Below are 243,879 nucleotides of genomic sequence, written 5' to 3' on the forward strand. Positions count from 1 at the left end.
TTATGGCAGCCTTTTTAATATTTGAAGACAGCTATCATGTCCCCACTTAATCTCCTCTTTTCCAAATTAAACATACCCAGTTCCTTCAGCCTTTGCTCATATGGCTTGCATTCCATCCCTTTGATCATCTTTGTCACTTGCCTCTGGATCCTTTCCAGTTTCTCTACATTCTTTCTATAAAGCAGTGACCAAAACTGGACACAGTACTCCAGCTGAGGCCTAACCAACGCTGAGCAGAGCGGTACTAACACCTCCTGTGACTTGCATGCTATGCCTCTGTTAATGCAACTTAAAATTGCATTTGCTTTTTTTGCAACAGCACAGTTCAGATGCTAGCCTTCTTTCCCCTTTTTTGTTGTTGCTGTGAATAGTGCAGAAACCATTCCCTCCCTTGATATTAGACTAGTTAAATCTACACTACCACACTACATCGGCTGCTGTAGTGTGTCTGGTGAAGACACGCTATGCAGAGAGGAGAGCGCTCTCCCATCGGCGTAATTACTCCACCTCAGCAAAAGGCAGAAGCTATGTCGGCAGGAGAGTGTCTCCCACTAACTTAGTGCTGGTGTGGACAGCACTTAGGTCGACCTAACTTGCATTGCTCAGGGAGGGTGGCTTTTTCACATCCCTGAGCAACGTAAGTTACATCGACTTAAGCGGTAGTGTAGACAACCCAAAGTTAGAGGGAATCTAGTGATAATAGTGAGTTACAAGGCCACCTCCTCGTAACCCTCCTAGACTGAGGTTCTATTTCCATTTGGATAAGAGTTATGTATTTTTAAGTGATCCTTGGTCAGTTTTGACCACTTAGTTTCTTTTTCTCAGTTTTTCTGTTTCCCAAATTATCCCTATCTTTTACCTTTTGTTGTCTGCTTAACTTCCCCCCCTCAAACCACCAGGCAATGAGGGAGAACCCAGATATATCATTCCTAGATCTGGAATGGATAATGGCCCAAGCAATGATGCTATTTGGGCACCTGATAAAGAGACATTTGACCTAAACACTCCTTAAGGCTAATAAAAACTGTATTTCCTGGAACATCAAAGGGGTGAATCACCCATTACAAAGAAAAAGTATTATAATCCATCTAAAAATAATGAAAGCAGATATCTTCCTACAAGAAACCCACCTTAACAATTTTGAGGCAGAAAAATTTAGGTGAATGAGGTTAGGGGTGTTTAACAATTTCTCCTCTACAGTCAAAGATGTAGCACTATTGTTTCACAAAAGACTCAAGTTACACATTCTGGATGTAAATAAAGATGAGGAAGGCAGATTTTTGCTGGTGAAGGCTAAGATGTCTGACTCTCTTTATATCCTGATTAATATATATGGACCCAATAAAGATTATCCAAGATTTTTTTAAACAAGGCTTTTCCAAATTAATTAATATTGCACTAGAAACTGTCATCATAGCATGAGATTTTAATGAGGTATTGGACCCTTTGTTAGACAAGTCGCACCAGCCTCAGCATACACAATCACATGCTAGAAACATTAGAAAAGATTATATGGAAGAATTAGGCTTAAAAATTTTATAGCACTTGCAGAACCCTAAAATGAAGGATTTTTTCCCTCCCCCATATTCAAATAGATTTTTTCCCCTGATTTCTATTAATCTGGTGATCTAAGTGCTTAATAATGAAATCAAGTGTATCATGATTTCTTATCATGCACCAGTAATACTGCAATTTTCCCCTCCTGAGATAAACTGGACTTGGAAAAGATGGAGACTGAACTCCTCTCCTTTGGCAGATAAACATTTTCAGAACTATGTCACAGAAGAAATTCGGTTTTTCTTTTAAACAAATGATACACCAGAGATATCCCAATCCACCCTATAGGATACATTCAAAACTTTTATTAGGGGAAGGCTCATTTCCTACTCAGTGGATAGAAAAAGGACTAGGCAGACTTGGATCCTGGAATTAACTGAACAACTTAAATCTGTTTAGAATTTAGATTTAGAATGTGCGAACTACTCCTTCCAAGGAAATCATAAAAATGTAATCAATCTTCGGTATGAAATAAATAGATTGACTTCAGCACAAGTCAGGTTTGCTCTTTTTAGACTCATACAAACATAGAGGGAGCCAGGGGAAACAAGGAAAATTTGTGCATACAGATTAAAAGTGAAAAGTCAAAGGTCCCAAATAATATCACTCGAATCAGAACAAGGGCAGGTTATTACTAAGCAAAAAGAGACAAATGATCAATTTTTGAAATTCTACCAGGCTCTTTACAGTAATGATTCACCACCTGGCCCAGAAGAACTGAATAATTTTGTTAAAACTCTTACCATGTCATAAATCTCAGAAGAGCAGCAGGCAATGCTGGCCTCTCCTTTGCAATCAGAGGAAATAAGATGACAGAGGAAATGAGTTGAGGCGAGACCCTCTGCCATGATGGCCTGACAATAGAATTCTATCAAAGTCTCAAAGAAATTCCGGCTCCTAAGCTGTCATACATTTACAAAGATGACTTAAAGAAAGGTGCATTACCTCCTACTATGAGGGAAGCCCTAATTAGTGTACTACTTAAGCCCGGTAAGGATGTGCAAAAGTGTCAGAGCTATAGAGCCATCTCTTTAATCAATACCTTATATAAAATACTTTCAAAAATGTTGGCTGAGAGGCCTGAAAAAGTAATGAATGATATGGCTCACCCCAATCAAGTGGGATATATTTTTGAAAAAGCATGGTTCAGCTAACACAAGTCAGTTGATTAATGTTATGGCATTCTACCAACATTCTTGAAATTCCCATGCAATCATTTCACTAGATGCAGAGAGAGCCTTTGACAGAGTGAACTGGCAATATCTGTTTCTTACCCTGGATAAATTTGGGTTAGGGAAAGCCTTTATCTCATGGATAAAGCGGTTACATTCCAATCCCAACTCTTGCATCCTAACAGAACTGTCAGTTAGCCCAACCCCTTGCTCAGGGCGGGGCAATAGAGAGTCCGGAGACTCAGGCCTGCACTCAGACGCAGCAGCAAAACAGTCGGACCTCCTAGCTCTAGCGGAGGGCTGACAAGCGCAGCCCTCTTGCCTAAGTGAGGGGGAGACGGCCACCCACGGATTGGGGTGGCAGAGGGGACGCAGGCCCACCCACTCCACTACCTCCCGGCCCAGGGCCCTAGCAGCGGCAGAGCGGTCTGCCACTGGGTCAGCGGGGATCCTGACCGCAACACGCTGGCTCACTTGCTGGCAGCGCCACAGCCAGACAGGGGTCGGCTACCCCGGGTCACTTCCCAACTCCCCCTCAGGGCGTGCCCGGCTCTGTAGAGGGTCATCCTGGTCGTCGGGGAAGAAGGCCTCTGTCAGGGCTTGTAGCTCCTCCGTGTTCGGGTCTGTAAATGGCCCTGAAGGTCCTGGCCAGTCCTCAGCTTCCTCGGGGTCCGCGGCAGCCTCCCAGCTCAGGAGCTCACAGGAAGCATCTGGCTCCTCCGGTGGCTGGGCCCCAACTGAGTTCTCCAGCCCGCCTTTTGTGTTTCCTGTCCCGCCCACTGACGTCCGGCAGGAGGGTTGAGTGTGGCGTGACTCCGCCCACCAGGGTTCAGTGGGGGGCCCCTCTGGGCCTGTGGGCAGCCAATCTGCCTCACTACAATATTATATATATGAAAAGCTTCAAGTGTAGCTAAAGCTAGGTAGAAATGGTTAATATATTATGTTAAGATTATGTATTATGAAAAGTTTGAGTTTGTTATGTTTGTTTCTTGTGTGCGTGTATATATATATTTCTATATATATATTTAAAAGTTAATAAATAACAGGACTCATTTCTATTTGTTTCAACTCTTGGTCCTCCATTCTGTAACCCTTTATTTTTTGTGTTAAATTCAGATTCTATTTTGGTCCAATATAGAGATTACATTCTTTAAAGACACAGTCACTGCCACAAAATCTCCATAAAATGTTCAACATTAAGGGTTTTATATAGATATAGATATATAAATGTCAATTAAGAAATAGCATTAATGAGGGTAATACCCTGCTTTGCACCTGTGAATCTTAATTTTTCAAGAATTGCACTTTAGAAGACCCAGATAATGGAGTGTGTCTGTTTCAACTTATTTCCAAAAGCATGCCATTTCAAGCTGATGAGCCTCTTTCCTAGGTGTTGGAACGAGGGGTGCTGGGGGTGCGGTAGCACCCCCTGGCTTGAAGTGGTTTCCATCATATGCAGGATTTACAGTTTGATTCAATGGCTCTCAGCATCCCCACGATACAAACTGTACCAGCACCCCTGGGCCCTTTTGTATTTTCATGAATTTATGTAATATATGCAGAATATGCAGAAAAAATTAAGTTATGCAGAAGTCACATGAAATGGCAATTTGTCAATTTTTTAAACCACTTTCACACTGCTACAGTATTGGCTTACACTACTTCTACTGCAACTTATACACAGCAGTGTCTTGCTGAATGCCTGAATGTAGCTTAACAACTGTCCGCTGTTTTAGTGTTTATCCATTTTGTCTAGGACTTTTTTTTTTAAATTTACCATTATTTACCAACATATTTGGAATTCTGTGGAAAACAATAGCTTCAGTGTCATTCAGGAAGCTAGTTAATCATATGTACATGTATTGCATCAAGGGACTGTTGTGCTTTTTTTACTTCAGTCAGTTCTCTGAAGCTTATTAAATATATGCTCTTTTAACATACGAGTAGAGCTGGTTGGAAATTGTCAAAAATGGCAATTCATCAAACCTGAAATTTCTTGTGAAAGTGAGTTGGGTGTGATGAAGTTGCACTGAATTATAAGATGGGATCTGGTGAAACCCTGTCTGCCAGAACGCTGCCTGGTTCCCTCATGGCTAGCCTGGTGGGCTGCAGGGGAGCTCTGCCATGTGGACTACCCCAAGGCCAAAGACCTTGGGCTTCCAGGATCTGTGGCTCTGGGACAGCCCAGGCACCCCAGGGCATCCAGGCTCCCTGGCACGGAGCCTAGAAGAGTCCCAGGAGACCCAGCTCTAGCCGGGGGTCTCCAAGTCTAGGCTTCTGGTGCCACAGTGGGGAGCCTGGAATCCCTGGCTGCTTTCAGAGCCTCCAGGCTCACTGCTGTGTAGTCGGTAGCCTGGAGGTCCTGGGATGAATTTCCAAGGTCTGTGGATCCCAGGCAGCCTTGCCGTGTGGACAGCCCTGGAGTTGGGGATCTCCACAGGTCCCACAGTGGATTTACCTACTCCGAATTGATTCCCAACTGACTGGTAGTAGTCTGGCATTGCAAGCTTGTTCCCCAGGCTACACAACTACCAAGCTGGCAGCCTCTCATGAGCTGGAGATCCTGAGTTTTGGCCAGCTTTACGTATGAAAACATTTAGAGGAGATGTCTCTCTAGTGTCACTGGTGCAACTTCACTGAAGTCCGTGGCCTTGTACCTGTATATTTGAAAGGAAAATTTAGTTCATACTGTATATACACAGTAAGGTAAGTTTGAAATTTAACAGCAAGGTTGATTATTTCCCACCTGTTAGCTGACAGTCTTCAAACCAGCATAAATCTTGATATAAAAAATGCATATAGCTATGACTGCAAACTTTTTTAGTACAAAATCATTTTAAAGGGCAAAGTGAAACGCTGTTTACAACATATGCCTCATAATTAAGCATTCATGAGTGTACAAAATACAGTGAATGTACTTCAAAAACATATGAGTAACAGCTACTCTAGCAGATGAAAGCAGCTTTTGCTGTACTCACATTTCTGATCAAGCACAAAGCATCTTACATAATACAGGTACATTTCAGTCTTTTTTCTGTGATGAGAGACAGGATCATCTCATTACACAGCTGAATGAAGCCAGATGAGGCTCTTCACTTCTGTTAAACAACCCACAGTTTGAACATATTTTTCTTGTTTGAAAATCTATATGTATACACATTATCAGGGAGGTCTCTTGCAAACAGCAATGCTCACCTATCTACACATAATCATGATTAGAACTGGGCTTGCAATTTATAGTGAACCATTTACTCAACAATTTTGGAAGTATCCCCAATTAGTGAATTGCTCATGAATAGTTTGGATTTGTACACATTTGCTCAACAAATGTTGCATGTGAGTGTGTTTCAGGAGGCCAGATTAGATGATCTAATAATCCCTTCTGGCCTTAAACTCTATGAATACATTTTGGTCCCTGCATTGCTCATGAGCTGTGTTCACTATGCTGTTCATTATTAATTCTATTGTGTGACTGGCCACCTTAATGACATGGGGCTTAATCCTGTGAGGTGCTGAACATTCTCGGTGCAGGTGTGAAATCACTAGGAATGGAAGGCGCTCATTGTGGCAGATGGGTCCTGAACAACTTAGAATGTTATAGGCATGTGTCTATGGGCATGAGATAAAATGTAATATGAACTATAGAAGCAATGGATCTGTATAGATTCAGTATCCTTTCTGACAGTACCAGCCTTCTTGGGCAAGAATTTTTGCCCAATTTATAGAATTTGGTTAAGGGGTATACCTTTGTATTAATAGCATTGGTTTTGAAGTTGGTCCCCCAGTTTTTTTAAAGCAAAACCTATTTCACATATTTCCAGATGCTAGACCACCTAAGCATTTCCTAAGGTAGAAGAAAATCATAAATTTGGATTTCAACCAAAACCTTCTGTCTGCTGGGAGCCAAAGTATCTCTCTCTCTCTCTCTCTCTCTCTCTCTCTCTCTCTCTCATATGTAACTGGTCACGAACTAGCATATATTATTAGTGACAAACAAGATGACCTCTAAATGAGATTACCTAACTCTTTGAATCTCGAAATAATTCTGCAATGAGACTTGGACCAATGGCACATTGTTACAATCTAGGATGCAATCTAGAAAGGTGAAGATTGTTTCACCTCTTACTCTGTAACCCTTAAGTACCTTAACGTTTTGCTACTCTAGCTTTCTGTCTGGGTTGCCCACAGTCAGCAATACATACACTCTACGTCTACATATTGGGCAGGTGTGGTCCAATGCTTTGGATCCAGGAGCCTGCCTGCAATACCAAAGACTTCCACTAGTCTCCACCAGGCTTGGTTAACAACTGGTGAGGTGACTCCACATTCTCCACAGTGCTGAATTTCCCCAAAAACTTGTTCTGAAATGCCCATCCCAGTCCTGGAACAATCAGAGGAATGTTAAGCTTTGTTCCTTCTTTAAAGAGTATTCAACAGTGTGTTACTTTAAATAGTTACCAAACAGTTCAGTTCAAACATAGCACTGGATTGTAGATTAAAAATAAAATAAATTTATTTAATTTCAAAGAGAGAAGTTTTAAATGAGTACAAGGATAAAGATTAAAGTCAGAAATGGTTACAAGAGAAATACAGATAAAACACTTTCTAGTAACTAAAACTTAACGAGCTAGACTTGGTTCAAGGTAAAATCCTCACCATGTATTTCCATCAAGATGAGTGACTGAACTCCTGGGTCAGGATCTATCCCCCAAAGTAAAAGGGCTCGTACCTTTGTATTCTTAGGTGAAAGATAGATAATTTGGGATTCTGTACCCTTATTTTTTGTAGCCCATTGAATCTTTGGAATGGCTTCTTCTGAGGGATACCTCCAGATAACAGTCTGTTTCCAGCTGTGAGGTAGAGAACATGGAGTGTCTCCTGAAGGAAGTGTCCTGCTGCTTCTCCTCCCACTGGGCTGTCTGCTAAAATGCAAATTATTTCATTCCTGCTGCCTCTGGGGCAATTGAATGAAGTTAAACATGTCCTTATCAATCTCCTCCCCCACGGTGATAGTGTGAGGTATACCTCCACCCCTTGTTAGCTTGATGGGTCCATTTACATGATGTATAAATACATTCGTATAGTCTTTCAAAGTACTTGGAAGTAACTCCAAGGTGATCCACATTCCTTTCTCAAGGGTTGGGTAGCTTCTGCTTGGCTGGCAAACACATTTCAGTTCATGTCCATAAATTTGCATCAGTTACTTGCACCTACATTACACAATGAGACTAATAACCAGTGAGTTAGGTGCTTTTGGTTGATACCCTTGCATGACACTTATCAGCTATCTTTCATGACATTCAATAATTGGGGTACACTTGAACTGGTTTCACCAGCTGAAATTCATTACCAGATATCAGAGTGTCACTTGCCCTCTGCCCCTGGGTCACACACATCTATTTATGAACTTGCCAGTGTAACTTTATGTGAGTTTTGATATGGCAGAAGAGTTCTGCCCACTCTCTGTCCCCAGTAGTAGCATTCCGGAGGGATGGTGATGTAGGAGCCACTACAATAACTCTCTGCCACCTGAAGATCTACCTGCACAAGGGAAATATTCTGGGGGCTGAATCTATTGGGTCTATGGTTGCTTTATGTCACTAGAGTGGTACAAAGCAATCAGGATCAGAACCAGTGGCCCAGGATCAGAGCCAGTGTCCTAGTTTAGCACTGCTGTCTAAAAATGACAAGTCACTTAAGGCCAGATTGTGAACCCCTTACTAACCCTAGTAAGGAGCAATTACTCCCAGGAATAGTCCCGTAACAGTTCAGAAATGGTAATAAGCAGTACATCATCTGGCCCTTTCAGAGAAATATAGTTCTGCAGTATAATTTTAGTCATTGCTACCCAGTGCTATGTTATACGGAAATTACTGCTTTTTACTACATTTGATTTTTTTAAATATAAAATTTATCACTTTTATATATTTTCCCTAAAATAAACTGGCATTTCAATCAAAGGAAATAATAATCCTCCAAGTTAACTCCACTTATTCATGCTCACAGGTCAAAACCAACAATCCTACCTGGAAACTAAACTGGAAGCTAGTTAAAGCAGAGCGTTGGTTTCACATCTTGTCATCCAAAAGAGACCACCTTTGTTTTAGTATCCCTGGGTATGAACTCAAGGCCCTGTGTTAAATGTGATTATACATGTGTGCAACTAAACTCTTATGTGAATTCTATGTCAAGGAAAGACTTGACCTTTCACCTGTTAAGTCACAACACTTTTTAGGGTCCAGTGCTTTTATGTAATGGAGTGTTGTTAAACAACTGCAGTCAATGTAGATTATTCTGCATTTTGTGGTGTTGTTTACAAAAGGTCTTTGGGAAGTTGTCTCATGCTGTAACAGAAGGAGCAGCTTCACACTGTAAACAACTTGCTAGCACAGTTTTAAGCCTTTAAATATGCATTCCTTACAAATTATGTTTCAGGACAGCGTCTTACATTGCTTCCAAAGCGCACAAAATAATTTATTGGCTGCTGGATCCAGCTCCAGAAGCTCTGCTCAGATGGGTTCTGCAGTATTTTAAATTATTTTATAGCTACTTTGCAATGAGTTAAATGGTGTTTGCCCAATAGAAAAAACAATTCTCTGGGAAAGGAATAGTTACACTCCAAGAGCACCAGGAAGGTTCCTCTTCTTATACAGAAGAACATTAGGGAATTGAAGGATGGCACGGGAACCCTTGCTTTGGCCAATGATGATACCATATTTTGGTGCTCATCCCTTGTCCTTAAATTGCCTGTAATAACTGAGAAGTATTTTATACACTTTTCCTCAGTAATCCTATGTTATGGACTATGCTGTGCCCATAATTGGAAGAGCTGAACTTTGTGAGATGTACTACATAGTTTACTAGTTCCTGGGTCACAAGTCAAGCTGTGTGAATACCTCAATAAATATTCCACAATTATTTGCTCAAAAAGCCCAAACAAACAAATAACAACAAAAAAACAAAACAAACCCAAAGCCTGATTGTGTTTTGTCTGTGTTTGTGCTCTTTCTGAAATAATCTATTGAATGAATAACTCGATAGAAGTATTTGTAGAAACTAGAATTTTAAGCCAAGAAAGTATGTATAGAAAGAGAGTTTTGAACTTGTAAATTTGAGTATTCCCTGCTGAAAACTAATCCTATGTATTACACACCTCCAATGAGGAAATAAAAAACACCAACTATTGTCCAGATTCTTTGGTCGGTTAATGTAGCCTCTCTCTCATTTCCCATTGCTCTGGCTACATCAACTCTCCCAACTTTGAATCCCTCTGACTGACTCTTCTTTTTCTATTGCATCATATTCCAGATTTGTCTTCACCTTCAAGGCCCTTCACAGCCCTGGCTGCTATTGATTATTTGTGCATCGGAAGGGGCTATAGTGAATGATGAAAGATTCTACACCAGCAGGGAACTTGCTGGTTCTCTTAACTGTTCATTTCCAAAACATTTACCATTTAGGTTTCTTAAAAGGAGAATTTTGGAAAATGAAGTGCAATATTGGGTGGGATATTAGCTGGACTCCCCTGAATTACACTTTCAACCTCAATTCTAACAAAGTTTTTATTTGTGAACAATTATTGCCCTAATCCTGCAACGATGTGAGCAAGTGTGTAATTTTGCACCCATGACTAGTCTCAATAATGGGATTATACGCATGCTTAAATCATCGCAGGATCTCAGAGGGGCTAGATATATCACCTTGTAGTGACAGACTCAATGAACTCAATCTATTTAACTTAAGAAAGAGAAGGCTAATGGGTGACTTTATCACAATTTATAAGTGTCTACATGGGGCACAAATATTTGATAATGGGCTGTTCAATCTAGCAGACAAAAGCAGAACAAGATCCAATGGCTAGAAGTTGAAGCTAGAGAAATACAGGTCGGAATTAAGGTGTAAATTTTTAACTGTGAGGGTAATTAACCATTGAAACAACTTACCAGGGGTCCTGGTGGATTCGCCATCACTGACAATTTTAAAATCAAGATTTAACTAGAACATATCTTTAATAAAAGATCAAAACAAGAATTATTTTGGGGAAGTTCTATGGCCTGGCTTGTGCACGAGGTCAGACTAGATGATCACAGTGGACCCTTCTGGCCTTAAAATCTATTGGGCTATGAATCTAGATTTGCAAATGCATTTATTTATTTTGCTGTAGTAAAATAATTAGAGTCAATCCTGACTTCTTTGTAAATCAGTATTCACTCAATTGAGTTTCACCAGTTCAAGAGAGGTGTAAGAAGGACCAGAATCAGGTTCAGTGCATATCAGTTCAATGTTCTTCCAGCTGTGAGGTATTTCTTCCCCTTCATTAAGGATTTCACAGTCTTCAGAGTTCAAGGGACCTCCTATTTTCAATTTCTCAAAGATCTTTCTATTATGAATGGTAAGTCAATATGCCTAGAAAGTCTCTGATTAGATTGTAGATGAGCTCATGAATCATTGGGGCATCTGATGTTTATTTGCTTTTAGCTCTGTTGTACCTTAAAGCTACTTTAAAGCATTTCCTTTCAAACTGGAAATGCCCTCGTAAGTGAAAAATCAGGTCATGGAAGAGTCACTTTTTAAACAAGATTGTCAAAGAAGCTGCATTTTTAAAAAATAATATATCCAGTAGTGTATCAAAATGAATTGTTTTGTGGCAGGCAAGAAGCATGGCCTTGTTCTGATAGGGCATCTGGCAATAAAGTACACTAGTAAGCTGGCCAGAGCTCTGTCTCACTGAATTCACCTAGCAGAACTGCAACAGAATCTCACTTTACAGGACACCCGAAACCTTTAGATCCGCCAGCAGAATTTGATGTCCTCACTCAGATAGCTCCCTTTTCATGAACAGAGGTTTCCCAGCGGAACAACATTAAGATGTCAAACAGTGGCAAAAAAATCATCTCCTCTCCCAGACATAATAAAAGCTGGGATTCTGAATTTTGAATCTATGGGATTAATTTGTTACTGGAGTTTGGTTGAAAGAAGCTCAGAAAATACAAAATCATTTGTATATTTCTGATTTTAAAGCATATTTTTTAAAAGAGTAACCACATTTAGCTATCAGTTTTCCCTGATAGTGGTGGTGTGCCACTATAGGCTTCTCATTAACATACTGTAATAGGGCTTGGTTCTCATTTACATAAGGCCATTTTATGATGCTCTGACAGTGTAAAGTAACCTTAAAATGTGGGCGTATATTATATTGTAAGGGCCTGTTCACACTGCCAGAAGGGTCTTACTGTAAATAAGGATCTGGCTCTTAGAGTCAAGAAATATTACTCTCTCTTTGGGAGTAGATAAATAATAATAAAGGAGACTCCAGCTATTACACTTTTGGGGGGTGGGGGTTAATTAACTGGAAGGGATATAAAAAGAAGGAAGAGTAGCTTATATGTATACAGATGACAAATGTTTACCTTCCATTTCTCTTGTGATGCCATATGGATACTCCCCTTATGAATGTTATGACTGATGACATAGTCTGAGGGATTGCAAAGCAAAATAGACAAATACTGAAAAATTGAAAACATCTGGAACTAATTTTGTGAATCTCTGGCAGAGGAGTGCACTGTGAAATCACCTCTCCCCCTCCACCACCATCTGTAAAGAATAAAAAATGAATATAGAATGTAAAGTTTAAAGGAGACTAGTCTGGTCATTTTGCAACAACATTGCTATATGGGTCAAGGAGTATAGGAAAAATTGCTCTCAGGACTGAATGTCATGAAGTATGAATAGCTGACAGGAGAAATGATCGGAGTACTGATTCACAGAAATGTAAAAATCTTTTTTCTGCAACTAAGCCATGGAAGCCTACCTCCTTGCACATTCCAAAGTATTCAGATGAGGTATATTATACAAGGCATTTCTCTGGTTTTGTTTTCTTTTCCCTCTCTTTTCTATTTTTTTTTTAAGATGCGGAAGGGTTGACTCACCACTGGTGTACCCCTTCATGGTTGGACATGGTATAGCAGGCTCTGTCCTCTCTAGTGCCCTCTGCCATTGGTCACTTGGTCCTCCAGCCAGGTCACTTATAGCCCTCCCCAAACCCCAGCCTTTGAGAAGAAACAAACAGTCCAATAAATTAAACATATCTCTTCACCCCCTGCTCAGGCTCACTCTTCTACAGATTCTTCATCCCTTCCTGGGCTCTGCAGGGTTGTACTCCCACTCTTGTAAAGATCAACACCTCCTAGGGCTTTTATCCTGATGCCCAGCTCCAAACTCAATAGTCCTTCTCCCCCTTTTGTCAGCATATTTATGTACCACCTTTTCCAGTGATGAGTAGGGAAACCCAGGGACCCTGTGATCAACAGCGAAGATCTGCTCTCTCAGACTCCTCATCGTCTCCTTGTACTTCTTCCTGTTCTGGCCTTCCTTCAGCTCCTCCCTGGACTTGCTGTATATCTGCCTCTCTCTAGATCCCTCCTTCACTCTCTAGAAACCACAGAGTGACAGCAGAGTTCTTCTCCTCTCTCCCAGCAGCACCCTTCTTGTCTTGACTTGGTTTAGGTTTTTGGCGCAACGGCCTTATCAGCGGAGGCTATGAGCTCCACTTCCTTCCTTCCTTTTAAGCCATGTTTTTTTTTACTGTTTTATTTCCTTTTTCTCAGTCTAGAATCCTTAAGGAAATGCAGCAAAGCTTTTTTGGCACTATTCCATTTCCCTGACAGTCTCACTAGTTCCATAAAGGAAAAATCTTTGATTCCAAGCCGACACAATTTTTCATAAAGAAACTTTCTTTTGATAGAATATTGCCCACAGTGCCACGGAACATGACCAACAGTTGCTTTTGTTTTGCACACATTACACAGCCTGTCTTTGGGTCTTTTTAATAAGCTTAACTTATCATTTAAGACCCAATGACCTGTTCACACTCTAAAAATGACTACTTCATTTTTCTTATCATGACTGTGGAGTATAATATTATCTTTGATTTCTGAGCATACATTGTAGATCCTTCATCCTTTTGTTTCCTTAGTCCATAGTTCTTGCCATTCCTTCACAAGCTCCTTCGTGCCCACACTTTTAAATTGTTGTCTAGTTAAGGGTATCTTAATACCACCTATTCATTTTTAGAGCAAGTTTTGCTGCTTTGTCAGCCATCTCATAGCCCCCTTCTCCTTTCGGCTTCCTTCCTTTATGCTCACCACACAGCTTCTCCCCTAGCTGGGCTTCATCTTCAACCACGTGCACTAATTGAGCTTGCCGGCTCCAGTGTGGGTGGGCTATGTGCCCCATCACAGAAGACTACTGCTGTAAGGGTAACTTCAAGCAGACAGTCTCAAAGAGACAAGAAACGCACGGCCTTTAGAGAGCTACTGAAGTGTGAGGAGTTTCTGGAACCTAACTTCACCCATTCATGAACTATGTCAGATGGGGACATGGATAGATGTGACCTCTTCCGCCGAAGTGCAATGTAAAGAGCTGCAAAAGGTGAATGCAGAGAAGCCTTAAGACAAAACAGAACTAGTAAATTGGAGGAGGTACAGGTGACAGGACTCCCACTGACTTATTGTACAATTTGCTTTTGCTTTGGCTTCCTGAAATTAATGAAACATTAAATGGAAGCTATAGCACTACTACTCTTATAGTCAATAGTAGAATATTTTACAGGAAGGGTCCTAAACACTAACGCTTACCATAGGCTTGCTGCAGTGTTTTAGGTTACTAGTATAGAATATTATAGTAATTTTATGAGGTGAGTCAAGGAACATATATTTTAAAAATGAATCAATTTCAGTACTATGGCATAACAGAAGTATTAAAATAAGTTTCGCTGACTTCTGTTTTGATACAATATTAAGTAAATTATGGTTTAATTCCCTGTTGTAAAAGATTGCCACATGAAAAGGATGGATATTATTCCATATAGACTCCAAAGGGTCTGAGTCTGCCCTCCACTTTTACTTCTACTCCGTTGTACCGGACCGGACAGGTAGTCCCACTAAAGTGCTAGCAGCAGAACGTTCTGTGAAGGACCTTCAGTTGTGGAACAGGTTTCCACACTTAGAGTAGTATATGTGAACTTTACGGCAAACTGCAAAGCTTATTTTTCTGCCTGGCCTTTGGAAGAGAGGGTGGGACCTGATGCTAAGAGCTAAGGTAGCACCTTAAGAAGAGAGGGAGGAAAATGGAAACCTAGTTTTAATTTGGAGTCAATACGTTGTGGGAACAACCCTTGTCCAGACCCTTGGAGTTGCAAGTGCACTATGAAACATTCCACAAAGAGTATGTTAAGTTTAATTCAAACCTTGAATCTCCTTTTAACAAAATATAAATCATACGTATGATAGCTATCAACCAAATAAAGTCCTTACATCTCAGTCCTCCACTGCACTGCAAGAAGCTCTCATTTATGGGGATGTGGGGTAGGTGTGGGGTGAACAAAGATTGAGCAGGTGGTAAGAGGAAATGGCATGATCCATCAGTTTCAACCCATTCTCCTTATTGGGCACAACCTGCTGCTCCACCTCTGTTCTTCCTACTATAGAGATCCACTTAATGGTTAACAGCTCCACTGTGAATCTTTATACTCAGTCCAGATACACCCTACCCCATCTTCAGGATGAAAATAAGATTAGAGCTGACACTTTATTCTTAAGGCATTAGAATGTGAAAATAGACTAACGTTAGTGAGATACGGAGGGAACCACTGCAAGAAAGAGGGCATTAAAGAGAGGAAGTGAAGTGAATGTATCCATACTGCAAAAGGGGCATGTTATGTGAAGAAGCAGGGGGAAAAAGTCAGAAGACACTAAAAAGCCAATTAATGGATCCAGCTTCTGAAGCAAGATATGTTACTTTCAGCAGATAGGGACAAGACTATAATAGGGAAGAGACATCCTGCAGCTGGAAATAGAAAGGGGGACTATTTAAAAAAAAAGAGTGTAAGGTTCAATAGAACTGCTTTAGCACTGAGTCATAGAAGAGGGAAAAATGAAAGGCGACTCAAAAAAGTAGTCTTAGTCTGACTTTTCAATAACCAGGAGAAGAACTCACAGAGGGAATGTGAATGAACTATACTTCAGATAAAACCTCTGATCACTCAGGGAAAACATTGAAGAACAATTTTAGACCAAACTCTGTCTGTTTTATTTTTGAATTTGAGTTAGAAATAGCTCTGTCTATATTTTGTATATTTCCAGAGGCTATTTTTATTCGTAGGGCATTCATATGGATCTTTGCTTTATAAGAGTTCATCCCTTCCTGCTGCTTCCTCTAACTCCCAGATCAATCCCAATGTGATCCAGCAAGGTTCTGCCCATTTCCAAACATTACCCCCACTGCATTCCACATGCTCTTCTCATTTATGGTAGCAGATTTACAGGAGGGGGACCAGGAGCCTGCTATCCTTTAGGTCCTGGTATCTTCCTTCGAAGGGCTGACCACCAGATGACAGCCTTCTTCTGTCATATGTTGGAAATCTAAAGTCAGACTACTGTTGTGGTCTTTTAAGATGGTTTCCCTTTATTAACTTGCCTGTTCTAACTAGCAGGCCTGTCTCCTATGACTAGCCTCATTCTATGAGACGTGATTATTAAAGGCACTTTGAACAGCACAATACTGAAGGAAAATTAATCACCCCATCCCACTCCAACTCAGACACTTAAAAAATTTAAATATAAAATATAACGAGCAGTATAACAGTATTGAAATACAGATTAAATGAGAGAGAGAGAGAGTGGTAATTTTGAAAAATCTAAATGTGATTGGACAAAAGCTTATGTACAAGACTGCCAGGTAATATACAGGGGGTAACAGGCCAATGTAATTTTTTGATATGGATATGCAGTGCTATCATGAAGAAGGAAGGTATAGACCTTTATTTTGCTCTGGTGCAATCACACCTTGAACATTGTTTTGTATCTGGAAAACCAAATTGTCAGAAAGATATTGACACCTGGAGGGATCTCAGAGAACAGCAAAAAAGTTTAGCAAGATTAAAAAGTTAACTATATCTTGGTGAAGTAATTTCAGGGAAGACAAGCTAACAATGTGATGGAAAAGAGTGTCTAAGCTGTATAATTAAGCCAGCTGGTTCAGCATCAAGAGTCCCATGAAGCATGGTTTTCTTCAAGGCCTTGTTCCTGAACTGTAGTGTGCATAGGTTATAAAAGAAAGAAACAAAGGTTTTTACATAAATGAACAGAAAACCCTTGTTCAGGCTATAACCTAGCCTTCTAGGATTCGACCTCCTCAGAAGCCTTCTTTCTGTTAATGAACAGCTGTCTTAATGGTTGTCCTTTTTCCCTCCAGTGAACTGATTTGGCCCTTCTCTTCAGACCCCTGGTTTGTTACTCCAACCTATGAGATGTGGCATAAGCAGATAATTAACTTCTGGCTTCCTAGTTCTCATCAGGTCCATCTTTTTATACACTTTTCCCCTAACAGCTATATGTGGCTGAAGCCATTCTCAGCCTGAACTGTCCCTTAGTCCAGTTATGACAGACATAATCACTGAATTCATCTCCATTCGATGCACAAAAATATCCAGACATTTGAGACCCATTATTATTTAAAGCCATTACAGTCAAAGTTTCAGAACTAATTGAATTTGCCCTCTCTGGTGAAATGATGGTTAGAATAGTACCTAAAGTCCTATTACTTGTAACCTCCGGAGAGGATTCTGCAGAGATGGCTCTTTTTTTAAGAAGAGTCTATGAGCTAATAAGTAACAGACCATAATTACTTAGCCAGGACTTAAATTACTGAAAGCCAATTTTTTCTTGCTACTTCTAGGGATAATTAAGGTTAAAAACAAGTCTCCCCCATGTACCTAAACAAATAAGAGAAAATATCTATCGACATGAGTAAGAATTTTGATTCAATATAGTTATTAGAGAGGAAGAATATTGGTTGTGATTTCACTACCTGCTATTCTTATACCAGGTGCACTACCTACCACACTGATGCAAAGCATAATTGGGGAGGAGGCGGGAACTGAGAGAAAGAATGGGTCAGGGGCTGGGGCACTAGGCCGTGTCCAGTTCCTTGTTCTACCACAGATTTTATGTGACCCTGAGCAAGTCACTTACACCTGGATGCACAAATAAAGTTAGGCCCTAATTATGGGGCTTCTGGAAAACCATCAGTGTGATTCCCAAAGACTAAGGGTATGTCTACACTATGAAATTACGTCGAATTTATAGAAGTCACTTTTTAGAAACTGATTTTATACAGTCGATTGTGTGTGTCCCCACTAAGCTCATTAAGTCGGTGGAGTGTGTCCACAGTACTGAGGCTAGCGTTGACTTTCGGAGCGTTGCACTGTGGGTAGCTATCCCACAGTTCCCGCAGTCTCTGCCGCCCATTGGAATTCTGGGTTAAGCTCTCAATGCCTGATGGGGCAAAAACATTGTCGCAGGTGGATTTGGGTACATATCGTCAGTCGCCCCTCCCTCTGTGAAAGCAACGGCAGACAATCGTTTCGCGCCTTTTTTCTGGGTGGGCGCCATACTGCTTTCAGCAGACAGTGCAGTAGGATAGACGGTGCTGTCCTGCTCTTGTCTTGATAGCGAATTTCTCCATGTTGTCTGTCATGAGCTCCCGCTTCCGCTGCCACTCTGCTCTCCTGCTCTCCTGGTGGTTTCGCAGGGCCACTTCCGCTGCAATTCTGCTCAGCTGCTCTTGTCTCGCCATAACATGGCAAGCGTGCAGCCTGCTCAGCTGCTGTGTCCTGGCAGCAGACGTTGCAGCAGGTCTGCAAACCATCGCCACTGAACGACCGCTTCCGCTGCCACTCTGCTCTCCTGCAGATGCCATACCACGGCAAGCATGGAGCCCGCTCAGATCACCACGACAGTTATGAGCATTGTAAACACCTCGAGCATTATCATGCAGTATATGCAGAACCAGAACCTGCAAAAGCAGGCGAGGAGGCAATGGCAGCACGGTGACAAGAGTGATGAAGACATGGACACAGACCTCTCTCAAAGCACGAGCCCGGCAATTTTGCTATCCTGGTGGCAATGGGGCAGGCTCATGCTGTGGAACGCTGATTCTGGGCCTGTGAAACAAGCACAGACTGGTGGGACCGTATAGTGCTGCAGGTCTGGGATGATTCCCAGTGGCTGCGAAACTTTCGCATGCGTAAGGGCACTTTCATGGAACTTTGTGACTTGCTTTCTCCTGCCCTGAAGAGCAAGAATATCAAGATGAGAGCAGGCCTCACAGTTGAGAAGTGAGTGGCGATAGCCCTCTGGAAGCTTGCAACGCAAGACAGCTACCTGTCAGTCGGGAATCAATTTGGAGTGGGCAAATCTACTGTGGGGGCTGCTGTGATCCAAGTAGCCAACGCAATCATTGAGCTGCTGCTATCAAGGGTAGAGACTCTGGGAAATGTGCAGGTCATAGTGGATGGCTTTGCTGCAATGGGATTCCCTAACTGTGGTGGGGTGATAGATGGAACGCATATCCCTGTCTTGGGACCGGAGCACCAAGGCAGCCAGTACATAAACCACAAGGGGTACTTTTCAATGGGCTGCAAGCACTGATGGATCACAAGGGACGTTTCACCATCATCAATATGGGATGGCCAGGAAAGGTACATGACGCTGGCATCTTCAGGAACTCTGGTCTGTATGAACACCTACAACAAGGGACTTACTTTCCAGACCAGAAAATAGCCGTTGGGGATGTTGAAATGCCTATAGAAAAGGAGTACTTGTGGCACCTTAGAGACTAACCAATTTATTTGAGCATGAGCTTTCGTGAGCTACAGCTCACTTCATTGGATGCATACTGTGGAAACTGCAGAAGACATTATATACACACAGAGACCATGAAACAATACCTCCTCCCACCCCACTCTCCTGCTGGTAACAGCTTATCTAAAGTGATCATCAAGTTGGGCCATTTCCAGCACAAATCCAGGTTTTCTCACCCTCCGCCCCCCCCCCCACACACAAATTCACTCTCCTGCTGGTAATAGCCCATCCAAAGTGACTACTCTCTTCACAATGTGTATGATAATCAAGGTGGGCCATTTCCTGCACAAATCCAGGTTCTCTCACCCCCTCACCCCCCTCCAAAAACCACACACACAAACTCACTCTCCTGCTGGTAATAGCCTATCCAAAGTGACCACTCTCCTTACAACGTGCATGAAAATCAAGGTGGGCCATTTCCAGCACAAATCCAGGTTTTCTCACCCCCCCCCACCCCCATACACACACAAACTCACTCTCCTGCTGGTAATAGTTCATCCAAAGTAACCACTCTCCCTATAATGTGCATGATAATCAAGGTGGGCCATTTCCAGCACAAATCCAGGTTTTCTCACCACCACCCCCCCACCCCCCAAAACACACACACAAACTCACTCTCCTGCTGGCAATAGCTCATCCAAACTGACCACTCTCCCAACAATGTGCATGACAATCAAGGTGGGCCATTTCCAGCATAAATGCAAGTTTAACCAGAACGTCTGGGGCGGGGGTAGGAAAAAACAAGGGGAAATAGGCTACCTTGCACAATGTCTTAGCCACTCCCAGTCTCTATTTAAGCCTAAATTAATAGTATCCAATTTGCAAATGAATTCCAATTCAGCAGTTTCTCGCTGGAGTCTGGATTTGAAGTTTTTTTGTTGTAAGATAGCGACCTTCATGTCTGTGATTGTGTGACCAGAGAGATTGAAGTGTTCTCCGACTGGTTTATGAATGTTATAATTCTTGACATCTGATTTGTGTCCATTTATTCTTTTACGTAGAGACTGTCCAGTTTGATCAATGTACAGGGGCGTTAGGGGACGAGCTACCTTCGAGACACCACTGACTTCCTGAGGAAACTACAATCCATCGGTGATCTTCCTGATAACACCATCCTGGCCACTATGGATGTAGAAGCCCTCTACACCAACATTCCACACAATGGAATGGCTAAGTCATTGTGCAAGGTAGCCTATTTCCCCTTGTTTTTTCCTACCCCCCCCCCCAGACGTTCTGGTTAAACTTGCATTTATGCTGGAAATGGCCCACCTTGATTGTCATGCACATTGTGGGGAGAGTGGTCAGTTTGGATGAGCTATTGCCAGCAGGAGAGTGAGTTTGTGTGTGTGTTTGGGGGGTGGGGGGTGGGGTGGTGGTGAGAAAACCTGGATTTGTGCTGGAAATGGCCCACCTTGATTATCATGCACATTGAAGGGAGAGTGGTCACTTTGGATAAGCTATTACCAGCAGGAGAGTGAGTTTGTGTGTGTGTGTTTTTTTGGAAAAAAAAAAGGAGGGGGGGTGAGAAAACCTGTATTTGTGCTGGAAATGTCCCACCTTGATTTTCATGCACGTTGTAAGGAGAGTGGTCACTTTGGATAGGCTATTACCAGCAGGAGAGTGAGTTTGTGTGTGTGGTTTTTGGAGGGGGGTGAGGGGGTGAGAGAAACTGGATTTGTGCAGGAAATGGCCCACCTTGATTATCACACACATTGTGAAGAGAGTGGTCACTTTAGATGGGCTATTACCAGCAGGAGAGTGAGTTTGTGTGTGGGGGGGCGGAGGGTGAGAAAACCTGGATTTGTGCTGGAAACGGCCCAACTTGATGATCACTTTAAATAAGCTATTACCAGCAGGAGAGTGGGGTGGGAGGAGGTATTGTTTCATGGTCTCTGTGTGTATATAATGTCTTCTGCAGTTTCCACAGTATGCATCCGATGAAGTGAGCTGTAGCTCACGAAAGCTCATGCTCAAATAAATTGGTTAGTCTCTAAGGTGCCACAAGTACTCCTTTTCTTTTTGCGAATACAGACTAACACGGCTGTTACTCTGAAATGCCTATAGTTATCCTTGGGGACCCTGCCTATCCCTTAATGCCATGGCTCATGAAGCCGTACACAGGCACCCTGGACAGTAGTCAGGAGCTGTTCAACTACAGGCTGAGCAAGTGCAGAATGGTGGTAGAATGTGCATTTGGACGTTTAAAAGCACCCTGGTGCAGTTTACTGACTGGGTTAGACCTCAGCGAAACCAATATTCCCATTGTTATCTGCTTGCTGTGTGCTCCACAGTATCTCTGAGAGTAAGGGGGAGACATTTATGGCGGGGTGGGAAGTTGAGGCAAATCGTCTGGCCACTGATTACGAGCAGCCAGACACCAGGGCGGTTAGAAGAGCACAGCAGGGTGCGCTGCACATCAGAGAAGCTTTGAAAACCAGTTTCATGTCTGATCAGGCTACGGTGTGACAGTTCTGTTTGTTTCTCCTTGATGAAAACCCCCGCCCCTTGGTTCACTCTACTTCCCTGTAAGCCAACCGCCCTCCCCTCCCGCCTTCGATCACCACTTGCAGAGGCAATAAAGTCGTTTTTTCAAATTCATGCATTCTTTATTAATTTGTCACACAAATAGGGGGATAACTGCCAAGGTAGCCCGGGAGGGGTAGGGGAGGAGGGAAGCACCGGGTGGAGTGGGGGAGGAGGGAAGGACAAGGCCACACTGCACTTCAAAACTTATTGAATGCCAGCCTTCTGTTGCTTGGGCAGTCCTCTGGGGTGGAGTGCCCGGAGCGTATCCCCTCCCCCGCCCCCCCGTGTTCTTGGTAGTCTGGGTGAGGAGGCTATGGAACTTGGGGAGGAGGGCGGTTGATTACACAGAGGCTGCAGTGGTGGTCTGTGCCTTTCCTGGACCTCAACCATATGCCGGAGCATATCAGTTTGATCCTCCAGTAGCCTCAGCATTGCATCCTGCCTCCTCTCATCACGCTGCCACCACCTCTCCTGTTGCTCCAGCCATCTATCCTCTCACATGTCCCTCCTGTCCTCTTGTTCATTTTGTGCTTTCCTGGACTCTGCCTTTGTCTGCCTCCATGCATTCTGCTGGGCTCTTTCAGTGCGGGAGGATTGCATGAGCTCAGAGAACATTTCATCGTGAGTGCGTTTTCTCCACCTTCTTATCTGTGCTAGCCGCTGGGACAGAGATACTAGTCACAGAGTTGAAACATTTGTAGCTGTGGGAGGAAAAAAAGGGAGATTAAAATTGAAAAAGACACATTAGGCATTTAAAAGGAGGGGCTGATATTTTTGGGTTAACGTGCAGCACAAACCCAACTAACCCTCCCCACACACCCAATTCTCTGGGATGATAGCTTCACCCCTCCCCCTCACCTAACAGTGGGGATGATTTCTTTTCAGCCACAGGCAAACAGTCCAGTAGGAACAGCCACCTCTGAATGTCCCCTGAATAAAATTCCCCTATTTCAACCAGGTGACCATGAATGATATCACTCTCCTGAGGATAACACAGAGAGATAAAGAGCGGATGTTGCTTGAATGCCAGCAAACACCGGGACCACAAGCTGCTATGCTTTCTTATGCAATCATTCCAGACTACGTGCTACTGGCCTGCCATGGTAAAGTGTCCTACCATGGAGGACACAATAAGGCTGCCCTCCCCAGAAACCTTTTGCAAAGGCTTTGGGAGTACCTCCAGGACAGCTTCATTAGGATGTCCCTGGAGGATTTCCGCCCCATCCCCAGACACATTAACAGGCTTTTCCAGTAGCTGTACTGGCTGCAAATGCATCCCAAGTCTTCAGGGCAAATTAATCATTAAACACGCTTGCTTTTAAACTGTGTATTATATTTACAAAAGTACACTCACCAGAGGTGCCTTCTCCACCTTCAAGGTCCAGGAGCCCGAGTTGGGAGGGTATTGGATGATAAACAGTTCCTGGCTGTCGGGGAAAACGGTTTCTCTACTTGCCTGGTGTGTGCTGTCTCCAACCTCCCACTCCTCATCATCTTCCTCATCCCCAAAATCCTCATCCCTGTTGCGTGAGACTCCCCCCTTGCAGGAGTACACGTACAGGGGTGGGGAAGTGGTAGGGGCACCCCCTAGAATTGCATGCAGCTCATCATAGAAGTGGCATGTCTGGGGCTCTGACCCGGAGCGGCCGTTTGCCTTTTGGGTTTTTTGGTAGGCTTGCCTAAGCTCCTTAAGTTTCATGCGGCACTGCTGCGGGTCCCTGTGATAGTCTCTGTCCTCCATGCCCTTGGACATTTTTTCAAATATTTTGGCATTTCATCTTTTGGAACAAAGTTCTGATAGCATGGATTCGTCTCCCCATACGGCAATCAGATCCAGTACCTCCCGTTCGGTCCATGCTGGAGCTCTTTTGCGATTCTGGGATTCCATAGTCACCTCTGCTGATGAACTCTGCATGGTCACCTCTGCTGATTAGCTCACCACACTGGCCAAACAGGAAATGAAATTCAAAAGTTCCTGGTGCTTTTCCTGTGTACCTGGCTAGTGCATCTGAGTTGAAAGTGCTGTCCAGAGCAGTCACAATGGAGCACTCTGGGATAGCTCCCGGAGGCCAATACCATCAAATTGCATCCACACTACCCAAATTCGACCCAGCGATGTCGATTTCAGCGCTAATCCCCTCATCGGGGAGGAGTACAGAAATTGATTTTAAGAGCCCATTAAGTCAACAAAAATGGCTTCGTTGTGTGGACAGGTGCAGGGTTAAATCGATCTAACACTGCTAAATTTGACCTAAACTCGTAGTGTAGACCAGGGCTAAGTTAGGCACCTAAGGTCCTACACAATGAATGGGGAGAAATAGGCACCTTAGACTGCAATTCACAAAAGCCACCAAAGTAGGCAGAAAGCTGGCTAAACAAAGTCAGTGGGAAATGCCAATGAGAGAGGTGTGTGCTATGTCCCACCCCTCTCACCCCTCTCACAGAGGTAAGCACCTACATCCAGGCTGGAGAGAGGCACTTAACTAGCTCAGCTAGCGATTCACAGCCAGGAACCCTCTTTGGAGTTATGTGCCTAGACCATTTTTGCAAGCAGCTGGGGAGAAAGAGAAGGAGGTGGACCTTATTCATAACTTTTAGCCCAGATGTTAGGGTCCTCACCTGGGATGTGGGAGATTCCTGGTTCAAGTCTCTCCCCCAAGAGGAAGAAAGGATTTGCCACTTCTCAGGTGAGTGAATGCCCTAACCACTGGACTATGGGGTATTCGGATATGGGGCTCCCTCAGTTTCCTCTATTGAAGCTGTTGCACTCTGGACATGTAAAGAGTTATTGATGGAGGAGGACTGGATACTGGATCTCCCTCATCCAGCGTGAGTGTGCTAACCACCAGGCTAGAGATTCACTCAGGTGCGTATGCTTGTGCTCTCTGGCTCTCTCTCTCTAGCCCAAATGACTCCAACTATTTCTCCATTTTGAAACTGGAGTATATGAAAACCCACTAGGGAACTTTTAGTGCGCAACAACAAGGTCAACACAGACACTTAGTCCGCAGCAGGGTAGTGAGGGGTAGATTCACTCCCCAGCTTGCCACAAACAAAGTGTTTGTGTAGACAAGCCTGGAGCTGGAATATTTTGTTTTGCTGTGCTGAAGTTTTATGATTCCCATGATGAAACACATCATTTAACCCAGGAATGAGACTTGTAGGTCATAGGAGATGGAGCCCAGGTCACAGAGGAGAGTGGGGACATGAGACACCCAAACTTCAACAGCCAGGAGGCCCTGCTGCAGACAGATTAATGTCAAACTGACCCAAAACATTTCAGTTTGATTTTAAAAAAACACCAGAAATGTTTGGATTGACCTGATCCCAGATAAAATTTTGTTTCAAATTTCTTGATAGAAATATTGCAAAAATTCCAGCAAATCATAATTTTCCCCACAGAAAATTTTGAGGAAACTGCATTTCCATCCAAAAAATATGGACTGAATATTCTTGACCAACTCTAATTTATGAAAAATAAATTCACTTTATTGAAAAAAGCTGACTAATCCTATCAGGAAACGGAAACATACCATCTAGATTTAGGTGCCCATTGAAACAGTCTGAATAGCTACAAATTAGTGAGCAAGAATTATACCCAGAACGTTTTTGACAGATACTTTTGAAGACATTCAAGAAAGTTGCTACCTGCTTGTGGATAATATGCCAACAGAAAGCAAAATGAAATTTCTTGAATTGTTGTGAATTATTTCCCCAGCTCTGATTATAAGCCTAAAACTCCAGGGACACTATGAATATCAATACATTAGTTCATTTTCTTTAGGTTTGCAGTGAGGTTTGGGTTTTTTAAAGAGCAACATGCCCTTCATAAGAAACCAAAATGTTCAGTCTTTGTTAATTTAAATTTACTATACTAATTCGCAAGGCTGTCACGTGTTTTGATTTTTCTACAAAGCTACCATTCAGAAAACCCATGCACTCGAAGTACAGATTACGTCAGCATGAAACTCATAATCAGTGGCTTCTCTAGCTGGAGTCCATGGGTGCAACTGCACCCACAGAAATCATGCCTGTGTTAACCAATGTGCACTGGGTGCATTTGCACAGGGCTCCCATCTCAGTTTTGGCCCAGCCACTGGAAGGGTGGCCGGGCCAAATTTGAGTGAGTGGTGTTGCAACCTTGGGTAACTGGACCAAATTTGAGTGAGAAATAGTGTAACTATGGGCAGCCGGCCAAATTTGACATGGCACATGGGGTCACAGACCCACTCAGTTTTTGTGCCCACCATCAATAGGGTGGGGAGCAACTTGCCCACCCCAGCTGGGCCCAGATCTCACCATCACCACTGCTAGCATCATTGCACTGGGCCTGAGGCAACCCCCCAGGTCAAGAGCCTGGAGGTAGGAGCAGGGTTGGGGATATCACTCCCAATTGGCAGTGGAACCTGAGCTCAGGGAGAGGTAGAACCAGGTGTGTTCCCCACCACATGCAGGTCAGAACTGCATGCCTCTGGGGAGGGCAGTGACCCCACAGGCCTAGGCCTTCTCTGACCCCTGAAGACCCTCCCTGTCCCCCTATCTCTGTAAATGCATTGAATCAGGATGCTACCTCAGCCCCTGCTTGTAATTCAAACCACAGCAGCATGTGAGAGCCCATTTGGAAAATGATGGACCCAAGGGAGAGATTCGTTTTGGCAATACTCTATTCTTTATAATTTGTATAGCAACAGCTTTAGTTCGATAAAGCTATGTGCATTCATTTATTTCAGTATGTGATTTTTTTTTACACTTTGATGGCAAGCCATCCATTTTGTCTTTGTCAGATATCCTTGTGTTTGATGTACAACTTGAGCCACATTGACCGTGGTATTAATGAGGAGACTAAGCACCAGTAACCTTAGATCTTGAAAAGATCATTGGGGTATCATCTGGATGAGTAATGAGCGCATCAGACACAGAATTGTATGTGACCAAACCACATACCATATCATCAAAGAATGTAACCAGCATGAAGTGATTGAAAATTTGCATAAATCTTCCAAGACTGGGGCTTCCATCACCCAACCAAGCATTTCTTTTCTGCCTAGTGTATGTGAGACTCTTTAAAAATTTCTAACAGGCAGCTTTAGTCACTCTTCCTCAGAGCTTCTTAGTCATGGACTCCATATTTAAAGGTTGTTACCACATCTAATAAATGCCTTTCTATTGTGTTTTAAAGAGTATTTAAGAAATAACTCAGATAAATATGAAACTAGTAAATAATCTAATACTATGAATATATCCCTAATGGTTTGCTCAAGCACGATTATGGTGTGATGCCACTGGAAATACATAAAGAAAAAAATGTACCACCATGGAGGGAATTTATTTGCAAGTGGTTAGCTTGGAATGCTCCATTTTTATACATTATTTCTATTACCAAAGTGTCCAGAATCTCCAGTCAGGACCAGGACCTCACTGTGCTGGGCACTTTACAGACTTAACATGCAAGGTACTCTCTGCCCCAGAGGTCTTGCAATCTAAATGTTGGGAGGAATTTTGATGGTAATTAAGCCAAATGCGGACACCTACTCTGTACAGATTATGAACTGTAGCAAAAGGCTGCAATTACGTTTCAGTACATCCACACAAGGGTGCTATAGAACCTTTGGGCTGGATCTAGAATAAGACGATAGGTAACACAAGTTCAAATATGAGATTACATAATTTTAAACATGAATTGGCATGGAATATAAGTACCTTTAAAACCACGTTGGCTGGTCATGATCACTGGGAAGCAAAGCAAATCATGACTGATGAGTAGAGTGTGTCCCAACTCACCCCACCTCTCTGCTGCTGAGAAACCTCTCACTCCACTGCCTTCCTTTCTGACTTGACATGTCTTCCTGGGTTCCACTTTGACCAAGTGCAGGGCAGGGAACCAACGTTGGAAATGCAGATCATTAAAGAAGTTCTGGGTAAGATCAAAGCAAAGAAGTGGCATAAAGCACAAGACAGGCCAGCAACTGAGGAGGCTGGCCTGCTTAGCAGGGGTCAGGTTGCAGTTTATCCTTGATTGGCTCAAGAGACTTCTAGTTTAATTTCTACATTCTGTGCCAGTGAGTAACAGAACATGTAAAATTCCACAGGTACTCTATATCTTAGAAGGGTTATTTCCTCATGAAGAGGCTATAAAGGTGGCAGCAAATGCCTTTTTTGATGGAAAGACTGCACTAATTACTTTTTTTTTGCAAGAAAAAGAACACCTATACACGTGATAGCATTTAGTTTTCACATCCAGGTATTCCCCATTACACTTACAAGCATTTTAAGCAAGAGGTAAGTCTGTACCAACCTCCATGGCACTTGGAGGGGCACAGGTTGGTTGCAGAAGAGAAGAGTTTGGAGGAGACAGCAGTAAGTTAGTCTGCATGCACATGGATTGAATGCTAGGTGCAGTTGCAGCACCTCTGCAAATAATTCTTTTATTAAAGAGCCAGTTCATTTTGACAAGCCTGGAGTCCTTTCATGGTACTACCCAGCATGCATTTCATGAAACAGACTGAATGCTATTTCACTGCTTTAAAGGGACATTAGTAAGTCAAGTTTGCAATTTTAAAAGATATGTTTAGCATCTCTTTCTTACGCACACAATTTCCTCCAGTAATTTCCTGTTTGTAACTGACCAGCCTGGGAACGTTCCGGACAGGAGTACTGCTCCGAGGCTTCACGTCTGTGCAGGAAAGAGAGGTGCTGCTGTTGCAGCTCCCCCTACCACCATCTGCTGATCTTCCATGGGGGAATCGGAAGACCTCCTTCTGGGAAAGCCACAAGGATTAAGAAGAATTTGGCCTGGAGTGCCTACCATAGAGGAGTGCAGAGGAGACATGCCATGGAACATACACATAGTAATGTGTGGGGGCAGCATTGGTTTGGAAATAGGGAGAGCACTCTGTGTAGGTGAGTGTGTCACCATCAGCATGTGGCATTTGTGTGTGGCTAAAAATCATGTGTGTCTTCTGAGCAGATGTACATCATTGTGGAATGGGGTCCCAAAATCATTGGAGTATGTGGGGGGACATTAGTGGTTTGGTTTGAGGGAGAGCTCGGTCAGGATGGGGCGGGGGAACTGACTGGTGTCCTGTTTATAAAAGGAGGTGGTAAGGGCTTGCTGGTGGCTTGAAGTTGGGTTTGATTATAACATAATGCAAATTGTAAGAAAGGCCCAGTGGTTCAGAGACTAGCCTTGGACTCAGGACACCTAGGTTAAGTCTGTGCCCTTCCTTAGGCTTCCTTTGTGACCTTTGTAACTTACTTCCCCTAGGTTTGTCTACGCTGCAGCTGGGAGCGAGCTCCCACCCCAGATAGACAGACTCACGCTAGCAGGGCTTCAGCTAGTGTGCTAAAAATAGCAGCATGGCTGTTGCAGCTTTGGCTCTCAAGCCCACCCGACCCCCTAGGCCTGAGGTTGGGTGATTAGCCTGAGTCTCCCCAGGAGACACCAAATCCACGCTGCTATTTTTAGAGTGTTAGTTGAGGCACATTAGATGAATCTCTTTCTCTGATATCTTTAAGCACCTATCATCCAGGCATCTCAGCACCAGTGGGAGGCTAATGGGTCAGGTGGGTATCAGAAATTCCAATGAACTCCATACTCCCTTTCAAAGTCCAGAGGGTTTGGGGTTTTCTTTTCTTTTTGGTGGGGTTTTTGTCCTGTTAGTTGTATTTTTATTCAGTAATATGCCATTTATCTCCAGTATAGACTGGCCCAGTTAGTACTGGTGTCCCTACAGCAGTACAAACTATCCCTGCAGCTACATTGCACCAGTGTAATACGGTGCTTACATTCGTTCCTGAATTGGAGCCTCAGATTACATTTGCCTTTTCCTCTCCTTCCTTACTACTAAACGCAAGGTTTATTTGCTTTGCTACCCTGAAGTACTAATGTGGGAATCTAATTTCACTCATACAAATGTAACAAAGTTTGGAATGAAAGTTGTGTGTGTTACATCAAAACCAATAACATAATCTCAAGTGTTGTTTAGGTTTTTATCTTTAAATAGGCATTTTTTCAAAGGAAGTTTTCCCAAGGGTTCCTAGCTTTGCTAACCTGTTAACTACTAGCTGTTATGACTAGTTTCAGAATTGCACTGACTGATGCACTCTGATATTTAAAATGATCAAGCCTGTGTTTCCTAACAATCACCTTTTTCAAGCTTGAAGTTACTATTTGAGAAACTCCTGGAGCTTAATGGGAATTCTACATATGGTGTGGCTAGAGAAACAGGTCCCTGATCACAGGTCAAATCATCAAGTCCTCAGTACAGGTCAGTCTTGCTTTGGTTTGTGACAGTTTTGCAATTAATTTCAATGGAATCAAGATCAGGACCCATTCCTATTCAGTCAAATTCCCACTGGGGAAAGGTTCCCCACAACTGTGCGATGACCAGTTTGTCAGTCAAAAGAAAAATAGACCTCCATAGAAAGACTTAAATTTGCAATTTCAAAGCCTGATACAAACCTGAACCAATTTACTTGATGTTTTCACTTGCTGCATTGACAAATCATGATTTGTCAATATATACTATATTTATATATATATATAGAGAGAGAGAGTATATAACTCGTTATGATTCTTGGCAACCAAGTCTCTATGCCTTAGCGTTAAGCCTATACATAGTTTTTAACAGAATCAAAGTGTTAGTGACCTGGTCAATAAATGAACAAGAATTATTCATACAAAGAAATAATGAAAGGCTTATGCTTGGACTGATATTTGTGCTATTCTGTCAAACTATCAGCTGGATCTTAGAACATGCTGCTCCACACATCTGAAGCAAGGTTTGTCAAGAATGGGTTACTGACCAAGACTATGCTGCTGCTGCTGCCGTGCTTGTTTAGAAGTCAGAGAATTTCAGCCCCACCCTCCAAAGTCTCCAAGACGTTGCCTGTGGTATGAGGTTGAATGTCTCATGTCAGAAGACCAAGGACCAGAACGTCTGCGTCGGGCCATCAGAACGCCCAGTGCATATAGAGTCAAGTACCATAGAGAGCACTGATGAGTTCATCTACTTAGGCTGCAAGCAGAGTTCTAATACTTGCAGCAAACCAGACGTTCCTAGATGAATAGCTCTCTCCGGCTCCTGCATAAAGTCCGTGTCTTGCTTAGGGATGCAAAAATGTCTTTGCTGTGAGACAAAGTTTAGGATCAAACCTGCATACTACCTGTATTGCTATATGTGTCAGAAACCTGGACCCTCTTACAGGCAGACTTAGAGCTGCTAGAAGTAGTCCACACGTGCTGTCAGGACAAAAGTCTGAGCATAAAGTGGCTTTTTGCAAATTTCACAGTCTCGCAATCTGGACTTCCTTCTATCACTTTACTCAAAAGAAGCATTGCCTGCTCTTCGGCCATGTTGCCAGGATGGTCAAAAACACCCCAGCACATCATGCTCTCAAACCCTCTATCCGTGTGCAAAGGGCTGCACTCCCTGATGCATCCCATGTAGCTGTCCCAGAGATTTGTGGGCTGGCAGGACTGAGACAGATGTGGTACCTTCACTACTCAATGCCTGGTGCGACGCCATCAACCATGGCCACTCTGGCTGTCTATGCACGTTTGACTAATATTTGCAAAAATGTTTTTTTTTTCTTGGTGCTAAAGAATCAGAAAGCATGTATGTGACTAAGAAACGGAGAAGGAAATAGTTTCGTTCCTCAGAAACAGTTCTATTTTCTATTCTTTTTTAGATTGGTTGCCAGAAATGTTGTCTGAAATGGAACAGAACCTATTCTTTCCCACAAACTTGCCTCCTAAAAGGAATATGCACCCACACCCTCTGCTTTTTAAGGCTAGATGTTAACAGCTGAGTCAACGATATCAATACGAGAGGTGGAATGAAGGCTCATGTTGCCACTGCACCCTACCCCCATTCCATTGCATTCCTAAGACTTTTGGAAATGAGAGATTAGCAAGAAGCATTTCCATTAAATAAATAAATAAATAAACAAAATAAAGTGTAAAATGCTAGCAAACACAGAGGTAACTTGGAACCAAGATTTTCAAAGGCAGGTGCCTAAAATTAGGCTTCTAAATCCATGTTTAGGCATCTATTTCAGAGGCCTCATTTGCAGAAGTGCTGAGGATCCAGCAGATCTCTGTTGTGACTAAAGTCTCTGAGTTCAGCCCTGAAAGCAGAATGCAAAGCTAAGAAAACTTGCATTACCAAGATGTTTGCTGGTACATGACGTTTCTGATGTTATTAAACAGACAGAACATTTTGTAAGATATCCCTAGCAGCTGTGATACAAACAGGAGATGGAACACACACTGAGAACACTTGGCTTCAGTTCATTGGGCAGAATTCCTAGGTTTCTGAATAGCACATTCAAAAAAGCATATGAATTGTATATGTAGTGAAATCAGAGAGCTGTTCATAGTCAGAACAGTCATTCCTGGCTATGGAGATAAAGATGTCAATAGCTGAAGGGCAATGAACTGAAGTGCATAACATCACAAAGAGTGAGCTGCTCCATCTTTGTTTCCCTGTAGTAAGCAGAATGCAGTATTGATAACAATTACACCGGAGCGAGACTTTAAAAAGACTATACCTCTGAAACACTTCCTCAGCATGATGCTTTTCCTGAAAAATGTATTGGTTTCTGTTATCTGCTGCACACCCAGTTTGATTTAGGACCAAGGACTTTTTCTGCCTCATGTGACAAATTCAGCTCTTCCCTAGTGTTGGCAGTTCTCTATTTTTATGAAAGCAGAATTCTTCAGTGCACGGAGAGGTGTTTGTAAATGCTGAAAGTGGGTTGGAATGCTCCCTCACCTCGAGCACTAGTTTTGGCTCTATACAAATAGGACTTTTAGTGCTGTTAATTTCACTGCATACATTCATTTTTGCATTTGAATGGAAATTAATCCAATTTCCCAAGATGCAGCATTTCAATTTTAACAACCCCCTTCCCACCTCATCTTAACCCAAATCAATTGCAAGGTGAGTAATGGACTTGACAGAGTCTTACAAGTAATGAAATAGTGCAAATAACAAGAAGTGCAGCTATTGTTATATGACAGGTTCTGAGTGGCACCTGGTGATGTTAGCTGACAACCACAGAGGGTTCTTTCCCCCCAAGAAAGAACGATCATTTTGTATCGAAGAGCAGAACAATCTGAAAAACCCAGGCTTCTTTAACTTTTCCATTTCAATAATATTTAAAAAAAGGCTCACAAACCCCAGAGCCTTTTTTGTTCCTTAAATTATAGCTTGTTCAGTCATGACTCTGAATATATTAATCTATCTAAATAATCACTGTCTTCTTAATATTCACTTGCATAATACCCTATGAAGAGTCAAATTCAAGAGCAATTTTTCAGTTCTGAGCTGCTTTCCTGCGGTGAGCCATGATCTATCCTCTGTCACAGTCCCTGAGTAGGCTACTGCTTCTGAGACCCTTTCCATTCCCTTGAGTGCATCCTTTGCAAGTGACAGGCCCATACTTCCCCTTCTCTTTGGGGTGGGATCCTATGATCCAACCGCTCTCTGACTGAGTTTCTGGATTACACCCTTCCCTTGTTGCCAACTGTTACTTAGCAGGTCCAACTGGGCTTTGGACCTTGCCAGAGGTCTCCTTCTGGGGCCTGTGGAGAGTAACAGCATGCAGTGATACAGAAGCAGTATGATTTGTTTTGCCCAAATGGTATGCAGAGCTTAGAGAAGTAGGTTTAAAAATAACCAGGAGCAATATATGTTCATGTTGTCTGACCTATGTTTGGCATTCCCCACAAGCCCCTAGGTAGACATGACTTAGCCTTAGGAGCTGTCAAGGTTCCTTCCCCACTCTGAACTCTAGGGTACAGATGTGGGGACCTGCATGAAAACCTCCTAAGCTTACTTTTACCAGATTAGGTTAAAACTTCCCCAAGGTACAAATTAATTTTACCCTTTGCCCTTGGATTTCCTCTGCCACCACCAAACTTTATCTGGGTTTACTGGGAAACGTAGTTTGGACACATCTTTCCCCCCAAAATCCTCCCAACCCTTGCACCCCACTTCCAGGGAAAGGTTTGGGAAAAATCCTCACCAATTTGCATAGGTGACCACAGACCCAAACCCTTGGATCTTAGAACGATGAAAAAGCATTCAGTTTTCTCACAAGAAGACTTTTAATAGAAGCAAAGGAATCACCTCTGTAAAATCAGGATGGTAGATACCTTACAGGGTCATTAGATTCAAAACATAGAGAATCCCTCTAGGCAAAACCTTAAGTTACAAAAAAGACACACAGACAAGAATAGTCATTCTATTCAGCACAGCTCTTTTCTCAGCCATTTAAAGAAATCATAATCTAACACATACCTAGCTAGATTACTTACTAAAAGTTCTAAGACTCCATTCCTGTTCTATCCCCGGCAAAAGCAGCATACAGACAGACACAGACCCTTTGTTTTTCTCCCTCCTCCCAGCTTTTGAAAGTATCTTGTCTCCTCATTGGTCATTTTGGTCAGGTGCCAGCGAGGTTACCTTTAGCTTCTTAACACTTTACAGGTGAGAGGATTTTTCCTCTGGCCAGGAGGGATTTTAAAGGGGTTTACCCTTCCCTTTATATTTATGACAGGAGCCCTGCCCCCATTCTCTCTTGGCACCAAGTTACAGCTTGCTTCCTGCAGGCTCTGGGTTTCTATACATTACCACTTATGTCTGTATAACTTATGTCGCCTGAGTGATGTAAGTTACACTGACCTAAGCGCCAGTATGGACAGCGCTATGCTGGTGGGAGAGCTTCTCCTACCGACATAGCTACTGCCTCTCAGAGAGGTGGTTTTATTATGCAGATGGGAGAGCTCTCTCCTGTTGGCATAGAGCATCTTGACCAGCACATTACAGCATCGAAGCTGCATTGGTGTAGAAGCTTCTAGTGCAGACTAGTCCTTAGTCTCTGTGTGTCAGTCTCATGGCCTGCTGACACTTTTCCCCCTTTCCTCTCTGCCACTGGCACCTTTCAACAGTTCAGTGTCTTTCAGTCTCTCTCTTCTCAACTTATGCCAAACAACCTCATTACCATAGCTGAGGCTGAGGGACCCTCTTCATAGCTAAAAACCTGACTACTGTGTTTGAGAAAACGTTCTTTATCTGTGAAAATGGTTTTATCCTTCCTGTCTTCCTTTTACAGACTCACATATTATAATAAATAATACAGACATTCTCCACATTTTTTACACATACCACATGCACAGGTTTTCTTGCCTCCTTTTCTCTACAGTTGTGTAGCTATGTTGTGCCAGTTTTCACTTAGCAAAGAGTGAGATTTTTCTTCTTCCAAAAACTATCTTGCTTTTTATTTTCCACAAAAGTTTCCAGATAAAACTGAAAAAAATGTATTTGTCAACCTACAATACCTAAACGTTCATGGCTTTATTCTACCTCTATGGGAAAGGGGTGATTCACAGCATTTAAGGCCAGAAGGGACCAATAGATTAGATTACCTAATCTGACCTCCTGCATTTCACAGCCTATTAAATTTCATTCAGTTACCCCTTTATGGAGCCCAAGAACTTGTGTGTGACTAAAGGATAACTTCCAAAAAGGCATCCAATCTCCATTTGAAGACATCAAGATTCATAGAGTCTAAGACCAAGAATCTCTGAATCTTGATGTCTTCAAACTAAGATAAAGATGGAGATTCCACCACTTCCCTTGGTAGTTTGTTCCAATGTTTAATCACCACTACTATTTAAAAATGTATGCCTTACTTCTAATTTAATTTGTCTGGCTTCAGATTCCAGCCATTGGTATGTTGTGCCTTTCTCTGCTAGATTAGAGAGCCCTTAGTACCTGGTATTTTCACCCCATGAATGCACTTATATGTAATCAAGTCACCTCTCAATCTTCTTTTTGATAAACTAAACAGATTGAGCTCTTTAAGGTATTTTCTCCAGCCCATCAAGTATGTCCCCTGTGTCTTTCTTCTCCATTCTTCCAGAGACAGGTTCCTTGGTAGTTGACTTGCTGAGATTCTGGTAACTTGTTGATGCTTCTAGCCATGTTGAATGCCTCCTGTGTCTCTCGGTCACGATTTGACACTCCGCTAATTTGGTTTCCTATTCTCTTCCGTTCATCACGAGTGGTTCAAAAGGAATTTACATTCAGCGTTGTAGTAAATTTGGTCCATTAAAAAAATATGGGGAAAAATCAAACACATTAGCCCTATAATAAATATTTAGGACCCTTCATTTTCAGTTTTTATTTTATTTAATTTTTCCCTGGAATTTATCAGTCTTTATTACTACAATAACAAAACCAGGTGAACATTAATGGAAAAAACTATTAATAATTGTTCTGGGTAAAATTGTGTTAAGCCCTATCATATCTGCCTCCTCCTAATAGGCATTTTCCTGGAGAATGTGTAGCCTGCTCTAATGCATCAAACATACTTCTCCAATTTTTCCTATAAAACCTGTGGTGGGAACAAGGCCAATTTTATCGCTTTCCATATACCAAGCACATCACCTTCACAATATCCCCATTCCTGGGGATTCACAAGGTTGGTTTGCAACCATTTGTGCAATGGATTAGTGTTGTTGCCTCTACACAATGTAGAGGTATGACAACTATTTTGATCAGTTACTCTGGAAAATATCAATTGGCTTGATAATAGTTATTCTACTTATTGAAAGAGTAAGTATACAATGTATTTGCTGTGCAAGGTGGAGAACATATGAAGAGCATATACTTAATGAAATACCAAGGAATAGAAGCTGCATAAATGCAATGAACCAATTCCTGAACTGGTGTCCAACACCAAAGTCAATGGTGTTGACTTCAGCGGAGCTGCAGTGATTTGCAGGAATTGGTCCAGTAATATTTAGCTCAAGGGTATATTTTGATTGGTTGAAGATTTATCTACTGTTTTAGGAAGACTTTAAGGATGACAAATTCTGATTCTCAGCTCACCTGGTGTAAACAGAGAACAACCCAGTGAAACTAATGGAATTACAGCTTTACGAAAGTGTGAGTGTGGAATCAGGGTCAGAAAGTATTAACGTAAACTGGACTCCAGCTGCAGCTGGTTAACATACAGCCCACTGTTGCTGTTTGTGAGGTACAATTTAGTATGCAAGCTCTGCTCTTTTAAGACACCAACCTCATGAGGAGAGATTAAGATGTCAAAAACTGTCAATCTAGACAATTAAAAACTTACAGGAGCGGCGTTTGTCGAGTGGAAAAAAAGTGAGTTAATGGCTGCTTTAGGGAACTGAATTTCAATAATCTCCATTTGTATTGTTGCCAGGTTCTAGCTGACAAATTTATGTAGAAAAAGAAGGAATTTTAATAAAGAATTTATGACCAATATTTCTGGATAATGCTAGTGGTACTAAACTCTCCTGCTCTCCCATAAATGCAGTCCATTAACAACTTGCATGCCTGCAAAATAAAATAGCAGGGTTTAGAGAGTGTGAAAAGTGATGCCCAGTGTGCATCAGACTAACTAGCACTGCTGAGAAATGGGGCTTTTACAGAAGCTCTCTAACAGAACCATAGCACCGGAGGTCAATTTCAGCCATGTATCTGCTACAATCACCAGACAGACCTGGATGCCCAATACATTGAGCTTTTTGAAGGTGAGGTTGTTGCTGATGCTCCGTCATCCTACGAGGCATCTACCAGACTCATGGCCTATTAAAGTTCCCAAGGCTTATTTAAATGGAGGAGGCATATTAACGAGATACCTCTACACATCAGACCTTGCCACCCTGCAACACTCCAGGAACACAGCACAACCAAGCTGAGGTTGTATCAAAAATGTTACCAGACAGGCAACCTAGTGCCTTGCTGTCATGCAGCACTAAGCCTGTAACCTCGGCTAGCTTAACTTTCTACGTCCAAAGTGAATGTGGGGTTGTGCTTGTGCATTTTCATTTTAACCCAGCTATCCCATCCCTGCCATTATGAACACTTCAAAGAAAAATGTCAGAGAAGCCAGAGAGCACGTATGTTCCTGTGCCAAGTTTTGCCACAAGGCTGCTATTGAATTTAGAGATGTCTCCATGCAGATAATATCCAGGTCATTAATATTTTGCAGAAAAAATAAGTTGTGTGGGTGTAAGGAGGCTCAGATAAAAGAGTGCACAAAATTCTGGGGTTTTGGGGCCACTTTTGCACGTCACCAATCTAGACCAATGTCTGCCATGTCTGACAAAAGGGGTGTCTAGACCTCCAAAAAGGTGGTGCAATTGAGGTGAAGGGATTTATTACTGTAAATTATTTGACTTGCAGCCGTGTCTAAAGGCCTTGGCTAGGTTGGGGTCCCCCTGTACTAGGGACTGCACAAATATATAGCAAGGGAAGAGTCTTTGCCACAAAGAACATACAATTTGAAGGACAAGACGTAGCAGGTAGGTAGGACCAACCGGTGAGCATGGGAGGTCACAGGGTATCTTAGTGCATAGCACATAGCGGTAGTAAGAAAAAGGGCAGCAGGAAACAAGGTTTTAATCTGGAATTCTGCAACTGAATGTGAATGATACTTATGAATGCAAGCATTTTTAAAATATTAGAAGTTCATGTTCAAGTCAGCATCCCCTATGTATATATACACTTTAAATTAAATGTGTGCTATCAAAAGTTAAATCCTGAAATTCAAAGGAAAATATTTTATATAACTTTCGTATACTGCTTCTTTCCCCAAAACATTAGCACATTGTATCATGTAGGAATAAGACTCAGCTTTTACTTTAAAGTCACAACCCTGTAATGGGTCTGTGCATACTGGAGTCCTTCAATGTCAAAACTGTGTATGTTACATGTTTTGAGTTTCACAATCTGTATTGAGGTCCAGATGCAAAATAAGAACTCTCAGTGCTTCAGCTAGCAAAAAGCAGGGAATCAGAAGGCAGGATGTAACTGGAAATGTTGGTGGATCAGTTGCCAGCACCAGAAGACAGGTCAGAGCCCTTAAATAGTCCCCAGAGCTGTTGGGTAGCAGTTGAGAGAGAGAAATATGGATTCCAGAAAAGATCTGTCATTAAAAAAAATTGTCAGTGGAATGACAGACTGAAGAGCTGACTTCTAAAATCAGCAGTTACTCACTGGTACAAAATCAGAATAATCAGCCTCGATGTAGAAGAGACATGGTACTGTCTCATTTCTAAAGAAATAGATATTGCCGTAGAAGCAAAGCAGAGACAACACAGAGAATAAGAATAGTATTTTTCGAGCTGGTCTAACAAATCTGATTTTCAAGTATTTTCATGGCTACAGGTGCAAAGTTTAGGTCAATAATATGTGGTCATTCATTATTTGTGAGTGTTCAGATAGCTGCAAGGTATTTGTAAAATATTCATGTTAGCATAAGTGTTTATTCATTGGACAAATTCATGCAAGAGTGTTCTTCACTATTTCATTTCTCCTGTTTGAGCATTTCAGTCCTCCAATCAGGGAGCGGAAGCAATACCATGTGCTTGGGTGATCAACCAGAGGAAGTTTTGAATAGTAAGCAGATGAAGCAAATTAGTCTGTGAATAACCAGTAAGCTAAAAAAATATTTAAATTCATTAGAAGAAAATCAGTATTGGTTCAGGATCTATTTGCTAAATAAGTATTATCCAAAATGAATAGTTAGCCCAGTTCTACCACTTTTGATATTTCCCGGTTTCTAGAAGTGGGAAAACTTGTTAAACAGGGTCAGAGTATTTCCAAACACAGGGCACCATTATTAATAATTATATTACAGTATACCCTAAAGGCCCTGAGTCTCAAGTCCCATTGTGTGTAAAATATTTGGGGGCAGGCACTATTACTATCTAAATAGACATGGTTGGAAGGGAAGACAGAGGCACAAAGGGTAATTTCAAAAGTGCTTAAGTGGCTTAGGAATATAAGTCCCATATTCAAGAGATTTTTGCACTTAGGAGACTAGATTTTTTAAGGTATTTAGGTGCCTAACTCCCGATGATTATGGGCCCCTAAATGCCTATGTCTTTTTTGAAAATGGGACTTATGCTCCTAAGTCACTTAAGTGCTTTTGAAAATGTTACCTAAGTAACACAGTAGGTCAATGGCTGAACCAGTCTTCAAAATCCCAACCCAGTGCCCTATCCACCATATCATGTTGCATTTAGTGTCTGGAAAAAGTGAAATTGAATAATTCAATCACAACATTATTTAGACAAGTCTAAATAAAACTGAACCATTTACACTGTAGTAGCTGCCATACATACTCCATCCCCAAATCAGGGCCCAGGGTGCTAGGCACTGTGCAAAATTCATAGAATGTCTTGGTAGTTAAGTTTGTTTCCTAGTGGCTTCTTCAATGTCTCTTTTTGGCCTATGAGATGCAGCCTTTTTATAATATTTCCACCATCCAGGGACTGGAGTATCAATATTCTACATTTTCTCAGCTGCAGAAAAAGGTCTATGGTATTAAGGTTTTTTGCCAGGAGGGCAAACAACAGCTAAAGTGTCACATAAATGTTCCACAGCCTGGAGTGGGGAGGTTCTGTTGACATCTAACACCACAAATAGGGTTGAAGGGTGACCAGGACAACCAGAGCGACCATGGGGAGGCTCCTGCTATGGCTCCTGTGGTGCATGGGGAAGGACGCAAGTAGTGTGCCAATTATACTGACATGGTACCAAAATAAAGGCACTGGAGGAGAGTTGTTGGAGAGCAGGACAAACTTTGGCCATCACCACACAGGGAATTGTAACCAATCTCCTTGATGGCCAGGTCCACCCAGCCCTTATGGAAGTGGTGGGACCCTATCTCCCCAGTACCCCTCCGTGGGCATGGCGAAACAGAGAATCAATGAGAGTCCAAAGACCAGTTTGGACAGGTAAAAGTATACTCTTTAACCTTCTGGTACCTCTGGGCATCCCTCATTTACAGTGAGCCCGGATGGTGACCTCCCTGCCAGTATGGAGGAGGGATCATGTTATTAAGATAGAAGGCGTTGCATACTCCGAGGTCACTGGGAGAGCATTGTCTCCTAGTGAATGTTGCATCCACTCTGATAAGGAAATTCTGTGTACATGCCCATATAATATTCTAATGAATCTCTCTAGGTTCGAAGTGGCCATCACTGAGAAATTGGCACACACAGAGCTGGTCCAGATGAACGGTACCTACTGGTGTGTGACTGCCCAGAACCACTCCATTGAGCTAAATGGAAAGCCCTGCCCCTCGAGGCATCCATCCGTATGCATGACAGTTCCCCGAAGAGCAACACTGACTGTTGATGGGACACTGCTCCACCGTACTCCGCCAACGATGAGTAACCTAACATGGGATCCGGAATGGCACTACGGCAGTAAGTATCTAGAGGAGGGTCTACAGGCCCTGCAGGCGAAGATCAAGGTGTTGGTGGCCCAGGCCGAGAGGCACATTGGGGAAGGCTGTCTGAGGTACAACCTGATAAGGGAAACCGTGGACCAGGCAGATGTGAAGTACTCGAAGGCGCGGAACCAGGCAGTGGAGGTTAAAGCGATGATCATGGGCGATGCCATCTCAGGTGATAAGGTCCCCTGGGGATGGATCTGGGTGCTATTTTGTCAAGTTATGTGGGGAGTGTCTATACTGACATTCCTGATGGTATTGGTGCTTTACCGGCGACTCCAAAATAGACTGGGTACATTGAAATTGGTATATTTGACCTGGCGGGTTAGGGAACCCTAGGGTCAAGAGGAGGGACTTAAGGGTTAAAATCCATTGCTAATGTAATAACCTGGTATATGGATTTGTGTACAGGCCCAAAGTCCAGAGTTTGATCAAGAGATCAGAGGCCTAGCAAATAGCAATAGCTAAGAAAAAGCAAAATAACCAAAGATAACCTTGCTTTTGCTAAGATATGCCTGGTCAGCAAAACACCAGATGTTGGGGACAATAATTGTGTCTTATTCAAAGTTGCAAATAGAACAAAGAAGCCCTTTTTCTGATGTGTTAGTTTCTTCTGTAGGGAGATGTTCTTCCCACACATCCAACCTTGAGTTTATGAAAAGGTTGGAACATGTCAGTATAACACATGGCCTCCTCCCACCTCCCTTTCCCAAGGACCAATGTCTGCCTTAAAACACAAATGAACAACTTGAAAGACAATCTTTATTGCCATATACTTTCACTGTTTCTTTGCTTTTACCCCTAGATATGTATCTGTTGGACAATCAAAGGAGCTACTTCATTCCTATGGACCCCAAATTGAATCCAGCATATATTCTATACTGATACATTTATTAAAGTACTAATTAAATGCTAAATGTTAATTTGTTAACTTGAGACCATGGGTGGAGACATTATGTAACCTTTTGACCATTGGCTACTGTGCTATCATGTCTTGCAGCTAAACCTATCCGGGGGTGTGGGACTGTCTACCCCGTCACTTTCCCCGCCCATGGAAAATCCATATATTCCATTGTAATCAATTGATTGACAGTGTCTCTGAGCCTAATAAGTGAGGTGACACTCCGTCAGCGCTGTAAGTAATAAACTCCTATGCTTGACCTCTACACGGTGTGGATTTATGTCGTTCAAGGGTGTTCCACAGTTCTGCTTCTTTGAGGGCCAAACAGGAACTAGTGGAGAGTGGGAGAGGGGAGAGTCTTTTCCTGATTTTCTCAGACCATAGTTAGAGCAAAGCATGGCTTACTTTGGCCAACCCCCAAAGAAAAACAAAATAAACAGTAATTCTTTAGCATGGCACTTTGAGATGCGTGAATGAGAACAAGGAGCAATAGGAAATAAGTGTGAGAAAGTTCCCTATAGTATGAGGTGGCCTACTTTGACTTAAAACTAGTTGTTTTCATGCTACACTCCTTTCTGTTGGTCTATCAGCATGGGTTATGCCAACTCTGATTTCCATTAAACACACTCACCTCTGATTTTAGCCCCATTAACCTCTGATTAACCTCCTGTGATAATCCAACAACTCACATCATCAGCAAGAGGAGGTCATTGATTTTTAAAGCTGGTGTAGCTAGAAGTGGATGAAGGTTTTCAACTGAATAGCTTATTTACCAAAAAGTGCAGTTTTGGTCAACCTGAAACTATTCACAAATCAGACCCAGTTAGTTCTGGTTGGGGAAAAAGATTTTCAGGGCTAGGTTCAGAAAGCCCTGTATGGAGGGGCACTATTTGTAATCTTTAGCCCGGTGGCTAGGGCCCTTCCTGGCATGTGGAAGACCCAGGTTTGAATCTTAAACTCACTTTGCTTCCATACCAGGTGAGTGCCCTAAACACCAGGTTATTTCACTCACTCTCTCCTAAAAAGAAAAGGAGTACTTGTGGCACCTTAGAAACTAACCAATTTATTTGAACATAAGCTTTCGTGAGTTACAGCTCACTTCATCGGATGCATTCAGTGGAAAATACAGTGAGGAGATTTATATACACACAGAACATGAAAAAATGGGTGTTATCATACACACTGTAAGGAGAGTGATCACTTAAGATGAGCTATTACCAGCAGGAAAGCGGTGGGGGAGAGGGGGGCGGGGGAAGAAAACCTTTTGTAGTGATAATCAAGGTGGGCCATATCCAGCAGTTAACAAGAATGTCTGAGGAACGGGGGGGGGGGGGGAGAATAAACATGGGGAAATAGTTTTACTTTGTGTAATGACCCATCCACCCCCAGTCTCTATTCAAGCCTAAGTTTCTTGTATCCAGTTTGCAAATTAATTCCAATTCAGCAGTCTCTCGTTGGAGTCTGGTTTTGAAATCTTTTTGTTGTAATATTGTGACTTTTAGGTCTGTAATCGAGTGACCAGAGAGATTGAAGTGTTCTCCGACTGGTTTTTGAATAATTCTTGACAGCTGATTTGTGTCCATTTATTCTTTTACGTAGAGACTGTCCAGTTTGACCAATGTACATGGCAGAGGGGCATTGCTGGCACATGATGGCATATATCACATTGGTAGATGTGCAGGTGAACGAGCCTCTGATAGTGTGGCTGATGTGATTAGGCCCTATGATGGTGTCCCCTGAATAGATATGTGGACACAGCTGGCAATGGGCTTTGTTGCAAGGATTGGTTCCTGGGTTCCTGGTTCTGTTGTGTGGTGTGTAGTTGCTGGTGAGTATTTGCTTCAGGCTGGGGGGCTGTTTGTAGGTAAGGACTGGCCTGTCTCCGAAGATTTGGGAGAGTGATGGGTCGTCCTTCAGGATACGTTGTAGATCCTTGGTGATGCGTTGGAGAAGTTTTAGTTGGGGGCTGAAGGTGACGGCTAGTGGCGTTCTGTTATTTTGTTTGTTGGGCCTGTCCTGTAGTAGGTGACTTCTGGGTACTCTTCTGGCTCTGTCAATTTGTTTCTTCACTTCAGCAGGTGGGTATTGTAGTTGCTCCATTTGTTGTAAATACTTAGATATTCACAGGACCCAAGAGAGAATGACTGTCGCCTGGTGATTAAGGCAGTCATGTGGAAGGTAGGAGATGTGGATTCAAATCCTTCCTTTGAATCAAAAGGGAGAAGTTATACCAATTTTGGCTCCTTTCACTCACCCAGCAGTAAATGAAAGTTGGCAGATGTAAGGGATTCTAAATTATTGTGTCTATATCAGCATTTTGCTTCAAATTTCTCTCCACTACACCACCATCCATGCAGCTCCCCCTGAGGTTACAGCATGAATTTAAATGGGAGTTGGATGTCTAACTGCCCTCTGTGCCTTTAAAATCCTCTACCTAAATTTTGTGTTCGGGAAAGAATGACATTGCAACATATGCGAACAATGATTTTGGAGGCAGTGTGGGTTGTGTCATTTTTGGTAAGGAAGGTCTGTAAATAAGACATGATGGTTGCTTCTAGCTGTTCAGATTGGAATTGTATGCTTGTGATATGACAGACCTCTGAAGAACCTATCCTGTGAGACATTTTTATGGCAAGGAACCAGCACGTATTAACCTATCGGCAAGAAAGCAAAGCCCTTTTCAAAAATTCTCACAGAAATGAGCTCCTAAAGCAATCGTAGCCTGGCACCTTCCCCTTCACTAAGGACTATAAAGCTAGTCCTAGCTCTGCTCAAAGTTTTAGGCAAACAGATTTCAATCAGTGTTCTGCATCAATGAAGGGGAATTAATTTTACTGAAAAAAGTATTAATAGTATTTAGAAGTCCCAAAGGAGCAGTCATGTACTGTTCTTGGCAGGATTCCTTCATCATCAAGTTAATAGCTTTAGTTTCATAAACTATTCACCCACAGATATCTTTGAGGGGAGGTAGATGATTAAATTAATTTTCCTTCTAATTTTTGATTAAGCAGGACAATAATTTACTTGGGTTGCTACTAGAGTTGTAAGGCCTGTTTCAAGGTGGGAAGGGAAGAAACAGAATATCTTTCAGGTTACAAAATTATGTTTATATATTTTTGATGCTATGAATTTCACACACCATAGGATTTTGGTGCAAGATATCTTCAGCTCTTGTTCTAAATCAAACATTTGCTTGAGTATGGAATTGTACACATCTTTTGTTTATGATGAAATGAAATTGAGTTAATCCTGTTGGAATATAAAAACAGCCATACTGGGTCAGAAAAAAGGTCCATCTAGCCCAGTATCCTGTCTTCTGACAGTGGACAATGCCAGGTGCTTCAGAGGGAATGAACATAATAGGTAATCATCAAGTGATCCATCCCCTGTCACCCATTCTCAGCTTCTGGCAAACAGAGGCTAAAGATACTTCAGAGCATGGAAAGAATGTTTCTCCAAAAGAAGGAATGCAAGAGTTCCAAGAGTTTGTGTTCATACTGGAATGATACAGAAAGGTACATTCCACATTCTACAATACTAACATCTGAATCCTAAACAACTAGATAGCCCTTACATACTATACATATATTAAGTAAATTTTAGAAGTTTCCCAGAGATTAAGATAATCTAGTTAAATAAATGTAATGAAACTATTTAAGATAATCATTTATGGTCTTCTAACTATGCTGTATATTGTGAGATGATCAGTAGAAAGGTTTTTATTGCCAGGTTTTGAATTTGTAATTGGAAGATAGTGAGTGAGGTAAACTCATCTCTGAAAGAAGTATGAGCAAAAATAATTCCAACTAGCCAAATCCTTGAGATGATCTAAGCAATATTAATCTAGTCCTTGAGAAGATCTAGGAAGAGAATTTTCTTCTTGGGACTTTTAGCAAATGATTCTTCTTTCTTATGAAAGATTCATCTTCTTAAGAAGCCTTCCCCATCAGTCTCTTTGTAATGTGAAAAAGGACTGAAAAGCTCAATAAAATATAATCTCTTTATACTTTCTTACATTTTGGAACAGGGATGTCTAGTTTAGTTTGAAAATTCTCATACTAAACTTCTGAGGACCTGGCCCTACAAATATGGATTACTGAGCAGAATGCTAGTTAACACGTGTACTCCCTTCGAAAAAATTTGTAAGCATGAGCATTAAGTATCTTCTAGGACTTTAGTGGATATTGATGAAACCCTGACATTCTCTCTGCTTAGCCTAAAACGCACAGGAGCTATTGCTCTGAGGCTAATGTTAGGACAATTTGCATGAGACACTACTGTAATTGTGCCGTTGAAAAACACACAGCGTGTTTTGTTAGCAAAGAGTGAAGCTGAATCCACATTAAGTTGAACAAGTGTAACGTTAATAAACCATGTGCACTGCTCTGTTCATGTGGCTGTGCTGCCACCAACCCAACTCCTCAGATTCCCCGTTTTCCTGCTGTGACTTCAGTAAAAAGTTCCTCCAGGGAACGTGGGCCCTCTGACTCCAATTCCACTGATCATGATCCATCTTTCCTATTTCACAAACATTTTAACATACACATTGAAAAAACATTTGAACCCCTGATCCCCACCCCCTGTTCCTTTGGTTAGAGGTTGTTGGTGCATAGTTGAGTTGGAGTCCTGTCTTTACCGTAGACTCAGCGAGCTACATACTCTTTGAGAAAGTTGGGTCTTCTCAACCGGTGACCACACTAGGAGCAACCTCTCTCTGTCTTCCTGTCACCTCTGTCAAATTCTAGCAAACTTTCTCTCTGTGGAATCTCCTGTGGGGTTGGACTCCAGACGGTTTTCTGTGATGACCTTGGTAGGCTCTCTCTGTGTGTTGTCTGCTGGCTCTTAAGTGTCTCCTGTTCCATCAGATCATTTGATCATTTGTCTCTCTTGTGTAGTCACTTTGTATGACCTGGGTGCCACTGCACCTCTCATGACTAAGGTGGCCACTCACATGTTCCCGGAGTTCCAAACATTCCAGTACTTCTGGGAATGGTGTGGGTCTGCCCCACCTGGATGACCCCACCCCCATCAGTGTGACCTTGCAAAACGGGGTGTGTGAGGTCATGCTGCAAGGGGGGAGGGTGTCATCTTTAAGAGTGTGTAATCTCCACCCCCACTGGTGTGCTGCCCTGCCCCCATCAGCATGACCGTGCACACATCAGGCATGCAAAATCACACCGGGGGAGGTGGAGCAGTGTGCTTTTAAAATGGCGGCCCCTGTCTGATACCTGACAAACAAGTCTGGTTTTGTCCCAGTACTGGATGGGGGACAAACCTCTCAAAAAGAGGACTGTCCGGTTTGATACCAGACAGGTAGCCTCCTTACTCATGACTCCATTAGTCCACTCCTTATGGTGTCCCTCTACTGTCTTGATGCTCACATGAGCGCCTGTTTCCAGGGCTGGTAGGTCCTTGGCTGACCTGTTGTACTCTAGTGCCTGCTTTCTCCGATTGTCGGACATCTGCTTTTGGCAGTATTTCCATCCTTCAGGCTGCAACCTGTCTCCCCTCAATGGTAGCAGGGTTTTGGTCCTTTGCCCCATTAGTGCCATGCCAGACTCTTTTGGCACCCCTACGATGGGGTATTCTTGTGTGTCAAAATGTCAACAAGGGATCACAAGAGACAGCTTTGTGTAACAGTCTCAGAGCTGTTTTCACAGCTGATTCCATCTTACCATTACTCTGTGGGCATACTGGGGAGGTGATGTAGAGGTCAAACTCCTATTTGCGTGAAAATTCCCTGAATTCTTCCAAAACTGGAAGAAGACTGGGGTCTGTTGGTGGTGAATACAGTGTCCTGAGCTGCCATATCTTGCAAAGTGGGCCTTCAGTTTGCCAATCACTGACTTGCTTCTCGTATCCGGCAGGGCACTGACTTTCCAAAACTGAATAGTAGTCCACTGTATTAAAATACTGCTTTTTATAGAAGGTAAATAAAACTGCTCCCACCGTTTCCCACGGTTGGGTAGGCAGCAAATGCGGTAACAGGGTCTTTTTCTGCTGGTGGTTATTGCACAACCAACAGATGTCATACCCTTCTGTCCAGAAGTGGAATCGTGTATTCGTTCTTGGCCAGTAAACACACTCTCAAGCCTGCTAAGACAGCGGTAAATGCCTAGGTGTGAGGCATGTAATTTTGGCATGAGGCAGGAACAACAGCTCTCTGTTCTCAAAATATGATTCAATCCCGCACACTCAGTTCATCTTTAATTTGAAAATACAGTTCTGTGCCTACCGATACGTGGCTTTTGTCTTCTGGCCACTCTGCTAGGATTGCTGTCTTGACTGCCTGTAGTTGGATGTCCTTTTCTGTAGCCGCTTTGACTTCCATCAGGTTCACTGTTGGAACTGGGTGATTGAATCCATATACATGCTGCACAATGTTCTGATCCCCTTTCCCCAACTTGCTGATGCTGGGTATATATGACCTGCTCAGGATATCAGCTAACACCAGTAGTTGTCCTAGAAAATACCTGATTTCTAGTGCAGGTATCGCATCAACATGTGCTGCTATCTCTCTGGAGCACTAAGAAGGGGCTTTGCCATGATTGTCTCCAGGAGTCGGTGATCTGAGGAACCAGGGACTTCAGGCCAAGTTCCATCGCTCATGCTGCCAGCTGCTGCATTTCAGAGGACTCACCACTCAGACATTGCCACCATGTTTTATTCACAACAAATAAAGCTGACTTTTAGGATAAAGCTTATCCTAAAAGGCATGAGAGCCATTGCTCTCAGGCTAATGCTAGGGAAATTTGCATGAGACACTACTGTAAATGTGCCATTGAAAAACACACAGCTGTTTTTCATAGCAAAGACTGGAGCTGAGTGCACATTAAGTTGAACAAATGGAATTTTATTAAACCCCGTGAACTTCTCTGTCCATGTGGCTGCATTGTTGCCAGCCCAACTCCTCACTTTCCCTGTTCTCCTCAATAAGAGGTGATTAAGAAAAAGCAGAAAGCATATAGGGAGTGGAAGAAGGGAGGGATCAGCAAGGAAAACTACCTTATTCAGGTCAGAACATGTAGGGATAAAGTGAGACAGGCTAAAAGTCAAGTAGAGTTGGACCTTGCAAAGGGATTTAAAACCAATAGTAAAAGGTTCTATAGTCATATCAATAAGAAGAAAACAAAGAAAGAAGAAGTGGGACCGCTAAACACTGAGGATGGAGTGGAGGTCAAGGATAATCTAGGCATGGCCCAATATCTAAACAAATACTTTGCCTCAGTCTTTAATAAGACTAAAGAGGATCTTAGGAATATGGTAGCATGACAAATGGGAATGAGGATATGGAGGTAGATATTACCATATCTGAGGTAGAAGCAAAACTCAAACAGCTTAATGGGATTAAATCGGGGGGCCCAGATAATCGTCATCGAAGAATATTAAAGGAATTGGCACAAGAAATTGCAAACCCATTAGCAAGAATTTTTAATGAATCTGTAAACTCAGGGGTTGTACCGAATGATTGGAGAATTGCTAACATAGTTCCTATTTTTAAGAAAGGGGAAAAAAAGTGATCCGGGTAATTATAGGCCTGTTAGTTTGACATCTATAGTATGCAAGGTCTTGGAAAAAATTTTGGAGGAGAAGGTAGTTAAGGACATTGAAGTCAATGGTAAATGGGACAAAATACAACATGGTTTTACAAAAGGTAGATCGTGCCAAACCAACCTGATCTCCTTCTTTGAGAAAGTATCAGATTTTTTAGACAAAGGAAACGCAGTGGATCTAATTTACCTAGATTTTAGTAAGGCATTTGATACCGTGCCACATGGGGAATTATTAGTTAAATTGGATAAGATGGGGATCAATAGGAAAATTGAAAGGTGGATAAGGAATTGGTTAAAGGGAAGACTACAACGGGTCCTACTGAAAGGTGAACTGTCAGGCTGGAGGGAGGTTACCAGTGGAGTTCCTCAAGGATCGGTTTTGGGACCAATCTTATTTAATCTTTTTATACTGACCTTGGCACAAAAAGTGGGAGTGTGCTAATAAAGTTTGTGGATGATACAAAGCTGGGAGGTATTGCCAATTTAGAGAAGGACAGGGATACCCTACAGGAGGATCTGGATGACCTTGTAAACTGGAGTAATAGTAATAGGATGAAATTTAATAGTGAGAAGTGTAAGGTCATGCATTTAGGGATTAATAACAAGCATTTTAGTTATAAGCTAGGGATGCATCAATTAGAAGTAACGGAGGAGGAAAAGGACCTTGGAGTATTGGTTGATCATAGGATGACTATGAGCCGCCAATGTGATATGGCTGTGAAAAAAGCTAATGCGGTCTTGGGATGCATCAGGAGAGGTATTTCCAGTAGGGATAAGGAGGTTTTAGTACCGTTGTACAAGGCACTGGTGAGACCTCACCTGGAATACTGTGTTCAGTTCTGGTCTCCCATGTTTAAGAAGGATGAATTCAAACTGGAACAGGTACAGAGAAGGGCTACTAAGATGATCCGAGGAATGGAAAACTTGTCTTATGAAAGGAGACTCAGGGAGCTTGGCTTGTTTATCCTAACTAAAAGAAGGTTGAGGAGAGATATGATTGCTCTCTATAAATATATCAGAGGGATAAATACCGGAGAGGGAAAGGAATTATTTCAGCTCAGTACCAATGTGGACACAAGAACAAATGGATATAAACTGGCCACCAGGAAGTTTAGACTAGAAATTAGACGAAGGTTTTTAACCATCAGAGGAGTGAAGTTTTGGAATAGCCTTCCAAGGGAAGCAGTGGGGGCAAAAGATCTATCTGGCTTTAAGATTAAACTCAATAAGTTTATGGAGGAGATGGTATGATGGGATAACATGGTTTTGGTAATTAAATATTCATGGTAAATAGGCCCAATGGCCTGTGATGGGCTATTAGATGGGGTAAGATCCGAGTTACCCAGGAAAGAATTTTCTGTAGTATCTGGCTCATGAATCTTGCCAATATGCTCAGGGTTTAGCTGATCGCCATATTTGGGGTCAGGAAGGAATTTTCCTCCAGGGCAGATTGGAAGAGGCCCTGGAGGTTTTTCGCCTTCCTCTGTAGCATGGGGCACGGGTCACTTGCTGGAGGATTCTCTGCTCCTTGAAGTCTTTAAACTATGATTTGAGGACTTCAATAGCACAGATATAGGTGTGAGGTTTTTTTGTAGGAGTGGTGGGTGAAATTCTGTGGCCTGCGTTGTGCAGGAGGTCAGACTAGATGATCAAAATGGTCCCTTCTGACCTAAATATCTATGAATCAGCTATAATACTCCCTCCAGAGAATTCTGGCCCTCTGCTTCCAGTTCCACTGATCACGATACAAGCTGAATCCTTCCAAAATGCCCTTACTTGATAGGGACAGGAAAAAAACGCTGTATTTCATTTTCTGTTGCTGCTCCTTTCATCTGTTGCTTTTTCAGGTGTGCTGCTGCTCTAATGCAGCCTAACAAAAGCAGCAAGAATGTCAAGTCTTCCTTCTTGCACCTCATTCACCTGGCAATGGGGTGAACCTTCTCCCCAAAGATCAAGGCTGGGGCATTCACGAAGAGAAGGTCACTGAACCACTAAAGGTTAGCAAAAACCCTACTTTTAGATTACAGTGAAGGACTCTCTCCATACGGAGCTTAAATATGACCCAACATTGTTACCCAGGGTTTTCAGAACCCAAATCAGTGGTAACTTGTTTGTCTCCTTGCGATGTCAGGAATAAATCAATGGGGACACAGCTCCTCCATCTGATATATGATTGATACAAACCAGAATGCTTTTACCTAAAACTACTTTTTATTAGATCGTAAGCACACACACAGAGACATATGCTGTCAGAGCATCTCAAAACATTTATATTTATGTAAAGTTAAGAGATGGTTTAGAGGAATCAACAACCAGGCTTCCTGGGGTGGGGGATCCCTCCTTCCATCTAGCTGCTCAAGAACTTAAATATCAAAATCTTGCCCAAAGAAAGCTTCCCCGGACTGCTTCCAAAGCACATAAGAGCATAAGAACAGCCAAACTGGTTCAGAACAAAGGTCCATCTAGCCCAGTATCCTGTCTTCTGAGAGTGGCCAATGCCAGTGCCCCAGAGGGAATGAACAGAACAGGTAATCATTAAGTGAACCATCCCCTGTCGCCCATTCCCCACTTGTGGCAAACAGAGGCTAGGGACAGAATCCCTGCCCATCTTGGATAATACATTGTTGGACCTATCCTCCATGAATTTATCTAGTTCTTTTTTTAACCTGATTATATTGTTGGCCTTCACAACATCCTGTAACAGAGTTCCACGGGTTGGCTGTGTGTTACGTGAAGAAATACTTCCTTTTGTTTGTTTTAAACCTGCTGCCTATTAATTTCATTTGGCAACCCCTAGTTCATGTGTTATGAGAAGGAGTAAATAACCCTTCCTTCTTTACTTTCTCCACACCAGTCATGATTTGATAGACCTCTATCATATCCCAGCTTACTCATCTCTTTTCCAAGCTGAAAAGTTCCAGTCTTATTAATCTCTCCTCAAATGGAAGCCTTTCCATAGCTCTAATAATTTTTGTTACCCTTTTCTATACCTTTTCCATTTCCAATATATCTTTTTTTGAGATGGGGTGGCCACATCTTCACGCAGTATTCAAGATGTGGACATACCAATGGGTTTATATAGAGGTGATATGGTATTTTCTGTCTTATTATTTATCCCTTTCTTAATGATTCCCAACATTCTGTTAGCTTTTTGACTACCCCTGCACATTGAGTGGATGTTTTCAGAGAACTATCCACAATGATTGCAAGATCTCTCTCGAGTGGTAACAGCTAAATTAGACCCCATCATTTTATATGTATAGTTGGGAAATGTTTTCAAATGTGCATTACTTTGCATTTATCAACACTGAATTTCATCTAACATTTTGTTGCTCAGTCACTCTCAGTCAGTATTGTGAGATCCCTTTGTAGCTCTTTGCAGTCTGCCTAGGACTTAAATATCTTAGTAGTTTTGTATTATCAGCAAATTTTGCAACCTCACTGTTTACTCTTTTTTCAGATCATTTATGAATATTTTGAATAGGACTGGTCCCAATACAGACCCCTGAGGAACACCACAATTTACCTCTCTCCATTCTGAAAACTGACCATTTATTCCTACCCTTTGTTTCCTATCTTTTAACCGATTCATGAGAGGACCTTCCCTCTTATCCCATGACAGCTTACTTTGCTAAAGAGCCTTTGGTGAGGGACCTTGTGAAAGGCTTTCTGAAAATCTAAGTACACTATATCCACTGGATCCCCTTGGTCCACATGCTTGTTGACCCCCTCAACGAATTCTAGTAGATTTTTAATTATTTTTAGTGTTTTATAAATTTTTCTCCAAACAAAGCACATAACTCATAATAGCCCCTAATAGGCTAATAATTTCCTTAGCAACAGCCAATAAAAATTCATTATTTTCCTTATCATCAAAGCATTTCTGGTCATAACAACAATAAAACTTGCCTGTCAGAGGCACCTAAAACCAAGGCCATCCAAACATTTCTTCTGTTTTCATGGAACCTTAACACCCTGCCCCAACCTCTCCTATTCTGATAGCAAAACTGCAAACATGCAGGTGCATGACCTTACCTCTCTATGTCTAGCTATGTGATGTTTTGGTTTCAGCTGGCAGTGGTTGAACATGCAAAACGGCTGACTGTCAAATTCTGGGGTAAATGCAGGAATATTAAATTTGCGGGGGCTACAACATAAGACACATGGAAGTCTACTATCTTAATGAGCCCTCTCGGCACAAGGGAAAGTGGATAATCTGTTGGTTTTTGGGGGTGTTTTTGAAAGCAATGTTCTGTCACCCTTACTTTGCATTAGAACTGTGAGGGAACTAGAATTTCTATTTTGCAGGAAATTTTTCAATTTCAAATGTATTTTCATTCTGAATCAGAACAAAAAAATATAACATAATATAAAAAATTCTGGGGAAAAAGGCCATTTAAGGTCAATGAAATGGTTTCATTTTGATTTTGTTTTTGATAATATAAAATAAAGTTCAGACTGAAAACTTTCAAAGTGTACTGTTCTAAAAATGTCAAAAAAAGTTTTGACCTTATCAAAATGAATTGTCAGTGCTTTTATTTGTGAAAATATTCAAGCATTAATTTTCCTAGCATGCAACTACCTCTAACAGAAAGCAGGCAATAAACTTTCCAGGCCTGCAGAAGGAACACATACAATTACCGATATATCACACAGGCCCACACACAGAGCCTGCCAACCCAGTACATAGCAGCCTGTGTGATTAACTCCATTTATTTACCATGGAGTTAATTTTATTCTCCATTGTTGTCGATTAGACACCAGCCATGAATGTGAAATATACTTAAAAATTAGTTTCAGTTTTATTCTCCAACTGCACAGAGAACATCTTCTGTTGTTGTGAAAGTGTTAAGAGAATAAGTGTGTTCTTCAAAATCCATCCATTTCACTGCACTTTCAGATTTCTACATTTTTCACTTGTTTTCCTTCATTCATGCAAAGTAATTACAAGTTTTCTGATGTCACCTGAATAATGTTGCCAGTGTGAAAGCAAACAATGATAATTTTCTTATCTGATAATTACTGGCTCTCACATATCCTGCTGTGTGCTCTTCTTAAATTGAACACCATTGACATCAGCACTAACCATTACACGTCATCTCATTTGCACACCACACTAAACAGAGTTTGTAAGAAAATGTTCCCAATAACTAACAGGCTATTCACTGTCAATTAACCACATACTTTCTGTCACTTAACGGGTGTCTTAGCAACATCATTTACTTTAAATGTACTTCCTTCAGATTCCCTTAGGGATACATTGTCTGTAGTCAGACAAGCTTCAAGTGCACACAGTTACTGATCACTACTGTGCTGATTGTTTAACTACAAAATAAAAGAAAAACTACATTAAAATGACATCTGGAGCCTGACTTAAACTGTCTAAAACAAGATTTATTGGTGCTGAAATTGAGGCGCCTCCTCATTAATCTTTTTAAATATTGCTGTAGCCAACAATCAGTCAACTAGATGTAACCAGTCAACCTGTGGAACTCCTCACCAGAGGATGTTGTGAAGGCCAAGACTATAACAGAGTTCAAAAAAGAACTAGATAAATTCATGGAGGATAGGTCCATCAATGGCTATTAGCCAAGATGGGCAGGGATGGTGTCCCTAGCTTCTGTTTGCCACAAGGGGGGAATGGGTGACAGGGGATGGATAACTAGATGATTACCTGTTATGTTCACTCCTTCCGAAGCACCTGGGCTAGATGGACTTTTGGTCTGACTGACTATGGCCATTCTGGTGTTCTAGTTGCTTTGACACTACTTTGTTAAATATTATTTTTCCCATTAACTCCAAAAGGGGCTACTAGACAATAACAGTAGGGCAATTGAAAGATATATGGCTCAGATAACTGGCAACACTTTTGGAGATTAAAATACAATAATAATGTACAGGTTTCTTGAGCACCAGGATGTGGCCATTTTTGAAAAATGAAAAAGTATTTCTTGAGAAATCTCTTCTATAATTACATTTATTACCTACGGGTCTGATCCTGCTTAAGAGTTTTACCATGGACTTCAGCACTAGTTCAAGCTAAAGTTAGAAAAGAAATATGAAGCAGCCTCCTGTCAGTGCCCTCCTTGCCTTTCTCATCCCCCAGGTTCTCTGTAAATGGACTAGGTCTTTGTGAAGCAACATTGGTATCATCTGGTAGGTAGTTGGCGTTAGGCTTGGGAATTGTTCTGAGTACTTGATTTTCTTCTCCTAATAGTGAAAGATATCCACATGTCTATGCTGATTTTTATCAAAAGCAGCTGACAGATTTAATATCCTTAAACAGGAGGTTTTATTGTCTAGACACAACTGCCATTGAGCTATTTCACACTCACCTTTCCAGAAGGTCCCAGAGTAGTATAAGTCACTGTTTACCTCTTCTAAGAGGCTATATTTTGTGTGAGTGGGGGGTTAAGAGGTTCAAGGTTTGGTGCTTTTACCATAGATCCCTGCGCTTCAAATCCTAGATGGTGTTGGACCTAGTAGCTCCCTTTTACATCTGCAGCAGGTCAGATACCAGTAGGAACCTAGGATCTTTTCCTCTGGATTGGGAACTCCCTAGAGTAATCCATGCCTTTGTGATTTCTAGCTTTATTTCTGCTTGAGGCTACCTTTGAAGGACATTCAGAGCGTGCAGCTGGCACAGTATGCAGCTCTTGAGGAGACTCTCACGAATACAAAGTTCTCCAGGGGATTTTCTGTTGGAAGCAGGGCTTCCCCCTGACCTTTTCTCTGATTCTGTCTACTTGATGGGCTTTCTGGCTAATTGCTTCAGTCAGCTCATATTTGGGCTCCTTAGCTCAGATTCCTGGGACCAAGCTTATAGTTTCTCAATTTCTTTGGGCCTACTTGCCCCTCTTTCCCCCAAGCCCTGTTTGCTTTGATGATTTATATCATTGGATGGGTTTCAATTTCTCAGTGCCTTTGGTCTGCCACTGCTGCTAGTTTCCCAATTTGACCTTTTGAATTATTCCGCATGTGCATGCACACTGTCTCTTCCCTCGCTCTATCTTGTCCAGGTAAACTCAGTTGGCTCAGGTAAGTCCCGAGCCCCAGCCGGTCCTTCTTGTATTCCTCTGTGCAGTTCCATTCCATCGGTTTTCTTTTTATGTCAGTTAGTTCCCTGCATGCTAAAAAAGAAACAGGGAAAGGATAGAATTTTGAAGTGACATCTGGAAAGGTTTTCTTGTATAACGAAAACAAGGAGAATTATTTGGTGGGGAAGGAAGAGGAGGAGATTTTTAGATCCAAGCTCACTTCTCTCATCTCCTGTTACACTCACTTGATATATTAATAAGCCTGTAGTTTATGCAAACTTTTAGCATAAAATGGTATTAAATGTCTTCAGGGGAAAAATGAATTACAAAACACAGGCCCCAGTTGAAGGCTGCAGTGGGTTCAATTGTGATTTACTGAGCCAATGCACAATTATTTTATTTTCTATGACAACTGCTGTATTTTAGTCATGGCACCTTGATGAAGGGCTGTGATAGCATCTCAAAAACTGCTGCTCAGTAATGGACCAATTTGTATGGCAAGTGACAGTAGGAGAATCAACAAGATGTTTTGTGTAGTATTTGATAATGTCTCAGGCTTATTAATGTAAATGTTGGCCCATTTAGTCTTCATTTCAGTCATTTGTCTTCTGGTTGTTAGGAGCACATGAAATGAAGTTAAACTTCATCCATATAAAACCAGTTGGCAGGAGAGCTTTCAAAATACGTTCTCAGGGGACAAAAATAACAAAACATTATAAAGTTTTATGTGCTTATTTTTCTTTTTCAGTCACACAAGGAATTTTGAGGGAATTAAAATGGCTGCTCTTATGTTCTTAATGTTTGTAAGGCCCTTCACAGATGAAACATGCTATGGAAGTGCTAAGTGTTATTTTTGTTTTTCCAGTTTCTCCAGAACTAGGGTTCTTTTCAAGATTGGGGTAGCCATTTTGGAGAAAGAAAAAGGATTTTAATGTAACCCTGTACTGGAAATGATTATCTGCATTTCTGTCTAGATGTGCTCAACCATTTTAATTAACCTTTTTACTGAATAAAGGGTTTTAAAAGTTTGAGTAGTGAGATAAAGAGGGCAAACATCAGATCATTCCTTATGTGATCACTCAGGTTCCTCGTGGCCTACAATACAAATAGATCTGGGTAACTGAAGATTTGATTGGCTCTTTTTCTGTACAAAGGCTTTAAATTTACTTTTTGTTAGTAGAAATTGTTCAGCAAACACTGGATGGAAATATATTTCAGTCTGCAGGTTATTTACCAGCCATTCAATCAATCTCCATCCACCTTCAAGGCCCTTGACAAATCCACTCCTGAACACTCCCACTTGTCTGACTCCTATAGTAGAGAAGCTGATGACTCTGGTTATGTTTTTATATTTCTGGCTATTTGATTCTTAGCACTTTGATGCACCCAACCATGTAACTTATGCTAAGACCTGGTAAATCAGCTGCAGTTTGACATTCTTTGTGTCCTGTCTCATAGTATTATCACAGCACTTATAGTGCATGAAATGTTCGACAGCACATAGAAAAGAAATGGCACTTGTCCCAGAGGGCTTGCCTTTCTGTTTATTTCCTTTTTTTAACCTTCATAGAATCATAGAATCATAGAATATCAGGGTTGGAAGGGACCCCAGAAGGTCATCTAGTCCAACCCCCTGCTCGAAGCAGGACCAATTCCCAGTTAAATCATCCCAGCCAGGGCTTTGTCAAGCCTGACCTTAAAAATCTCTAAGGAAGGAGATTCTACCACCTCCCTAGGTAACGTAATCCAGTGTTTCACCACCCTCTTAGTGAAAAAGTTTTTCCTAATATCCAATCTAAACCTCCCCCATTGCAACTTGAGACCATTACTCCTCGTTCTGTCATCTGCTACCATTGAGAACAGTCTAGAGCCATCCTCTTTGGAACCCCCTTTCAGGTAGTTGAAAGCAGCTATCAAATCCCCCCTCATTCTTCTCTTCCGCAGACTAAACAATCCCAGCTCCCTCAGCCTCTCCTCATAAGTCATGTGCTCTAGACCCCTAATAATTTTTGTTGCCCTTCGCTGGACTCTCTCCAATTTATCCACATCCTTCTTGTAGTGTGGGGCCCAAAACTGGACACAGTACTCCAGATGAGGCCTCACCAGTGTCGAATAGAGGGGAACGATCACGTCCCTCAATCTGCTCGCTATGCCCCTACTTATACATCCCAAAATGCCATTGGCCTTCTTGGCAACAAGGGCACACTGTTGACTCATATCCAGCTTCTCGTCCACTGTCACCCCTAGGTCCATTTCCGCAGAACTGCTGCCTAGCCATTCGGTCCCTAGTCTGTAGCGGTGCATTGGATTCTTCCATCCTAAGTGCAGGACCCTGCACTTATCCTTATTGAACCTCATCAGATTTCTTTTGGCCCAATCCTCCAATTTGTCTAGGTCCTTCTGTATCCTATCCCTCCCCTCCAGCGTATCTACCTCTCCTCCCAGTTTAGTATCATCCGCAAATTTGCTGAGAGTGCAATCCACACCATCCTCCAGATCATTTATGAAGATATTGAACAAAACCGGCCCCAGGACCGACCCCTGGGGCACTCCACTTGACACCGGCTGCCAACTAGACATGGAGCCATTGATCACTACCCGTTGAGCCCGACAATCTAGCCAGCTTTCTACCCACCTTATAGTGCATTCATCCAGCCCATACTTCCTTAACTTGCTGACAAGAATACTGTGGGAGACTGTGTCAAAAGCTTTGCTAAAGTCAAGAAACAATACATCCACTGCTTTCCCTTCATCCACAGAACCAGTAATCTCATCATAAAAGGCGATTAGATTAGTCAGGCATGACCTTGGTGAATCCATGCTGACTGTTCCTGATCACTTTCCTCTCATGTAAGTGCTTCAGGATTGATTCTTTGAGGACCTGCTCCATGATTTTTCCAGGGACTGAGGTGAGGCTGACTGGCCTGTAGTTCCCAGGATCCTCCTTCTTCCCTTTTTTAAAGATTGGCACTACATTAGCCTTTTTCCAGTCATCCGGGACTTCCCCCGTTCGCCACGAGTTTTCAAAGATAATGGCCAAGGGCTCTGCAATCACAGCCGCCAATTCCTTCAGCACTCTCGGATGCAACTCGTCCGGCCCCATGGACTTGTGCACGTCCAGCTTTTCTAAATAGTCCCTAACCACCTCTATCTCCACAGAGGGCTGGCCATCTCTTCCCCATTCTGTGATGCCCAGCGCAGCAGTCTGGGAGCTGACCTTGTTAGTGAAAACAGAGGCAAAAAAAGCATTGAGTACATTAGCTTTTTCCACATCCTCTGTCACTAGGTTGCCTCCCTCATTCAGTAAGGGGCCCACACTTTCCTTGGCTTTCTTCTTGTTGCCAACATATCTGAAGAAACCCTTCTTGTTACTCTTGACATCTCTTGCTAGCTGCAGCTCCAGGTGCGATTTGGCCCTCCTGATATCTTTCCTACATGCCCGAGCAATATTTTTATACTCTTCCCTGGTCATATGTCCAACCTTCCACTTCTTGTAAGCTTCTTTTTTATGTTTAAGATCTGCTAGGATTTCACCATTAAGCCAAGCTGGTCGCCTGCCATATTTACTATTCTTTCGACTCATCGGGATGGTTTGTCCCTGTAACCTCAACAGGGATTCCTTGAAATACAGCCAGCTCTCCTGGACTCCCTTCCCCTTCATGTTAGTCCCCCAGGGGATCCTGGCCATCTGTTCCCTGAGGGAGTCGAAGTCTGCTTTCCTGAAGTCCAGGGTCCGTATCCTGCTGCTTACCTTTCTTCCCTGCGTCAGGATCCTGAACTCAACCAACTCATGGTCACTGCCTCCCAGATTCCCATCCACTTTTGCTTCCCCCACTAATTCTACCCGGTTTATGAGCAGCAGGTCAAGAAAAGCGCCCCCCCTAGTTGGCTCCCCTAGCACTTGCGCCAGGAAATTGTCCCCTACACTTTCCAAAAACTTCCTGGATTGTCTATGCACCGCTGTATTGCTCTCCCAGCAGATATCAGGAAAATTAAAGTCACCCATGAGAATCAGGGCATGCGATCTAGTAGCTTCCGTGAGTTGCCGGAAGAAAGCCTCATCCACCTCATCCCCCTGGTCCGGTGGTCTATAGCAGACTCCCACCACTACATCACTCTTGTTGCACACACTTCTAAACTCAATCCAGAGACACTCAGGTTTTTCCACAGTTTCGTACCGGAGCTCTGAGCAGTCATACTGCTCCCTTACATACAGTGCTACTCCCCCACCTTTTCTGCCCTGCCTGTCCTTCCTGAACAGTTTATAACCATCCATGACTGTACTCCAGTCATGTGAGTTATCCCACCAAGTCTCTGTTATTCCAATCACGTCATAGTTCCTTGACATCACCAGGACCTCCAGTTCTCCCTGCTTGTTTCCAAGGCTTTGTGCATTTGTATATAAGCACTTGAGATAACCTGTTGATCGCCCCTCATTCCCAGTATGAGGCAGGAGCCCTCCCCTCACAGACATTCCTGCCTGTGCTTCCTCCCGGTATCCCGCTTTCCCACTTACCTCAGGGCTTTGGTCTCCTTCCCCCGGTGAACCTAGTTTAAAGCCCACCTTCTCATAATGTGTTCCCTAATTCTACTATTCTTTTGCTCTTCATCCCATATTTTGTTCCACTTCTTCTCCCTTCTGCAGTGACAACTTGATGTCCCATTCTTCTATATGCTCTCATTTTTCTCCTCCTCAGCTCTAGTTCTTCCCCCGCTCTCCAGTTTATTCTTCTCCTCCCAGCTCCAGTTCTCCCTCCCTCCAAATTCCTTCCCCATCCTCAGTTCTCCCCCCTTTTTTTGAGTTTGGCAGGACCTCTCCACTCTCTGTTAGGTCATGCCTCTCCCGGCTTCTTCGATTCCACCACAAGCTATCATGACATCATGCTTCCCTCTCCAGGCTAATTCTTACAATAGTGACTGCATGCAGTAACAGGAGAGGAAGTGTCAGGTACTACTCCTGGGAAGGCTGAGCACACATGCAGCTACACCACGTGATCACGGATCTGAGGTTTGCCCGCACCCTCTGGATATGGCCTACAGGTTGGGAATCCCTGAAATAAGATTTAGGTTATGTTTATGATTTTTACTTTTCTGTGCACAGGAGAAGTGCCAGATTCCTCCCCCGCCCGTGTTACTCTTACAAGTTCTGTTCCTCCCACCATAGACATTAATGCTATTAATGGAAATGCCACCTGTGAAACAGGGAGCAGCCATGGAGCAGAACCAGAAAACATTTTAGTTGGAAAAGGTTAATACATAAAAAAAAAAAAATCCATCGAAAAACTGGCTACCTCACTAAGTTTGATCTAGGTAGCTGAAATCTGAATAAAGAGGGAGTGATACAAAAGTGGTCCGTCTTGTATATATTAATAGGTGGTTCTCAAGAATATGCAGAATTGTTCCTACAAAATTTGCAACCAATAAAATGTCGTGCAGTTGACTACTGCAAATGGCTTCCTTCAAGGATCCGTGCAAAGTCAGCTCATAACAAGGAAGGAAAGCACAGTATGAACAGCCTACATCCTCTGGAGAGATGGAAGCTGCTCCATATTTACATAGCCATCTATAGGGCTATTTTAGACCTCCCTATGAGTTTGGCTTAAAAATAGCAGGAGTTACACTGAAGGGCGAAGTGAATGCTTCTGGTGTTTGAAGAAAACTAGACAAACTCCTTTTGAGTTCCAAGTCATTTAAAAATTACTCATTTTGAAATTTTGACTTCCATCCTTTGTCTTGTACTATCTCAACAATAGGTCTATACACTCCATTAATTCAGTAATCTGGAAACTCCTCTATCATAGTGATAAGGTATTTTAAAAACCTTGGGATAGATCCCTAACTGAGAAATAAGTCTGGGTGGGTCCAGTGAAGTCAAAGTTATGATTTGTACCAGCTGAGGATCTAGCCATTTATCTTCATTTACCTACACAAGAGAAAGATTAATTTCAAAAGCTAAAAAATAAATTAAAAAAATTAAAAATTAAGGTAATTAGAAATATCCTTTCCTGTCACATGCTTGGGGATTTGTGAAAGTAAGGAAATAACTACTGGAGCACATTGGAAATCTACACTACTTGCAATACCCCCACCCCCCAAGACATAAACATTGACTTGTTATTTTGGAGCTCAATTTATGGACGCTCAATTTGAAACTTCTGAAAGTGGCCCAATTTTCAAAAACAAAAACAAAAATAAAAAAACCCAACCCAATCATCTTGACAGCTGATGACCCATCCTCAAAGTCAGCCCTCTTTAGGGTGTTTCAAGGGCTCACAAGAAGTTCTAGAATCAATAGTTGCCATTGAAAATCTTGATGATTCTACCTTGTTTTCTGATGCATTTGTTTCTCCTCTAAGGATTGTGTTGGTACTGCCCCTTTTTTGTCAGTTCCAGCTTTCTTGTTTCTTTGGGGCTGAGAACTACATGCTCCTTGGGGCAACCTCTGTCTATCTATACTTGACCATTATACTCATTTTTATGACTCTGGCCTATCCCTTTGAAGTATCTTTGGGTCTTTTGTCTAGGTATTTCTCAAGAAGAGAATGCCATTCCAGCTAAGTGAGGAAGTCAAGTTGCATGGCTTTCTTGCTGTATGCACAGAAGTGGCTTTGTGCAATGTGCAAGTGAGGGCACAAGACAGCCTAAAGACGACCATGAATTGTGCCCCAAAAGAGCACTTTTAAATAATTTTACCTCCTAAAAAGGGACTTGAAGATGGTGAAGGAAGGAGAAAGGAGGTAAAGTGATGGATTAGAGCATTTTATGCTTTTAACAAGCAGTCAAGGGACAGTATATATTGGGCCACAAAACAATACTTTCATATTGCTTTGGAAACCTGGGGTGATGACCCATAGGCGGAGTTTGACTTCTATATTTGGGGGTGTGGGAAGTAGGGCAGCTCCAGTCAGGCCAACAGGGCTGCACGAGGAGGGGTGGGGGGCACCATTTCAGATTTGGAGGTATGGGTACAAATGTAACTGTGATTCCAGGGGCTACTTAGGCAAATGAAAATGCTTGTGTTTTTGCAGATAATAACATAGAAATATCTGACAGGAGCATTGTATCTAATTCCTATATCAAGAAAGAAAATTAAATAAATATTAGACCCACTCAGCTCTAATACTAACATGTTCTGACATCTTGTGGCAAGTCACTTAGGGACACTGGTTAGGCTTACAATTGTAGTGTATTTTCTTACTCAGATACTCTTACTAAAGTCAGAAGGGACCATTTTGATGATCTAGTCTGACCTCCTGCACATTGCAGGCCACAGGACCTCACTCACTCACTCCTGTAATAGATCCCTAACCTCTTGCTGAGTTACTGAAGTTCTCAAATCATGTGGTTTAAATACTTCAAGTTATTGAGAATTCCATTTATACTAGTTTAAACCTGCAAGTGACCCCATGCTGCAGAAAAAGGTGAAACCCCCCCCACAGTCTCTGCCAATCTAACCCGGGAGGAAATTCCTTCCTAACCCCAAATATGATGATCGGTTAGACTCTGAGCATGTGGGCAAGACCCACCAGGCAGATACCTGGGAAAGAATTCTCTGTCGTAACTCAGAGCCCTTCCCATCTAGTGTCCCGTCTCCAGACGTTGGGGAGTTTTGCTACAGGCAATCGCCAGTGGGTCACACGCCATTGTAGGCAGTCCCATTATACCGTCTCCTGCTTATACGTATCAAGCTCAGACTTGAAGCCAGTTTTTTGCCCCCACTGCTCCCCTTGGGAAGCTGCTCCAGAACTTCACTCCTTCGCCTAATTTCAAGCCTAAACTTGTTGATGGCCAGTTTATATGTGTTTGTTCTCGGCTCCACACTGATGCTTAACTTAAATAATTCCTCTTCCTCCCTGGTATTTATCCCTCCGATGTATTTATAGAGAGAAATCATATCTCCCCTTAGCCTTCTATTGGTTAGACTATTCCACCACCCTTTTGCAGTTCCTGATACCAGTCCCCTGGGGAAGCTCCCATTCCCTGTACTGTATATCCTGCTCCAGGAACCAGATCATTAATGGCTCCTGCCTTTGGAAAAAAATGTCTCTCCTGCTGCTAGACTGTCCCTCCTGGTGAATACACCATTCGCACCTGTGAAACTCTGTATCTCAAAATAGCACCCTGGAACCAACATATTCACCACTGTCATATTATTATGTACAATGCATGCTTTGTGAGATATCATTTTAAAAGTCTTGATCTGTTGAACCTTAATATCCTGTTAAATTGCATGTACTACTTGTATGAGAAGCTATGAAATATTGCTATATATATTGCTGAAATACGTTGTGAAGTGGGGAATGCTCACACCCAGCCTTTCAGTAGGGATAAAGGAGCAACTATCACAGGCCAGACAGGCATTAATGGCCCATCAAAAAGAATCCACTACCCCAGAAGCTTCTGGCACATACGCAATGAAGGCTAACATCGCTGCAAGGACCTTTCTAGCAGCTGGAAGGAAGTATAAAAGAGGGGCAGTGACATCAGCACTGGGCCTCTCTCAATACCTGAAGACCATCTGCAAGACAAAGACTTTGAACTGGGGAGATTCGGCCCAGGCTGGGAAGGGAATCCAGCCTGTGCATTTGAGAACTGTGAGCTGCCTGTAACATCTATCAGGATGATTCAAATCTTGTTTAGTCCGTAGAATTAAGACTGGAAGTTTATTCTTCTTTCTTATGTAACCAATTCTGATTTCTATGCCTGCTACTTATAATCACTTACAATCTCTCTTTCTGTAGTTAATAAATCTCTTTTATTTTTTACCTAAAGCAGTGTGGTTCTGGTTGAAGTACCTGGGGAATCTCAGCTCAGGTTAACAAGGGCTGTTACACGTCCACTACCCTTTTGTCAGAGTGGTGAACTAATTACCACTGTCCAAGGGATTCTTGAGCAGTGTAAGATGGAATACTTCTGGGGTGCAAGGTTGGGGGCTGGGGTGACTTGCTGGTGCTTCTCTCTATATGATTTGTGAGTGGCTCAGGGAGCATTCATGCAATTTAGTTGAGTGTGGAGCTCCGCATGTGGGTGGCTGAATGATCACAGGCTTGGAGGGGTTTTGCTGCTTGTCACTGCCATAGCATTGTGTGAGACAGCGCAGGCTGCAGAGTTAAGGGTGCACTATGGTCCCACAGTTCCAGGCTGTACCCTGGGCATCCCATCACAGTGCCTCTCCCCCCCACCCCTGAAACACTCCCTCAAAGTCAAACTGCTCCATCAACCCCAAAGAGCAGATCCTCCAGTGTCCTTCTCCATTTCCCCCTACTGTCCCTGGGCTGCTGCTCCTGGGCCCCAGGCAGAATGGGTTTACTCTCCTCAGCTGAAGCTCCTACCAATTCAATTCTAAAAGCAGCATTATATATTTTTTCTTACCTTGGACAGCAGGTAAGAAATCCCCCCACCTAACGTAACTGTATGGAAGGCTACTATATTGATATTTTCCCAGCATTTCAGGACTGTGATCATTTCAGTACCCTTGGTTCTCAGACAACTCTTGCAGCCCCCGAGAAAGGAGTCGCTGCTGGAAATGGAGCTTTTATTTCAGGGGCAATGTTAACAGTTCTCCTTTTCTTCTTTTAAGGCTGGCCATCATTTAGAGATCATAACAGTTCTGAAAGAACCACACTGGGAGAGGGAGGCGGCTTTCCAGTCCTGTGGTGAGGAATTCAGCAGTCTATGCCAGAGAGATATTGTGCTACTTGTCACCCCTCTACATTATTGCCAAGCAGAGGGGTTTGGGGAGCTTTGAAAAAGGACCAAGCACATTTGTGCTCCTGTTAAACCTTAAGAACCAGCTGGAGTTTCTGCTGCACCAGAAATTTGCTGACACATGCTTACAGGACTAGGAGGCAACCTGAATGGAAATAGAATATAGCCTAAGATAGCAGATGGAGCCTGAATGGAGCAGGGAGAAGCGAAGCACTGCAAATGCCCAGTTGTGCCAAAACCAGCCCCTGCAGCACCAGGAAATCTGTCCCTTTCATCCAGCCAAGAATGGAGAAGGGAACAGGAAAGAAAATGACATTGCAACTGTCCTGTGCTTCATGAACTTTCCAATTAAGACCACAAGCCACTCACTTCCCCACTGCAAAGAGACATCCCATTATGTTTGTGCAGCTGCTGGAGTGGATCCCTCACCCACTCCTAGCAGCATGGCTCCAAGCGGGGAGACGCCAGACACTAGGGCATGGGAATGCTTGAACGCACTTGTACTGTGACCAAGGCATGTTCCAACACCCCTCTGAGAAGCAAGGTTCCCCTTCTTCTTATCATGCATAACTGACCATGATACTAACTGACCCCTACCCCAGCACGGCCCCTGTTTGTAAAGTAGGGTGATACTCCAGATCCTGGAGGCATGCCAGGGAGAGCCTGTCACAATGGCATAGTCGAACAGTTCCTGACCTGTGGTTTTCCATATCCTCAGACTACTTATTATTCTTCAAGTGTTTTTTTGGATGGTGTATCAGATTAAGCATTCTAGATGGATAGCATCCATTAAGCACATTAATATTGAGTTACTTTCTTAAAATGTGCTCTGCCCTGTATAAGATACGGTCAGAAGCCATCAATTGAATTTTTTATGACTCACAAGGTTGGTGCAATAGGCTTCTTCTGCCCTGCTCCTTTTTGAAATCATATTTGTAAGGCTAATAAATACTGCAGTTGGAACATAGTGCCTTTAGGGTACACTAATATAGAGCTCTTCGTACGTTAAAGATACTCAATAGCTGAATCAGTTCAAGAATAGCCTGACTTTGCTACAGTCACATTACTACTGTGCATTCCAACACCTCCCTAATTTGTTCCCCACTATCAGCACCCAGAATGCCCCAAACCCTAGCACCATTTTGTAAAATTCCTGAAATGCCATTGAATTAAACGGCGCAGCATGCGTGTGGATGAAGGTAGAATTTGACCTTGCATTTCCAGTTACCAACTCGAGTCTGACAACTGGTGTAGGGTTGCCAAGTGCCCAGTTTTTGACCAGAAAGTCCAGTCAAAAGGGGACCTGTACAGTGTCCAATTAGCACTGCTGACTGGACAATAAAAGTCCAGTTACTGTAGTAACTGCGATTGGCATCTGTCACCAGGAGGGCGGGAAGAGCAGCTGCTGCTGGAGGAGGTGGGATCCTGACAGTGCACTGCGCTTGAGGAGTGGGGCCAGAAGCTGGACTTGCTGCCTGTGATGGCCCGTCTCGTTTTCTCAGTCTCCTGGGGCTCCGGCTCTCTCCAGCCCCTCACTCCCGGGACAGACAGCCCTCCCACCTCGACTGGGCAGGCAGGCTCCGCATCAGCTCCTCCAACCCTAGCTCTACAGGTGGCAGGTGAGTTCCGATGGGGGTGGGGGGATTAAGCAACAGGGGGTTTCAAAAAATGGAAAGTTGGCAACCCTAGACCAGAGCCAAGAGGTGATGGAGACTAGGGATTAACTCCTGTGTGTAGTTGTCCAAAGGAGAAGAAAGTTGAATGAAATTGGTGCTGGGACAAAGATCTGCACAGCTATTAGCTCTGTTAAACTCTTCTTTGACTGACATGGAACTGCTGCTGCATATGTACCATGGTTCAGCTACGATACTGAGCAGCTTGCACACACATTAATGAGAATGGACTTTGCGAATTGGTTATGTTCTCTTTACTGTGAAGGCTGTACAACACCAATTTCATTTGAGATACACGTGACGGTCACTTCAATTGCATTTGTCAGATGTACAAAGCTCCAGTATGCCTATGGAGTATGCCATTAGGATGCGATTACTTTACTGAAACCAAGTCATTAAAAAGGTAAACAATAAACGGAGTGAGTATTTGGAAAAGACTAGAGATTTTGTTATTGCCTGTGGTAAGCACAGAAGTTAAATACAAGCAGAAATGGGGAAAAAACCCCACCCTAAAGGGATTATTTTCAGCAGGCAGATGGATGCACTGGCCAACAGGCACAGAATTTTTGACAGAAGATATCAAAAGCTGGCATGGCAATGAGCTTATCCTTGTTTCAATTCTCAGTCATCCAGTTAAATTGGGGGCTTTTCATCAGTTCAGGAAGCACTCCTTGACATTTGAAGGAGTGCGTTATGAGCTGTTTTTTAAAAAGATATCTTTAAAAATGTGAGGCGTTGGTCTTGCTGATTAGCTAAGCCCAAAGTAGCTGCTGTCCTCTTAAAATGAATGTTTCTATATGTGTAATTTAGGGCCATCGCCACACAGTTTAACTATTTCTATGCTGGGCAGAACTCAATTTTTATATTTATTTACAATTTTGATGGATAGTATCAGTTTAATAAAAATTGAAAACAGTTTAAAATCATTGAAATGCTGTGGGAAACTGTGAGGGATCAGACAGTTAGTTAGCGACAGCAGACACTGCGATTCAAAAAAGTTAGAGCTTGATAACCATTAACACACAAAGTGTCAACGTCGCCTCAGAATATACAAAGGAAATAACCTTAAGTCAAACTCTAAGAAGTTCTCAAGCAGCATTTTTCTTACTTTGCTAATCTGTACATTTTGATTATCTAGGGAAATAGGTTTTTATCTGTGTGCCATGAAATCAATATTTATGAACATTTACCAATAAAAATCTAATCCTTCCAAGTCTAATCATTTCAGTAGGGGAAAAAAAATATATCAGTCCTAGCTGAAATAGCCAAGTGGGTACCAGAAGAACATTGTGTTTAGCTCAGGATTTGTTTACTTACTTGGTAAAGGCTCAATCCTACCCCCAGGAAATCAAAGACAAAATTCTTGTTAACTTAATTGGGACCAGCATCAGGCTGTAAGTGATTCAGGATTAGAAATTAAAGCAAACAAGTCAAGTGTTTGTTTTTCTTTGCCAAGATGAAGAAAAATGTTCTGCAACTGGCAAACGTGTATGTTACTGTGACAAGCACAGTGTAGTCCGTTTTACCAGGGAACTCCCAATTTTGCTACTTTTGTACTTCCGTAAATAAGTAGAATGGTAGCCTAATATATTCTATGGGTTACCTGACCAGAACATCTAATGTATCATAAGAGTAGCATCTCGATAAAAACATCCATCATTGCTAGCGTGTGAAATAAAGCCGGTGCCGCGTAGGAAATGGCAGATGAGAATTGAAGTTTACAAGATTTAATTAATGATATGGAGCTACTACGGAATCTTCACCATTCTGGAAGCAACAGCGATCACATTTCCGCTCCGGAATTGGAGATGGAGCAATCACAGATAAACACATGGATTTTTATTCTAAAATTGTCTTAGATTTCCATCAGAATGATCCCTTACCTAAATTTACAACCCAGCAGAAGTTAGCCCCCTAATTTAGTGTACTCTCTGCGCTCATGATAAGGGTTTAATACAGCTATATGTACACCTATTTGAGACATGTTATGATCTTCAAGAGAATTTATTTTTGCACCATATATGACTGAATTAGACACTCTCCCAAAGATATATTCCCTAATAAATATGCCATTGTATTTGAAAAGTCAGTTATTTTCAGACAGCATGTATATAAGGTTTGTTATTAAAGGACATTCTTTAATTCTATCGAGTACATGTTCAAAACTAATTTATTCTCTCATAAGACAAGCTTTTAACTGCATCTGTTTTACGTTTCTCTCCATTTAAAATACCTTGTATTTACAGAGACCCTTAAGCATAAGTAGTCCAGTTTGATTTTGAATCAAGTTGGATTGTTCATATGCTTAAAGTTAAACAGATGCTGAGGGGCCTTCCTTGACTGGGGCCAAAAAGACTCTAAAAAAGCGTGTGTGTACACACAGTGAGAAGGGACACAAGTCTAAGCAGCATGAATTGGATTTGGTGGCATTATTTTAAAAAGCAATGTAGGTACAATTTAGCAGGTTATTCTGCATAAATACGGGTAAAAACCTTTGACTACACTATATACCATCCTGCATTGTGTATAGGCTGCATATGCTAAGGAGCCACTGCTTTAGGGAGATTTTTAAAGTACCTGTATTAAGAATTTCCTTTATCTGGTCACTTGAAAAGCCTGTTACTGTTGTTAGGAGTCCCACCCCATAGGATGCTATACAGAAATCTCGACAAATGACTTCAAATCGCTTTTTTACACATAGAGATCAGGTTCCTCTAGATCTTCCAGGGCTAGACTGAAGCTGTTGGAAAGTGGGAGTCTCCTCTCACCGGTGGTACAAAGCTCCTATTGCTAGCCCTGCAGTCATGGGCTAGAGGCCCTGTTTCCCCAGCCCAGGAAGGGTTTTACATATCATACCCAGATCTCTTTCAGGCCCTTTCCTCAAGGTACAATTTATTAATTCAAACAAACAAATGTTGCAAAGTAATACAAAACAAAGCAGTTTCCATACTCAGTACTGCAGGGGCATAGAGACCTTTCACTCTTTACCTTTCTCTGCTCCAGAACCATCACAGAAACTAGCCTCCCTTTTATATCTCTCTTTCCATCTGAGCTCTCAGCCCTTTATAGGCACCTCCTGACCCTCCGCTCCCCCCATCCCCCCTGATAATTAAACAGGGATAGCTGGCCCCTTGCCCTTAAAGGGGTAGACCAGCCTGTTACAGGTCCTAAACAAATCACTGCTGGTCTAGGACTGAATTTTGTCTACCCTGGGCCTTTGACTATTGTGAATTTTCTGGAGGAAATTCTACATTAAAGACTAAGGAAATACTCCTCCAGTAGGCTGATGTATAAAATGAATAGTGTCAGTTTGAATGTGTTCTGGGATACAGAATCCTTGAAGTAGCCCTGGTAGAGATGGATTCCTGCCAAGTGTATGACAATTCAATTTGCATGATAAATGTAATGTATCGCATCGTTCTGTCCACTCATCGTATGACTGTATGTACACCATGTAGGGATATCATAAAAATTACTACATTTCTGCAGTCTGTACTTAAGACTAAATGGGACCCAGATCCAACGTTACCAAAGGACTGCACCCACCAAATCACATTAGGCTCCACATATGTCAACCCCCCCGCAAAAAACTGTATCTGATTTTAGTTCATAAACTTCATTAGAAAAGAACAGTCTCATCAGTGCAGAAGTAGATGAAACAGGCAACCTCTCCGACAGAGTTTTTCACTAATCCATGCTTACTAGTCTGTACAGTCTGAGCCTGGTTCACCTCTGCATTACTCAGTTTTACCCTGACATCAGTGACGCTACACTGATGGAGGAGTGTTGTGATGAATCAGGCCCAGTCTCTCCTCACTTCTCAGCAAAATTTGCTAAGTCAGTGCACTGGTGCAGTCTAATTAGTAAGAATGTATCCATACAAAATACTCTACAGTACATTTAGTAATAAATTTCCAAATTCTATCAAGTAATGAACACTTAAGATTGTCAACAGACGAAATGAATAAAACAATGTCCATTTTGTGATACACTACCCTTGGTGAGTGGTTTTGTTTGTTTGTTTTTAAACTGAGTGTTCATTTGCTTTAATTCACAAACTTCAGAAATATGCAGTAGGCCTCCCAACTGTTAGTCTGGCCTTTCTTTACATCATATCAGAATTTAGTATTAAATACTTAAAACAGGCATCTTCAAAAAACAGCCCTGGGAGTGCAAAACAGCACCAAATGTCTTCAAATGGTCACTGTAACTTTAAGGCAATGACTGAAAAGTGTTTGATTTATTGCATACCACTACAGGAAACTACATCCAGATCCCTAGGGGGAAAAACACCCATTAACATCCAAATGAGGAACCCATTTACCATAAAATTTTATTTGGATCAAAATATGGTCATGATAAATGAAGCATTTGAACTGCTAGGTTTCAGGAAAGAAAGAAAGTCAGAGAAACAAATACAGACATAGAAGAGGGATCAGTTATATACAATGCCTCTGTTCTTCTCTCAATCCAGTAGGTATTGTTAGTGTGATGTGCCAAGAGACGACACCTGAACCAGCGTTAATTATTCCACACTAATCGCTCCCTAGCTATTATGGTATATATGTTAACAGCCTTAGTTCAGATGGTCTCAGGGATATTTCATGAAAAGGATACCAGAGGGATAAGAGGGCTCTGTCATTTAGCAGCCTTGATATCAAGGGACGCAGAGTTGAACAGGTGCAAGCTGATCAGAGGAAGTTGTTCTCAGAAACTGACAGCAGCCTAAAAAGGTGAGCATTTCTCTTTTCCATTGGACCTTCATCTTGGCTGGGACCTCTACACACCACCACAATACAAGTTATTAGGTTAAGCAGCTATTAATTGTATAATTAGTATGGTTTTATACCATTTTCCTTTGATTTAATATAGTTTCTCTCACTTTCTGATAAACTTTGCCTTCTTTAAGATATTTTAGTCTGGTTTGAGGGACTTCAAAACAGATCATTCTTTGGGACAAGAAACAGTATGCTTCTAATCTCTGGTGACAGACTGAAGGGCAAAGGACTGGCTGTCTTTAGAAGGTGTTGCCAAAATGTTCACATGGTCAGTAAGATGCACAGGTGAAGACTGGTGACCAATAAGAGTGATGGAACAGAAGATAAAACGTAACAAAAATTAATAGGCTTACTTTGCTAATTAAACTGTTCTACAATATCCTCCAGCTATTAGACCACAGGAAAAGGCTTCCAGTCACTCTAAGAAAATAACGTGACATGCATCATGCTGGCCTAGGAAGATAGCTGTCACCAGTGTAACAAAGACGTGTTTGACTCACAAATTAGCCTTCTGGTGGGTAAACTATTGAGACACAAAACGAGCTCCTATGGAAATAATAAAAGTGACTGATTTCCTGCTTTATGAAACCATAAATATGTTGCTTTATTTACTGCCAGTTCTCCTGCTGTCTCTGAATTGTTAGGACTCATTTATTTTCATTAAAGTTTCAAATTTAAACTGACAGTAAAGTAAATGAAACAAAAAGAAAGCCAGTGTGGTGGAGTTTCACATAAACTGTGCAGCACTTTGTACAAAAATAAAAGTTATTAGTTAGAATAAAATTGACATGTAATCATAGAATCCTAGAATATCAGGGTTGGAAGGGACCTCAGGAGGTCATCTAGTCCAACCCCCTGCTCAAAGCAGGACCAATCCCCAACAACAGTAATAGACCCCTGGTTCTGAATTGATGGGCCAGGCCAGGCCAACTATCATGTATGAAGACATACCCATTGATGTCCTCATACCCAAGACTTTCCTTAGAAGAAGGCTACAGAAAATGCCTCTGTCTACCTCTGTGCTTTCCCACACAGTTATTCATTTATCATAGCAATAATTTTCTCAAAGTATCCCAGGTTATAAATATGTCCAAACCATGAAATTCATAAAATATCCTCTTAGGGTAAGCGGAACATTTTCAAACTCTCTGTGCTGTAGCAATTTTAACATTGGTCAAAACGTGTGCTTGAGGTAGTCCTGGATACCGTACAGTAGACCAGCAATATTTGAAGTAGATCCAAATATGAAGCTTCTGCTCTTTTTTCTGACTAGGGTTGGTATAACCACTCTGAAAGTACCAGAAAAAAAGGCTTGAGGAGACTTTGTGCCTGCTCTTCTCACTTTCCCACATCACCAACCTGTTAATGTAAAATTAACTAATGAGTTCTAATTCCTTTGCTGACTCCTTATTGCCAGGACAAGGCACCATCAGTGACAACTCCGTGGGTGCTCCGGGGCTGGAGCACCCAAAGGGAAAAAAATGGTGGGTTCTGCGCACCCACCAGCAGCCCTCCAAATCAGCTCCTCCCCCTTCCCCTCCTCCCAGTGCCTCCCGCTCACCGGCGGCCCTGTTGATCAGCGCCTCCCCCTCCCTGGAGAGCCTCCCACCCGCTGGTGACCCCGCCAATCAGCACCTCCCCCTCCCTCCCAGTGCCTCCCACCCGCTGCGATCAGCTGTTCCACAGCATGCAGGAGGCGCTGGGGAGGAGGGGGTGGAACAGGGTGGGAAGAGGCAGGGTAGGGGTGGGGCCTTGGAGGAAGGGGTAGAGTGGGGATGGGGCCCGGGGCAGAGCTGGGGATTGAGCATCCCCCCGCACACTAGAAAGCTGGCACCTATGCAAGGCACACAATGTATCTAGGCATTCATACCACACTCATTCATAGATTTTAAGGCCAGAACAGTGGCAGTAGTAGTGGTAAACCATTGTGATGTCTGACTAACCCTGGTGATGTCTGTTAGCTAAATGTTAACCATCCAAAGCTTATATGTTGCTGTCTTTCCTTCCTCTGCTGTCTTCCTCACAGCAAGTAGGAGCAGCTGCGGAAGCAGCCAAAGTAGGGACTGCCACACTGGGGTGAAGAGAAAAGGGGTAAAATGGAGCCCAAACAGGGCCACTCTTCTCCCCATCACCCCCTGATCCAGAACTGTAGAGGGGAGACCCCTACACACACACTCTAGGGAAACTAAGACCCAGATGGTGCCTCTCCATCACCCCATGGCCGTGGGGAAAATGCCAAATTCCAATAGAAGCAGAAGCAGCCAAAGCAGGGACCCTTGGACATTCAGAGAACTTTCTGCAGTCTTGACTGGGCTTTCTCTGCCCTGTGCTGATGGGCTGCTTGCTCCAACCCTCCTCCTTCCCTCCCACCTAGTCTCTTCATCTCAGTTTCACTCACACCTGCCCCTTTTACCCTCTCCTCTCCTCTCCTCTCCTCCCCTGCCCTGTCCCCCTCATCCCCCCTTTCCCCCTTCATTCCATTTAGCTTATCTCCTTCTAAGTAACATCACCCGAATAAGTCATGGAACTAACATACTCTTTGCTGCCATCACATTGCTCACTCAGCTTGCATGGTCTACCCCTTCCTCCACTTTATATCTGCCCTGTCTATTTAGATTGTAAGATCTTCAGGGCAGGGATGGTCTCTATTGTGGTTTTTGTACATGGCTCTTTTTTGTACAGTGCCTAGCACAATGGGGACCCACTCTTGGTTAGCTCTTCGGAACTACTGTAATTAACGTGATTACTACTACTAATAATAATAATAAAATGTGTGTTTGGTTAATTATGTTCCTCTGTCTGCCCATATGGTGCCAGCACACTTTCCTCTCCTTAAAAGTCTCTTCCAATAGTTTCATATAGAAGTTGATACACTGGAAGTTGATTGAGCCCTTCTGCACTTCCTTTCTTGGTATCTATTTTCCACAAGAATGCTTTGTCCCTATCTAATTCTCTAACTTTCCTCCTTCCTGGCTATTTGGTGTTCCATTAGAGTGAAACCTGGCCCCATTGAAGTCAACGGCAGAACACCCAATGAATTCAACAGAGCCAGGATTTCATCCTTCATCTAGACTCTTACTCTCACTGTCTGACTAGCGCAGTGTTTCTTTCTGTTTTCAACTTTCCTTGGCAGTTGAGTTTAAACAACTCAGTGTTTCAAGTATTTCAAAAACCATTATGGGGACAGGTGGATCCCGTTTGGTCATCAGCCACAATTTAGAGGCAGCAGCAATGCCCTCACTTGTAACTCATTTTGACATGCAGTAAACTCTTGGTATACGTCTGATGGACCTGGGAGATGTCCAGACATCTATAAGCATTTGGGATAGCAAATGTTCAAGAAGGTATTTCTGCTTCATAATTACCCCCACTAAAATGGTGAGCATAACAAATGGGTGATTTTTAAAATTGTTAAACAATCTTAAGTGGAGTTTATTGGCAAATGTCCCAGTGTTGTCTCACTCCAACATATCACATCAGCATGTATCAGTCACTCTGCCTCAGATCCCTTAATATGGACTAGAATAGCGATCACCAGGAACATTGCAAGTTAGGTATGCTGTAGGTTTGTAAGAGGGTTTGATATTGTGTGTATCAGCTGTTTTTGGTTTGTTTGTTTTGTTTTTGTGGTGTTAGAACTTGAGATTACCCATGAAAATTGGGGAAATTTTCCATTGTTACATTCAAAACATGCAGAATTCACCTGGTTATGAGTTCCCATGAGAACAAGTGGGTTTTGTCACAATTTTCTGAGCTGTGAAGCATTTGACTAACAGAGACAGTAATAGAGATTAATAGAGAGGAGAAGCAGGACACCATATTAGACACTGAGGAAAGATTAAATCTTTGTCCCTTGTCAGCTGCTGGCTTTTTGTTCATAGTCCTGCTTCTGCTGAACTGAGGGAGAGAATGACCAGATCTTGGCAGCCACATTAAAAACTGCAGAAAGGAGGAACATGACAGCTCACTGCCCTAGACAATATCACTAGAGGAGCAGACTAGGAGGTCATCATGCCTTCTGCTTTCCAGACAGATCAACAAGTGTGATAGGCCAGGATGGCTCATGGTTGGAAGTAAAAAAAAAACCCATGAAGCTGCTGGAGAAAGGTGAAGAGTGGCAGTTTCCAACCGACCCTAAAACTCAAAGGAAAATTTGGCTGCATCTGGAGCATCAATCAAAATTTTGGGCCAGGGAGTAAGATGGTGTGTGTGGGGGGAGAACACAAACCTATGCAGATCAAATCCAAAAGAAAACGAATATATTTGCATGGACCTCTGCAGAGCAAAACTGCTGCCATGCTCTAGAAGTCCCACCTAAGCCTGTACCTGTTCCTCCCAATCTTGTACGCCTTGTTCCTCCCAATCTAGAAGTCAGTGGTCACTTGTGCTCGGAAGAGAGGCATCTCAACAGGCTCTCTTTCACAGTGCAAGCTTCTCGCTGAGTTTTCTATTAACAGTCTAAATTCTGAAGTGGTGTCTTAGCTCGTTCTAGACAATTTCTTCTCAGATAGCCATACCAGCAGCTAGATAAAGACAGACAGAACATCAAGGACTGTTGTCAAAAACAAATTTCATTTTTCTGTTTGACCTGTTTTACTTTGGAAATTTATGAAAATGCTAGTGGCACTTATAAGCAGGTAATAAGCCTACTTCCATAGCTATTCTGACCCTCAGGAACCACAACTAGTATGCCCTTAGATTGATTACTAGTGTTTCAAAGCAGCAGACTAGATCAAAACATACTACAGAACTTTTAGTGAGCAGTAGCTGGGTCTACATAACACTTAGGGCATAGCAGGCTAGTGCAGGGTAGATTTATACCCCAGTTTGCTGAAACTCTGTTAATATAGGCAAGCCCTAGAAATCATGCCTGGGATCTCTTCTAGGGAACAACAATCTGTGCACAAAAGGCTTCATCTCTCTTAAGGAGAGACAGAGAGGCTGGCTTCTACCTAGTTTCCTAAACTGTGCCCATCACCATAGTATCATAGTATCTTGATTCCTGATGGCCTTGTCCATTACCATCAAGGTACTTATCTTCTCCTGGTGCCACACTGGCCTATGTCTGTTTTCTCCCAGCACCTTTTAGGGAAGTATTTGGGCAAAACCAGTCAACCGTTATTAATGGTGAAAGATGACTAATGTGAACAAAAATCAAGAAAAGATTAGTTTCAGAGTAGCAGCTGTGTTAATCTGAATTCGCAAAAAGAAAAGGAGGACTTGTGGCACCTTAGAGACTAACCAATTTATTTGAGCATAAGCTTTCGTGAGCTGCAGCTCACTTCATCGGATGCATTCAGTGGAAAATACAGTGAGGAGATTTATATACATAGAGAACATGAAACAATGGGTGTTACCATACACACTGTAACCAGAGTGATCACTTAAGGTGAGCTATTACCAGCAGGACAGCGGGAGGCGGGGGGGGGACTTTTGTAGTGATCATCAAGGTGGGTCATTTCCAGCAGTTGACAAGAATGTCTGAGGAACAGTGGGGGGTGTGGGGGGGAATAAACATGGGGAAATAGTTTTACTTTGTGTAATGACCCATCCACTCCCAGTCTTTATTCAAGCCTAAGTTAATTGTATCCAGTTTGCAAATTAATTCCAATTCAGCAGTCTCTCGTTGGAGTCTGGTTTTGAAGTTTTTTTGTTGAAGAATTGCAACTTTCATGTCTGTAATCGCGTGACCAGAGAGATTGAAGTGTTCTCCGACTGGTTTATGAATGTTATAATTCTTGACATCTGATTTGCGTCCATTTATTCTTTTACGTAGAGACTGTCCAGTTTGGCCAATGTACATGGCAGAGGGGCATTGCTGGCACATGATGGCATATATCACATTGGTAGATGTACAGGGGAATGAGCCTCTGATAGTGTGGCTGATGTGATTAGGCCCTATGATGGTGTCCCCTGAGTAGATATGTGGACACAGTTGGCAACGGGCTTTGTTGCAAGGATAGGTTCCTGGGTTAGTGGTTCTGTTCTGTGGTGTGTGGTTGCTGGTGAGTATTTGCTTCAGGTTGGGGGGCTGTCTGAAATTTTGTACTCATTTGCATTCCATGTCAGGAATTAGATTCTAAAAACCCACAACGGCAACTGGGATATGTACTATTGCACTGTAAGAAAGTGATGTGCATACTTTCATACTATATAACATAGCTTGCAACTGCTGCCATTTTAAGGTTTGATTTGCCCATGACACTGTAAAACTAGGGCTTCTAAAGGAATCCAAATATTGTCAATCTATAATAATAAAAAAGTGCTCTCTGCAGTGCAGCTGACCTCATATATAACATCTTTTCAGGGACCATTATAAGCACCTGTGTATCGGCCGTGGACCCCGAAAAGCCAGCAGTAACAAATAAACATACTGCATCTAGAAGTAATGAGTAGTTCACTTGAACTGACTGCAGACCTGGCTCCTAACTGAGCAAGGTGCAGTCATAATGCAAACCTCGTGACTCAGCTCTGCCAAAGAACTTCATACTGACCTGCTGTGCCAGCGCTGGATTTCACCGGAGCAAATGGTACCCATAGCATAGGGTACAGGGTGGCTTGTAGGTTTCCCTAAAGCCAAGGGGAGCTGAAGGCACTCACCACCTCTCAGGGCTTGGGAAGTGGACTATATGGAGAAGACTGACACTCATAAAACTCATTTCGCTCATTGCAAGACTGGTGTTCAGTTCTAAAATATTTCTGTGTTATGCAACCGCCCAACTTAGCTTGGCCTGTTGCTTTACAGTAATTGTGTAAACACTAAGGCTGCCCAGAAATTGAGTACAGCAAACCCCTACGGTGCCAGTAGCATGCCACACGTACTGCCACTTGGAGGGAAGTACTGTAGGTGCCACTGCAGCTAAGCACTCGCCTTAGTGGGTTCCAATAACCACTCAGACACGTGGCTAAGGGAAAGGGTATTTTACTGCATCAGGCAGGGAACGTCTGCAAGGTAGAGACGATTACACAGTGACAATTCAAAGTGAGCCACAGCAGTCTTGTTTGAGCCCCTAGGGCAGTCCAGCTGGGACTCTGCAGGACTAGCGCCTGGGGTGCCTCTCCAGTTCAGACTCTATTCAAAGCAAATAGGCATTTGCATGTTTCCTGGCGAGGGTCAGTTAGTGTCTCTCAGTTGGACCCCTCCACACTGGCTTCCTGCCCAGGTGCTGCTGCTCCCCTGTAAGTCCCACACAGACGTTACGTCAGAAGAAGATGGGCAGATAGCATGGAGACAGGGGTGATGGAGGCATGGGAGAAGAACGACAATGAGTGAGGGGATAAGAAAAGAGAGATATTGGAGGAGGGATGAAGAAAGGACTGACAATGGGGAGGAGGAGAGTATGTCAGAGGCAATGTTCAGGAACAGAAAAATAAAAGGAAGAGATGAGAACAAATAAAGAGGAAGAGACTAAATGCTTGAAGAAGAGGTAGAAAAACAGCCAAGAAAAAAAAAGAGAGAAAATCAAGCCCACCAGAAAGGAAGCATCTACTCTGTCACTGACAGGCACTGCTAATTTGGGAAAGCTGACTGAGGTGCTGGGAAAGGGCAGGATCAATAGAAAAGGCTCAGTTTTACTAATTCCAGTGAAATCAGTGCTTGCGAAAGATGGCAGATTAAGATTCTTTGAGTGTGAGGACCACAGCCCTCTTCTGAACAGACCACCACGAGGAAGTAGCTTGGTCTCCACGTGCATTCAGGCTGTGATCTTGCTGATGGGAATGCCAATGAAGGTGCCAGTTAGCCCAAGTGATCGTGGTGGCTTTTGTGCTGTGGACAGCCATCCACCAGGAACTGGATCATTTAGTGGTTGTTTTTCTTATTGTAGATAAGGGTATTAAAAAGGCTTTTCAAGAGATGCAATTGACATGCCAGCTAGAGTTTCATGCTAACTAGGTCACTTAATTTTAAACAGAAATTCTGCCAAAAATTGTAAACTTTTTATATGATCACAATATGCTTGCTAAATTTGCTGTACCATGATGCTTGGCAACACTGGAAGGCCTTCATCCTTTCCACCTGATGTGATTTCCAATCCCTCATTTACACTCACTTTAAGTTCCGTTTCCACTTTCAGAGCACTGTAATTGGGCCTGAGTGTAAATGAGAATAGAGACTTGAGTGTCTCCTTTTTATACACAGTAAAGCAATGCACATTTCTGGCCAAAACTTGCTCACTTTTCTCACAAGAGTCATCTCATTGTCATGGGATAAAGTATAAACAAAGCATGAGTCAATTCAATCAGCCCCTAGAAGAAGGTAAGCATTTGTTTCATTCCCAAATGAGTTAAATAACAATAAGGGCTGATCTCTCATAGCAAATGCTGAATTGCCAGGTGTTTTGATGAACGGGACCCTTCCAAATTAATTCTTCTAAATGACATCTAGTGTGGAGGTCTTCTCTGATCAGCCCACCTGCCATCAAAAAGCACAGGTGTAAATCCACCTGTGCTTCCTTTTCTGTCCACCCCGACAATGAAATTTAGGAGGCCAAGCCTTGTCTGTGCAGCTCCTGTAGGGCACAGAGCTAAGCTCAATAGAAGCTCCCAGGGACCTAGTAGACGAAAGAGGGATGGGGCTGTTGTAGGGGGGCTGGATCAGAAGATCTGCTAGTTTTTTTTTTTTACCCTCTTGCCATCACCCCCAACCCTCAGCAGAGGGAGCATGAGGGGCTAGATATTCAGAGATGCTCAGCACTTGCAGCTACCATTGACTGTAGTTGGATTTGCACAGCATCTCTGAAAATCAGGTCATAGGACTGCAACCGTTGTATGGCTTGGGCGGGGAGGATTCCTTTTCCATCGCTGTACTTCTCTGGTTCAGGGGGAAGGATTTGGTCCCTGTTGATGGCTGAACAATGAAGCGTATGATGTTTGTTCTAATTGATAATCAGCCTTTAATTAGGTGGGCATAGCAGCAGGCCTCATCAAAAGTTAACAGGTCATCAGTCTCCTACCGAGAATCGTGTGTGGATGAAAGTGTAGCAACAATTCCAAGTTCTTGCCATGATGAGCTTGTGCCTATAAATGCATATTGGCAGAGCATAGCCAGACACATGCCAGAACCATATGTTTCCATATGAGGTAGCTTGGGTATGTCTTCACTGCCGAGTTAGTCTGAGCTATAGCTGGACATTGCCCCTAATCACCCCTTTCATCCCCACAGAAAAACCTCAAACCCAAGTTTGGAAGCATGGTGGAAGGTGTAGGTTTAAATTCAGATTTTGCTTCAGTCTGGGCTGGCAACTTGCCTACTTTGCAATGATAATGCAGGCTAATCAAGCCCAGTGCTGTTAGTCTTCCATTGCTATCCCACAATGGTAATCACTTGGGCTGTATTTTCTTATCTACCTCCTCCTTTCTTCACTATAAGTCACCTACAAAGTTAATTCTCATGCTGTCTGGACAGTGTACAGGCCACAGAACGCACTATGTGCCTCCATGATGTTTTGTCCTCAACCAGGTATTATGAGGTAGAATGCCTGTAAGGGACAGGTGTCTGTTGACACTGTCCAACCACTGTGCTTTAGGTCTTCAGGGGTCTGGGGGGGAGTCTTTTCTATCCTGCTTTCACTGGATTGAAGTCAAAGCCAGCTCTCGCAGGGAAGCTGGAGGCATTCAAAGCAAAAGACCATACCACCTTAGGGAATGTTGGTTGGCGCTCTTGTGGATAACATGGGTAGTACTGAGCAAGAACTTGAAGTCCACACCCCAATAGGGTCATCAGTAATGGGGCACTTCGTCAAAAGCATCTTCCACACAAACACCTTGGTAACTAGAGAGATGAAAGTTTAGTGGTCAGTATCCTGACCTATGGGACTGAAACGTGATCCCTCACTGTCAAAATTGAAAAGAAGGTGGGTGCCATTCTGATAAAGGACCTCCACATGATCATCAAATGGTTTGAATTCAAGTTGAATGAAGAAATCTGTCTAACTAAACAGGTCCTGCTGTCTCAAACAGTTGCCCACCAACACTGCCTCAGCATTTTAACTCCACATCTGCCTGCTCCATTTCTGCTATGGTCCCACAGCATTTGAATACAGATGCCATTCAAGAAAGTGTGCTATGAATCACTTTGTGGTTCAGAAACTGAATTCCTTAATCACATTCTCGTTAGAAGTTCATGCTGCCAAATGCTGTTTGCTTTCACTTTTACAACTGTCTGCTTTAATGAATAACTCCACTTGGAAGTTATTTACATACAGTATTGTTCTCATGCCACTGCCACAGACATGTTAGGGCAGAGAGGGAAGCTGCAAATGAATTCATAGAGCACCACTTAGAACCATGGAATATCCCACCTGGAATCCATCCCAGAACATGGACTAGTACAGCATCATTGTATGCCATTACATGAGTCTGGCATGGGTAGGGCTTTGAAGTGGGGACGCACCATCCATTCTAGGCTAGCCACACTAATGCTGCTACCCTGACAGCTCTCCTCCAGGTATAGAAGCCACCATTCAAGACACAAGATAAAGGCAGTCACTTTGATATCAAAAGAACTAGCATAAGAGCTGCTTGAATATCCTTGCTCTGCAGGAACAAGAGGGGAAATGTATGTTATGTAGCCAGTGTGATTGCTGCCTAGCCAGTTGTTCCCCATTCAGCGCTTGCATATTTAATTAATCCCAAATCACATGCATTTCTTTCCCTCATGCCTAGTAGAATTTCTGATTTTAAACCTCTGCTCTGTATTGACCTGATGCTGTGCACACCTCTGCTGAATCTGTGACTCAGATAAATATTTTAAGAGCTGTTTAAGTCACTAACCTTATGCAAAAGATTGAGAGCTACGTTGTTAATGAAGGAAATTGACATCATGCCTAGGTGACATTAACTCTAGGTCTTAATCAAAACCCATTGAAATCAATGGGACTCTTGCTATTGGCTTTAATGAGCTATGGATCCTGTCTTTTATAGAAATCATTTGGTTCTATCCTCTAGCTGGTTAAAGTAATGATTAGTAGACATTTATTCACACTGTACTCAATAGATAACATTTTTGACAAGCCACCATGTGTGAGGAGTGTGTACAAAATAATATGATTTTATGACGGCTGATTTTCTTTGCAACATGGATTTGTAAATTGCAGAAATAAAAGCAAACAATATTGACAAATTCTCTGCTGTCAGAGGTGAAGTTCATGGTATTTTATGTAAATCTCCTAATAATAAAATGTCATTTACCATGGAAAATGGGGAAAAGATAGCAGCTCTTTATGTAGCATGAGTCATTCTTAGCTATATTCTATCTGAGGAAAATTACATATTTTTGGGTACCTCAGTTTCAATTTCTAAATCCTGGGGATCTGATTCTCATTTATATTAAGACCCTTAATACTGTGTAAGAATGTTGCAAATGTGGTACCTTAGTGTGCAAAGGAAAATAAGGCCCTTGATATTCAAAATAATTAAATATTTTTAAAATCACTTTCCCATTCAATAAATGCCTCTAATATTGAAACAGACGAACTATCAGGATTTGTTCTACTCGACCTTTCATGATATTTAGGCATCTGGCTTTTCAGATTGAGTAATCAACATGGTAATTAAAACTACATCTTTGTGAATGTTCAAACTGTCATCTGCATTTGGAATTTTACACATTTGCAAGAAACAATGATAAAGAGAAATGCACGCTCCCTGAGGTCATTAGGATATTATAACCAATCTTTGCTCAATTAAAATGTGTATTGTAGAGGCAAATGAGATGCATGGAAGTGTGCTGTGTGAAGTAACATATGTAAAATCCAAACAATATTATTACAAACCAAGAACACTCTGCAGGTATAACCATTTACATAGTAATTTGAAATGTATGCCCCGTAGAGTAAGAGGTTGCTGTCACTGGTGTGGTTGTTTCACTAACCATGCAATGTACACCTTGATATCTGAGCTGCATATGGGCTATTGTGTTTTATTGCTAGAAAATAAGAATATATTTCTGGTTGAAGGTGGTGATGAGGAAAATTATGAAATGTTGCAATAACTTAAATGTTATAAAACTATTGTATAATAATTAATATCAGGTAAAGTCAAAAGTGCCAATTATATGGGGATATGGGAAAACGGTTCTCAAAATTGCACCTTTTTTGTAAACGGTTCCCAGTGGCTGCTCCTTATTTTTATAGGGTGCATATTGTATAGGGGTAATGGTCTTTCAGAAATGCCCTCTTTTTCTTTATGATTTTAGAATTAATCTTGTATTGTGAAAATGACATGGACATAAACTCGTATCGAGGCTTTCCAATCTCAAAACATAATAAAAGGTGATTTTATAGCAGCCAACACGACAATGAACACCAAGCCAGTGCTGTATGCATGTATTCTACTGTCACTGAGCTGGAATCATCTTATCTTGCTTTACCATCCCAGATGCTGCAAAGGGAAGGAAAGGTGAGCAGAACAACGCTGTGGCTTTGTATCTTCTACATGCTGTGTTTTATTGGCATTGGATCTGCTGACTGTAAACAAAATGCTGCAGATCAAACCAGCATCAGTCTGTCCATCTCTAGGCAGCAAGGGTGTTGGAACAATGTGTAGAGTGGGGGTGCTGAGAGCCACTGAACCAAATTGTAAACCCTGTATATGATGGAAACCACTTCAAGCCATGGGGTGCAGCAGCACCCCCAGCACCCCTCGTTCCAGCACCTATGCAAAGCAGACAGTTATTTCTATTTTTGTGGGATAAATCCAATCGCCTGTAGTGGGCATGGAGTACTGTTGCTACAGCAGAACCAATTCTGGGGAACCCCCAGGTGGAGTGATCTGGCTGCCTTTCAGGCCATTGGGAGGAAATCTTTGCTTATTTATCATCACACTCCCAGTCACTATAAACATTAGCAGCTGCAGCTTTGGAAACAGTGTGCCTTGAAGAAGCACTAGATATTTTTTAAATTCTTTTGATTTACACAGCCCCAAAGCTTCTTTGGAAGTTATTTTTGCAGCAAATTAAGGGATTAAAGCCAAAGTTCTTTTTGTTTTGGGTTCCAAAATTTGATATTCTAACTGAGCGGATTTTTCACTTGGGCCCCGATTCAGTCAACCATGTAAGCATGTGGTTAACTTTAAGTATGTGAATAATCCCATTGACCTGAGTTGGACGACTCACATGCTTAAAATTAAGCACCTGCTTACGTGCTTGGTTGAATCCGGGCTTTAGAAGGGGTATCTGATTTAGAACAATGGACACTACTAGAAAAACACTTTCAGGAATCAATACAAAGTTTAACATTGTTTTACATAGAAAGATAAAAACATTTTCAAAACAAACCATTTACAAAAGAACTGTCCATTCAGATCCATATGTCATTTAAAAATGTTTCAAATCCGCATTTGGAAATGATGTTCAAAATGTTTTCCTCAAGCTGCACTTTTTTTTTCTCAGTTGTTTCAGTGAGGGGGGAAAAAATCCGTTTCAGATTGGAACAAACTGGGGTTTTTTCAGATTTTTCAGTTCAGCTGCTGAACTAAAAAAAAAAATCAATTATTTGCTTGGCCCTCCTCGTAATCACTTTACTCAGTAGCAAGTGTTTGTCGGCTTGAGCCCACAGATAAGTTAGGCATCTGTTTACAAGCTGTTTCAGTGGTGGAAAAACACCCACCTGCAATGTGGATGTAAAATTCAGAAAATGTCCAGAGGTGGCCTAGGGAATTGGGCGGCAAACACCATTTGATGCCAGAGGCTTGTCTTTATGGTGGAGTAACATGCTCTACGGGGTGTGATTTCTAAAGCACACTAACAGGTTGCGCATTAATTGGTCCATAGAGACTCTGCTGGTGTATTTTAATGTAATGCTGCTTGAAGCAGTAGGGAACCTTTAGTGAAGTTCAGCAGGGTCTGCATGGACCAACTGGTGTGCAACATATTAGTAGGCTTTAGAAATCACCCTCCCCCCCATATAGATTGCATTACCCCACTGTGTAGACAAGCCCTAGGATTCCCCCGAAATCAATATGTACATATAAAATGTAGTGCCAGCAACGAGAGGAGTACCAGTCCTATTATCACCAAATGGTTAATTTATAAAACAAAATACAGTAACCCTGAAATTAACATGAATAACCCGAAGATTGTTATGATGTCATGGACAGACAAGTACAGCCAGTGTTTGCCTGTAGCACGGTGACTGCTTCACCCCTCGCATTTTATTTTGGCTTGGATAGGTACTGTCTGAAATGCTAGTGTGTGGAGTTAAATCTGAGCAATCAAGCTTTATGTCTGTTGTGATGCCAAGGGAGAGGATGTACTGCAATGTAAGTTATACTGCAATGTCAGGACAGAGCCATGCTATAAAAGCACATTACAAATGTTAGATTAGTCATCCAAATACATTCCCCTTTAATATTTTCTTTGCAGTGGAGTAAGTAATTGCTGGAATTTCACATTTTTAGTTTAACCATGAATACTTCAAACTTGCAGTTCATTTTAGTGATTTGTTTCACAATAGATTATCTCCATATCACTTTGTCTTCAGCACACCTTGGGCTACATTTTCAAAAGTAAGCAGCGATATTTTGGGCCCAGTTTGAGAAGCTTGGTGCTCAGCTTTTCTAAAAATATGGTGTCTCAAGGAAAGCACTTAAAAATGAGGCAGCCAAAACCACTAGTCATTTTGACAGTTTAAGCCCTATACTTTTGGAGAGAGTTTGAAGGCAACTGTAAGCATTGCTGCCTTTGTCCCATAAAATAAAAAACAAGTGTGAGGGCTCTTTTTATTCTTAAACTTACTTTTCAGCTGCATGCTTTATTTTGTCTATTAGTTTATTTTCTATGGAGATAGTTAGACACAAAATTTGTTTTTCATTTGTGGCAGGCAAGCTAATGACCCCAAAATGCTGTGCCAATGAATGGCCTTATTAATTTTAGGCAAAACACCCATTCACTTGCAATGGGAGTTCAATTCCCTTAACAATTGTTAGATGTGGCACTAAGGGTTTAATAGATATCTACCATACATATCTAGCTGTACAGTATGTTCAAAATGAATACACTTGAAGATGCATTTAACCATAAATTCTCACACTCAAAATGCTAAAATGTGCATTTCAGCAATTCTTTACAAGATCCTAAATATGTGTGAAATCAGCATGATCTATACTTGAGTAGGGACTGTCTACTCAAAATAAATCTGGAAGAAGATTGGATGTGGATTTAAACCAGTCTAACTATTCCTCAGTAACTCCACATGTGAACGTACTTACTCTGGAATAAGAGTTCCTTATTCTAAATTAGCTTAATCCAATGAATTAAACTAATTTAGAATAAGGCTTGCTCATTCTGATTAAAAGCATCTGTACATAGAGTTAATTAGGAATAGCTATTCTGGAAAACTCCCTGTACGTCAAGCTGATTCGCAGCCTTTTGAAATCAATAGGAATCTTTTCATTGATATCATTGAGTTTTGGATAAGACCCACAGAGTCTAATACTTTTAATTATTGTTTAGGTTGTGACACAAACCATTAGTTGCTTTCAGACTCAAATCGGAGGAAGATTGTCTGTTCTGAACACATACTGTTAGCTTTTCCCAGAGATCCAGGACTTGAGGACCTTGAGCCAGTCTTCATTCTGAATATCCTTCTTTCCTTTGGTTTTTATCTTCCCTGTAACTGTTATGTAGATTACTTCTATTTAAATCTACTGGAGTCCTTCAGTACTCTGTGTCTTCTTAACCAATTTTTACATCAATAATAAAAATATATTGATTACAATTAGTACTCCTGGAACAATCACTACATTTAAATGTTTGATTTAAAAAAAAAATCTATGACTTGATTAATGGAGACAGTGTACAGGATGCTGCTGTCAAGAACGGGCGTTGTCACATTCAGATCTCACATTCTCTTTTGCTTCCTGGGCTGGTAGAAGCTACACATGAAGTGGAGGAAGATCATGCAGTCTTCAATAGGAAGTGAAGATGGCTCGCACCAGACTATGCCTTTTCTTCCCAACCCTGGCTATGCCACAAAGTATTTCTTGAAGTAAAAGTGGATGTAACTTTACACTCCTCTCATTATGCTGTAGAAAACACTTGAGGGTATGGTGGATTCCGAGTGAAGAAGCATTTATTTTGACTTTCATCTCAACTGGGGAAATCATTTTCTGCTCAACTTTTATTTTAAGAATATCTGATTAAACATCAGGGACATGTAAAATCAGAATAAACATAAATTCACCAAATATACTTTATTCCCCACCAAGTAAAAGAGAAGTGATTAATCTTTAAGTCCCTTTTTAATGATTGAGTATTCCTTCATCAACATGTTCATATAGCATCTCATCATCATTCAGTTTTCGCTGTTCTAGTTTTTTCCATGACTGAAATATACCAAAAACACATAAATGTGCCCGAAGCACAAAAGACAGGGTTTTAGTTTACCTTGACAATGGGATGAAATCAACTTAGAATTAACCACCATAATAATTCTACTTCTTATTGAACCTTTGGGCTACGACACAGGATAATCCTAGTTTCCTCTATGCCTTTATTGAATGAAAGATGAGGAAATGACTGTTTAGTTACACTGTGAATTAGAAAAGGGTTAACTGGCTATGAAATACATTACACTGGTGTAACTGGGTTAGAATAATTAGTGTTAGTTTAAAATCACCTATAGTTAAATAACATTCTGGAAGACATTCACACAAGCCAGAAAATTTAAAGTTAAGACAAACACTGTTCTTAACATGTGGTGTATGTGTGGAGTGTGTGTGTGCGTGCCCATGAGGGGTGAGGCTGGAGATGAGGGAAGATGGACAAAGGCACAATGGTGTCAGGATGGAGTGTTAGCCTTAATTTAGAGTTTCCTGGCTTTTATCAGACTGGCCTAAGGTTTCAAGGTTTGAAATGTGTGTCCCCCGTGGAATTCAGCTAGACTCATGCAGACAAAATCCTGTGGTGCACTTAAAATATTCACTTATATATTTTAAATAGATGGAGGAGTAAACTGCTCCATGAAAAAGGGTGCACTAACTTACTCTCCCCGCAACCGAGTAAGGAGGAATCGGGAAGTAAGTGAATTGTGATTCTCTGAGACCCAAATTGTTCTCTAGTCTGTTCCTGGGTTAGTATAGATATGCACTGCCTCTGACTCACAGCAGACTGTCAGGTTACAATCTAGCTCCAAGAGCGTGATCCGACCAGCACTGATGTCAGTTAAAAGCCCACCATTGACTTCATTGGATTTCTATTGGGTCCTAAATGACTAGAAGCGTTGTTGTTAACCAATGGAAGGCCCTGCTTGCTTGCCTGGAAGCAAGAAGATGATAAAATGGGGGTCAACCAACCTCAATTGCCATTAACTTCAATAAGAGTTGAGGAGCTTACATCTCCCAGAGATGCCAGTCGCACGTGTTCAAAAATTGTGAGTCAAGCTGCCTTCAAAATGGCTTACAAATTGGCCTACACATCATGAGATTTTAAACAATACATTTGGGGTTCTTTTTATTTGCCTTCTGTATTTTGACCCTTTAGGGGTCAAATTTTAAAGTATTTTTCCACAATCATGAGAGCTACAAACTTAGTATTGGGGTTTGTTTTTTTTTTAAATGAAAGCTGAGTCTTGCATGATCACATGACTCCAGGACCTGGGGTTTTAAGAAAGTACAGTGACTCATGATAAACTCATGAGATTTGGCAGTACTGTGTTCAACACCTTGCATATCTGGGCCCAGAGAAGAAGGAATTTAACCCAATTATTCAGCACAGTTGCGCAGAGCACTACTTGCAAGGTTTGCTCAAAGATAGGTTTAGAGATAGAATTTTTTCTAAAAAAAATATGGAAAGTTATAAATTGGTTTTTATTAATCAGAATATTTGCATAAATGTGGTTTTAGTTCTGAAATTGTTTAAGTGTTTGTAATGATGCCAGTGTTGCAAATATTCTCTGTCAGTTTGCAAATGTACGAGTTATTAGAAAGCTCAAAATATGTCATGCTCCAGAATGCAAATTTGTATTGGGGAATTTTTAAAAACTGGATTTTTTTAGCCCAGCTGTAAGGGCCTCTTTGAAGCTCTTTGACATATGTTGTTGACAAAACTTATCTGTGTTTGAATACGACAGTAACAGGCACTCTGTCTAACCCACTGTAACCAAATATGTATGAGCACTAAGGCCCCAATTCCAGGATCTCCTTTGCAGGTGTCTAACTTTACTCATGTGAGTAGCAACTGAGGGTTAAATTGCAGCTTTGCCACAAGCTACTTGTATGGGAGAACACATTATTGCAAACCGATCAGCCCAAGAATCAGACTGCGACTCAGATCTTGCAGGCTGAGTTTCTATGTTGAGTTTCAGCTCAGAACAAAGTTTCACAGAAGAATTACGTACCTTGGAACAGATTAAAATGGGAATAGAGAATTTATACGGCAGCAGCATAAATATCACTTACTTGTACTTACAAACAAGTCAGATATTTTGAAAACATAGGATATTTTAGATCAAAGGCAGACTTTTTAGGTTCATCTTATCTTGCTGAGTTGGCAGTTGCATATCCACATGTTTTCCCTCCACTAATGCACTCCAAACTGGAAACAACACCTGCCAAGTTCCTATTGACATCAACAGGAATTCTGTAGGCAGAGAGCTGGCAAGACCCAGCTCTTAACGTCTTTTTCGATCTGTGTCTACTACTGTACTTGGTTCTATTTATGAATGTATGTGATAAAAAAAGTGTTTACAAAAAATATATCATTTTTTTCTTTAGAAAGATCTAGTTCTGTTAATAGTAAATGAAGTTTACAGTTCCGAAACTGGTGTATCTTTACTACTAGAACCTACTAGAGTGAAAAAGTCTGGATACTGATGAGGGATTGAAGTGGAATGAAAACGAAAGTGGCCACATTTGCATAAAGAAAATGCCTGATCATGTTTAATGCTGAAACAAGACCTATTGTTTGCTATCATTTATGATATGATCTGTGACCGGAACATACTAGCTGTGAGTTTATCTGTATATGCTATATGTACAAAATAAAATATGAAAATGCTGTTATTGAAATATTAGAAATGCTCTATCTGCTTAAGTCTAGATAACAAAAAGTTGTAACTTCACAGAAACAAAAATATGACATAGCATGCAGTCACAACAGCAAGCACAAAAAGAAAAATGTTGATAAAATATACATATATATGCATATTATGCAAATACAATTTACCTTAACATACAATGTTATAAGAGTGTTTGATCACGTGAATGCATGTTTAATAAAGAATATAGCTTGATGGGTTCAAATAACCTGAGATGTCTTTATGCTTTCACTGGAATAGTTACCTTTAAAATCTATAGCAGATGCAGAACACATTGGCAGTGTTTGAATTCTTAGCTACATTACACTAAAAAGGTGCTTGTTTTTCAGAATGACATCTTAGCTGGAACCAGTCCAAGTGAAAAAATTGCACTGTACATTTTGGTACTTACAAAAAATTCCTTTCATTGCTGATGGATATTTAAGACGGATGTTTGGAAACATTATGAATTTCTTCAAAACACTAAAGCAACACTCGTCCTATGATTAGACTTACTTGCTGCAGAAGAGAAAGCAAGCCATGACTGAAAATTGACAGGAAAAAAATCTTACAACATATAAAAACTAGAACTATTAGCAAGGGAAATTAATTTGGCTTGCTGAAAGTAACATTGATATGCAATACAAATGACATTTTAAACTTACCAATGGAAAGGTGTCAGTTTATGTTCAACGTGTATGTCAGCTTTTCCAAGCAATGTTTCTGAATACTGACTTGATATACGATTACAACTGTTTGAAAATTTCTGTGACAGTCAAAGTGAGATTATATGATACTCAATTTTTTCAAGGCTTACTGTTTTGAGGACACCTGTCTTTCAATTTAAAAAAAGTTCTTTTGATGTGCATTCTATATTGAATTGTCCATAACCTCAGAATGTGTGTGTGTATATATATATATATATATATACGTGTCGTGTGTGTGCGTGTGCGTGTATCTATAGAGAGAGTACACTTCTGTGCACGTTTCTATATATACACGCACTTCCACAATATATGTATACACACATACATGTGTATTTTATATATAATAAAAGTTCATATTATACATAAACTCGACAGGCAGAGCAATATCTCATGTATTATTATTGAAGTCTTTTAGAAAAGTACAGTCACTCAGTTAACATAATATAACCAATAAATTAAGTTGAAAAGAGAAAATGTGAATGGAAACACCACCCGCGACCATCTGTCTATGGCATTCACATCCGTTAGATCAGGGATTTTTATTTTTAGCTGTGAAGACCTCCTCCGTAAATGGCTCTTCTTGCTGTGGGGCACTGTTCTGTCCATTGTACGCCTTCCAAAGCTTTCCCGATTCGTGCTTTGTTTTCTGTACTGGATTCCTGAGTTGTCAAAGGATATTGTTGAATTCCTAGCATCAGTAACGCTGGTTGTAACCTCATGGCTTGCCACTTCATTGTGAATTTCAAGAGATGTTAGCAAAATGTTTCCATGGGCATCCACCTTGTTTGCGAAAGGAAATTCACAGCGTTAGGATTCCAAACTTGTTTTCATATATCAACAAAATTGGAGAGCATGTTTTCTGGCATTAACACATGGGCAACCCCATTAAAATCGCACTAAATGGTACTCTTCATATACTTAAAATTAGGCACATGCTTAAGTGTTTTGCTGGATCAGGGTCATAATAAAAAGTAGCTTATGATAGACAATTGCACACTGACCACAGCCCAACGCTCCCCCCCCCTTAGAAAAACTCCATTTTAGAGGGTTAGGTGTAGTTCAGTAACTTATCTGCATTGCTGGGTGGGGGTGGAGAATCATGCTGACAGCTCTTGCACCATAAGGAAGTAAATAGAACTAGAATAGGCTATAGCTTTTCCACACTAGATTTACGACTATCCCTATGAGACAAAGTGCACACACAGTCAGATGAAAGGAACAGCTGTGCTTTGATTACTGAAGTATTTCTAAGGAAATCTTGAATGCTTTACATTTTGGAATCACAGTGTACTTCTTTACAACTTTTCTGTTACACTTTCCATTCCAAAGTCAGTTACAGTTTTGTAATCAGGGCAATGCATAAACTCAAGGCCTTTCCAGTTGGATGAGAGACCATAAAGCAACAGCGAAAGGATGCAGGAAGGGAAACCAGTGACTGGAGTCAGAAGATGGCACTATTTCCTTTGAGCCTGTACTGAGCCAATGATGAGCGTGGTGTTGGTGGACAGGGTGTTGTTTGGAAGGGACTGTCTTTTTGAATGATCATGAATTACAGGATCAGAACTTTATGGTCATTCAAGATCCTGGGCCAGATTCACTCTTCCACTTCAACGCCGTGGACACGGGGGAGCACCAAGGAGCCAACTGTGGTTCCCTATTCCCATGCCTCCCAGCCGCAGTGGAAGTTACAGTTGCTGAGAAATAGTTCTAAGTAATGCCATTGGCTTTGGGTTCCTCAGTTACCTTACATCAGTGGAGAATTGAGTATAATTGATTCCACTTTGCCACATCCCTCCCTGTGTCCAATCTGTCCTTTCCTTCTTGGGAAGCTGGGGATGGGGAGCAAGGCTGGAGCAGGAGTCAGCTCCAGTCTTCCAACTTTTTGCCAGTGGAATGCTCCCCTGTACATAAAGAATGTTCTGTGGACCATTTAAATCCATTTTGCATGGCCCTCCATGTCAGTTTGCGTAAGAATATTTTATTATCCCTGGTGTCCAGGCTAATTTCCAGTTCTAGTTATTAAATTTACCCAGCTAAAATTCATCCTGCAATTTCAACTGCATACAATATATTTTTTTTTTACTCTCAACCCTAAACTGTTGTGTGATCCTTCTTTGTACAGCTAAACATCTCCACTCCAGAAGTTGCTGTACTTCAGAGATGGATGAAGTGATTCCTTCACCACACTGGTGTTCTGAAGCTTGAACAGTCATCTGATAAGTAATTTGGAAGCCTTAGATTATGTATTACAAGTGTAGGTATACAAGTGTCTTAGTATAGGCATATTTAGTTTATTTCATTCTTGTTAAAAAGTCTTGTATGATGGATTATTCTTTGAGTTACAGATGCAACAACCTATCTTTTCCACTGAAAACAATTACGGCATGGTTGCACTAATTCTTTGTGAAGTTGTATGCAAACAGGATAAGAATAAATTGGGGGGGGGAGAGCAAAGTGCTTTAGACACCAAATTATAGTGATGGATACCTAGAAGTAAAAATAAACAAACTAAACTGAAGCAGTGGGGTTAAAAAGCCTCACTGAGGGTGAAGAAGTCCCATTTTTTCACCACAGTAACAATCTGGATCTGTTGTTTGTATGAGTCTATGGAGCTGAGGTTTGCAAAAATGACGACAAGGTAGCCAAGTCGAAGCATGGTCCATAGAATGAGGCAGTCAGCAGGAGAAGTGAAAGAGACTCAGCAGAGTTGTAAAGTACAACTTAACTTTTTTGCATACAATTGTCACTTATAGTTGTCTCCAAAAATAACTGATCCAAATTGATTTTTTTCAAATTGTAGAGAGGATTTGAAATTCCATTTTTGCAGAACATCTATAAGATCTGTCTTTTCTTTACCAGCCAAAAAGTCAAATCTCTCATCCAGGCCCTCAACATCTTTCATGTTGATGGGTGAAAACGCCTCCTCCCTAGCCTTCACAATGAAATCTTGTCCTATTTAAAATGGCGCAGCAAAGATTGTTTTCCTAGCTCACTGCTTTGATGATGTCATCCCTTTCTTTGCATCTCTCCACTGGCTCCCACTTCTCCACCACATCAAACAAAAACTACTCATCTTTTAAGGTGGCTATCCCCACCCTAACTATGATCTCTCATAAACTACCAAGATACAACTCCTGCCTCTGCTCTGCCTTCATCATCCACTTATTAAAATGTTAAACAAGGACCTTCATGCTTTCGCCCATGCTGCTCCATAAGCATTGGAGGAGCTCCCTATAGACATCCACACACCACTTCCTTGTCTCCTGTCAAATTCAAATAAAACTTTCCTTTGCCATGATTCCCTCAAAAACCCTTGACAATGGACATGACAGCTGGTGTGCTGTGAACATATTGACCAGTATCTTGCGCTCTTCACGTTTCGGTTTGGAGTATCCAGCTGTTGTCTCTCGTCTTATACTTAGGTTTAAGCTCCTCAGGGTAGGGCATGTCTTTTTGTGGTGTGTTTGTACAGTGTCTAGAACAACGAACTCCAAACCTAAGATTATGGTCCCTAGGCTCTACCACAATACAAAATTATTATTATTATTATTATTGTTGTTTAATAATAAATAATAATACAATTAGGACTTACTGCTTATATATCCAACCTAAAAATCAGGAAAACTAAATTGTTCACATGAAAAACAATCACTTTGTTTATTTGAAAATATAATGTGGTTACATAAAGTTGTGCCATAATATATATCTATCTGAAATGCCAGATGAAACTAATTAGAAGGTGCAAGTTTGCAAATTTACCTGAAAGCTAGTAGACTGAGGAACTTATATGACAATAGGCAAAAGAAACAAGAATGCACAAAGAGAGAAGCAGTGTGGTCTGAAAGAATTGAGTTTGGGGCTAGTAGACAGAAATTCCTGAAGTCTAATCCTAGCTTTTCTATTGATTCTTTCAGGGGCTTTGGGCAAATCACTTAAACTCTCTGCAAAACAAGAACAATACAGTAATACTTTTTGACTGAGTTGATAGGGATGTTGTGAAGAATGAATAGCTAATGGATGGAAAGTGTTGCATTTCATGTGTAAATAAGGCACCAAGTAAGTTTTAAAAGACTTAAAAACTTTGGCAAATGCCCACTCGCTGCATCATGTATTCTCAAAGAATTTGAAAACCTGTATTGCTAATGCCAGGGTACTATATACTGAATGATTCATTAAGGTTTGTAATTGTACTGTTTGGGCAAGATCCTCTGCTGGTGCAAATCCATGTAACCCTATTGCTTTCAATGGAGCTATGCAAAGTTACACCAGCTGAGGATTTGGTCTAACTTGTTTAAAAATACATAATTGATTCATGATTTTTGATTTCTTGAGGTTATCAGTACTGTGATCCCCACTTTAACCCTGACATTTCCTTTCCTGGTCTTCTCTGCTTCTCCTGGCCTCTCTGCCCTTGCTTCCCTATACCTTTCTGCTTTCTTGCCTGTGGCCCCCTTTGGTTACTGTCATTTGCCCCTCTCCTCCTCCCCTCTTTAGTCTCCTCTCTTTTTATCCCACCCCTCATTTCCTTTCCGCCTCAGCACCCCTCTCTGCCCCCACTGCCGCTCCCTGCAGGACCAGTTGTTTCTGTGAAGAGTCTCTTCCCTCGAAACACGGCAGCAGCACAGCTGTAGGGCTGCAGCTGCGTCGCTTCAGGGTACAGACTCACTGCCACAGCTGGAGTGGTTCTCTCATGGTTATAGTAAATCCACCTCCCTGAGAGGAGGTAACTAGGTCGATGGAAGAATTCTTCCATCAATCTGGCACTCTCTACACTGGGGGTTAGGTGGGCTTAACTATCTTGCGCAAGGGGTGTGGAGTGATGTAGACCTAACTTTTGAGTGTAGACCACCTGGCTTAAGAAGAAGCCTCAAGTGCTCTTTCAGGCAGACAGAAGCAGCCGAGTACCAAATCATTTATTAATTCTTTGCTGAATCACTGATGACTAAATGTGCAAATTGTTAGTATCTTGTTTCAGAATCAATTTTATTCAACCCCACATCTTGCCCACCTCTGAGGGATGAGAGTTCTCTGCATGTGTGTGAAGTGATGGGTTCTTACATTATTCGACTTAGAGGCTGAGATGGATGAAAAATCAAGAAGCACCATATTTTCAAAAACAATGAGGAGTCTGGTGGCACCCTAAAGACTAACAGATTTATTTGGGTATAAGCTTTTGTGGGTAAAAAACCCACTCCATGAATCTGAAGAAGTGGGTTTTTTACTCACAAAAGCTTATGCTCAAATAAATCTGTTAGTCTTTAGGATGCAAATCTACTCAATGCAATATGCAATGTTTAAAGAATAAGTGCACTTTGCCGATCTAAAACCCTGATGTAAGATGTTTACATCTTGGTTTACAAACCAAGATCTCTTGTTTAACACTAGACAACAAATATACGTCAAGCATACCACTGTGGAGCTCTAAGTTTTAAGTACTGTATTTTTAGTGAAGAACTGGAAGGAAAGAGTGGTCTTTAAATACCCTGCAGTAATCAAGATTCTCAGACAGCGTTTTTTGTTTTGTTTTTTAAATCAGATCAGTTCAGCCTTAAAGCCAGTTTGAAACACTTCATTATGGTAAGAAACTGCTATGAGGCTTGATTTACTGGTAGGTAATTTGTGCTGTCTGAATTATTTCAGATCCATTTAGTTCTGTTTACTATGTCCCCAATTTTGAGGGATTCTTTAAAATCATAACTTTTCCTTACAAGTCAATCACTGTACTCCACCAGAGGAAAAGGAGGAAATAGTCTGCCTGCTCATTCATTCCACGGTTGTGTTTAATAGTTCATCAATCCCTATTTTTTAAATATAATACAGACACTTTTGTTCATTCTGAATAATATATGTGTAAACAGAAGCTTTAAGAACAGCATAAAAGATGTCTCTGATGTTGTCATCTTGCTCTGTTTTACATTAAAGTGACTCTACTCATGTAGGTTATCCCCCACATTTGACATGCACTAAATTTATTAGAAGATGGTAGAAACTGGATTCATGATTCCGGTTCCCTGATTATCCCCGGCCTTGCTCCTTGTGTAGTCATTTATACCTGTGCAAAGTATAAATCAGAAAGGTATAATTTTCCAGCCACTTTGCTCTTGTGTAAATAGCTATCCAATATGCAAAACAGTGGACAATCAGACCATAGACATCTAGCTTGCTTTAAAAAAAGATCATTCACTATTTTGCCTTTGGGAACTTTAAGAACATTTTATAATTGTGGGTACAACAGAAGCGACACTGTAGAGAAGTCTCACCACTGGTCTGAAAGTTAACTTTTCTGTCAGTGCTGCTCTGACACAATTGTTCATGCTGGTGAACACACAAGAGAGTAAAAGAGAGAACCATGTTAATTTCATTTTGATTGTCAATAAAGGAAGAACTCAGTGTTTGCAAATATAATGGAAACGTGTCAAGGATTTTAAAATATTACAAACTATGGAGAGGGGAAAAGCCTATGAAACGATAATACATTGTTTTCCTTGTCCACCAAATAAAAATGAAGTTTGTTAAAATAATGATGACTATTTTGCACTGATGTTGAAAAGAAAATGAAGAGTAGGAGTCGCCCATTGCCCTGCACTTTTGTGTAATCATTTTTGCCAGTGCAAAGTGGGTGCAAAATGCTACCAGGTCAAAATAGTAGTGTAAACTCAGTTTACACTGATGTAAATGACTACACAAGGCGCAGGGCATTAGAGAATCAGGCCCTAAGAGTTAATTTGTGCAGAGTACTGTAATATTGCATGAGTCTCCACACGCTGAACATCCATATCCTGTGTGCTATGACATTAGTGTTTCCTCCAACATCTTGAAAGGTTTTGAAAACTTGGTACACAGTCCTCACGCTTTCATTGTTTTTTTTTTAAAACAATACTAAAAAGGAATCCAGGAAAAATGAATAATCTCTGAAAAATAAAACCAACCCTGTTATTCTCAAATTTCTGAATACAAACCTTAATATAATGCTGTCACTTCTGTGTTTAGTAGCAAGATAATTTCATTTTCAGCGCAAAAATTCAGTATATGGGACTGAATGGTAAAATTGACACTCTATTTAAATATTACAAAGGCATAAGTAGTACTGGTGGGGCTATCGCAGATAAGACCCAGTGTGACAGCTGCTGTCTTGGCCAACATACCAGGAACTGACCTGGGGACCTCCAGAGCTAAACGTATCACTGTCTACAGCTTGAGCTAAAGCTCTGTAGCTAGGGGCTGTAACTACTCATACCCTTTGAAAATCAGCACAGAGGGAGACCTGTACCCCATATTTATCAGTGGGTTACAGCAGCATCCTCTCCCAAAAAAGGTGGGAACTGCAGCATTAGGAGAGTAGTAATTCTAGATCACTCAAATTCCAGACTCCTAGTGCAGAAAAGCCTTATTCAAAAGAAACAACCTGCATAGCAAAACTAAAACTGAATAGAGGGGTACAAGTTAAAGCAGAACATAGGTATCTCTGCATCATGATCAGGTGACCCCTCCCCCCATCAAGCCACCCCAACTACATGACCCTAAGAATAGGTACAGAATAGGTATAATTGTGTAATCTTGGCAATCAATTTCTAAGGGAATGTATTTTTACCATAACCAAATTGAGGTTACTTATCCTTTTGTGCACGCTTTTCTATAAATACAGGAATGCAACTTTTGTATTTGTGCCACAAATACCTCAGGCAGAGTAAATATATTATTGAAAGATACAATGTTTGTAGTTCTGTGATTACTTTATTACTTTTGGGAGGTGTCCTCAGATATGAGCCAGTCTACAAAGGTTTCAAGATAAGTTTCTTTTTAATCCCTAAATTAGTAGTACTGCAAAAACTAGACCACATGGGGAAGGAGCATCCAATGTTGTTCTCCAGTAACTGCAACCGGGTGGTGTGGCATTAACAAGTTTGAGAGACATGAGCTTATAACTAGGGTTGGCAGACTTCTATTTTATTTTATTTTTCTAATTTTGATGAATATAGATTGCTATTTAACATATTTATTCCATTTTTATCAGTTTTTTATTTTTACAGTCACTGGAAATGAAGTGTGGAGGGGTAAGGTTGGGATTAGGGAAGTGCTGTTGTTCGGGCTACACAGGGTTCTCAGCACTGACAGTGAGGTGGCAGGGAACTCCCTGCACGGCTAAGGGGCCCAACACACTGGGGAGCATGAGGTGCAGGGAAGGCTGCGGTCTTGACCTGGCAGAACAGAGATCCTCCTGGCAATCCTGGCTGCGGGTGACAAGCCCCCAGTCATGGGGGAGGCCACCCAGTGCTGAACAGCTCCTGCCTGGGGATGGCTTCCATATTTCTGGCCAGTGGGTGAACGAGTGGGGCCATGACAGTGGAGCTGCAGAGATCTTCATTCTCAGTCACAGGGCCAGTGACACCCGATGCCTGCAGGTGCAAGGTGCACGGAAGGCTGTCATCCAGGCATGGCAGAGCAGAGACCCCTGGCCACAGGGGAGTCTACCCTGCTGCTCAATGACTCCATCCCTGGGCAGGAGCCATTCAGCAGTGGGGTGGCCTCTCCTGTGGCTGAGGACTTGTCTTCCTCCTTGTGGCCCTGGTTGGGAGGTCTCTGCCCTGCCCCGCCAGGACCACAGCCTTCCCCACATCTTGCGCCTGCAGGCTTCAGGTGTCACTGGTCCTGTGTCACTGCAGGGAACCCTGTGGAGCCCCGCTGTCATGGGAGTGAGGGAGCGGGGCCATGACAGTGGAACTGCAGAGGGCTCCCTGTACGGCCACAGGGCCGGCAAAACCTGATCCTTGCAGGTGCAAGGAGGGGAGGCTGCATTTGCGTCGACTGTTACCGATTAATATTTTTTCTGCCTATTTCAGGGTGGCAGCCAAAATCGACATTGACCGACATGTATGGAGTTAACTAGAATCCCACTAAGCCTACTTAAAAGATTCTTCTGAAAGAGGTCTCATGAGGTAGGAAACTTTAAAGCTAGCAGTAAAGCAAAATAAATGACACCATTTACAAATAAGATGCAGAAGTGCTCAGCTAGCTCAATAAAACAAGTGACCAGGTGCAATGGCTTCTTTTCTACCATCTTTTAATCCATAAATAATTTGCTGCTAAGAATCTCTCTGATTTCACACTTGACCTGCTCTGTATTTCTTGTCCACCCGTTCCCACATAGCAACTCTTTATTGGTATTAAAATTACTCATACATGGCACACAATATAGGCTATTTTTCTTTTAGTGGTTGATCTTATATTTTTAAATATTGAATGTAATTTGATATAAATGTGATGAGGCACGAATTTCCTTCTCTTTAGGCTATGAAATTAATAAACTTGCTTAGCTTATTAAAGGAAGGAATTAAGAAGGTGTGAATAATATCAGAATGATAGTTTTTCCTTGGTGACCCTCTTATAAATATTTACTCTCTTAGGGTTTCATAGTGGCACTGATCATCGTATTATCAGCAAGCCTATGATTTTGGAGAGATAATAGACCTCATCTCCATAATTAAAACTTCTACATGGCAGGTAATAATTACAACAATCATAATTTGTGTGTTCACACAATCACTTTTTGAGGTCAATATTACATTCTTTTAATAGATAAATGGACTGCAGATTTTAGGGATCTCAGAGTTGGGGATCACCTTTTACAACCGAAAGTGTAGGGTGAACTGGAAGTACAAGGAATCTACGACTGTGGCAAAGAAATGCAGCAGTACAATACAGAAATGTTGGGGAACCCTTTTGACATGTGGCAATACACCAAATGGTAAAGGAAAACAGATAACAACCACCACCTTGACACTCCAGTCTAAGACTGAAAATTCTCATTAATTTGACATGCTATCAGTGGTGTAGGTACATCGGTCTGGTCTGGTCTCGTCTGCCATATGAGTAAGATGTTTATAGCTGGTCTTGTGTACCAGAAAGACAAGGAGGAGCAGAAGGTGGGGCTGTCAAGCGGCCCTATGCCGGCAGCAACTCCAGTGCAGCTATACAGCTCCCAACCCCGCCCCCAGGCCTTCCACGCAGCTGTGTCTCCTGTCTGGGGTCTGTATAGCAGCCCCGCTGGAGAACAGGGCTCTCCCAGGAACCAGCAGTTCCTCCGCTGTACCCCCCCACCCCAGTCGCTGTACCCCCCCACCCCAGCCCTGTCCTCTGGCGGGGCTGTTGTACAGACCCCAAGCAGGAGACGCAGCTGCATGGGAGGGCAGGGGGCAGTACAGATGCACCAGAGGAGCTGCTGGCATGGGGCCTCCTGGCAGCCCCACATTCTGCTCCTTTCGCAGCTGCGGTTCTGGAAAGCCCTGCAGTTCAGCAGTCTCCGGTGCAGTGGGAGAAGGACAAAGCCCCTCCCCTCCCAGGTAATGTGGGACGGATCATGAGGAAGGGATGGGGAGAGCGCGGGGGCCCCAGGCTGGGGGCAGGAAGGAGTCATGTGGGTCACATCAGGAGGTCAAGTGTCCCCCTGTTAGCTGATGCCCCCCCTTTGTGTCCCTCCTATGAGTGCAGCAAACTGGTGAGAAATGAATTCTACTTGCACCACTGCATGCTATTCAATGGAGGTATCTGTGCTGTATTGAGCACCGCGTTGAATCTGCAAGCTGTCACTTTAAGAGTGTGTGAGGGGAGTAGTTTCTGGGTGTTGCTTGCAGGGGTCCGCAGTGAAGTGTGGATTCGGGAGCAGTCAGTCTGGAAAGAGACAGCTTAAATCACAGTGGAGTGAAGTTGTGCTTTGCTGTCTTGGGCGCAGACTCTCTCTCTCTCTCTCTGTTTTGGGGTTCCTGTGCGTAATCGTTCTGAATTCTAAGAAATAAAGTAGCATTATACTGCAACCGCAAGAGTTTGTATGTTTTTATCTAACTTCTGTATGTGTGTGCGCTGAACATAGGAGTATCATACTATTATCTAATTTATAGCTGGTCAGATCTAGGCAGATCAAAACAGGGAAATTGGTTCTTAGCCAAAAATGTGCTGTATATTAATTGTTTCAACAACTGGCTTACACATGTAAAATTATTAGAAGTAGTCTAATTACAATCCTGGTCAACCAAAACTGCCATGGTAATTTGCCAGGGCACAACAATTACTACAAGATTTTTCAGGTATTGCATTTTTCTCCTTACAGTTGCAGAATGGCATGATTTCCATGATAATATGATCCTAACAGAATGTCAGCAGAACCATTACATTTCCTGAACTAAAAAGAAAAAAGAAAAGGAGTACTTGTGGCACCTTAGAGACTAACCAGTTTATTTGAGCATGAGCTTTCGTGAGCTACAGCTCACTTCATCGGATGCATAGCATATTGTGGAAACTGCAGAAGACATTATATACACACAGAGACCATGAAACAAAACTTCCTCCCACCCCACTGTCCTGCTCGTAACAGCTTATCTAAAGTGATCATCAGGGAGGGCCATTTCCAGCACAAATCCAGCAGGAGAGTGAGTTTGTATGTGTGTCTGTGGGGGGGGGGGGGGGGAAGGGTGAGAAAACCTGGATTTGTGCTGGAAATGGCCCTCCCTGATGATCACTTTAGATAAGCTGTTACGAGCAGGACAGTGGGGTGGGAGGAAGTTTTGTTTCATGGTCTCTGTGTGTATATAATGTCTTCTGCAGTTTCCACAATATGCTATGCATCCGATGAAGTGAGCTGTAGCTCACGAAAGCTCATGCTCAAATAAACTGGTTAGTCTCTAAGGTGCCACAAGTACTCCTTTTCTTTTTTCTTTTTACGAATACAGACTAACACGGCTGTTACTCTGATTTCCTGAACTGTGCTGGCTACCTTGTGAGGTATCGTGCAGGGATCTTCATACCAATAGGGCAAAGAGAACAAAGATGATATTTTAATTGAATATGTGCCACAACTGTGATTGGCAAGGATGCTTGAGCTGGAGATGGCTGGCACGGTGGATTCCAGGATACTGGAACATGTCCCCCCACTTTGATCTGAAATAGCCTGGATTTGGTGAGCTTCTGAGTAGGCTGCAAAAGACAGCTGTTTGGCAGGATTTTTTAAGAGGGATAAGGGTTTGCCTCCCACAATGATGAAGGAGTGGAAAAGAGCTTTCTTGTAGGTGGTGGGCTCGCAGAGTTCCTTACAAATGATTATTTTAATGTTTTTGTTGTAGTACTAGTTATATAGCTGTTTGGGAAATTTCCAATGAAAAATCTGTCAACAAAAAATGTAGTTCCTACAAAACTGAAATTTTCTGCAGGAAAATTTTAATTTTCCATTTTTAAAAAAATTATTTTCAATCAGGAAAATTTTTAAAAGAAATATTTAGTTTCAGATCAACCTGACTTGACTCAAAAGCATTTTTGTTTATGCATCTGGATTGAAATATTTCGTTTCAGGTCAGTTTGATATTAATCTTTTTCTTCCTGAGCTGCTGTGATGCATCATAGGGGCTGTAGTTCCGGTATGTCCAGTCTCCTCTATGGGCTCCCTGCCTGAACTACAACTCCCATGATACACTGTGGTCTCTCTTTCAGTTTGAACTGCTGTGGTAAATTATGGGAATCCCATGATCTCGAGTCATCATGAAAGATGTAGTCCAGCTGAGGAACCCCGTGCATAGATAAGAGTGAGGTCATGAGGCACAATGGCAGCTGATGTGGACACAATTCAATGCTGAACTGATCTGAAGGCAAAATATTTTGGCATTTCTGGATGAAAATTTTTTGGGACTTTCCATTCCATGAAAAGCTTTGATATTTCGACTTTTTGTCCCAATTCTAGATGAAAACAAACGTGGAAATATCAGAATTTCTTGCAAGATGGAAATTCCAATTTTCAGCCAGTTCTAATTACGTTTTAGGTTGCCTAGAGCCTTGTATTGGTATTTTTTTTCATTATTATTATTTAAATATAAATAAATAAATGTTAAGAGCAGTTTGACACATTTCCATTTGGGAAAGGAAAACAAATGCCAATTTCCATTTCACTGTGTCTGTGAATCATTCATTCCTGTCACCATGTAACTTTCAGTGTTGATATTTGGGGGACAGTAAGATAGAGTATGGAATATTCTTTTCTCCCCTATTGTTTCTCCTTGCTGCCCTTTGCCCTCTGTACCAGGAGGGAGCACTGTTCATGCTGGTCCCTGGGAATACTTTATCCTTTGATTGGAGCTATTGCTCTTCCTCTCTCTCTCTCTCTCTGCCCATCACACACTGGCAGAGTGGGAAGTGAAGCAACAACTGCTTGGAGTGGAACAGACAGGCAGTGTGGTAACTGCATGTATAGCACTCCTAAATGCGGCATGACCTGGTGACAGCTGATCAGGAACAAGTCAGAGAAACTGCCTAAAAACATGGCATTTGAGAGGCATGTCTGTGGCAGTGTGACCAACATGGAGATAACTAGGACACACAGTTTCAGCTTTTCAAATGCAAGACCTTCTGACATGGTACAGTGTCCACAAAGCCATTATGAAACATAGTTACTGAGCCTGAACCATAGCCACTTTTCAAACTTAATCATCAAGTAAAAAAACCTCCCAAACCAAGGGATTTTAGTACACATAACTTTTCTGTTATTGAAAATATTCATGTTGCGGGGGTCAAATAAGACCATGAAACCATACAAAGCCCTTTTGCAACATATCTAAAAGGAATATTTGCAATCAAGCCTGGCAGCTTGTATGTTAGATTTTAGTCCCATGAAATGTAAAAGCTGAGCTACAGTATAAGCATCCTTCATGGTGATGCTACTACTTTCAATGGCTGGAAAGCTTGCTAGTGACAGTAATGTGACATTCCTCTTCCTCCTCCTGTCCCCTTTGTCCAAGAGGACACTGCCTCAATAGCATGGCCAGCCTCTGTTACTTTAAGATCAAGGGATCTAACTCAGATCCTGACCAGGAAGTTGCTCTGCCTCTAGCCTGCAAGTTATAGCTCTCTATTTAAAAACAAATAAGATGTGCAACTGATATTAATTATTTATTATTATATTATTTTCCTTTTCCACTTGCTTGAAAATTTATAGCCCTGATCTTGGGGTCTGGCTGAGCTGTGCTCAATGCAGGTTGGGGTTGTAGGGGCCCAGGCAGCATTATGCCACCTTTATTGCCCTCATTCTGGGGCAGGCCAACTGTCAGCTTAAAGTTGTTCTGATGACCAGGGAGGAGTAGGCGGACAGTGCCCATGCCCTTGTCCCCCAGACATACTCTCCCCTGTGGCAGGAGCCAAGGGATGCGGGTGACGTAGGAGTTACTACAGCATCAATATACCCTCTGAGGATTCTCCCAGACAGAGGAGATCCTCATGGAACAATGTCTGATGACTCTGCACTGCCATAACAGGCTCTATGTCTTTACTTTCTGTACCAATAAACAGCATTGAATCTATGCATTGCATGAGTTGTAACTTTCTTTCCTCCATTTAACGTGTCTTCTAAGCTTTCCTTCAATAATTATCTCTCTACTTCCCCCATCCAAAAGGGCCCTGATAGAAACAAACCTCCCTCTCTAGCACAGGAATGCTGGACACAGCTACCTCAATAGCTGGTCAGTGGCAGTTTCTTGGGTTAGCTAGAGGGACTACTAGTGAAATTAACACAAGGTTCTAATGTCCAGGTAGATATACTATCTCCCACAGTATTTGCTGACCCTCTTGCCTGCAGCACTGGTGAGACCTCACCTGGAATACTGTGTGCAGTTCTGGTCTCCCATGTTTAAGAAGGATGAATTCAAACTGGAACAGGTACAGAGAAGGGCTACTAGGATGATCCGACGAATGGAAAACTTGTCTTATGAAAGGAGACTCAAGGAGCTTGGCTTGTTTAGCCTAACTAAAAGAAGGATGAGAGGAGATATGATTGCTCTCTATAAATATATCAGAGGGATAAATACCGGAGAGGAAGAGGAATTATTTAAGCTCAGTACCAATGTGGACACAAGAACAAATGGATATAAACTGGCCACCAGGAAGTTTAGACTTGAAATTAGACGCAGGTTTCTAACCATCAGAGGAGTGAAGTTTTGGAATAGCCTTCCAAGGGAAGCAATGGGGGCAAAAGATCTATCTGGCTTTAAGATTAAACTCGATAAGTTTACGGAGGAGGTATGATGAGATAACATGGTTTTGGTAATTAAATATTCATGGTAAATAGGCCCAATGGCCTGTGATGGGATATTAGATGGGGTGGGATCTGAGTTATCCAGGAAAGAATTTTCTATAGTATCTGGCTGGTGAATCTTGCCCAGGGTTTAGCTAATCACCATATGTGGGGTTGGGAAGGAATTTTCCTCCAGGGCAGATTGGAAGAGGCCCTGGAGGTTTTTCGCCTTCCTCTGTAGCATGGGGCACGGGTCACTTGCTGGAGAATTCTCTGCTCCTTGAAGTCTTTAAACCACGATTTGAGGACTTCAATAGCCCAGACATAGGTGAGAGGTTTTACGCAGGAGTGGGTGGGTGAGATTCTGTGGCCTGCATTGTGCAGGAGGTCAGACTAGATGATCATAATGGTCCCTTCTGATCTAAATATCTATGAATCTATGAATCAAGCTGAGGTCTTGAATTCTGACATTCACAGAACTGTTATGTTATTCTCTCATTAGCCTTTCTTCCTTTCTAGTTTGACTATAAATGGAAAATAGATTTTTTTTAAAGGATGCATGTAAGCTAGGGCTAGATTATTAAAAAAAACCCACACAAATACAGTAGGTCATTAAAACATTTAGAAAAAGCTAAAAATCTTCTTGAATTCTCAACTTGAAATATATTAATATCTATGATGGTGTAAATTAAAATGTGAATTAGACAATTCCAATACAATTTCTGTGACAATATATAATTTGATGGTCATCTAATGGCCCCAGTTTTCAGCTGATGTAAACAGGTGTCGCTGCAGTGAAATCATTGGCTCTGTTGATTTCAATGTAACTATAACAACCTACACCAGCTGAGGACTAGGGACAAAATATTCAGCACATAGAATGGGAACATGCCACATTCTTTATCCTAAGTATTTCTGAATACCAAAAAGAACATATTCAACACGCTTACATGCTGTTTCTCCAACACTACTCAGACTTCTCTTCACAAGAGGATCCCTAAGAGGGCTATGCTGAACAGTATTTTTTCTTCTCTGGAGACCTGAATTCATATCCTGACATCAGGTCACAAGTCAAAATTAGGTTTTTTGCTTCCCCATTTGTGCACATTATTTAACGACCACAAAGTTAAGAACAATTCACAATCTCTGTGAAGAGGAGCAGGGGCAAAAGTGTAATAGCAAGGGTAGTGTAGGTCAGGAGTGCCCTAATTGGTGAGCTGTATGGGGGGGGGAGTTTGTACAGTGTCCATCCACACTACACCTGGCTTAAATCAGCACTATTACCACCTCACTTTCATTAGTACTAGAGATACTCACACTCCTCCTAACAATACAAAGATGGACTCGTTGATCTCACGGCAGAAGAACAGTGAGCTATGGGGAGGCAGATATTGGTCTCATTAAAAAAAAACTTACACTGAATGACTTAAATGGATTACATTTGACAAACAGTTCAGATTAGAAGAATTACCAGCTTCTAGCTAAACCTCAACTACTGCCTTCATTGTGATACTCTTCTTTTCCATTTCTGTCTTTTGAGGAGAGAAAATCCATTCTCCATGCTAGCTTAGTCCTAAACAATACTTGCCAACTGTGATAAAGTCTTGGTTGCATAGTATGGTCAGACTACAATGAATTTATTAGTTTGAAGAGTTTTACTAGGAATAAGCTCCTGATAATCAGGCACAAGTCTCTGACATATTTAGAATGAGGTATAGTCCTGGAGTCATAAAGTGTACATTGCAATTATTTTACATTATACAGCTACTTGAGAAACAGCTAGTTAATTTGTCAGTGTGATCATTTGTAATGATGCCGGGGGTAGAATATACAGTAGTACTCGGTAGACTTGGTCAGAAACATTTAAGCATAACCATTTTTTATGGAAAATGCAGTTCCATAAAATCAAAATGCTTCACAAAATCGTATCTATCTCATTGACATTCAGTTTTAAAGAAAAACTGAAGCACAAGTTCTGACAGTGTTGAAACTGGAAATTATGACATTTTTGGAAATAACTATTTCTATTTTTAATATAATATGAAATCAAAATGAAACTTTTTTTGTTGATGTGAAACACTTGGACTAACCAGAAATGATTTTTTCCCAAAAATCTTGAAATCCTTTTTCCAAATGGAATTTCCATCTTCCACCCTGGCCTCAAACTCAGCTGAGTCTGGACAATACCAATACACTATATTCACCAATGAGACCTTTTTCCTATAGACTCCTGGTATCTCTTGTCATCATGACACTCCGGTATTTAACATTGGGATGTTCTTTGTAACAACATTAACATAAAGCAAGCTTGCCTCTACTCTTTTCCGGCTAGACTGTGATCTTAGGCGCAGCCCTCAGGAAAGGGTGATGTATAAATTGCACTGCTCAAGGAGGCATTGTGCCTGAGACACCCCTCTGAGGCACAGTTCCTTTGGTGCTCCCTCTTGAACTTGAGAAACAGGAGTAATCTGCTTTACAGGGTGCAGCATACTCTTCCCCTCCCCTCCCAGCTGTCCCTTGGCAGGTGCATGTTCTGTCATTCATTCACAGACAAACCTTCCTCCAAAATCTTCTTTCCTTATAAGATAACCATGAGGATGATCTGCTTAGGAACACTATTACAGAACTAGACTGTGCCTTTATGCACCACACACCAACAGCCCCAGGATGCCTTGGGCTTCAGACAGCCATTTGAGGTACAATTCCCTTGCTACATACCCACTTCCTCCAGGGGTGAAGAGTAAAAATTTGCTGCTGGCCTACAGCAGCAATAAATAATACCACCACACACACTGGCTCAGCTGTGCTGACCAATGAATTAGTGGATAGGATCAACACTTCAGCTATTTCCTGCCACTCCCTCCCCACCTGCTCCAGGAGAAGGTAGTAAGCGGGCATGCCCAGACTGATGGTGGGCAAAGGGGTTCTTACTTCTCCTTATTCCCTTGTGCAGGCACACAGCCCAAGTCACAATCATACCTTTTCAATTTATGGCCTTGGTTTTCAGGCCAATCCTAAACTTACCTCCATTTTTGCACCCATGTTTATTTGTGGGAACAATGTATGTCATTTAGATATCTAATACCTCTTTATGGATGCAGACGTGCACTCAGATGGAAAAGGAAAAATGGTGCCCACAAACTGCTTGCATGAAAAGGGAGAGAGGGTTTTTTCTTTGTGTTTCTTCATTGTTTGTTCGTTTGTTTGTTTGTAATAGAACAAGTCACAGTATTACATTTAGGAGATAAAAGAATCCTACCCGGTTGCCTTCAAATTTTGAGCGATCGGTGTTTGCCTTTGCCATCTTTTCTGCAAGTTTCTTCTGTCTTTGAGGGCCTTTTCCAAAGAAGATGTAATTGACAAAGGCATATTCAAGTAAGGCCAAGAAGACAAATACAAAACAGCCCATAAGATACATGTCAATGGCTTTAACATAGGGAATTTTAGGCAAAGTCTCCCGAAGATGAGTGTTGATTGTTGTCATAGTCAGCACAGTTGTAATTCCTAAACAAAGAAATAGAACAGTGGGCATCTTACAAGTTTTAGGAGATCATGTTTTAGTTTTTGCTTTCATTTTGGGAAATTTCCTTCACCAGCTTACAATAGCTTAAAAATACCATGGGGAAGTTAATGGCATCACACAGGTGCAAAGAAGGGCAGAATTTAGTTCAATGCATTAACATTTGGAATCCAAATCAGGGTGAGATTAAACTGATCCCTGTGTCAGGCGTTGGCATTTATAAATTTGTTCAACATACCCTGGAACATATTAAACTGTTTATCAGCCGTCCCTCAGGATATGTCCACACTGGATATGTCCACAATTAAACAACCACAGCTAGCCCATGTCTGCTGATTTGGACATGCAGGGCTCGATTTACAGGCTACAACACTGTGATGCAGACGTTCATGCTCAGGTTGGAGCCTGAGCTCTGTGTCCTCATGATAGGGAGGATTCCAGAGCCTGGGCTCCAGCCCCAGCCCAAACATCTATACCACAGTTTTACAGTCCTGCAGCCCATGCCCTACGAGCACAAGTCAGTTGATACAGGCCAGCCGTGGGTATTTAGGGTATTTAATTGCAGTGTAGACATACCCTCAGAGGCTTAACCAGAGGATCTTAACCTCTAGGAGAACACAGGCCTCTTGCAGAAGTCAAAAAGCAAAATTTTTTCCTAGTCAACAAGAATCTATGAGTGAATCCCTTCCCTAGCAAGCATCTAAGCTATAGGGCCTGATACTCCATAGTACTGTAGTCATTTACACCAGTGCAGAGTGAGTGTAAAACACTATCACTCTGATTTGAGAGCATTTTACACCCACTTTGCACTAGTGTAAATGACTACACAAGGTACAGGGTACTAGAGGACCAGGCTCATGGTCTTGTATATTATGGAGCACAAGGGGACAGGTTACAGGTACTGGGTGGCATACTTCATAATAACTCATGCATACTGATGGTTGGCTGCTTTCTCAAAAGAACCTACCAGATTGATCTCTGGCCTCTGAAGGGCAGTCTCTCTCTCCTACTGATTGAGACTAACGGGGCTCTTGTGACTCCTTTGGGTGTAGCTGACTGATTGTTATTATTAGTATTTATTATCTGCATTACCGTAGCACCTAGGAGCCCCAGATGTGGACTAGGACCCCACTGTGATTGGTGCTGTGCAAACACAGGACAAAATGTTAGTTCCTGCCGCTACATTGGGGTAGAACTCAGGAAAGCGGAGCAATCTTTTGATACATGACTAGCCAAAAAAATAAACAAACAAACAATAAAACAGGCCAGCAGCCTTACTCAGGTCTCTCTCTTTCCAGGTGCCCTGAGAAGAGAATTGCATGGGCTAGTAGCAGGAGTGTGATATGGCTTGGTGACTTCTGTCTAGCTATTCCTGTTTATTCAATACCACAATTATGATGAGAACTTAAAACAGAGATATTGGTTGGACCACAGGAAATATTCCTCCTCTCCACTGACTTTTAAGAGGAGGTGGTGGCTGGAGCACCCTACATTCTGAAAGTTCTGAGTAGCAGAATGGTTTTTGTGGACTCTTCCTGCCATGTCAGTGAGAAGAGCCCTAAAACATGAGCCAAGGGATAGCTTGGTCCCTGGCCAGCCCCAAGATCTGGGGTATGTGGAAAGGTAGCTTGGAGCCACTTTACTCTGATGAGAGGAAGACTGGGCTCTATATGAAGAACTCACTTTAGAGATTTTATGATAGTTACATTCTGCATTCGGGGGGAGAACAAAGCACTATTGACTCAATACAGAGTGACATGATTTTGGCATAAGTGAGCTTGGAATATCAGTATACTGACATGTTGCAGTCTTTAACAACTTCTGAAGGCTACATTTAGCTCATCCTTAGCACATACCAAGGGCAACTCTTGCTGCTGATGCATCATAATTGATCCAGAATGACACCCACGATAAAATGGTAATCAGTATAGAGGGCATGTAGGTCTGAAGAATAAAGTATCCAATATTTCTCTTTAACTTAAAACTCAGTGAGAGTCTTGGATATGCACCTAAGAAAAAGGGGGAAAAAACACTTACTTATACTGAAAAAAAGACCCTGGTAGACAAAATACTTTTCTTTAGTTTCCATAGAAACTAAATCATGCACCTTTGATGGGATATTATGACATTTATAGAACAGTAGGGAAAATGCCTTTAGTGTACTACCGGTTAGCTAAATGCATGCTATTCAAAAGGAATCTTGGATTTTTTGCAGAGAATACACTAGTTTGAATTTTACCGAGAAAAGAGATAATAACGTTAATTTTTAATTATAAAACAATTGGCTGAGCACTGGATATTTTTTTAAAACGTGATGCTTAAATCTCTATGTAAAATGTTTTATCTAAATGAATAATTTTCATATATCACTTTATTGAGAGGATTAGTATAATTAACCGTCAAAATGAATATAATTAATTTAATTAATTTTAATACATTATAATTAAAATTAATTTCGCATAATGTATTATTTGCATAGAATAGCTGTTCCTGAACTGACACTTCTCAAATAGATGCAAAATAGGTGAAATATGCTACCTCAAGTGTCAGAAATAAATTCTCTTGAATAATAGTAAGAAAAAGAACAGAAGAACATAACAATGGCCATACTGGGTCAGACCAATGGTCCATCTAGCCCAGTATCCTGTCTTCCAACAGTGGCCAATGCCAGGTGCCCCAGCGGGAATAAACAGAACAGGCAATCATCAAGTGAACCAACCCTTGTTACCCATTCCAAGCTTCCAGCAAACAGAGGCTAGGGATACTTCAGAGCACGGGTTTGCATCCCTGCCCATCCTGGCTAATAGTCATTGATGGACCTATCCTCCATGAACCTATCTAGTCTTTTTTGAACTCTGTTATAGTCTTGGCCTTCACAACATCCTCTGGCAAAAAGTTCCACAGGTTGACAGCACATTGTGAGAAGAAATATTTCCTCTTGTTTGTTTTAAACCTGCTGCCTATTAATTTTATTTGGTGACCCCTAGGTCTTGTCTTATGAGAAGGAGTAAACAACACTTCCTTATATACTTGCTCCACACCAGTCATGATTTTATAGACCTCTGTCATGTCACCATTTAGTCATCTCTTTTCCAAATTGAAAAGTCTAAGTCTTATTAATCTCTCTTCATATGGAAGCTGTTCCATACCCCTAATCATTTTGTTGCCCTTTTCTGAATCTTTTTCCAATTCCAAGAGAGAGAGAGAGAGAGAGAGAGAGAGAGAGAGAGAGAGATAGGGTGACCACATCTGCACACAGTATTCAAGATGTGGATGTACCATAGATTTATATAAAGAGAATTTGATATCTTTTGTCTTATTATCTATTCCTTTCTTAATGATTCCCAACATTCTGTTTGCTTTTTTGACTGCCACTGCACATTGAGTGGATGTTTTCAGAGAACTATCCACATTGACTCCAAGATCTCTTTCTTGCATGGTTACAGCTAATTTAGACCCCATCATTTTATATGGATAGTTGGGATGTTTTCCAATGAGATTACTTTGCATATTTCAACATTGAATTTCATCTGCCATTTTGTTACCCAGTCACCAAGTTTTGTGAGACCCATTTTGTAACTCTCCTCAGTCTGCTTTGGGCTTAACTATCTTGAGTAGTTTTACATGTGCACATGAAAAACTGCACATGCACCCACGTGCAACAATTCCTTTAAAAAGTTTGTTTGATCAAATACAGTTGGTTAAATCTTCACGTAAAAAAATATATCTTGCTACTGTGCAGAGTCTATATTTTTTGGTGAACAATCCCTGGAGCATTCGTTTGCTTTATCACATTCATTTTCTAATGAACAATGTCTCACTTCCAAGCATAAACTCTTTCTCTCCTTGAAACTAGGCCTACTTTTCTGCTAACAAAGTTTAATTCTCTCATCTGATTTTCTAATAAAATAGCCTGGAGGACCTCCTGGGTAACCTGTGTAAACCAAAGCACACACCCCATCTTGTAAAATAACTTTTAAAAATAAATCAGGGACTGAACCGCCCACTGCAGTAGGGGGTGACAGTGGAGGAAAACTCTGCCAGATTCCTCTCAGGGAGTTTCTCCCAAATTATTTTGCCCATGGAAGCGGTGGGGTTCGCACCTCACAGATCAATTCCATCCAGAGGCCACAGCTGGCTTTGTATCCCTGGAAACCACCCTTACTGCTCCCAGACAGCAATGGTGCCATGCTATCAGGGCTGCCCTAGATGATTCCTGACCCTGGAACTACCAGTGTCTGTATTATCCTAAGCTATAATATGTTTACACCTTTGTAGAGTTGGAGGAAGGATGGTGCATGATCCAATTGGCCCAATCTCCATCCTGCTGACTCCTACTCCCTCTCATTTACTCCCACACTGCCCCAGTATGCAGACCACAGAACTCTGTGAGGGATGACAGGGAGGGAACTTTGCTATGAAGGCAGCTGACTCTGCCCTTTCTGTGTGGAAGGTCTGTGCACAGGGGCCTCACTCACATGTGATCAAGGGATTATGAACAAATCCTTAAATATTTAAGCAGAAATCAAATACTTTGTGCAATCATTATTTCCTGGTTTGCTCAACTATTATTACTGTAACTGGCCTGATTTTGGTGGGATAATGCCTTGTTAATTAAGGCTCAATTTATTTATCAACTAGTTACCTGGAGGTTCTAGCTCTTATATATTACATCAAAAATATATTTTAATCTTGACATGTGTTAATGTTTAGGGGCCTGATTCTGATACCCTCCCTCACATTCAGCATTAGGAGTTCCACTGATTTCAGAGGGATAATTTGAAGAGTACAGTACTGACTCACTGCAAGTAAGAGTGGCAGAATCTGGCCTTAAATATTTAGGCCAGATATGACTGAGAATGCAGAGAGGAAAATAAATGGTTAATCAATAATCTGAGTACAAATAACCCCAACTTCTCATTTATTCAAATGCTTGGTAAAAAGCAATTACTTGTGCCTGTTTCGATTTCATTAAAAGACAGGGAGCTGAGCTGAAATACCTAGCTCCAAGGCTAAATTAGTCTCTTGCTGTTTTATCCAAGTAAAAAACCAAGATATCAGAGATGGCCAGTTACAGAATTCATATTCAAATCTGTTCTTCCAGGATATTTCTTTTGCTAATTAGAAATGTATTTTAAAGATTGATCTTTCTGAACATGCCAAATAATTATATGTCAAAGCCTATTAAAAGTACCTTCCTCTTTCAAAAAAGTAGCTAATTTGGCTAGAGACTATGATGGGTCTTGAAGTTTCCAGCGAAAGTGGGTTATGTCTTCCCTTTTCAGGTCAGTCTCTTAGCCCTGGTCTACGCTGGGGTGCGGGATCGATCTAAGTTATGCAACAAACTTAAATCGACTTATCGTGGTGTCTTCACTGTGGTGAGTCAACTGCTGCCACTCCCCCGTAGACTCTGCCTACGCCTCTCGTGGCACTGGAGTACAGGAGTCGACGGGAGAGTGCTTGGGGGTCAATTTATCGCGTCTAGACTATACGCGATAAATTGATCCCTGCTGGATCGATCGCTGCCCACCAATCTGGCCAGAAGTGAAAACATACCCTTAGTGTAGTTTATCTGGACCATTTTTGATTTTTTCTAATGCTTGTCAGATCAGCCACTTCAGGAGCCACTTCGGTGCATGGTTGGCCTTCTTAGTCTCTTGTAGTAGGGCTTTGGCTGCAGTATGGAACCTTTCCAGAAAATCATTGCTATTCTCAGTTCAAGATTGACTGCTTCAATTTTTAAAATAGTTTTCATAGTTCTGATTTAAACTTTCTTTTCTATAATTTTTAAATTGGATGTTTTAAAAGTACATTCAAGCCAATTATCTTAATCTAAATTGTGGGCAACCACGTTACAAAATAAGCAACAGTTTATGCATAGTTTGAAGTAGGAATAGTAGGAAAGTTGAAGAGTTCAGAAGCTGGGAATTTGCTAAAATCAGTGGCTCAAATTTTCAAAGCTGCCTTCATTATGTGGATACCTAATTCCCACTCATTTCAATGGGCATGCAGATCTAGACAGCTTTGAAAGTCTTAGCCATTATGTGTGTTTTTTAAATTGCTCCTTAGTAGGGGCAGTAGTATGGACAGTGTTTCCATTCTCATTATATTTTGTACAAGAATATACAGTCGTGCTATTTCGGGGAACACAGGAGGAATAACTCATTTTATCTGAAACAATGCTTATATCAAGGCTCTTTAATACACCTAATGCAGTCTTATTTTTTGCATAACCAGTAGAATTATTACTACGCTGAAATCTTATCTATAGCTCAATGAACCATCTAATATCTGCCTTTGAGCACCCAATAGCCTCAGAGACAAAAGGGACAGCATCAGCCTTCTTTTCCACAGAGACAGAGAAACTCAGCAGCAGCAGCCAAGTCAGTGGTTATTTTCCCGAGTCTTTAGAGAGAGGTAAAGGGTCTTGAGGAGTCCACCAGCCCCTCCAGATAGCATCCCTAGTTTTATTATTATGTATTATTATTAATAATAATAATTATTATTTGTGTTATGATCACAGTGTGCTGGGTGTTGGCCAGACATTCAAGAAGATGGATAAAACATACAATCAAAAATATACGCTAATAATAATTAATATAAACTGCATTCTCCATCAAGCACTAATTAGCTGGCTAATTTATTGTGGTGTATGGCAGAGGTGGGTTTTGAGGAATGATTCGAAAGGGAAGGACTTGGCCATGTGGATCAGTTCAGGGAGGTTATTCCATGCATGGGGGCTGTTGTGGTAGAAACGTAAAGATGGTTTGGTGAAAGATTTATTCCCTTGCATAAAAACAGTGTTACCATACTAGATCAGGTCTGTGGTCCATCTAGTCCAGTATCCTGTCCCCATCACTGGCAATCATCAGATGCTTCAGAGGAAGGTACAAGAAACCTTATAGTAGGCATGTGGGATAATCTACCTCCCACAAAAATCTCATCCTAATCCCTAATAGTTAGGCTGTTTTAAACCCTGAAGCATGGAGTTTTAAATGACAGGTTTCAGGGTAGCAGCCGTATTAGTCTGTATTCGCAAAAAGAAAAGGAGTTCTTGTGGCACCTTAGAGACTAACCAATTTATTTGAGCATAAGCTTTCGTGAGCTACAGTTCACTTCATCGGATGCATCCTCACAAAAGCTTATGCTCAGATAAATTGGTTAGTCTCTAAGGTGCCACAAGTACTCCTTTTCTTTTTGGAGTTTTAAATGTTTGTTAGCAGTAACTATTATAATGCTGAATATTCTTTTTATCCATATAAATGTCCAATCCTGTTTATTATTGCCTCTTCAATCTCTTTTATATGGCTGTCACACAGTTCTTTAGATTTCTATTTCATCTGTGTTTAACAGGACTCTGTCTGTAAATTATTCCAGATTTCATCATAAAAAAACATTTCACACTTTCTTGAACTAAAACTTCGCTTATCCTGTACTAAAATCTTTTCTCAACTTCCTGTAACCCAGTGCAAAAATGAGGTTCTCCGTCAGTGCCATGCAACCAATATTTTAAAAAGCAGTTCTCACAAAAACTCCCACCTTCAGTGTGTGATTATGCTAGGAGTGCATGAGGTTGGAGAGAGGAGTGGTAAGGGATTAACACATCTGTTTCCTTTTCCATTTAAACAAAACCCTCTTTTCCTAACTATGACCAAAGAAATATGACAGCATTTGGCAAACAAACTCATATCAATTGCTCTTCTGCCAATGCTTATGTTTTGTAATGAAATACAAGTAGTGCTGATGTGCACTTTGAACCAGATGCTATGATCAAGGAATCGGTGAAGAGAGTCCCATAAATGTACCATATGCTTAGTTTGTTAAATGCTTGGGATGAAGGGTTCAATAGGCAGCATGGTTTCATGATCTGAACAGAGGGCCGAGCGTTTGAAACTCCTGAGCAGGAATCCCAGCTCTGCCAAGGAGTCACTGTGTGGCCACAGGCAAGTCATCCCGTGCCAACATTTTCAAAGATATTAAGCACTTATATCCATGTTGTCTTCAGTCACCTCAGTAAGTGGTCTAGTTTTCAGAGATGCTGTGAGATTCTATCAATTTAAACTATGATTCTGGTGGGGGGGCAGGGGGCGGGGAGAGGGGAGGGTTGGAAGAGGACCTCTGACCCCAGATTTAGCACTCCAAAACTGACTATAGGAGCCCTTGGATGTGTAGAAACTAGGTGTCTTCGGTTGCCTACTACATGTAGGCACATACCTTAATGCAACACAAGATATCAAATACACTGCATACACTGTATTGAGACACAATCCAAACACACACTCAGGTTGTAGATCAATGATCATAAAGCTGTTATTTTTAACTGGCATTCCCATACTTCTGTAAGGTCACTATGGGCTAGGGTTAACTGACAGCTCAAAGTGAAAGGCTTCATACCCAATTACAAAGATGTTTAGCCTTTCTGTTAAGTACGACACAACCTAGGCTCTCATGGACTACTAATCTGTAAAAAGAAATGGAGAAGTATTCCTGCTTCATGGATTACTGCATAATGGCTTTACCAGCTAATCGTTTATCACAATTGTGGTATCCAGCACTGTCATTACGTAAAATAATAGCTGGCATACGTAAGGAAGTGAACAAACTGAACGTGCAAACAAATGAACACTTGCCTGTGGCGAAGACAACATTCTTTGACACCAGTCTGTATTCCACAATGGAGAACTGTGGAAGCTCGATCCTCTCTACGCCTGTGACTGCATTATCTCCACCTCTCCAGTAAAACTCTATGTCATCAGTTGTATAACCATCTTCAAACAAAGCACAAATGTAATGTTGGAAAAAACCTCTACTATATTCTACCATGAAAAATCTAGTACATAGTATCATTTCAGAAGATTACAGAGTGGATTAGGGCTTTGCAGCTACAATTGTTCCACTACTTTATTCCATATGGGTGGTTTTCAAATATATTACCATTTTAAGTTGCTCTCTTAAAGGGCTGTCTCCATTAAATAAAAGAGTTCACAAGTATTTGAGGCAAGTTTTTTGTTTTGTTTTTTAGTTCTGATGAAATTCAGGGCAAGAATGAAGGCAACCAGATAGAATACAGTCAAGACATAGATATGACCAGGAAGTGGCTCCTAATACTGACTAGAAGAGTCTGTTTACAGATTGGTGCAATTTCAGATATCAGATGCACTTAGTATTAAATAACAGGAAAAGAGAGAATGTTCTACCAATGCAAACAAAGATATTAGAGAGAGGGGGCCTTCTCCCACAGAAATCAATGGTTAAACGCCCATTAATGCCAATGGGACTGGTATTAAGTCAAGTGTAATTTAAACAAATAATTCATTAGTGTGTTCTTCATGGCAAGGCCATTCATGCATAATAAAGCACACTGAAAGAAAATTGTATCTCAGTGTTTGCACTCTTCAAAGTCAATCTGATTAAAATATGAACCTTTGTTCTCCTGTTGTAAATAAATATCCAGTCACTACCTCTATCTAATCAGTCTGGAGTGCTGAACTGTATCATTCTTTCTATCTCCTAGCCCCAATTTTTATCAACACAACATGTAAGCCTGACATCAATAATTCCCTTATATTCTAAATGATGCATAAAATCAAATAAACAGTCCAAAGGGTCATTGTGTTAAAGAATTCACATGTTCGTTAGGCATCAGGATGACTGTTCTATGGCTGTATTGGGGAAAACTGCCCACACAACTGAACTGGACTTTATTTGTATCTGTATATATACATACAGCTCTCTATTTCCAGAGTACAGTTTTGTTCATCTAATGGGTATCTTCTCAGATCCATCATACAAGCTGCAGTAGTTGTGATTCTGAAATACAAACAAATGGAATTACAGTAGGCCAATCATTCATTATTTCTTTAAAAGTGAGGAATGTTTAAAGAAAGGCATTGACTACAGACCAGATTCTGCAGCTCTTACACTGAGCAGAACTTTCTCAAATAAGTAGTTCCATTGACTTCAGTAAGATTACTCACTCTAAATGGCACTTGAGTGATCACATTGGGGCTCAGTGTATAAGTACTATTCAAACATTTGTCACGATTACAGAATGTGTCTTTATATCGGAAAGTGTTTAACCATAAAAGTTTGCTACACATGTCATGATGATGTTTTTTACTATGCTACATTTGTGTTCTGTCTACATTCTGTCTTTTCTTCTTTATCTTCTTTTTTAACTACCATACAACATGGTTTTACTGTGTTTATGTTTTATCAAAACCCATATAAAGAAATAAAATCCACAGCAGCCAATGGAAGGATAGATATGTACTATTCAAAATAGTTATGCTTATTTAAATGTGATAGTACAACTTGTACACTCAATCCAAATTTAGCATAATTTTACAATCAATGTAAAGTAAATATCGAAATGATCAACATATTCAAATGATTTTTATAAATCTCAATTTAAAGGAATAAAATCTCTGTATGCATTCAAAACAATTATATTAAGCCACATGTTGTCTCAGAATTAGATCTTAATTTTAAAAAGAATGTATTAATACTGACCTGTAGGCCCTGACTCAGCAATGAACTTAAACACGTGTTTAAGTTTAAGCACATGCTTAAGTGTTTTGCTGAACTGAGGTCTTAGCCTTTAGCATGTGCTAAGGGTACACCATCTATCTAATATTGCTTTCATGTGAAGTTCATCTTTAAACTACCTTCTATGTTTAATTAGGTCAACATTTTAAATCCAAATTAATCCATTTTCTCATGTTAATAGACACAAACTTGAAAAATGGTTCATTCCTAAACAAAAATCTGAATCTGAATCCTTCCTTTGCTGTCAAAGGTCATTTAACACATGAACAAAGCTCTGCCATCACTGTCTACCTTGGGCCACTCTTTTAATGTAAGTTTCCCTCTCTAAGTACTGTTCAATGGAGGGATTCTTTCAGATGGCCCCTTTTACATGTTCCTTCCGCTGCCCAATGGCATGCCTGCCCTGACAGATGTTCTGGCTTAACACATGTCCCAGTGGGCTGGAATAGTTTACAAAGAGCAGCTTCCACAGTTGCTCTGTGGCTTAGGAGAAGGATTTATCTCAGTCGAACATCTGCCCAGTCCCCCGCTGGCTCCTCAGGCAAGGTGCTAGATTCAGGATTATTAATTATGGAAACTAGTGTCTCCGCAATATGACTGTTAGCAACTCTGACATAGCACATAAAATTAGCACCAAGTAATGCACTCAGGGGAAAAAAATTACTTAACATTTTATCTGGGATCACCGCAAGAACATTCTAAATTACACAATCATAACAATTATGAACTTTACAAAGTCACACTTATTATGAAATCAAATTATTTTGCATATAATACACTATTGGTAGTTCCAATTCAAAACAATAAGAAAAATCAGTGATATGTAATTGTGATTATTATGCTGTTATCCCATTCTATTTTAAATGGAAAATATTTACTACATTGAACAATAGGTCACATGGTTCCAGACCCTGCCATGGCATCTATATGGGTTAAATTCATGGAGAGGCAGTTGCAGTATCAGGGTCTCTCAAATATTAGCGTCTTTAATTATTGGCAAATGCTAAGGAGACAGAAAATGGATATTTATAAAAGATAAGTTTGGTATATTTACTAGAAATGATGGGGCTTGCAAATTTATATTTGTCTTTAACATATTAGGTTGCTTTATGACTTTTTAGATAATGTACTCTGTCCTAAGCCCCACCAATATCTATGTATTGCAAGGTTGTATTGTCAGGAAGAATATGCTCCATCGAAGCTATATACGATATTTATGTACTAAATCAAGACACAGATGTGTAAGTCCAAAACATCAAACTAAAGATTTAAAAAAAAAAACAGATAGGAAAATACCACATTTACTCAAATGTACAAAATCATTTGCTGCAGTAATGCTCAACTCCATTTGTGTACAATTTCTGTGAACTTTCAGGCAACCTTATTTTCCTTGCACACGTGCTCGCTGAAGGAAAGTTTTGTTCACTCAGGCTAGCTTATGTGCACAAGAAGAAGAGCTATGTTTTTTATGGAAGAGATGCTGTCTGGCACAGCAGGATGGCAGGATTCCCAGAACCCCTCAGCAGCGCACTGGTAGAGAAGCAATTATATGAGCCAGACAAAGATCGGATTTCACACAAACACACACACACTTTGTATGCACACAATACAGAAAGGAAAGGTTGACAATTTTCCAAAATTTCCTAAATTAGTTTATCTCCTGACACCTCTCCCTGAACTGCAACCTTATTAATTATTATTATTATTATTAATACTATTATTTGTATTTATTTGTTGTGTTGCCTAAAGGCCTGAATCTGTTGCGCTAGGCACTGTACAGAAACATAAAAAATTAGACCCTTCCCCAAAGAGCTTACAGTCTAAGTAAATTTAAGTACACTAAGAACTTCTCTCTGAGAGCTTCACAGTCCCAGTGGCTAATTCAGATATCCTTCCCTCCTGCTTATAAGAATTACATTCATTCAATTAAAGAACAGAAGCAATGTCACGTTCCTTATCTGACCAACCATAACTAACCAATATAGCTTGAATGTTCAAATACTGAGTATTGAATACTGAAAATAACCAATTCACAGACTCAAAAGACTTGCAAAACAATTCTCTCTCTCACTTTAGGTATTTATAACATGCTCCATCACCATAGTGTCTGACGGCAAAAAGATTTGCATCCGGTAAGCATACAACAGGCAAGGATACTTTATTTTCTATCCCCTCTTTGTAAATGCCATTACCTTTTTTTTGTTTAAATTATTATTGAGGAAAAACCGCTGCATAGAAATGTGCATTTTACATTTTGTGCTGCAAACAGTGACATCTGTAGACAATTGGAAGGGAGTTGCATAGTCATGGATCAGGTTCTGAGAAAGTCCAACCCTGGAACTATTAATTCCATTGTTCTTCATGGATAATGGTTGTGAAGAGAACCTTGGCAGAAAAGAAACCTGAGATAACCAAGGCTCAATCCCTTGAAGACTTTGAAGATCAGGGTTCTGAATTTTCCAGTACTTAACGTGGAGCCAGTGTGGCATAGAGGTCACTTTCGTCAGGCATTTTCAGGGATCTGTGTTGCTCAGAAGTTGGACCACCACCTGGAGCTTTCTCATGATATTTTCTATCATCCAGTGCATTGTAGTAACTGAGCGCTGGGGGAGTCAAACATGAAAATTGCAAAGGCCAGGTGCTCACTAAAGAAGAGGCCTCATGACCAGATGAAGATGGCAGAAGGTATTTTTGGCTACTGATGCCATTTGACTGTTCAGAAGCAGCAGAGCCTAGATGGAGCACAAGTCTGCAAACCACCTTTGCAACTAAATGCTAGGTTAAGGTTTTAACCAGTCTTTAGAACTTTTTTCCCTTTCTTTTTGCTAGGATTTAATGTCAGGAGCTTCTTCTCTCTTGTAGGCTCAGCAAAAGCTGGGCAAGAGTGATGTGTGCATGAAAGAAGTTGTGAGTTGGGTATCATATATGTGCCGCTGGCACTGAATTCCATGTCTCTCTGTCTCTTCTCATTGAGTAAATTCAAACAACAAATACGTTCAAGGAAAGTGTAATCTGCTCATGGGCATTCGCTGTCTGCAGAAGAGCAGACTAAATTTATCAAATAAATGATTTTCTACCGATTAATACTGAGCTTTAATTTTATAACTAATATTCAGCAAATTGATTTGGGAATGTGCTGTGAACACTTTGTGACAAAGTCAGACCTGACAGTTCTGGGAGAATGGTTGAAGGCAGGTGTATTTGTCTTAGAATTGTTAAAGCCCTTTTTCCTATGAACGGAAAAACGTTACCACCGGTTGATTAAGGACACACTGAGTCTAATTAAGGGCAGCCTGTGACCTTTGAAAACCTCTTCCAGTGAGTGAAACAAGGGAGGAGAAGAAGCTGCAGAAGAGTTGTATGCAGCAAGGGGAAAAGGCTTCTCCTAGGTAAAGAGCTGGTTTTCCCTATAAGGGCAAATTTTGTGTTTATTTCTGTCTGGGGAAGTGGCCTTGGTTCCCAGCATAGTTGGGCCTGGAGTGGGCGAGAGAGGCGGCTGGCAACTGGTGGCCAGCATGAGAAGCTGTACTGCAGGAAGTTAGGAAATGTAATATTTTAATTTGTTTTTGTTTAAAGGCACCCTTAGGCCAATCCTCAGGCCTACCCTGTAAACATTGTAAATGAACCAACGTGAAGTATTAAACGTCCAAAGTGGGATTGTTTTGCCCCAAGTCCCTCAATGCCAGAGGGAGAAATGCTGAGCCCTGATGGCATGAAAGAGGTGCATTGCCACAACATTTATACACAAAGTTGCAATGAAGTATTTGTAATTCTAAGCAATAACTGTACTTTGCTAATATTCATATATTTTTACGTTGTTGTCTGTGAGGCTAATTCTTGAAGAAGAATAAAAGAAAAGATTCACATCTATGTTGTTTGTTTATTTAAATTCAAAAAGGGAAGAATTCAAAAGTAATATTTCAGATTGCTGCTGCTGCAAAACATCTCAGCATTTGCAACATGGGTACATAGCATGCAAAAGCAAAAGCCTCCTTTCACTAAACATAGTTTATGGTGCAGCAGTCACTTGCTGAACATGCATGTACCCAACTTTGTTGAACTTCCATAAAGGTGTGGGGCTGTTTTTATTTTATATAAACAGGCTCACACCTCCTTAGTTTATACAGAATGAAAGCTTGGGAAGTGATGAGTCAATGCCAAAGTCAAATGAAACTTCAACGCCTGATAAAACGAGAAGCTCTGGTAAATGCTAAAATGATTGTGGTGGGAATATTCCACATCCTCATTCCTTCCCAATTTGTAGAGAGTTCCACCCTCTCTATAATTTCAATTAAACTTTCCAGGCCTGATTCTCATTTCACTAAGTCCCCTTTTTATTGCTCTGGCAAGGTACAGGGACTTAATATGGATATAAAGCAGCATCCTTTAAAGCTCCTTTACACTTCCAGAGTAAATATAAAATCCAGAGGGTATACAAAATCATGTTTTAATGTTGTAGACTTCACTTTTCCTGGGTTTATTTTTTCCACTACCAAGTAGTGGTACACCAAGAGAGGAACTCAGCACCCAAATTAAACCTCACTCCCCATATTTTTTGAATGAAATATTTAGGTTTGCACTTCATGGTTTCCTTTCAGAAACCATGTAGCTGCAGAGCTTTCCTGTTATGGTGACGCTGTATAAACAGATAAAAGCTCACTGAATACACTGGTGGCAAAATTAAGAAACATTGAGTATGTTATTTATTTTCTACCGACATCTTTCAGGGTTACTGTGAAGGTTACCTAATATGCTACATACAGTGTGTAATAACCTTGTACCAGGAAACAAATATCAACAGTATGAAACAATGGCTATGAAATCTTCATCATAAAGTACAGACCTGAGACCATACAGCACTGTTCCATCTGGATGAAGGCGAATCATTCGATTTTTCACTGTAACTCCATGCACAAATGACTTCTTGTCATTTAAAAAGTAAGTGTCGGGCACCCAGAGTTGATCTGCCACTCGATTATCAAGCGTAAGGTTGAGAGGTATCCCAGCATAGGCTAGTCTCTTATCTCTCCAGTATTGTTGAAAATACATTGTTAACGTATAATCCTGGTGGCGAAAAGGAGAAGAAAAAAAACCCTGCAGTCAGTGCTTGATTAGCGAGTCAATAATTCATTACTGAGGAAACAAACTTTACATATTTGGTGACACCTTGTATAAAAAATAAATTCTTACTAACACTAGTTTAACATCCTCATTGTTCCCTGTTCTCAATTTTAGCTACATTTTGAGTTACATTTACCCTGCAAAAAAACAATTTAGACATGAAAGCTTTAAATAATGTTAAAGAATTCAGGAATGGTTTCAATTAAGTTTAAATGTGTATTTCAAAACCTCTAGCAAATTAAACTTCTTTTGATATCTTTCCTTTCTCTCTCTCTTTTTTTTCCTCCCACAAATTACCACTATAAATTGTGTGATAGCTTCATAATAAGAGAGAGAAGAAGGGTGTTTCATGGGGTGGGTAACTAAATAGTAGGTAAATATTGTTACAATTCCCATTTTACAGATTGTGAAACAGACACAGATAGGACCAAATTGCCAGTCTCTGGCACCCCATGCAAAATATTTTGAACAGCAGTCAAAATTATAACAGAAAGCAAAATTGGAAAGGTGCGGTGTGCCTATACAATGAGAATATATGCTGGCATAGTGTAAAGATTCTACCACCATGAGTTAGGCTGGCTGCAATATACATAAGCAGTAGGTAAACCCTAGCTAACATTCTACTAGTCTGATTATACTAGTTTCTATATTTGAATGTCATGGCTTTGTGCGTAGAGTCAATTGAAGGTGCTGGGTACTTGGCATTTTTGAAAATCAGATCTCTTATTTAGGAGCCTAAACATGGATATAGGAGCCAAACTTTATTCAACCATTTTAATAAATCTTTTCCTGTTTTAAGATGTTACACATTTTACTTGATCATGCCAGTAATAAAACCACACTTAACATGCTGGGAAGAGGTTCCCAGCCTCTGTGATAAACCATAAGCTATGTGGTTCATGCACTGAATCTAGGACAGTGGTTTTCAATCTCGGGTCTCAGAGTAACAGCTGTGTTAGTCTGTATTCTCAAAAAGAAAAGGAGTACTTGTGGCACCTTAGAGACTAACAAATTTATTTGAGCATAAGCTTTCGTGAGCTACAGCTCACTTCATTGGATGCATACTGTGGAAAGTGTAGAAGATCTTTTATACACACAAAGCATGAAAAAATACCTCCCCCCACCCCACTCTCCTGCTGGCAATAGCTTATCTAAAGTGATCACTCTCCTTACAATGTGTATGATAATCAAGTTGGGCCATTTCCAGCACAAATCTAGGTTTTCTCACACCCCCCCCCACATACAAACCCACTCTCCTGCTGGTAATAGCTTATCTAAAGTGACCACTCTCCTTAGGAAAAAACAAGGGGAAATAGGTTACCTTGCATAACGACTTAGCCACTCCCAGTCTCTATTCAAGCCTAAGTTAATTGTATCCAATTTGCAAATTAATTCCAATTCAACAGTTTCTCGCTGGAGTCTGGATTTGAAGTTTTTTTGTTGAAGAATTGCAACTTTCATGTCTGTAATCGCGTGACCAGAGAGATTGAAGTGTTCTCCGACTGGTTTATGAATGTTATAATTCTTGACATCTGATTTGTGTCCATTTATTCTTTTACGTAGAGACTGTCCAGTTTGACCAATGTACATGGCAGAGGGGCATTGCTGGGACATGATGGCATATATCACATTGGTGGATGTGCAGGTGAACGAGCCTCTGATACTGTGGCTGATGTGATTAGGCCCTGTGATGGTGTCCCCTGAATAGATATGTGGGCACAGTTGGCAACGGGCTTTGTTGCAAGGATAGGTTCCTGGGTTAGTGGTTCTGTTGTGTGGTATGTGGTTGCTGGTGAGTATTTGCTTCAGGTTGGGGGGCTGTCTGTAGGCAAGGATTGGCCTGTCTCCCAGGATTTGTGAGAGTGTTGGGTCATCCTTCAGGATAGGTTGTAGATCCTTAATAATGCGTTGGAGGGGTTTTAGTTGGGGGCTGAAGGTGACGGCTAGTGGCGTTCTGTTATTTTCTTCGTTAGGCCTGTCCTGTCGTAGGTGACTTCTGGGAACTCTTCTGGCTCTATCAATCTCTTTCTTCACTTCCACAGGTGGGTATTGTAGTTGTAAGAATGCTTGATAGAGATCTTGTAGGTGTTTGTCTCTGTCTGAGGGGTTGGAGCAAATGCGGTTCTATCGCAGAGCTTGGCTGTAGACGATGGATCGTGTGGTGTGGTCAGGGTGAAAGCTGGAGGCATGTAGGTAGGAATAGCGGTCAGTAGGTTTCCGGTATAGGGTGGTGTCTATGTGACCATTGTTTATTAGCACTGTAGTGTCCAGGAAGTGGATCTCTTGTGTGGACTGGACCAGGCTGAGGTTGATGGTGGGATGGAAATTGTTGAAATCATGGTGGAATTCCTCAAGGGCTTCTTTTCCATGGGTCCAGATGATGAAGATGTCATCAATATAGCGCAAGTAGAGTAGGGGCGTTAGGGGACGAGAGCTGAGGAAGCGTTGTTCTAAATCAGCCATAAAAATGTTGGCATACTGTGGGGCCATGCGGGTACCCATAGCAGTGCCGCTGATCTGAAGGTATACATTGTCCCCAAATGTAAAATAGTTATGGGTAAGGACAAAGTCACAAAGTTCAGCCACCAGGTTAGCCGTGACATTATTGGGGATAGTGTTCCCCTTGTTTATTTCCCCTTGTTTTTTCCTAACCCCCCCCCAGACATTCTTGTTAAACCCTGGATTTGTGCTGGAAATGGCCCACCTTGATTATCATACACATTGTAAGGAGAGTGATCACTTTAGATAAGCTATTGCCAGCAGGAGAGTGGGGTGGGGGGAGGTATTTTTTCATGCTTTGTGTGTATAAAAGATCTTCTACACTTTCCACAGTATGCATCGGATGAAGTGAGCTGTAGCGCACGAAAGCTTATGCTCAAATAAATTGGTTAGTCTCTAAGGTGCCACAAATCTCGGGTCTGCAGACTATGTCTAAGGGATCTGCAAAAGGTTATCATTACCATCAAACGATAGTTTTCAACCAGCGGTCCACAGACCCCCTAGGGGGTCCGCACCTCCATGTGAAATTTTTTAGGTGTCTGCAAATGAAAAATGATGTAGGATATTATACAAAAACATAAAAATGCATGTGGATATTTTATAACACTAGGAAAATAAGTTAGTCAAAATGAATTTCATACTAAAATTTTCTGTTCAGACAAAGGGAAAACAAATCTTCAAAATATCTTCTTTTCCATCTATTTTAAAATTTGACGGGGGCATTTTCTTTTTAGGATCCTTTATTTTCAAAATTCTTTGTATGAAAACCAAATTGATTATTCTAGACAAAACAGAAAATTTGCGTTCAGACCTTACAATATTGTTACTATATTTACAATAAAAACACAAACATTGCCTATTAAAATACTGATTTTCAATAATATACAAGTGCTTTAAATAGCAAAAATATTCATGTAGCACTGAGAAGTTAATGTAATTTCCAAACAGATATTTAAACAGTGAACTAGAGGTGTGCAAGCCACAAGATATCTCCATTTGCATGTGGTTTAGCAAACTGGTGATACAAAAACCCTCAGGCTTGCTTCTCTCAGGTTGGGTGGGAATTATCATCAATGAATCTAAGTAAAACTGTTAGGGCTGGTGGCAGCCTGTATGTCCATTTTTGGGAAAGTGTTTCATGCTGAGAAATCCTAGTTTCAGGCATCAATCCTACCCAGTGCTTTAATCAGACCCAAACATTCCTCCTCAGAATCAAACAAAACTACTAATCCCCTTCAACCTTCAGAGTTCTTGGGATTTTTATCGAGTGAATCATTCTCTTTAATGAGGCAAGATATCTTGCTTTAAGAAACTGTTTTTAATTGCTTGGCAAATACAGTATTCTAGTCATTGGGTAAGTTGTTCCCTTTCTAGAAGCTAAGAGCGTTTAAAACAAAGGAACCAAATGGTAGGAGAAAAGAGGTCCTTGTGGAACTGAGTGCAGTTCATGCTTTAAAGGCCAAATCTGACATGCCTGTTGAGAATAACCTGATCCAATCTTTTGGTTGAAAAGCTTTTCTTAGTGGGACTAATCATCATCACTCATCAAAGGAAAAGATTTATGCTGCTCTCAGTGCATGTGCATAGCTCCTATTAGTGCACCAGGAGGACTATATACCTCCTCCCGTTCTGATGTTGATGAATAAGAACAAATACATTCTCTACTAGTTGTGGCTTGATTAATGTATGTTTCTATTAATCATAAAGATAGCACAGTACTTTATTTTGCTTCAAATGTCCAACGTCAGGAGACTGTGAATTAGTGAAATATTGGACACATACAGAGTATTGTAAAATGCATAATATATAATAAAATGTGTTTTGCATAACCTAGAAGGAGCAGAAAAAAAGGCACAAAACCACTAGCGTGATCTGTTACTGCACTGAAAGAGTAACCAGCTGTCACTCAAATGTAATTGAAACAGAGCATCTGAACAACAGGAAAGGGAATTTCAAGAAAAACCCTTTTGCATGATATAAGATACATGCTAACAGCTAGCCGATTGCCCTAATTAGCTGATGAGTTAGATGAGGTGGCATGAAACCAGGTACTTTTCCAGGTATTTTTCCATCAGAAATTCATTACAATCAAAACAATTCTACATGAAACTTGGCAAATTCTGATGGAAAAAATGTTTCCATTGAAGGTAAAAGTATGAAGTTATAGATGTGATAAAACTGCTGAAATTACTCTGATAGAAAAAGAGTAAGAAAAGGGTGGGCATTAGCGGTCACATCCTCAACTTCTGCAAAACAGCGTAGCTCCACTCACTTCAATGAAGTTACACTGATTTGTACCAGATTAGGCTCAATACCTACATGCGGCTACTAGCGAAGTGGAAAGATACCATGAACTCATGAGCCAACAATATGCAAATAACATGATGCTCTCAAGTAACACCGTTGTCTCTTTGCTGGCCTAGTGAGTGGATGAGATTACTCGTGGATGAAGAACAACTGGTTGAAGCTCAACCGAACAAGACAGAGGTTATGCTGGTTAGCAGAGGAAAGTATTTTGCGGGGTTTTTAGACAAAGTGCAGTTTTCACTGGCTGAAAATGCACAAGCAACTGGTCAATTCCACTTGCAGTTTAGGAGTGCTCCTGAATGCTTTGCTGATGCATGATGCATTTTCATGGAGCGACATCTGCAAGTAACATGTTCTGTCATCTATGGCTGGCTAGAAGGCTGCATCTCATGCTGATGAATGATAACCTAGCCTCAGGTTTTGTTACCTCTTGGTTGGACTATTTCTATAGTCCATGAAGCTGTTAGCCTCACAAAATTCCAGCTGGTACAGAATACAGTAGCCTGTCTCCTCACTAGCACCACTGGTTTCCATAAGCTCATCAAACCATGATGTTGGCTTCCCAAATTCAAAGGACTCAGCCATTACCTTCAAGGCACTCAATGGTTTGGGCCCAGCCTACCTAAAAGACTGCCCAAAGCTTCAAGATGAGGATGGCAGCTGGTAGCTCCTATCCTCAGGTACAGTAGAATTGTCCATTGCAAGGACAAAGCTTGTCTGTGCAGGAGACAGCACAAGACAAGTCCAAGACTGTGGAAATTCATTCCACAGGAATTAAATGCCACAACAAATCTCACTACCTTTTGTTTCCAGTGCAAGGTGCACTTCTTTAACCTTGCTTTTGTGAATATAAACACATAGTACAGGTATACATTATACATTTTTTTTCATTACAATTTTTTGTTGAGGAGAAGGGAGAATGAAAGAACCAAACATGGCAGATAATATTCCCATTACTCCCAGAAGGTGTTCAGCTACGATGGTGATGAGGGCCATGTAAGAACCTGAATAGAATAGAATAGAATGTGCCTATGCTCTTTGAAAGTATTATCCATTATCTCCAACACATGTGAATAAGTGAGCATAATACAGTCTTACAAAATATATCCTTATGTATGCTGCAGGCGTTTATGGTAATTAAATAAATATTCCCCAAATGGTACCTCTCTTTACAGACTGAACACATCTGTAGAAAGTACACTGTATTATTTATTCTTACATAGCTTTTCAGCCAGTCAAAACCTACTATAGTTACTAATCTACTAATGAACTATAATATATTAAGTATAAACAGAAAAGAACTGATTTCCTATTACAAAGTAGTTATTTTTGGCTTTACCTTCAATGCTCCATAAAATGAAAACAAATATAAATAAATATATAATAATTTGCATGTCAAAAATAACATTAACAATATGTACCACAGCAGTAATACCATAAAATTTGCAATTACACTTTATAGTCCATTTTAGGGTACTACACATGGAGGATGTTAACAAACTGGCCATTAATTGTAGAAAATGGTGTATGTCTCCAAATTATTGTTAATAGAGTATTATAGTTAATAATCACAATAGCTTATAATATTAATATAACTATTAATGATTTTAAATTATTTGTTAAAATATTTATTATGGTGTTCCTGAGGATTGATTTATACCTTCTTGAAATGCAAAAACTTTTCTTAGATTTATTCTTTAATGTAAATACACATCAAATCCTTTCTTGGCCTACAGGGAAATGGAATTATCCCCAACTGTTTTAAACAATTTATTTTTGAATGGAACTATACAGCTCATTCATTCAAAGGAAAAATAAACCAGGAAAATCCATCTAGTAGTCTCCCCATAACTTAGATATGGATTCTGTAGAGTAAGGGGCATATTTTTAAAGCCTCAATCAGGGACTGAACTACATGATTCCCATTAAAGCTAATGGGAGCTAAATTCCTGCATTCTGTACTTTGAAAACATGCTTCTGACTTTTCACACCCTACTAGGCACACCAGCATACACATGAGGGATTCAAGAAATTTACAAGTGCATTTCAGAATTTTTTATAATAAAGTTTCAGGTAAATAGATATATAATAAAAACACACACACTGGTCAGCACTGAAAAAGTCAGCATTCACCAACAGTTGCCTTGCACAGTGTTACGTGAGGTTACCACAGTTTTTTTCCTTAGGAGATATCTGTAATGACAGTTCATATATTTATTTTTGTTAGTTAACAGTAAGAAGAGAGAAAAAGGAAAATAGGGCTGTCAAGCGATTTCAAAAAGAAATCGTAATTAATCATGCGATTAATTGCACTGTTAATAATAGAATAGCATTTATTTAAATATTTTTGATGTTTTCTACATTTCAAATATATTTCAATTACAACACAGAATACAAAGTGTACAGTGCTTACTTTATATGTATTTTTATTACAAATATTTGCACTGTAAAAAAGAAACAAAAGAAATAGTATTTTTCAAGATACAAAAACTGTAGTGCAATCTCTTTATCATGAAAGTTGAACTTACAAATGTAGAATTATTTTTAAAAAACCTGCATTCCAGGAGACATGCGTCCATGCTGATCAAGGGTTCTGCTCGATAACAATCCAAAGCAGTGCGGACCGACACATGTTCATTTTCATTATCTGAGTTAGATGCCACTAGCAGAAGGTTGCCTTTCTTTTTTGGTGGTGCGAATTCTGTAGTTTACGCATTGGAGTGTTGCTCTTTTAAGACTTCTGAAAGTGTGCTCCACACCTCATCCCTCTCAGATTTTGGAAGGCACTTCAGATTCTCAAACCTTGGGTTGAGTGTTGTAACTATCTTTAGAAATCTCATATTGGTACTGTCATAAATATAAAGGGAAGGGTAAACACCTTTAAAATCCCTCCTGGCCAGAGGAAAAACCCTTTCACCTGTAAAGGGTTAAGAAGCTAGGATAACCTCACTGGCACCTGACCAAAATGACCAATGAGGAGACAAGATACTTTCAAAAGCTGGAGGGGGGAGAAACAAAGGCTCTCTCTGTCTGTGTGATGCTTTTGCCAGGGACAGAACAGGAATGGAGTCTTAGAACTTAGTAAGTAATCTAGCTAGATATGCGTTAGATTCTGTTTTCTTTAAATGGTTGAGAAAATAAGCTGTGCTGAATGGAATGTAGATTCCTGTTTTTCTGTCTTTTTGTAACTTAAGGTTTTGCCTAGAGGGATTCTCTATGTTTTGAATCTAATTACCCTGTAAGGTATTTACCATCCTGATTTTACAGAGGTGATTCTTTTTACTTTTTCTTCTATTAAAATTTTTCTTTTAAGAATCTGATTGCTTTTTCATTATTCTTAAGATCCAAGGGTTTGGGTCTGTGTTCACCTGTGCAAATTGGTGAGGATTTTTATCAAGCCTTCCCCAGGAAAGGGGGTGTAAAGGTAAGGGAGGCGTTAGGGTAATTTTAACAATAATAATGCTATGTAAACCTCACACTTAGCTTTCTCCCCAAGCTTTTCTGTTCATGATAGTTCCCAGCTGAGACCTCTCTCTTATAGACCTTGGTTTCCTCTGCCTCCTAACGAGTCTCTGTCCATCCCATTCCACTATATCCTGGTGGAGTTAAAAAGCCACATCTACCTCAATGAGTCAACAAAAATTATCTAGCAGTGTTAGGGTTGTTCAGCCATGTCCTTACAAGGAAAGTACTAATTTAATGTATACTGAAACTGTAGGATTACTAACAGAGAAATAATGACGGGACGGAAGCATGTCACACATTCCCCCAGCAAGAGAATTGTCCTCCCTAGTTAAAATATTGCTCTATTACCAAAAGAAATTCAATGCTAAAGCATCTTGATTAATATCAAAGAGTAAAATTTTCAAAGTACCTAAGTCCCATTGAAAGCTAATGAGACTTAGGTTCTCAAGTCACTTAGGCACTTTTGAAAATTTAGTCTTAAATTGCTGTCTTGGTAAGGTGTGGAAAGGTCTTTCTATACAGACTTGCCCTCCTATGCATTTCTTGCATCTCGATACTTTGGTGTGGAGCAAGCTTTGCATGTTGATCCCTGGCATTGTGAAAGGCACTGACCTTAAACACCGGTAATGGAAACATTATCCTCTGTCAAGCACATCTCAGATAAACTGAAATGCTCGAGTCCTGTAAACATCAAGTTCTGACTCGAAACACTGAAGCACTCTGTGATTATGCAGTGAGACACCCTCTTCCCTGACTACAAGGCAGTGTCTGTTGTTTGGCACTCCTTGTAGCATTTGGGACTGCACACTGCTTACCCACCAGTCATGCAGAGCTCATTATACCAGACAGGAGTACTGGGGGCCTCCTAATGAAGCATGATTGGGCCCCTGTGGAGTTATTGGGCACCTGAGTGTTGAAGCTGAAAGCATCAGTAGAACATATGCATGGATTTTATGGATCCCCATGAGGTCTGGCTGCACTGAGGCTTTTGGGACACAGGTACACCAAATACCTTGAAAAAAAAAAGGCTGATTCTAAGGCTCTCAAGGAAGCAGCTTATTTTTGACACTTTGTTACAAGATTTACATGATTTTCTTTTTATCTTCTTTTGATTAGAGCTGTGTGAATAACTGATATTTTGGTTTACTGGCCATACCAAAACACTGAAAAAAAATAATTCAAATAAACCTGAAATATAGTGTGTGTGTACTATATATAAACTTTTTCAGTGAACCAAAAAATTGGAGAAAAAAATTGTTTGAGGCCAAACAAAACATTTCATTTCATTTTTCAAGGTATTGCCTTTTTATTTTATTTTTTAAATAATACAAGTGAAGCACATTTCAAAATAAAAAGTTTCTCCACACCAAAATATAAAAAAAAATTCATTTTGAAAATACTGAAACAAAACATTTGGATTTTTTCAGGGTGTTTTCACTCCGCCCTCCAATCCCCTCCCCCTGCCAAACCAATTTGGTGAATTTGACATGAATTCATGAAATATTTCAGTTGACCTGAATCTGCATTTTTCACCGCAAAAAGTATCAGTCAAAAAAAAAAATTCAACTAGCTCTACTACTGCACACAGAGGGCAGAGTATAAATATGCAGCCTCTGAAAAGCGACTTGATGCTGGAGACAGAGAAAGTTTCCAGAATATTTCATGTTCAGGAAGCCTCTTTTCCATCTGCAGTTGAATGTGTGGGAAGAGAGGCTTGCCATGGCCATTGTATGTTTATGCACCCACTTGAAAATGTTGGTTATCATCTTGTGCATTATGGTTTCTTACGTTCATCAGTGGTCTGTGGTAACACTCAGAGCTGGACCTTATCCTTGATGTTTTTAAACAGGCAGGTGTCGGAGTCGGAGGCAGCAGGTTTATCTTGGCTCCCTCACTTCAAGATTTGCTCACAGCTCATGTTGAATGTCTGCACTTCTCCTCAATGTATGGTTGTGTGAACGTGCTCTGCCCCAGGCTGCTGCCCTGTGGTATGCCAACATGCTGAGCAACCAAAAATGCCTTCTCCAAAGTGTTTGTCACATACTCAGCATGTATAAATGTTCTGAGGGAGGTTGCCATATCAACCGCTGTTAGGCATTCCGCATGCAAAGGGAGGATGGTTGATATAGCAACCAGGCAAAGATGCCTACCATTCGGCATGTGAAAGAAAGAAGGTGGCTATAGCTGTTATGTAAAGCCTCCGCTCAACTGCAATTGTAAGATCTGTAACTTGTATCATTAACTTTTTTGCAGACTTTGTAACTTCAGTTATTGTTAGCATAGCCATTTAAGTTTTGTAACCTTTGCAAGCTTTGTACCTTTTCAGTTACCACTGGTATGAACCTCCAAACTTTGCAATATTCAGAGAGTGTGTGAACAAGGGAGTGTGTGTGGGGGGGAGATAAGGGAGTGTGAACAAAGGTGTGAATGTGGGACTGGGCGGAGAGGAACTGCAAGGAGAAAAGAGCCTGGAGACAGGAGCCAGGTGTATCTGATGTAATCTGCCCTGAGAAGGCAATCATGGGGTGCTGTAAAGAAAAGAAGAACCTGGTATGCATGAAAGGAACTGGTCTGGGAATGCTTCTCGGTGATGGACACAGAAGGAAAACTCCATGTACGTGACAGGAGCCACTCAGTACCAGCATGGCGATAGGCATGCACACAAACCCTCTGCTTCTTCTTGACCTGCTCACCGGCCCGGATCCATGACCTCAGGTGGACACACCAGATCTACCATGCTTCAGCTTCTCAGCTTCCCATGCTGTCTCCAGTAACTCTCTGCCTGTGTAAGTGTGTGAGTGCAGGAGGGTATGAATGCGGTGAATGTGTGCATGTATAAATAAGCTCCATCCCTTTTCTGTCTGACCCAACAGTGGCATCGTAATAAAACTCATACAAGTGTGACCCTAGGTTGGTTTTTAGGGGAACAGAGGTAACAATAGCAATAGAAGAGAAGCTTTCTCTGAACAGCAAGAGAGGAAATGCCCGGGCACCCAATATTAGTCCTTCACTTTGTGATGTTGGTGTCTTGAGAGAGGGTGGTTACACAAGGGTATTAGCTCTCCTGAGGCTGGATGTTGTCTTTTCTTCCTATGTTCACAGCAATGTCATGGCATGTCTTCCCAGCCTCGGTGTTTCCTACCCAAAATTGGAGGATTGTCTGGAAAGAGAGCTGGTGCTTGAAGTGTATTTTGGCATATAATCACAGAGAAAGAGCCTTTGCAAATGTTTCAGCAGAGTGTCAATCAAGCCTGCAACAGATTCACTCTGGGTTATTGTAGCCATGTCAGTCCCAGGATATTAGAGAGACAAGGTTGGTGAAGTGATATCTTTTATTGGACCAACTTCTGTTGGTGAGAGAGAGAAGGTTTCCAGCCACACAGAGCTCTTCTTCATGTCTGGGAAAGATACTAAGAATGTCACAGCTAAATACAAGATCAAACAGATAGTTCAGCATAAGCAGTTAGCACATATTCTAAGCAACCACTCAAGGTGAAGTGACCCATCAACACTGCTGTAGTCATAGGGAAAAAAAGGGAGTTAGTGGGTTGCAGATTGTTGCGATAAACCATAAATCCATGTCTTTACTAAAACCATGATTTTTAGTGTCTAGCAAAGTTATGAATTGGATGTTAATGGGCCACTTCACCTTAAGAATATGTGTTATTTATGCTAAACTATCTGTTTGATCTTGTATTTAGCTGTGACAGTTTTAGGCTATGTCTACACTAGACAGCTTACAGAGGCACAGCTGTACCGATGCAGCTGCGCCACTGTAAGATCTCCCATGTAGCCACTCTATGCCGACAGGAGAAGCTTTCCCGCTTCCTGCTGACATAGTGCTGTGCACACTACCACTTATGCCAACATAACTTATTTTGCTCAGGGGGTGTTTATTCACACCCTTGAGCAATGTAAGTTTTGCCAACATAAGTGGTAGTGTATACATGGCCTTAGTATATTTCCCAGACCTGAAGAAGAGCTCTGTGTAACTCTAAAGCTTGTCTCTCTCACCAACAGAAGTTGATCCACTAAAAGATATTACACCTCACCCACCTTGTCTCACTCTGGGTTATTAAATCATCTGCAGCTGGGGACAGGGAAAATATTTCTTTATGATTAGGAGAGATATAGTTAGGAACACAAATATCCTAGAAAACTACAGATCAGATAGAAAAATAACATTAAGCAGAGCAAGGCACTGAAGTTGCTTTGTGCAGCACAAATACACTTTGCTTTTTTTAAAAAAGTTGACAGAATCTCAAGAAAATAGTTACATTTAATTTCATTAATTTAAATACTGATTAGAACCTAAGGAAAAATGCAGTTTTATTAGCCTTCAGCTGTTCAAGTGACTGAAGCAGCAACAGTCAATGGGAGCTTCTTATCTGACTTCAGTGAAAAAAGAAGTGGTTAAATGTGCTATAACTCCTAGACAAGAGAGGAATGTGCCACCCGCAATTTGGGGAAGTTAGCTGCTACCCTATTATTCTAGAGGTGTGGGAGTTCTTGCCACTTATGAGCTGGGAGCCGAAGAATTAGGATATGTACCTGTGGGAAAAGAAGGAATTTTCATGCTTCTAGCTCTTAGAATACCTATTTGGTATTACCTGAAATACCCCTATATTGTAAATTTGGGGTGGGGGGGGATACAACTACATGAGTTGATGCAACTTGATTTGTTTATTCAATACTTTCCTACCTCCAAGGAAGTGTTGTATAGATAAATTTGTTAATGTTTGCAAACTACTCAGTACTACACTGACGGGGACCATATAAGAACCTTCATAGATAGCTCCACAAACTCAATTATATTTTAAATATCATAATCATATATGCATAGTGTTGGACCTATCATTTGATAACATAAAACATCAAAACTGACCTGCACAATTTTCAATAAAAACGGTATTTAACGTTTATAAGAGCTGTGCAAACAGCCCAGCCTGCTCTCACTGTGTAATTCAAAATACATGTTTATAGAGGGCATTTCATAACTCATGCAATTTTCTCTTACTCAAGATTTTAAAAATAAAACAGAAGTATACATTGAAGTATACATCTGTATACATTGAACTAAGACAAACACGCCCTTAAGGTCAAACTGAAATATGTGTCTCTTCACCTTTACACATTCTGTTATAAAAGGAACATTTATGCACCTTTTTGAGATTTTTGAGAAAGTAATTTTTGAGATTTAGGGCTAAAACTGGTGAGGTCTGAGCATCTCTTGCAAGCATTGAGAGCTAGGCCATGTCTACGCTACAGAGTTAAGTTGACTTAAGTTACACTGATGATCATAAATTGCTGTAATTACATCACTTGTGCATGTTCACACAACACTCCTTGTATAGGCCGTGCGTTTCCCCAGTTGGTGCTCTAGCACTGACAGAGAGCAGTGCACCATGAGTAGCTATCCCACTGTGCAAACTGCCACCTTCTGCCACTAAGAGTTCTCGGACTGGATCACAGTGCATCATGGGGGCGGGATCACTGTCCCAGTATTCAGTTTTCTCCATCCCATCATTCCAAGGAATTCCAACTGCGTTTTGCACCGTTTTTCGACTGCCCCCATAAACTGTACGCCTGGCATGAAAGAATGGATTCTGCACTGCAGCCTTGTGTTGAGCGTTATGAACACAATGTTGCTGATCCTGCAGTATTTCATGAGCTGCAACTCTGACAAAGAATCTGTGGTGACTGCCCTGCTGTGTGCCATGGAAAGAAACAATTCAGGATTGATGGTGGCATTCATGGAGCAGCTGCACACAGTGGACTGTAGCTGTTAGGCTTGGGAAACAAGCACTGAGTGGTGGGATTGCATTATTATACAGGTATCGGATGATGAGCAGTGGCTACAGAACTTTTGGATGTGCAAAGCCACCTTCCTGGAACTCTGTGCGGAGTTCACCCCTGCACTGCAGCACAAGGACTCCAAAATGAGAGCTGCCATAACAATGGAAAAGCGCGTGGCAATCAACCACTGTGTGGAAGCTGGCAACCCCAGACTGCTACCGGTCAGTCGCAAATCAGTTTGGAGTTGGGAAGTCCACTGTGGGGGTTGCAGTGATGCAAGTGTGCAGGGAATTAATTGCCCTCTGCGACTATGACTCTGGGCAATGTGCGGGAAATAGTGGATGGCTTTGCGGCAATAGGATTTCCTAACTGTGGCCAGGTGATAGATGGCATGCATATCCCCATTTTGGCCCAGACCACCTTGTGACGGAGTACATCAACAGAAAGGGCTACTTCTCTACGGTATTGCAGGCACTGATGGATCAACAGGGTCGTCTCCCTGACATCAACGTGGGGTAGTCAGGGAAGGTGCATGATACATGCATCTTAAGGAACACTGGTCTGTATAGAAAGCTGCAAACAGGGACTTTCTTTCCAGACTAGAAGATTCCAACAGGGGATGTGGAAATGCCCATAGTGATGCTGGGAGAACCAGCCTACTCCTTACTTCCAGGGCTGATGAAACCTTACACCAGAAACCTTGACAGCAGCAAGGAGCAATTCAACAGGCTCAGCAACTGCAGAATGACCATTGAATGTGCATTTGGCAGATTAAAGGGTTGCTGGTGCTGCCTTTTTGGTAGGTTAGACTTCGATGAGAAAAATATTCTCTTGGTCATAGCAGCCTGCTGTGCACTGCATAACATTTGTGAAGCTAAGGGGGGGGGAAAGTTTCTCCAGGAGTGGAGCACTGAGGGGGCTCACCTGGCAGCTGATTTTGAGTAGCCAAATACCAGAGCGATTAGAGGGGCTCAATGCAGGGGCTATTCGAATCAGGGACACTTTGAAGCAGCATTTTGACAGTGAGCCCCAGTAATGTGTCTTTCTGTAATGCATTCAGCCAGGCATTGTTTACTTGCCACCTTGAAGACGCTTGTGATGATTGCTGCCTGAATGTTAGTTGTAGCTGCAAATGTGCTGATTGCCACTGTATATGAATTTATGCAGCAACCACCACGTGTAGGACAAATAAAGAATCACTGGATTTCTAAGACTAAATTTTAAATAAACAGCAATACACAGATTTCCATTTCTTACCAGAGCGGTCATGATGGGCATTGTGGGACAAATCCTGGAGGTCACTTAGGGTGACTTAAGCAAGCACCGTGTCTACACTGACACGGCGTAGCTCTAACTTTGTCGCAAAAAGCTCTATGCCTCTCGTCAAGGTAGCTTTATTATGTCAGCATTGCAGGAGAGTTAAATCAGTGGGAGGAGCATTGCAGTGTGCAGACCTCCACTGTTTTGTCTATGAAAGCTGACTTTTGTCAACAAAACTGTGTAGTGTAGACAAGGCCCTAGACTAGAACTAAAAAGGGGACTTAGGCAGCAAACTGGCACTTTATTTATTTATATCAGGTGGGACAGTTTCAACAAGAGGAATAGACAGAGACCCACCCTGTTATTGAGTGGTGGCTAGGGCACCCTTCTAGGAGGTTGGAGACATGGGTTCAAGTCCCTACTCCAAATCAGGCAGAGCAGCAATTTGAAAACATCTCACATCCCAGAAAAATACTCTAACCGCTGGACTATAGATTATAGAAGGGTTTCTCTTCCTCTCTGGCTTTGTATGAGAAAGGACTGACCTGGCGTAGGTGCCTAACTCCAGAAGGGGGTTCTTGGATGAGAATCCCAAACAGAAGGAGGCATCTCCCTCCAGCCCCAACCTAGGTGTTTAAGTCCCATTGTGGGGTGGGGCCAGAGTCTCCCTACTCAGCTTACTGGCTTCCAAGGATCACATTATTAGGCACCTTTGTCTCTCCTGGGTGCTTAGCTCAGGGCTATGAAATCCAGTGGGTCGCAGGGCACCTAAAAGTTAGTTGTTACAAGACTCAATACTGAGCATTGCAACTATCAGGAACTGGGGCCTGCAGCAGAGCTAGTCTGGAAGCAGGGCCTTCACAGCCAGTCTCTGGGCACCCTAACAAATACACCTGGCCTGTATTAGGCTGCCTTATTGGTTACGCTGCCTGACTGATTGGAAGAGTCAGCAGGCTGGCTCTTTAGCCCAGCAGCAGCAGCAGATCAGTGACTGCTCAAACCATTTGCCCATGGCTGTGATAGCTTCTTATCTGCTTGTTCCAGCCTTAGCCCCAGCCTTAATTGGCTCCAAGTAACCTGGTCCTGACCCTTGGCTCCAATTCCTGACTCTGATCCTTGGCTCCGGCATCTGGCCTCTGATTCCAGCTCTGATCCCTTAGTGCTGATTTCTGACTTTTGTTACAGCACATGGCCTCTGACCCTTGGCTCTGATTCCTGACTACTGACTCTGGCTCTAACCACTAGGTCTGATTTATGCTCCAATAGCTAGGCATGACCACTCATGTCCCAGTCACTGACAGCAACACCTAAATCGTTTTGTGGATCTAGCCCTGAGTGCCTTCAAATCCCAGCAGCTTCCGGACCTCACAGGATCAGGCCCAACGCTTCTACTAGTTGCTTGTGACTATTTAAATAATCAAAATATTAAACTAAACACTGATCAAGAAAGACAACAAGAAAACTTCAGGTGAAAGATATCATTTTTAAAATTCACAACTTTAAAAAAGGTATATTTGAGTATATGTCACTGTTATAGCAAAGAGTTTACAGCGTTACAGCAAACATAAATAACGGATACATAACTATATTGGATGAAATGCTGGCTTCATTGAATTTAAGGTGAACTTTGCCATTGACTTCAATGGGGCCAGGATTTCACTCGTTCATTTTTTTCCCCCAAGACGAATTACCTTATTTTCTTTTCTATTTTCCCTTATAATCTAAAAACAAAAAATCAGTTTCAACACAAGAGCTACTTTAATTTCCAGGCCTTCCGACCCTACATCATTCTTCCTTCTGTATTTAAGTGAAATATTAAAACAAGTTGTATAGCCTGCTGTATTAAATGCACTACTCATGCTAACTTGAAAATGAATCTGAATAGACGCTTTAAAAACTTCTTATTGTTGCAGGTTGGATATATTGGTCACATGACAGCTATACTTGAAAAGCTTGACATCAAATCAAAATAATAAATAAATGAAGCCAAGCATGGTATTCAAGGGAAAATATTATATATATACACACACCTAAATATACATGTTATTTGTTTCAGAGTAGCAGCCATGTTAGTCTGTATCTGCAAAAACAACAGGAGTACTTGTGGCACCTTAGAGACTAACAAATTTATTTGAGCATAAGCTTTCATGGGCTACAGCCCACTTCATCAGATGCATAGAATGGAACATATAGTAAGAAGATATATATACATACAGAGAACATGAAAAGGTGGAAGTTGCCACACCAACTCTAAGAGGCTAATTAATTAAGATGCGCTATTATTAGCAGGAGAAAAAAAACTTTTGTAGTGATAATCAAGATGGTCCATTTCAGACAGTTGACAAGAAGGTGTGAGGATACTTAACATAGGGAAATAGATTTAATTTGTGTAATGATCCAGCCACACCCAGTCTCTATTCAAGTCCAAGTTAATGGTATCTAGTTTGCAAATTAATTCCAGTTCAGCAGTTTCTCACTGGAGTCTGTTTTTGAAGCTTTTCCGTTGCAAAATTGCCACCTTTAAGTCAGTTACTGAGTGACCAGAGAGGTTGAAGTGTTCTCCTACTGGCTTCTGAATGTTATGATTCCTGATGTCAGATTTGTGTCCATTTATTCATTTGCATAGAGACTGTCCAGTTTGGCCAATGTACATGGCAGAGGGGCAGTGCTGGCACATGATGGCATATATCACATTGGATGTGTGAACGAGAGTTTTGTTGCAAAAAGCTGCAAAGAAGAACCCTCCCACACACATACCCATCTTTGCTATACTGGGCCTGAAGCATGTTTACAGGTAAAATAGATTGCTAAGGGAATGCCTTTTGTAATGTATGTAGAATTGAAAATGCTATAAAAATCTCCTTGTGGCTTTTCTTTTTAGGTTATTGATAATTACATAAATAGAGTAGCTTCAACTTTGAAATGTTATCCAAGATCTGAAATGGTAATTGCTACGATGTAAATGTTTAATGTACATATGAATGTAACTGAAAAAGATTATAGTATCCAGAGCACTCCTTTTAAAATGGAGTTCTCTGGTGATGGAGTACAGTCATATATTCCTTTATCTATTTTGATTATGTAAAAAAAGAATTTGCAATGGATTATAAATAGGTTGCTTTATTCCTTTTTTTAATCTACCCATAATAAAAGTACACAAATTGCCTTTATAAGTAATTTTACATTATTATGTGTATGCAATATAGAAATAAAGAAAATGCTTAATAGGGTAAGCTCTTGTGAATATATTGTACATAAAATGTTTACCTTACATATCTGAAGGTGAAATGACTAATTTTGTGTGATATGAGATTCCTCCAAAATTATTACTAATTGAAAAGACAAAGTCAAAATATTTGTATTTCGTATTGATACAAACACACTGAAAGCATGAAAGTAAAGTTATTTTCCTTATCCAAATTGTTTTTTCTTCATTGCATCTACACTCTTATTGTAGAATGGGTGAACAGGGCTGTTTGCCCAATAAAGCTCTGATAGTGTTTGCTGGATATGTTGGTTTCATTGTGACTGACTATTCAAGTGCATAAATAGATAAGCATGTGCCTTATATATGTACAGGACTGAAGCCTTAGTTAGCCCAGAGTTTAGTTAGCATGGATACAGTTCACAGTCCTTGAGAAACCAGCTACATAATTTATCTATTACTGTCAAACAGCCCAAACTCTGCAAATGACACATTTTTGCTGTACCTTTTGTTTCCCATATTCTACATGGGAGGAAAAAAAACATTCTTTCTATTCCCTCCCAGGACTTCAAATGAACAATAAACAGTTGAATAGAAGTATATTCTAACATTTACACACTTTAATGTTGTTTTTATCTGTCTCTCACACAGATTAGCACTCGAAAGAGAAGATAAAATATGACGACCAGATGGCTTCCTCATATACAAAATTCTCATCATTGATCATCCAGCTCAGCACAGTTAGCAGTGTTTTTTGCTACTAACTATGGGACTTCAGAGCATGATTAAGTTGTTTAGAATACTGCTGAGTTGTTCATGAATTGATTTGGTTGTCCTGAGGCGTTAATAAGCATTATTATCAACTGGACAACACAAGCTACCAATTTTAGACATCATGGCTGACAAACAATTTATGTTTCTAGTGGAAAGGAAGTAGAAATTGATGTCCTGAAATACTGATGCAATTCAGTTTTGATTCAATTGGTTATGAAGATAATTTTGTACATGAAATGTTTGCAAATAGCATAAAGATATCAGTGTAGAATATTTAACTGCCTGTTAGTGTTCAGGATCCTTATAGATTCCATTCCTTAATGATACTGAGTGATAGTTGTGTTCATTTTAATTCAACCAACATCTGCTCCTGGCAAATGTAAGCAGATGTCCCTAATTATTACCTTTCAATGCTTGTATATGCATAACATGAAAAAACAAAGTTTGCATGAAGCGAAGGTAATATGCCTAGGATACAAACAGATACTGGAATGAATTGGACTATTAAATATTTATATTATACTTTGGAAATTAGTAAATAATAACTACTTGATTCAAAAGTGGAAATATTGTTTTAATAAGGCAGTTCTATTTGTTTAACTGGGAATTTAAATTCATTTTCTTTTAAACTTAAACACTGTGATATCCACGTATACACACATTCTTGTCAATACATGTTCATTGATTGGTGTAATCCCCTTTAATGTTAAGTTTCCATTGCAACACAGTAGTCAGCAGAGTCTTGCTTCTGCAAGGCATTAGAGGACATATATCTTACAACTAAGGTGGAGGTAATTTTTGTTTGTGTACAGTTTACATTTTATTAAAATGTACATGGACAAAAACAAAGTGCTTTTTTTATGTTAGAGTTTAAAATTGCACTAATCTCAACTAATAACCAAATATAACTCGTAGGCTAAAAAGGATAAATTCTGAAATGATCCATGAAAAGGGACACTGGTATCCTCTTAGAGCATCACTGACTGTAGTGGTGCTCTGCTCATGCAAATGCAACAGCAGGATCAGGGCTCTTCGGTCTGAATTCCAAAAATTGTTCACCAGCAAGAACTGATGACAGTCAATAAAAACAAAGCAGGGAGCTGCATTATTCACCTCAAATTAAGTGTAAGTAATGTTATCAACTCTCATAGATGAAACACAGACTTGGCAACTAAAGAAGAGATTTTCAAATATTTCATTTATCTAAATAAATATATTTTAAGTCTATACATGTTTTCTGCTAGGGATTTTAGATCTTAAGAACTTTTTGTATTTTAAACACTTGTTTTACCTTTAAATAACCTGCAGGTTCTTGTTAGTGTAAATACTAAAGTATATTGTTCCTAATGAAGTTTAGTATTAAAATTTGTGATACTCATAGAGTAATTAAGATTGGATTCAAATACTAGTAGTGGATGAAGATGCACCAGAAGCCAGATCAAATTCCAGTGTAAATCAATGGGTAACAAATAAATATTGGTCCAGCCTGTCCAGTTACACTGATTTTTGATTCTGTCTCTGTTTATGCAACCAGACAGAGATGAATGCAACCCATGATGCTAATTAATTTGCTTCCATGCTGATTAGAAATACAGTTTGTATTTTTGCTAATTAGAATTACAATGATCAGCTACCAACAGAAATAGAATTACCATTTCATTTGGTTTATAAAATGAAAAAGAGCCATATTTAAAATTGTGAAATTAAATGTGTGTGAAATTTCTGGTGCTTGGTGTGAACTAGTCATACATCAGATCTCTTCCTTTTATCCGGTTTTATCTGACAAGCACTTCATTTTCATATGGCCAGACTTTAAAAGTTGCCCAGAACACAGCAGCTCCCATTCAGAACAGTACAAGCTACTGAGTACTAAGCACTTTAAAAGACTAAATAAGCAGTGGTAGGACTGCACTCTTCAGTAGGTCTGACACTTCATCTGATAGACACTGTAGACAAGTGGACCATTTTATTGTGTTATATAGATTATTTCTGCAGTGATACCCTGTGGTAGGAGAAGGTGGAATTAAGTCTTAGCAGATTCATTTCACACACACACACACACACAAATGCAGGGGTATTACACTGTAACAACTATACACTATACACTATTGTTAAGGCTAAGATTTTGTCATGGTTATTTTTAGTAAAAGTCAGGGACATGTCACCGGCAATGAACACAAATTCACAGAAGCCGTGACCTATCCATGTCTTTTGCTGCTACGGCTCCATGGTTTCCCCTGCCACAGTGGCGGCTGGGAGCTGTGAGGTTCCCCCTCTGCCCATGGCAGCTGGAAGCTGCAGGGTGACCATATTTCCCCAAGAGACAACAGGACACCACCAGCTGCTCACCTGAGGCATCTCCTCTTCTCCCTCACCCTGCACGAGGCTGTCGCCCATCGCTGGAACCTTGCAGGGAGTGGCCTGTTGCCTGTCGCTGTTGTTGCCTGTTGCTGGAACTCTGCCAGGGCCCCGCTGGCTGCCAGCTCCAGAGTCCCACAGCCCCTGGGGCTGAAGCAGAGAATGTCATGGAGGTCTCTGGAAGTCATGGATTCCGTGACTTCCATGACCAATGTGACATAAACGTAGCCTTAACTATTGTTGTTTACCGCATCATTCTAGAGAGGTTTAACCTGGTTCCATCGTGAGGTTTAAGAGACTACAGAGGTAACTGGGGTATCTTGCTTGGGATCATAGACTCTAATATGAGAGTTATGGTTGTGGAATGGGATCCCCCATTTGGTAGCTCTAATGGTGTCTTAAAAATATTAGAAACTTTTATTATATATTTTATATTTTAGATTAAATTTATGCTTGAAAAACTTTACAAATGATATGCCAAATTTGGATCCCAATATACACTCATGCAACTTTACTGATTTCAGTGGAGTTGCATGGATATAACAGAGAGAATATATTTTGGCCAAGTAGCAGTACCATATGGAATAACCATGTAGTTAACACTGAATGGATAGATCCTTCTCTTACCCTAAGCCCACCCTCCATCTATTGGAACAAATTCCATTTTACAGCTGGCTTCCCTCAAACACACATTACTCACTGTCACCTGCTATTCACCTGGTCTACTTGATTGGATGGATGCTAAAACAAAATTTTGGCTCAGACTCTTTCCATACTGTTAGTAACTCCAGTTCTGAACATTGCCTTTCAACAGAATTATTTTCTTCCTCGTGACAAAAGCAAATGAATAGAAATATCTCAAAATATATGTCTTTAAGACATAACCTTTCAAATTCTTATTTATTTATTTTCCTTTGCTTATAAATATCATTTGCTAATCACTTTCAAGTGTTTGCATTCCTAAACTTTACTAGAAAATCCCCAGGAACTTTGGTCCTGAACAGCTAAGAGTTTGTTCTTATTTTTCTTTTTTAAACTTGATTGACTTCCTTCCACAACTCTCAGCCACTGTGGGCTCTTTCTCACAGGAATCTGCAGGCATGACACTATATTAATACTATGTAACTGCAGCCTATAACTCCTCTAATCATTTGCAAATTACAATGTGTTGTTACCAGGGCCTACACCTATGGTGGTAAAATTGGGTTCATTTTGTGTTGCTGTCGCTTCATATTCATAAGAGGAAATCACTTAACACAAAACCAGTGTAAATGAGTGTTAACATGTGAGGATGTGTGTACTGTTTATTTAAACTGTAAAAGGCAACCATGCAAGAGTGGCTAAAAAGGTTCTATGCAGATGATCTGTTGTGATGCAAAAAGGACAGAGTTGCTTTAAGGATAAAGTTGTCCCTTGTTCAGTGTTAAAAGAAAGCAATTCTTTTTGTGATTATTTATCATAGAATTGTAGAAATATAGGGCTGGAAGGGTCCTCAGGAGATCATATCTTCCTCTCCTCCCTCCCTCCCCCTGCCATGCTGAGGCAGGAATAAGTATACCTAGACCATCCCCAACTTTGATAACACACTAAAGAAATTGTCTAGTAGTGGGGGCGTTATACAAGGAACTTCAAAAGAATTACAGTTAATGTCTAAGCTGTTTCTGAAACAGGTAGTGCAACTGGCATGGCAGGCTAAGCTAGTACAAATTCAAGTTGTTAAAGCATGGTGCAAGATGTATCAAAGACCAGCAAATTGTGTCCATAGCTAGTTTGTGTAACCACATGTCCTGATCCATTATACCCTTACCCATTTTCTTCTACTCTGTTTATTATACCCATCTAATTTTAATTTAGGTTCTGAGCATACCAACAGTAATGTAGGTGCTTAACTTCAATCGCATGAGCAGTCCCATTGAAGTCAGCAGGATTGCTCATGTGCTTGAAGTTGAGCACATGCATATATGTTTGCAGAATCTGGGCCCAAGATTGTAACTTCATTTATTATGTTCTATGTAGCACTGAGCACAATGGGTCATTGATGTGACTGAAGCCTTTTGGTGCTACTGTAATTTAAGTAAAAATAAAGACATCAAAAAGTGTGACTAACCCACATATTCTCAAACAGCTCCAGCAGCTCCACTTTCTCTTCAGAGAAATTCATTACTGGAGTCTGATTTTAGAATCCTTTATGGTAGTGGTGGGCAACCTGCGGCCCGCGGGCCATACATGGCCCATCAGGGTAATCCGCTGGTGGGCCGAGAGACAGTTTGTTTACATTTGCACGGCCGCCCGCAGCTCCCAGTGGCCGCGGTTCACCATTCCCGGCCAATGGGAACTGCAGGAAGCAGCGCAGGCCGCAGGAACATGCTGACCACCACCTCCCGCAGCTCCCATTGGCCGGTAAACAAACTGTCTCGCGGCCCGCTAGTGGATTACCCTGATGGGTCGTGTGCGGCCTGTGAGCTGCAGGTTGCCCACTACTGCTTTATGGTCTCACTCTAGCTTCCCTTACAGATCATGTCTGTCTCTCTTTTTCCTCATCCAACTCTCTCTGCTCATCTAGACCTGGGCTCTCCTTTGTTTTGCACACTTAATCTCCCCACTGTTAGTGCAAGAGCCTTCTGCCATCTGGAATTTTCCAATAATTTGGAATCTTCCTCACAGATTTCATCTCACTTAAAATTTTAGCAGAAACTATTGATAATGTATATTTTCTCCCTTGTCTGTTCTCTTGGACAGCTGCGGAAGAGGCACACTATTTTTTCCATATCTGTATTACTTAATTCTGTAAAGCATTTTAGAATGTAGTTTGTATGAAAAATTGCATAGCCAGTAAAGTTGTATTATTGGAATTATTGAAAATTTGACCCTATATGCTGTTATGCTGCAAGGTGTTAATGGCAACCTTCAATCATAGATCTGGTAAAAGTCCACAAGTGTACTAATTACCTTTTGTTCAGGTTAAATACCATATGAATATAAATGGTAGGAAAGCACACTAAAAGGCCGTGTATATGTAATATATGTATTTGTATTATTTACAAAGTACATTTTCAGTAAGTCTTTCTTTTTCACTTCAACAATTTATTAAATCTCAGAAGCTTAAGTAAAAGAAAACTGGCTAGTTAGTTAAACCCTGTAGATCTCTGAAGGAACAGGGACAACATTATTCCAGAAACTTATAATGTAAAAGGGAATAAACAAAGGAGTTCATAATTGCTTGTGTATTGAATCACCTCATTTCTGGAGCCAAACTATCAATGTTTCCAGTTCAGGAAAGCATCAGGACGCAACCTACTAAATGTAATGTATATGAAAGTACAAGATTTTCTCATTTCTTGGATGTGAAATGTACACATTAACAACATGAGTATTCTACTGAGACAGTTAAAGGAATTTTTAATCTACAAATGAAATGCACAAAAACAGGGAGGCTCCTTATACAAAAATAGCAAACCTCTCCAGCATTTGCTGTGGGAAGCAGGTGAAAATACCTCTTTCTTCCCAAATCAGTGGCTGCCATCTCAGATTGCAGAAAACAGAAAGCAGTAAAATGTCAGATGACACAACGGATGTGTAGAAGCAATGATACAACTTGGCTAAAGCTGGGGAGAAGTATGTGATAGCTGAGGGCAGTACAGCTGTCAGCCTGCTATGCAGATTTTACTATATTTCTCCTAGAAAACAGTAAGTCTGTTTATATTATGCACTGCAGATGCAAGACTTTTGTATTTATTATTTATTCCTCACCTTCCTCTCAGCACTTTGACTTTGTAACAGCCAAAGGCATAAATGGATAATATTTCTGATGCTGCTAGTAGTGTCTGTACAACAGTATGCAATGCTTGCGTTAAGTAGCTATCTGTTCTTTCATTTTTCTCCATCGCTACAACTAAAATCCTAAACTAAAACTGGAGGGGAAAAAATCACATTAATCAAGTTGCAGAGTTTTCACAATCTGCTGCAGTGTCAGTGTTAGCCAAGAAACACCCCACATGCCATAAAGACAGCTTGTATGTGTATTTAATATATTATTATACATTGACTGTATGACCTTAGTGCCTAGGATCCCTAGTCATGGATCAGGACCCCATTGTGCTAGGTGCTGTACAAACTTATATGCATCATATCATAAGTATGACCATAAACATGGAATAAACACATTCTCTACATCAGATGAACATCTCTCTCCTGCACTCTTTCCACCAATCTAACCCTATTGGCACTATTTCTAAGATCTCTATCCTGTCAAGCAAGTTTGCTGTGGTTGCTATTTTTTAAAATAGAAAGCACCTATCTCAAAAATGGTTTATTTTCCCCTGTTACATCTATCTCATCATAATCTATTTGAGATTATTTTAAATTGTAAAAAATGATTTCAGAATGTTTTTAGAGTCTTAGAAAACGTATTAGTATTCACACTTTCTCCTACAGCTGGTTTGCTTTTACTACTATCATCAATAGTATCTAAAGCAAGGCAATTTTCCTAGAGGAGGATATGAACAACAGTATCAAATTGTTAAAACAGCTTTTTCTAACTTTGTGGCATTAATAAGATATGTGGCGGGACTATACAACATTTTATTGGCATGAGATTGGGTTGACCTCACAATACTTGTGGCTTCACTACTCATGAGTGAGTTATGTAGGTCACCTTAAACGTAATGCCAATAAAAATTCTTCCTTCTCTTTTCACACCTAACACAAATAACAAAACATAGTAGTATAAAAAGGATAGAAAATCAGTGGCAGTAATTACTTGTTTTATCCTTCCTGGCTCTTCAGGTAAGAGTAGGGATGACAAAACCAACTGTGAATCACTGAAAATAAAAATTAACAGTTAGGTATTATTATTATTACTGCCACCCCTTAGTTATATTTTGTGTATGTAGAGTGTGATCCAAATCCTTTTAAAGTCAATGGGAATTTTTCCATAAGGTTTTGATTAGGACTAATCTGTGTTTTGCTGTTTTGAGGATGCATATGTTTGTGTGTGTGTGCATGCACATGCATGTATGTATGTAGAGACATGTATGTGAATATATGTTATTTTAAAGAATACGTTAATATGAACAAAACATTTTAAAAAGACAATTCCTTCTGAAGCTGATATTGAAAAATACATCAATATAAGTCTATTGGTTCAGAAATATTAACTTTTAATTGGCCAATAATCTGAATATTGTGAGTTAAAGCAATTAAAATTTAGAATTGATAAATACAGTAACCCTTGAATGAATGCAATCAACAGAATTTATTAGGTATTTTACTGTTACTGTTTATAAGTAACTTTTGTGTCTTCTTAGTGTTGAAACTTCTGTCTTTTGAGATCTCTCAAACTGACCCCCAGTTACTTGCTCACGACTTTGCAGTATTGTACCTCACATAGGGTGACCAGATGACAAGAATAAAATATTGGGACACATGGGGGGCAGCCACAGGCTCACCCCCACACGAGGGCCGACTCTAGGTTTTTTGCTGCCCCAAGCGAAAAACAAAAACAAAACACTGGAGTGCCACCGAAGGGAAAAAAAAAAAAAGCCAGAGTGCCGCCGAAGCAAAATATCAGGACAAATGGCTTCCCGACCATACATCGGTCAGGACACAGGACAAGCAACTAAATATCGGGACGTCTGGTCACCCTAACCTCACATGTATCAAGAGAAGAACATTTTGGCTCTATTTGACTTGGACACAAGATGACTAATGAACTAAATATCTTCACAACGTTAAGTAACAAGGCTAGGGCACCATTTCTACATTTTCTATCAATCTGGATTATTAGCTGTCTAATCTGAATTTACTTCCCTTCCCCTCTTCTTTCCACTTTTCTTAACATGACAAAGTAAACCGTGGACCTGATCCACTGCCCACTGAAGTCAATCAAAAGACATTCCATGGTCTTCAATCAGCATTGAAAAGGCCCTTATAACACTGACTTTTGACAGCCATAGTGTGCTGTGAAAGTTCACCCACAGAGTCTTCCAATGAATTTCAGTCCTGAGCCACAGTACCCTTAATAAAGTATTCCAATTCTGGACCTCTCCTGAGTACAATTATGCAGTCATTTTGTAATATGACAGAAAGATCTATTTGCATATTACAGATACTGTACAATGTTTCTATATTGTAAATGCCTATGTAATTTATGAAAATCTCCTTCAAAGCCCTTGATTCTATCTCTGAACATTAGCGAACCAAACGTAAAAAATCCAACAAACCTAAAACTTTCACTGAAGGGACTACCATTCACTATACAAATATGTGTTGTGTATAAACTCATAAACTTAAAGGCCAGAAGCGAATATCATGATCATCAAGTCTGGCCTCCTGCACATTCCAGGCCACGGAACTTCACCCACTCACTACTGTAATAGCCTCCTCTCTTGATTTAAAGACTTCAAGTTACAGAAAATCTATCACATAGTGTAGTTCAAACCAGCAACTGAACAGTGCCCCATGCTGCAGAGGAATGTGAAAAACAAAACAGAACAAAAAACAAAAAAAATAGGGTCTCTGCCAACCTCACTCGGGAAAAATTCCTTCCCAACCCCAAATATGGTGATCAGTTAGACCCTGAGCATATGGGAAGACCCATGAGCTGGATACCTGGGAAAGAATTATCTGTAGTAACTCAGAGCCCTCCACATCAGAGCCCTGTCCCATCCCTGGCCCTGGGAGATTTTTGCTAATAGCAGTCACTATATAAACTCCATAAAATTATCAAGCTCAGTCTTAAAAACAGTAAGGTTTTTTGCCCCCCCCCTTTAGTCCCCTTTCAATTATCATATTAATCCACGTCTTCTGATTTAACTAATAATTTCCCATCTGGAATTGTTTCATATGCTTTACTGAAATCCAGGTATATTAGATCTACTGCATTTCCTTTGTCTAGAAAATCAGCTATCTTCTCAAAGAGATCAGGTTGGTCTGGCATGATCTACCTTTTGTAAAACCATGTGGTATTTTATCCCAATTACCATTTACCTCTATTATTTTTAACTACTCTGTCTTTCAAAATTTTCATACAGTTGATATCAAAGGAACAGGCCTGTAGTTTCCTGGATCATTGTTTTTCCTTTCTGAGATACAGGTATTTGCAGTTCTCCAGTCATAAGGTATGACTCCCAAGTTTACGGATATATTAATAATCCTTGCAATTTGGCTTGCAATTTTATGTGTTACTTCCTTTAATATTCCTGGATAGCAATTATCTGGGTCCTCCGATTTCATCCCATTAAAGCGTTTGAGTTTGGCTTTCTCCTTGAATGTGGTAATTTCTATGTTCATATCCTTGTTCCCATTAACCACCCTCCCACTGCCCCCAAGCTCCTCATTACTTTTATTAAAATCTGAGGCAAAGTATTTGTTTAGGTGTTGGTCTATACCTAGATCATCAATAATCTCCACCCCATTCTCAGTGTTTAAGGGTTCCACTTCCACTGTTTTCTTTTAACAAAGAGCCTTGTTTAAACTATCGTTTTTAATTTCTTTTACAAGGTCCAACTCTACTTAGCTTTTAACAATTCCCACTTGGTAGCTTTCCTTGATGATCCATCCCTTCTTCTATTCCTTGTAGGCTTTTCGCTTTCTCTGGTAACCTGGTTAAGATGTTTGTTCAACCAGTTTGGTCTGTAATCATTGCTTATGAGTTTTTCCCCCTTCCTTGGGATGCAGGCATTAGATAATTTCCACAACTTTAAGTTAAAGTAATTCCAAGCATCCTCCACACATTCAGATCCTTGAGTTCTTCAGCCCTGTGCACTTCCCTAATTCCCTTAATTTTTTTGAAGTTTGCCCTTTCGAAATCAAAGACCTTAGTTGCAGATCTATTTTTATCCTTCCATTTAGTGTAAAAATGAATTGACTCATGATCACTCAAACCAAGGTTGTCCTCTGCAACCAGTTCTTCTATGAGGTCCTGGCTACTTACAATACTAAATCTAAAATGGCATCACTTCTGCTTGGTTCAGTGACCATTTGGTGAAGAAATCTGTCAGCTATCACATCCTGGAATATCTGGCCTCTACCATTATTAGAAGCACTTGTCCTCCAATATATATCTGGGAAAATTAAGTCTCCCATAATCACACAATGCCTAGTAGTATTTATTTTATTACAAACATTAAAGAAGTCTCTAAATCTATCCAGATTGGATCCTGGAAGTCCATAGCAGAACCCAAGCACTATTCTAGTGGAGCCTCAGTTACCTTTCTTCCCCAAAGTGATTTTGACCCAAACATATTCAGTTTTATCCATTCCATCACTTCTAATTTCTTTAGTCTACCTTGTCATTAACATACAATGTTACTCCACCATCTTTACATTTATTTCTGTATTTTCTTGAACAGCACATACCCTTCAACACCTGTACTCCAGTGATGACTACTATTCCACCATTTTTCCATTATCCCTATAATATCTGGTTTCACTTCCTGCACCAGTAGTTCTAGTTCCTCCATTTTGTTACCCAGGCTTCTTGCACTGGTGTACAGAAACTTTAGTTGCTTCCATTTGGCTTTGCCCAGATACCTCACCTGATTAGGTATAGTCATTCTACTGCCAGTATTGCCTACCTGACTGTTAGTGTCATTGGTATTGGCACTTTCCTCTTGCTGTCCCTTCTCCTACCCTCTGTTTTTCCTCTCTCCAATGCTGTATCCTCTTTTACATGATTTTCTTCCCACTCAATATTAGAATCAGGCATGGAGATTGCATGACCATCTCCCAACCATCTTCCACAGATTCCTAGTTTAAAGCTCTTTTAATCATTTGTGCCAACTTCCATCCCAGAAGTCTATTTCTTTCCCTCTCTACTCAGGCAAAGTCCATCCCATGAGAAAACAGTCCTTTGTCTGAGAATTCCTCCCAGGGGCTGAACATCCCTAAGCCCTCCTTATAGCACCACTGTCTGAGCCATCTGTTGATCATCATAATCTTGTCTTGCCTTTGCACTTCTTTTCTTGCAACAGGTAGAATCCCACTGAAGACCACCCAAGCCTCCATTTCTTTAAGCATCTTCTCTAGCCAGACATAGTCTTTCTTGAGGTGTCCCAGCAAGAAGCTAGCTGTATCGTTTGTTTCCACATGAAGGACAATCAGTGGATTCTTTCCTGTGCCTATTAGCTTGAGCATCAGATCCATTCCTGTATCTTAGCTCCTGGCAGATGGCACCCTCTTCCATTCTCTGGATCAGTTCTGGTGAAATGGCCTGTCTGTTCTTCTTAATAGGCAGTCCCCAATCATGTATACCTGTCTCTTCCTGGTGTTGGTGTGATTCTCCAACCTTCCCCCTTCTGTTCTTTCTGGCTTCAAGTATTCTTGCCTTTTGTTCTCACATGGAATCTTCTGCAAGTCATCTTCTGTCCTCCTTAGGCTCTGAATTCTGGCTATCTTCATTGTCTCTTCCCTTTTTCTTATAGGACTAGTCACTCTTCGTTTCTTTCTTGCTCTCCAATCTTCTGTTACTGCCTGCCTCTCCCCTTCATTTTCCAACTCAGCAAGCCTGTTCCTCAGGTCTAACACTAGCTGGTCTTTCTCTTTCACTAGTCGGTCTTTTCATTGGTCTTGTTCTCAAAGTCACATGCTTCCACTAGCTACTTTCTTCATCCAGAAGTCTACCCTCAGAGTTCGCTGGTCCAGCATGCATCTGCAAATCTCGAGGTTTCTTTCAAGACTCCTTTCTCCTTCCTTCCATCATCTGTTTGAATCCCCTTCAAAACTCAACTGCAATTTCTAGCTGCATCTCCACACCCCAGATCTTTTCTTCCATCAGATCTATCAGGTGACTTTTCATACAAACAAAGCACCTTTCAGATACCCTGTCCAGAATAATGTACATCCCACAGCTTCCACATCCAGTCACCTTCGTTGCCTCTTCCATTCCTCAGGTCACTACCACTGCTGCCTCGTATCTGTCATGGCCTTCCCTCCTAAGATACTTTCAAAAAACAGGGTGGGGGAGGAGAAAAGAAAAACAAACCAAAAAAAAAACCCCACACACCCTGCAACACCAGTTTTATCTTTGTATGCATTTCTACTTATGAAATTCTGTGGTGGAGGTTAAAATGCCAATCTCTTATTGCATCACTTTTCAATTTCCACACATAGAATTCTAGAATCATAGAATATTAGGGTTGAAAGAGACCCCAGGAGGTCATCTAGTTCAATCCCCTTCTCAAAGCAGGACCAACACCAACTAAATCATCCCAACCAGGGCTTTGTCAAGCCGGGCCTTAAAAACCTCTAAGGATGGAGTTTCCATCACTTCCCTAGGTAACCCATTCCAGTGCTTCACCACCCTCCTAGTGAAACAGTGTTTCCTAATATCCAACCAAGACCTCCCCACTTCAACTTGAGACCATTGTTCCTTATTCTGTCATCTGCCACCACTGACAACATGCAGTAATTGCCAATTGTAGCCTTTGAAAAGTTTAGAGTGCAAATTGCACCAGTCACTAACAGTAGGCTCTTTGCTCAGGTAGCTACATAAGATTATTAACGATGAGACTGATAGGCACACACAGAAACAATACGCAGATACAAGCAAGCAAATATAATTGCAATCATACAAAAATATAATAAAACAAGATAAATATAACAAAATAACCCACCTACACAGTGAATACTCATAATCTTATGGAGACCTTTAGAAGTAAAGATGGGAAGAAAAGCAAATGGAGAACACTTTAAGTCGGCTTGATAGTACTAAGGCTACTACTATGCTGCCATCCCTGATGTACCAACTAAAGGTTGGACTGACATCTTCTCTTATACCTCCTTTTCCTGAACACCAACACATGTCCAGTGACCACATTTAGATTGTTTTCTGGCCTTCAGTTCACATATGAATGTCTGGGAAACTATAATTGGGGTTTCGATTATTGACACAAGCCAAGTGCATTGATACCTTTCCCAATTTTTCTGGTACATCAGTGTGGTTAACCTCATGATTATACATATTAAAAAGCCTCCCACAATCTGTACATCTGTGATGTATTTGTTTATCACAAGCTACATATTTCAAAAGCTCCTATGAACCTTATAACACTAGGTCAAATACTTATGCTACCTGCAAGGCCTTGCTAGGCCTCATGCTAACCACTGTACCTTTACCAGGCCTTAATTAAGCTTATTGCAAAGCCTATTTTATTTACTTATTATATTTGTGTCCCCCCCCCTTTGCATTATAGTATATCTTAAGCAGCTTAACTTATTCTAACATAAAGACTACTGTAATTCTCAGGTATAGACCTCCCAACATCAGGTCAGAGTCCAAAAGTCAACACATTAAACATTCAAAGTATACACAAAAACTTTACCACACAGTAGTATCTGCAATAGCAGTTATTTCTCCATATTTACACTCATTACCTAAGCACTCATTACCTAAGATCCGAGCACCTCATATACTAGTGATGTTTGCTCACAGGTAGGGAAGTATATTTTACAGATGGGAAAATGAGGCAGAGAGATTTCCTTATGCTAGGTCACACAGGAACTCTGTGGCAAAGCTGGAAATAGAATCCAAGTCTCTTTTGTCTCATTCTAGTTCTTTAAACATGAGAGCATCCCTCTATCTCAAATATTACTCTGAGTAAATAATACACTGGTGATGGCTAACACCATACCTGCTGCCCATGTGTATTTCTTGGCGCAAAATTTCCATTCACCAACCTTTCCACTTACTTGGATCTGGGTTACACTGTAGTTTCAACATATTAAATAGAAGTGAAATAAATGGAAGGTATATATACACTGTTCTGCTGTAATTAATTGTTCCTCTGACAGGAAAGTGATCTTCAGAGGATAAAGTATCCATCCATCAGTCACGATAATTGACTAGATAGACAACAGATCTGTTCTGGTGTCTGTTTCCCTGAAAAAAACTTATCAAATACATTTCAGTGTAGAACCTGAAAAAGTAAAAAAAGATGGAGCTACCCGAACTAAGTGACAGAAATATATTTGTGGCAGTTATGTATTCTAGAAATAACACACATTTGTGGCAGTTATACTTTCGAGAAACAGTAGTTCAGACTTTCTCCTTGAGTCTGGTGGACATCTGCATTCACAGATCTTTTATGGACCTCACTATCACACTTTAGATCAACATGTAGTAATACCATTGCTATGTCTCTTAAAAGTCTATTACAGGAGTAAAAGAAAAAGCATTTCTACAGTCTCAAAAACACTGGACTGGAACAGCCAAGTAAATCACAAGAATCTTATGAGTTGTAGGAAAAAGCATAGGGCAAATATTTCGATGTCAAACAAATGCAATTCCCTTGTGTACTTCCCCCAGTTCCTATTCTATTTTGTTCAGTCATAGAAATAAGCCACTGCTCAGTCAGGACTAAAAAAGTTTTTCCTAAATGAGTCAAAATAGGGTAAATGAGAAAAGGACACAAGAAAATGATTCACATATGGGGCTCCACTTCAATTAACTTCTGGTTCATTTGCTCCCATTTGCTCATTCTGCTCCCATAAATCCAAGCAGTTAGACAGAACAGTCTGAGACTCATATAAGCCTGTTATCTTCAACTTTGAGATCTAAAAGCATTTCAGGACAAGTGCACTTTGGTAATATAGACACAGAGGGTGAAATCCTCACCTTGCTGAAGTCAATAGGAGTATTGAGGTAATTGGGGAGTGTGCCTACTTTGAGCAGGGGGTTGGACTAGATGATCTCCTGAGGTCCCTTCCAACTCTGATAGTCTATGAGTCTATTGTCATTAACTTCAATTATAACAGAATTTCATACTTGAAGAGGCAGAAAAATCTGTGTCTAATATTTCTGTAGCAGATAGAAATATACCACTAAACATTACCACCTGCAAATGATGGTTCTGCACCAAAATGGAATGACCCTTGCTGATGCTATATTATTCTGTATAGTTAGATGGCATCTAGTCAGGGCCGCCTCCAGGCCCCAGCGTTCCAAGCCAGTGCTTAGGGCGGCAGTTAGAAAGGGGCAGCAGTTTCTCCGGCCATGGCGGCAAATCGGCGGCAGCTTCTCTGTTCTGCCTGCCGTCTGTGGTGGCAAATCAGCGGCAACTTCTTCCTTTTGCCGTCCGCGGCGGCAGTTTTTTTCACTGCTTGGGGCGGCAAAAACTGTAGAGCTGGCCTGGCATTGAATGTTCATGCAACAGTGCTTTTTGGTCTCAATTGGTCCATTGTTCTACTAGGAGTCGGAGCAACCAAATGATCATTTAGTTATATCAATAGTAGATTTGAAATCTGTTTACATGACCAAATGAATAATTTTATGGAAGGAATGCATTTAACTATTCATGCATGTGTGTATCTCCAGAGTACAGCGGTACTTATATCCTATTCATGTCAACCAGTGTGTGGGAAAGTAATCTGTGAAGGCTCATAAATCAGAGGGGGGAGGGATGTAAGGAATAGAGACTATTTAATCACAAAATTCTACATAAAATTACTTAGTCTAATTGAAAAAAAGAAAAGGAGTACTTGTGGCACCTTAGAGACTAACAAATTTATTTGAGCATAAGCTTTCGTGAGCTACAGCTCACTCCATCGGATGCATATGGTGGAAAATACGGTGGGGAGATTTTATATACACAGAGAACATGAAACAATGGGTGTTACCTTACACACTGTAACGAGAGTGATCAGGTAAGGTGAGCTATTACCAGCAGGAGAGAAAAAAACCCTTTTGTAGTGATAATCAAGGTGGGCCATTTCCAGCAGTTGACAAGAACATGTGAGGAACAGTGGGGTGGGAAGAAAATAAACATGGGGAAATTGTTTTACTTTGTGTAATGACCCATCCACTCCAACGAAAGACTGCTGAATTGGAATTAATTTGCAAACTGGACACCATTAAATTAGGCTTGAATAAAGACAAACACACACACACATACAAACCTGGAGGCAGAAGCTCTTATTTTTGTATGCACAAACCAAGCAAAATGCTGTCATTAATATTTGTGGTCATGTACCCACCAGGAACATAAAATATAATTAATACAACTATTAATTATAAACAGCAAATATAACAATCTTAGTAAGAGTTCAAAATGCATCTGATCAGAAATTGAGCTGTGTCCAGATGTGATTAGAAAACCAGCCATGTTAGTAAAAGTCTTGTTCATTTAAATAATTTAGTTAACAAGGGCTAAATTAAAGCTCTCTCTCTCTCTCTCTGAACATTAAAAATGGAATACAACGGGTATAAAGTTCAAATAACACATTCCAAGTCCTCAAAAAAGAATATGATCCTCAGTGGCCTTTTCTCCAATTTGATGGAAGATCCTCTATCCCAGGCCCATGGAAATGGGGTTGTGTAGTTAAGGAGGGGAAACGGCTGAAGAAATAGTTACTCTTTGGTATTCTCCCTTTTAAACATGGGGGTGGTAGATATATATCTCCACAAGTGGCTTAGTCTTACTGTAAACTGCATTAATTCCTGTTCCACATCTGCCTCCCCATGTAGGTGAGAAGGGGAAGTCAATGGCAGCCTAATAGCTGTGCTCCCAGGGGAAAGAGATGGCAACCCACAAAGGGCCTGGCTCACTGCAGGGCTCTTGAATCATTTCCCTACATTATCCGCAAGGTGTGAAGGCCGTTCCTCTGCCTACCTCCATGGAACCCAAACCCTCTTATTTCCAACAGAAACACTGAAAGGGGTTAAATTTGAAACTGAAATATAGACTCTCCTACAAAGAAAAAACACCAGCTGCATGTCAGCAACAGAAATGTTACTTGATTGTGCTCTTTTCCAACATTGCACACAGGCTTAAGAATCATGTCTGTTGCCATCACATCAGCAGGTAAGGTAAGGTAGATTGTCAAAATGGAAATTTCATTCTATACAAAGTCACAACAAATACCAAAGATGAACCTTGCAAAAATTCCTGAGCTTACTCTCCCGCATTAGTGAGCTTTACCATAGCAGGGTAGAGCACAACCCTAAAAATTCAGGAGTATTCTACAATATCAAGGGATAAAATGTCATCCTACATATATAATACCATAATTTATGTTTCATAGAACAAGTGAGTACAGTTTGTTGATTTGTTTAAAATCATCTGCCATACCCTAACTTTCTCTGTAATACCATCACCAGCAAAACCAAATCATGGAGAAAATGAGACATCTGAACTGTTGTGTTGAACACTATCTTTGGCTGAAATCTCTGGGTGGAAGGTCATTTGAACCCTCTCTGCATGTTATGTAAAACTGTTGTTGAAAGAAAGCACAGAATGGAATCAAAGAAATGGTGTGAGCTGAGTTTCCATGGACTAAATTAGTTGTTTATTATGTTATTCTGAGGAGGTTACAAAGTAGTTATAGCAACAGACCAGAATATTCTTGAGATAAGAGAAGGTGTCCATCTAACATATGGACCATTGGGAATTTGTTTTCATTAAACATTGATGGGAAACAGTTTCTGCCCCAACTGAATATTTCTGTTTTCTGTATAGCTTGGCAATTTATTCAGTTTTGCGCATCCACTGGGCCCCACACAAGTGAGCTTTCTTCTTCCTGAATCAGAAAAAAATATCTGAACCAGACCAAATAAGGAAAGAAAAATAGATGGCATCACCATCTCCATGGTTGTGCCCTGAGCAACTGAAATGTGAGCCTACAATTTCTGTGATCCTATCCCCCCTCTTTGTTTATACCTCTTTTGTAACTCTCTCTTTGCCTTAAATGGTTTATTGTCCAGCTTAACCGGCCACATTAAATATAAACCTGCAAACATTTTCTTGTGACCAGTTTAGCAAGGAAAATTCGAATCTCAGACAGCCAGAGTTTGCAAAAAAACAAGTACACAGGAAACCCAACCTTTCTCTCATACAATCCAATCAAACATTTGTCAGAGTCAGGGGGGTAAGGCCAGGTCCAGGAGAGGGTAAACTGTGTCTTGCGCAATGTGCAGTGCCTGGGTCTTTCAGCAATTGAACTGGAAGCACTAACACTAAAAACTCCATTGCCCTATCATCTGCTATTCTTTCCTTACCCCTTCTTAGTGTACATTGATCTTGTTTCATCTTTACCAAGGCACAGAATCAACAATTAACAAAAATAATGAGGAGTCCGGTGGTACCTTAAAGACTAACAGATTTATTTGGGCATAAGCTTTCATGGGTAAAAAACCCACTTCTTCAGATGCACGGAGTGAAAATTATAGATACAGGCATAGATATACTGGCAAATGAAGAGGAGGGAGTTACCTTACAAATGGAGAACCAGTGATAACAAGACCAATTCAGTCACGGTGGATGTGGTCCACTCCCAATAATTGATGAGACGGTGTCAATACCAAGAGAGGGAAAATTGCTTTTGTAGTGAGCCAGCCGATCCCAGTCCCTATTCAGGCCCAAATTAATGGAGTTAAGTTTGCAAATGAATTGTAGCTCTCATCAATTATTGGGAGTGGACCACAAAGGGAGTTTGTTAAAATACTTTCTTGGCTTTTAAGTTTTAAATGAGCTGGGTTTATATTCTTCATTCTTTATGTTTGTTTATTTAATAAACAAATAAAAGAATTTCCTGATTAGTGGTGTACAATAAACCAACCCCCTCTCCCCCCAAAACCCAGTACCAGAAACAAAACCCTGAACCCAAATTGATCTTCATGTTGTGACAGTAGAAAAAGTAACAAAAGGCTAATTTTAAAAGATTAGAGAGAAATGGTGGGTGAGGTAATATCTTTTATTGGATCAACTTCTGTTGGTGAGAGAGACAAGCTTTCAAGCTTTACACAGAGCTCTGTGTCTCTTTCACCAACAGAAGGTGGTTCAGTAAAAGATATTACCTAACCCACTTTGTCTCACTCATACCCTGGGACAAACACGACTACAACACCACTCCATATAATATTAAAAATATGTTCATCCTAAAACCCTATCCCGTTCTCACTACACAGCTGGCATGGGGACAATTATACTTTATCATAATTTGAAATCCTACTACAGGGGCCTAATATCAGGATGTGTTGTTATCAAAATTTGTTTTATAAAGAAGAACCAAAGCAGTTTGGATAAATGTTAATGTCTCAGTGTGTGGCAAGCAGCATATGGCAATCCATGATTTATATTGTCAGGACTATATACATAGATACAGAAAGGGTAACATCAACTTATGACAACTACATTTATTCCAATACTGCAAATCTAAGTTTCTAAAGCCTTAAGGGTTCTACAGTATATCAAAACTTGGTTACATTCTCATGCTTATTGGCCCTTAAATGTGTATTCTAATATTGTAAATACCTACATTTTACATAAAACTCTGACATTAACTCTTCAATGACTACTGCAATGAAATGGGGTGCAACTCTTGTGTACACATACGGAGAGCATAAAATGGGGTCCAGAATGCTGGCTAAGGGGCTCAGATGGGAGTGGAAAGCTTGGTATGCCTGGAGCAGAGAGATGAAATTCCAGTAATGCTTCTCATGTCTCTTTCCACCCACTTACCCAGTTCAAATGGGGCATGAACTTAATTTACATTGCCACAGATGCTAGGCTTTATTTTTGAAAATCCATCCAGCTCAAAACAGAAATAAATTAGAGACAATACATTCCATCAACTACATGTAAATATACTCACGATGAATAGCCATTTGGATACTATTCACAGCTGTGAATCCTGCTCTCAACAGTCACGGTTGATAAACACACAGTACATGGCATTTTGACTGCCTGCATTTATTTGGAAGGCAGTTACTATTGGTCAGATCATTATATTAGGTATCAGTGCTTCTTCTTAATGAGTGAAGGCCTGCCGCAGTTTTAATCAGTCTGTATCTGAAAATCCTACATGCAGATCAATGGCTATGCTCTTGAGAAACATAGGCAGCAGAATATGCATAAGATAATTTGTATGGGCTACAATTGTGACTTCTTGCTCCACTCTACTGTGGGGCTTTTGCTAGAGTCCTTAGTCCCAGATCTTTTCGGAGAAGTCTGTCTTGTGAATCCAGACTGTAGAAGCACAGCCCTCTGAGGCTTGATTACGTGAACCATGAAACGTGGGCTGTTTAAACAAAGTGACTATGCATAAATTCTACTGAGAATTGTTGGAAGGGTTTCATGTGAGATCCACAGTTCAATAACATTTCTCCATAATATTGTTTCTGCTGTCTCTTACTGATCAATATAAATTACTGATAAGACGAGAACTATGAATGAAAGTTGCTATATAAGAGGTAGGTACTATTGCTGTTATTATTAGCACTCTCTTTTCAAAGCCCTTTACAAACATTACTTAACATTAACCACAGAATACCCATTAGTTGGGCAAATATTCTCATTTTCCAGATGGGGAAATTGAGGCAGAACAGCTGGATAACTTCTCTTGTACCACTGAGGGAGCCTGTTTCTCCCAGTCCTGTGATCAGACCACACTTTTCTCATTACATCTTACATTTTTAAAGCAACCTTCATATGGTCATAAGGTAAAATTAGCACTGAAGCACATAAAATTCTTTAAAGCATCACTTCACAATGCTAAACAGAGCAAATAACTTTCCATGTGAATCTGGATGTTAAAGTCCCAACAGTCTGAGTGTTCCAAGCTTAAAATGGCATGTGAAAAAGCCAGGGAAGCAAAGTAGGATAAAGCAATAACACAGCTGACTTCAAATAATACTTGGGGTTATCAATTCATAAACATCCCTTTTTGTTATTTCATACTTATATTGCAGTAGTGCCCAAAGATCCTAGTTATGATCAGGGCCCCATTGTGCTAGACAGACATGAAGACAATATCTGCCCCTAATAGTCTAAGAAGGAAAGTGACATACAAAAGGTGGTAGGAGAAGAATATATATAATTTAAATACATTTGCATTTTCTGTTATTAGAAATAATAAAGACTGAGTCAATAACCCCATCTCCCTCTGAACCTAGAGATCATTAATTTGCCAATCTCTTATAGGCCTCACAGCAGAGGTGGGTCATGAGAACAGATCTGAATGAGGAGAATGAAGACACCTGATGGAACAATTCAGTGCTAAGAGGCAGCATGGAAGAAGATGTTTATGTGAGAAGATGACAGACAGATGAAGGTAGCACCCTTTGTGGAGCGAAGGAGAGTGATGTGATAAGACGCAAGAGTGGGCAAGCAGCAAAAAATACAAATATGTCAAGGATCCTAGAGATGAGGTCAAGGAGTTTGAACTTGATGTGGTGAAATGGGGGCCGGAAGGAGAGATTCAAAGAGGGGGGTGATGTCTTCAGAGTTATTGGCAAAGGGCATGGTGTGAACAGCTACATTTTGGAAAGATTGATATGAATGTCAGGAAGGCCAGAAAGGAAGCAGTTTACAACAGTTGAGATTTGAGCTAAGGGCCTGGAAGATAATTTTATCTGCGTGGACAGGAAGAGGATGACAGATCTTCGAAGTGTATCTTAGAGATGCATTCTGAGTTTAAAGATGAAAGGAAGAATAAATAATGGAATAAAGCATAGCCATAAATATATGAAACATACAATGTAATAAAGGGCAGGGCCACAGGTTGACCAAAGTCATGAGAGCAAATATATTGTTTAACAATGGAGATGGGCCTGAATCAAACCTCTGGATTCAGGTAACTTCAAAAAAAGTCGAATCCAGAAGTAGGAGAAGTGGATGAAATACAATTCTGTTCAGGACCAGGCAAGATGGCTGAAATATCACAAGAACAGCTTGGCCATCCCACCCACAATGGTGAAAGGAATTATTTGGTTCTAAGTGTGGAGATAAAGCAATTCAAACATACTAGATCCAGATTTCAATACTGAACACCTATATACAGAAGGATATTAAGTTCCATCACTTAGGTTGTGTAAATACAGATTTTGAGGATAAAACATAACTCTTTGTTTCGTTGTCCAGTTTTAGATAGTTTTATTAACCAATCTATAATGATTTGCCTTTCACAGAACTCTATGGGCCAAATGTCATAGGAAAAAAGGCATGCAGACTGGTGCAACTTGGTCCCTGCTTTTCTCTGCCTATGGCACATAACAGTCTAGTCTCCTGTGGGCTGTAACACTTTAGTCTAACTAATTTCAGTCGTTGGGTTTAGTGTGTACGTGCTAGATGATGCTGGTGGCCTGTGATATACAGGAGGTCAGACTAGATCAGGGTTGGCAACCTGCGGCTCTGGAGCCACATGCGGCTCTTTGGGAACCGGCCAATGGGAGCTGCGGGGGCGGTGCTTGCAGGCACGGACCGTGCACAGAGACCTGCTCCTCCCCAAAGGGGCATGCAGAGACATGCCAGCAGCCAGCCACTTCTGGGAGTGGTGTGGGGCCATGGCAAGCAGGCAGGCTGAGCCCTGCTGTGCCACTGGCTGGGAGCTGCCTGTGATAAGCGCCTCTTGGCCAGAACCTGCACCTCGCACCCCCTCCTGCATCCCAACCCCCTGCCCAAACTCCCTCCCAGACTGCACACCCCCTCCTGCCTCAGTGCGGAGCCCCCTCCTGCACGCAAACTCTCTCCCAGACCCCGCACCCCCTCCAGCACCCAAACTCCCTCCCGGACCGTGCACCCCCCTCCTACACCCTAATCCCTTGCCCCAGCCCGGAGCCCCCTCCTGCACCAAACTCCATCCCAGAGGCCAGTTTATTCCATCACCGATTTTGTTTATTTAAGTCAGAATTTGTTTGTCATCTGCTGTATACCTGCTATCTTTGTGCATGTGTACAAGTAGCTTTGCGTGTGATGCAGGTCTCAAATTATTTTGGTCAGAGACAAAGAGTGGCTCTTCTTCTTTGAAAGGTTGCCAACCCCTGAACTAGATGATCTAGTGGTCCCTTCTGCGCTTAGACTCTTTGACTGTTTGCACATAATATGCACACAAAATCAGCTGGATTCTAATCTTTGTGTAGGCTTCTATCTTGTACATTTTTAAAAAAATCAAAACAAAATAATCTTTACTGTGTTTGTACAGAAGGGAGGTTTCAAGAGAATCAAGAAAGCATTCCCAAATATCTTAAACTATGAAAAAGACCAAAATGTTATGGTTATGTGATTAACATTTATAATACAAATTAATTTAAACTTTGCAAGTTGGCTTAATATGTGGTGGAAAGAACATACATTTCCCAAACAAAACAAATTCTTATAAAAAGTGCAGGGGTATGCCTATATGTATAATTTGCATAATAGCATCAGAACAAAACGTTGTAGGAATACTCTGAAAAAACATTGAGCAACCAGAACATTCCTATCAATATAACATCTTCAACACATGAGCATCCCCCTTCTGGAGATTCCAAAATGTTTTTGAAATAGTCCTCAACTACTGAATGGCTCAGAGCCTTGCCCTTGTTGGTCATTCCTACATTAGTGGCAGAAAATGGCTACCATTTCAAATGTGTTTAATGGTCTGTGCAAAATATTTGGTGGTACCAGTCAATTTCCCTAGTACACAAGGGGACACATCATAAGTAGCATTAAGACCCAAGCAAAGTGCGTAAGCACATACTTAATATTATGCACTGACTAAAATCAATTCATATTCATCAAAGCACTTTAGCACATACTTAACTTTAAGCCTATGCAATGATCACATCAAAGTCAACTGAACCACTCACATGCTTAAACTTAAGCACATGCTTAAATGCTTTGTTCAATCGAGGCTTAAATGACAACTGTGTTAGGAAACTGAGCAGGGAGGACAAAAGCATAGAGAATAAATTACCACTTTACCCATAGAGATAGCCTCTTCCAGGAATGGACAGAGTTTTACTAGTAGGGTTGTGTGGAGAAGTTTGCATTCTAATAGTGCCAGTCCTAGTGGTTTGGACATTCAGTGAAGACAGATTCTATGGCAACCCCTTCCCATAGTTCCACTGGCACTGCAGGAGTCCTGGGACTCTGCAAACAACTAGAGCCATCAGCCTGAAGTAAGTATACTATTCCCTAGCATGTGAAAACTACCCATAGAAATATCTATAAAAATAAAACTGAAAATCTATGGATACTGTGCTGAACATGTATTTGTATACAGTGTTTGGAGAGTAATTTGCACAAATTGGAGAAATGTGGGGAAAGAAAACCTGCTTCGGGTGGTGAAAGAGTATGTGTAAAACTTTTGTAAGAGTATGTGTAAAAAATCTCTGTGTAAAAATTTTAGAAAACACATGCCATTCAATAACGTATCTTTGGTGCAAGGGCTGGGGAGGAGAGGACTGCTATTGAGTTGCAGGAGCACAGCTAGCACTGCATGCCACCTCGTACAGCCAGATATTATGGGACGGTGGGCTTGATTTTCAGAGGGAGCATTTTGCTGGTCTTTGAAATCTAGCACCCCAAGCAGTTGCCTGCCTTGCTTATTCTTAATACTGCCACTGATTGCTGATACCCATTATTGTACCTGGTGGGTAGAGTAACAGCAGACTTCATCCCTCAGGACTATCAATCTGGTAGTGCATCTTGCACAAGCACTGATTTTTTAAAAAATATATATTTGTTTTTAAAGAAGTAGACTTTTTATACTCCTACAAATTTGCAGAAGTAAGTAGCCAATAGGGTAACTAAGTGATATTTACATTGATTCCAGAAAATGTCATCTTTTGCTGTCTAAGATGACAATATTCATATTTTTACTATCTCTGAGCACCAGCTGCGGGTACAAAGCTACCCTGAGGAGTTTTGAATTATTTTCTGTACATTGTACTACCATGGCTATTCTGCATCAAAAGACAAAAGTCATTCTTTTCCTGGCATACCACAGCATGTAAGAAAAGATCAGGCATATTGTTTCAACAAGAAATTTTTTAAAATAAGTACAGTTGCTTGACAATGTGACAGACGAGGCAACTTCCCACAATATCTTTGCGACACGATCTTGCTTTGAGTGTATGAATGTTTTTTGTATCATTGTGGAACAGGGATTGTATGCACTCAATGAGGGGAGAGTTACCACAGTTCCTCCAGGAAGTGAGAATAGTAGCAGATGATTAAGGCAAATTGTTCAGGTTATAACACTTCCAGAGAGGTACCACCACCTCCTGGGAAGACTTGCATATTCTGGTTTAAATTGGATTCTCTAGGGACCAACGAACAATGAAAGGACATCAGGAAAAATAGCCCAAGCTTAAATGGACTTGGGGCCTTCATTCTGATTACTCATCTAACGATTGACATGAACTTGTAACCGCAGGAAAAAGCAGTTGTGGGGTTTGAAGGACAGACACCTACCAGAGCCCCATGCTGAAGTTAGGGGTTATCTATGGTAAACTTTTTTGCATGTGTTAAGGGTCTTATTGTTTTTCTGATGTTTTCTCTGTAATGCTTGTCCCTTAAGAAAAAAATATGCTCACTGATAAAGAACTGTGTGGTAACGTGTAACTATTGGCAATACACTGGTTAAAGCCCTTGGAGAAAGCAAAACGCAAGTAGTTGGCTTTTTAGGAAGACTAGCTTGCTGGAGATATTGCAGTGTAGATCAGGGAGTTGTACAGCCTTAAAACCACTAATCAGAAGGGAATGAGATGCAGGTCTCCACCCAAGAGAGGTGATAACTGGGAGTTGGAAACCTTTAAGTGGGTGCTCTTGGGGGACCACGGAGAGGGAATACAGGTGTGATTACCCTGAAACGATGACATAAATGTTGTTAGCATGTGTGGGATATATGACAGTTTGAATTGACATAAGTGCCAACAGCACTGAAAGCAAGTACTATAGAAGGCAAAAGCTCAGAGAAAAGTCTCCGTCATTTCGGGAAAAGACTAGTGAAAAGAGAGGGGGGAAATGAGTTATGAACAGCTGAAAAAAGTCACCTGTTTGAGTTATGCAGAGAAAAGCAGCTCAGCACTGAGGAGTGGATGGAGGCACAGTAAGTCAACTTGACAAGCGTGGGAAGGGGTGAACTGACAAGGTATCTCCTCCTACCTAGTTATATGCATAGGAATGGAAATAGGGCACTGCTTTTTTTATCTGTCTCTGCTCTTTGTAGGGGCTGAGTTGTCCTCTATTTAGTAGAGAGAGATGCATGCAAAATGGTAAATAAGTAGTCATCTAATTTTATCTGTCTATGAATTTAACTTGAACGAGGTCCACACCACACCTTTCTGAACAGGAGAAAATGTCATCTGTCAATAGCAGTTAGTTAAAAATAAAAGGGAAAAGGGGGTGAGGAAAAAGAGGCAGAGAGAAAAAACAACAACATTGTTCTGACAAGTCAGAACCTTTCAAATGTGAACTCCTATGTTCCTCTGAATGCTGAGCAGTATACAACCTGTTAACTTTCTACAGATGTTATATCTGCATCAGAAAGGAATGGTTCTATTTTTAGTCATGAACATTTTCCAGTTAAAGAAAGGCAAAGTAAAGCCATTGCAATTAAATGTAATAATTTTGCACAGTAATACTATCATGTTGCCTCCCATTAGTGAATGGAAAATGCAGTGGTACTAAGAATCCTGTTGCTGAAGGCAATTACACAACTGAACTGCTTTACCAGCTTGGTATTTTTAATCTGCTTTTTTAGGGGAAACATGCTATCTATTTGGGTTAATTTTCCTTGTACAATTAGAGACACAACATTTTAGTGTAATATTTTTGACATAATATGGTAGCTGAGATTTGTTATTATGAACTTGTATCATAAGCCTTTCAGAAACCATGAATACAATGAATTTAAATGACCTTTTAAACATACTGCTAGAGTACAAAAGGAATAGGGGAGGAGAGGGGGGGAGAGAGAGAAAAAAAGAGAGAGAGATACACACATACAGAGTAACCTCTTCACAGTTGCCTTTGATGTTTGCATTCCATTATAAAACTAATTTTGCCGCCCACTTGACCCTTCCACCCACCTATATTGCATACATTCTTTGTCAGTGGACAATATTTTTGTCCAAACTTAAGGTGATTCAGTAAGCTAGCTTCAAGATACAAGACTCAGAAATAAATAGGTCTTAATTTTTGAAGATTCATCTAATACTTTTCCCATATTGTATCTCAAAAAATTGTTTGTCCTAGAAATTTCAAATTAGGTTTATTTGAAAGATATTAGTGAGTTATAGCTCACACACCTATTAGGAGATGGAGAAAGGCATTTTTGGGACATTATTCACTGCCAATTAGGACAGTCAGAAGAGTCTGATGGGCTCTGGAAGATTTTTAAAGGATGTGAAATGACTTATTAATGGCTGATTCATTACTTGGTTACACTGATTAAGATGTGAGTGTAAATCTACAGAAGACAATGGAGTTATACCCATGTTACAGTGGAGTATCAGTCTGTCTTCATTTTGGAGATTAGCTTACATTTTGAAGTCTACTGTCAAGGAGGTTTGCCACGTACTCAAGGAATTTCACATCCCCATCTCCACCCACTGCCTACTAGCCACCAGCAGCCAGGGTAATTAACTAAATCACCTGCTTCTGGCATCACCTCCTTCATAGCAAACCCTACTGTTGCAGCAACCAGGCAAGGTACTAACAAACTGCAACAGGACTTTATTTTTAAAGTGGAAACCTCTTTACCAAGCTGCTGCTGCACCCTCGGTAGCTTTCACTCCACCTCCTCAACTTCCACCCCACCTCCTTCCTGTTTCCTGTCCTTTCAGACTCCCAACAGCCAGTGCTCCCAGTTCAAATAATTACAAGCAGCATCTAAACACCACATTCCCTCCTCTCTTAAGAAATTCTCCCAATTAAAATAAACATTGTTGTTCTAACCACAGGAACAAATATGAAACAAGACAGTATACTGTTGGCAGAAATATTACACTGAAAACACTGTAGATACTACATAACATAGTCTCTAGTCCAGACAGGTGATCATCTGGGTCTGACCAGCCATCTCTCAAGCCCCGGTTCCAGTGCAATGTCTTGTTGTGTTGATATTTCAGTGAAGTCACCCAATGCAGACTGCGTGTTGGCAACAATCTCCTCTTGGTGATTGATAAGGTGCAAGATAAGAAGAATTCCATATCCGCCCATTAGAAAGTCGATAGGTGTAAGGTCCCTTCTTCTCTATGATTTTAAGAGGAGCTGTGAATTTATGGTCCCCTTTGCATAAAATTCCAGGTTTTCATATTCTAACAAAGGAACCACACTCAAACTTTGGTTCCTTAGCACCCTGCCGCTTGTCTGTGAAAGCCTTATACTTTGCTTAGTTCTGTTCAACTGTTTTTCTCACATCGTCCTTGGTTGGGGCATCAGGTCGTGCCTTTAACAATCCAGGAATGTTCAGTTTAGTATTCATCTGTTTCCCATGCGGTAACTCTGCGGGTGATCTTTGCGTTGTGGCATGTTGTGTAGCCCAGTATGCTTGCAAAAAGTCAGTAGTGAAGATTATCCACAATCACTCTTCCAGTTTAGCCATTTGCAAACTCTCTTTCAAACTTCTGTTAAACCGTTTAATTTCCCCATTGGCTTGAGGGTATGGTGGAAATGTTTACAGTGCACTTTATTTGTTCTGGAATATGTGCAGTAGTGATTTTGTCCACGCTCAGAACAGTAACATCTGGTATTGTAACTGCATGCACCTGTTAATTGAACTGGCTGCTGCGACATACCTTAGCAAAATGCCCAATCTATTTGCAATGATTGCACTGAGCTACTTTTGCCGGACATCCTGTGTAGCTTGCAAGGTGTTGTAGGGATCCACAGTGAATGCATGCTTTTACTGTATTGCTGATTCGGTGGTTTTCCATTAGTTTTCCTCTTGTAATCGTTTGTCTGCAGTGATAGTGAACTTTTCTGCAAAGGAGTCACAGCTTGGACTGTGCCTCCTGTATCCATGCTTATTATTTTGGCTTCAGCTGTAGCTGACTCAGTCTGAGTAGCAATGGTTACTGCTTTTTCTAGTGTAAGTTGTGGTTCTAGAAGTAAGCATTCTCTTACATGAAGCATGGTTGTTTCTCAATGAGCTGGTCTCTAATCATCTCATCTGCCATATTCCCAAAGTCACAAGGTACAATCAGACTCCTCAGGGAAGCAATATACTGCATTATAGTCTCCCCTGTTTTCTGCTCACTCTGGCGAAATCTGTAGCGATTAGCTACTACATTCACTTTTGGCACAAAAAGTTCTTTAATGCAGTGAGTGCACTCTCATATTTATCACCTGCAAGGGGAAAAGTGTAAAATATACGCTGCCCTTCTGTTCCAAAGCAGTGGATTAGCAGAGCACGCTTTCTTACTTCAGAAATCTCTGTAGCAGTGATTGCAAGCAGATAAGTCTCAAATATATGGATCCATGCAGTAAAAGCAATTGGAGGCTCACCTGGTCTTTTCAGAAAGGGTGCAGGTGAGTGCAGAGGCAGAAGATCCATCCTCATTGCCAAAACATTGTAGCAACCAGGCAAGATACTAACAAACTTCAATAGGACTTTATTTTTAAAGTGGAAACCTCTTTACCAAGCTGTTGCTGCACCCTCGGTAGCTCTCACTCAACCTCCTCCCCCCAGCTTCCTGTCCTTTCAGACTCCCAACAGCCACAGACTTACAAGCAGCATCTAAACACCACACCTACCCAATGTCCTAGATAGGACAAACACAAGTCTTCAGTCCCTAGGAACTCCCCTTTTAGCTCCGTAGCTATGTCAGTAGAGCTCATCCCAGTACCCAACTCATCTCCTTTCCACTTCTCACTGGAGGACCAGAATCCCATTGGGGGGATGTTTCCTGAAGAGATTTAGTGTACTAAGGCTAACAACATATTACGTTGTCATGGTTACATGACTTACTGCACCTCTGTTCCCTTCATGGTATCTCTGAATGTGTCCCTTTAGGTCTTGGCCCTCTTGCTCTTTCCTGTCTCAGCATGGAACCTGTTGATTAGGGCCCTACCAAATTCACGGCCATGAGAAACGCTTCACAGACTGAAATCTGGTCTCCCCCCGTGAAATCTGGTGTTTTGTGAGCTTTTACCCTATATTATACAGATGTCATGGGGGAGACCAGCATTTCTCAAAGTGGGGGTCCTGACCCAAAAGGGCGTTGTAGGGGTCGCAAGACTATTTTAGGGGGGGTCATGGTATTGCCACCCTTACTTCTGCATTGCCTTCAGAGCTGGGCAGCCAGAGAGCAGTGGCTGTTGGCCAGGTGCCCAGCTCTGAAGGTGGTGCCCCACCAGCAGCAGCGCAGAAATAAGAGTGGCAATACCATACCATGCCTCCCTTACTTCTGCGCTGCTGCCTTCAGAGCTGGCTGCCAGAGAGCGGCGGCTGCTGACCAAGAGCCCAGCTCGGAAGGCAGCAGCACAGAAGTCAGGGTGGCAATACCCTACCATGCCGTCCTTACTTCTGCGCTGCTGCTGGCAGCAGTTCTGCCTTCAGAGCTGTGCTGCTGGCCAGCCACTCTATGGCCGCCCAGCTCAACAGGTAGCGCCACCACCCCCAGCAGCAGCACAGAAGTAAGGGTAGCAGTACTGCAAGCCCCCTGCAGTAACCTTGCGACCCCGCCACACAACTCCCTTCTTGGGTAGGTCTTCTACAATTACAACACTGAGAACATTCAGATTTATATAACTATCACCATAAAATTGATCATGAATTTGGTAGGGCCCTACTTATGATTCTTCCACTTTTATTAGACCAGGCCCAGGGCACACTACCCTGTATGTACCAACTGCTTAACATCTGCAGGTCCAATTTGGTTTTGGGTACCTGTATTTCTTCCCTTCATGAAACTGTGACCACTAAAACAGTAAAAACAAAGTATTTTATTTTGGAACAAAGCGCTAAAGGATTTTTATATAACAAATATCCTACTTGCCATTTTAATTTCCCCTAATATTATGCAGAAGTACAAGTTACATTTCCTCTAACATTGCAGGAACAGAGGAGAACCAACATACATTCTCCTAATAAGATCAGATCATCCTGTGAGTCTGTATGACTTTCAGGCCTTGTCTACACTACACAGTTTTGTTAACAAAAGGCAGCTTTCGTCGACAAAACAGTGGAGGTCTGCACACCGCAATGCTCCTCCTGTTACTTTAACTCTCCTTCTATGCCAACATAATAAAACACCTCAACGACAGGCATAGGGATTTTTGCAATTAAGTTGAGCAACACAGTATCAATGTAGACACTGCGCTTGCTTATGTCGCCCTTCGTGGCCTCCAGAAGGTATCCCACAATGCCCATCATGACTGCTCTGGTCAGCAATTTCAACTCCACTGCCCTGCAGCCAGGTATACAGGCATGAGACCCTTCCCTTTTAAAGCCCTGGGAATTTTTGAAATTCCATTTCCTGTTTGCTCAGTGTGGAGAGTTCACACAGCATCTTCCAAGATGAACATGCCGGCTTGTCGCAGCAAGTGTGTTCTGATCTGGAGTACACCAGAATTGTTGGATTTGTTGGATCTGTGGGGAGAGGAGGCTGTGCAGTCACAGCTTCACCAAAAGGCAAGGGAGGCCAACTGCCACTTTTACAAGAAGCTGCACGCCATCCTCAGCAGCAACTCCCCCTACACAAGCCTTGTGGATGAAGTGGTGGAAGAGGAAGTGGAGATGGAGGAGGAGATGGGACAGGCGACAGGGTTGTCTGGTGACGTGCAAGCCAGGACATCTTTTTGACTCTGGCGGGGTCCCAGTACTCCAGCTCTGGCGTGCCTGAAGCAGGAGAGGGGAGTTCTGGTAGGTACTCATTTTGCTTTGATACTGCGCAGTTACATGAGGTAGAGCTCTCCTTTATTTCATTACATGGTAGAGGTGGGATAAGGGATAATAATTAACAACTCTAGGACTGTTTGCATCTGCTTCTCATTCCCCTGTGCAGCTATGCAGTGCGGGCCCTGTGGAAAAGTGTGTTAATGCACACTGGGATGTCCCAAGAATCCTCCATAGAGATCTCTAGGAATGTTTCTTGGAGGTTCTCTGCAATCTTCTCCTGAAGGTTCCTCGGCAGAGCTGCTTTGTTTCTTCCCCTCCCCCCATAGGAAACTGTGACACGTCAATCAGCAATTACTCTGCAGGAACCAAAACAGGACACAGGTGAGCAGCATACAGACCCAGTATGAAGCTGCATGCATGCAGGAGATGCACCCTTGCATCCTCGATTACCTTCATGAGCCATGGAAGTAAGGGGTAGACTGTGTCTGCCAGGATCACTAGTTGCATTTCCACATACCCTGTTGGAATCTTCTGGTCTGGAAAGAAAGTCCCTGCTTGTAGCTCTCTATACAGGCCAGTGTTCCTGAAGATGCGGGCATCATGCACCTTCCCTATCCACCCCACTCTGATGTCACTGAAAAGACCCCAGTGATCCACCAGCGCCTGCAATACCATAGAAAAGTAGGCTTTTCTGTTGATTTACTCCATCACATGGTGGTCTGGGGCCAAACGGGGATATGAGTGACATCTATCACCCCACCACAGTTAGAGAATCCCATTGCTGCAAAGCCAACCACTATTTCCTGCACATTGCCCAGAGTCACACTCCTTCGTAGCAGGAGGTGATTAATGGCCCTGCACACTTACATCACTGCAACCCCTATGGTGACTTCCCAACTCCAAACTGATTTGCGATTTACTGGTAGCAGTCTGGAGTTGCCGGCTTTCACACAGAGATCACCACATGCTTTTCCACCATGAGGGCAGCTCTCATTTTGGAGTCCTTGTGCTGTAGTGTAGGGGTGAGCTCTGCACACAGTTCCAGGAAAGTGGCTTTGCGCATCCAAAAGTTCTGTAGCTGCTGCTCTTCATCCCATACCTGTATAACGATGCAATCCCACCACTCAGTGCTTGTTTCCCGAGCCCAACAGCTACGGTCCACCGTGTGCAGCTGCTCTGTGAATGCCACCATCAATCCTGAATTGCTTCTTTCCATGGCACACAGATTCATTGTCAGAATTGTAGCTCATGAAATACTGCAGGATCAGCCATGTTGTGTTCATAATGCTCACCACAATACTGGAGAGCAGTGTAGGATCCATGCTTTCAGACAGAGATGGCAGATGCACAATTTATTGGGGCAATTGAAAAAAGGCACGAAACATAGTCGGAAGCCCATGGAATGATGGGATGGAGAAAATTGCATCAGGGGATGGTGAGCCCGCTCCCATGATGCACTGTTTTCCATTCCCAGAACTCCTCGTGGCAGAAGGTGACAAATTGCACAGTGGGATACCTACCCACAGTGCACTGCTCTCTCTGTCAGTGCTAGAGCACCAACTATGGATGCGCTTGGCCGACACAAGGAGCATGATGAACATGCAGAAGCAATGTAATTATGATCATCAATGTATCTGAAGTTGACTTAACTCTGCAGTGTAGACATAGCCTCAGTCAGGGTCTCCCAGTCAGAACCACCCTGTTCAAACTGGTTTGGGTACTCCCTGTGAGGGCTGTAGCTACTCAGGGTACGTGTTCTATCATTATCTCTTAACAACTCTTACGTATAAGCTATTAAGCATCTATTGGGGCTTGTCTATATGAATACTTAGTTCACGGCAAGGTGGGGTGTAAATCTACCTTGCACTAGCCTGCCAGATACTGTGTGGACCCTGCTGCCACACATCAAAAGTTCTCTAGTGCATTTTGATCTACCCTGATTTGAAACAGGGGAGTAAGACAATGTGCACTAGTAAACATTTAATGCATTGCAGCGGGGTTCACACAGACAGTTAATGGGTGGCAAGCTAGTGTGGGTAGAATTATCTCCATCTTGATGCAAACTAAGTGTTTGTATAGACAAGCTCTTAGAAAGGGCTTCCTTTCTCTTTCCCTAGGTGCCACACAGTCAGACCTCTAGGGTGAAATATGTACCCCATTTATGGGACGCCACAATAGTGACAGATCCAGTCCTATATTAACAATCACCAAAAAGCATCCCCACGTGTCACACCTGTATACTTTTGAAGGGCCTCAGGGAGGGAGAGCAGAAATCAATGTATGGAGGCTGAGAGAGCATGAGGAAGCTGCAGAACTGGATAAAGCAGCCCATAGGTGCTGACTTCTTCTCTACTGGGGAGGAAGGAAGGGGCAGAGGCTCAACACCTCCCCCTGCCTCAGGCCCACCCCAACTCCATCCCTTCCTCCAAGCCCCCACCCCTGCTCTGCCTCTTCCCACCCCTGCTTTGCCCCTGTCCCCGCCCCCATTCCACCCCTTCCCCAAGGCCCCACCCCTGCCCCGCCACTTCCTGCCCCCACTCCACCCCCACCCTGCCTCTTCCTTGTCTCTTCCCACCCCCTCCCGAGCACACCCCCTACCCACTCCTTCCCCTTCCTCCCAGCACCTCCTGAACGCTGCTGAACAGCTGTTCTGCGGTGTGCAGGAGGTGCTCAGAGGGAGGGAGAGGAGTTGATTGGTGGGGCCGCCGGTGGGAAGGAGAAACTGGGGGGTGGGGGGGCAGCTTGGCTGCCAATCGGTGCTGAGCACCCACTAAATTTTTTCCATGCGTGCTCCAGCCCTGGAGCACTCACGGAGTCAGCATCTATGAAGCGCTTCAGGAAGTGGATAGGGAGGCATGAGAGCATGAGCAATTCCCAGGGAAGGGGAGAAAAACTTTATTAAGCTGGAGTCAAAGTTGGGAACACAAATCAGTAACTTAAAGGTAATGATCCTGACAAAGATTGCAGTTATGAAAGAAAAACCGTCATTAGATGGAATGGAATTTCAGGGTTAATGTTAAACTTAAGAGAAACCCAAACATTTGAAAGTACTGAAATGCACAGTTATCCAAACAACTTTAACTCCACCCTACAGCTATGACCTTAGAACAGTGCACAAACTTTTCCTGTCACACCCTCCTTACCAGTAATGGAGTCTGTCCATGCTCCCCCCCCCCCGTCCATTACTGCATAGCCATGGCTTCCTCAGCAGAGGAGCTTGGGGCTAGAGGTGGAGCTGGGTTGGGGGTAGAGAGGGAATGAGGGCTGAGTAGGGGGATAGGATGGATCTGTGGCTGGGACTGGAGCAGAGCTGGGGGCAGAGCAGGGCTGCATGGTGCTCCCTCCCCACCCCCCTTTTCAGGGCCATATACAGGCCATACAAAAGGATGCACTTTATAAATGTCATTTCAACTATTCACTTAGGGCATGTCGACACTGCACAGGCAAAGTGCACTAGAAGGGTGTGGTTTGTAAAACACTCTAATGTTTTGTGCTCTAACTGCCATGTGTAGGCCATTCTGGCACACTCTAGAAGGTACACAGAGTTAATGAGAACTCAGTAACTTTTACAGCATGCCAGCAGGGTCTACACGGGGCAGCTAGGGCACAGTGCCTTAGTCCGCTTTACAAATCACAGCCCTCTGACTCATTATGGCACACTGTATAGACAAACCCTAAGAATCCCCTTTGCCTCCCTTCCATAATGCGGTATGAGCACAGTACAGTATATATTACTTAGACATGCAGGTTAGGTGATAATGCATCCGATGAAGTGAGCTGTAGCTCATGAAAACTTATGCTCAAATAAATTTGTTAGTCTCTAAGGTGCCACAAGTACTGGACTTCTACATAGAGTGCTTCCACCGACATGCACGGGCTGAAATTGTGGAAAAGCAGCGTCACTTGCCCCATAACCTCAGCCGTGCAGAACACAATGCCATCCACAGCCTCAGAAACAACTCTGACATCATAATCAAAAAGGCTGACAAAGGAGGTGCTGTTGTCATCATGAATAGGTCGGAATATGAACAAGAGGCTGCTAGGCAACTCTCCAACACCACTTTCTACAAGCCATTACCCTCTTATCCCACTGAGGGTTTCCAAAAGAAACTACACCATTTGCTCAAGAAACTCCCTGAAAAAGCACAAGAACAAATCCACACAGACACACCCCTGGAACTCCAACCTGGGGTATTCTATCTGCTACCCAAGATCCAAAAACCTGGAAATCCAGGACGCCCCATCAACTCAGGCATTGGCACCCTGACAGCAGGATTGTCTGGCCATGTAGACTCCCTCCTCAGGCCCTACGCTACCAGCACTCCCAGCTATCTTCGAGACACCACTGACTTCCTGAGGAAACTACAATCCATCGGTGATCTTCCTGAAAACACTATCCTGGCCACTATGGATGTAGAAGCCCTCTACACCAACATTCCACACAAAGGTGGACTACAAGCCGTCAGGAACAGTATCCCGGATAATGTCACAGCAAACCTGGTGGCTGAACTTCATGACTTTGTCCTCACCCATAACTATTTCACATTTGGGGACAATGTATACCTTCAAATCAGCGGCACTGCTATGGGTACCCGCATGGCCCCAAAGTATGCCAACATTTTTATGGCTGACTTAGAACAATGCTTCCTCAGCTCTCGTCCCCTAATGCCCCTACTCTACTTGCACTATATTGATGACATCTTCATCATCTGGACCCATGGAAAAGAAGCCCTTGAGGAATGCCACCATGATTTCAACAATTTCCATCCCACCATCAACCTCAGACCAGTCCACGCAAGAGATCCACTTCCTGGACACTACAGTGCTAATAAGCAATGGTCACATAAACACCACCCTATACCGGAAACCTACTGACCACTATACTTACTTACATGCCTCCAGCTTTCATCCAGACCACACCACATGATCCATTGTCTACAGCCAAGCTCTACGATACAACCACATTTGCTCCAACCCCTCAGACAGAGACAAACACCTACAAGAGCTCTATCAAGCATTCTTACAACTACAATACCCACCTGCTGAAGTGAAGAAACAGATTGACCGAGCCAGAAGAGTACCCAGAAGTCACCTACTACAGGACAGGCCCAACAAAGAAAATAACAGAATGCCACTAGCCATCACCTTCAGCCCCCAACTAAAACCTCTCCAACACATCATCAAGGATCTACAACCTATCCTGAAGGACGACCCATCACTCTCACAGATCTTGGGAGACAGGCCAGTCCTTGCTTACAGACAGCCCTCCAACCTGAAGCAAATACTCATCAGCAACCACACACCACACAACAGAACCACTAACCCAGGAACCTATCCTTGCAACAAAGCCCGTTACCAACTGTGTCCACATATCTATTCAGGGGACACCATCATAGGGCCTAATCACATCAGCCACACTATCAGAGGCTCACTCCCCTGCACATCTACCAATGTGATATATGTCATCATGTGCCAGCAATGCCCCTCTGCCATGTACATTGGTCAAACTGGACAGTCTCTACGTAAAAGAATAAATGGATACAAATCAGACGTCAAGAATTATAACATTCAAAAACCAGTCGGAGAACACTTCAGTCTCTTTGGTCACTTGATTACAGACCTAAAAGTGGCAATTCTTCAACAAAAAAACTTCAGAAACAGACTCCAATGAGAGACTGCTGAATTGGAATTAATTTGCAAACTGGATACAATTAACTTAGGCTTGAATAAAGACTGGGAGTGGATGGGTCATTACACAAAGTAAAACTATTCCCCATGTTTATTCCCCCCCACACCCCCCACTGTTCCTCAGACGTTCTTGTCAACTGCTGGAAACGGCCCACCTTGATTATCACTACAAAAAGGTTTCCTCCCGACCCCCCCCCCCGCTCTCCTGCTGGTAATAGCTCACTTTAAGTGATCATTCTCATTACAGTGTGTATGGTAACACCCATTGTTTCATGTTCTATATGTATATAAATCTCCACACTGTATTTTCCACTGAATGCATCCGATGAAGTGAGCTGTAGCTCAAGAAAGCTTATGCTCAAATAAATTGATTACTCTCTAAGGTGCCACAAGTACTCCTTTTCTTTTTGCGAATACAGACTAACACAGCTGCTACTCTGAAACCTGTATCTTCACAGTAATCAAAGGTGAAACATCCTGATCTTAAACTGTTAATTTAACAAAAATACAATTGTGCCCTTCAGCCTGAAGCCAGTGTCTGACAGAAAGTACGCTTACATAAGTACTATAGAGAAAAATGGTTTCTTTGAGACACAGCTACATAATCTATTTGAATAAGAAGCTATTTTTAGTTTTCAAGAAACAATGAATTGTTCAGATGAAAGCATCACTCTTCCACTATATTCAAGTATCATCAGACAATTTTTAAGTACAACAGGAGTGGCCTACTTAAAATCTGTACATAGGTTTGATGTTGATACTTTAGCTGATAATATTTCAAAGATATGAGTATTATTAAAAATATGTTCCCTCACTTAAGCTATAATATTTTAATCGTATGTTGCTAATTTATCTAAATTAATAAATTGTTTTTTTTAAAAAAAAAACAATTATACTACTATACTGGGTGAACGCAAATAATGATATTTTAACATTAAAACTAATTTTGAATGTACATGGCTGTAAATTCATTTGAACCGTAATCTCTCACAAGGGCTAAAATCCCGATACAATATTGTAATAAATTTAAGTAAATTGTTCTAGTCTTCCTCCTCTTTTAGCCCGTTTCCTCCCCCACAATATCAAATCATTACAATATGTTGAGAACTGCATGGCATTGATTCATCACCACAGTATTCATAACACATTATTAATTTTCATTTTATTGATTTGTATTAAGGTAGCACCTAGGGACTGACTGATTATAGGCCCTACTGTGCTAGGTATATAGAATAGCAGACAATTCCTGCCCTGAAGAGCTTACAATTTAAATAGAACACACAAGCAAGGTGAATAGCATGATAGCAGCAAATGTCACATCAGTGTCATAATTTATTCATATATATTTTGGGGGGCAGGATTGTAGGAGAGGGCTGGCTAAACACAGTGTTGCCAACTCTTGTGATTTTATTGTGGGTCTCCTTGTGTATTCCTTAAAGCCCAGCTCCTGGAATTTTAATTAAAAATGAAAGCATGTTTCTAGTCCTCATGGCTGCAGAGAAAAACTTGAAAATGTGACACGAGTGCATCTCCAAGACTCAGAAACCAGAAGGCAAAAAAAAAAAAAAGAAAACAATATTTACATGGGGGGTGGGGCAAGTATCACAGGCCAGGGGAGGCTCAGCCTCCCCAAATAGCCAAGCGTGGCCCCACCCACGCTCCTCCCTGAGGCTCCCTCCTGCTTTCTGCAGCTGCCACCTGTGGTTCCAGCCCAGACAGGCTGCTCCTCTTCCCTGAAGTAGGCTGGGGCTAGGGCTAGGGTGGGCAGGCCTGTGGCCCAGGACTCAGGGTGGCTGGGGCCGATGCTGGGGCCATCCGGTGCTCTGGAGCTGGAGGCCCTGGTGCTGGGGGTGCTGGGGCTGAGGCACCTGGTGCTCTGGGGCTAGGGCACACTGATTGGGGTGGCCTGGGGCTGGGGGAGTTGGCGACTGCGGTGGGGTGCTCAGGGCTCCAGCGGGGGAGGGGAGGTGGAAGGAGCAGGGGAGGGATGGGACCTCAGGCAGAAGAGGTGGGATTGGGGGCTAGCCTCCCCAAACAGGCAGCTCCAAGGTGACCAGACAGCATCTGTGAAAAATCGGGACAGAGGGTGGGGGGGGGGAAATAGGCTTCTGTCTAAGAAACAGCCTAAAATATATCAGGATTGTCCCTATAAAATCGGGACATCTGGTCACCCTAGGTGGCTCACATGCCATCCATGTATATTTGTTTGTTTGTAAAAAACCACTTGATTTCTAGGCCAATGTCATGATTTCTGAATGTTTGATATTGGCAATATTGCTAAACAGAATGACAAAGGGAAGGAAATGGGATCAGTGGAGGGAGGTGCAGGGGAACAGAGTAGAGGAGGGGAGGGCAGGAGGGAACGAAAGTAGGTAAGAATAGGTGATAAGTGGAGTGAGGTTTAGGTGATTAGACTGTGAGAGACAAAGTGGGGAGGGTGGTTGGGGCAAAGAGCCAACCACGGACAGGGGGAAAACATTGAATGTGAAACTGTGGAAAGAAGTCTGTTCACATCAGCAGGGTCAGAAACTGCTGAGGGTGCTTCTGGCTCTGCTCCGACTGGCTTCAGTTTCTTTTGGCTCCTGGGGCTGGCACCTCCCTGTAATTTTTTTCTTCCCTGAAGCCCACATGGGTTGGGGATGTAGGTGGTGATGCATGGGTCCTAATGCCTGGAGAGAGGGCACCTATGCACAGTTCTGGGACACACGTACTGTATATATTCTTATAGCCTTCTTAATTGAACAGTGTAAGTAAAGCTAGAATGAGACATGCCGTCTAGCATGGATTGTGTTCTGATTCTTCAAATTTCAATACTTTGTTTTGCAGAATTCTTATTTTTTTGTCAGAATCAAGGGATGTTTCACATTAACACTGATATTCAACCGAAGGGATAAACTATTGTTCTCAGGAGGTTGTCCATAACAGGATCTCTTATGCCCAGATTCAGGCAAGTGCCCTGGCTCAGGAAAGCAGCTAAGCATGGGTCTTTTTCAAATTTCAGCTCATGGTTTGGAACAGGAAGACTTGCTTTCTGGTTTCTCTACTCCCAGTCAGTTTTTCAAATATCAGTGAACTAATCCATAACATTCCCCACTACTACAGTCTAAAGCAGGGTTCTCAAACATGTGGCCCGTGGACCACATGTGGCCCGTGGAGTTATTTGCTGCAGCCCGCCAAGCTCCCCGTGGCCCCTCCCTGCCCCCCCAAGTTATTTCCTGTGGCTGCCAAGCTCCCCTCACCTGCCGCCCCCTTACTCCCCCCAGTGCACCACGTCCCAGCTCCGTTGCCTACCTCCAGGTGCTCCCCGCCACCAAACAGCTGTTTGGTGGCGCTTAGGGCTTTCCTGGAGGGAGGGGGAGGAGCGGGGAGCCACACGCTCAGGGGAGGAGGCGGAGAGGAGGCAGGGCAGGGGTGGGGATTTGGGGAAGGGGTTGGAATAGGGTGGGGAAGGGGTGGGACCTCATGGAAGGGGTGGAGTGGGGGCAGGGCCAGGGGCAACAGGGTGGTGGGGAGGGTGTCAGTGATGCAGCCCTCGGGCCAATGTACTAGTCCTCATGTGGCCCTCCTGGAGCCCCAGGCCCTTTAAAATTGCCTCCAGAGCCCCGCTGCTGGAGTCCTGGGGTAGCGGCTGCAGGGCTCCGGCAGCTATTTAAAGGGCCTGGGGCTCCCCTGCTTCTACCACCCAGGCCCTTTAAATAGCCACTGGAGCCCCGTCGCCGCTACTCCAGGGCTCCGGCGGCTATTTAAAGGGCCAGGGCGGTAGAAGAGGGGAGCCCCGGGCCCTTTAAATAGCCCCCGGAGCCCCGGGCTGCTGCTTCTACCCCGGTGGGGGGGCACTTACCTTACAGGGTGGGCTGGGGCTGGCTCTGACCCCCTCAACCCCGTCCCTTCCGCCCTAGGCCCTGCCCCTTCCGGGGGCCAGAGCTGGCCCCAGAGTACCAGTAAGTCACTCAACTTACTTTCACCCCTGGGAGGGACACAATAGCAGAGTACAGGAAAGCGGCCGATGAACATGAGGAGAGGTGGCGGCAGGAAGATCAGAGGAGGCATGAGACAATGCTGGGGCTACTGCGGGATCAAACGGACATGCTCTGGCGTCTGGTGGAGGTTCCTGAATGGCAGCAGGATCACAGACTGCAGCTGCAGCCCCTGTTTAACCACCCTCCCTCCTCCCCAATTTCTGTAGCCTCCTCACCCAGACGCCCAAGAACGCGCGGGTGGGGGGGAGGCTCCGGGCACCCAACTACTCCACCCCAGTGGACAGCCCAAGCAACAGAAAGCTGTCATTCAAGAAGTTTTAAAGTGACCTTTTCCTTCCCTCCTACGCTCCTCCCACACCCCACCCGGGCTACCTTGTGAGTTATCTCCCTATTTTTATAATCAATTAATAAAGAATACATGTTTTTTAAACGATAGTGACATTATTTCCTCTGTAAGCAAGCTGTGATGGAAGGGGGGAGGGCGGGTGGTTTACAGGGAATTTAGAGGCAACCAAGGGGGCGGGTTTTCATCAAGGAGAAACAAACAGAAGTGTCACACAGTACCCTGGCCAGTCATGAAACTGGTTTTCAGAGCTTCTCTGATGCGCAGCGCTTCCTGCTGTGCTCTTCTAACCACTCTGGTGTCTGGCTGCGCGTATTCAGTGGCCAGGTGATTTGCATCAACCTCCCACTCCGCCATAAACGTCTCCCCCACAATCTCTGTGAGAGTAAAGAGCACACAGCCAGCAGCAATACAATGGGAATATTGGTTTCGCTGAGGTCTGAGTGAGTCATAAACTGTGCCAGCGACCCTTTAAACATCCAAATGCACACTCTAGCACCATTCTGCACTTGCTCAGCCTATAGTTCAACAGCTCCTGACTACTGTCCAGGGTGCCTGTGTATGGCTTCATGAGCCAGGGCATTAAGGGGTAGGCTGGGTCCCCAAGGATAACTATAGGCATTCAACATCCCTAACAGTTATTTTCTGGTCTGGGAAGTAAATCCCTTCCTGCAGCTATTTAAACAGACCAGAGTTCCTGAAGACGCAAGCGTCGTGAACCTTTCCCGGCCATCCCACGTTGATGTTGGTGAAACGTCCCTTGTGATCCACCAGTGCTTGCAGCACCATTGAAAAGTACCCCTTGCGGTTTATGTACTGGCTGCCCTGGTGGTCCGGTCCCAAGATAGGGATGTGCGTTCCGTCTATCGCCCCACCACAGTTAGGGAATCCCATTGCAGTAAAGCCATCCAGTATGGCCTGCACATTTCCCAGAGTCACTACCTTTGGTAGCAGCAGCTCAATGATTGCGTTGGCTACTTGCATCACAGCAACCCCCACAGTAGATTTGCCCACTCCAAATTGATTCCCAACTGACCGGTAGCTGTCTGGCGTTGCAAGCTTCCACAGGGCTATGGCCACTTACTTGTGAACTGTGAGGGCTGCTCTCATCTTGGAATTCTTGCGCTTCAGTGCAGGGGAAAGCAAGTCAAAGTTCCATAAAAGTGCCCTTATGCATGCAAAAGTTTCGGAGCCACTGGGAATCATCCCAAACCTTCAACACTATGTGGTCCCACCACTCTGTGCTTGTTTCCTGGGCCCAAAATCAGCATTCCATGGCAAGAGCCTGCCCCAGTAACACCATGATCTCCAAATTGCCAGGGACCGCAGTTTTAGAGAAGTCTGTGTTCATGTCCTCATCACCGTGCTGCTGTCGCCTCCTCACCTGGTTTTTCAGGTGCTGGTTCTGAATAAACTGCATGATAATGTGCGAGGTGTTTACAATGGTCATAACTGCTGTGGTGAGCTGAACGGGCTCCATGCTTGCTGTGCTATGGCGTCTGTTCGGGCAATGCAGGGAAAAGGGTGCAAAACAATTGTCTGCCGTTGCTCTGACGGAGGGAGGGGCGACTGACAACATGGCTTACAGGGTTGGCTGACCGGGAATTAAAAAATCAACAAAGGGGGTGGCTTTGCAGCAAGGAGAAACAGAATGGCCCCTTCAAGGATAGAACTCAAAACCCTGGGTTTAGCAGGCCGTTGATTTCATGGAGGGAGGGAGGGAGGGAGGAAGGGAGGAGAAAATTAATACAAAACAAATTTCGTCTATTTCTTGCTTTGATCCACTTCATCTACCTTTATACATCTTGCTGGCAGGAGACGGTGAAGTATGACTGCTGGCCATCGTCTCCTGGCTGCTCGTTAGAAGAGGATGTAGTAGGACTGCTGGCAGGACTGAATCGCCATGAGACGAAACGTAAAAGGGAAATGACCTGGCTGAGTCACTCCCATGGTTGCCCAGGCACCCCTTACTGACCTCACCGAGGTCGGCTAAAAGAGCACCCTGGAGTACGGCGACGACGGCTACCAGTCATACTGCACTGTCTGCTGCCAAAAGGCAATGAGCTGCTGCTGTGTAGCAATGCAGTACCGCGTCTGCCAGCACCCAGGAGACGTACGGTGACTGTGAGCTGAGCGGGCTCCATGCTTGCCATGGTATGGCATCTGCACGGGTAACCCAGGAAAAAAGGCGCGAAGCAATTGTCTGCCGTTGCTTTCATGGAGGGAGGGAGCCTGACGATATGTACCCAGAACCACCCGCGACAATATTTTGCCCCATCAGGCATTGGGATTTCTACCCAGAATTCAAATGGGTGGTGGAGACTGCGGGAACTGTGGGATAGCTACCCACAGTGCAACACTCCAGAAGTCAACAGTTGCCTCGGTACTGTGGACGCACTCTGCCAACTAAATGCACTTAGAGCATTTGTGTGGGGACATATACAATCGACTGTATAAAAATGCTTTCTACAAAACCAAATTCTATAAATTCGACCTAATTTCGTAGTGTAGACATGGCCTGAGGCCTGAGACACTCACCTGGGGAACAGGGCCAGAGTCAGATGAAGTACATGAAGATTTACTGGAGTGCACCTAATACTGCCTTCCAAACTGGAATTCATGTCATACTCTTTGTTAATCTAACTGTAATCACAAAAGAGTTTGAGTAGAACCAACAAAAAATAAATAATAGATTTCATACATGAGAAGTATTCTTCCTTCAAATCTCCGGTTTTTCAAATAGGCATTGCTCTCTGTTGGAGACGACATAGTATTATTTTTTTAATGGTGCCTGATGTGTCATTATTAAAAGCAAATTAAACAAAAAATGAGTTACAACCAGGGTTTAGACTAGAAGATACTTTTGTATGTTAAACATAAATTGATACTTCTGTATCTTAAATCTACAGCAGATATTTCTAATTTTTACAAGGAATATATTCTCCCTGTTGTTAAAGTTGCTTCTTCCTAGTCTCTCCTATTACCTGAAATAATCTTTCTGGAGCCTCTAGGCCACATTCCGTTCTCTGTTAAACAGTGTAAACCTAGAGTCTCATTGCTGGAATCAATATTCAATAGAGAAGGATCTAGTTCTCCTAGGGTCCAATTCACCACTTTGTTACTGCAGTTTTAACTACATTAATGTAAACCTAGTTACACCAGCATAAAACTGGAGTAAAACGGTGATCAATCAGATCCCCATTGAGAAATGAGGTTTCACACTTCACTAGAGCTGATCAGAATTTTTTGATGAAACTTGGAATCTAGCCATAGAGCTGGCCCTTGGACAGTTACCTGATTGCAAGAGGGATCATCTTGTTGCATAGTGCTGTCTTAAAGGCTCCTTTGCCTCTCTTTCTCCCTGCTGTAGCCCAGGACTTCCCTATATTTGATTAATCCCTAATTGAGTTTATCGCCTCAAAAGTCTGCTATGATTGATATCTGTGGACCTGTAGTGTGTTTCCAGGGTGATCACATTAGATTTCTTCCTCCCTAATAATTCCAGAAACAATAAGTTAAACATCAGACAAAGTGAGTGGAAAAGTAACAAAAATAAATTTGTCAATATGTCTAACTAAAAATCTAGGCTAGGAATTTACACAAATTTAGGGGATTATCAATTGGGAATATATTTATTGATTAGCCCATGGAAAGGCTAAAAAGGATATCTTTCTCCACACTCTCAGTTACCTGGGCATAAAAATTAAAAATACATTTTAAGTACAGTAGTATACATTTAAAATAATTCACAACCAGTGAGCCATGCAGCTTAAAATGTCAGATGCTTCTCCCACTCCCACCAATATTTCACTTTTTTGCCCATTTTCAAATTTCTGGAAAACAGATGAGGTTTGTAGCATGCCCTGAAGGTCATCAGATTTGAGCTGTTACAGATCAAGGGGAATGGAGGGTACAAATTCCATAAGGGTATAGATTCCATATGATGTCCTCACAGAGAATGATCTGCCAGTGTCATGCTCTGGTTTATACCACTGTGACCAATCTGACAGATTAGATAGACAGAAAGACAATAATACAAAGAACACATTGGGATAGAGCCTTGGCCACACTGTTCTGCAGAAGCAGTTATAACCATAATACTGGTTTAAGCAGCGGAAGGAGGATTCTCCTGGCATGGAGATCCCAAGGTAGTGTAGAGCTGCTATATCCTACCTGAGATTCAAGACAGGAGGGTAGAGACCCCACATACTTTCTTTTAAAGATAAAATGGTGTTGCAACCTCATCATCTGACGTGCCTGCCTAAGGTGGTTCTATCATTATACTAAACTATTTGCCATTTTTTCCTCCTCCAAACCCATACTTTACCCACTGAGGCTAGGCTTCACAAACAATGTCAAAAGGGCCTTGATATAGCTACTCCTGGGAGATGTAACTATGTCAACCTACCTCCAGTACAGACAGTGCTAGGTTCCCTACTGATATTGTCAAGGTGTCTAGAATGGCTCAAGACTGTGAATGCCAACTTCCAGGGAAACTGCTAGAAATAAGGGCACAGTCACAGACCCCAACCTGGCTATACTTAAATTTCTCCAACCATGTAACAAGTGTGAACTCCTCAGACACTATATCAGCCTTAACATGCAGTTATAGACAAGCCCCTTGGGCACTCCAGTCTATGAGAGAATCATAGAACTGGAACAGACCTCACGAGGTCATCTAGTCCAGTCCCCTGCACTCAAGGCAGGACTAAATATTATCTAGACCATCCCTGACAGGTGTTTGTCCAACCTGCTCTTAAAAATCTCCAATGATGGAGATTCCATAACCTCCTTAGGCAATTTATTCTAGTGCTTAACCACCCTGACAGTTAGGAAGTTTTCCTAATGTCCAACTGTGACGCATAGCTAGGAAGGGTCAAACATCCTGCAAAATAAACCACTCAAATTGGACTCTTAAATACATGGGGAGATAATGTTTGTGGTTTTGCCTATATACATGTATATGGGTAGGGTCCACAATGTTATCAACAGTCCCTGTCTATGCTGTATTCTGATAATTCAGAGATCAAAAGAACATCCAACCATTTAAATCAGGAGTGGGCAAATTTTTTGGCCCAAGGGCCACATCTGAGTGGGGAAATTGCATGCAGGGCTGGGGTAGGGAGTTGGGGGTGCATTGTGTAGGAAGGGGCTCAGGGCAAGGGGTTGGGGCAGAGGAGGGGTGCGAGGTGTATGAGGGGACTCAGAGAAGGGGGTTGGGGTGCAGGAGGGGTGTGAGGTGCAGCAGGGGGCTCAGGGCAGGGAGCTGGGGTGCGGGATGCAGGAGGGGTTCAGGCTCTGGCCTGGTGCTGCTTACCTGGAGTGGCTCCAGGGTAGCGGTGGCAGTGGCATGCACGGACCTGTTCCTGGCCAATGGGAGCTTCAGGGGAGGTACCCATAGGTACCCGCAGGCAAGGGCAGTGCGCGGAGCTCTCTGCACCCTACCCCCAGGGGACACAGGGACGTAGTGCTGGCCGCTTCCTGGAATGGTGCGGGGCCCATGGCACCATGGGGGTGGCAATCCCGTGGGCTGGATCCAAAGCCCTGAGGGTCCGGATCTGGCCCACGGGTCGTAGTTTGCTCACCCCAGATTTAAATGAATTGTAAACACAGGATAGCTCTGTATTCATCTCTCTTTGAAATGTATAGCAAATCATCTGTGAATGGTGGAGGAACAAGCTAACTGCCTTATGTTAAATTCGTAAAGCTAAGTACTGGTGATGGACCTCCTTCAAAGTCATCATAATTACCTTTTGTTCCCTTAGGAACTCCAACTTGTCAAAGAGAACATAAAATTGTATAAAAAAGGTCCTTAGGTCCTGATTCTGTCATCTCAGATCTGCTTAAGCTTCATTGGGGGAAGTTTGAGTCGCAAAACTGAGGTCCCAGTTATGCTCGTACACCCTGAATATGATATTTGCACATCAGACTATAACCTATAAACTATTTCTGAAAGAACTCTTTGCAACTACAAAGCTCACCATCTCTGCTATGAAGCTGAACCTCAGCGAGCTGAACTCACGTCTGTATGTATATGGTTAAAAGATCAATACTCTCTCTTGTTTTTTAATACATTTTAGTTTAGTTAATAAGAATTGGCTGTAGCATGTATTTGGGTAAGATCTGGAATATTCAATAACCTGGGAGGTAATGTATCCAATCCTTTGGGATTGATAGAACCTTTTCTTTTATATGATGAAATAACATTTGCAGAAATCATTATATTTGACTTAGGTACCTGGATGGAGGCCTGAGGCTGGATCACTTTAAGGAAACTGTGTTGTTTGGACTTCTGAATAACCAGTAAGGTAATAAAGAAGCTGTTTTATGTTGGCTTGGTAAATCTAAGTATTTGAATATCCACCAGCTTTTTGGGGATTGTCTGCCCCATTCTTTGCAGTTCACCCTAATTGAGTGACCACAGCTGGCCAACACTGGGGCCCCAGTCACACCAACCTAAACCTCCCTTGCTACAATTTAAGCCCATTGCTTCTTGTCCTATCCTCAGCAGTTAAGAACAATTTTTCTCCCTCCTCCTTGTAACAACCTTTATGTACTTGAAAACTGTTATCATGTCCCTTCTCAGTATTCTCCTTTCCAGATTAAACAAACCCAATTTTTTCAGTCTTCCCTCATAGGTCATGTTTTCTAGACCTTTAATCATTTTTGTTGCTCTTCTCTGGACTCTCTCCAATTTGTCCACATCTTTCCTGAATTGAGGCACGCAGAACTGGACATAGTACTCCAGCTGAGGCCTAATCAGCATGGAGCAGAGAGAGAATTACTTCTTGTGTCTTGCTTACAACACTCCTGCTAATACCTCCCAGAATGATGTTTGCTCTTTTTGCAACAGTGTTACTCTGTTGACTGATATTTAGTTTGTGATCCACTATGATCCCCAGATCCCTTTCTACAGTACTCCTTCCTAAGCAGTCATTTCCCATTTTGTATGTGTACAATTGATTGTTCCTTCTTAAGTGGAGTATTTTGCATTTGGCCTTATTGGATTTCATCCTAGTTGCTTCAGACCATTTCTCTAGTTTGTCCAGATCATTCTGCATTTTTATCCTATCCTCCAAAGTACTTGCAACCCTCCCAGCTTGGTATCGTCCGCACACTTTATAAGTGTGCCATTGTCTAAATCATTGATGAAGATATTGAACAGAACCGGACCCAGAACTGATCCCTATGGGACCCCACTTGATATGCCCTTCCAGTGTGACTATAAACCACTGATAACTACTCTGAGAATGGTTTTCCAACCAGTTATGCACTCACTGTATAGTAGCTCCATTTAGGTTGTATTTCCCTAGTTTTTTTATGAGAAGATCATGTGAATCAGTATCAAAAGACTTACTAAAGACAAATTCCCCCCCATCCACAAGCCCTGTCCAAGAAAGTTATTAGGTTGGTTTGACATGATTTGTTCTTGACAAATCCATGCTGACTGTTACTTATTGTCTTCCAGGTGTTTGCAATTTGGTGAATTCCAGAGATTTGTAAGGCTGGAATTTGATCCACATATTTACTCAATGCTGTACTCTTGATGGGACCAGATCAAAGGTTCAATTTGGCAGCACAGTCTTTCACCTTTGTTCAACTGAGCACTCCTCAGCCTCTCTCTAGGGTGGCATACTGTTTGCTAATCTACTATACTAGGGATCTGCAGAGACAATTTCAAGATGAAGAAAAGAAAACTTTATTTGTAATCATAGTTCTTTGAATATACTATCTCTGCAGATCCACATATTCCTTCTATCTTTCCCCACTTTTTCAGAGCTATTATTTATATAGCAGAAGCAAAGAGGAACTGAAGGGGAGCCAGAGGGCTATTCATTTTATTAGTTAAGCCTGAAATGCCAGCTATTCAGTCTATTTGCACCAACTCCCTTTCTCCAATGGGAGATTATTCTGACATAGCATGATTCCAGGGCCTGCAACATGACTGCTACAACAGAGATTTTGAAATGATGGAATTTCCTATGGGGTGGAAATTCGAAGTTTCAACAATTTCCTTTCATCTCAAATCAGAATGAAAAGTCAAAATTTCTTGTGAAACAAAAATTCTGAATAAATTCATTATTGAAACATTTCAATATTTTTCTTCATAAATTTTGACAAAATACGTATATTCCAATTAAATGTTTTGATTTTGTCAAATTAGCAATTTTTTGGCAGAAAACTGTTCTGTCAGAAAATTTTCAACTAGCTCTATTTTACAGTGCGGCTATGAAATATATTCAGAGATCTTCCTATCTCAGATCTAGGTGGAGGGATCCAGGTGACTGCTCTGATATTTCTTTAAATTTTCTGTTCTGAGGAAATAAAAGTGGCTGAGATGTAAAGTAATCTCATGCCTTTTTACCAGTAAGAAAGATTCTTGAGATGTTTGAGAACATACTAACAATACTCAGAAGGCTAGATTCTGAAACCCTTACTCAGATTGGGGATTATTGACTTCAGTGGGACTAATTGTGTGAGTAAGCACTCAGTGTAAGTACAGGGTTCAGAGCCTGGTCCATAATGAGGAATACTATTATAACTAGTAATACTTTATCTGCCACTTAAAAGGTAAGAGAGAATCTTTTAGTGATGCCCAGTGCACAACTAACCCATCTAAAACAAATGTTTTAACTTTCCCATTAAAGCTAACTATATTAAGATAATATAAAATGAATAATTTTTGTGAAAATTATGAAATTAAAAGAAATATATAAAACCCAAAAAAGGAAGCAACAATGTATTCTGTGAAACTGATAAAAGTGATGTAAAGTAAAAGAGTATTCAGAATCAGATGAATGAATTATATACAGACAATTATGTTTGAACTAAAAGCTACAAGCACAGTACATTGAAGTATTCTGTTACATTACATATCATACTACATTACAAAACCGTAACTCAATTGCTTTGCAATATCACCAAAAACCCAAGTGAAAAAGAATTTTAATATAATGGATACTTTGAGTGAGATGATGCTAATAAATAATATTTAGTACTTTTCATCCAAGGATCTCAAAGCACATTAAAGACAAAAGGATCAACTCTGGTTAGGACTTAAATATTGCCTGAAGAAAAACAGAAATGGAGCTTATTTACAACCAATCCACAGCTATGTACATCAAGGAAGTTCTCTTATACAGATATAATTTCCTATTCAGAATCACAAAGCCCGAGTTGGAAAATAAGTCATGGTTTTTGTACAAACACCTGAAAACTGTCTGATGCAGCATCTAAAGGTCCCAATCCAGCAAAGTCAACAAGAGCTGAGGGTAAATACAAAATGATTGGATTGGGCACAAAGATAAGGTGGGATTTGCCCCTGTGCAAAGAGTCAGCAGAAGGCCAATGTTCTACCTAAGCAGCACTGCCAACCTGAAGCACTCAAAATGATGAGTCAGGACCCAAAAACCATGAGACTGGCTTAAAAACCTATGAGAGTTTTCAAAATAATAAATGTAGGGTTATTTTCATTTCGTTTCTGGTTTCAAAACCTTTAGAGTATTCTTATCTCACACCTTCAAGCTTTTCTCCACAAACAAGAGGGCTAAAAAATTACTTAACAAAACAAAACTGAGATTTTCCATTTACCCTCATAGGGTTTTAAGAAAAGCACCATACATCACAAGAGTGACTAAATTCTGAGAGTTGCCAACACTGCCAAGTCCTATTTAAACACTCAGAGCAGTGCTTAAATGGGATTAAGTTGTACATAGGTAATGTGCTCGGGGTGAATTTCATTTACAGTTAGTTATCTTCTACTTCAGTGACACATCACAAAATATTTGGAATTAGCATACCCTAATCTAACACTAGTGCTAGTTTAAGGTACAAACTGTCCAGAAATTCTGAAATCTCTGATGCATGTGAACTGTGGGTTGTAGATTCAGATACTGTGAAACAGAAGGCTCAGTAAAAGACTCAGGAGCATTAAGAATATAGGGGGGAAATATATTACTTTTAATTGTAGGTCCTGAAGAAACTGAATAACTTAAGTAACAAAAATTCCCATAGCAACTTCCTAACAATATAACTGCCAACTAAAGAAAAATCCCCAAGAGATACAACAGGCCTTTGTGCAGGCTAAAGAAAATCTTTTCAGTCTGGTGCAGCCTGTAGCGTTCAGTGATCACTCAGGGCTTGTGCTGCTTGCAAGAGCTCTGCTTTATGCAGCATCCAGTTACAAGTGGCTGTGCATAATATTAACACCAACAACAGCTTCACAGTGCTCTACCCCAGACTCTCTCTCTAGGAAGCTCAGTTCTTAAAGGCACAGCCCCTAATACTACACAGCCCTCTGCCAGGCTTCCAGGCTAACCTTAGTTTATCTAAACTAGAATAGGCCTCTGCCTAAGCCAGTTTTCCTGGTTGCCTTTAAAGGCTGGGGCAGGCCTCCGTCTAACAAGTGTTATTCTTTACATTGCTCTTTATGAAAAAAGATCTTGGACAACATTCAGCAAAGCTGTTAACCATGTGCTTAAGTCATATTGACTTCAGTGGGACTTAAGCATTTGTTTAAAAGCTTTGCTCAGTAGGGGCCCTATTTTGTTTCCACTGAAGTCAACAGTAACTTCCACTGACTTCAAAGGGATAAGATTTGCCAACATTGTGCTGGGGAGTGAGCCTACCAGCCCAGGTCCGCAGACTTGTGATAGTAGGACTCATGGTAACTGCGTGGATGTTGCAGCTTAGGCTGGAGCTTGGGTGAAAGTGGGAAGGACCTGAAATTCTGAGCTCCAGCCCAAGCCACAACATCAAAACAATGTCTACACAGTTACTTTTGGAGCACTAATGCGAGTCCCGCTAGCATAAGTCTGTGGACCTGGGCTGGGAGGCTTGCTCCCAAAATGCAGTGTTGACATTAGGGTGTCCAGTTTTTGATCAGACAGTCCAGTCAAAAAGGAGACCTGACAGTACACTGACTGGACACCAAAGGTCTGATTACCTAAGTAACCATCCATAGTCAGCTTCCACTCCACTGCTGGGAAGGTGGGAAGAGTAGCTGCTGCTGGAGCTGAAGGGACACTCAGGAACTGTCCAGCTTCAGTGGACAGAGGTACTGTGAACAGCACCCGGAGGGAGGGATCCTGAAGCATGCAGTGTTTGAGGAGTGGGGCCAATGGCCTGGCTCACTTCCTGGGACCCCTTCTCAGCTTCCTTTGTGCCCCACCCACCCCCAGAGTGCTGCCCACCATCCTTCCCCAGTCACCCCCCACCCCCCGGAATGCAGCTCCCCTCCCCTGTCCTGCCCCAGTCAACCTCCACCTCTCGAGCTCTGCTCGCCTGATGGGCCGACAGAGGTGGAGAGAGAGCAGTGGAACAGGGGGTTGGGGTGCCGGAGGAGGTTTGAAGTGCAGGCTCCAGGAGGGAGTTTGGGTGTGGGAGGAGTTCTGACCTGGGGCAGATGGTTCGGGGTGTGGGCCCCGGGCAGGGGGTGCTTACCTCAAGCAGCTCCCGGTCTGCAGCGTAGTGTGGCTAAAGCAGGCTCCCCACCTGCCCTGGCTCTGCACTGTTCCCAGAAGCAGCCAGCATATCCGGCCCCTAGGTGGAAGGGTCAGGGGGCCCTGCATGGTGTGTGCTGCCTGCGCCCACAGGCACCGCACCCACGGCTCCCATTGGCTGCAGTTCCCGGCCAATGGGAGCTGTGGAGCCAGCACTGGGGGTGGAGCACGCGGAGCTTCCCTGATTGCCCCTGCACGTAGAGGCTGCAGGGATATGCTGGTCACTTCTGGGAGCTAGACCCAAGCCTAGCTTCCCCGCGCAGCAGGGCGAGCTGGCACTTGTGGCTCGAGCCCCAGAGAGCGGTGCCAAGGCTTGGGGCTTCTGGCCCACAGCGTGGAGACTTGCCGCAGGCCAGATTAAATTAAGCAGCGGGCCAGATCCATCCTACAGGCTGTAGGGTCCCCACCCCTAGCCTAGAGGGAAGAGGTGGATCAGGGGGTGGGGGAGGTTCTGGCACTCAGTGTCCGGTTTTCACAAATTAGAAAGTTGGCCCCCCCTAGTTGACATGCCCTGAGTCTCCAAAGATGCTACTCCAGTGCTTAACTGAAATAGGGTGTAGGTATTTTGTCCTTAATTCTTGAGAAAGTGTGTGTGTATGTATGTTTTGTGTCAAATCTGTCTTACTTTACTAATACAGTCCTAGTGACTTCAGAGGGGTTGCTTGTGTACAGTGAGCAAGGTTTGGCTTCTACTGTAGCATTACTAAAGTAGGTTAAAAGCCACGCCTACCTTAGCATATTAGGAGACATAGTTTGTAGGGTTTTGAGTCTCTTTTTGGGCGGTGGAAGTGCATGTGTGTTTTATTTTCCTTTTCAAGTTTCTATTATAAAAGGATCCTCCTTTATCAAAGATTATTAATGTACTGAAGCATTGCAAAACTGATTCTATGATATTTGAACATATTACTATAAACATATGATATTCTTTTAAAAAAACTGTAAGAAAAACACTTAGGTCTTGTCTTACACTACCGCTTCAGTCGATGTTACTTACGTTGCTCAGGGGCGTGAAAAAAACCACACACACCCCGGGCAACATAAATTACATCAACTTAAAGCAGTGTCTACACCACACTATGTTGGCGGGAGATGCTCTCCCCCTGACATAGCTTCCACCTCTCGTTGAGATGGAGTAATTACATTGACAGGAGAGCATGTTCCCGTTGATGTAACACAGTAGTGAAGACAAGCCCTTAGAAACAAAAGTGGAGGAAAGAGAACATTGTGCACAAAACAGTACAGAAGAATAAAGCCTTTTTTAAAAATAAAAAGTAGTATTCAGAGGAATATGTAGGATACAGATGAAATATGTAGAAAACGTGCATTGGCTTATCTGAGAAGTACTGACTCTAGGACCTCATTTTCAGTTACGAGGCCAGCACTGGAAGTCTTTGACAGAATGCATGGTAATGGTCCTCTCTTAAAAGGATTTTTTTTTTTGCCAGCTCCCAATTAGTTCAAATATTTTTCAAAATGTAAAAAAAACAAAAAAAGCGTCAAAGCACACACACAAAATTAAATTCTGATGAGTGTTTCATTACTTTATGTATAATATCTTTACATTGCTGAAGACATAGAAGTACTTTTGTTTTTAATTCTGCCACACCTAACCAAAACATACTATTTGGCAATTCAGTATTTGGCTGGGTCACATATGTGCATGGAAGCTTTCAGTAACACTGGTTCAGTAGTCAGACATGGTATTGGATCTAAAGGGTTTAGACTGAGACAACTTGGTCCTTTAATTTAATTAAATATTCGGTAATCCTCCTTCCTTTCTATTAAGTATAAATTAAACAGGGTGTATAACTTTAGATAGATTAGTGCCGTGGTAAGGTGGCAAAGGGATTTAAAAATCTTATCACAGGTAATTTTACAAAGTCTTATATGCTCTAGCATTAACGAAACAATTAACTTGGGGACATTATGAGGACAGTTTTATGTTTAATAGTTTATGGAAATGTACTGTACAGATAAGGAATTGTAAAAGTTTTTAAATATAACATGTCAGTGCTGTTACTTTATATTATACCCTCTTCAGCTGGCATATTCCCTAGAAAATTGCTGAAGTAGCACAATAGCTGAAATCATTAGACCACTAACGCATTTATGGTACTGGACTACGCAAGCTGTTTTCCATTAATAGCTTTTTGCCTTTTGGTTTCAAATAGTAACTTGCCAAGTAATTTAGTGCTGTAGAAACTTTGGGCCAAATTCATCCTTGGTGTAATTCCAGTGACACTATCAGGGAAGATTTTGGCTCAAGCCATTTAATTAAACAATATCTGCTATATTACATTTCTTCACTAAAGTGAAAATTTCTTTTATTAATAGAAGCTTTATTTAAGAGAAATGTTGAGGCAGCACCAAATAAGCAAAAAATGCTTGCACAATAAAAAGGGCAAGTTACACATCAATTTTCTTTAACTGTGCTATGGAGATTACCATAGAATCCTAGAGGTTTCTGATATTTTTGCTCTGATTAAAACAAAAGCACTCTACTGAATATGAATGTAAGTGTGTTTTAAAGAATCATATGTTCTGCACCATTAGCATTCTTGCTTGCCTCTACTCTGCTGCTGAACTTGTAAAATTCCCCACTTAGCTCTCAGACTAGCTCATTCTTAGTGTTCTGTCTTTGGGATAGACCAGTGGTTCTCAAACTTTTGTACTGGTGACCCCTTTCACATAGTAAGTCTCTGAGTTCAACCCCCCTTATAAATTAAAAACACGTTTTAATGTATTTAACACCATTATAAATGCTGAAGGCAAAGCGGGGTTTAGGGTGGAGGCTGACAGCTCACAACCCCCCCATGTAATAACCTCGTGACCCCCTGAGGGGTCCCGACCCCCAGTTTGAGAACCCCTGGGCTAGACTGTGTCTTTACACACAGCACTGAAAAAGGGATGGTGCATACACTCCACCACCCCAGAAGCCACAGCAGATACTGTGCCTCTAAGACACTCCTCTGAGGCATAGTTCTCTTCCCGCTTCCTCTTTGGGGCGATAGTATTTTGCTGCTGGTATAACCCAGCAACAAAAGTACAACACCCTTTGCGCTGGCTCAGTTAGAGTTGCCAAAACTATGCACATTTCCTGCCTCTCCGCTTCAGGAGCTCAGGATGAAATAAGCAGGTCACACACCCAGGAGTGCAAGGGGGGTCTTACTCCCCCTTATTTCTCTAGGGCCAGGCATATAGCCCAAGACACAATGTAGCCCTTTTTCTTTAAAACATATGTACTTATACTTCACTATTAAAAATTCATTCTCCAACTTTTATAGTCAGTGGAAATGATAAATGCCATTGAACCTTTCTTAATAGATCTAATATATAATGTGCTGCACATTAAATAACCTTGAGGAAATCCAAAGGAGACACAAATTAGGACATGATATATATTAAACTGCGTTAAAACATACCATGTAAATTCTGATTCTGAAAGGAAAAAAACCATAACAGTAAAAACTAATCTCCCATTATTTCCCATGCCCAGCAAAATTCTTAAGAAAGAAACAGAACTTTGATGCTATCAACTTATTTAGGATGAGGGAAATTTTTACTAAAGTGAATAGAAAAGTAATTAGACTCACTATTGTGTGTCAAAAGTTCTCTATTTTTCATTCCTTTGATTAAACGATGGCAGAAATTATTTTACATGTCCTGCCTTTTTAATAGTGATCCATGTCTACTGCCCTGTGGGAAGTCTGAGTCTATTTAATTACATCCACTGACTAAGAATTTTAATAAATATTTCAATGATGAATGGGATTTTTTGGCTTATTAGAGACTGAATACAAAAGAAAGCAATATTGTAGTGTTTAGTTAGCTAGAATAAACACAGAAAAGAAACAGCTTTTTTTCCAGCCGGATTGCAGCTATGTATATCGGGAAAATTATCCCATTCAGAAAGTATTAATAAAGAATATTAACAAAGGGAGTCATGAAATTCTTGATATATCATTTGTAGCCAAAATGCAAGATAGCCAAAAGCAGGAAAGAAACCGTCTTTTCATGCACCTTATCTGTTATGCAAAAGATAATCATGAAGAAGCATTAAGGTCATATAGCAAAAGCATATTAAGGTCTAGATTCTGATATTCTTACTCTGGTTTATTAGAACTTTACTTCAGAAGTCATCCAATTAACTTCAACAAGCCCACACACATGGAGAAGACACTGAGCAGCATGAGTGAGGGTATCAGAATCAAGCTCTTAGAATCTCATTTTCAAAAATTCTAACATAATGCTGGTTTAGGCTAAAAAAATAGATCTGACTGGAAGAAATTCTGAACAATATTTAAGGCAAAGAGAAAAATTGCTTTTGAAATGCACTCACACCTGCTACTTGTCATTATTTAAGTGTAAATTAATAACATTTTCCTTTCCTTTTGTATGCAGTTTTGTTATGCCATGTTCAATTACAGTTCACAGAAGATTTGATATAGTAATATAGAAAAACATCTAGAACTATATACTTTTTAAACAAAAAATAGTTATATTAATATGACTGTATAGGTAAGTTAGCAGGGATGAAAACAGCACTGATTTGATTTTTCCTGACCCCTTGAAGTTTAGCATGTGGTTGAGGAGAGAACAATGATGATAGAAATTACCCACAATAAGCACAATGTGGGATGGGAAAAATAAGGGAAGGATGAGAGAGAAATTTTCTAACTAAAACAACAAGGAGTTGGAAAGGTCAAAAACTGATCACACACTTGGCTACTTAAAAACAAATTGATTCATGCACGGGAACCGTCACTTCCACAATGTAATAAAAAGTGAGGACAAGCAAAAGAATGCTACAGTAGTTTTGCTACCTTCTGTACAAATTACTATATGAGGTCAGTGAAGAATCTGAACCATAATACATATTAAAAATCACAAACAAGCCATGTGCTGAAGTAACAAATTAAAAGCAAAAAGTAAATAGATTGCAGTGATCTTTTAGTGCCATGATAATATGCAATGCAGTTGTCACAAGTTTCAGGGTTTAGGATGGAATGAATTCATGTCAACATTCTGACATTTAAAGCTAATTTAAAAACCTATGTTTTATCTTGTGCAACTGCTGTGCTCATACGATACTTGATCACTGGTTCTAAAGTTCAGTGAATAAATCACAGAGAATAATTTATTTAACAAATTTCATCTCTTCTTCTGTTTCCAGAACGGCTGTAAGCACATCACAATTTCCTCACATGTACTTGTTATTCAAAATTTACATAACATTTGCAATTTTTCATATTGTGTGGCTTGATTGGAAACAGTTTGTTCTGAGTATTCGTTACCAAGCATTTGAAATCTGAGCAGCATTGGCTAATCGCAATTGGTCAAAGCTGTAAGGCATGGATTCTGTTCTCTGAATGGATACGCATAATTCTTATAGTCAGAAAAATGATTTGAACAAACCAATAGGGTATCTTGAAGGGAAAATAACAGTTTTAAGGAGATGTAGCACATATTTTCAAACATTTTAGACCTAAATGTGAATATGTGCAGTCCTAGCTGTGAAGGATCAAGTCAGGTTGTTGTCAAGCTCATCATGGGCCAGATTCTCCCACCTTCACTCATATCATATAGTACAGCATTTCTCAAACTGGGATCTGCAGACCCTGGGGGTCCCCGAAGGTACTCCAGGGGGTCTGCAGGCCCTGCTGATCAACTCCTCCCCCTCCCTCTATCTCCCGGAGGCTACTGAAGTCAAACTAGGAGATTTTAGGAGCTAAAAGTCCAGCAGTGCAGTGGGACTAAGGCAGGCTCCCACACCCCTCACCCCCTCCTGCACCCCAACCCCCTGCCTTAGCTCAGAGCCCACCCAAACTCCCCCCCAGAACCTGCACCCCTCACCCTCTTCTGCACCCCAGCCCCCTACCCCAGCCTGGTGAAAGTGAGTGAGAGTGGGAGAGAGCACGTGATGGAGCAAGGGCGGATGGAGTGAGCTGCGGGTGGGGAGAGATGGGATGGGGCCTTGGAGGAAGGGGTGGAATGGGGTCAGGGCCTGGGGCTGAGCAGGGGTGCTTGGGGGGTCCCCAAAAAAATTTAAATCAAAATGAGGGTCCTCGGTTGCTAAAGTTTGAGAACTGTTGATAGAGTACTTTACTCTGCAAATGAGTCATAGAGCAAAATCCTGGCCCCATTTAAGTCAAAGGGAGTTTTACCATCAGCTTCAATGGGGCCAAGATCTTAAGCACATGGATTAAGAAGTGATTAAGGGTAGCAGAATTTAAGGCCTGTGAGCAAGAGAGTTTTGGGAACTCTGTGTTAATAAACAGTGCCCCATCATTATATAAAAGGCACCACTTGCAGTGTGTATATATTTCAGCTTGCAAGCTTAAACTTCTCCTTTTCAGAGCATTCCAGTGAGCAATACTCAAATTGTTGTAATGTTTGTGAAAAGTATACACAACAGTGGCACTAGCTCAGTCAAGGCCAACTGTGTGTCTATTCACAGAAAATCTGTCACAGGATGCTTCCATCTCTAATAAATTAGCTGAGATCTCCAGTTTTGATTTTCTCACCCTGGACATGGCAGTCTCGGCTGTTAGGAATATGTTGGAATCCAATTAAAATGGATCTGATATGTCCAGACAATCTGGTCAAAGACCAATTTCAGTTTAAGAAGACTGATCAGCTTCAAAAGTGATCTCAGGGTCACTTCACTTCTGTGCCCGGTACGCTTGTTTTCATCCTCTAGTCGCATCATGATGCGCCATCCATCTAAAGCTGACAGAACAAAATTGACAAATCAAGTATTGCTCAATTAGACCATTTTGGTGGCTTATATTTAAAGACTTTATTGCTGTCTCATGTAATCAGATCCTCATTCAACAGTAAACTAATGTCATTGCCAAAGGATAACTACTTTGTTTAAACATGGCAGATTTTCTGTGGGGTTTGTCTACAAGGTGCACTAGTCTATACTAGAGGGGTGTAAATTCTAGTGCACACAAGCATGTCACACACTAACTGGCCCATATGGATGCTGCTGACACACACTATAAGTTCCCCAGTAAATGTTAATGTTGTCTCATTTCAAACAATTCTACATTTATGTTCACTAGGGAACTTTTAGTGTGACCCAACAGGGCCCACATGGGATAGTTAGTATGCAACATGCTAGTGTGCACTAGAATTTATACCCTTCTAGTACAGATTAACACACTGTATAGACAAGCCCTAAGTGTAAGGTTAGAAATGGAGGTGATAAATAAGTGGAGCAAGAGTATATGACTGGTGAGAATAGAAAGTAAAGAAATACCACCAGACAAATCCAATAGGTCCTAAAGTGACATGGGAACTGTGATGAGATATACAAGAGCCCAGAGACAGTGCTGAAGACCCTAGTAGGGGCATACCATGTACTAACCTTTGTTACCCCAGAAGGAGTTCACTCATCAATTCTGACAGTGTAACTTAGCCAGAGGTCTGAGCCACTGAAGACCTGATCCACTAAGGCAACAACCTCTAGGGGGCACCGGAGCCAAGAAAGAATGCAGCACCACAAGTAGCCACAGGAGGAATTCAGGAGGAGAGTGTCCCCCTTCACAGGATCCAAATAATTTTATATTATCTAAGGGACCCAATTTTGGCACCCATACGCATTGAGTAGTACCTTACTCTTCCAACAGTCCATTTAACTTCAAGCTATTGCAGGTTCTGATCCTACAAACATTTAAGTGTGCATGTAACTTCATAATTGTATCCCTTTAACTCCAATGGGACTACACGTGTTCTTAAAGTTAAGCCTGGGCATAAATGTTACCAGAATCAGGGACTAGAACTGTATTTTTGTTAAAAACTTTTCTCTGAGTGGCAAAAAACTGTTGTCACTTCAAAACAAGATTACATCACTGTTACCAGTAAAAAGTTGTTTCAACATCCAGTACATTAACAAAGTTATTGTGAGTATGTTTTATATACGCAGGACAAACTTTTCAAAAAGAGGAGCCTAAAAGTTAAACTACTAAGACCATATTTAGGTGGGATTTTCAAAAGCACCAAGAGTGACATAGGGACACAAATCCCATTGATTTCAAACTACAAGCCCCGATGAAGGAATATGATCTGGTCAAAGCATTTAATCTTTCTTGACTTGTGGAAGTTCAATATATCGGAAGGTAGTGTTGGTTGTAATTACAGCACAGGCTACTTACTTATCAATTTTGTGTTTGTGTTTGTGTTCCTTTCATAGTAAGGATGTAAATATGGCCCTGCACTTGTCTTTTTCAGATTGATGAGTATTTTAAGTGTGAAAATCCTTAGTAGAAAAAAATCCACAGTTTAAGAATCTGTATAGAATAGAATACAAATTGCCATATTTCAGTTGTGAGTGAAGAATTCCCATAAATATTTTATAACTACATGTAGTCTTTAAAGTGCTGTGGGATAAAAGTGCTAAAGGCATCATTATGTAGTAGGTGAACATAGATCTGAGAGCCAAGAACTCTTGCGTTTTAGCCCCAGCTCTGCCAGTGATTCACTATGTAACCTTGGGCAAGGCTTTTAAGCCAAAATTTTCTAAACTTAGGTACATAAAGTTAGGCACTTAAATACATATGGAGGCACCTAAATAAGTGGTCCGATTTTCAGAGGTGCTTATCATTAGAGTTGGTGGGGGGCAGAAAGAGGAGAGAACCAGATTTTCCATTTTATGAGAAACTCCACCATTTCAAATATTTTTTCTGTTCTAAAACAGAATTAAAACAAAACATTAAAAAATTTTCTGCAAAATGAAATTCCAAAGTAAACAATAAAAAATCTGTTTTTGGTCGATCAAAACATTTTGTTCCAATTCCAACCTTTACAAAAGTGTATATTAAAACCCAATTAATTTCATTCCAAATAAAAAAGCTCCATTTTGTTTTTTCAGGATGTAATTTTCAAAATAGATGTGTTTTTCTAAATGCTTTGATTTTGATAGAAATGGCATTTTTTTGTTGAAAAACTGTTCTGATGAAAAATATGGCCAACTCTACTTATCACCCACAACATACTGATGTCAGCAAAAGCTGTAGGTATGAACTAAACTCTAATGAGCCAAAATAAAATGAAGTCCTAATACAATAGTAAAAATCTTCTTTGAAGGAAAGGATAGATAGCACAAAATATTCAGAAGTGACACATTACAAGAATACTGTGAATAGCACTTTCAAGTTACGTTCATCTGTGAGAATTCCAAACACAGGGTAGCTCAAGCTGAACATTTAAGAATGCGATCACTCCAAACCTAATTATATTTTATGAGGATACAAGTGACGAGACCATATTGTAGCATTAATAGAAAGATTACCAGAATGCTTATCTATTGAATCATCAATAGGTAGTAGGTAGTGATTGGGCAACATCAGTAGGTAGTGATTGGGCAACAAAATGGCAAATGAAATTTAATGTGGATAAATGTAAAGTAATGCACATTGGAAAAAATAACCCCAATTATACATACAATATGATGGGGGCTAATTTAGCTACAACTAATCAGGAGAAAGATCTTGAAGTCATCGTGGATAGTTCTCTGAAGACGCCCATGCAGTGTGCCGCGGCAGTCAAAAAAGCAGACGGGATGTCAGGAATCATTAAAAAAGGGATAGAGAATAAGACGGAGAATATCTTATTGCCCTTATATAAATCCATGGTATGCCCACATCTTGACTACTGCATACAGATGTGGTCCCCTCATCTCAAAAAAGATATACTGGCATTAGAAAAGGTTCAGAAAAGGGCAACTAAAATGATTTGGGGTTTGGAACGGGTCTCATATGAGGAGAGATTAAAGAGGCCAGGACTTTTCAGCTTGGAAAAGAGAGGACTAAGGGGGGATATGATAGACGTATATAAAATCATGAGTGGTGTGGAGAAAGTCAATAAGGAAAAGTTATTTACTTGTTCCCATAATATAAGAACTAGGGGCCACCAAATGAAATTAATGGGCAGCAGGTTTAAAACAAATAAAAGGAAGTTCTTCTTCACTCAGCACACAGTCAACCTGTGGAACTCCTTGCCTGAGGAGCTTGTGAAGGCTAGGACTATAACAGGATTTAAAAGAGACCTGGATAAATTAATGGAGGTTAAGTCCATTAATGGCTATTAGCCAGGATGGGTAAGGAATGGTGTCCCTAGCCTCTGTTTGTCAGAGGGTGGAGATGGATGGCAGGAGAGAGATCACTTGATCATTACCTGTTAGGTTCACTCCCTCTGGGGCACCTGGCATTGGCCACTGTCGGTAGACAGGATACTGGGCTGGATGGACCTTTGGTCTGACCCAGTATGGCCATTCTTATGTTCCATTCCATTCAAAAACATTCAATTCCTGTTTAACAGTGCTGTCACGTGAAGACAAGGGGCCAACGGTAGGTATTTTCATCTTTACAAATCGGGATGTAATCCATTTGAGCCAAATTTAGTCCAGGCATAAGCAGGTGCATCCCTTATACCAGGGCTGAATTTGACTTCTCCTTTAGTTTCAATAATAAAAGCTCATTATGGTCCTAACAAGGGATGCGGAAGAGAGGAGAAGGTGCACTGGCTGAGCAGTTGTGCATGGAGGCATTGGGTGAAATCTTGACCCCACTGAAGTCCATTCCATTATACCTGCAGAAGCGAGGAGCAGGAATGCAAGATACATGCAAGGAGTAAGCTTACCAGCAGTAGTTACTATACCTATGAGCACCTCTACATGCAGCCACTTGCCAATATGTGGACTATGGCCTACATCATTCAGATCTATCCTTTCTGGGGTCACTGTGAGTACCCTTGCACTCTCAGCATAGATAGACACCACTGAACCTGATTCTTATCACACCAGTTACTGGAGTAACTTCACTGAAGTTCAGCGGAGTTACACTTGTGTCAAACTGGTGTAGAGGGAATGATCAGACAACCCATTAATGGCTGCATTCTGCATGCATATTATCCCTACCTCTCCCAGAACACCTGTTCTTGGGCAGTGATAATATGGCCACAAATTGGATGAGCTATTTTTTTTCTGAATATTTTTATCAGGGATGGGGGGAGAAACCACAAGGAGATACCATTATATACCCAGCAACATTTTAAATCATTTAAAGCTGCTCAGTTGCAACAATATACATTTTTGTTGCCCTATTAACGTTATCTTGTTGTTACACCATGCTCCACTCACACAAATGCCAGACTAAAACGTAGGTCCAGGTTCTGGTCTCTGCTATGGGTGCTTTACGCTGCTCCAGTGACATACTAGGGCTGTAAAGGAGGGTGGAGCAGCCCTTTGCTGTCCCTACCTATGCCCCCTGTCACCCCTGCATAATCCCTGGATCAGGGGTATACCAGGGCAGGGGAGTGGCTGGACTGCTCTGCACTCTGGTAATTCTGGGTTGTACAACAATCTATTGGCAGTTGTAGCAAACCTCTACTGAAGGGGAAAGCCTCTACTGAAGAGGCTGAAGGGAAAAACAGAAGTCAGTAACAGGGTCAACATCATATTTGTTATAAAACCACACACAGAGAAGCTCGTGGTAAAGTTCAAGAATGGGGTATCCAGAAAAGTTTCCAAACTTTACAGGCATAATTGAAGTCTCCCCAGCTCTGTTTTTCTTAAAATCACAGGTATGTAGCACATGCCACGATCAAAGAGACTTGAGTCCAAAATAAAGAGGCTAATATTTTTATCACTATTAACTGTCCTTGAGCAGTATAGCATCAGGATGCTTTCTTGTTCTTTTAAAAATCTTTAAAACATTTACTGTAGCCAATACTTTCTATTTACAGTATATTCTTTTTCTAGTATTTCCCCTTCAAGATGCTGGAGTTGTAGATCTGTTAGTCTTTAGTGATCTTGCACACCAGCAATTCATTTTGATATCACGGTAAATGGATTTTACTCATTTCAGCATGTGAAAATCTGAAATGGGATTTCTGACCCATTACCTGTAGTGTAGGGTGACACTACCAGGAGCAGTAAATGCAGAGAGGGTTTCTTCAGTCAGAAGTATCAGTAACAAATGTATCAGCATTAGAAGATTGTGGTCAGGCATTGTTGCCATAAACTACCAAAACAATCCTCTGTGTTCTATCCATTGAGATAAAACAGCATTTGTAGATGTATTCAGTCTATTGCACAGTGCTTGATTTGGTTAAAAATTAACCCCTAATATTTCTGGTAATCTACATCTCCAGGAAGTTATCCAATATACAATTAATAACCTTAATCTTAATGATATCCCATACTCTCTCAGTTGTGAGTTTGAAACCTGAATTGTTAACACTCCATATAATTTCAGACACTCACAAACACATAGCTCAGGATTTTCCAGTTAGTGATTCTGGATGCCTCAATTTTTGAGTGCCCAGTTTGAGTTACCTTGAAAGGGCCTGATTTTAGCAAGTGCTGATGTCATCCATCCTCTGAAAATCAGGCCCCTTCACGATGCCTTACACTGGGCACTCAGAAATTGATGCACCCCAAATCACTAGCCATTTCTGGATTTTTAGGCCTGCATGCCTAACTAAGATGCTTAAATCCATAATTAGACCCCCTAAATACAAAGTATCCTGAATTTCTGAGGTGCTGCTCACCTCCAGCTCCCTGTGAGTTCAGTGAGGAACTGGGGGTTTCAGCACCCCCAACAAGCAAATCAGTTAGGCAACTAACTTTTGGCACTCAGTTCTGAGCATTTTGGACATATTTATCTGCTGAGTTAAGTCACTACTAGGTTTTAAATAGTTTTGGGGGCCAGTGATGGGCATATCACTGTCATTTACAGACTGGAAGAAAATTTATTGTAAACTTCACACATGGATCAGAAGCTGTCATTCTACCCTTTATTTCGCAAAGCAATGTGGACAGCCTGTTAAGATGTTTGAAACAATTCTGTCAGAATCAGACTAACGGTGGAAGAGGCACATGGCACAGAACACATTTGTTCATTATTGCATCACCCACTTTCAGGAAGAAAGTTATTCCCAAACACACTTCTTACCCCAGATTTTAGTTATTAAACATGCCTTAACTATTATCCAAATAAATGAACAAGTACTCAGGAACATTAGAAGACAAACAGATGTATGTATTGTGACAAAGCTCTGTCCTTGTCTCCGTGGGTCCCGCATTTCCTGGCGGATTTCGCTAGCCTCACTGTGACCCTCCACATAACCCTTCTCTCTCTAGAGACAAGGGTCACAGTCTACTGAGCCATTTTCATCATAAGCCAGCAAGGGAGGTGAGGAGAAGCTATCCTCCCTTGCACAGTCTCTGTTGTCTCCCAGTCTCAGTGATTAATCGGGGGGGGGGGGGGAGGGCAAAGGGGAGAGCCCAGACCCACCCTCTACTCCAGGCTCCAGCCCAGGGACCCTAATAATATCAGCTATGGTAGCTGACCTTTTAGAAACAAGACACATATAATTCCCTGGGCTACTTCCCCAGAGCAGCCCCCACTTCCTCAGGCTCCACTTCACCCTTACTTCAGGGCCTCCTTCCTTGTGCCTGATATGGTGTGTACTGCTCAGTCTCTCCAACAGCACAACTTCCTCCTACAGCTCCTGACATCCACATCCACCTGGCCAACTGGGAGGCTTTTAACTAGTTTCAGCCAGTCCCTGATTGGCTTCAGGTGTCCCAATCAACCTAGCGTTCTCCCTGCCTTCTGGAAAGATCTTAATTGGCCCCAGGTGTCTTAATTGACCTGGAACAGCTGCCATTTCACTTATCCTGGTACCAGGGATTTGTTTAGCCTGAGCTAATATATCTATCTCCCACTACTTTTCTATAGCCATCTGGCCTTGGCCTGTCACAGTATCAATACAATTATTTTACAAAACTGGATTCTTCTCAGCTACCTATCAGTTTCTGGATTAATTCAAATTTGTAGATCACAAAGGTGGAGAGGATTTTAACTTCCTAACATAACTTCATTTAGTATTTTCTCATCTCAAGACTTTTGAATAATTTTCAGTTAAAACAAGTAAGAACTCACAGAATATTTCAAATACTTCAAACAGATTAATTGCACACAACATATACATGTAGAATTGTTTTTTCCCCTCTGTTCTTCAAAAGTAGCTTGGTTTGTATATATAATTTTCTCTCTTCTTGTTTCAATTTCACAAAATAATAAAATAAAGCCTTTTAACCTTAAAAATATTCCACATTTAAAATTTCTATTCAGGCTGGTCTGTAGTCAATTAAAAGAAAGGTTACTTAATTTACAGTAACTGGAGTTCTTTGAGAATACCCTATGGCTATTCACTGTGGGTGTGCATGCTCTCCATGTTCCAAAGACTGGAAGATTCATCAGTAGTAGTGTCTGTTAGTCCTAGGGTTGCCAACTCTGAAGTAAAAAATCTGGGACATCTGGGATGATCATGAGCCCTTAAAACTGTACAGCTGGCAGTGTGAACTGAGCACCCTTACAGATTTCCCAGGACAGCTACCTCAAAAAAGGGAGGATCCTGGATAAAACACGGCATATGGCAACTGTAATTAGTCTGCACCCTCTGTCTCCTTGTGCTCTGAAATGAAGGTTTAAGGGATGGCATGGGCCCACAGCCTTTCCAGTTCCTACTCTGCCATGAATCCTCTAGGAATGATCTGAAACAGAGGGGAAGGAGGAGCAGGTAGTGGAGTGCCTATAGGTGTGAGGCAAACCCACAGCTGGACCAAGGCTTCTCACTCAGCCAGTGTTTTACCAGGACCTCCTCAGGATCTGGAAGCTAGTCTCAGTGACAAAGGTCTGCGGCGGCCACCGAGGAGGAGGACCTCCTCATGGAGCCCCTCACAACTCCCATCTCAGTGTGCAGGTGGCAGAGTCCCCCTTGGTGCACTGGAGGTTGGTCCTGGGTGGTACCACCAGGATCAGAGACCTCCTGGACTATGACTAGAGGGACGAGTTGGATCCCCTAGTGCTCAGCTGATGCATTGGACTATCCACCCCTTGAGTCCCCCGGCATATACTCCAGGAGTCGAGGGAAGCCTTACCGCCTTCCTCTATCACTTTCCTTGAGCAGACCGTGTGCTTCCCTCCCACCCCTCACTCCTAGCCCTTCAGACCTCACCAGACTATTCATGGGCAAAGCCCAGTTCAGAAACCCCCAGTCACATGTATTTCACTCTTGCTGCCAGAGCCACAAGTTAGTCTGTGCAACAGTACCACTCGGCTAGGAACCCTCCTACTGCCTTGCAGTGTTAGGCTCCATACACTTCCAGCCTCCCTCAATTCTGTTCCTGTCCCAACCTTGCCTGAACCTTGTTCCAGCCCTGTTAAGCCTTGTCTGTACCCTATTCCAAACTTGCTTCAGCCCTGTACCTGCCTTCTGAACCCAGGCCAGACCCTTGGGCTGACTCCAACTCGGCTTCAACCTTGGCTGGCATTGGGTCAGACTCCAACTCTGATCCTGACCCTGGATCTGACCCACGGCCTGTCCCCAGACTCCAGTTTCAGTGCTGCCCTAGGCCTGGTCCCACTCTATGTCCTGGCTTCAACCCTTGGTACCTGTGCTTGACCATTGCTCCAACCACCAGGCCTGACCACCTGGAACCCAGAGTCTGACAACGGAAACCACACATCTCAAAGAACTCAGGTTACTTACCTTACAGTCACTGTCTTTTCTTCTCCAGTGATGGATTGATGGGTATTCATTGTGGGTGACTCACAAGCAGAACTCAGAAAGGAGGAGAGTGTGAGGATCTATGCTGCACCACAAACCACAGGCTACTCAACTAACTACACACTAAAACTAGCTAACTATAAGAAGAAGATAAAATATTTACAACTGAAACCTGATCGGAAGACAGGAATGCTAGCAAAGCTGCTGACACTGAGAAGTTCCATCTCGGACCACGAGTGGTAGAAAAGAACTGGAGAGATAGTTGGTACACATTGCCCCTTATGTCCTCAGTTCAGAGCATGAGGAGGTGCAGTGCACAGGCATTCATTGACGTATACGGCTGTTGAAGAATCTTTTAGTCTGGGGTGCATGGAGCACAGGCACACACCCACGGTGAATACTGAAAGAGATCATCACTGGAAGAGTTATAACACCACTAATACTGTATTTTTGGTGAATAATACGCCATGAAAAAAACTCAAACAAATCCCTCGCTACATGTAAGATAAAAAGGGGTAGAAGGCTAACTGGTTTATTTCACCAGTGTGGGAGCAGAGATTACAATTTTCTCCCCCTTTGCATATATAAGGACTCACTCCTGGGGGAGAGCAGACAGCTGTACTGCTACCACTTTCCAGCAAGTGAGAGTAGCTTTAAACTCTGACAAGATTCCAAAAGTGCCTGGCCAGTGAAGCCTCACTGGGTGGTGCACTGAATCACCACATCTCCCAGGTGCCTTGGGCCCAGCCTCTCCCAGGCCACCCTATCCACTTGGAGGGTTGTGAAAATTTGCCCCAGACCCCCTGTCAGATTTGTGAGTTTATTATTTATGTATTCAAATTTCAAAGAGCTAGATATTATTGAAATGCAACTATAGGTGCCCTATCTGATTAATTAAACATTACAAAGCAAAGGACTGCCAATATATAGATCCACCTCAGTCCATCCCCTTCTCAACAACCTTAGAAAAGAAAAAAGGTGGGTGTTGAAGAGTGTCCAGAAGGTTAATAACGGGCTAGAGAGAGACTTTGCTGCCATTTATTTCACAGAATCTTCATTACTTGCTCGGTTTGGTCACTTTTGACTAAGACATTCATGCCAGTAAAGGCTTTTCAAATGACCTCACAAGAGGACAACCGCTGGATTATGCCCCATTGGTTGAGAATGCAAAGAAAAAGAAATCCATCAATATTCAGTGGTCATTAAGACCCCATGAGAGTGCCCGAAGGGGAGGTAAGGAGCAACTTGCTCTCTCACCCATCCTTCAGCTGCTCCAACCCCATTCCAGCTATTACAGCTCACACCCTAACCAAGCCCAGTGCAACCCTCACTCCTCACCCCCTACCTACATACAGAAATCTACTTCAGGAGTAGAGAAGTATCATTCCAAGAGGACCAAAGGCAGTGGCTTGGAGAGGAGCCCTGTGCAAGGGGAAACCAGCGTTGCTAATTCTGGCAATTTTGTAGTGAGTCTTGCAAAATTTGTTCTTTTTCTTAAAGAGCTTCAGCTCCTGGAGTTAGATTCTTATACGAGAACTTAGACTTTAATTTAAAAAAAATAAGTTTCTGGACCTCATGGTTGAAAATAAAAGTTAAAAAAATTAAACCCTAAATGCTCAAAAGCCAGAAGGCAAATAAAGACCCATAATTTCAGATTTAAAAAAAAATGTGAGAAGCATTCCCAGCAGGAACCCTCACCTATGGATGAACTTCCACCACCCAGCAGCCAGCATTAGACTCCCCACCCTGCCTAGAGCCTACATCATGCATCAGTTCCCCAATCAAGCACCATCCCTGTGGCCAGAACAATCCCTACCAGTCATACACCCAACCCCCAGAACCTACATTATATTATATTGACTTATAAGTGTTTATACAGTGCACCAAAATCTGTGCTGTGATCTTGAATCACGCCTTTAGTGAGGACAAGAACCTGAACTTTAAAATTCAACCAATATCACACTTCATAAGTTTTGCAATTTTATGGCTTACAGGGATGATAACAATATTTTACCAAAATTAAATATTGAAGGCAAAAATAAAATGTATATATTTTAAATCTTTAAAGAAATACATTCCTTCCTCATTCCCAAAAAATCTTACTGGTGTTACAAGAAATTGCGTATATCCTTTAGAGACAAGCATGCTCAAAACTACTAAGTGAAGTATTTCCCTCAGAGATGCCATTGACCCAAGGTTTCTGGTCCTGACATTTGAAGAACTGCTCAGTATTGATCAACTTATAGATCCGGATCTCTTCAGATGTTGCTTTACTTCCCAGATACCTACCACTTTTCACTTAATTGAGTTCTGTGTTTTAATGCACAAGTGAAATTTACTAATATCGCAGCCTCAACAGAAAAGTCTGCCTGTAGCTGTGCATTCTGTAAGTCTTATTTGCATGTTTACAAGATGTATTTTTGCTCAATCTAACTGTGGCCCTGATTTTTCCATCCCTACTCAGAAAATCACTTAAACGTGCTTAATTTTAGGAATTTGCTCAAATCTCATTGACCTCAATAGGACTTACATACATGGCTGAGGGTACTGCTGAATCAGAGCTGCTCGTTGAAGTCTGACTGCTTGATTTGCGTATTTTATAATTAATGCTCTGTTCTGTTCAAGAATATGGGGGACATAAAGTCGGTATAAAGGCTGTATTACATTTCCATGCCCTGCTGCAGAGGGGAATTCCCATTTAAGGAGGGGCCCAGGGGAAACGCTGTCAGGAAAAAGGGCAAGGAGCTTGTGACAGGGTGCTGGGCAGGGACTGCTGAGCCAGCCCTCGGTCACTCCAGCTCCAATTAAGGGGGGTAAACTGGAACTAGCTAGAGAAACCTGTACCTGATTGGAAAACGGGAAATAGCTGCCAGCATGATTAGCCTTGGGCTGCATAAAAGCCTCAGAGGAAGGAAGTGAGGGAGGCAGACAGAAAGGGGGAAGCCAGAAAGTGGGAGTGCCTCTTCTCTCTCCTGGTTGCAGAGGCTGGAAAGTTCTTCAGACTGAAACCCCCATACTTTATAGGGTGAGAAAGTGGTAGGATTATGTGCTGTAAATAAACTGCACTGGTGATTGCTGAGCTAGGAGGTCTGAGTCGTTTTTTTTTGGAGCAGAGGTAGGACCAGGGGGGCCCTGCTATGCCCTGTTATAGCGCTAAAGACCCAAAGACAGTGCAGAGTCATGGAGCCTCCATCCAGCTGGCCTTTGACTCCTCTAGTGGATCCACAGGGTCTGTGGGTTTGGTAGCCAGCCCCACAGCTTAAGGCGTATGTCTGTGCGTCCATTAACCTGCCAACTGATGAAACAATTGCAGAGAAAGCTCTGTGAGGGGAACCTTAGGGAGACTTCCCCCCACTTGAGCCCAGTGTCCTGCAGGAGAAGGCATTCAGGTCCACTGCATTTATTAAAATGTTAAGTGGAGAGATCTGAACTAATCTTGCCTCAATTAAAATGGGTGACTTTAGGTGGAGTAACTATTTCAAACATGTTAGCATACTAAGCTATCTCATCTCCAGCTCCATCAATAGTGGAGCTCTCCACCAAAAATTACTCTATAAAACATTCTCCTATCCTGAGGTCCGTCCTTTCACTTTCTTACACATCTTGAAAATTTCTCCTTTCCTAGGTTCTGAGGAAGGCAGTAGACCTAGCATAAAAGAAAGGATTTTGTTTTCTCCCCAGTGCAGACTTCTGGGCTTTTCCAAGTTGCAGGGAACAGAAAACAACAAACTGCGACATAAAAAACTTAACTTTTAAAAGAACTCCTGTTTCCAAATGGGCTACCCTAGGTTTGCTCAAACTATCCCAAATCAAGAAAATCCACTTGAGGCAGAGACTAAACCTGGAGAATTTTATCCTGAAATTTCCAGAAGTTCTAAGTGATGAGGATGGAAACACTTATACACTACAGAAATTATTTGACACAAATGGAACAGAAAATCTACATGGATCCTCTTAGGGTCTTTGGATCTTCCCCACACAGCTCTGCTGCATTATAGTTTGCATTGCATAAAACTATAATGTGCAGAAATGCTAGCTACATATCCAACAGGGCTTTAAATGTTAAATCCTGGTACAATGGGAGAAGCTAGATTAGTTACTTTTATCAGATGTCACTATAAATTGTCCCATTATTTTATCTGTAATATATTAATATTCTCCAAATTAGGCAGGCTTCTCTAACTGGTTTTGAAATCTTTACATAAGAGTGGAACTGTATTAAAAAATAAAATGTATCTGTTTCAACACTGCTCTCCATTTGGCTTAGCTTTATCTTATTTATTAGGGAAAATGAATTTTCAACAACTGTGGGAGGAGAGGAAAAGAAGGAAAACTATATCAAAATAAGACAATTTTTCACCCTAGAATAATATGGGCGAGGACTAATGGAAAAAATTCACAACAAAAGAGTAATCTATAGCTAGATTCACTAACACTAAAGGTCTGATACAAGGAATCTCACTTAAAACCATTAAATTTTAAATGTATGTGAACAAAAATAATAGTGCTGTGTGGAACAATACTGTAAAGTTGTAGTTTTGCTACCTTTGTCTTATTCATTCCAATTTAGAAATGCAGAATTTATCCATGGTTTACCTTTCCAAAATGTTAATTGGATCTGCAGAAGATTTAGTGCAATACAGGACTGTACCCTAGAGGCAAAAGTCTATCACGAGTAGAAGCAGTTCAGACATTACAAAAATGCCTATGAACTCTTCACGCAGAAACATAGTTTGAACAAAAGGCAAGATGTCATTTTGAGGAATTCACTGACAATGGTATTTACAAGAGGCCAGGAAACATTTACTTGAAACTTTCAAAGTATTTTTTTTAAACCAACAGTTTATAAAAAACCAATCAATCAAACAGCCAACAAAACCTTTCAGATGTGTAGTGCTCTTTCACCCAATCAATAAGTTACAAATAATTGACCTAATGTTGTGAGCTGCTGAGCACCATTATGTGCATAATTATTTAATAATTCACTTTAGGCAAATATATATATACTATACTGGTATTGTAGTATAACCCAAGGCTCAGAGTTATAAAAAATAATTTTCATTCCCTTCATCACTGTGTTTTCATTAAAAGAAAAGGAGTACTTGTGGCACCTTAGAGATGAACAAATTTTTTTGAGCATAAGCTTTCGTGAGCTACAGCTCACATCATTAGTCATTACAGAAAAATTCCTATGGGTGAGATCTTTGCCAGTAGAACTCAGTGGAACTTTTTATTGTATTCCTATGTGAACTAATCGCATGATTAACTTGTTTATGTAGCACTGATTCTGAGAGGTGCTAAGCATCTTTAATTCTAGTCAACTTAAATAGGTTCTGGTCTACAAGTACACTACCAGTATTGCCTGAAAATTTCAGAGATTCATGCACAAAGGAAGAAAATACAGCATCTGTCAAACAAAGCAGCCAGAACAGAAATCTTGGCTCAGTAGAGGTGAATGGCTGATGCTCTAACTCACTATGCAACCAAATGCCCTATTTTTAATAATGAAGTACTTTGGCCCAAATTTTGCTTTGTTACACTGGTGTGAATCTGGAATAACAGATTTCTACCAATGTAGCATACCAGAATGTAGTCCAGCATTTTCAAAACTCTCATGTAAAGAAACAATATACTGCTTCCTCAGTGTGAAGTTCTCCAAGGAAACAGTTTCTAATACATAGCATAGGGAAATTGGGATATGAGGGCCAGATTCTGAGCTGATATAAAGCATCAGAGTATCATTGACTTCAAAGCAGAAATGCTGATTTATACCAGCTGAGGATATGTCTCTGCATGTTCTCCAGAAGATGTGGAGATGCACATTCAGGGGTCATGGGAGGATTTCATGGACCTGTGAAGTTAAAGGGCTCCAGTTGTATGAAAAAGAGGGATGTAAACTTGGAGGGATGTCCCATGAAAACCTTTTCCAGCAAAAGGGAACTTGGCAGCTGGAATATAAAGAGGCTTGAGGTGCTCTTGCAGGAAGGTTTGATGTCTTATTATTGGGCTATTGCTTCCTTTGGTAGGAGTGGTGGGAGAAAATCAGCATTTGGAGGGTCAGGGTGCTTGTCTGGGTTGGGGGCTTGCAGGTGCAATTAGGATATATAGACAAGTATTTTCATCCTCACTACAGTTTACTTAGTTCACGTAAAATTAATTATCTGCAGTGTTTTAAGTGTAAAAAAAAGTGTTTAAGGAACTTTTATGACAAAAGTAATTTAACAATATAATTTAAACAGATGCTTCACTCTATATTTTAGAATAATTATTGAATCCTGCTTGCTTCTATATTAGCAGCCTTTCTGATAAGATGCTAGCATTTTTTTTTCAATTTTTCCATGCATGGATGTGCCTGGTACAATTTAGTACAATTGGTACTAATAGAGTTAAACCAATATATAGGTGTCTGTACTGGTTCAGCTTTTTTAGCCCCAACTTTGTGGGAGTATGCTGAAATGTAAGCTGTTGTTTCCACATATCTTCAGAGAACAAGCATTATAGACAAGTAATGTTTCATTCTCTCAAGTTTGCTGGTACAATAGTGCCACAGACAGATTAAAATATTCCAGGGAGGGCCCTTGAAAACATTGGTGACAGAAATATACATGTAATAAACTGATTTCAAACAGGAATCCGCCAAAGCATGCATACAAAGACAAAGTACTATAGGCCAGATCATGGCTGGTCCTACGTGAGCATGCAGGGGGTAAAAGAGGCCACAAGACACCTTCCCCTGCCTTACGATCTGGCTGGGGAATAGAGTCATTGCGCCCTGTTGGTAGTTTGGTGATGCGAACCTCTCCAAAAGGGGCAATGGCATGTAGGATAAAGGCAAGGCTACAGCCTTACCACCTATTAGCAGAACTGGCTGGAGCTAGCACCACCCCTTCAGAGTCGTGGTGCTGCCACTGACACATACTCTCTGATGCATGAGTCATTCATAAATTCCTCTTGTGGCACCCACTGCAACACAGCTATCCTGCTGTGTCTTGAAGGTACCAGTTTGACTTACATGTAAATTGATAACAAGAAAAACAATTGAGGTCCAAAATGCCTGAACCAAAACAAGGGACTCACCCAAAAATAGAATGTGGATGGAGAAATTGGGCTGCTTCTACTGCAAAATGTAAGTGTCACCTGTATTTGTGAGACAAAGCTGAATGCAACCAGTAGTCCTGGTTACAAACTGAGAGAGAGCCACATGGATGCCTGGTAAAGCTCCTGAATGGGAATGGATCTGAGGCCAGCACCTACTGCACACTTGTTTCTGACTGAATGTGTTTCAGAGTAACCTCAGAGTTTTAGGTCTGCTCAGGACTATTCTTGAAAGAGACAATCAGACAGCCATGTATACATGGTCTCTGACATAGATTTACTTATCTATCTAAAGAATTTATAGGACACAAATCATTAATATCTAGATTCCAAAAATAACTGTACTAATCAAAACCAACAAGGAGTCTGGTGGCACCTTAAAGACTAACAGATTTATTTGGGCATAAGCTTTTGTGGGTAAAACACCACTTCTTCAGATGCATGCGACTCCATGCATCTGAAGAAGTGGTGTTTTACCCACGAAAGCTTATGCCCAAATACATCTGTTAGTCTTTACAGTGCCACCAGACTCCTTGTTGTTTTTGTGGACACAGACTAACACAGCTACCGCCTGTTCTAATCAATTATACCTGACATATAGATATGTTATCTCTATTTCTATCTGGACATATATATTACAAATCATATATTCTGTTTAAAAAAACCTAGTTAATAGATGGTTAAAGATTCACTGCTAAGCGCTTCAGTATCAGGAAATGATTATCTACCAGACTCAGCAAGGCTGTTAAGCAGGTGAGTAATTCCATTTTGATTCAGCAGAGCACTTAAGTATGTACTTAAAATGAAGCACCTACTTAAATGCTTACCTGAATCCAGGCTAAAAAAAATACTCCATTACTTTATAGTAACCGTGGTTCTTTGAGATATGTTCTCTATATGGATTCCACTGTTGATATAAGGTTTCAGAGTACCATGTCAAAGTTCCTTCCCCACTCTGAAATCTAGGGTACAGATGTGGGGACCTGCATGAAAACCTCCTAAGCTTACTTTTACCAGCTTAGGTTAAAACTTCCCCAAGGTACAAACTATTTTACCTTTTGCCCTTGGACTTTCGCTGCCACCACCAAACGTCTAACACTGGTTACTGGGAACGAGTCCGTTTGGAAATGTCTTTCCCCCCAAAATCCTCCCAAATCTTACACCCCTTTCCTGGGGAAGGTTTGATAAAAATTCTCACCAATTTGCATAGGTGACCACAGACCCAAAGCCTTGGATCTTAAGAACAATGAAAAAGCATTCAGTTTCTTAAAAGAAAAATTTTAATAGAAGAAAAAGTAAAAAGAATCACCTCTGTAAAATCAGGATGGTAAATACCTTACAGGGTAATTAGATTCAAAACATAGAGAATCCCTCTAGGCAAAACCTTAAGTTACAAAAAGACACAAAAACAGGAATATCCATTCCATTCAGCACAGCTTATTTTCTCAGCCATTCAAAGAAATCAGAATCTAACACATATCTAGCTAGTTTACTTACTAAGTTCTAAGACTTCATTCCTGTTCTGTCCCCGGCAAAGTGGGTGAGGGGTGAGATATCCCCTCACCCACTTTGTCATAGACAGGGAGAGAGAGAGTTTTGTTTCTCCCTCCCCCCAGCTCATGACATTGTATTCTTTTGCCCAGCTTTATCCTTTGGGGCTGCATCTGCACCCCAGATGTCCTTGTCCCCTCACCCCATCTGAGGGTATAAAGGGTAGAGTGGGCCTACCCATCCCTCAGTTTACACAACCTGGCTGGGGAAAAGAGAACCTCAGAAGGAGGAGGACTTGGTAGTAGTGGGAAAGGATAACAGGCCACAGAATCCATGTGGACAACACATACAGAAGAACCACAATAAATAGGGTAATTGTTCTTTCTGCTTCGAATGATGATCCACATCGCTTGCACTCTTAGTGACTGATGAGCAGTTATCAGTTTGCTTAGTTAGCATGGGGACCACATACCCTGAGTTTGAAGGTGATCTATATGGGCTTTCCACCCTGAATGGAGGTAACTGTCACTGGAGTATTGATAGGTAGATGTGCAGAGAAGGGGACACTGTTGAGAGCCGAGAACCAGTCTTGAGGATCTAATTGTAAGGATGGGTGGGATTAGAATCTGGGTCTGCAGAGCCTGGGATGGCTGACATTCCCACATCACCATGGGGAGGGCATGCAGAGCCACATCCAAAGAGCACTGTGGTGAAATTAAGTGTCACAGCAAGTACTGGCCAAAGGGTCTAGACTGACAGCACCTTGCAGCCTTCTGAGTGGCCAAGCACACTTTTTAACCCTGGAGGGCAACCACATAGAATTCTGGCCTACTGTGACTCCAGACTGCACCTTGCTTCTGATCTCCAGTCTCCGACCCTAGCCTGACTCTGACCCTGACTCTTGCCTCCTGATCCCAGCCTGGTTCTACCTCTTATCTCCAGTCTCTGAACTCAGCCTGCCTCTGACTCTTGCTTATTTATCCTGACACAAGTGATTACTCTGATCCCTACTGCCTCCGTGTCCATGCTTGACTTGTGGACACCAGCCCAGCTGTGACTGTTCGGCCAGACTGCCTACACCCTGGTCTCTTACACTAATGAGGGAATTAGGGAGGCCAGAGTGACCACCCTGAACTTGAAATGATAGATGAATTTGAGACATCAGAGGTCCAGAATGAGACATCAACCCCCTTTCTTCTTTGGGATGACAGAGCAATGGAAATAACCCCATCCCAACCCCCATACTGTAAGTGCATCTCCTGCACTGCTCCCAGTTGTGGAAGGGAGTCCTTTTCTTGCTTGACCAGTATCTTGTGGAAAGGATCTCTGAAATGGGAGGGGGGAAGGAGAGCATAGGGTACAAAGTGACTGAAATTGGACAGGAGGACTGTCAGGAGACCCTCTTGTGCATGGTGATCTGAGTCCAGACTTTCCAAAAGTAAGAAGAGGTGGTTGCCAAAGTGGAGGAAAGAGTCCTTGAGAGATGCCGTAAGACTCTGAGGTCGACATCTGAGGCTGATAGTAAGACTAGCAGAGGAGTGCTGCCTGAAGGAGCTCTGGGGACTTGCTTTCTTTCTCTTGTGGCTGGGATGTACAGACCCAGGGAACGCTGGGTAGTCCTGATGCTCTTTAATGAATTAAGGGCCTCATCATTCTTTGAATTACGAAGTTCATTGTCCTTGAAGGCAGGTCCTTGACTGTGACTTGAATCCCCCTTGGAATCCCTGATACTTGGAGCCAGGAGGCTCTCCTCATTGCCATGAAGCCATGAAGCACAGCCCCTGCCACTCCACACCTGCTTGAGGTTACTACATCCATGTTAGAAAGTGGGAGTGGGTGGCCCTGTCACTTTTAATAGTGGGGAGGGGGCATGACCCCTCTGCCCCCCCCTGATTACAGCACCCTTGTGTCCCAGTATAAATAACTATATTTTATGAAACATACTTGTTAATTAGTAAAGCTGACTGAATTTTCAAAGAGAACATTTTTTTTCTTTTTGCAGGAGCATATTGATTTCAATGAAATTTCATTTAGAAAAAAATCAATACCGTGTTTCAATAACATTGAAGTGTTCCATTTTGGCATTTTTGGAATGAAATGTTTCAATTTTTTTTTTCAGGACTTTGGCTTAGCAGTCCAGACTCAAGATGTTTTCAGAAAAGGAAAAAATACTCCAAGACAAGCTGTTTGCAGTGTTGTAGCCAGGATGGTCCCCAGGATATTAGAGAGACAAGTTGGATGAGAGAATATATTTTATTGGACCAACTTCATTATAGATAATAAAAGATATCCCCTCACCCACTTTGTCTCTCTAGTATCCTGGGACCAACAACTACAACAATACGGCAAACAACAATGAAAGGTATTTAATTTTGCCATCTGAAATGGAAACTCCAAATATGTTGATCAGCTCTGCAGAAGGACTTCAGAAAAAAAGAACTGTCCCTGCACCTCTCATACTCTGGAAGGCACTACCTCAAACAAGAAATCATCATGTACTCCCACACACCAGAAGGACAAAAAAATCAGGAATTCTACCTGGAGACCATGTGAGAAACCCAAAATGACTATCAAAGAAGTTGGCCCAATAAAAGATATTACCTCACCCATCTTGTCTGTCCCAGAGAAGCTGACATTTAAATTCTGAGGCCCACAACGCTTTGGGCAGAAAGCCTTTGGGGCATTTGAATGACATCTAACCTCACACAACTAATTGGGCTGAGTTAGTGGGGACGTTGAGTACAAATGAATGTTATATCAAACTTTTGCATTAAAAAGGCTAATATTTGACTTACTAGTCTAAAACTTTGACGTATCCATGCCAGAAAAACCATGACCATTTCCACTTCTGCACATGTACGTGTGCATGCTGTATCGGTTGAGAATGCAGGTGACACTACACAGAAAGTATGCACACAAAAGTGGAAGCCACATTAAAAGTCAGTTTCTACAGATGTTGTCCCACAGCCAAACACACACACACACTCCCCTCCTGGCAGTAACTTCTTTGAACTGTAAAGTGTTTAATAATTTCTTTGGGATATACACTAACACTGAATGACACCAAAACCCTAGAGATTAGTGAATAATAAATAAATCAGTTTTTTTTCTCCCTTTGTCAGTGACTCATGTCCTAGTTTATTTATTCCTGTGATATGAAGCCAAGGAAAAATTGTGTTGGCCCTGTTGGTATAACAGAAATTAAACTAACCAATATATTTGTTAGAGTCTACGTTTGTTTTAATAATATAAAGTTTTGAAAATTTATTTACTGGATCAATCCTCAGGTGCACAGAATTTACGCTCAGCACAGCTGAGGGGGACAGTGGCTCTAAGCTAATTATCAGCTCCTTTGATCCTGGGCTGAGCAGGGATTGAAATGACTCTAGGAATAACTTGGAGCAGCCTATGGGCTGCCCACGAGTGGGACTGATGTGACAGGTGAGGATCAGGCAGATCACCATGCACTCTGCCCCTGTCCCAACATAGGCCTGACACGTTCCTCCTTACACAGGGTATGTCTATATTGCAGAGAGGAGTGAGCCTTCCCGCCCAAGTAGACAGGCTCATGCTAGAGGGGCTCAAGCTATCCCTCTATAAATAGCACTGTGGATGTTGAGGTGATGGCTGAAGCTTAGCTATCAAGCATGCCCGATCACCTACACTTTAGAGCCCGAGCTCCAGCCCAAGGCATATGGCTGTTTTAGTGGCTATTTTTAGTGCTAGCTCAAGCCTATTTTAGAATTTTGCTGATGTCAGAATCCATAAGAATGGTGTCTCCCAGTAGCCTTCAAATGGATAGTTTTAGTTCATTTCAGCTCAGGAAATATCTGAAAAAAACAAGAGGCTTTTTAAAAATAAATGAGACTCTAAAAATATGTTTTCAAAATTTAATCTTGTAATTAAATAATCTTGGCACTTGGGATGCTGCACAATAAGTATATATATATATTGGATTGTGAGCCAAATTCTGTTCTCATGGCTTCAATGTAAGTGATAGCATAAATTTACATACAGAGTTAATTTCTCTTCAGATTTTTCCCCTCCAAAAGGAAGGAAAAAATATTCCTCAAAATATTCCTTCAATTTTTTCAGCAAATCATGCAAATAGGTTTTTGTGAGGGGATTTTTATTGAATACTCTTGATCTGATAGGGGCAATGGTCCCTTCTGAATAACTGCCTTCCTAGCACTATGTTTTTGAAGAAGGGAGAACATGTCCAGTTAAGCAATCATAACCAAACAAAAACCTCCATGCAACTTAATCACTTTACAGTGCTGTATAAATTGCAAATAAGAAAAACTGCTTTATTCTGTAATTCAATATTAGAAAATATTCAACATTTATTGGTGCCAACCAAAAAAAAGCTCATGGAAATATAAACTATATATATATATATATATATTGTGCAGCATCCCAAGTGTTCTAAATGTAACGTGGCTCTGGGTGGTAAAGCCTATTTGTCATAGAATCCTAGAATATCAGGGTTGGAAGGGACCTCAGGAGGTCATCTAGTCCAACCCCCTGCTCAAAGCAGGACCAATCCCCAACAATATTTATCCTTGATTGTAATTTTTAATATTTGTACAAGTGCCTGGGATTTAACCACCAAGGTGCTTTTTTACAAGTCTCAATAAATAAATCAAAAAGATGCAGCTTGACACAATTATTAAAAAATAAGTACTTTTTGCTTTATGAAAAATTAGCAAGTTAGTCATGACAGCCATGAGACATTGATATGAAAAGGAGACATAGACAATTAATAGAAGCCAAAGGCTGAGCACTGAGCCATGGAAGCCAACCATAAGGAAGTACATCTTGAAGATGATGAAAAAAAGACCAAGTGGCAATGGGTTGGTCATGTTGCAAGAAGTGATGACAAGCAAAGTTCTCTTCGCATGAAAAGGAGCGTAGTGAACAATAGACAGAAAGGGATACCAGAGAAAATCTTAGCAGAAGCTAGGACCAATGTTCCTTCTAATTTTTGACAGGCCATGTGCGCAAAAAATTTCTTCTGTGCAAATTTTTGACAGGCTGTGTGCACAAAAAATTTCTTTTGTGCAAATTGTTGTGCTTCTGTGCAAATTTTTGTGCATGCAGTGTTTCACCATGTGCGCGGGGTCATCTCTGTGCGCACACACAGCTTAGAGGGACCAGTGGCTAGGACAAAATATTGTAATGATAGATGCAATTCAATGTCAGACTGAAAGTAACCCAGACACATTTTTCCTTTGATTGCCTTCATCAGCATCACATCTCATCCATTGTTCACACCTATTATTTCATTATGTATAAAGATTTCACTCATCTTTGAAAGATAAACAATTTCATTTTATGTTCTCTAGAAGCAATTAGCTATATCCATCTTCTAAATTTTCAACACTGTTACTGTATTATTGCTATGTTTTAATTAATTCCCCAGATGTGATTGTCCGTTAACTATATTATTTACCATATCATTTTATTTCAGGTCCTCTTTGGTTATATTATTGCAAAGGAGGTCATAGTAACCCAACAATGCTTGTTCAGAAACATGGAATTCAATGACACATAATACAATACAGAAGATGCTTTTAAAATTCTCTCTGTGATCAACTAGTAGTTTCCATTAATACAGTCTTGCAAAAAAAAAAATTAGGACTTTCCTGTTAACACTTTATGCATGAAAAAGTTGTAGATCTCAGAATAACAAGCTAATTTGGTGTCCACAAACAGAAGCCTGCATTTCTGCTTAGTTTAAGTCATCAATGCTTTTTCTGTCTTCTCCACAACTACCATCAGAAGAGTACATTTAATTAATTTATTTCTTTTAGATGGCCCTGTCACAGGGCACACTCCCTCATCCTGGATTTCTCTTTGCAAGCAGTCCTCACCCACTCTTACATAGGTTCACAACAGTGTATTTTATTTACATCATATTTTGCAGTTTCATGTCCCACCTCCATAGCTTTTCCCAAGCTTCATCTTGCAACTTAGGCACAGGGGGAGGTGAGATGTCTCATCTCTCTGAGATCCTGACCTTCTTTTGCCCTTCCTTCCAACCCACTTCTTTCTTTCTTTTCTTTCGTTTTGTTTTTTAGTAATGAAGCAGATTTGAGTGAAAAGTCTATAGTTGCCACCAACTATAACTCCTAAATACTTAACAGTTTATATTGTCTCGCTCTGCCCTGTGTCTTTCATATAATCGAACATTTCTAATAACACCTGATTTCCCTGAAACTGTTGTTACCCTAAGACATTTGAATTCCTCGGAAAGCTTTTCCCTTTCTTTACAAAAGTCCTTACATACCAATAAAAGATAATCAAATGTTTCTTACACTTTACAGAGTGCACAGTCCACCTTTGTGTCTATTTATTCTAAAAAAGATTTTTGTTTAAGCCATAGTGGCCAGTTAGTACTCTAAACAAAATCACTTCCTTTATTTCCTTTTTAGGCCCTGAAGTATGTTACTATCCCTCAACTCTAGGGCACAATTTTAAAAAAATATATATTTTCCTCTTTTTTTCATTAATCCAAAGTTTTTGCCTTTCCTCTTTTAGCTTTCTGTACTAGGCTTTTAAATTCCTGTTTACTCAAGGGTGAATTTATGTGTCAATCCCTTCTTTTCTTAACGCATTTTTAGCTGCTTTGTTTACCATTTCATTCCATTATCCCAATATGTACTGAGATCCAAGCTAATGCATCATGTATCTCCATCTGTACTATTAGAAATATAATTTCATTGATTAAATCACTTCCACATACTGAGATAACCTTTTTCATTGCCATAAAAGGTGAGACTGAGTCCAAAAAAAAAAAAAGACCTCCCCTGTTGAACATACAACCAAGATCCCATTTAATACTAGCATTATGCTACTAGTTTGGCTGTCATGACAGCTACAAAATCACATTATGTTGGATGTACTAATTCTAAGTTTTGGTATATAATATGCTGCCCCTGTTCTTCCTGATTATTTTTTTCACCCAACTGTATATATTTGACAAAATTGTCTCAATTTTTCATCTATATACTTTATTTTTAATACCAACTGTCTCTTTTTACACTTCAGTTTATAAGATAAATCTAAATCCACAGTTGGACACTGCAAATTGGACAAATTGCAGCAAGGGAGGTTTAGGTTGGAAATTAGGAAAAACTTCCTAACTGTCAGAGTGGTTAAGCACTAGAATAAACTGCCTAGGGAGGTGGTGGAATCTCCATCACTGGGGATTTTTAAGAGCAGGTTGGACAAACACCTGTCAGGGATGGTCTCGATAATACTTAGTCCTGCCTTGAGTGCAGGCGACTGGACTAGATGATCTCTCGAGGTCCCTTCCAGTTCTATGATTCTATGAGACTTTCCATCCATCACTAAATTTCCACAGCAAAGTTTTGGCTTTGTTTAGCTCTTCCTAGTCTTTCAACTTCTGCATCCACACTTTAACTCAAACGGGATGTGGAGTGCTAACATCATGTGCTACATAGTTTGCTTATCAAATTCCCAAGAGTCCTCATATATTTGTCTAGTACTTTCAACATTCCAATTTCCATTACCTTGGGCCCATAAAGTTAGGTACAATAGTTTCATTCATAATGTAACTGGCATTTCACGAGAAGTTCGCTGTAGTGCATATAGGTGTTGTAATATATATCACACACACACACATTTCATAGTGCCTGGGCTTGTATGAAATCTAATGTTTTAGGATGCTGTCCCAAAAGCTTGCAGCCATAGCCAATAACTAATCTGATTAAGGTTTTGTATACCATCTGCAATGTATTCTTATCTCCCGCCCCCCTCCAGCAGTCCCAGCAAGATTTTTGTGCAGGTTAATCCTTCCCGTACATTACCTTTGCCACAGTCTATATGACCTTTCCAAAGTAATTTAACATCAGATATTTTATTCTGGTGGAAAACTGCACCTTGAGTTTCACCATAACTCATAAATCAGAAAGTTTCTGCTAAAACTTCTGTTCTGTCATTATCAGAACTTCTAACTATTTTGTCAGTCCCTTTTAGACCTTGGATGTGATTACTCTTGGTCTAAATTCCCGTCATTCTTCTAATTTGCCTGTATATTTCAGATGTCTTCGTATCTTTGTTTATCCACTCACAGTTCTTCCTCCAACTCTTTTTGATTTTTTTTAAATTCTTTGTGTTATTGCCTTATTACTTCTGTACTTCATTAGATCTTCATTATTTATTGTATTTTTTGCTTTTGTACAGACTTTGTTCCTTTCTTTAACTGCTATTTTGCACTCCTCATTCCACCATGAAAATGAGTTTTCAGTTTTGAGATACTTCAATATCTTAGATATGGCTATAGTGGCTGGTGCAATTAATCCCTTTATTACATTGTCATTGGAATTACCTATGTCATCACTCACACAAGGATCATTCATAAATTCAATACATTTTTTGTAGCAGTACATATCCCAATTAGTTTTCTTATAATTCCATGTGGGTAATTTTCATAAGGCTATATTTGGTCAGACTGGAGGTCCATCTAGCTCAGTATCCTGTCTTCTGACAATGGCCAATGCCAGGTGCCCCAGAGGGAATGAACAGAACAGGTAATCATCAATCATTTCAACTTTATTTTTCAGGGCAATGTAATAAGTATAGGGAAATGATCACTCCCCATTCCTTCTTCTTTATATATTTCCCATCTGTATCTACATACAATGTCTCCCATTATAGTTCCCAGGACAACGCTAGAGAAACTACCATTTGCTGCATTAAATCTAGTTGGGATTCCATCATTTAAAACTACTAGATTTTTTTTTAAATGAACTTTTCTAAGCTTGCACCATTTTTATCAGTTGTCTTACTTCCCCACAATTTATTATGACTATTTAAGTCACCACATATAATATATGGTCTTTTAGCATTCCTCATTATTTCTTGTAATTCTGAGTTTTCTAATTTCCCACAGCTTATAGATATTATAAATCCTTAAAGGAATATTTCTCTTCTGCACTGGGATCTCATGAGTGTTATACTCCTGACTTACTTCTTCATTCTCTACTGCTATTTACTTTAATCTTTCCCTAATGAAAGTAGAAATGCCTCCTCCTCTTGCTAGTTTTTGGTCTTGACTAGAGGCAGTATACCCTGGGATTTTAAAATCAAGCTTTTTAACCAGCCATGTTTCCTGGATACATATGATATCTGGTTTAGTTTTCATTTCCAGGATATTTTCTTTTAGCTCTTGACCATCTGCTATTAAACTGTACACATTCCAACAAAAGATTGTGATCCCCATACTAGTTATGTGTCACTATTAGCCTCTTTCAAAAATCACATAAGTACAGTCCATTGACAGATTGATAACAGACAAGTATTTTTCTGCTGCCCTTCCTATAACTTTCATTTTTTCTGATTTTTCCCTGTTTGTTATCTGCAATTTATCACTTCTATCATAAATGCAATAAACCCTTCTTTTTTCACTATCAGTATATCATCGCCTATTCAGTCTCTGGTGTTTATCATATTCTTTCCTGTGTTCTGCAGTCCCCTTTTCCTGTGCTGATTTTCTCTTCCTTCTCTGCCTGATATTTTGAGAGTCTTCTTATAGCTATTGCATAAGATATCTTAACAATTTTGTCTTTTGTATCTCTTTAGCTTGTCTTGCTGCAATACACCCTCAATACGTTGGATTGTGATATCCATCACAGTTACTACACTTGATCGCCATCCTTTCTATATAATTTTCTTAGGCATGCTCTTCCCCACATTTACTGCATCTCATTTTCCCTTTACAAACATTTGCTGCATGTGTGTACCATTGGCACTTTTAACACCTTAGGGAGGGAGAGCCCTCCTTTCCCTCCCTGTCTCCCATTTAACAGAGCTCAGCTGAGGCGCTGAATCTCTTGTTAACTGGTTAATCACCCAGTCTTAATCAATTATCTCCCAATTTGGCCCATGCAGGAACACTTACAAAGTGCACAGAGTGGTGAGCCAGCCCTAGGCTACTCTGACTCTGTCACAGGCCCACTTGAGGAAAATGACTAGAGGAATAAATACAATGAGAAATTTGGTCTCCTACTTCAAAGGCCAGTAAAGGTGGATAGGAGAAAGGGAACAGAGGGTAAAATTACAACTGTCCATTTCATTGAACACAAGAGATTCAATCCCTTTCTTGAGCTATTAAAAAAAAATCCATTCAGGAACTTTTGGAGAGAGATAGTTATAAATGGTTAATCATTTAGACAACTACTTTCTATCTTAAAAGAGTTCTGTTCAGCTAGCATCAATGGTCAAATTAAAAGGAATGGTTCCCTGAGTAGAGCAACAATTTTTCAGTGAAAACATGTGGAAGACAAAGCAGACTGTATGAAGCACATTACTAAAATGACATACTTTTTTTATCTTAAGCTGAAGTTAGAAGAAAACAAGGCAGGATTATAAATGAGCCTTTTAGATGTGACTAATGGAAGGAAAAGGACATCCTCATCAGGGTTTTGGCTAGGTTACTGATGTAGGAAGACTAAATGCAAGAGATCTCATTAGAGGTTGAAAGTGATTTTTTTTAATGTAAAGATAAGGAAAACATCTTGCTAATGGATAAGGAGATTGCATCAAGTAATCCCTTGATTTCCAATTTCAGCATGCAAATCAAAAGGCAAATACTAATACCACACAAATGGGTATGCCAGGAAAAAATGTTAAAGTGTTCGTTTTATAGCCAGCTCCACTGTCTGTTCTCCAGCAACTTTAACTTTTGACGCAAAGCTTTATTCTCAGGTTAATAATACATGAGGTTCCACTGTAAAGGTCAGTTGATCAACTCTCAAATGCATTTTCTAATTTATTGACCATCCCTTTATTATGATGATTTTTTCCTGTTCTTCATTTTAAATGAGCTCATAAAAATCTTGAAGATAGATACTCAACATTTTTAAGTAGCTATCCTGTATCAGGCTGGTCCAACCAGTTTTTTGACAAAGTACAAGGAATGCCATTTCTTTGGAAAAAGAGGATAGAACCAGTAACTGACGTATTTCCTTACAATTCATTTCCTGACCCTAACACATGTCCTTTATTTACCCATATACTTCCACAAATGCCCACCCGCACCATCTCCCACCCCCCCGCCCCACACACACACTTCTCTGGCATGTCCATGCATGACCTCTGAAATCGCATGCACACATACAGCCCCTAGTGCCCAAAGACAGACACCTTCTGCTTCCATTCAGATTCAGCTACTACTCCTCTCCTCTGCAACTCATTGCTCTCTTATGATTTCTCCAGCTCCTGGTTTTTGATTCATCTCTACTTATACTGCATTCCAAGCTACCGGTACTCTGAAAGAAGAGAGGAATGAAAGATTGCAGGTTTGGAGCATGGGAGTTATGAAGAGGAGAAAGTTAGCTCTATGGTATGATTCCCCTTCCCCTCCACCACTTAGAAGGCCTCCATAAGTGAGAAAGAAGCAGGGGAAGACTATGGGTCTGAATCTCCCTCTCCACCAAGGAACAAGTTAATCTAAGTAGTGTGCAGTAAATAACGTAGTGTCCCTGTAATACTGTGAACCTCTGCCATCCTGCCATCTCCATGCTGTCAAGGGGCAATATGAAAGCCAGGTGGCAGGGTAGAAGTAAGTGAGAACCAATATGGATATCCTTTGAGTCCAGAAGATGTCTCAAGACCAGCATGGAAAAAGAATGATCCACAGATTTTGGTGCCTGAACACTCAGACTCTTCCAGCAGGGGAATGAGTCCCAATATCTATTTTGTAAGTCCTGCATACACTTTTCCCATACGAGTAGCTTACAGTCAATGGGACTACTCACACCAGCAAAGCCACTCGTGTTCATAAGTTTCTACAAGACAACATCTACCTATACAGAGCCCTAAGATAAACATCACAGTTATATTATTTATGTACTCTATATTTGTAGGGTATAAAGGAATATATATGTGGCTTTCTAGGGAATGGTGAATCCATGGCACAATGGTAGCCTAAAAAATAAATAAGACTCCTCAGCTAAGAGTTACTACATTGCTGTGGAGGAGGTGGGGGAGAAAAACAGGGGAGTTGAAAGTGCACGCCCAATTCCCATGCAACATAACTCCCTAGCCTGAGTCTAATTCTCTACTCTCAGTGGTAAAAATCTCCTATGCCTGACCCACAAGAGTGTTTCCACTACTGGAGCTTCACTGGTGCTAGAGGAATAGTAGACAAAATGCTAGAATTGCAAAGGCCAGAAGTGAACCTGAGCTAGCTGTATCCCAAATGTGTTACATGTAACTTGTTTAAATTCATAATGATATATGCAAAAAGTCCCATATCCTAGGCCTTACGTTCTTTTGCATCTTCAATTTATTTTCTTACAATGTAAATGAATTAAGTGATAATGCAATAAAAAAGACAATTTAGTACTCCACTAAAGACTTTTCACATACACTAATGAAAATTCAACATTCAGATGAATATAAAGAAAAAAAAGTCATTAACTGCTAAGGAACTGTCAGTTACCCAACATAAATGCAGAGCCCCCAGCACAGCTGTTTCAGTTTCCTTTTCCCCTTCACACAATAATAAATTTGTATTGCAGGTTACATTAACAAAGCAACCTGTAACTGGTTCCTAACTGCTGAGAGAACAAATTATTTTGCTAAAATTATTGGTTCAATCACATTTATAATAATGAGCTATGCATGCTTACACTTACGGTTTTTTCCTGCAATCTATGTAAGTATACAGAAGTGTGAAATTCATTTACAAATATTAAATGAACTCTCCTTTTGAACTGATTCCTCTCCTAGCTATATTTTTTGGACTAGCTGTCATATTTAGATAAAAAAAGGTTTGTTCTGGATAGACTAAAACACCTTCTGTTTATCAAATATTACTAAATCCTTCTCCCCCCAACACTCCAAAACACGCTTCTATTATACTAATATAAACACTAAGGGATTACATGTGACACAGCTGAAATTTAATTTTTTTAGATAATCAAATCCTGATTCAAAATAATATTTGTTGGGAAAAGGAATAGTCTTACTAACTGATCTCATCCTTTGGTGCTACTATTTTCCAAAATTCCTTGGACTCAGTTGTGCTATTCTTCTCAAACTACTGAGTTCTTGTATAATTAGAGACATATACTTCACTGGAACTACTTATTTGAATAAGTTCTCACCATCATGAGTAAGGATCTACATAGTACAAATATCACTCATTCCTGGATATCCCTACTCCTATCATCTAAGGATTAGGAAAAACTGCAAAGTGTAAAGAGTTTGCAACTCTTTATGAATCGTCACCATTTATAGCATTTTACGGACAATTTATCTGTCAGAGTGCTAGCATTTTCAAAGATTGTCAGCTGAAGGAGAGAGAAGTTTAAGGTCCAGCACACAGAAGTACTGCCTTCCATATCCTAAGGGGCCAAAGTCAATGCAGTCCCACTGAAGTCAATGCAGAGACTCCCACTGACTTCAATGGGAGTTGAATCAGATCTAAGGAATGTTTCTGTACATAACTGGGCTCACATTGGCAATACTTACACACATGTTTCCATTGAAACCAATCAGACTATTCCTGTGAGTTTTGAACAACATGAGCAAGGGTTCAATACCTGGGTCCCTACAATTCAGATAATTGACATAATAATGGAAAACTATATTTTAACTCCTTTTGTCCTTATAGCTGCAACATACATACTTTTCAGTTGCCACTTGGCTGATAGCAATCTACTAACCTTTTAAATTAGTGAGAAAGTTGTGAATTCCAATCATATAGATTTTCTCTCTAGCTAAAAGACCTTTATTTTTGTTTATATTAAATAATATTTATCCAATTGTATCATTTACTCTAGCCAACCCAATTTTTCCAACTTAATGTGAATCTTATTACAAGATGCACATTATGCTAGTAATAATTTAATGGCTGATATAAATTTTAAATTGTAAAGAAAGACAATATTTACAAGGGAGCTGCTTATTATGACACAGCATGAGGAAACAGTAGTAGTACATTTAAAAAACATTGTTTATTCACCACCCCCTGAGGTAATGTAGACAATACTTCTCCTTAGAAAATAATAAAGTTAGATGACCTTACAATAGCAACTAACTGTAGTTTATCAGGAGAATTTAAAACTGCTAAGAAAGTCAGTAGGAATTCAGTGAAGTCTGTTTGCTGACTTTCAGTTTTACAATTAAACAAATATAAAAATAATGATTACAGCATTAACATAGAAGAGATTACATCCTTTTTGGAAACAACAAAGTTTTATGGTCTGATTTTATGTAAGACTAATTTCATGAGTACAGTAGTCTCATAAGCAGCAGAATGACTGTATAGCTAACTATGCCTACTGGATTATGTTGATTTTGGTTTAATTTTATTGAAATGAGAGAGGTGGTGGTAAGGATGGCGGTCAGAGGCATGGAGTTCAGTTCAGGAAGAAGAGACAGAAATAATGGGGGCCCAATGCCATTTCCCTCCATTTTCCATGTTAAAAAACCAGGCAGTTAAGTCACGTAGGACTAAAGGATTTTTAAGAGTTGTCAGCAGAATTGCCCTTGAAAGAAGTTCCAAACCCCAATATGTTACAAAGTTAATTAAAACTTAGTATTTGTAATTTACAGTAACTAAAGATTTATAAAAAGAAAAGGAGTACTTGTGGCACCTTAGAGACTAACAAATTTATTTGAGCATAAGCTTTCATGAGCTACAGCTCACTTCATCGGAAGCATTGGATGAAGTGAGCTGTAGCTCACGAAAACTTATGCTCAAATAAATTTGTTAGTCTCTAAGGTGCCACAAGTACTCCTTTTCTTTTTGCGGATACAGACTAACATGGCTGCTACTCTGAAACCTAAAGATTTATATAGGATGATTTTTATGTTGGAATCTGCAGTTTGCTGAAGATTCAGGAAAGAAAACAAATTATCATTTTAGTTTCAAAGAGTTCTCATCATATCACCAAAAGTCCCATTAGTTGTTGCCTACACGGCAGTATAATAATATCACTATAGTAATTTTTTATTTATATGCAGAAAATCCTCTGGTTATTTTATCTTTAATGTACAGATGAATTTTAACAGGCTAACTATATAAAACGTGATAGCAAAAGTTTAAATTAAAGAAATTCATGTCAATGTTATCACATTTTATAAAGAGTAATGCCTGCAAGATTTTTTTAATAGTTAATGAGGTTAAATGTTAAAACTAGTAGTAGCTGTCTGGAATTAAATGAAACAGTATTTGTCAAAGATTAAAATTTGATAGCCAGCATGAAGGTTCAACAGATTGGCTCAGTTCTTCAAACTGTGTCCTATATTTTTGCAAATTACTATCTCAAAAATGATAATTTAGTGAGCAAAATAACCTCTCTTTTCTGTCTCTACCCTCTCAATATAGCTAAGGGTTTATTCCAAACTAGTCCAGAGTCACCTGAAACAGGTAAAGAAAAAATACCTACCTCCACTGTTTGAACCTAGCTGTAAATGAAGACTCTGGTTGTCTTTTTTCCTTCAAAAATTCAAGTTGCAATAAATTATCCACCAACTAGATCTAGAAGAGTTTTCTGCCAATTTTTTCAAAAAGAAATTAACACTGTGCTTGTAGCAAAATATTATTTTTAGAATCACTATGTATTGCTGTTATGAGAATCTTAGCCTGTTAGTATTTTATTATGGAGTTCTGAATAAATAACACCTGTTAACCACGGATGAGTATCGAATAAGTGCTAGGTTGGAGCTTTGTCACATGCCCTATGAACAAAACAGTATAGAAATCAATTCTTTACCTGTTTCCTCTGACCTCTAGAGACTGGGGGAGAGTGGGTAGTAACTTGCTGACCAGCAGAAAATTAGAAAAATATTTATCATCCCAGCTCACCTGTGCAGGCTACTGTGTCAGAAGGGGTGAGCACTCCCACCTTCAACGACCTGTCTTGAGGATTAAGGGTAGAAGTAGGTAGCTTTACCTCAACCCAAGGTCTGATTAGCCTGTGCAGTGGCATAAGGTGAGGGTGATTGGTAATTATTGTCCCTTACAACACTGTGCAGGTGGGTAGGCTAAGTCAGAATTTAGCACCAAGAGTCTTTCATGCCTAAAGAAATACACGTTGCATTCTTTATCTCTCTATGATACTTTATATTTTATGTAGCATTTTACACATACAAAATGCTGTACAAATATTAATTTACTCCATAATGCAGAGTTTCCAAATCATGGAGTGCAGCCAACAGACTAGCCAGAGGGGTGCAGACAGAGCTCTCAATTATTCTCACAAGATTCATTTTCCATTTTATTTTTTTAAAAAAACACCAAGCGTCTAGCTGTTCTTATTGTGGAGAAAACCTTGAAAAATGGCATGTAATTGATGCAGAGCCATCTACTAGAGTTTGTAGAAAGCCTGAAATAATAGCTATGAGGTATGAACTGCCCCACTCATCTCAATGGGTGCAAACTCAGATGCCAATTACACTTTAAATGTGAACATTATTAACTATAACATTGTTCATGTAAGAAGCATGAAAGGGAGGAAGTATACTAAGAAGATCCACACTGGCATTTCTCAAAGTGCAAGGGGATAGGGAAAGGCACACAGGGTTACCCATGAAGGTGTGAAAATGTATAAATCAAGATGTGTAAACCTTCAACACCACATGGTTGGGTTTCTGAGGGTGAGTGATTGATTTCAGTTTCCTGAAAAGGGGAAGGGAAAGAGGTTCAGCTTTCAAAAGTTTGGGGAACCAAAAATGCCATAAATGTAATGAAAAGACCTGTGGAATCAGTTAATATTGCTATCCTGATTTTGTAGATGAGAGAAACTGAGATATTGGGAGGATGATTGACATGCTCAAGACTGTACTGTAAGTGTCAGATTTGGAATTAGGACTCAAAGATTCCTGCCCTCTAGTCCCATGATCATCTATTAGACAATGCTGCCTTTTTAAAGGAACCATGAAATACTTTGCACATTCTTTTGCTTTAATGAATCAGATAGATTCCCCCCCCCCAAATAATAGTTTGAGAGGCTGAAATACAGTACTTGTAGTATAGTGCTGTTTTAGATATTTAAGAATAACTTATATCATGACACAGTTTAGCTCTTCATTAGCTCTTCAAACAGAGTTGATTCTTCTAGAAAGAACAGAAGTTGGGGAGAGGTTTGAAAGCTTTCCAAAAAACCACTCTAACATGTGAGTACTCATTACTTTCTCTAATCCTGGTTTACCACCTGAGATCTGGTTAAAGACTATTATTTTTCCTCCTGTTCAACAAAACTAAAGGTTTAAAAAGGTAAAGCATATAAAAAACCTCCATTATTATTTCTTCCAACTGTAAAATAGTTTTTATATGTTACTTGATCAACTGTTCCTTTGATTTCTCTATTTTTTACTATTTTTTTTTGCCTGAATGTCAGATGGATTGCTCCTGAATCACAGCTGAGCAGCCTAAACCTGTGTGTTTAATAGTGGCAGGGAACATTTTTATGAGGAAAGGGGTTAATGTTATGTTAACTAGTAAAATTACTATTGGTATTTAACATTTATGAGACAGATTTAAATTTAAATAATGTTTTCTATCTTCCAAATGCTTGGATATATGTTGTCACTTCATTTGAAATATTTTAAAAGTTGCCCTTTGATAAATGTAGCATTTTTGGCATATAATCAAAATATTTCAACACTATCTTTACTATAGCTAGAATTGATAACCCTGATAAACATGGCTTTTACATTTATATTTTCATCTGCAATTCAGTGTCTAATCTGCATTTTCCTTTGCTTCCAGCAGCCTCTAAAGCTTTCACATTAAGTAAAAAAATTAAAATCAAATGCATCTTTTAAAGCAAGAGACTGACGTAGGCCCCATTAACAAAAAAAGTTGATCATGATGTTAACAGACAGATTTAAATGAAATTACAGGAAGTAAAATGCAGTTGGTTTACCAGCTATGGACTGACATTTTTAGCAAACAAATGCTATTTTTGTTCCATACTGTTTTCAGTCCATCTGAGCAAGTCAGTAAACACTCTGCAGTAGGGACAGACAACACGAGATGTATACTTTCACCTGCGCATGATTTGGACAGCTTAAAATCCTGTTTCAGGTACCATTTTTAGCACAGTCAGCAACAGAAGAGTTTGGGGAACAGAGAGTCACTTATAGCACCTAGGACAGCTCCTTAGCGTGGAGCTGTATTCATTTCAAGGTGGTTCAGTACGCAACTGTAGCTGCTACCAGGAAACAAAACCAACCCCTTATATCAGAGAATGACTTGCCCTTTGGCACATTTGAGGCATGATAGACGCTGCTGGCCAACGTGTTATAGCTTCCCAAATCAACATGAAGCACGTTCTAGCGGCAAAGATAACGTTTTCCAGGGACATCAAGTTTCCAGCTCGATCCTGCTGTACCTAACGTTCACCTGTGACATATCACCGCCTACAAAAATGCCCCCGGCAGCATCCAGCTCTTAAATGAGTCCTAGAAGAGCTAGCAAACGCTTCCGCCAGGTGGATTGATTTAAGGGCAGCGTCTGGTTACAAGTGCTCAGCTACTCATTGAGCCTTGGTCCACTGGATTGGTCCCTCCAACAGCCAGAGCTAGGAGCTCCTACCACAGCACCAACGAATACACTTCAGTCCCTTCTCTCTGGGGACCAACCACACCCTACACAGCTGCAAAACCAGGAAAAACAAACACAACAACACAACCACCAGCCCCAAGCCGTTTGCATACAGAAGACACCAGCTGGGGACTCACCATGTTGACTTCGGAAACCATGTCGATACTGGCAATGTCTATGTTCATCCCCACGCACACAGGAGGCCCTGGAGAGGAGGAGAAGCCATTAGCTCCTACCCATCACTTCTCACCCACAGAGTTGCTGGCAACACGTTTTGCCCTAACAGGAAACACTTTCCCGTCCACACAGAGACTAGCTGAACTCACACACAGACTCACACACAGAGACACGGGAAAGAGCCAGACACCGCAGCTCCGTCTGAACAGGGCAACTCACCTCCAAAATCCGGCCGGAGGCGAATGTCGTAGCCTTTCAACAATTTATCCACAGTTTCTTTCACGAAGGACATGTTCCCCGGATCGTTCACGCTGTGGGATAGATGGGCAGGGGGGCGGGAGGCGAACGATGGGGGTAAAGAAGATAAAGAGAAAAAGAAGGGGGGGTAGGATTGGGGAGAGAGAGTGGAGATAGGAGAGGAGGAATAGGGGGGTCGGAGAGGGGAGAGCAGAAGAGGGATGGGGGATCGGAAAGGGGAAGAGCAGAGGAGGGATGGGGGATAGAATAGGAGAGGGGAGAGCAGAGGAGGGATGGGGGATCGGAGAGGGGAAAGCAGAGGAGGGATGGGGGATCGGAGAGGGGAAGAGCAGAAGAGGGATGGGGGATCGGAAAGGGGAAGGGCAAAGGAGGGATAGGGGGATCAGAGAGGGTAGAGCACAGGAGGGATGGGGATCGGAGAGGGGAAGAGCAGAGGAGGGATGGGGATCGGAGAGGGGAAGAGAAGAGGAGGGATCCGAGAGGGTAGAGCAGAGGAGGGATGGGGGATCGGAAAGGGGAAGAGCAGAGGCGGGATGGGGGATAGGAGAGGGGAAATGGGGAGAGCAGAGGAGGGGGAGCGCAGAGAGGCGAGCGGGGGGAAGCCGAGGGAAGAGGGGCAGAAAACAGGGGATCAGCTTGTTTTCCTTCCGAAACGCAGCCCTTTAACCCAGCCGCGGCCGCCGGGCGCGCTGGCTCGGAGCAGCCCCTACCTCTGGGCGCAGCAGACCACGGCCACCAGGACGGGAGCGGAGAAGATCCCGAAGATCCTGCCTCCCCCAAAGCCCCACATCCCTCCGCTCCGGGCTCCCTCCCCGCAGCAGCCGCCGCCGCCGCGACCCGAGAGCCGCCCGCTGAGGAAGAGGCGGAGGCGACGGCGACAGTCCCCCACCCCCCACCCCGGCCCCGGCAGCCTCCCGCACGCCGGGCTGCAGAGACCCCGGCGCCGGGCTGTGCCGAGCCCCGGAGGAACCCCCAACCCCCTCCGCCGGAGCCCGGCTGCCTGGCTCCCCCTCCCCGCCTCCCGCCCGCCCCTTCTCCCTCCGCCCGGGGAGGGGAGGGCTCCTCGGTCTGGACGGGCGGGGGGAGCGGGCTGTGCCGGGGCGCGGGGCGAGCGGCGGCTGCCCCGGCTCCT

The 243,879-nt window shown here is 41.4% G+C and overlaps 1 protein-coding gene across 1 annotated transcript; it reads right to left on the minus strand.

Annotated features, from left to right (window-relative positions):
- Nucleotides 1–88,458: 88,458 nt before the first annotated feature.
- Nucleotides 88,459–243,591, minus strand: GABRB3 (gamma-aminobutyric acid type A receptor subunit beta3). Its single transcript, XM_074965470.1, has 9 exons — nucleotides 243,458–243,591; nucleotides 242,709–242,800; nucleotides 242,450–242,517; nucleotides 126,564–126,784; nucleotides 120,900–120,982; nucleotides 119,803–119,940; nucleotides 113,029–113,181; nucleotides 110,912–111,156; nucleotides 88,459–93,389 (listed from the first exon to the last, which is right to left on the minus strand). Exons 1-9 carry the CDS (start codon nucleotides 243,535–243,537, stop codon nucleotides 93,039–93,041), a joined length of 1,431 nt encoding a protein of 476 aa, XP_074821571.1. The 5' UTR covers nucleotides 243,538–243,591; the 3' UTR covers nucleotides 88,459–93,038.
- Between the last annotated feature and the right edge of the window lie 288 nt (nucleotides 243,592–243,879).

This window comes from Natator depressus, chromosome 1 (genome assembly GCF_965152275.1).
Source record: "Natator depressus isolate rNatDep1 chromosome 1, rNatDep2.hap1, whole genome shotgun sequence".
Lineage (NCBI taxonomy): Eukaryota > Metazoa > Chordata > Testudines > Cheloniidae > Natator > Natator depressus.

Bases quoted from the DNA above. Each gene is read 5' to 3' on its own strand.
- GABRB3 (XM_074965470.1), bottom strand. From the start codon at position 243,537: ATGTGGGGCTTTGGGGGAGGCAGGATCTTCGGGATCTTCTCCGCTCCC. The intron at 126,785-242,449 runs GTGAGTCCCCAG...TTTCGCCACCAG, and splicing joins TGGTTTCCGAAGTCAACATG to GATTATACGTTAACAATGTA. The intron at 113,182-119,802 runs GCAAGTGTTCAT...CCTTTTTCTTAG, and splicing joins GAATGTTGTCTTCGCCACAG to GTGCATATCCAAGACTCTCA.